Source organism: Drosophila persimilis, unplaced genomic scaffold, assembly GCF_003286085.1.
Source record: "Drosophila persimilis strain 14011-0111.01,24,50 unplaced genomic scaffold, DperRS2 tig00000124-arrow-pilon, whole genome shotgun sequence".
Taxonomy (NCBI): domain Eukaryota; kingdom Metazoa; phylum Arthropoda; class Insecta; order Diptera; family Drosophilidae; genus Drosophila; species Drosophila persimilis.
The window spans coordinates 5,124,288-5,402,036 of NW_020825294.1; the positions used below are offsets into that span (position 1 = coordinate 5,124,288).

The 277,749-nt window shown below is 44.5% G+C and overlaps 29 protein-coding genes, 1 long non-coding RNA gene and 1 pseudogene across 40 annotated transcripts; 15 read left to right on the plus strand and 16 right to left on the minus strand.

Moving 5' to 3' along the window:
- Positions 1-4,799: 4,799 nt before the first annotated feature.
- LOC6593922 (uncharacterized protein CG13380) lies at positions 4,800-5,606 on the plus strand. Its single transcript, XM_002018647.2, has 3 exons — positions 4,800-4,847; positions 4,911-5,206; positions 5,270-5,606. The coding sequence occupies exons 1-3, from the start codon at positions 4,844-4,846 to the stop codon at positions 5,393-5,395; spliced, it is 426 nt and encodes a 141-aa protein (XP_002018683.2). The 5' UTR covers positions 4,800-4,843; the 3' UTR covers positions 5,396-5,606.
- Positions 5,607-11,203: 5,597 nt separating this feature from the next.
- Positions 11,204-18,502, plus strand: LOC6593920. Its single transcript, XM_002018645.2, has 2 exons — positions 11,204-11,289; positions 17,546-18,502. The coding sequence occupies exon 2, from the start codon at positions 17,556-17,558 to the stop codon at positions 18,213-18,215; it is 660 nt and encodes a 219-aa protein (XP_002018681.1). The 5' UTR covers positions 11,204-11,289; positions 17,546-17,555; the 3' UTR covers positions 18,216-18,502.
- Positions 18,503-19,631: 1,129 nt separating this feature from the next.
- On the plus strand, positions 19,632-20,357 carry LOC6593919. The gene is made up of 2 exons (XM_002018644.2): positions 19,632-19,695; positions 19,755-20,357. The coding sequence occupies exons 1-2, from the start codon at positions 19,690-19,692 to the stop codon at positions 20,160-20,162; spliced, it is 414 nt and encodes a 137-aa protein (XP_002018680.1). The 5' UTR covers positions 19,632-19,689; the 3' UTR covers positions 20,163-20,357.
- A 106-nt stretch (positions 20,358-20,463) lies between these two features.
- On the minus strand, positions 20,464-49,532 carry LOC6593916 (dedicator of cytokinesis protein 11). 7 transcript variants are annotated; one of them, XM_026988007.1, is made up of 14 exons: positions 48,743-49,532; positions 44,611-44,652; positions 31,440-31,556; positions 30,817-31,376; positions 30,448-30,751; positions 28,951-30,384; positions 28,538-28,876; positions 26,811-28,289; positions 25,133-26,746; positions 24,915-25,061; positions 22,163-22,373; positions 21,801-22,089; positions 21,498-21,730; positions 20,464-21,067 (listed from the first exon to the last, which is right to left on the minus strand). In XM_026988007.1, the coding sequence occupies exons 1-14, from the start codon at positions 48,836-48,838 to the stop codon at positions 20,964-20,966; spliced, it is 6,969 nt and encodes a 2,322-aa protein (XP_026843808.1). In that variant the 5' UTR covers positions 48,839-49,532; the 3' UTR covers positions 20,464-20,963. The 7 variants fall into 7 exon arrangements, 6 of the variants coding, with proteins under 6 accessions (XP_026843808.1, XP_026843810.1, XP_026843809.1 ...); XR_003408688.1 differs by having other exon boundaries at positions 21,000-21,067; positions 21,291-21,730; XM_026988009.1 differs by lacking the exon at positions 44,611-44,652 and having other exon boundaries at positions 26,811-28,286.
- Positions 22,564-24,662, plus strand: LOC6593917. 2 transcript variants are annotated; one of them, XM_026988013.1, is made up of 3 exons: positions 22,564-24,232; positions 24,300-24,441; positions 24,499-24,662. In XM_026988013.1, exons 1-3 carry the CDS (start codon positions 22,644-22,646, stop codon positions 24,577-24,579), a joined length of 1,812 nt encoding a protein of 603 aa, XP_026843814.1. In that variant the 5' UTR covers positions 22,564-22,643; the 3' UTR covers positions 24,580-24,662. The 2 variants fall into 2 exon arrangements, with proteins under 2 accessions (XP_026843814.1, XP_002018678.1); XM_002018642.2 differs by having other exon boundaries at positions 24,514-24,662.
- A 5,894-nt stretch (positions 49,533-55,426) lies between the features above and the next one.
- Positions 55,427-60,609, minus strand: LOC6593764 (phosphatidylinositol 3-kinase regulatory subunit gamma). Its single transcript, XM_002018640.2, has 3 exons — positions 60,181-60,609; positions 58,811-59,723; positions 55,427-56,192 (listed from the first exon to the last, which is right to left on the minus strand). Coding segments are annotated over exons 1-3 (1,554 nt in total). The 5' UTR covers positions 60,182-60,609; the 3' UTR covers positions 55,427-55,552.
- Positions 60,610-60,854: 245 nt separating this feature from the next.
- Positions 60,855-63,034, minus strand: LOC6593763 (stress-induced-phosphoprotein 1). 2 transcript variants are annotated; one of them, XM_002018639.2, is made up of 4 exons: positions 62,944-63,034; positions 62,601-62,883; positions 61,408-62,512; positions 60,855-61,341 (listed from the first exon to the last, which is right to left on the minus strand). In XM_002018639.2, exons 1-4 carry the CDS (start codon positions 62,950-62,952, stop codon positions 61,269-61,271), a joined length of 1,470 nt encoding a protein of 489 aa, XP_002018675.2. In that variant the 5' UTR covers positions 62,953-63,034; the 3' UTR covers positions 60,855-61,268. The 2 variants fall into 2 exon arrangements, with proteins under 2 accessions (XP_002018675.2, XP_026843818.1); XM_026988017.1 differs by having other exon boundaries at positions 62,601-62,886; positions 62,944-63,033.
- A 443-nt stretch (positions 63,035-63,477) lies between these two features.
- LOC6593762 (splicing factor U2af 38 kDa subunit) lies at positions 63,478-64,565 on the plus strand. The gene is made up of 3 exons (XM_026988018.1): positions 63,478-63,679; positions 63,746-64,431; positions 64,480-64,565. The coding sequence occupies exons 1-3, from the start codon at positions 63,636-63,638 to the stop codon at positions 64,563-64,565; spliced, it is 816 nt and encodes a 271-aa protein (XP_026843819.1). The 5' UTR covers positions 63,478-63,635.
- A 273-nt stretch (positions 64,566-64,838) lies between these two features.
- On the minus strand, positions 64,839-65,402 carry LOC6593761 (protein PET117 homolog, mitochondrial). Its single transcript, XM_002018637.2, has 2 exons — positions 65,247-65,402; positions 64,839-65,185 (listed from the first exon to the last, which is right to left on the minus strand). Exons 1-2 carry the CDS (start codon positions 65,336-65,338, stop codon positions 64,918-64,920), a joined length of 360 nt encoding a protein of 119 aa, XP_002018673.1. The 5' UTR covers positions 65,339-65,402; the 3' UTR covers positions 64,839-64,917.
- Positions 65,403-65,503: 101 nt separating this feature from the next.
- LOC113565422 lies at positions 65,504-67,235 on the minus strand (annotated as a pseudogene).
- Positions 67,236-67,410: 175 nt separating this feature from the next.
- On the plus strand, positions 67,411-74,694 carry LOC6593757 (androgen-induced gene 1 protein). Of its 3 annotated transcripts, XM_026987553.1 has the most exons (4): positions 67,411-67,524; positions 67,971-68,193; positions 73,853-74,073; positions 74,137-74,694. In XM_026987553.1, the coding sequence occupies exons 2-4, from the start codon at positions 67,996-67,998 to the stop codon at positions 74,459-74,461; spliced, it is 744 nt and encodes a 247-aa protein (XP_026843354.1). In that variant the 5' UTR covers positions 67,411-67,524; positions 67,971-67,995; the 3' UTR covers positions 74,462-74,694. The 3 variants fall into 3 exon arrangements, with proteins under 3 accessions (XP_026843354.1, XP_026843355.1, XP_002018669.1); XM_026987554.1 differs by lacking the exons at positions 67,411-67,524; positions 67,971-68,193 and adding an exon at positions 72,342-72,554; XM_002018633.2 differs by lacking the exons at positions 67,411-67,524; positions 67,971-68,193 and adding an exon at positions 73,363-73,603.
- Positions 70,073-72,193, plus strand: LOC113565468 (protein amnionless). The gene has a single exon (XM_026987552.1). It carries the CDS (start codon positions 70,095-70,097, stop codon positions 71,781-71,783), a length of 1,689 nt encoding a protein of 562 aa, XP_026843353.1. The 5' UTR covers positions 70,073-70,094; the 3' UTR covers positions 71,784-72,193.
- A 490-nt stretch (positions 74,695-75,184) lies between the features above and the next one.
- LOC6593756 (androgen-induced gene 1 protein) lies at positions 75,185-76,179 on the plus strand. Its single transcript, XM_026987766.1, has 2 exons — positions 75,185-75,675; positions 75,755-76,179. The coding sequence occupies exons 1-2, from the start codon at positions 75,185-75,187 to the stop codon at positions 76,089-76,091; spliced, it is 828 nt and encodes a 275-aa protein (XP_026843567.1). The 3' UTR covers positions 76,092-76,179.
- LOC6593755 (protein smoothened) lies at positions 76,094-80,379 on the minus strand. Its single transcript, XM_002018631.2, has 6 exons — positions 80,173-80,379; positions 79,692-80,097; positions 79,128-79,609; positions 78,428-79,048; positions 78,184-78,354; positions 76,094-78,124 (listed from the first exon to the last, which is right to left on the minus strand). The coding sequence occupies exons 1-6, from the start codon at positions 80,178-80,180 to the stop codon at positions 76,627-76,629; spliced, it is 3,186 nt and encodes a 1,061-aa protein (XP_002018667.1). The 5' UTR covers positions 80,181-80,379; the 3' UTR covers positions 76,094-76,626.
- A 587-nt stretch (positions 80,380-80,966) lies between these two features.
- LOC6593754 lies at positions 80,967-83,470 on the plus strand. Its single transcript, XM_002018630.2, has 4 exons — positions 80,967-81,379; positions 81,472-81,633; positions 81,698-82,903; positions 82,971-83,470. Exons 1-4 carry the CDS (start codon positions 81,226-81,228, stop codon positions 83,273-83,275), a joined length of 1,827 nt encoding a protein of 608 aa, XP_002018666.2. The 5' UTR covers positions 80,967-81,225; the 3' UTR covers positions 83,276-83,470.
- LOC6593753 lies at positions 83,369-84,242 on the minus strand. Its single transcript, XM_002018629.2, has one exon. The coding sequence runs from the start codon at positions 84,184-84,186 to the stop codon at positions 83,506-83,508; it is 681 nt and encodes a 226-aa protein (XP_002018665.1). The 5' UTR covers positions 84,187-84,242; the 3' UTR covers positions 83,369-83,505.
- A 148-nt stretch (positions 84,243-84,390) lies between these two features.
- LOC113565423 (protein mushroom body miniature) lies at positions 84,391-86,268 on the plus strand. Its single transcript, XM_026987360.1, has 3 exons — positions 84,391-84,579; positions 84,718-85,602; positions 85,667-86,268. The coding sequence occupies exons 1-3, from the start codon at positions 84,391-84,393 to the stop codon at positions 86,222-86,224; spliced, it is 1,632 nt and encodes a 543-aa protein (XP_026843161.1). The 3' UTR covers positions 86,225-86,268.
- Positions 86,269-86,947: 679 nt separating this feature from the next.
- LOC6593607 (tRNA-dihydrouridine(16/17) synthase [NAD(P)(+)]-like) lies at positions 86,948-116,027 on the plus strand. The gene is made up of 5 exons (XM_002018626.2): positions 86,948-86,996; positions 114,124-114,563; positions 114,621-115,065; positions 115,132-115,297; positions 115,353-116,027. The coding sequence occupies exons 2-5, from the start codon at positions 114,143-114,145 to the stop codon at positions 115,842-115,844; spliced, it is 1,524 nt and encodes a 507-aa protein (XP_002018662.1). The 5' UTR covers positions 86,948-86,996; positions 114,124-114,142; the 3' UTR covers positions 115,845-116,027.
- Positions 86,993-89,448, minus strand: LOC6604689. The gene is made up of 3 exons (XM_026987563.1): positions 89,236-89,448; positions 87,944-89,083; positions 86,993-87,877 (listed from the first exon to the last, which is right to left on the minus strand). Exons 1-3 carry the CDS (start codon positions 89,431-89,433, stop codon positions 87,215-87,217), a joined length of 2,001 nt encoding a protein of 666 aa, XP_026843364.1. The 5' UTR covers positions 89,434-89,448; the 3' UTR covers positions 86,993-87,214.
- LOC6593608 lies at positions 92,766-97,003 on the plus strand. Its single transcript, XM_002018627.2, has one exon. The coding sequence runs from the start codon at positions 93,255-93,257 to the stop codon at positions 96,255-96,257; it is 3,003 nt and encodes a 1,000-aa protein (XP_002018663.1). The 5' UTR covers positions 92,766-93,254; the 3' UTR covers positions 96,258-97,003.
- A 415-nt stretch (positions 116,028-116,442) lies between the features above and the next one.
- Positions 116,443-119,846, minus strand: LOC6593606 (testis-expressed protein 2). The gene is made up of 7 exons (XM_002018625.2): positions 118,736-119,846; positions 118,172-118,670; positions 117,877-118,101; positions 117,738-117,809; positions 117,478-117,666; positions 117,033-117,421; positions 116,443-116,963 (listed from the first exon to the last, which is right to left on the minus strand). Exons 1-7 carry the CDS (start codon positions 119,746-119,748, stop codon positions 116,555-116,557), a joined length of 2,796 nt encoding a protein of 931 aa, XP_002018661.1. The 5' UTR covers positions 119,749-119,846; the 3' UTR covers positions 116,443-116,554.
- Positions 119,847-119,885: 39 nt separating this feature from the next.
- Positions 119,886-122,455, minus strand: LOC6593605 (nuclear RNA export factor 1). The gene is made up of 2 exons (XM_026987698.1): positions 120,435-122,455; positions 119,886-120,359 (listed from the first exon to the last, which is right to left on the minus strand). The coding sequence occupies exon 1, from the start codon at positions 122,348-122,350 to the stop codon at positions 120,611-120,613; it is 1,740 nt and encodes a 579-aa protein (XP_026843499.1). The 5' UTR covers positions 122,351-122,455; the 3' UTR covers positions 119,886-120,359; positions 120,435-120,610.
- A 900-nt stretch (positions 122,456-123,355) lies between these two features.
- On the plus strand, positions 123,356-124,588 carry LOC6593604 (ribonuclease P protein subunit p30). The gene is made up of 5 exons (XM_002018623.2): positions 123,356-123,551; positions 123,613-123,800; positions 123,858-123,926; positions 123,985-124,259; positions 124,315-124,588. Exons 1-5 carry the CDS (start codon positions 123,461-123,463, stop codon positions 124,580-124,582), a joined length of 891 nt encoding a protein of 296 aa, XP_002018659.1. The 5' UTR covers positions 123,356-123,460; the 3' UTR covers positions 124,583-124,588.
- Positions 124,589-125,942: 1,354 nt separating this feature from the next.
- On the plus strand, positions 125,943-175,221 carry LOC6593600. Its single transcript, XM_026987935.1, has 22 exons — positions 125,943-125,959; positions 136,648-137,179; positions 138,197-139,871; positions 139,956-140,213; positions 140,283-146,526; positions 146,593-146,776; positions 148,766-148,853; positions 149,073-149,226; positions 150,485-150,782; positions 150,958-151,047; positions 152,093-152,134; positions 152,866-153,072; positions 153,863-154,008; positions 154,738-154,913; positions 156,269-156,727; positions 166,524-168,996; positions 169,059-169,305; positions 169,386-169,593; positions 169,666-169,906; positions 170,016-170,485; positions 170,561-170,733; positions 170,863-175,221. The coding sequence occupies exons 2-22, from the start codon at positions 137,136-137,138 to the stop codon at positions 173,744-173,746; spliced, it is 16,761 nt and encodes a 5,586-aa protein (XP_026843736.1). The 5' UTR covers positions 125,943-125,959; positions 136,648-137,135; the 3' UTR covers positions 173,747-175,221.
- On the minus strand, positions 146,914-148,430 carry LOC6593601. The gene is made up of 2 exons (XM_002018620.2): positions 147,775-148,430; positions 146,914-147,722 (listed from the first exon to the last, which is right to left on the minus strand). Exons 1-2 carry the CDS (start codon positions 148,376-148,378, stop codon positions 146,974-146,976), a joined length of 1,353 nt encoding a protein of 450 aa, XP_002018656.1. The 5' UTR covers positions 148,379-148,430; the 3' UTR covers positions 146,914-146,973.
- Positions 175,222-177,122: 1,901 nt separating the features above from the next.
- On the minus strand, positions 177,123-179,923 carry LOC6593314 (TBC1 domain family member 17). The gene is made up of 3 exons (XM_002018617.2): positions 179,773-179,923; positions 178,788-179,676; positions 177,123-178,721 (listed from the first exon to the last, which is right to left on the minus strand). Exons 1-3 carry the CDS (start codon positions 179,884-179,886, stop codon positions 177,595-177,597), a joined length of 2,130 nt encoding a protein of 709 aa, XP_002018653.1. The 5' UTR covers positions 179,887-179,923; the 3' UTR covers positions 177,123-177,594.
- Positions 179,924-181,305: 1,382 nt separating this feature from the next.
- Positions 181,306-183,411, plus strand: LOC113565475 (homeobox protein Mohawk). Its single transcript, XM_026987599.1, has 4 exons — positions 181,306-181,367; positions 182,250-182,313; positions 182,366-183,085; positions 183,145-183,411. The coding sequence occupies exons 2-4, from the start codon at positions 182,270-182,272 to the stop codon at positions 183,347-183,349; spliced, it is 969 nt and encodes a 322-aa protein (XP_026843400.1). The 5' UTR covers positions 181,306-181,367; positions 182,250-182,269; the 3' UTR covers positions 183,350-183,411.
- A 120-nt stretch (positions 183,412-183,531) lies between these two features.
- Positions 183,532-184,587, minus strand: LOC113565424 (39S ribosomal protein L10, mitochondrial). Its single transcript, XM_026987361.1, has 2 exons — positions 184,390-184,587; positions 183,532-184,271 (listed from the first exon to the last, which is right to left on the minus strand). Exons 1-2 carry the CDS (start codon positions 184,409-184,411, stop codon positions 183,532-183,534), a joined length of 762 nt encoding a protein of 253 aa, XP_026843162.1. The 5' UTR covers positions 184,412-184,587.
- An 874-nt stretch (positions 184,588-185,461) lies between these two features.
- LOC6593313 (E3 SUMO-protein ligase NSE2) lies at positions 185,462-186,484 on the minus strand. The gene is made up of 2 exons (XM_002018616.2): positions 186,371-186,484; positions 185,462-186,311 (listed from the first exon to the last, which is right to left on the minus strand). Exons 1-2 carry the CDS (start codon positions 186,447-186,449, stop codon positions 185,692-185,694), a joined length of 699 nt encoding a protein of 232 aa, XP_002018652.1. The 5' UTR covers positions 186,450-186,484; the 3' UTR covers positions 185,462-185,691.
- Positions 186,485-190,020: 3,536 nt separating this feature from the next.
- LOC6593312 (protein split ends) lies at positions 190,021-233,871 on the minus strand. Its single transcript, XM_026987362.1, has 14 exons — positions 233,807-233,871; positions 208,394-209,910; positions 207,316-208,320; positions 206,632-207,249; positions 206,453-206,568; positions 205,215-206,380; positions 196,364-205,169; positions 192,571-196,237; positions 192,392-192,498; positions 192,173-192,253; positions 191,829-192,027; positions 191,487-191,756; positions 191,089-191,420; positions 190,021-191,008 (listed from the first exon to the last, which is right to left on the minus strand). Exons 1-14 carry the CDS (start codon positions 233,818-233,820, stop codon positions 190,721-190,723), a joined length of 18,186 nt encoding a protein of 6,061 aa, XP_026843163.1. The 5' UTR covers positions 233,821-233,871; the 3' UTR covers positions 190,021-190,720.
- Positions 233,872-269,165: 35,294 nt separating this feature from the next.
- On the minus strand, positions 269,166-274,993 carry LOC113565398. The gene is made up of 3 exons (XR_003408579.1): positions 274,755-274,993; positions 273,842-273,856; positions 269,166-269,552 (listed from the first exon to the last, which is right to left on the minus strand). It is a non-coding gene; the product is annotated as an uncharacterized LOC113565398 (long non-coding RNA).
- Between the last annotated feature and the right edge of the window lie 2,756 nt (positions 274,994-277,749).

Consider the following 277,749-nt stretch of genomic DNA (forward strand, 5'->3'; position numbering starts at 1 on the left):
AAAGGACATCCATTTTTTCACGATTTTCGCAAAAAATCATGATGGTTACATCATTAAATTTTCAAAAAATCGGCCTCATTTCCGAAGTGGAGATTTTGGTGGCAGTTGACAGGCAGGATTCCCACTGTCCTGGGACAGTGGATCCTGCACCGATCTGACCCTATTTGTGTGAGATATAGCATTCCGAAGATTTGTATGTGCATATGTATCTGTGAGATACTGGTTTTTCTGCACTCTATATCTCAGCGATACGGCAGTCGATCGGGGCGTGGCATGTCTTTTGATCATGTCTTTATGATTAGGAGAGTCCTGCCTGCCGACTGCCATCCGAAAAAAGGACATCCATTTTTTCACGATTTTCGCAAAAAATCATGATGGTTACATCATTAAATTTTCAAAAAATCGGCCTCATTTCCGAAGTGGAGATTTTGATGGCAATCGACAGGCAGGATCCCCACTGTCCTGGGAGAGTGGGTCCTGCACCGATCTGACCTTATTTGTGTGAGATATAGCATTCCGAAGATTGGGATGTGCATATGTATCTTTGAGATACTGGTTTTTCTGCACTCTATATCTCAGCGATACGGCAGTCGATCGTGGCGTGGCATGTCTTTTGATCATGTCTTTATGATTAGGAGAGTCCTGCCTGCCGACTGCCATCCGAAAAAAGGACATCCATTTTTTCACGATTTTCGCAAAAAATCATGATGGTTACATCATTAAATTTTCAAAAAATCGGCCTCATTTCCGAAGTGGAGATTTTGGTGGCAGTTGACAGGCAGGATTCCCACTGTCCTGGGACAGTGGATCCTGCACCGATCTGACCCTATTTGTGTGAGATATAGCATTCCGAAGATTTGTATGTGCATATGTATCTGTGAGATACTGGTTTTTCTGCACTCTATATCTCAGCGATACGGCAGTCGATCGGGGAGTGGCATGTCCTTTCGTGATCGGGAGAGTCCTGCCTGTCGACTGCCATCCGATAAAAGGACATCCATTTTTTCACGATTTTCGCAAAAAATCATGATGGTTACATCATTAAATTTTCAAAAAATCGGCCTCATTTCCGAAGTGGAGATTTTGGTGGCAGTTGACAGGCAGGATTCCCACTGTCCTGGGACAGTGGATCCTGCACCGATCTGACCCTATTTGTGTGAGATATAGCATTCCGAAGATTTGTATGTGCATATGTATCTGTGAGATACTGGTTTTTCTGCACTCTATATCTCAGCGATACGGCAGTCGATCGGGGAGTGGCATGTCCTTTCGTGATCGGGAGAGTCCTGCCTGTCGACTGCCATCCGATAAAAGGACATCCATTTTTTCACGATTTTCGCAAAAAATCATGATGGTTACATCATTAAATTTTCAAAAAATCGGCCTCATTTCCGAAGTGGAGATTTTGGTGGCAGTTGACAGGCAGGATTCCCACTGTCCTGGGACAGTGGATCCTGCACCGATCTGACCCTATTTGTGTGAGATATAGCATTCCGAAGATTTGGACGTGCATATGTATCTTTGAGATACTGGTTTTTCTGCACTCTATATCTCAGCGATACGGCAGTCGATCGGGGCGTGGCATGTCTTTTGATCATGTCTTTATGATTAGGAGAGTCCTGCCTGTCAGCTGCCATCCGAAAAAGGGACATCCATTTTTTCACGATTTTCGCAAGAAATCATGAAGGTTACATCATTAAATTTTCAAAAAATCGGCCTCATTTCCGAAGTGGAGATTTTGGTGGCAGTTGACAGGCAGGATTCCCACTGTCCTGGGACAGTGGATCCTGCACCGATCTGACCCTATTTGTGTGAGATATAGCATTCCGAAGATTGGGATGTGCATATCTTTGAGATACTGGTTTTTCTGCACTCTATATCTCAGCGATACGGCAGCCGATCGGGGCGTGGCATGTCTCTTTCTGATCAGAAGAGTCCTGCCTGTCGACTGCCATCCGAAAAAAGGACATCCATTTTTTCACGATTTTCGCAAAAAATCATGATGGTTACATCATTAAATTTTCAAAAAATCGGCCTCATTTCCGAAGTGGAGATTTTGATGGCAATCGACAGGCAGGATCCCCACTGTCCTGGGACAGTGGATCCTGCACCGATCTGACCCTATTTGTGTGAGATATAGCATTCCGAAGATTTGCCTATCATTAAAATACCATTACTTTATTTAGCTCTTCCTTTTATCTTGGCAGGTCGCAACCTCGGGTGGCTAGGAATGCTTCTTGCGTGTCGTGATCACCGATTAGCCCACCACTGTTTACCAGGGGTATCACCCTTTTGGCCTTCCGGTTCATATGACGATGACGGCTGTCCACTAAAGAAGCCTGACGCCGGACACTACGCCGTACGCCTCATGGGACATGATTGCTGACGCGCGAGGCTGTGTCCTTTGGCTCCAGCAGGACAGAAGCGCACCCCTTGCAAGACTCTAGCCAAACAAGCCATCGGCATCCTTCGACCTGTCCATCGAAAACAAGACTTTGACTATGCATCCAACGGATGGGCTATTCGGGCTACTAGAACCTAGAAAGATATCCTTATTGTTAGGTTTAAGGATATACGCGTCTATATATTTAGATAGTAGATACAAATGTTTTCCAATTGTTTATTTGTTTATACTAAGCTAAGTTATGATGAATAAAACCATTGAAAAATCATCCTTGCTGTATCCTGTTTCGGGGAAAATATGACGGGGAATATAGGGAGCAAAAGAGCAGAGAAAATTTAATATTTTTTATTGGGGAACATGTCCTTGATCTTTGAGAAGGACTTCATTAAATCAGGGACTTTTTTAGAGCACAGGAAGCCGTCGCACGTCCTGATCGGGCAACAATTCTGGGAGAAAACCAGATATATGTATCTGACGAAAATATACTTGGTCCTTGGTCCCTGATAAGGACTCCATCGAATCAGGGACATTTTTTCGATCTCAGGTAGCCGTCTCACGCCCAGATTAGGCAACCAATAACGGAAAAAACAAAAAAAGTTGTTGTTGTCAATTGTTGTACAACAAATTTCTGTTGTTGTACAACAATAACTCTCAACATGCGATCGCTCAAGTGGCCACGAACGAGAATTTCAAAACTGGAATACCAGGCGAACAGAAATCAGCAGCAAGCAACTTTAGCGATTGAAAAAAATTCTGTGGCATACTTTTGGGGGTTGAAAAACGTTAATAAAAATTAAATCAAAATTTTTTTTAAAATAAGCGACCTTCTGTTGATTTCTGTTTGCCTGGTATCCCAGTTATCATATTCTCGATTTTGGACATTTGAGCGGCCGCAAGTTTAAATTTGTTGTTGTACAACAATTGTACAATTGACAACAACATTTATTTTTTTTTCCAATATTTGTGGCCCGATCGGGACGTGCAACGGCTTCCTGTGTTCAGAATAGCTTCCTTGTCAAGGACGAAAGATCAAGGATACTTTCTACAGACAAATATACTTTCTTTTCTTTTTTGTGCGGCCCGATCGGGATGGACCGTGTAATGGCTTCCTGTGCTCTAAAAAATGTCCATGATTTAATGGAGTCCTTCTCAAGGATCAAGGACATGTTCCCCAATAAAAAATATTAAATATTTTCTGCTCTTTCGTTCCCTATATTCCCCGTCATATTTTCCCCGAAACAGGATACAGCAAGGATGATTTTTCAATGGTTTTATTCATCATAACTTAGCTTAGTATAAACAAATAAACAATTGGAAAACATTTGTATCTACTATCTAAATATATAGACGCGTATATCCTTAAACCTAACAATAAGGATATCTTTCTAGGTTCTAGTAGCCCGAATAGCCCATCCGTTGGATGCATAGTCAAAGTCTTGTTTTCGATGGACAGGTCGAAGGATGCCGATGGCTTGTTTGGCTAGAGTCTTGCAAGGGGTGCGCTTCTGTCCTGCTGGAGCCAAAGGACACAGCCTCGCGCGTCAGCAATCATGTCCCATGAGGCGTACGGCGTAGTGTCCGGCGTCAGGCTTCTTTAGTGGACAGCCGTCATCGTCATATGAACCGGAAGGCCAAAAGGGTGATACCCCTGGTAAACAGTGGTGGGCTAATCGGTGATCACGACACGCAAGAAGCATTCCTAGCCACCCGAGGTTGCGACCTGCCAAGATAAAAGGAAGAGCTAAATAAAGTAATGGTATTTTAATGATAGGCAAATCTTCGGAATGCTATATCTCACACAAATAGAGCCAGATCGGTGCAGGACCCACTCTCCCAGGACAGTGGGGATCCTGCCTGTCGACTGCCATCAGAATCTCCACTTCGGAAATGGGGCCGATTTTTTGAAAATTTAATGATGTAACCATCATGATTTTTTGCGAAAATCGTGAAAAAATGGATGTCCCTTTTTCGGATGGCAGTCGACAGGCAGGACTCTCCTAATCATAAAGACATGATCAAAAGACATGCCACGCCCCGATCGACTGCCGTATCGCTGAGATATAGAGTGCAGAAAAACCAGTATCTTAAAGATATGCACATCCAAATCTTCGGAAGGCTATATCTCACACAAATAGAGCCAGATCGGTACAGGACCCACTCTCCCAGGACAGTGGGGATCCTGCCTGTCAACTGTCTCTTTCGGGAGCTGGGATCATCGGTATTCAATTAACGTTCAGCAGCCCCGTTACTTGGAAATTAAAGTAGGCTTTGCAAAAGGCGTCATTTGTATTTGAGCTTAGAAAATTCTCGAGGTGATTTGCATTGGATAAGTAAGCTGTGTAAAGTAGGTTGTAATTCGGAACATTCAATCAAGCATTAGTTGAGGTCGGATTTATTCTTATTGCTGAACATAAAGTCGTGTTATAAATCAGAAGAAAAATGGGTAAGCCTTTCATTGAACACAAGAGTGCGGTGGGGCTAATTTTTCTTACCATTCCGGTATAAGAGGGAACAGATCAAAACGCAATTTTCACCCGTCTTAACTCGTTTTACGTAAATCTGAACGGAGCTTTGCTCCGTGACGTGTCATACCGATGTCCGGCACGAAAGATTCTTGGCCAGAAGAATAACATGCAGGTCAGAAAATACCCATTTTTGAGCGCCGACAACGCCGATGTGGAATCGAAGAGTGACATTGTTAAGAAATGCATATGTGAGCGTCCGATGAAGCGCCTCGAGTGTAGTCGCTGCCGCCACCACTTCCGTGGACGTGTTGCCACAATATGCGAGAAGCATCCAATGGTGAGTTCTTTCCTAGGTCTTTCTTTACTTTTGGTTATGGTCTAACATCACATGTGCCCACAGGAGACTTTCCTGATGGACTTTCGCCAGTGTCCCTACTGTTCGGCGAGTCGCGACAAGATCAAGGAATCTGATTTGACCTGGGATCCTAGATCTGAGATCCGTAAGACACCCGATGATTCTCTGTAAATCGAGTTACTCGCCAGCATCAGAATCAGAATCAAGAACTGTACAATACCAGAAGGGTCGGAGTCTCGACTGAAGTTGCGCGTGTGTGGTGCGGGAAACACTCTTTATTTGTTGCTGGTAAAAAGACAATCTGTAACATTACAAATCAATATGATTATCGCCTGAATATCATACCTATTAAAACTGCAGTTCAATGATATTTTACTGTGTAGCCCATGCTCGTTCCCTGTTTTTTACTGTGCGCCTATGTATTATAATGCACATTATTCCTTCCACTTGAACTAAGCCCATCATATTATGAATTAATACGTCCACAATTTCAGTCAAGTACCCTCCTTAATTGGTGAAACGAATTAGATAACGTCGCGGGGGGACAACGATTCTATCAGGTATTACAAATTAAACTTGTTGCCATGGCAGCCGCAGCCATACACCAACAGTGCCGTACCGAGATATGCATTTTAATCTGCGATATGGAGAAGCACTCCGGCGATAACTTAAATTAGACAGAGTCGCACAAAAGTATGCCGCGGATCGACACTTAGTCGGAGTTTACCCATGATACGTAGCGGTTTGAAGTCATATCGGGCCTGCAGGCGGCGGGTGGGCGACGCGCTCAGTGCCCGTGACTACTACGGAGCCATCCAGATGCTGATTGCCATTGCCTATGTCCTGGGCATTACACCGTTCGTGGTGACTCACAGCGCAAAGGGGGACGCACCACAAATGCCAGCCACCGTGAAACCTATACATGCAGAATATGATAATGCGTGTACGACAGTACATTTAAATACGCTGGACCCTCAAGGGAAACAGCAACAAAAACGTGTGTGTTGTGGTAACTCAAGCAAAGTGTTGCTGAGCCAGCCTGGCATGACGACGAACCGAAAACTCTGGCATCTAATCCAAATAATAATAATCCAAAAGGAGTGCTTGGCTTTTTCGTTCTCAAAATATCAAATAAAGAGTGAGTGAGAACAAACCCGAAATTTCTGTATCCAACACTAAAAAATTAACATGTCCGCTCTGGGGAAGTGTTGTGAAGTAATGAGAAAGCTGAGATGTTCAGTTCTAACTGACCGAGCAATTCAAATCCATTCAGTCTCCTGTTCATTCAGGGCCTAGTAAATACTCCTTTGAGTAGGCAAATAGCCATGAGGATGATGATGACTAAACAGGGGAAGTGGCCTATAAGAAATCCTGATATTAGCACGCTCGATTTTGTGTAAACAAATAACTAAAGGCGAAGGGTGAAATGATAAGTTCAATATGGGAGGACCAAAGAAACATTCTTTTAGATGAATACCATCGATTTTGACTAAGAGTCCTCTCCTAAGAGCCTGGTGTTCCATGTGTGCTTCTGACTCTGATAATAATCTTAGGCAGTGATGGAAAACCCTTGCAAAAGTATTACCAAATCGACGAGTAGCGACTGCTGCCATCATCCTCATCTGCTGCCAGAAAAATGAACAATGCAAACGAGATTGCACAATGGATCCCCCGGCTTAATGAGCTCTCAGCTGCGTTTTGTGTTGTCGTTGTCTCCAACGTCGTGCCTGAATGCAACAAATCATGTGTCTGGCTCAGAATTTTTGTCGCACATTTTCGCCAACAACAACAACAACGCCATAGTACTAAGCCACCAACAAAAGCCAGTCATAACACTAACAAAACAAAATGCAATTGCGCTGGAAGAAGGTCTTGACGGGTCGGTCTCTTAGATGGAGATTTTGCTCTGGCTTGGTCTGGTCTGGTTCGTTCCGAGCTTCGGTAGTTCCTCCATGACAATGGCGCCGCGTCGGCATTGAGCAAAAGCAGCTTTGGATTCAAGTCAACGTATTTGTCTTATTTTTTCACACGTGCAATGGTATGGTATGGAAATTTTTTTATCCGCTTGAAGGGTTGCTGCAAAGAAAAAACAAAAAAAAGTGATTTGCAAGTAAAAATAAAAAAACGGTTTGAAGCAGTTGAAAATGGAATGGTTTTTAGTTGAATTGCAAACTGAAGTGAATTTAAACTTGAACCTGAAATGGTTTACTAATATCAAAATCATATAGCATAGATATACATCTATATTTTGTGACACAAGAAAAGATTCTATACAATTCCAACTCTAATGAGAAAAGCATGGATTAAAGTTCATTTTATTTGCAATCGACTTTGCAGCTCGGTCTGTGTACTCTTTATAATCATCAGCTTTAATCAGGCAAGGGAATACAGGAAAATCTTTACAAGAAAGTTCGGGATCGAAATTTTTGCTACTGATGAAAAGATGAATTTAAAGCGCATCTTAAAATAATATCAATTTGTTGACCCGCAGCAGAGTGCAATCATTCATTTATTCAAATAAATATTTGCTCACCTTAATAAACTTTTGTGCAAAAATTAGCATAACAAACAGAGTAATGAAAAAGTTCAAAAATGTTTTGTTTCCCTTGACCAAAGTGAACCGAACCGAACTAAGCCGAACAATTATTTGAACAATATTAGTTTCCAACATCCATTTTGATGCGAATTCATTTCATGGCCAAAAACGATGAAGGTTTTCCTCAATTGACAAGAAAACAAAATACGTTAAGAGCCGCAACTAAATTAAATAAATAATTGTTTTAGGTGGAAAATATTTTGGATAAAGCTCGGACACGATCTCTGATGAAACCCCTGACATTTCGACCACCAAACAGTGTGGAAAAATAGTTTCTTTTTATTTTGATTGCTGATGGGTTACAGAACCCAAGGCGTCGACGCCACGTGATGCGGTGGCAAAGAGTCAAAGTCAGTCACTGGGTTATGGTTACCTTACCTCAGCCATGGAGACACACAGACGTTGGTCGCCATCGACATCCACAACCACACATCCACACATCCATGCATCCAGCAAGAGAAGAAGAAGAAGTTAATTAGCATTGGCTCCGTCTCAAACGCTTTGTTACCGCACTTCTTTTCGAATGGCAACCGATTCTCTTGTCCCATGCCAACGTCTGTCCCTGGAGGGTAATGATGTCTAGGAATAATAGGATGGGATTGAAATGGAATTAAAGTGAATCAAGAAAGAGACAGTTTTACCTAGTGAAAAATGATTATATGTATTTTAGGTCTAAGAGAAGCTTCTTTTCAAAATCAATGGTAATGTAGACCATATCAATCTCGGAGCCTCTGCCACTTACCATTTCATCCGCTATCGACCCGATAAAGAGTTTTTATGTCAATCTAATGATGACTTTCCTTTGGCCGTCGCCACGCAATGCGAATGTTACATAACTCGACACAAAATTGCGGCTCAAACAATGAGCCCAATTGTAATTAAAAAGTTGTCTGCTCAATGGGAATGAGGTTTGCTTTGCCGACGGAGAGGCAGAGACAGAGCCAGAGCCAGAGGCAGAGGCTGGGGAGAGATGATTGATGTCAAATGGTAGATTAAGCGACCCAATTATGAGTATGTGGCGGGACGGTGTGGGATGTCGCCAATTTTGTGAAATACATACTATATACGGAGAAGGAAAGTGAAATTGCAGGCAATGGAAACTTACAATCCAAATGTGTGGCCCACACCAGGCTCTAGGTATCATAAAATACGACTCGAAACACACAACATCTATGCTGCATGGTGTATGCTGTATCCATGACGTGACGCCTAAGGTCTCTCGTACTTAACTTCATGGTAAACAGAGTTTTATTTTTATTGTTGCGCTGCGCTGACGGCGAGACCCATTTTTAATTGTTGCTCGCCTCTGGGTACCCATTTGGAGTGCAGATCTAATTGCAGCCACAGCCATGGATATGCTTTTTGAATTGTCTGTCTGTTTGTCTATATCTATTTTGATATTTTATGTTTTCTGTGTACTTTTCTGTATGTGTGTGTGGCAGCGGCCTTTTGCAAGTCAGCATTCTTCAAGTTCAAGTTCGGGCTCCCCTCCATCATTATGGCGATCAAAGTTTGGCGCTGTTCACACTTAATGATTTCACCCATCCATAGTTTTCGACTGATTTTCAGCTGCTATCGGATGCTCGGATGCATAAATCACTTAAGCAAATGCGTTCAAAGTCATAGTCATAGCACAAACAAGAAAGGCAGTTTCGATATGCTGGAACGAATCTTTAAATACCCTTAGGAATAATTACCAATTATTGTTTTAATATTTATGGTTTGAAATTGATTCAATTGATATGTACAGATTTCTTTAATGATTTTTCCATAATATTTAAATATATTTAGAAAACAACTCCTTCCCAATGCATAACCGTAATACCCTTGTCCAGAGGGTATGCTTCAAAAAAATATGCACGGGTGTCCCCAGCAAAATGTGAAGCTATTTTGAATCGATTTGAAGTTGTTGGCTGCCACTTGTGCTCACTTCTCGCCTGCTGGAAAATGCAATTAAATTTAATTTACTAAACGACCTCACATCGCCATCGGATGCTGCCACGTTTTATGTTCACATTTGAAATGCAATTTGAAGATGCGCTCGCGAAGTGCGAGTGCGTGAGAGGACATCTCCAATCAATATCAAAAAAATCAGAAGCTGATTCGCCTTGTAGGGGTGAACTTGAGACCACTTGAGCATTGAAAGTGCATAACTAAACAGATTCCGATGCCATTGTGGAATCGACATTAAGACAACAGCCAGGCCAACATTATGTCTCGTAAGCTAAACTCCTTTTTTTAATTTTTTAAAGACTAATTAGGTCTTAAAATAACGATAATCTTTCCCATTCCTTAAGGACTTTCCCCACATATTATACTTCACTGCAACAATTCGCTATTTGTTTGCCAATCTCTGAATTCATATGTCTTCGAGAGTATCTCACACTGCGTTCCCCATGTCCAACCCCAACGCTTGTCTCCTATGTTTTTTTTTCTCATTCCATTTATCACTCTTTATCGGTTATTATTTTTGCCTTATATTTTATTTATTTCTCTTTCTTTCACCCATTTTGCGTGCTTCTTCAACACCGTAGCCTTTTGGCTAATGATGAGCAAATTATGCCGGAAGCAATTTAAGCTTTATTGATACTTTATTGACACCGTTTTGCCTTTTTGCAAATAATATCCAATTGTTACATAAAGGACAAATTAAAACAAAATCAACTTTTAATGCATAATCATTTGTTTAAACAAAGCGTATAACGGCCTCAGGTGATCGATGTCTTTTCCTTTTTTGGCAAAGCCACCAAAACGAAAGATTCAGGCAGCGAACTTGTGTGGCGAACATGTTGGACACGGTTCGAGATGCACTTCTAGCCAAAAGCCCAAGCACACTGACACAGTTACATGGCCTGCATGCAGCAAGTGGCTACAACTGCCAGCTTACTTGTTGGCTTAATGCTCTTAACTCAATTAGCAATTGAATGCAGCCTCAGCCTCCCCCCTCTACATATTGCAGAGCTCTGAGTGTACCGTTTCTTTTCAATACAAGGTGGTATATCTTACAGAAAGTAAGGCGCGGCAATCTACTTCAAAACCGCCCATTTCGAATCATTAGATTGTGGTCGAATAAAAGCAACTTTTTTATATGGAAAATTCGATTAGGTGTTGAAACATTTCGGTGCCACTGTACACCTTACCTTCTTTTTGGTATACCTTTCGAGCAAGCCCCCGCAAGTCTGACTTCGAACATCGAGTCGGGCTTTTATTTTTGTTATTTTTGTTCCCTTACTGCGCTGCGCTTCGCTTTGTTTCGCTTTGCTTTTGGGTTTGTTTTGCTTTGCTTTTGGCTTTGGCTTTGGGCGCTTGGGGCTGACAGGCTATAAACCGTGGCACGATCGTCATTGCGTTCATTGGTAAAAGTGAAGCGTGCGCGTGCGGTTGTTGCCTCAACTACTTACAACTCTCCCCAGTGCTGTGCAAGCTTTGTGCTTTGTTTGTGTCGTTTATTCCAATCCAATCGAGAAAGGTGATTATCTCAGTTTTTGGTATCCTTTAAGGACAAGTGACTGCTGCTATACGACCAGTGAATGAAGTTTTTTGTTGGGATTTGTTGGTTTGTGTAATGGAAGGGGCCACCAAAAATTAGATTTATCGTAGTTCGTAAAGGTACTTAAAACTAGGACAGACGATATTCCAGTCTCAGAATAAGCCTTACATTGTTTTGTGTATCAAACCAATCAAAAAGAAGAAGTTCTATTTAGACCTACCTCACTTACCTCACATTCCAGTAGAATATTTTATATTCTACCAGGAATATTCACTTTTTCCACACATTTTCGACCTACCTCAAAGAAATCTGTCACAATAGATTCTGTCACTCTGAAGAACATCGCAAATAGTGTGAAAAACTTTGTCAGTTAACACGACAATGATGGAGTGCTTTTTTACACATTTTGTTTGTCCCCATTTCGGGCAGCTTTATAGACCGACACTCCCAGTCGCCCCACGCCCCACCCCCATGCACCAGCCATTGAGGCAGAAGATTACGCAATATGTTTGCAGTGCAAATGAGTGGAAAATCTAATTTTCCAGCAGCATGCAAATTTTTCGGTTTGTAATTGCCAAAATGTCACGCTGCAGATTGTGGCAGCTGGGGCAGCTGGGGCAGCCGCAGCAGTGGCAGTGGCAGCGCCAGTAAGCTACTGCCGTTTGCTACTGTAGCAATTTTGGGGTCGTAAAACATTTAAGCAACATGCTAATAATATTTTACGGCTTTGCCATAAACGAACTTGATAAGAGAGGAGTGGAGAGGTCGAGGCCCCCCTTGGAGATCCACCGTTTGACATTTTTAAAGCTGCCCCTGCATACGACCTCGAACGAATGGCTATCTCAAGAAGAGAGTTAGTATTAAAGGTTGCAAAAACCTCTCCATCTGTGGAGGAGTAGGATCTCCATCGCCTGCATACAAGACATTCCACAGTAGAAATCTCAAGTCACGATTCCGTCTCCGATTGACAACAAAATAATTTATCTCCTCGGAATGCGGGAAAGTCCAAAAAAAAAATCTCTCTGGGCTCCTCCTGTCACTCTCTCGGATGGATTCTGTTTAAAGGAAAGTTTTTGTTTTGTTTTGTTTTTTTTTGGCACAAAGGGGCGTTTCTTGCCACTCCGCGGAGCTCTGCTTTGACTTTAATTTGGGTTCAATATGCGAGTATTTCTGTGCTGATTGTAGGTTTTTTTTGTTGGTAACAAATTGTGTGACAAATTCCAGTCCTGCAGCAGTCATCATCATTATGCTGCTATGATATTCGTATCTGGGGAGATAGTAATAAAAGGTCTTCAAATTGGTCTTTTGACGTGTAATTGGCATACAAATTGTGGGAAGTTTTTGAATGCCCTAGAGGGTGTTTCATAAACAGACACTTTAAAGATCGTTTTGGGTAGTTTTAAGCGAGTTGAAAGCGTAGACTGTAGTGTAGAAGATTTTCTTGGTTGCTTGCATTTTTTGTGTATTTTTTGAAGAGCTTTACGATGGAAAGTTTCTCACTCTTCTGTAGGGAGAAGGGGCTTACAATTTGTCTTAGAAGTACTCGTACTTACATCATCTGCTAGACTGCCGTTTCTATGAGGGACGGTTTTATAAAAGCTACGAAATCTCTTTTCTATTCAGATTCTTGGAATACTTTTATCAGCTCTCTATGGTATAGCTCGTAGCTATTCGTACCTGACCACTCCAACAATTTGCAAAATCCATTAGCACCTGCTTCAGCAGCGATGAAAGATGAAAGTGAATATCCCCAAGAGATCTACTGAGAAGCTTCCAACCGAGCCGAACCTCTGCCTGTCTCTCACCTCTTTCTCCGACTCATCTCGCCGTACAGCTCTCCGACACCATGTCAATATTTATCGATATGGCCTGCACATATAAATACAATTTTATGTCATGACCAAAAACTGAACGAAAAAACGGCAGAGACCAACCATTTTCACTATCATTTCATTTCGCTTCAAGTTGATGTTCATTGTTATGGTTTTTTGCTGGCTGCCTTTTAACTTTTGCTCATCTGAGAAAACCAGTAACCTGTGCAACCTGTAGCATGGTGGATGGGTGTATGGTGTATGGTGTATGGTGTCCAGTAAAAGTAACGCACAGCAGCACCAGTGGCCGACCGCAAGCGGGGGCTCCTTCTCCTTCTCCTTCTGTCTGGCTGGCTGGTGTAAAAACATGGCCACCGCCGAGCCGAACAGTTGACAGACTTTCTTCTACCGCCTGTCCAGTTTTTCTACATATTACTTTTTGAGCGCGACTTTTGTTTACTGTTGTTCAGCTGCTGCTGCGGCTGATGCTGATGCTGCTGCAGCTTCTTGAAAGAAAACGATGGACCAGACCTGGCCAATTCCAGATCCAACCAAGACCTGGCCAAGACCAGACCCGACCAAGACCAGGCAATTAAAATGTCGCCTCCGTTTCGCTGTTGCACATCCGCATGCAACTTTCTTAACGGTAGCCAGAGAGTCGTGTCGGAGCCAGAGGCAGAGCATCCTGCCTAGGGGCAGGCACAACCCTTCTTCTTCAGCTTAAAAGGGGTCAAAGTGGTGCTAGACTTGTTGACCAAAATGTTGCAAGCCCGCACAGCAAGCACAAACAAACATTCTAATTAGCACTACAACAAACGTCGTGAACAACATCAAAAGCAACTTCTCCAGATATGTATGTACTCTGCTCGTATGTACATAAGGTGGGGATGCCTTGTTGGTCTGTTGGTTGCTGCAACAAGTCATCATTGTGGCTATTGTTGTTGTTGTGGCAGGTGCTGCGGCTTGGCAAATCCGTCTTCTTTATAATTACTGTCATCGCACTGTGCAGTTGTGCTTAAAAACACACACAAAAACAAAAAAAAACAGAAACTCGTCTTGGCTTGGTCTTTGCCGTTCTACAAACAAGACGCTGAAGCTGCCACTGCAACTGCCACTGCCACTGCAACTGCAGCACAGTTCCACAGAGATTTCTCTGGAGAAATGTGCTTGAATGCGATTTTATCGATTGATTTCTAATTAACAGGAAATGCCATAAACAAATCTAGGCAGTTAAAAGTGAATCAAAGAAGTCTGGAGTTAAAAATGCTCTCTGATTTAAGAGGTAAAACATCTTAGAAGCTTTGGAAACATTAAGGAACGGAACCCTTAATGGAATAGGTGTTCTATCTTTTGTCTGGCAATGGTTTTGTGTAGTATTTCAGAAGGCACACCCAGTAAAAAAAAGCCCTAACCCCCAAATAGTTATACTTATCTTTACAAAATTTTGTTCATTATATCTGCTACATTAATAAAAAAATCTATACTTAAAATACAATTTTTTTTAATAAATTTTCCTATCAATTGAATATTTTCATATATTTCCTTGACATTTAATACAATATATTTATTAAATTAAAATATGGGCCAGGCCATTTTTCTCTCAGTGCAGTTGAACTGCACTTTTTTAGTGTTTTTACATGACTCGAAATATTTATATTCTCCCATTTCAAAATGAATGCTTATTATTTGAGAAAATAAATATCTGCAAACGTTAATTAAATATTTAAAAAGGAATTTCGATTGGAGCAATTTACTGGTTTTCAGCCAGGCTTTGCCTAATCCTATCGCATAAAAATATCTTTCGATATCGAGTCTTCTCAAACACCTGCTCGTTCCCCTCGCAGCAGCTAATGACAATTTTTCACGAAATTTACTTCATCTGAAATAATGCTTCAGGCGCGTGATACATAAATAAAAAATTTGTTTGCCTTAGAAGAAGATAGCCGTAAAAAACCAGTTGGCCTAAGGCTGTGCTGTAAAATGTAATGTACGTATAAGCCGGAGATTAATTGCCCATGTATGGGGTGTATGGAATGGAGTGGAATGGTGGGGAGGCAGATGCAGATGCCATGGCAGCCATGCCACAAGTGGCTTGGAATTAATTATTTAACACAGACTGGCACTGGCTGTGTCGTCTCGGAGTCGGAATGTTGCGCAGATGTGTTCACGATAGTGCTGGGAAAAACATTATTTCAACCATTTCAGCTTCACTTTACAAAGATTTCAGTTTTCAGTTGCTTCTCTTTTTGGTAGCTGGCTGCAGTTATTTTGTAATATTTATTTGGCTATTGAGCACGATTTGAAGGTTGCTTTTTGCACGCCGCCGCACAAGTGAATTATATAAAAGAAATCAACATTTGAAGAGGCCTAAGCCGTCATTAGTCATATTGTACCTGCATCTCCCACAAGTCAGGCCAGGCAAAAAACACCTAAATGCCTTTCTCCAGCAATTTATAACAACAAGTGCCTCCCATTGAAACGTTCAATAAAGCAAATATTGCGTAATAAAAGACAACAACAAAAACACACACACACAAAAAAAAAGTAAAACTCAAACAAAATAAGACAAAAATGAGAGCTACTTGTGAGCTGAAGAGGCTCCAAAAGAAGACAAAAAGTGGGGACAATTGGTTCGGAAATATTTCCCTGGAGCTGCCAATGCCCTTACCCACGACAATTAGTCGGAAGACAAGAGAGACAGAGAAACAACAACCGAAACGTGTGCTTATCCACATATATATTTTCTTGTATAGGAAATGAGTTTATGAAGCAACGGAAATTCAAATTACAAAATTTACAAGCCGTGAAAAGGCAAAAACAAAACACCATGCAATTGCGCGTGGCCAAAATCCAAGGCATTTTTTTGGACTGTTATCAGCCGGAAGAGTTTCGTATATCATATATATCGTTCGAGTACATATATTGGCCAGAGACCAGAGACCTTTCGGGCCATCATGTGTAATGCATGACCATGGATCCCATCCCATCTTTCAACTTTCTCCATTCCATTGGTATGCACAAGACAAACCTCACCTCAACGCGGACTTCAGAGTTGGGCTAGAAACGAATGAGTACTGAAGAAGCATACTGTGCATGTACTCGTACAAGGTGCTATGTGCAGATGGATGGTTGGAGTTCGTTCCAGAGTTGGTCGGTCTGTATGGGTTTTTCTTACTGTTTGGTTGGTCAAGGTTTTGGGTAAGGTCAGTCACACCGGTCCCATAAAATGAAGGTCAGGGAAGGTTTAAAAATGTTTAAATACGATTTTAAATCGAGAAAGACATTTTTGCGAATATATACGATAAACTTGCAAGCTTAAAGTCTAGAGTAGATAGTTATCCATCGTTATATTGGTTTACTCTCCATAGAGGTGTTCTCCAAAATACCTATATCAATTTGATTTCTATCGAAAAGCGTTTAATTCCTGAACATCGATTAGAAATGGTTCCTCATTGTCTTTAGTCTTTCACTTTTTGGTATCTTAAAAGCTCCTACTAGCCATGTGAAAAGTCTTTCCATCTCAAAATTCTTTGTCCGATTAACCAACTTTTACATTAGCGCTGGATCGTGGCCCATCATCTGCAGTGCACTCAACTGAATCGCTCGGTTAGTTGGAGATAATTAAATCTCTTTTGTCTGGCTGTAGCACGCGTTTCAATCATTCCCCCAGACTCGATGATCAGCCAATTCCAAACCAATCCGGGTCTAATTGCAAAGGCTGTCTATAGACTTTATGTAAGACTTGCTCGTTTACTTCATGTAATTTTGATGAGTTAGTGAGTGATAGAGAGAACCAGTTGCCGTGGCCCCCGCCAATGGACCATAAAAAATTTGCATACAATTTTCATGTTTTCTATGCGGAAAAATTAAACAATAAAACAGATTTGCATAGGCAGTAGATGGGTAAAGTGAAGACTCGCTATGGGAGAAGCGGGACTGCTGGGCAGTTGCTGGGTGAAAAATTTAATGGGATGGGGCTTTGTTGATGGGGGAACAATTCTCACGTTACCGTTTTTTGTGCGGGTATTACGAAATAGAAACAAGGTTGAAGGCCTGTCCCGTCCCGCACATTTTCGCCCAATTCCTAATTGTGGAATGGAAAACTACTCAATTAGATCAAATGGAATCAAATTGCACGAAATGACAATTGTGTGCGACAAATTCCATACACAAAACACAGTCAAAATTGATCAAAATCGATGCAAAACATTTCCAATCACTGATTTCGCATAAAAACGTCGCACACCCCCCAACCTCCTGCTGGGAGTCATACTCATCCAAGCGGAAATGCTCTGGGTTGGGCTCCTACCCGACCCGACCCGACCATCTGATCTGTTCTGTTCTGTTCTGATTTGATTTGAAAAAAGGTTTTGATTCTGGGCCGAAGCTAATCAATCGCCTACACTACACTTGTCTCTTTGCAGTTGTCCCGAGATGTCTGTGCTGCGGACGCTGCTGCTGCTGGCACTGAGCGCCACCATGGCGCTGGCCCAGCGTCGCTTGGCCCTGCCCGATCCCCGGAGCTGTGCGAACCGGGTGCGGCATGCCTCCTACAGGGATGCCCGCGGAGTTTCGCACTCGTACTTCTTCAGCTGGGAGCATGCACCGACGCGCAGCCTCGAGGTGGACTGGCTGGATGCCAGAAATATTTGCCGTCGCCACTGCATGGACGCCGTGTCGCTGGAGACGCCGCAGGAGAATGACTTTGTGAAGCAGCGCATTTCCCGCGGCAATGTGCGGTACATCTGGACGTCGGGCAGGAAGTGCAACTTTGCTGGCTGCGACAGGCCCGATCTGCAGCCACCGAACGAGAACGGCTGGTTCTGGTCCGGATCGGGCGCCAAGATCGGACCCACCTCGCAGCGCAACACTGGCGACTGGTCGCCGACGGGCGGCTACAACCAGCCCCAGCCCGACAACCGGGAGGCTGCCCAGGGCAACGACGAGAGCTGTCTCTCCATCTTGAATAACTTCTACAACGATGGCATCAAGTGGCACGACGTGGCCTGCCACCACATCAAGCCCTTCGTGTGCGAGGACTCCGACGAGCTGCTGAACTTTGTCCGCTCCCGGAACCCCAACGCCCGCTTGTAATTCTACTCGTAATTCTAATGCTAAGCTTAAACAAAAAACAAAAAAAAACATACAAAAAAGAAAAGATGAAATTAAATATTTATGTAGCCTTAGACGGAACATTGATTGGTTGATTGATTGATTCGTGGACTCATTGACTGTTCAATCCAATACTGATGCTTTCCACGCGCTCTTGGCCAATTCTGTTAACATTTTTTTGTGGTTTTGTTCGCAGCAAAAATTCTAAAAGCAAAATTTGCATAACATTTCAGTGTCAATCCGCGCATGAAAAACAAAATTGTTAAATAATTTTAAAAAATTGTTAATAAATACAAATTGAACCCATAAAAAAAACCCCACCAAATAGTTACATACATCTGTTATTTTTTGAGTTCATTTGGGTAAAGAAGGTTCGCCATTAAATGTTTACTATCGAAAACCTTTCTAAACCGATCTGATGAACCATTATCATAAATTTTTGTAATTTTGGTATTTTCTGGAATTTTTAGCAAAAATCCGAAATTTCTTTTACATAGTTGTAGCATTGTTTTAGGCTTTTTCGGGTTAAGCAGCTTAAAATTTCGAAAGCCAGTGGTCCAGCCTAACGTAAATCCTTTTTATTGTTGGCTATTTGCAATATTTGTACTAAAACATTGTTAGCCTCCAGCCACATCTAGAACCACTTTCTGACAAAGTTTAGAGCATGATATCGACCATAAAATTCCATAATTTCAATCGTTTCAGGACCGAGTTTAAGTGGATGGGTTAACAAATATATATGTGGCCGTATTATTACATATTACCGCAAGGTCCTACTTATCGTGGTTCAGCAAAATGTTGCCTATAGGCCTCATTAGGCCTGAATGGTATATTGGAATATTACCTGGTATTACCAAAAATAGCCAACGCTTTGGATATAAAAGGCACCTTCGAATCACTGCGGAAACGAACCTACAAAGAAAAGGAATCCAATTCAATTTAAATAAGTTTTTAAATAGTTTTAATTTAGTACATATATCTATAATTTTAATAAGTCAATCCAATATAAAATAAAGAAAACACCATTTTAAAAAATCTATCAAATGTACACACATATATGCATACATATACATATATACGGCTGTTTAATCCAATTACCTAAGAAAAGAATCTGCCTGACATGCCAACAAAATTTCGCCCGGTACACTTGAGGCTTACATCTGATGGAACCCATAAAGCATTCAACACGAGCATCCGAACATTTTCAAACAGATTTCACCAGCGATTAAAGGGGTAAGAAGTCGAGAACAGCTTTTACTTTGCCTACCGCAGAAAAGTTAAAATAATAACAAAATATATGTGATGTGGCATCGTTTTTCATGTCAAACATCTATGCAATTACATTCTAGTTCTCCACTCTAAGGAAACAAAACGAAACTATATCGATCGGAACAAAAAAGTAACGCAACCATCTGTGCTCTCTATTAGTGATAGAACGGATCGTCCTAACAATAAGATGGCTGTACGATTCTCCCCTTATTCTCACACATTATTGATATTTTCATTTTGGTTTCTTTTCAGGGGCGTTACAACATGGAAACTAGCAGCGAGGGGGAGGCATCTTCACCCAACTTCAGCAATAGCAGTGACTGGAGCGAGGCTGACGATTCCATTTCGATCTACAGAGAGGAGATCGATGAGGTCACGGAGGTCGCTCTCGATTTGACGACCGACTCGCGGATGCCTATCCCGTTTGCTAACCAGCCGCAGACAGCGCCCAACTTGACTTCTGCTTCGGCTGCCTCACTTAGTGCTCAGGGGCCCACCCAGTCCCAGTCCCAGTCCCATTTCGGAGCTAATTCCCCCTACATCCAGTATCTGGTGGAAAAATTTTCGAACTACTCCGTGGTAACTATGTATCACGTAGAGTTTGAGATAAACCAAATTCTCTTCAAAGCTGATATGGGAACGTACCAAAACGCCGAATAAAAAACCTCATTTTTCCAAACCAAGTCCAAAAAAGGCACCTTGGGAGACACTAGGTATAAACATCCCCATATATACTTCGAAGACTCGTAAACAAAGAACCTCGAATCAATTTTGTTCAATTGAAAGAATAATTCCGAAATAAGATTGTGATTTCGAACCAAAAATTAGAGCTACATTCTGTACATCACGACCATTGATTGCATTGTTTGATTGTTGCTATGTTGTTAATAATAAACACATTGATTGTAAACATTTAATGCATATATTTTTATTTAGTTCATTATAGTTCTATATTTCACTAGAAAATGCATGTAAATATATATCCATATATATCATTTAATAGTTATTTCCTTTATCTGAATACTTTGGTAAGTTCTGTTGCTTGTTGGAACTTATTTATCTAGTTATGTAGGTAGTTATACATTTACGTTTAGGAATAATTAAATTATTAAACAATTTGTTAGCCATTTAGAGATTTCAAGAAGACACAGAGTTAGCAGATTTCATCTAATAAAGTAGCTGATTCAGGTTACACTATATGTAGGTATATAGGGTATATACTATTAAAATCAAATTCAATTAAAATAATAATATACAGTTCTAAGGCTAACTTGTACAATTAATTCGATTCGTGGTTTAATCAGTGATTTTGGTATGTCATACAAAATATACAAATACATATATTATAGAAAAATCCAAATAAATATACAATTAAAATCAAAATCAAAGCGATTTAAGATCAAAGTCACTTAAAACTGAGATGCAAAAATAAACAATCTTCACAAGAGGATATTCAATCGGTTATGGATTATGTCTAGAGTTCTGTGTGTGTATGTGGGGATGGTGTTGGTGGTGGTGGTGGTGGTAGTGGTGGGTGGTGGTATCTTGCTCGACAAAATACAATCCTAAAAAGGTAAAATTAGATACAAATTAATACAGTAGTAGGAAGACCTTCGATGAGGGGGAACAGAATGGCAATGGCAATTGGTATTAGTAATTTTCAATAAAGCTTACACTTAAATTCGGTTCGGTTCGTGTTATATAATGATAGCCAATAGTTAGATAGATGGACTGTCCCTTTCCCTTTGTAGGGTGTTAGTTGCACTTAAACCCAAATTCTCGCTTTACCTGCCACAAGGAAATTTCAATTTCAACAAGAACATCAAACAAAGGAACACCAAACAAGTTTTAGGGCTACGATTACGCTGGGGTTACACTCTAGGGTAACGAACCGCTTCTCGCTCTACGCTCTCTACGAATATTATCTCTGTTTTTTTAGTAGCTGTGCGTGTACTTTTGTGTTTTGTTTTTTGGTTTGAGTAACTTATGCAGTACTTGAGTTATGTGAGGCGCCACTGATCGCGTTGAACAAAGCCATGCTATTGCGCTGATTTATGCTTTCAGCATCTTCGCTAAGCGGCTGGAAGGACTCGTCGTCGAGCAACTCACTAAGCGCCTGACACAGTTTCTCGTAGTTCTCCTTCAGCACATGATGGTACTCCTTCTGATCGGCACTGATCATGCGCTCGTTCACGCACAAAGCCTTGTGGCAGACGCCAATGAAGTCACTGGAAAACGAAATGAAGCACCATTTATAGTACATGCTACACATGCACGCGGATAATTTGCCAAGCATACCGAAAAACATCTTTCAGATCACCAACGCGATCGAGCGAAAAGTTATTGATGACCTTGGCATCCAGAAAGGCATGTGCATAGGCCAGGGGGCCGGCATTTACCGTCACCGCGACGCTGCCTTGCAGGCGCAATTGCAACTTCTTCACATCGGCTGGCGGCATGATAATCTCCTCCAGCTCTGAAACCTTGGATTGCATCTCATCGATGGCCACTTCAATGGGACTCAGTTCGATGATCTCGCGGGACTTGACAGGAATACGCTTCAGCACATAGGGAAACGAGTATGTAGCTAAGGAAAACAAAATAGAACAAAAGGTCAATTCGGAATTGCATTATTTTGGGTATTTTGGGTGCTCTCTCACTCTCTATGACTGTCTTGCGCTTCCACTGCTCCTCAACGCTGCCACGTGCTGCTCCCGACTTGGTGAACGGTGTCTCGTACATAAAGGTGTTCACATCATGATTCTGCTCGAATTCATTGAGGCGCTGATCGAGCTCTGTTTTGGTAAAGAAGGGGATCACATGGGTGACCTGTATGTAGGCCAACTTGGCATCCAATTCATCGACTTTGACCTGTAAAGCAACGGAGGAAATCAATCGTCAAAAGTTCTATCCAAGTTATCCTTGAGAACTATGATATGGTAGTTCATTCGTTTGAATTCATTCTATTCCACAAATCCACAGCAGCATCTGTACTGAACTCTTTTAAATTGTGAGTTTCTTTAGATCTTAATTTTGTTAAATAATACACATCGTCGAAAACTATTGTCGAAAAACCCAACCAATTTAGGGTTTTTCGTACACTTTTTTTGACAACCAAATTCTGCAAGAAGAACCCACACAATGGACGATGGCTTATGGCATCGGACACAGGCCCTGAATCTCTATACCTTCGGGCGTGAATTGAAGAACGACGATGCAAGCCTTACCCAAAGCCAAGGGGAGTCTTCATTAAACCCCGAGGCCAAGGAGTTTGTGCCTTCGCATAAGAGCTTGAAAGTAAAGGAATTTGTACCCTCACATAAGAGCCCAGAGGTGAAGGAGTTTGTTCCCTCGTATAAGCAGAAGTCCGAGGAGAAGAAGACAGAGTCCACATCGAAACCAACATCGTCGCGTCGTGAGGCGATAGGTGATACCGATGGCAAAATATCGCAGCGCGATATGCAGTATATAAATATCCAAAGGCAGATCTTTGAGCTCCTCACCGAGCTGGGTGATGAACAGATACCCCTGGACACCGTAGTTGTGGCTCTCTTGCCCAATGGCCGGGGTCTCAATCTAAAGTTTACCACCAAGGAGTACGTCGGTGGCAAGAATCAGCTGGACGAGGAATTGTGCAGCAACACTTGCCTCACTCTGCATGTCAACGAGCCCGAGGAGTTTGCCAGCAAGCCGGAGAATGTGTTGGTTAATCAATTCCTCATTCGCATGAACGATCATCTGAGCGAAAAGCTGGAGCACACCGATGCCGTAGCGGCGCCCAAGTGTCCGATAAACAGGAATCGCAGCTACACGGAGCTGGAGATCGAGCAACAGATCGAGGGGATCAAGGTGTTTGACAACTTCTTCAACTACACCGAATCGATGCTCAACCAGGAGAGGGTCACCCAAAAGGCCTTCAAGGAGCTGTTCCACAGTCTTGGAATGATTGCCCACAGAAGCTGTTCAGCCACACCGGTTGGGAGTCCCCGCAAATCGATTCTGCCTCCTTCGAAAGCCGCCAAAATCGATGAGGATGAGCAGGAGGCAGAGGAGGCCTACGCCTCCAGCAACGAGTCCGAGTCTGAGGGTCTTCGCGTCAAACAACTGGAAAGGGATCTACGAGGCAATCAACTGGAAAGGGATCTTCGCAAGTATATGAGGGACAAGCTCTACCGCATTGAGGATGACAATGGTCTGCAGCTGGTGAACCAACTCAGCGACGCAGATCTGCAAGAAATGATGCCGAATGACTTCGAAATGGCTGGGCCACCATCCACGCCAGCCATCTGCCAGACGGGCCAGGGCAACACACCATCCTACAAGTCCCCCGGACGCAAAAAGTGTTTCATGCATTCAACACTGATGTCTCCAATACCGGCAGCTCGCTGCCAGAAGGAAAGGGTGCCCTCAACGACACAGAAATTGCGGCACTGGGGCTGCTCCATAGGCAGCCCCTCATTTGCAGTGACCAAGAAGCTGCAGGCAGAGCTCCAGCCACAGTTCATTGCCACTGGAGTGCGCACCAAAACCCATCAGCGAATGGCCAAATCGGGAGTATCTGGATCTCAGCAGCTGCGATCTCAGCACGCCAGCAGCGTGGCAGCAGCGTCTACGGCCAGTCGTGTGGTCAAGACCAGTACCAGTGGCAGTATCATAGTCAGTGACAGGGCTGCTGCCGCTGCTGCGGGTGCTGGGGCTGCGGTTACACAGAAGCAGCGATCGAATCTCGCGTAAGTCTCAAGGTATTAATTTGGGTATTCGCATTCGCCCTTTAACACGGTTTCCCCCTTCAAACAGCGGCCAAGCGCCTGGTAACGACCATGCCACCAATGCTGGAGGAGTGTCTGCCCCCAAGCAAAATAAATCTCAAGGGGTCCCAAAAAAGATGCTGCCACGTAGCACACAGACTTCGTTGATGCGTCAGTTGGAGGTCAAGCGGGTGAGTGTTTAGATACATCTGTATCTTTAAGATATAACTCGACCGACTGACTGTCAGTTATTTTATCCACAGCGGCTGAGTCTTATGCACGGCGACAGCGACCACGATTTGCTCTTCAATGAGTATCTCTTCAAGTAATTATTTGACATCAAATGCAATGTACGTGTTATGTTTACGTTACTAAAAGTGTTATCCGCCGATGTACTTGGCACTTCACCCAATTCTGATCTGGAATCATAGCCCCAATTGAGGCAACTCCAATCTACAAATATTTAGTCGATTATCCATCAATCCCTAGCATCTTTCCATTCAGTATTGTTCTATTAAGAGCTGCAAATTGACAGATCAGAGGTGCCTCTGGACTTCCTTAGCCTTGGCGGAGCAAGGTTCGCCTCAGAAGCAAGAGAGGCCAGAAATTGCCACAAGTTGATCCTTCCTCACTATCCTAATCTCTCGATTGTGCTGGCACTCACCGGTGACGAGTCCATGATTAGCTTAACAACATCCGCTCCAAATTTCTCCTTGTATTGCTTGGCCAGACGCTCGGAGATCTCACTCAACGACGTGAGTTTGGGCTCCTTGTACACATACTCAATGGCATGATCCTCCTCGAAGTACATCTGAAAGGAAGAGCATCCATTAGAGAGGGGTTCCCTATTACTTATGTTGTTTTGGCAACCATTCCACTCACCATGCCGTAAAAGACAACCCTATAGAAGCGTCCCAGCATGCGTTTGCCCGAGCGATTGACCTCCACAATCTTGCTGTAGGCCTGAGCCAAGTGCTCGTAACAATTAGACAGTTCGATGAAGTCGCGGGCCCTCTCGTGGATGGGCAGAATGAGTTTGTACAGATCGCCGAGGCACTCGAAACGCTCGGCACGATCTAGCAGATCGGCGCACTGCTTTAGCTGTTCGAGCAGCATATATTCGGTGTACTGCGAGTCCTGGGCGCCAGCATCTAGCTTGAGGCCCTGCTCATCCAGCGGTATGTTGCGTGATATCTTGCCAAAGGCCGCCGAGGACCAACTGAGACTGGAGCAGGCGGTGCCACGCAGGCGGAGATACTCGCACATGAGGGCAGCGATATGCAGATGACAGCAGGCGGCCTCCGAGAGATTGCCGTTCTGCTCGTGATTCCGGGCCATGGTGACCAGCCAGGTGTGCCGCAGCTCGGGTGTTGAGGCATACGAATTGGCCAGCGAATACTGCAGCTCGAGCAGCCTCTCGGGGTCCATGTGATGGGCCTGCATCTGGGCGGTGGCCATGAGGACAGTACGCACGCGACGCGTTAGGTCCTTCACCTCCATGGGGAAGCCGGTGCCCTTCATGGCCTTGTCGCTGTTGGCGTAGCTATTGATGATCGAAAGACTCTCCTGGAATCGGGCATTGTTCAGCCCAATCACATTGCCGATCATCTGCGACACCGAAATTATGACTTGCAGGTGAACGCGCGTCAAAGCCTTGCGACCGCTAAACTCGAAATTGCTGCGCATCAGCAGATACAGAACGGCGCAGGATTCGTGTCGGATCTCCACCAGGCGACTGTCGCAGGCCTTCAGCAGTTCGTACACCATCTGGCCGCACAGCATGGCATTGCCCTTGAACAGGGCCACCGAATAGTTGTTGATGAACGCGCGCAGGGCGGCAAACACATGCTTGGAGAGCCTCTCCGACTGCCCCAACTGCAGGAAGCGCAAATATACCCTCGCCAGCTTGCGCAGCACCAGGCTGCCGGTTAGCAGCTGACGGAACTGCAGGACATACATGCCGAGGCAGTCGAGGATGATCATGCCCACCTCTGTGGCCAGATTTGATTCGTAGAGAGCCAGCTGTGTCCTGGCCATGTCCTCCAGCAGATGTTCTCTTGGCTGATTCAGAGTGCCACTGCTCGGCTGCTGTTGCTCCTGCTGATGGCCGTTCTCCAGACCTGTGGGTGGGGCAGTCCTCGCGGGCAGCGTGTGCGCCTTCGTAGCACGCATCTGACGCGAGTCCGCCGTCAGCAGCACACTCTTCTTGCCCACATAGCGGAACTGCTGCAGCGAGAGATCGAGTATGGCCAGAAACTGCAGGGTCTCTGTTTCGTTGCAGTTCTGCCACCAGGCCACCATCTGATCCTGCGACAAGTGCTTCACAATAAAGAGGAATCCCAACAGCAGATCCTTGCTCTCCCCAACACTGAACTTGTCGCAGCGTGACAAGATCTGGGCGTGCGTGAAGCTCACGGAACGATTGTGACCATTCCGCAGGGCCACATCTGCCTCCCCGTTGGTGTATGCCCCAATGGTGGTGGTGTCCTGCGAGTGCTATACAAAAGGAAAAGACACAGATTTATTGACGGATAAGACCAATCCTATGGCTTCTACTTACCCCCGAATCCGTGTTCGAATTAAGGGATAGATTGGATATCCCATTGCTTATGGGCTGTCCCGCAATGGCTGCCAGAAAATTGTTCTCCCTCATGTGGACCGAAGTCCGGCACGGACTGAGCTGATCATTGTGCAATGTCATTCGATTCTTCGAGCGCGGCGTGGACGTCAACGAGCCAAATGTCGAGGAATCCTTGCTGAAAACGTAGCTGCTCGAGCAGCTCAGGCGTTTCGTGTAGGAGGCTGAATCCACATAGACGTGACCGTTGGGTGTGGTAGCTCCCGCCGCCTCGGACAAGTCATCTATGCGATGCAGATTGTCCATGACTATGCCCAGCCATGGCACGTAGAGCAGAGCGATGCGCGAGAGCTGTCCGCGCTGCTGGTAGCGCCCGTCCAGCTCGTGCTTGGCCAGCAGGTCCTTGAAGATGGCCAGGGCATGCCGTCGCACATGGCCCACCTCGTTGAGGCTGCTCTTCAGCTCCTGCAGCAGCAGACCCGAGAGAAAATGCTGACGACAGAACTCCTCGGAGAGCGTGAAGTGTTGCATCATCTCGGGCGGACGATTCTTTGGATTCAGCACAAAGGGCAGATTGAGCGGCACATAGTGTTCGTGCTGGCAAATCTCCTGCAGGAAGTTGAACTTGTATTCATGCAGCACCCGCGGATTGCCGGGGGTAAACTCCTGCATGTAGCAGCGTATCAAACGATAGACGAATCCCCGATCCATGTAGCTGAGACACTGCCGCACAAAGCGAGCCAACGAACGGTTGAGCAGCTGTGTCTCCTCCCCCAAATCATCGTAGCGCGTCGTGATGTAGATGATCAACACCTTGATCAGCTGCTCCACCCGGTCCGCATACTCCTTGGGAAAGCGTTCGTTGCGCAGCATTCGAATCCTTCCGGTCGCCAGCAGGTGCTGGGCCATGCTCTTCACAATCAAATCGAAAAAGATGGCCGAATAGCGCATGAATTTGTTGACGATCAGGAAGTCCGTATTCTTGGGATTCAGCAGATAGGGCAAATGCCTGCACAGCTCCCCATGCACTGTCCTCAGGCGGGCCGTCTGCTGGCTGTAGTATGGGGCGTGGAAAACGTACTTCACATACGAGGCCAGCAGATCGGGACGCTTCGCGTCGAAGCTTATCAGATGGATGATGTTGGTCAGCAGACGTATCACATTCAGGCCAATCTCCTCGGACTGCGTATGCACCAGCAGCGTAAACAGTTCGTTCAGGAGCGTCGGCAGGTAGCTGATCAGCGAACACATGTCGATGGCGTGCGCCGCCTTGAGAATCTTGCAGGTCTCCGTTTCCGCTGGCAGGGCCCCCGTCTTGCCACCCTCCAGCAGACGCTCGCAGTGCGCAAAGAAGTTGTGCAGATGCTGATCCGCCGTCAGCACTGTGGAGTCCAGTCGCAGGGTCACCGTGTACAAGGGACGCTGATTGTCGATCCATTGGATGTCGGGGCCGCAGTTCTGCTAAGAAATTTGAAGGGTTTATAGGAGAGCCAGAGAGGTTTGGATTGCGGGAAGGTGCAAGCATGCGGATGCAGCAACAGTGGAAAGAGAGAGAACACAGAGAAAGAGAGAGCGGAGGTTAGTTTTGAAGCCAGGATGAATGGATATGGGGGTATGAGGTTGTAGTTTTGTAAGAGACAAAAAGACAAAAAACAAAAACATGAGTGTGATGAGAGCCTAAGCAGCTTAAGCGGATCGCATTCACTTACCCCCTTGCCCCAGCCCAGTGGCTGTATGGAGAGATATCCCACTGGCAATGTGGCGGCCACTGGCAGCGACTGCTCCTCCAGACAGATGCGATTCTTTTGCAGCAACGGCAGCCAGGCATACCCAATGGGCGTCTCAAAGGCCGCCTGGGCATCGGATCGCTTCTTGCTCAGATTACAGGACACATGGTAGAAGGAGAAGAGCAAATGGTGCTCGGGAAAGAGACCCAGAGGAAGACGCAATTTGATCTCTTCGTACCATGTGGGGGTGACGTTATGATGGAGTACGGGACAGGCTATTTGTGAGACTAGCAGATCATGTCCAGGTCGACCATAGATGCACTGGAAAAGGAAAAGGAAAAGGGGATAATAATTGGTAAATGTAGTCCAGCGCATAATTTTCTCTATTGCCTTACCTTCAAGGGCTTACTGTACTCCCCATCGCCATCTCTGAGCTCCACCACGACCGTGATGTTCCTGGCCCGCGAGAACAGCTTCTGGCTATCGAACTGCAGACTCAACGGATACACATACAGATGATTGCAGAAGCTCGTGTACGGATGGGCCTCCCTTTCGCTTTGGTTTTGGAATTCAGCCAGCTCGAGAGTCGGCGGCTGCTTGGAAGCCGGACTGAAGGTCGAGAGGGGAGCCAGGGATTTGCTGAGACCGCAGGGCACTGTCTGCTCTAGGATCTGCAGCTGCATCTTGAGGTGCCCCGGGATGATGGTCAGCTTGCTGAGCTTCTCCGGCTTGCGATAGTCCACCAGGAGCTTGAGCAACTCCTCGTCCTTGAGCTTGGGCAGCTCCTGGCGATAGATGGGACTAAAGTCGAAGTCCTTGTGCGGCTCCACGTCCAGTTCGTGGCTGTAGAGCTTGAACAGAGGCTTGGCCGCCCAGGCAAACGGCTGGCGGTAGTGTCCGATGTGCTGGGCGCAGCTCTTGGCCGCCTTACACACCTTTTGGCCGAGCTTCGGATCCTTGCCCGCCTTCAGGTAGGGCTCTGCGGCCTGGGCAATGCCACATTGCAGCACCTTCTCCACTCGCACCACCAGATAGATGTCCGCATGGGGGGCACGCACCGAGAGCAGGCACTGCCGCAGCTGCTGGAACTGCTGTCGGGGACAGCGCAGCAGCTCCGCGGACACACTATCGAAGAGGGAGTGTGGGGCCTGCGAGGCACTCCTGTCATCCCCCTCTGTGGCACGACGGGGCACGCCACAGCCCGCCACTGAGGCTGGAACAGGTGTATTCGGCAGCAGTTGGGCATTCCACGAGTCATTCACATTGAAGTAGAAGCTTTCGCTCAACTTGCGCCCCGCCTTGGCATCGTACAGCGCCAGGCTGGTGATATACGGCTCCACCTGCTGCTCTGCATCCTGCCCGGGCCCAGCATCTGCCGCCATACACTGCAGTCGGAAGCGCAGACTGTGGCACGTGAGGAGCATTCGTGTGCCGAAATGCTCGCGATACTGCTCCACACTATCACTGGATGTGGCCTTCGAGGCGGTCTGATAGCAGGCAAACAGGCGTCGGCGCTGCTCCTTCCTGGCCAGGGCAATCGAGTGATCTGTCTCCCTGCCGTACTTCATCAACTGCGGATGCAGCGATTGATCGAGACCCTTTAGGGTCCCAAATGTGGGCTGCTGTTCCGCTGGCTGCAGCAGCTGCGGACCTGGCTGGCGCTCGAGCGAGGCATTGCGCTTCTCCTCCTGGGCACGATTCTGAGCCAGCACTGAGGAGAGTTTCCCCAACCAATCCTTAAAGTCCTGCTCGTTCTCGGCGGCCAGAGTGAACGACTTATGGCCCGTTGTCATGCGTAGTTCAAAGCAAAAGCGTCCACGCTTCGGATTCTACAAATGGATTAACATCAACAATTAAGAGGAAAGGAAATAGAGGAATATGCCGGCTCCTACTTGAACAACTTCTGTGCAGAAATCCATGACAATGGTGGCCTTGGCGTCGCCCTGCTTCTCATCCTTGTGCAGCTCCAGCATATAGGTGCCATCGATCTCCTGCCGCAGATAGCAATAGCGACGCTTAAACGATTTGTTTCCTATATTGGCAAACATTCGATCGGCAGCCGAATCGGGTCCTTTCAGCAGATATCCCTGCTTGGTGATCGTATCCGCCTGAGAGCGTGTCATTTGCTCATCAATGCGATCCTGATCGGCATCGATTTCGTACACTTCTTCGAGAAGCTCCTCCGCCGGAGAGATGCTAAACGAAACGAAGGAAACATTAAGGTGCTATATTAAGAATCCCCGAAGCGTGCTACCACTTACCTGGGCAAATCATGACAGTTTCCACCGTAGGCATTATATTTATAATGGATCAAGTGGTTCTTGGCTCTGTAGGTGTAAAGCGCCTGCCGTGTGAACCTCGTGCACTCGGCACGTGATCCCTGCTGAGTGCCCAGCTCGTCTCCATGTGACGGCTCATCCGCCAACTCGAACTCATCCGCCTCCTCGGGCTGGGCGAGATGCGAACGCAGTGTGATGGAGGACAGGGCCGACTCATAGGATGACTCCTGTGACACTTTCTGACTTGTGGAGCCATTGGACGAGCACTGTGAACTCTTGCGTGACAGCTGGGCGCCGTGCCCATTGGCGCTGCTCAGACTGCTGCAGCTGCTGTGTCCATTTCCATTTCCATTCCCATTCCCATTCCCATTGTGGAGACTGCCATTCGATTGAGTGCTGCCCTGGCGGCTCACCTGACTGTGACCGTTCCCATTCCCCATTAAAGCGCCATGCAATGGACACACAATCGCCTCGTTGGGTGGCTCAAAGCGATCAGCCACCGATTTGGCTGTCGTGCGCTGCTTCCGTGGCATAATGATCTCCTGCAGGAGAGGATGAATCTTCTTTAGTATCCTCTTTTGAATATCTGTTCTATAGGTACTTACCGAGACATCATCTGCTGGATAGATGAGCAACTCCCTTTGCGGATCATTTTGGATTACTGTTTTATTTTTTGCCACAAACGCCTCAAAATCTATGGGCTCCACCACAAGAGGTTTGCTCTGTAAAACAAAAAACAGGAACAAATACAACAAATTAGATGATATTCTCCACAATTTGTTCTTTTTTGCTAATTTATGCGTGCCGTGCCCCATCGACGCGTTCGTCTATAAATACCCGGGGGCAAATGGGAGCAAAAGTAATGCCCAAAATGTTTCTCTTTCTGAGAGATTTATCGGTACAACGCACGCCATAAATTTATCCCCACTTTGTGATGTGTATCCACTCTAAGATTTTCTCCACAAAATATTTTAGACCTTGACCGCATTACAGAACGGATGCACCCTCCCGCGCCGCCTCCTCCGAATGTCTCTCTATATGTCTGGTCTCTGGTTGTAATGATATCTTCCATGTCTGATATTTTGTACGAGTATAAACAAATTCATTTCGTTGAAACATTTCGCTGGCTGTTTTCTGTATCTTTTGTGGGCTTTTTGCGTGTTAGATTTTCCCATCGAAATGCACATAATAGCAAAAATAATTTGGCAAATGAGGAAGGTGTTTTTTGAGTGACCCAATTCGTTCCATTAGGAGAATTATTAGGTCCCACTATTTAGTGGTTTTATATCACGTTATTGTTAGCTTATTTTCTATTTCCCAGAAGAACTTCCCACAAACCATATTACATTTACTGATTATACTCTATAATGTCTTTAAGGTTAAATTTCGCCCTAGAAATCCTATTACATCCACAAATTGTATTCCATAATGCAATATTTTTGTATTTTCAACATAAATTTTTTTAAAACTTTTCACACATTAAATCAGCTGTCTTTAGTGATGGAATGTGGAACATCTGCATGGTGTTATATGAAGCGAATATCTCCTTTCGCTTATGGTAACATTTGTTCACCGAAGACAACGTCATTCGCTGTCATTCAACGATTGTGCTGCTAATGGAAACGGTCCCCATTTCTCTTTCTCTTTCTCTCTCGCCCTGCCTCTCTCTCTCTCTCCCTCTGAAAGGGTTAAAGTGTCACTTCCGTTTGACATTCTCACCTCCTTTAGCCCCTCTTTCTGCCTTTCTGTCTTTTGGCGTATTGTCATTTTATTGTTTTCTTTGAAATTCAAGGTGTGTGTGTGGTGGGGTCTCTGGGGGGTTGGGGCTCAGGAAGCGACAGGTCACAATGTAGGCCATGGGAATGGGTTCCGACGGAACATTTGATGGGCGGTTAACTGCGCAGATACCAAACATATGAGGCCATCGAGGACATGGAGGACATGGAGGACATGGAGGACATTAAGGACAGGATTGTCATAGGTTGGGAGAGGATTGTCATAGGTTGGGAAGAAGGGATATAGGGTAAGGTCGGTATTTTTAGAGAAAGTTAATCAAATAATATTGCTGTTTTTTATGTCGCTTTTCCATACCGAAATTAAAGTTGAATGATGTCGTTTCATCTACTCGAAAATATCTAAAAATGTTGTAGAAAACGCTCCTGGATAAGGGCAGATTTAACTGACTTTTCGGGAGGTTGGAAATTTTTTGGGATTTAGTATTGCAGAAGGAACATTTCGTTGGAATATCCCCCTGTATCTGTATCTCAACCTTAACCCAGGTCTCAAAAAAACCAAACCCAACCACGCCCACGCCCACAAGCCGCAAGACCATCTCCCACTCCCACTGCCACTCTCCACTGCCACTGCCACTCTCCACTCTGGGATGTCATTGCACTTCTGCCACTTAGCCCGACGGAGGTACGGACGTACGGGCCATGGGACATGTGCGCCACTCTGTGTGGGGGAAAGGCAATCTTCATTGTAAGCCCAGGTCTGAGGTCTCTCGACTCTCGCCTCTCTTGGCTCTTGGCACGCACTGCATGCAAATTGGCAGACGGTCGCCGCTTGCGTAATTAAAAACCGGCGGCAGAAAAAGGCCCCCGCCACAGGCCCAGGCCGGGCCGACAACAAGTGCATGGGCATTAAGCAAATAAAGGTGTAGGCTTGCAGCAAATCAATTTTTGGACAAGTCGAAAAGCCACAAGCGACAAGCCATCGGCGATGTGCGACGGGCGACGTGCGAGAAAGTTGAGCAAACATTTGGCAACCTAAGCAGCACATATAAATTGCTGAAGGAGGATTTTCCAAGACTTAAAAAGCAATAAACTGCATCTCCCTGATGGTAGTCCAAGACCATTAGTCGACACGCAAATCTCCAGTAAAAACGGCTTCATCAACCACCAAATCAGAGTCGACCAACACGGCGTGAAGACCGTAAAGAGGGGCATCTCATCAGAGTCATCATCAGAGGGAGCTATCATCATCAAGCCTGATCAAACTATCATCAAGGTGAAAGCATCGACAAGCAAGAGTCGACGATTAACATACTCTTCAGGATCCATTGGAAAACGACCATGGAACATATAGATGGAAGTCTAACAAAGAAAATGAATAGCAATTAAATAATTAAATTTTTAGAGACATTATTCTTGATAATAAAAATTTGTATTACAAAACCTTGTTTTACAATTCCTTCAGCCGCTATACGCTATAGTCCTTCGATCCAAGGGATTCCGATTAATGCGGGGGTATTTAAAGAAGAGATTCCTTTCCTTTTCGGCCCTGCAAACTTCTGGTTAAAGTTATAGTACCCTCTCGTAATCAAGTGTACATCTAATAGATATTAACATCGGACATCAACCATCAGCCAGATTCAATTTTGTAGTCAGCGGTTTTTGAGGTTTGAGGCGCCACCATGGCAGGCAGGCAGGCAGGCAGGCAAAAACGTGACGTTTTATATGCATATTTCACTTGGAACATTTGTTGCCTGCCTCAAGTGGCATGTGGCAGTGGCAGCCACTGGACCGCCACTCTCCACCATTGCCACTACCATTCCTCCCGCTTCCCCCAAGAGCTTGACTTTCATTGATTGAAGCAGAGGAATTGCCCTGGCGAATGTCTTGAATGTCACTTGAGTCGCCTTGCCCCTCTCTGTCTTTGGAATCTCATGCGCCCCTGCCACCCGCTTATCAGCTGAAATTGCAACAATGCGGCAGAGATGTCTGCATTAACATCTCTTGGGGGCATGCCGCAAATGGTGTGGGTGTGGATGTGGGGGGGTTACTCGGCTCATTTGAGTTTCGCTTTGAAGTGGAAACCATTCAAGTGGTCTATGAATTTAGCCCCCATCCACCCCTCCATACTCTCCCTTCCTCCCATTCAACCCTTTCTTTCTTCCTGATTGGCATTTTCATGGAATGAAAATGTGGAAAAATTGTGACTAAATTTAGCTTTAACTTATTGCATACGTATATGATTTGTAATTGCTTTTGTTGCCCCGTTGCTGTTGGCTTTTCTGTCTGCTGAACTTTTGACCCACACGAAAATAGATCTCCCTTTTTCATATTGAAAGCTTCTTATTCGAATTTATAAGTGGAATATGTGGAATGTAAAATCATTTTTAAGGGCAATTTGTAGGTTTTTTAGATTTAAAATGCTTTTAAAAATTGTTGGAATGTCCTAAAGGAAGATTCGATGTAAGAAAGATTTAGAGACCAATGAAATGGGGAATTTAAAGCATATAAAACACGAGGCGACACGTCTAATTGTTATATACACTCCCTACTATCGGTTGAAAAATAATACAATATAGAATATCTAATATTCTCGTGACACTGACACAGCCAACAAGTACATCGAGCCTTTACATGCGCTTCATTCTTTCATCTCGCATTCAAGTACGAGCCATTTTTTGAATATTCCGCTCATTCGAAAGTCCTGATTGGTGATAGAAACAAAGAATGTCACCTTTTTCATGATATCACCTTTTAGATGGTATGTTCTGCAAGAAGTTCAACTACCAGACATTGAAATGCCACCAGAACCCTTGAAGTCAAGCCTCAAGCCACACAAATCCAGATTCAAATATTCTCCTAAATTGCTATGCACATGCAATTCATGTTTCGAAATGCCGGCTCAAATAGTTCCCTAATAAAGATCTGTCTTTAATCATGATCATTGATTGAAAATACAAAATAGTATTGTAAGAGAGGACCTTTTAACAATGGTTCAATGAGCTTTTAGAGGAAAGAGGATGGCCGGAAGAGGATTTTGAGAGTTTTAAAAAACGTGTTTAAATTTACCTACGAATGGGGTTAATATCTCTTTCTTAAGATGTAATTAATGCGCTCTGACCACAGCTGATGATCTTCAAAAATGACCTCCCTACTAACCAAACAAACCTCCTTTAACTGACATGCAATATTCAACCTCCAGATACCCAATAGACTCAAATATTTAAAGGGGGTGCATGAGGTCTTATAAGAAAAGTATCCCATAGAAATGATAAATAATGCAGTAAAAAGTTATCTAAATTCTTGAAGCTATTTTTCAATAGTCGTTGTGACTGCCATTCAGCATAAACAACATCCTTAAAACGTTGCCCTTTTTAACAAATACCAATGATTCAAATGAGTTCGCTGCATTAAATCTCCACCTCCATATCGTATTGCCCTTGCCTTTTCCATTACTCATCCATTGTTATATATATATTTCTTTGTAATCGAAGGGTGATTTTTTTATAAAAAAAAAATATTTCCATATTTTCTTATTGCATTTCCGCTACTCAAGGTTCCCCCCATATCATATTCGCTCCTAAAGTTTGCTTGAAATCATCCAGATATTACAGCTGGCCCCGTTTCCATAAGTGGATAACATTCCCATAAAACACATGTATTTGTTTCTTTAGATAAACAGAAATTACACAACATTATGGCTTAGTTTATTTTTGCAGTTTATGCGATATGCCGGACAGCTGGCATCCGTTGTGGCATGAGGAATGTGGCACTCGTAAATTCCACAAAATTATGCCCAAGCAGACCTCGATGCAGAGAACTCACAAATGCATTCCCGATCGAAAGAATCATCTTTGCGGGATGATTCTATCCCATTTATAGAAGCATTCGGAACGCTGCGAATCATATTTACAAATGCGGCTGGATCGGCACGGAATGCACTGATAAAAGTGCCTTTGCATCATCGTTTCAACATTATTTATATATATTTAGCATTGCTTTATCGGCTGAAGAGGTTTGGCCGGTCACAGGGAACTGGTTTCTGCCCAGTAAGACATATGTTTTGGTCATCATTGGCGGGCTGCTACTGGCGTCGAGGGGGGTTCAATGAACCCACATTTATTATAAAAATAAAATGATATGTAAGTGGAGATGGCGATGGAAACACCTCTATGGAAGGTTGGTTTTCCCACCCATAAAGGCGATGACAAGTCAGCAGTTTTCCCCGGATATTCCATAAAACATTCCACTCTTCAAAAAGTGTTCAAAAACACTGACAGAAATCATTAAATTTCTCGCATTTCGCGCATTTTTTTATGTATAATAAATTTTATGTGTAATTTATTTAAAAACTTTCTTCTTTATTCTATTCAAAAAATTTCACCCAGTTTGAACGTTTCGATTTGTTAAGATTTTAATTTGCATAAAACCATGCAACACGCCATGCCACATACAACACGGTTATACCTAGCTTTTGTTGAACTAATGACACGACAAATGAGGAAACTTATCATTAGCCTGCTCCGCCGTTCAATTCAAGAGTAAAGCCATTCATTAGATGGCTTTTTGTTAGCTTCCACAAAGAAGGGGGGGGAGAAATGAATGTCGCGAATGCATAAATAGCATTCAAATCACACGTATGGAGGGGGGCACAATAATGCGACAACTATAGCATCACTTAAACTGTATTTATAATGCAATAATCGCTCGCTGATCAGAGCATTGCATAAGCAGCTCTCATACGTTATACGATATACAATATACGATGATTCCATTCGGTTTCTGGGCGGAGTAAAAGTTCCGCAAACACTTTCTTTTCTTGCATAATCTTTGGCTTTGATTGGTGGAGATTTTCAAAGAAAGAGAGTCCAAAGATTATAGGTGGAGTAGAACACATGTAGCCACTACAGTGTCCAGAGAAATACCTCAATATTCGCTGACTATTCAATACCAAAGTTTAACTCTTAAACCCTTTGTTTTAGCTACCATCAATCATCGTCAACATAGTATGGCGGCCCCTCTCCCTCCCAGGGAGCTTCTGCTGGGACTGGAGCTCCTTCTCGTGCAAGTATTACAGGCACTTCCTGTAGAGGACATACTTCCGAGGATACACCACCTTCACCCAATACATGTGGCACTCTGCCAGAGACTCTCTTTGGAAAGAAGCATACCACGAAGGAAATGGCGTTTGCCAGCATCTCTTTCAGATCTGCCGAAGAAGAATGTCAATCATATCCGGAGGCATTGCAGAGAAACGCAGGCTGTAGAGGAAGTCGATCGGCATGAAATCGAAGGAGGACGCCAGGACTAGGAGGAAGACCCCGGCCTAGCAGGAGTTTCCAAAAGTTTGCTGCTTCAAGCTGTGGTTCTGATTCTCTTTCTTCTATTAGACATTCTAATCCTATTCAGATCCCAGGCCCCAATCCTCTCTGATTCATTTTGGTTGAACATTACATGACTCACATGAGTCACATGCCTCCGACTATATGTTCTTTACTGATTAAAACCTATGCTTAAAATAATCATAGCCCCTCCCCAAACTTCCATAGAAAATTTATAGAAATATCCAACGCCTCTTTGGGCCCCCAATTAGCATAGAAAAGCACTTGTATGCATAATGGAGCTGGTGTTTGTGGAAACCGTTTAAAATGTGTATCTTTAAGCGATTCAAGGTCAAAAAGGTATTGTAACTGGTTTCCCAACGAAGCCCTCTCGAGGGGAGGCTATTAGCCAATTTAACCAGAAGCTAAATACAAAGAAATACAAGAATAACCAGAAGCAACCTTGGGGACAAGTTGCACACAGAAAAATACGAGTAATTTGCCCTTAAAGACGGGAAATCAAAAGCAGTGGCAAAAGCAAGTGCAGAAAAACCAGCGGAAAACTTAAGGCAAGAAAAAGTTCCCACGCAGGAAAACGAAAGAAAAAACCCACAATACAACAAAAAGGCGGAAAAAGACGACGGAGACGAAAACTAATAATATGGGAGTAGAGTGCGAGTGCGAGTAGAGTAGACATATGTTTGTACATAGGCCGCCTCTCCTCTGCCTCAGTTCTTGGCAATGTCTGTCTTCAGAGAGCAAATACCCGTAATTAAACATCGAAGCGCGCTCTGAAAAGAAAGTAAAAGAAAAGCCAGAAGGCATAGAAAAGAAAAGCGTACGAGTACACACACATTTTTGTGCAGAAAAATGTGAAAAAAATCAATCAAGAAAAGAAGATACCCTGGAAGGTCGTTGAAGGTACATATATAGTTCGTAGGTTTCCAACAATATGATCAAGTCATCAGATGGATTCCACTTCTACGAAGGTTACTCACTGCTAAGCCACACTGGGAGAGGCAAATTGTTCAGTTTTTACTCAGTTTTAAGTCCATTTGTGTTAACTTTTCGAGTCTTTGGTCGACCGTTTACGAAAATTATACGATAGTTTCATTTCACTATCGTTTTTTGAGGCCCTGGGATCTTCCACATATATATCCGTGGAAAGTTACAGGAAAAAAGACACACAACGGAGGGATACCCACAGAAAAAGACAGAAATTCAGTAATCTCTGCCTCCTTCGCTGCCTTACAAACACCTTAAGAAACCCAGCATACCCTGTGGCTCTTCTGTAAAAGACAGGGCACCATTCCAATCAGCAGACAACACAACAATTGAGGCAAGGCGGTGGCTGTCTGCTGCTGGCTGTTGCAAGAATATTGTGTGTCGTTTCTTTAATTACAGACATCTGAAGATAGCACCGCAGCAGATATCTGCTTCATTTGTTGATGCCACTGGACGATGCCTGCCACTGGAAAGTTGACATTTCCAGTGCAGTTTTTTTTCCAATGGAAAATTGGGTGCCACCACGGGGAGGAGGGCAGGAAATGGGAGGTTGATTCTTCTGCCATGTGTGGCTGGTGCAACTTTCTAAAAAGAGTACTTAGCACTTTCAATTACATTCAAAGACCACAAACGACAGACAACAAAACAGAAGCAAGAATCTGGCAAACTAATTACATTTATAGCCGCCACTGTAGCCGGGTCTCAGGTCTCGGCTCAGTCTTTCCCGATGCGATGATGGTTGGCGAGTGTGAAATATGTGTTAATTGCACACCGAATGGCCATCATAAAATTCAAGTATCTTCTCATTAATTGCTCAATTGTGGAGATCTACACACACACACTCAAAAGCGGGGTTAATAAACTCTTCGGTTTTGGCCAAACACTGGAGTGCCACACCCGTAATTCCATAATCTTTGGCTTGACATTTCTCAAGTGGCTAGAGAGGGCAAAGTGGCAGCTATTCATTCAGCAAGTGGCCAGAAAACAAGTTTCAAAGAACAAGCAACATTTGTAGGATTTGTGGCATACTACACTGATCAAAAAAGAGCTGGGGAATGGTTGGGCAGGGCGACATTTGATAGGAAATATCATTCATGCTCATACACACATTTTGTACAGGAAATTTCCATAGTTCATCTACATCTGTAATGCTTTCGATCTTCAATCAGATTCGAATTGGAGTCCTTCGGGCCCAAGCAATTTTCCTCCCGATTGCTAGTGCTCTTTACCAGAAAATCAAATGGAGAGTGAGCGCGAAAAAAAACCGAAATTTTCGGATCAGACAGAGTAAACTTTACGCCGAACGAAGCGAATACCGAATCCCACCGATTCGATTCGGTGCTGGGCTCCGATTCCCAATGTCTCATTGTTTTACAACTATCATAAAAGGAACTTTGAACTTTGAAGCACCATTTCAACTCTACTGCAGACACAACAACACATTTCCAGATACAAATACGAGTAGAGCAAGAGAGAGAGAACATCAGCTTTGTGCCATTCCCTAGTTTGAGGGCAGTAGGGGAGTCCCAATTTCAACTTTCATTCAAAGAAAACAAAAGGCTTGCACAACACAAAGAACAGAACTAGGAACAAACAACACAACTAGGAATAAAGGTTACTGACATCGTCATATCTATGCATAGGGTACGAGTATATGCAAAATGGGAATGAACTTCAGTGGAACTATGTGTGCCACTAACTCTAGAACTCTACAGCAATCCAATCCGTTGGGGGGTTTTATATTTGCAGAATAGAACTCCAAGCACACAGCAGCAGAATAGAACTCCAAGCACACAGAGACCTGACATTGTGAGTTGTCCAAGCGGAAGGCGAGTTTTAGTTAGTTAGTTGACTCGTTTTGTTAATAACTTTTCTGCTTTTTCTCTACTGTTTTTATTGTTAAGTGTGTCAGCAATAGAAAAATCTCTAGCAAGTGCTAACAACTGACTCACGCCTCGCCCCCTCTGTCTGGTTAACACTTTTTCTGGCCAAAAGTGAACGACATTTGCACAAGAAATATTCCCCAGAGGTAGACAGTACTCGTATAAGTAGAATCGGTTCTATTCGATTCAATGCAAATGTCTCTATCCATGCAAATGTGCCTATACTCCTCCTCTAAAGGAGGAGGAGGCGTACATAGGGAGGTGCAAATCACTTTGCTGTAAACAACTTAAATGAATACAAAGTTGAATGGCAAATGTCTGACTCTTGTAGCGGTGTGGGCGGATGGGTAAAGAGCCCCTCCACTGTGTTCCTCAACAATTGGTTTGCTATGTGGATACCCTACAGCACGAGGTACTATGATTTGGAGCAGAAGTTTGTTCAGAAGAGGATTGATAGTCGTTTACGCTTGTCTGGCATGGCAAAAATTACATATTCCGCTCACCCGAAAGTGCTGATTGCTGCTATTGACAAAGAATATCACCCTTGTCATGGGCTCAACATGACTTCCTGTATTTGTAACTGTTTTCGGAGATTGTATTGTTTTGTAATTAAATAGTAAATAGATTCTATAGTTCTTTTAGGGTAACTAAATATTCGTTTTCCTTTGACAGCTCGTTTTTTGATTATTTTCATTATGCAATAGAGCAAAGTGCAACAGCAACAAAAGCAAACTCCAGCAGCCTCCACTTGTCCCCCCGCCCCTCACTTCCCCCTTGAACTCCGCTCAAACAACTGTCAGCAATAATTGTCGCAAATAAACAAAACAAATATCAAGTGGAATATTCACAGAGGATGGCGGAGGCGGTGGTACAAAACACTGAAGAAGCTTTTTTTTTTAAGCCTTGGGGGGCCAGTCGGCGCCCACTGTGCTCCCGCTGTGGGTGTGTCTTTGTGGGCGTATCGTGTGTGGGCGGGCGTGACAGAAGTTGGAGTTTCATTTTTCGATGATTTCATAGGCATTTTATGAACATGTAATATTTTGTCTCAGGGTTGGGCCGTGGTTGTGCAAGACTTAATGTTACTCTATCTTAAAAGTGCGATTAGCTTAAAGTTTATAAAGAAATTGTTACCAGTCCATTCGCACCCCTAAAACAATATCCAATACATCGATCCCAATCCCCTGAAAGACCTAAATACCTCTTTTACCTTTGAAAGGATGATTATGATTCTCTTACCATTTCCAATCGTAGTAATAATAGTTCCTAAATGATCTCCCCTACAAAACATTTTCGTGAAACTTTCCCATATCGAAAGAGAAACCACCTAAAACATACGAACTACACAAAAGGCCCTTCAAAAACATTTGTGAACTTCCTCTCTGCTTCTACTTTTGATAAGCTTACGACGGCGCTTACAAGACACGATGACAAACCATTGAAAATCTCTTCACCTTTCTTACACCTTTCACTTTGTCTAGTGAGAGTTTCTCTCCAGCAGCACTTGATTTTTGGCACCTTTCTTAAGATATTCTCCTACCATTACCAAGCGTATCTCGAAAGCCAATTGGCATTCATTTCATTCACAGTTTTCCCTCCCCTTAGTTCTCATTTTGTCTGTTGCCATAATTTATCGGTGCATAAAAATATCTACATTGAGAGGAGCAAAATTCTCTGTAAGAAAAATGATTATTTTGTTGTTGGTTAAATGTTTTCAACAGCTCAAAGAAGGTGAAATTCTTGGTAAATCATAAAGAATGAACAATAAATAGACACAAACAATCAACCCGATGAGAATGAGAACAAAGATTTATTCTGGTATTTATTCAATATTCATTTATTTATTTTGGCAGAGTTTGGCGGTTTGTGTGGGCTTTTTGTTTGTTTGTGGGACAAACGAGAGCGAATTTTAAACAATTTAATTTAATAGCAACAATTTTTTGAGCAATTGAAGGTCCGCCACGGCAATTCGCAACTCAATTGGATCGTAGCCGGCCGGGCGGTGATTTTTTGATAGCCGTAGGGGCATGTGGTGTGTCCATGAGTCAAACTATGAAAAAGAAAAAGCGTTCCACAGAAGTTCCACCTGCTGAGGCGAAAAGAAAAAGCCCCTTACGAGAAGTGTTTTCCAATTATGGAAGATCTTTCAATAGAATATCTCTAATAAAAGCTAGAAAATCCCTTGTTGAAATATTAAACCTCTTTCCCTATTTATGGATATAATATTTATCCAATCCTAATGAAATTCTATAGATAGGTAGATAGTAGCATTATCTTAAGCTGTATGAAAAATCCAAATTAAATCTTTAAAATTGTGGAAACCACAACCAATCTATTTACGATACAAAACGATAGTGGCAGAACGAATCCCCATACCCATCCATCAAATATACCCTTCCACCCCACCTCCTTACGGTACCTCCGCTAACTAGAAATCCCGACGACTCATTCTCACTCCAAGACCTGTTTTCAGATGATGCTTCAATGATTATTTTTGATGTAGGGGTTCGGTTCGCGTAGATCGTGTTCCAGGTACTGGTAGTGGTTCTGGTTGTAGCACGTTTTCAATGTCAATATTTACATGGACTGTCGCACGGTGGGGGGCTATATGAGGCGTTAGAAACCAATAAACACACTAAATAATCGTCAAACGGCGTCATCATCGTCATAATCATCATCATGATGATGTTCATTGCTTTTAATTGCTTTAAAAGAAGGCTTCTTCCTTGTTTGGCCAGTCGTGAATATAGTATGCATACAAAAAGAAAGTTTATCTCTTGTGAAAAATCAAATTAAAATGCTCATGACATATTAAAATTAATCTTGTGGCGGCCAGAGCCCAGCCCAGAGAGAGGCAGAGAGATGTACAGATTATGTGCCCCCCGAAACGAGGCGAAGGCGAGTCCAAGGTCAGATCAAGGAATCGATAAAACTTTTACCGGCTCCAAGGAGGACACATTGAGGTCACCCAATGTTCTGTTGTTGTTGTTGTTGTTGTTGTTGCTGCTGTGATTGCTATTGTCGTTCGGTGCAAGGCACGCACTCAACTGGAATTGCTCTGGATATACATACATACTATACTTTCTACAGTGAGAGCTCCGTAGAGCGGACACATCTGGAAAAGGAATTAGGTTTCTATGTAATTCCCTTTTAAGAGGAAAATCCCTACCATGGTTCTGAGCAGACGAGCCATCTAAGTCGGATACCTTCCCCAGACCATCTTTCCTTAGCAGACCCTATAGAACACGGCTTAGTGGGAGCTTTCATCCGTTCTAAGCGGTATCCATACTGGATGTCCGCCTCAGGAGCTCTCCTGAATGAAAGATCTTTCATCTTAATTTCGAGTTTTCTTCATTTATGGAAGCTTGACCCAAAAGCAGTCTCGGAGCAGATATCTTCCCCAAATAGGAATCACAAATATACAAACCCTAAATCATCTACCATAAACGGAAGAGCAGTAACAATATGTACGATAGCAATCGAAATTCTTTGATTCAAAAGTACAAAAGTACTGAAATTCTTCTTTCACCATTAAGGAGGGACCCTATAGGCGAGATTTCATTGACAAAATCCATTTATCTTTACCAGATTTATACCAAAAGATTTCAAATAGTGCCTTAACTATGGGGCCGTGAAACGAGACCCCTATTCACGTAATATTCACTAGTTTTAACTTCTGTCGTTAAGCGTAAGGGGGATTATATGTACAAAAGTACTCAAACAGTAGGTGTCCGCCCCAGGAGAAGTGGGAGGTCTCACCCTCCCATGACTGTAAATGCTTTAACTAAACAATTATATACTATGTATATTTGCTAATATTATTATATATATTTTTACCGCAATAGAGAGACTACGCTGATAGCTCCCAGTGCTGTTCTTCTAAAATGATACAGAGAAAAGTTATGGAATTAAGAGTTAGGGTTAGTATTCAATGATCTGTGTACGCATGTCTATGATCAGGTGAGAGATATGCACAGATATAGATACGATTCCAAGGGGGCAGGGGGGCACAGCAAACAGAACCGAAAGTAGCCAAACATCACGACAACAAAAAAGGCAGACGGGCAGGCACAAAAAAATAAAATAAAAGCTGGGAAACGATATTTCCGGCGAGGGATGAGGTGGGGTGTACGGCAGGGGGGGTGCGGAGAAACTGTGACCGACAGACGAGATGCGAGATATAGAATAGAAGCAGCGGCACGGAATACGTAGAATATAAACAATAAAGAGGAGATGCGCAAAAAGAGCAAGGTAACAACAATAGCAACAACGAAAGCGACAGCGACAGCCACAAAAACAGAAATCGAAATAAAAAGCAAATTAAAAATAATTCAAATAAAGACTCGACCACCCAATGACCTGGAAGGAGAATGTTTCAATGAAAAAAAAGGATATACATATACATATATGTGCATGGAGTTATGTACATATTTACCATTTACAAAATATTTATAGATTTTCAGAAAGTATTTTCTTGGTGTACGACTATATTTAGAGATTTAACATGTGAGCAAAAGTGGTTGATTGTGAGCAAAGGTTTATTAATGGACGGTGATCTGAATCAGTCAATAAATCGCAACGTATATCGTATAAATTAAAAATATTAAATTATAAAAAAAACTATAATAATAAATAACAATTATTGGACAATGTACATACATATGTAGACAAAATATGGAAAACAAATTTCTCATTCTAAATATTCCCCAAATTCCCTTGTGGTGAAACCCTCAATATATTTAATCCGCATACACCCCAATAATATTCTAACAAATTACACGGTACCAAACAGCAGGAAAGCAAAAGCACTTGAGCCATGACCATTTTACCTACTCCACTTCCTATTCGAAACACACTCCACTCCACTCATTCACCCGTCGCCACTTCACACGTGAGAGACAGAGGGAGGGAGACGGAGGGATAGCATTCAATGAAACACTCATTAAACAGAGGAAACCCCCACCAGGCAGTCGCCAAACATTGTGACACATTAAATATAATTAAACCATAAACAAAAATTAAACAAATTAGGTCTGCATTACGTGTACTAACTAGCAATTAACTAGTAGTATTACAATCGAATGGATTAATCAAACCAATAAAAAGCACAAACTTTTTCCCCACTGGGAGATTGGATTGGGAGACTTTCGTTTGGAGAGATCTTCGCAATAGTTTGTTTGTTTCAAGATTTGGGCTTGTTTTGGTTGCCATACAAGGAACCTTTATACACATTTATTGATGTTTTCTTGACGCTCAACATTATTGAGAGATGAGGTCATGCCCCAAAAAGGTAGAGGCTGCCTTGAGAAATGATTCTCTGAATGGGGATACAAAGAGCACAGTCATGTCCCATAAATCATTCGGGAATATTCAAGGGATCTGTTCGACTAATTTAGAACTACACATGTGAGAGGATTAGGAGGAAACAAGACTAAGAGATCTTTCAAAGAACTTTCCAATAACTCGCGTTAAAATTATCAGATTTTCTGTGAGTCAAATGCTATTTAAGGGGCCTTGAAAATGCAGTTTGTGAGTTAAGATATCTTATTTCTTATATAAACGCTCCACACAAACATTTCCTCGCGTAATCACGTCGCAATTTGCTGATGCAAAACATTTCCAGACCTCCTCAGACCTTTGGGGGAGGGCTGCCTTTTCGCCCCTCGTAAATTTTGTGCTTAATGCAAACCACACAAATGATATTTCCCTGCGATATCGCATAACACAAACTGCGGCGGCACATGTTTCGAGCCATAATCTACACAAGCAAAAAGAACACACATTTAACAGGGAGAAAATAATTTAATGTAAAATATTTTCTTTAAAGTGTGTCAAGACTTTTTATCTTTACTAATTTCTTTTGGGAAACCAAACGTAAATGTTTGTTAACTTCATTGTGTCATGACCCCATGAACTACATTAAAGTGAACAACATTTTTGTCGTTTATAACGAAATATTTAATTAATGCTGGAGCTGGCGATGTTAGGAGGAAAAGGAGAGAGAGAGAAATGTCCCCTAAAATAGACATAGAGCAATTTTCTATCATTTTGGGATGGGATGTGCAAGACCCCATGACAATGTTGGAATGAAGACACAGTCCACACTCCACTGCGGCCCACAATAGCCCACTCAACCATCAACCAATCATTAGAGGCGGTACTGCACTAATACTCTACAGAGAACAAAGGCTATAGTTTATTCGAAAAAGAGGATGCACCATAAACTATGGGAGAATACCATCTATAGTCGAAGAAACAACCAAAGATGGAGCTTCGCCTGCACCTGTTGCTGTTACGATCAACAAGGGTATCCAATACTTGGTTTGGCCTCCAAATCGAACCTTCTATCTCTATATCTATCAACAGCTGCTTATTATGGCTTGATTGCCTGTCGTACAGAGTTGATTGTTGATTGTTCGACTCTCACTTTACGCACTAATTGAATTATGGGAGAGGTGGTGGAGGATAGAGAGAACCCCCCACTCGTAATTGACATTGGAAGCGTGGATAATGGTGTGGCTCTAATATGATTTTCGTTGGTCTATAATGCAATTAGTGGGGAAATAATGTGTGGGGGAAGGAGTAGAGACCGCTACACGTGGGCGAGGCAGCCAAAAAAAAGCCAAATCGAGGCACGCCTTGTTCACAGACAAACACCGATAAGAGGAATTCAAACAGGCTAAAAATAGTCAAAAAGCAAACAGACACATCGTTTTTATATTAGCCTTAAACAAACTTTACAACTCCCTTGATTAGCCTTAAACAAACATACAGTTTTCGTTTAACAACATAAATTCCCCTCAGTGATCCTCCACTTTAGGGAATTACCATTGCCGTGTGTTCTTAGGCACACCTCATTATCATTAACCACGGAATATAAACAAAAGTGGATGTGGATGCTGTGGAATGTATTACAACTCATGGCCTTGACGTGTCAAGCTCTCTCTCTCTATAATCAAATCAAATTTACTCAACAGAAAGAGAGAGAGAGCAGGAAGAGTGGACAGAATTACAGGAAAAGTCCCACACGAGAGGAAGAACTAAACAACATTAGAGATGGACATGGGCTGTCCCTTATATACACATGGTCCATATCTCTATCCGAGCTAAATCTCTTTTTCAGTTATTACCATATTTATATACAAATTCTTGCTAGTCTGTGATTTCGTGACGATTGCGATTCATCCCCTGCCCGCCCCGCTCCCATCACTAATACAAAAAACAGTCCCACTTGAGAACAAGTCTTCCGTCGCCCGCCCCCTCACACAACGAACCTAACGATGACTTGGCGGCTTATGCAATGGAACGTGAATGAATTATTTTTCCTTATAAAAACATATGATCTGACGATGAAATGTGCTAAGTGAAAAGAAAATAATATTAAAATTCAAACATTTTGGATGTTTGCCAACGAAAGAGTCTCTGATTGTGTGTGTGTGTTGCAATAGGACAGGAGAGGGGGGAAATATTTGTGGGAAATTCCGTTGAATAAAGAAAATATAGAAAAAATGTCATTTGCATGGATATAGTATCAATGGTACACAAAATTCTATATAATTTCGGTTTTAAAATTCCCCTGTTCACACACACAACTGCAACAAAAAATGCATAGTGAGAGAGAGAGAGAGTGACACACCCACATGGAGAAAAAAACTGCAGTTTTGTACCGAAATAAAACTGTAAAACGAAAACAGAGAGCAGAGATGGAGTAAGTGAGGATATAGCATGAATAGAATCAAGGTACATATATCAGAAGGTAATGCAGCACGTAACTGCCAAAGCTTCGATTTATCTTGGGGGTGGAATGAGATGCAGGTGCAGGGAGTTTTAATACAAGATGAGTCATAGCATGTGGCTCATTGCGTTTCAGTTGCGTTTGCGTACCACAAAAATAGGCAACTCGAAAAGCAGTAAATGCCTCACCTTGTATTACAGACACAAAATGCCGGCAAAAACAACGATTACTTACCAAAACGGCACTCTCACGCACCAGCTGAGAGACATTCTCTCTCATCTGGCCCGCCGAAGTTAGCTTATTCAAGCCGCGCGTAAATTTACGCTCCATTCTCTCGATTTCCTCTTCACCCTCCTCCTACTCCAGCGGCAAAGGGTTCGGGAAGCGTTGAAGCATGGAACAAACAAGTTGTTGTTGTTGGTGGTGCTGCTGCTTTTGCTGATGTTTTTGTTGTTGTGCCAAAACCGGCGGAACTACGAAAATAGACACCACTACACATACACACACGTACACATACACAAACGGACAGGATGCGCCGTAGTGAGCAGGGGAGCGCTGCCTCTGATCTAATGACTAATTCGTTGTCCTTTTTGCTTTTTTCCGCACACTTTTCTCCAGCAGCCAGAACTTTTCCACTGGCTTTTCTTAATTTTCCTGCACAATCGGTAAACACGCAAAGGACTTTGATATACACAAAACTGGACCGCACCAATACACATAAACACTACATTCCAGGCCCTTATTTAGGGTGGGAGAAGGGGCCGCTGGGACCGGACCGGAGTGTATTTTTCAGCCTCTCTCTGCAAATAGCATCCCAAAAGAATATAAACAATATATTTTAATGAGTTCAGTACAGCTGTTTACACAATTTTTATAGACGTTCACGACTTGTTGTTTTCAGCGGAGTGTGGTCGAGAAAATATCCATAATTTGTGTGTTTTCGCGTGAACCATGTTTTATGTTTCAGTGGCGCGGCGCGAGTTTTTGCTGTTTCAATTTTTCAAAGCGCGAAACACTCGCACGACCGACGGAGTCCAAAATAATGTGTGGGGCCAGGCGCCCATTTGTGGGGTTTTGTGTCATACGAGCGATGAGCGTCAGTGATGCCCTGTTAGCATATTTCAAGCTAATTTTAAATGTGATTTTCCTCTACATATAATGAATCTGAATTTTATCGCTGAATGCAGTGAAATTTTTTATATATAAATAGGTATATATATTTATATATTTGATATATTTAAATTTCAAAATTTTTTTTTTTTTTGTTAACTACACGGAAACTACGTGACCCTCAGAAATATACCATGTCATTTAAAAAATATACCGTAAATATACTGACGAATTCAAGTTCCATCATACATATTCCTCGTTTTTGATATTCCGTGGAACATTACTAGCTATATAGAACTTTCAACCATGCCCACATAATTTTATCCGATTAATCAATAAATTTTCTACTTGACTGGCACATTAAATACTTGGCCCTTGATTGTTTTTGCCTTAATTTTTGTTGCTCAACAACAATATAGCGACTCGTATGATGGAAACCCGAGCTTAGCCCACTTAAGCCCCCTATATTTAAATAGTTCAACTACTCAAGGTAAATGGCGGAAAATATTAACAATTGTACATTCTTATAGATCCATCCTATCCTTCCCTTTAACTTGCCAAACCCCACGAATCTTTCATCTGAACTGCGCTAAAATGATTACCCCCTTGGCTTATAATAGGTTAATAGTTCTCCGGCAAGCATTGAAACCATATTGCTTAATTTTGATGTTCCGTCAAATATAATAAGCTACATAGAACATTTAGCCATGCCCACATAATTTTATCCCATTGATGAATAAATTTTCTACAAGATTGGATAAATTTTAATCCTTGCTTTTATTGTATTTATTGTAAAAAAAGGGTTAAACGAAAAAAGTTCAACAAAAAAAAGAGTCGCAATGTTGCTGGTATTTGAAGACGTGATGCGTGTATAGCCCTTTGTACACCCTATTTCGCTAATTTTATATGAAGATCAAACGTAATTTATTAACACCTTTTCTCAAATTGATATTCTTTAGACATATTCAAGTACCTTTTTAGTATCTTGTATATATTTATCTCGATCCTGAGCCTTGGAAGACAAACGTATTCACAATTCTATAACATCCATTTGCCCCAGGGTATGTGTGCATGGAATTAGCAACATTTGTGCATGGAATGGGACTCATTGTTGCAATAGCGAAACTGCGGCGAATCGGGTATTGCCTATATTTCAAGCTATATAGATTTGCCCACTTGGCTTTATCCCATAGATAAATGCATTTTCTACAAGATTGCTTCTTTTAATTACCTTTATGTATTTTATTTTGACCAAAAAACGGTTTTCAAGTAAATGTTGCCGCAACTTTTGTGTATGGAATGCGCAACATTTGTGTATGGAATGAGACTCATTGTTGCTAAAGCGAACTGCGGCGAATTGCGGCGAATTCAAATTTTCTCATATTCTTTGTTCCGTTGAATAATACTATCTATATGGAATATTTAGCCATGCCCACTCAATTTTGCACGATTGATGAATCAATTCTATATTTGATTGGCCTATTCAAAAAACTTGCATTTATTGGGTTTTTATATAAAATTGAAAATGAAATTAATAGATGACAAAAATACCATTTAGCACTAAAAAACACCACATGGGAGCGCGGCGAAAACCAGTTTCTACAGTATATACGGTCTCACTTGAAAAATATACCGAGTGGTGCGCGCCAAATCGAACTTTTTTGAATGTGAGCGACAAGGACTTAAATGTTGTCAACCGGGCCTTTATCTATGCCCACATAATTTTATACGATTAATGAATCAATTTTCTACACAATTGGTTAGTTTTTAGTCCTTGCTTTTATTGTAAACAAGGATTAATCAAAATAGTTCAACAAGAAAACAGTTGCAATGTTGGTGGTAAATTAGCAACATTTGTGTATAGAATGAGACTCATTGTTGCCAAAGCGAATTGCGGCGAACTGCGGCGAATTCAAATTCGATTCAAAAAAACGACCAATTCCTCATATTCTTTGTTCCGTTGAATAATACTATCTATATAGAACATTTAGCCATGCCCACTCAATTTTGTACGATTGATGAATCAATTTTCTATTTAACTGGTGTATTCTTAATAGTTGCTTTTATTGCATTTTGCGTAAAAAGAGGTTTAAACGAAAAAGAGCGAAAACGCTCTAGCATGTTGCTGAGGTTTGACCGCATGTTGCAAGCCTTGGCGTGGGACACATGTTGCTGAGACCCGCAATGAACCTGAACTGACTCAAATGAACCTCAAGTGAGCTGAACAGCTCTCTTATCACTGAAGAGCTCTTTTATAGCTAGTTATATAGCCATATATAGTCATATCAGAAAAATAGGGAGGGGAACCACTTTAAACTAATTTTATTAGATAGGACACTTATTTGAACCCCTGAAGCCATAACGACACAACACTGCTGATTTTATACACAACATGGGCTGTTAAGCGGAAGATGTCAGCCGATTCGGAATGTGGCGCCTAATTTGAATTCAAATGGAACGAATTGGCGGTATTTTGTGCTCTTATATTGAGGCAGGCTTTAATTGCTTCTGTTTCCTATCTTATCGAATATAGCGTATACAACGTGACATTTCACACTCCACTCCAATTATATTTTTTTGTTTCATTTCATTTCATACTTAAAGTCGACAAAATCAGTGATGATAATGGTACAGAAAGGATCCAACAAGACATCTCTTATCTAAAGATATCACTCAGAGTGTTCTCTCGAGCATTCGAGTTCTTGGGGTATCCAATTCCCAAGTTCTGTTTACACCCGAAAATAACTTTTCCCATTCTCTTATCCAAATCTTGATGATGCATCACATTGTATAAGAGAGCCTACAATTGAGGGAATATTTTATTTCCAGAAGCTTTCCGTCAGATGCAACGCAATACATACGTAAAATATGTATGTATGTCCAAAGAGAAGAATCGGATTAAAGATCGTCCCATTCAGGCTATCAGTACCATACCCAAGCAGCTCCTTTCGTTCTTGTATCCCCCCTAGCAGGTCACTCCATGGCTAATTGGGTTGGCATCACACCACTCCTGCTATGCATGCTCCAGCTCGTGGTCATTCCATACAGTTCCACTGGACAGCGCGTGATTTTTTGGACATTTCGGCAAGCTCAGCAGAATGCATCGATGGATGACGGACGACTGACGACGACGATGACTGCCGAGATGGGAGGAGGGTTGGTTCATTGAAAGACGACACCCAATGCCGAGAATACAGCAAAAAGCAGTACTCGTACCGCACCAGATACCTTCCAGAGTGTTGTTAAATGCTGAACGAAGACCAAAAACGAGTGGAGTGGAGCTCCTATTCCGTATTCGAACTATGTTATTTGAAAGCGTATTTTCAGAATTTCTTGATGTTTATATAGTAGAATGATTCGACGATTCACTGAGACGATTTTGTCTTGTTTTTCATTCATTTTATTATTGTTTCGTTCCTTTTTGCTTTTGTGTTATTTACGAACATTCGGGTTTAGACACAAATACAAATACATACATAGTTTTTTTTTCCTTTTTTTGTTGATTCTTTTAAAAAACTACTACAAAAATTGTTGTTTGTTGTTGTTGTTGTTGTGGTTGTTGCTTTTGCTGTTAGCGCTTAAAGATCTACAACATATAGCCTTATGATCTATAACATATAGCATTCTAAATGGCATACATATTTAATGGGCATGTATGCGGGTTATACTCGTACAGATACACATATACATATACATATATATCAATATACTATATATATATTCATATAAAAAAATACAACAAATTTGCAATTCGTTTCACATTTAGTTTTTATCATTCCTTTTTATTTTCTTCGTTTCGTTTTGTTTCGTTCTCTGTATTCTGTTCTCTGTTCTCTTTTTTAAACTTTTGTTTGTATTCCTCTTCTGCTCTGAATGAAAATCGCAAAGACAGAATTGGAGAGTCACAAACAACCGAAAAATTCACAAATATTTCCATCTAACATTGAGGGGGGCGGGGGAAGGGTATGGTATGGTATGGTATGGTATGGCAAAAAAAACGTCATCATCATTTATCAGCATGATTGATTGCGCATCAATCATGATTAGAACACATTTAATCTGGTTCTGCTACGTATTGGTATTTGTTTCTTTTTTTGTGTGTTTGTTGAAACGTAATTTTTGTATGTTTTGTTAAAAAACTAATTTTAAAACTTATAAATACTACAACGTACGAGATCCGATCCGCCGAAATCTCATAGAATTTAAGCAAAATTTAATGAAACACAAATTACAAATTAAATAAATTAAACGTAAATTAAGAGTTACATATAGGCATAAGGTATATAGAGAATAACTTTTTTAATATATACTATATATACTATAAAGAGAAATATTTGAAAGACGCTCGTGTGTTTTGTGTGGGTGTGTGTGTGTGATCGATTCGATTACGATTTCGATTAGCCAAGGGGAGAATGTATGATCGATTCGATTCGATTCGATTTCGAAAGCGAAGCGAAAGGAGAAATAGAATGCAATGCATAACAGGAAGCACGAAAGAGGTGATCCAATTCGAGTTCGAACGAACATTAAGGGTGGCACAAGAGAACATAAGTTTTGGGGGCCAGGCCGAAGTCTGTATACCCTTTCCCAGCCATCACAAACGGGGGAACAACAACGGGGCGCTATATAACTTGCCATTATATAGAAATTGCACTCAAATTGTGTGTGTGTGTGTGTCTGTCTGTGTGTATGTGTATCTTTTGGACATAACAGAAATTGCACTCAAATATAAATCTATCTTTTAAAAACTTTGTACTTAAAAGTACTCAAGCAGCGGTTTTTTTTTGCCGATTGCACTGTTTTTTGTTTTGTTTTTTTTGTTGTTGTTCCTCTGGGTGCCTTTTTTTTACATTTGTATTCTTTTGTTTTGTTTCTGAATCTTTTTCTGTGTGGGGTTTGTGTGGGTGTGTTCTTATTTAAAAAAAAAAATAATATATATTTATATATATATGTATTCATAATGTTTAAAGGAAATTACTATTTTAGCAACAATCGAGTGATCACATCGTTTAAACATACGTAAACTTTACTTAAAACTACATCAAAATCAATCATAATATAACAACAAATATTAGAGGGCCCATGGCCCAGCGGGCACAGGCTGTGAGGAGGTGGCGGGGGAGGGAGTGCTGGTCAAGGTCTATAAGGTTATCAAAACCGTAACCTGATTTCAAAAATGTCTCTCTCTCTGTGTTCTTTGTTTCCGCAGCAAGTACTATATTTACATTAACACGCGACAAAATGGTTTGAAGAAATTTCCGAAGAATTTCTTCGGATATCTCCTAGAGGGGGTCACTTCCCCAACATGCATACATACCTACAATATAAATATATATAACCCTCCCACTCGATGATGACGGCAACGCGCAGCGTGATAACAATGTAATTAAGGAGCAGGAAAGGGTGTGGTTTGTAGCAGGGACATGTAGTGGGGGCAGGTGAGGGGTTACAACAGATACAACAGATGCTTGACGTATCAATTATCACGCGAAATGCAGTATTACAAAAAATGGATATACACATACGTATATGTATGTATATATAAAGTTTAAACAACATCAATATGATCACCAAAACATTGTTATTATTCTGGAGCATGGGTTTTCCTTTCTTTCTTTTTTGGGGGATGGTCCCCGAAGCAGTTGTACTGCAACGCCATCCCATCCATCACACGACAACAAAATATTTATATACGAAATATATATATACATATATATATATATATATATATCGTATATATACATATATACACATATATATATATATATATATATCGAATATACACATAGAGATAGAGAGATATATAGCTTTATAGCGGAGCGCGAGAGGTTAGAGAGAGATATAGAGATAGATATAGATACGATAGCTAGCCTGTGAGGTTAAGGGCTTTGTGTGTTTGTGTGTGTTTGTGTGTGTGTGTGTGGGGTGGCGTGCCTACTGCGATGTGCTAAAATTTGATGGCGAAATTGAGGCCGGTGGCGTCTCCGTTTCCCCACCATCCACCTGATCCTGATCAGAACGTGCCCTGGGCGTCGGTATGGGCGCACTGCTGGTGCTGGTGCTGCTGCTGCCCAGCGATGTCTGTGCCGAAGCCGCCGCCGCCTCTGCCTCTTGCTCTCGTTCCATCTCCAGCTCTTCGAGTATCTGGGCCCTGTTCTGCTCCCAGTAGTACACAGGCAGTCGCAGCGTCGTGGTCAGCGTGTCGTTGTGCTCCTCCAGCGAATTTGTGGCATAGTGCTCCACGAGCTTCTTAAGCGTGGGATAGATGTTGTAGGGTGCCGCAAAACCAAAGCCACTCTCCGTCTCATAGATGATGCAATGCTGAACATTGCCCTTGCACACAATCGACAGCGCATAGTGGCCGGCATTGCGGGCACGGATGAGGAAGGTTCCAGAGGGTGAGCCGCGGAGCAGCTCCTCGGCATCACGACGCGTTGCATCCTTCAGGAACCAGTAGGACTCGTTCCTGTGTGGCAAATTCAAGACACTCTCGTACTGTTGCCGCCAGTTCGCGAAACCCATCTCGAGTATGGCATTCAGATCGTCATCCGTGAGATTGAATCCTTTCAGGCGCCTAAGAAAGCAAGAGGGAGATAGGAGAAGGGAGGAGTTAGAGAGATTGTTTGAATATAGTTTTAGAGACAGTGATCTAATATTATAGATTCGAAGATTACAAAGGAAAATCGCCAATAAAATGTCTATAAAGCACTTGTCAATTATTAAGATTATTATCCTCAAGAAAACCTATGCAATTTCTATAATTTTTGTATATGTTTTATGGATATATTTTCTTCTAAATGATATAATCTACGATTTTGTATATCAATTCTCCATAAACAGAGCTCTCTTCCATAAAAATAATACTTCTTTTTGATGTAGGTCGAAGATGTACTTAATATCAGGATTAACAGAATTTTTCTTCCATAAACACGATCTTCCAAACGATTTCTGGAGGCTCACTCGGTCGTAAGTTTTTTGATATCTCTGTATATAATTTACTTCATTTTTGTTTATACTTCAAGAATATTTGATCGAAATATCACTTCTTCGAAGGTTGTGCTAATTCAACAAACACTAATTGAGGAATAATTCTGTCTTTAGCCTACTGTCGCTCTTTATAGGAAGATGGCGGCAGAAATTTCAACTGGATTCGAAACTGCGGCGATAAATGTTGGGATGAATAACGCTGCCGCCGTTAAGTCTACGCTCGTCTAGACCTCTGGGTTTCGGCTGGGGCTTTGTTCTTTGCTAACGCAACGGTGGTTCGCGGCTCCTATCGGCACTAAGTGATTCACGCAAGAGATAAGCGATAGGTGGACTAGGTTCCATCATATCAAAAATATCTTCTGGAGCGACTAAATCAAGAATCGGAAACGAACCCCAAAAAACGATAGAGATTAATATTGGATGACTATTGAATCTACTATCTAATGATGCAGCCCAGTCGAATTCCCAGTCCCAGACCCAGCCAAGTGGTCTGCCTCCCCCCTCAACCGAAGTTTTTTTTCTTATCGCCATTGACGGTCCCTAATCTTTGTTTCTTATCGTTTTCTTTTGCAAAAAAAAGCACATTATACATTTGGTTCAATATATTTATGTATATGAATGTGTCTTCCCTATGTAAGTAGTACATAAGAGACAGCACTTGGCAAACTTTTAAAGCCTGATAAGGAAAGCTATCTTTAGCAAAATGTCACTCGGCTCTATTACCTTATCTAACAGTCAGAGACTGCCTCTTTTTTTGGGCTAGTCATTCGTTCATTTGTCCGGGCCACAGTCTAAGTAATGCCCATAGATATGATGACGTACTACACTGTAAAGTTAACGACTGTTGCTATGTATTATTAAACTCAAGAATTAGTTGAATCCAAGAGAAGCGGACAAGTGTTTCTAATCGTAAACTAATAAAGATAGCAAATTGGTTTCGAATAAATAGGCAAGGAAGGTTTTCGTACAAATATCTATGGAAATGGAGATATTTCGATTAAAATTTAGTTGGAAAAAGGGTTGTTTCAAGATTAACTACGGATATGTATTAGAATCTTAAGATGTACTATGTAGATCCATTGGAATATCATAAAGGGATGTGTGCATGGAAAGAAACTGTAAGATCGAGTGAAAGGAGTGGAAAAAGAGGAATATTTTCATTAAAGACAGACTCTGTTTATGGGGTAAATTATAAAAACCTCAATAAAATGCTCTGGAAATTTTCCATAAATTCTTTCTTATATATAAAACCTCGACCTTGACTACAATCCTGTAAATAACTGCAAGTTATTGCGATAAAAGGGCTCTCCTTTAAAAAAAAAAAAAAAAAAAAAAAACAATTGCCATTTATGATAAATACGACCTTGATGTGACAAAGAGGAAAAAAAAGAAAGAAGAGTCTATACTTGTACATATGTATATGTATTATATATTATCATTTTATATGGTCAAGCGATAAAGGGTTCCCGCAAAGAAATTGGAATCCAAGAGACTTTCTAATCAAATGAATGATAAGAGAGGGGACTAGACTCCTCTCCAAGGTAAATTGGGATTTTCCGCCCCAAAGCGAGGGGTCGCTATGCGATAGGAGACACCGATATACTCGCTTAGCGGACCCGACTAAAGATATATACAATATATACATATAAAGAGGGGTTTCCAGCTAAAGGCTTTCCAGGCACGTAGACCCCATGCATGGCTATAGCGCTGCGCTGTTGCTGTTGCTGCTGGCGTGGCCAAAAACCAAAGCCAAACCAAACAATGTTATGCCATTATCATCGGTATCGGTCAGACTTTTGGGACTGGCTGACTGGCTAGCTGCCGGCCGCTGGCTGTTCGAAATGAGCGAACGTCTGTCTGACGACTGCTGCCGCGTGTAAAATGAGCCAGAACCGAGCGTCCGACCGATGAATTTTGTGCATTTACATTCCCTCAGTGGCTGGCGAAAACTGCAAACTGCAGTGCATGTTACCGCCGAGTGCACAGGCCAGCCCGGGCCAGGCCAGGCCAGAGACAGCAACACACAGACAGACAGAGACTCAGAGGCACAGACAATCGAATAGAAGAGGTCTTCTATGACTGTGTATGTCAGTCTGTCGCCTGGTTGCTGGCTCCACTGCGCCACGCTAATCAGCAAACCACTTGGAAAGAGCTTACACATTAAATGACGTCAGCGTGTTCGGGTTGAAGCATTTTAGCACTTACTCAATATATTTGTCCTTGCGCAACTGCAGCATCTGCAGCTCGGGCTTGGTGGCATTGATCTGACGCTCGAGCAGCAGCTCCTCCTTCTTCTTGCACTCCATGTAGTGGTTCAGCTGTTGCATCTTCTCCTGCATGATTTCGAGTAGAGCGAGGAGATGGGCCTGGTTCTCCTGGAGGCTCTGTCGGGTATTGGCATTGTTGCTGCAGGCCGAAGCGGAGGTCCCAGCCGTACCAGCGGCCGTCCCGAGTGCTGATGCTCCTCCGCTTTCAGGGGCACTGCTCTCTGCGGCGGCGGGTGTCTTCATCACCGATTCGTTGAGTTTGATTTGATCGCGAAATATCTTCTCGGCATTCCCAAACACGCCCTGATGGATCTTCTTTTCCTGCAGCTCCTCCCGAATGGCATTGAAGGAGTTCTTCTTCTGATCGAGGTTCTGTTCCAGCTGCTGCAGCATCTGCGATGTGCGTATAAACTCGTTGCTCAGCAGTCCAAGATCCCCATGTGGATGGGCGTCATCCTCCTCGTAGGTTCGCACAATCGGATGGCTCAGCATTATGTCCAGCGTCTTGTTGTACATATTCAGGGAGTTGGCCTTGTAAAAGTTGACCATATCCACCACCGAATTGAACAGTTTCTTCTCAATGAACCCGTACATGCCATTGATGTGGCAGATCTTTATCAGCTTCTCGTTTCCGTCCTTCATCAGTGTCAGTGTGTATTCCCCCTTCTTGGAGAGCGCATCGCGCACCAGGAAGCTGCCATCGGGCATTCCGTGCAGTATATTCTTTGCCTCCTCGCGTGTGATTTGCCCCCAATACCAGGGCGCCATGCGAAGTTCGTCCTCGTAGGGATCGACCAGCGATCCGGGAGCCTGTGGCCGCATCGTCGAGTAATGCAGCGGCGAGGGTTGCACTGCAGCGAAAAAGATAAAAGCATATAATTGTAAGGTTGTAAGGAAAAATGTACAAAAGATTGAAAAGTTAACATTCAATTCGATAGAATGAACTCTGAGCAGAAGTTAAGAGATCTTCAACACAAAATACAATCTACAGAAATCTACAGATCTCAAAACACGAACTCTTCAAATCATATTACGGGGTTTCAACCCAAAAGACTACACTTCACAATCCACAAAAGATATCTCCAACCAAACTCTCTCTCTCTCTCTCTCTCTCTAAGCAAATGAGATCTCAGCCCCAAAAACCTCTCACAGATAGTACGATATGCAATAGTACGCTACACATGTAAGCGACTATAGTGGCGTCCCGGCTCTCGCTTGTTGCCAAGCGCTCTCGCTCTGGCCATGCCGTCCGTGCCATCTTGAGCAACCCTGAAGCGAGGGGGGGGCGACGATGATTTAGGTACTCACTTGTGTTGGCTGTTTTATTTGTCTCTGGGTGGGGGAGGGGGAAAGCAGCAGGAGGAGGTTAACTGGCGGCGGCTTAGTTTCGATTATTGAATTTAGATTCGCGTATTTTCTTGTGGTGTGTTAATTTCACGCTTATAGCTCGCCACACTACCACTACCGGAGCAGCACACACATCTTTCTATTCTCGATTTCGCGATTCGGACTGAGGGGAGACACACACGCGCACACATACACCACCGCACACTAATACTACGGCAATACGACACAGGTTAAAATAATGGTTGGCTTTAATGTACAGGATTCGTATGGTTTTGAGTTTGGTTTTTCGACTATTGTGTCCAATTTCGCTACTTCAGTGCTTTGGGTATGGCCGGGTTTGTGGGGTTAACTTAAAACATTTTTATACGGCACTTTTGGACGACAAAAAAAAATCACAATCGCACGCGGACTTATCGATCAGTGTGGCCAGTGTTATCGATTCCCACAGAAATATACCGAAATACACCGTCTCACTATCAAAATATACCGTAAATATACCGATGCATAGATAGATATACCGATATAAAGGTATATAAATGGGCACACCATTTTTGTCGGAAGAAATCGTGCGGTGCTGTTTAACGTGTGGAAAATAGTAAAAAGAGCAGAGGACTGTACAACACTTGGGCGGAATATTCAAATGGAATCTCGTTCTTTGACTCATTTATTTTACATTCAAAAACTTATTTTAGAGCTAAGCTACAGCATATATTGTAGTAAGAAAATAAGGATTTTGCGGATGGAGCCCTACTCCAGCCATCTGCGTAAATCAATTAGGCAGACACTCCAGTTTTGTAATTAATTTCTTTAGTTAGTTGTAGTTATAGTCGATCTGCGTTTTAGGCGTTGCGATTTCTAAGGTAATGTTTAGCGTTAATTTTTTGTGTTTGCCCTCCTCTTTATAAATTGGTAAACGATAGTTTAGTTATGAGGCTTGCGCCATAATGGTGCAATAAGGTTCGTATAATGCGTATTATTGGTTTTGTTTTCTTTCTTCTCCTGAATGTTTATCAATATGTTTTGTTTGTTTGTATGTGTATATGGAGTGCCTAATGTATCTGAATGATGCCCGATTCCAGCAGCTTCATTATCTTATCGGCGATTGCAGGATTCTGCAAGTGTCTGTAAAACAAATATCAATTAGGAAAAGCTACTCGTTAACAATTATGTGATAAATCGAAAACTTACTCTTTCACAGCATTTGGATCGTTCTGCATCTGTTCGAGGATCATGCGCATGGCCGGGTCTTTGAGGATCTGCTGAATTTCGGGATCCGACATGGCATTCTTGAGCACCTCTTGGGGATTGCGTTGAAAGTTCATCGAGCTCTGACGGTAGCCCTCGATGGCCTCGGCATTGTTAGGGTCGAGTTCCAGCGCCTTCTGGTAGGCAGCCGAAGCCTTAGAGGTCTGCTGCATGCCTTGTAGAATTTTTCCCTTGCGTATGTACCCCTTAATAAACTTCTCGTCCAGCTTGATGCAAGTCTCGCAATCCTTGAGACCCAGATCAAAGGCGGCCAGCTTCGTGTAGCAGGCAGCACGATTACTATACAGCTTAGGATCGTCGGGATTGCGCTTGATGGCCTCCGAGTAGTGCTTGACGGCATTGCTGTAGTCACCCTTCTTGAAGAAGTGATTGCCCTGCTCCTTCTCCTCCTCGGCCTTCTCAGGATTGATGTAGGCCTGACGCTCCTGCTCCTTGATTTTGGCCTCCATCTCGCTGAGCGACGTCTTGATCTCCGGCGTCCGATGTTCGGACATGGCCTTCTCAAAATAGATCTTGGCCTGCTTGTAGTTCTCAAGCTTGCGATAGGTGTTGCCGATGCGGGCAAACGATTTGGCAATCAATTTGAAATCGGATCGGTTTTCACGGCCCACCTCGATGCCTTTCTCGCACTGCTTAATGCACTCCTCGTACTCCTTGCGCTCAAAGTACACCGCAGCAATGTTGTTGTAGAACGTGATGTCTGTGGGATCATGTTCGATGGCAGCATTGTAGTGCTTGAGAGCATCATCAAATTCCTTCTTCTTGTACGCCGCATTGCCCAGCTCCTTCTCCAGCTTGGCAAAGTACTTCTTTTTTTCATCCTCGCTCATATCCTCCACCCTAGGCTCGGCTGGCTTTGCCGGCTCGGCAGTTCTACGTGGTGGCGAGGGGGCCCGGCGTGCTCGCGGCATCTGTGGATCAATGTCCATTGGAATGTCGCCCTGCGACTGCATATAGCTAAGCACTGAGGCGGTGATCTCTTGACGGCCCTGCAGCAGAACTGCATTTGTGGGATCGTACTTGAGGCCTATGCGAGTGGAAGGAGGACGGGGGCGGTCGAGGGGAAGTCAAAGTGAGGTTATGTTGAGGCCAGACGAGATGATTCAACCACTTACCCTCGTTGAACGCCTCGAAGGCCTTCATGAAGTCATGCAGGCCAGCTGCGGCGGCACCCTTGCGCGAGTATCCCTTCGGCCAGGTGGGATTCAGGGCGATGGTTTGTTCGGCGTCCTTCAAAGCCTCAGCAAATTTCCCAGCCTTGGCATAGGCGGCCGACCGGTTACTGAACAGAACATGGTTTTGGCTGTCCAGGGCAATGGCTTCTGTGTAGGCTGCAACAGCCTCGTCAAATTTTTCGGCATTCAGGGCAGTGTTGCCCTTTTCCTTGAGTTCATTCACCTGCTAATGGCCCAAGGGCTGTAAAAAGGATGTTCTCCTTTGTCCTGTTACTCCACCTACCTGTTCCATTCTTTTCACCGCTGATGTAATGTTATTAATGCGCTTCTTTTTTTTTTAACTTGTTGGAACACGCTGTTTCGTTTCGGCCGAAATTTCACGAAAATTCACAAAAAATGCCGACTTTTCTAGAAGCTATCCACCCTTCCTTTTTCCGAATATACCTTGAAAGCAAAATCAGTGTGACCGTCTGACCCTTGCCCTCAGAAATACCTCAGCAGTTTCAGTATCACTACGTTTTTTTTACTAAACTTTTTACTAAAACGTTTTTGTAGACGAGATCCAATAAAAGCAAGTATTTAAAATAAGACAGTCAAGTAAAAACTTGATTCATTAACGGCCTAAAACTATGTGGGCAGAACTAAGGGTTTTAGTTAGCCAGAATATTTCGACGGAATATCAGATACGAGAAATATGTATGATGGAACTTGAATTCGTCAGTATATTTACGGTATATTTCGAAAATGAGACGGTATATCTCGGTATATTTCTGACAGTAAGACCGTATATCTAGTTCAATTCGGTCACACTGCAGACGCTGTTTTTTTACGTGCGGCAGGCGAAAATTTGGAAAAACTGGCGAAAAAAAGTACACAAAAGGAGGAAAGAACTTAAATTGTCTCGCGTCAATCAACCATAGCTCGAATTGAAGCACACCAGTTTTCCAGAAGCAGTTTCGTTTCAGCTCCACTGTAATGGCGGAGTATTTGGCATCCATTTTTGGCACGGAAAAGGACAAGTAAGTCAGCATGGTTCCGCTTCTGCTGTACCTGGTGTTTTGACTAATTGACGCTTGCAATTGCAGAGTAAATTGCTCGTTCTACTTTAAAATTGGCGCCTGCCGTCATGGAGACCGATGCTCCCGCATACACAACAAGCCGACATTTTCGCAAACAGTTCTCCTACAGAATCTGTACGTTAATCCGCAGAACTCGGCCAAATCGGCGGACGGGTCACATTTGGTGGCCAATGTATCAGACGAGGAAATGCAGGAGCATTATGACAACTTCTTCGAAGACGTTTTCGTTGAATGCGAGGACAAGTACGGAGAGATCGAGGAGATGAATGTGTGTGACAATCTGGGCGACCATTTGGTAGGCAATGTCTACATCAAATTCCGGAACGAGGCCGATGCAGAAAAGGCGGCAAACGATTTGAATAATCGCTGGTTCGGTGGCCGTCCTGTCTACTCGGAATTGTCGCCGGTGACCGATTTCCGTGAAGCCTGCTGCAGACAGTACGAAATGGGAGAGTGCACACGTTCCGGATTCTGCAACTTTATGCATTTGAAGCCCATCTCGAGGGAACTGCGAAGGTATCTATATTCTCGGCGCCGGCGTGCCCGCTCCCGTTCCCGCTCGCCACGTTCTCGTCGCTCCCGCAGTCGGGGGTCACGTTCACCCCGCCGACGTCGTGATGGCAACGATGGAGTTGGCGGAGGCCACTACGAGCAGCGCGATAGAGCTGCCAATGAAGGACGAGGCATGGATCGTGGTGGAAACGATCGGGGTGGCAATGATCGAGGGGGCAACGACAGAGGCGGCAATGATCGAGGTCGCAAAGGCGGTGGCGGCGGTGGAGGTGGTGGAGGCGGCGGCGGCGGTGGTGGTGGTGGTCGTTATTAGTCTTCTAGACTTTCTTCAGCATCATGTTGCAAACGGCAATGCAATGGACAACGGGAAAACGGACATGAGTCGCCAATTCGTGTATTTTATTTCGACGTTCAGTTTCCTTCTGATTGTTTTTTATTTAGAAGAAAGGGGTCTTCACCACCTATGTACAAACCCCCTGCTAAATACTTTATCGAGCGCCCATTAGGATTGTAATTACTATACACACATTCGTAATAATAAAAATTGAGTAAATACTATATACAAAAACCAAACAAATGCACCATCTGGTGTGTATTCCGTTTCTCTTACTGCACTGTATGTACTTAATCGTATGCAAAATTTTGGACTATATAGAATTTTTAACTCAATCTGTGGGCTGGCTGGGTGGCGCTTCCTGAGCGGCGGGATGAGCTTTAAGATTTGATGCAGGACTCTTGGGCTGTTTCTCCACCTGCGCCGGCTGCGATTCTGCCGGAGACGACTGTGCCTGCGGCTCTGGTGACGCCGAAGAAGCCTCCAGTGCCTTCAGTTGCTTTGTCATATCAATTTGTTGCTGCAGCGTATATCTGTTTTCATGTTTACGCCTCTGCTGCTGCTCCACATCGCGTATAACACCCTCGTGAAGTTTGAGACTGGAACGGAATGCAATCATTGGTTATCTTATAAGTTCATTCATGAATTTGGTCCACTTACCGGTCTTCGGATTGTTTATAATGCACATAACCTATTATGGCGCTGGAAACGGTCACCGCCACGCCCAGGGTAACCCTTGAGGTCAGCGACATTTTTACAATTATTTTTCTTGTAAAGCCCACAATTCTAATTTTGTTTGTTTGTTAAAAGTTTGAACAGATTGAATTGAACAGTTTATAGAGTAATTACGACATGACTGAAAGTAAAATACCAGCCAGTGTGACCGTACACGTTAACACGTACACCGTTCTAGTCTAAGAGGACCTATGAAGTACCAGAGTAACCGTAACAAACTATTTCCCGGTCCTGTGGACCTCACCTCCCATGTGTACGATATTCTTAAATTTATCCACGTTACAGATGCGGAAAAATTTACCGACACACGGGCGTGGTAGGAATGGGAACTAATGATGGGCGGACTATCCGAATCTTCAAGATTTTCTTCACAAATAGAATCATATTGTTTGCCTATATAGAGATGTAGATCGAGTAAATGTGAGCTTAGGGCTAATGTCCCTGTCCAGGACAGTCCCTTCTTAGGAGTTCTTCTGTGGAACCTTCACAATGACGCTCTTGACCTCCGTGTAGTTGGAGAGTGCATACTCCCCGTTCTCGTCCGAAGGAAGCCTGGCCAGCCAGGGCATTGTAGTGCCGGCACGCAGGCAACCGACAATTTAGTTGGCATAGTCCAGATCCTTGGTGAAGAGAGCGGCGGCAAGGACGTACTTCGAGTTCGATGACCCCGCTCGATGAATCAGCTGCTGGACGGGCCCGAATATCTTCTCGCGGGCAATGGGCATGTTGTCTCGGACATCGGCGAACACCGTTGGCTGGACAAAGTAGCCGGGAAGGCCTTCGAGACGGCTACCGCCGGCCACCACGCCGGCCCTGCTGGATCATGCCAAGGATCTTATCCATCTGCTCCTGGTTGATCTGGGGATCCTGCTCGGTGTTCAGATCTAAGGGTTGCCCACGGTCCTCTTCTTGGCACGCCCTGCACTGCGCTCCACGAACTCGTCGTAGATCTTATCCTCCACAAAGGTGCGAGAGCCGGCACAGCAGCACTGGCCCATGTTGAAGAAGAGGCCGAATTGGGCCGTCTCTACGAATAGAGTCAGAAAGGATAATGTTGGGGGACTTTCCGCCCAACTCCAGGGTCACGCGCTTCAGGTTCGTGTGGCCGGATGCCAGTTGGATGAGCTTGGCTAGGGCAGCGCCGGCCACATTGACTGCTCAGCTGGCTTTAGGAAGATGGTGTTGCCGGTAGCCAGTGTGGGTCCCAGCTTCCAGGCCTTCATCAGAATGGGGAAGTTCCAGCGAGTGATCAGTCGGCAAAATAGCGCAGATTCTTGATGGCCGTTGGGAGATCTATATCCAGCGTTGGTCTTCTCTGTGGTCGGATTGTTGTTCCGGGGTGGTCTGGGGGCTGAGGCAGCGCGAAATACTGCGACAAAGGGCGCCACGGGAAAATATCCCCCACAAATCCAATTGAGATGGCAGTGCTTCGATAAGTCGCGACAGCTGCTCGCTGGTGGTGGCAGTTTCTCAATATCGATTGTGCTATTGATTAAAAAGGAATACCGATGGTTTCATATCGATGGTTTTATATCGATGAGTATCGATATTTACCGCAAACCATCCATCGAATTAGCCCGCGCACTTTGAACTATTCAAACTAGAAATGGCACTGCCTTGGCTATTTTTCTTATCTCTGGCTTTGACGCAATGACTAAAATATTATCTAAATATTGTATGTTATCGTGTTGGCTGATTTCTAACGCTGATATAGCTGCATGATGCTCCTCAGTTTGTTTGTCTGCTGTGGAAATAAGCTGATGAGCTGCCATAGTATGTGTCTCTACTGGTTGCGATTCATTCAGATTATTGGCCATTAACAAATGTGGCTGTCCCCATACAGTAACGCATAAGGAAGGGAAAGGAAGGGCCCAAACCCCTGGAATAGGCACGCAGCTCCCCAATTCTGGACATGCGCACGACCAACAAAAGAAAAGGGAATAATGAAACCAAAACCAAAACCGAAACCAAAACCGAAACAGAAGCAACAGCACAAGTACAACCACACAGTACAAAAGCCAATGCGGCGTATGAGTAACATTTAGCCAGGTCCACAGTGCGACTCCAGTTTTCCACACGTTCAGTTTTCAGTAGTGCCGCTGACACGAAGAGGAGAACACCACTAGGCACCAGGGGGATAAAGAAAGTCCCAGATACAAGAACAAACAAAACAACAAAGGAAAAAACAAGAGAAATATTTTACGTGCGTGCGATTTTGGCGTGCGCTGGTTTTTTGTGATTTGTTTAAAGAAGAAATCAAAATTGTTCTTAACGGGCATAAAAAACCATTAAGTTATTAACATATGTACACCATAAACACTTCGAAAGCCACAGGGAACTTCAATTTGTGCAATTCTTGTGTGTTGTTTGTGTTTCAAGACCCATAGTTTCTTGTCTTTTGTGGCTTTAAATATTTATGTCAGTGACGCAAATATTGATTTAAATTTGTGCGCGCTTTGGGCTGGCCTAACGTCTGAAGAGGTCTGACGAGAGGGAGGTGTTACAGAGAGGTGTTTCGGCACGAACTTGTAACTTACCTTTAACCTCAAAGCCCCCCACTTTCGTAGCCTCTTTTTACGTTCTTTTTATTTATTCACAAGGAGCTGCAAACTGAAGTTTCCCCCCTTTTGTTTCGGCTCTCGTTTATAGTTGTTCAAATCTACGTATAGACAGGATGACCAAAGTGGAGCTATACAAGTCGCGTTTATTTGTGACAATCATTCATCTGTGTGCCCTGGGTCAGTTCGCCTATGGCCTCTATTATAGCCATTTCGAGATACAGCGCAGCTACAAGCTCAAGACTACAGCGAGTCGTCGCCTGGTACCGGATTCACTGCCCCAGAAGGTTAAATTTCTGTCCTACTGGTCCCTGGTGAGTCGATTTATGGATCATTTATATACCCCCTGCCGTGCCCCTGCCCCTGCCCATACTGGACCTGGATATATGTATCATGACCAGTAAAAATGCGACGGAAATGCGGCCAGCTTTTGGTTATTTCAAGTGTGCTGTGCAGAAAAAATGATTATTATTATTCCTGTATCTGCTGGTGCTCTCTCGGTATTCCCCATTTATGTCTGCCATATGTTTATTTGTTTGTCTGCTCATTGAGGTTGTTCAAGTTGTATTCTCCCACTCCCACTCCCACTCGCCCTCTTCTTTTCTTTATTTATTAATTCTACATACTTTTTGCCCATATCTGTGGCGCTATGGAGCGATACGAAAATCGGTGCATTCCTCATTTCCATTGCACTTTTCGTTGTGTTGTTGTCGTTGCAGAATCTTCTGAGAACTCATTCCATTTCTTCTCTTCCCACAATATTTATTTGCTCAGATGTTCGCCGACCGGACCAACCAAAAATGTATGGTACTGACGAATGCCAGATTATCTTATTGGCGCGAATGTTCGTTTGGGGGATGGGTGGGCAATGGTATGGTTATGGTACGAGTGCGGTATTGTCTGGGTTGGTTGGCAGGCGTCAAAACTCATTTACATATCGTTAAAATTGCTTAGAAAATCGATCGGCTATTGAATATTTCTCACATCCACTTAGCAACCAATGAAATGTTTGAGGGGCTGCTGTCATCAGGGAAAGGCAATTATTTAGCATTTATTCGAAAATGATATGGAGCCACACGTTTTGGCTATGAATTTTCCTTGCGGTTTTATCCAGGAAAGTTTTTAAGTTTTAGTTTATTATTGAACAACCTTGCCTGCCCTTGATTAATCCCCCTCCCCGCCCACCTTCTTTCCGCCCTCTTTCAACGCTTTGATCTTGTGAGCATAAAGTGCTCCATATCTATAGATCTGCACTCGTTTTTCATTTATTCTTTAGCAAATTGCTTTTATGTAGTCCCACGAGCAATATTTCGATACCATTTACCATCCGGTTCTAAACTTTTTAGCTGCTACTATTTTTTGTTCTTCTTTTTTTTGGGAATTTCAATGGCTTCCGTCAAGCGCCTCCGTGTATGCCGGGACGGACGGAGGGATAATTGTGTATATCAGCGCAATCAAAATAAAAAAATAAACTTCAACTATTTTCTGGCCAATAATTGCATTGTTGGAGCAAAGCAAAATATATCAAGAGGAAGATACAAAAAAAAAAAACAAAACATATGTTTACAGATATAGAATATAGAAACTTATATATACATACATGTATGGAACATACAATGTACAGATACATATGTATGTTTGTTGATTGGTGAGTCGTTTTGTTGATTTCCAACGATTTATTAGTCTGATATTTATAAAGCGAATTTATGGAATCCGGGAGTGTGATCTGAGGCTCTGAAAAGTCGACTAATTTGTTCTGTTTTCGAATAAATATCTAATACCATACATGCTTTCTACAACCTTAAAATATGGAATACTTAAGATTCAAGATCTTGCAATCGACTTCTGGGAGTTTGAAGATATATTTTAGGAATTTATTACTTCTTCTTTACTCCTAATCTATGATATGTTTCAAAGAATCTAAACCTTTCTCTAGGAAATCTTTGGTAAAAAGTGGCTTTAAGTCAGTTCCCAACCCTTTCTCACAATGAAATCTACATGGATTCACGGATTATTCTTCGCAATAATCTATAATCTTTCTTTGACATTTACCATTTACAAAACCCCTTAAAATATGGAGTATACCCTACTTTTGAATACTCTATGACAATCGATTTTGTTTAGCTGTGCCTGTCCCATTGGTCTAGTTTATTTGCTCTCGCTGAAAGGTTTCGATCTTGATTGTTATCTATATTTATGTAGCATTCAGTCTGGAATGGGGGAATGTTCTCGTGATATCCAAACAAACGCAACGCCCCCAAATACAGAGGGAACAAATTTCAGAACAATCACAAACAAAATTCAGTTGAAGATTCATTCGTATGGCATCATGTGGTGGTCGGTGCCGTTGCCCATTGTGGGCCTGATCTTGATCACTGGCCAAGTTGCGACAGCCACAAAGTGGTATAGCGGTGGTGCAGACTTCAATAGTCCTTCCGCCTGGGTGGATGACTATATGCCCTGTCCGGAAGACTTGGTGGTGTTTCCCAAGTATTTTCCTGCTGTTCTTCCACTGCCTGAGGAAATCTCCATTGACGGCATAGTGTTCCCCAGGGATGGGGCCATACTGATTGCTGAGGAGTCTACCATAACCTTTGGCGCTCCAAGGAATACCAAGTGTGACAGCGATGAAAAAACAGCCCATCTGAAGCCGCCAAAATCAAGTAAATGGTTTGATCCACACACCTGGAAATGGGCGGACATATCGAAGAGTGTATCATCCCCCGTGCCGGAGTTGGAGCGGGTGCCCTGCGACGATGAGCAGGTCATTGTCAAGGGTCATGCGCCACTCGCCTTCGATCTGGAGAATGTGCAGCACCTCCGGTTGGGGCAATTGATTCTAGCCGGCTCCTCCATCTCCAAGTTCTATTTGGAGCAGCTCTTAGCCCGAGATCTGGGAAGGTTCCTCTTCCACAACGCTCTGGATGTCCAAGTGGAGTATTACCGCGGAGAGTTGTGTGGCTGCCACAAGGACTTTGATCGGCTCATTGAGCCTGTCTGCCACAATGTCCAGGAGCAGTGCGAAGCACCTCATTGCCTCTCGCCAGTTCGTCCCTTTGGTTCCTGTTGCCTGATCTGCGGTGCTGTCCTTACGATGCCGCGGCAGCACTGCTCCGAGGAGGATCGAAAGACCCTGCAAAACCAACTCAATTCAATGATCACCAAGCAGGATCTGGCGGCTGAGATTCAACTCCATGTGGATTATGTGAGCTCTGAGCAGTATGGCAGTTTCCTTCAGGCCATTGTCACAGATCGGGGTGGCTATAGCGAGAGGAGTGTTGAGTTCATGCAATACCTGTCCGAGCATCGCAATCAGAGCACGTTTCTGGCCAAGCAGAGTGGCTTAGAGCTAAAGTCATCCGGTCGTCCACACAACCCGAATGTCAGCTTTGCCTCCGTCCTCCTGATACTCTTTTGCATGGCCCTGGTGGGCGTTGTGAGTGTCATTATTTTGGCCCACTTTATGCCGGAGAATCCTTACCTGAATCGCATTCCCCAATGGATACACGATCCCCGTCGCTGGCGGTGGCGTCACTTGGGAGTGAGGCTGCGCCGTAATCCCCTCTTCAATCGTTTTGAGAATGTGGTAGCTGGTGGCGGCTCCATCGAAGACCCTCGCGGTGGTGTTGTTGGTGTGGATCGCGTTACTGTGATGGGCTACGATCCCGGCAACGATGAGGTGAGGGAAAGGTCCTTTGACAATCCCATGTTCGAGCAGGGGGCTGCACAGGTAGCTTCCAGAGCGGAGGCTTCCAAAGAATCACCTCAGGATCAGCCAGATTTGATGGTTGCTCCTAAAATGGAGACCGGTGACCTGGACAACTGTGGTGTGGAGGAGCAGGAGCTAACCGAAATCAATTTGGAATCTTCAGAGGGCGAAACGGATGAGGAGGCGCAAATATAGCATTAAAGCATATATTGTTTGGTTATTTATATTATCAGAGACCAATCGGTAAATTACAACAAAAAAAAACACCTCTTCTGGCTAATGAAACTTGATAATATAGTTAACGGGCCTTTCGTGACGTAGGCACACGTAGCTTTCCGCTGACCTTGCCCCCTGACCTTCAGAGGCACCTAATGGAATCGATAGTTGCCGTTAGTTGCGTTGAACGTCGAAGAGCTATTGTATTGTCACAAATATATGCATCTATTTCTAGGATACACGGCACATCCCCTTCATCATATTGGGGGCGGAGGGACAGCAGTTGAAAGAACACTCAAGAGGGTAGGAGGGTGGTTTAGAGGTTGAGTCTTTCCAAAGCGGATTAAGTACTCCTCTCAAGTTCTCAAATTAACTTCTGTCAATTCATACTTTGTACCACGGCGGCGGTTGCGACAGATAAGCGAACCGGCCCAACCTTATCAGTATCAGAACAGAACTCATACATACTTATATGAAATACAAGTGCAACTGCTGTTAGTAGCTGGTCTGCGGCGGCTAATCAGTACGTATCTGGCATTCGGAAGTTTAACATTAAACATGGCCAAGCCCAAGACGAAGTCGAACAGCAAAGGAGCCACATCACCGGGCTTCAATAAGGCGGTGCAATTATTGCTGCATTTCACGGCCGTCCTGCAGTTCTGCTATGGTGTATACACTTTTCACACCACACAGATGCCCAATACGGTTCCCTTTGCTGGAAAATTCAAGTTTTTAACGTTTATTTGTGCGGTAAGCAAAACACGACAACTCTGGAAAGAAAAATATCAAACAAAAAATATCGTTTACTGTCGATACTGGTGTTTTATGTTGCTGGCAACATTCACTTTGTATGGGCCAGACTCATGTGCCGAGAAATCGAGCAGCATTGTTCCACAACAAGGCGCGGATTGAGCAACATTTGCATACCCTGTGGAAATGGATGTTATAGATTGAGAAAATGTTTGTCATCCCATGCTCCAAAGAAGGCAAAAACAACTTAGTCTCTGTTTTAAATATTACAACGATATTTTGCAATTCATTGTATTCTTACAGAGACCAAGAATAGGTATCAGGATCGAGATATATATATGCAAGATATCAATATATGTCTTAAACATATCAGTTTGAGAAAAGGTCTTAATTAATTAATAATATGAAATCTTCATATTAAATTAACGAAATAGGGTATACAAATGCCTATACACGCATCATGTCTTCAAATACCAGCAACATTGCGACTGTTTTTTTTTTGTTGAACTATTTTGTTCAAGCCTTTTTTTAGCCAAAATACAACAGAAGCAAGGACTAAAAACTAGCCAATCTTGAAGAAAATGTATTCATCAACGGCCTAAAACTATGTGGGCAGAACTAAGGGTTTTAGTTAGCCAGCATTATCCCGCGGAATATCAAAAACGAGGAATATGTATAACAGAACTTGAATTCGTCGGTATATTTTAAAAATGAGACGGTATGTTTCGGTATATTTCTGTGGGTCGGACGGTATATTTTAACGATAAAACCGCGACCAGTACATCCATTCATATTTTGTTTCGTTTGACGACCGGCCGTGAAAAAATCAATTAACTGCCTCAGAAATGGGTACAGCGGCGAGAACAAACTCCGTTTACGGTGGTGTTTATGGGGCTCTGCGGACTCTGATGCACCTAACGGCCGCCGTACAGTTCACCTATGGCATATACTATGACTATTCGTATGTGGAGTTCCCAACAACCGAGCCCGAGATGAGGATTCATCATCCGTTTGGTGGGAAGTTTAAATATCTAACATTTTTGGATGCGGTAAGACAACACAGAGCATCATCCCATGAATACTAATTACGGTGGTTTAAAGTTCAGTTGCTAACTCGGTTTGAATCTAATCTGAAAACGATTGGATAACGCGCTTGCACGCAGCTGTGATTGGGGGAAGTAATTCCTTCCACTCCACTCCACTGAACAGGCAAACAACCCTTCAACACACAGACAACACGCCACATACGTACGAGTATCTGTCTGACCACCCGTTTACCTTCCTTTCCCCACTTGCAGTTAATACAGGCTCTCTACTATATCGTTTCACTCGTCAATGATTTTGTGGGCACAAATGAGCTGGCACCCAAGCGGCCCCCTGCCATACGGCAATTCAAGGACTGGCTGATGGCCACCCTCGCCTTCCCCGTGGCTCTCAATGTGGGTGTCACCTTCTGGACGCTGTATGCCATCGACCGTGAACTCGTCTTCCCCAAGGTCTTGGACCCCGTCTTTCCCAGGTGAGTGAGAGTGCGCTTTTCTTCTATGCACTCTTAATAATTGAATTTAATTTGCGTTTGCAGCTGGCTGAACCATGTCCTCCACACCAATATTGTTGTCTTCATTGTGCTGGAGCTGTTTACCTCGTATCGCGCCTATCCCAAACGCAGCAAGGGTCTCACTGGCCTGACCATCTTCATGGGCGCCTATTTGGTGTGGATTCACATTGTCAAGCATTACTCCGGCGTCTGGGTGTATCCGGTGTTGGAGGTGTTGCAGCTGCCGCAGCGCATTGTCTTCTTTGTTGCCGTGATTGGGTTTACATTAGCTCTCTACCTGGTCGGCGAGTTCTTGAACAACACCGTGTGGGCCAAGGAAGTGAAGCTGGCCAAACGCAAGTCCAACTAGGCTGTGCATCTACTTAGCTAAGAGTGCGGTTACGGTGTTGTGTAGTAGTCACGTTTAATTAGTAACTATATACAAAGAAATAATTCGCTTATATATTTTACATACCTATTAAAATGTGAACCTGTCTTTAACATAAAGAAGTCTAGAGAAGAAAAAACCAAACCACACAAAACTTGCTAATGATATTTCTATTCTTAATAAGAATTACATTACATTATTGTATTTGAGATTAATAGTCGTAGTTTCACTGTTCTCCTGAAGGCCTGACCTGAGACCTGAGAGCAATGCAAGACGTCTCGGTTTTCGGTTTTAAATAGCTGAATCGTTAAGTGAAATTTGCCTTTTTCAAATTGAAACCTCATATCAAGGCACATCAAAACACTTTGAATACCTGCGTTAAATCCTGTAATTTCAAATGTAATATTATAGTACGAGTATCATAATAAAATCGCAAAACTCTGGTTTAGTCAAAAATAAAGATTTTGAAAACGAGCGCTTCAAATATACTGTTATCTGTCAAAACAAAAGATCTGTGACGAGATAAATATTTGTTTGTTTGTGGAATAGCTGTAGTGTAAGGTGAGCCGCCACCGCCCCCCCAAACAGCTGACCACATCAGGGTATATTGCATAGAAGGTAGGTGCGAGGGGCCTAATAAACACCCTCATAGCCGGCACAATCATTGGAAATCCAATCAAACAATATCAAACCAAACCAAAAAAAATGACCAAAAGCAAAAAGAAAACACGTGAATCAAACAGCGCCAAGGAAGCCGCCCAGGCCACCAATGACCGTCTGGACACTTGTAATGATGCCTATACAAGCGGCGCCTTCAAGTACCTGCGACTCCTTGTGCACGTGCTATCAGCGGCACAGTTCTCGTATGGAATTTATTTTCACTATTTCCGTGTGCACTGGCCCAAGGATCTGGAGGAGGAGGAGCTCAAGGCACGCTGGGGCGGCAAATTCAAGTATCTAACATTCCTGGACGTCATATTGCAGGCCATATACCATAGCTTGGCCTTGCTGAACGATCTTTTCGGCGACAACACGGTCCACGTGGCGTCAAAGTCCAAGCTGCGATCTGTGCGCGACTATATTTTTTCGGCACTGGCCTTTCCCGTCGCCCATAATGTTTGCATCTCATTCTGGGTCATTTATATATGGGATCGTGAGCTCATCTTTCCCTCGGCACTGGACGCCATATTTCCGAGGCAAGTGACTATAATTATTTTAATCACGTTTACGTGGCATTTATGTATAATGAGTTGTTAACCTTTTGTCCTTTTGCAGCTGGCTGAACCATGTGGTGCATACGAATGTGGCTCTGCTGGCGGTAATGGATATGTTTACGTGCTTCCGGAAATACCCCAGCCGCCTGGCCGGCGTCACGGGCAACATTTCCTTTATCCTACTGTACATTATTTGGCTGCACATAGTTCGTTACTTCAGCGGCGAGTGGGTCTATCCCATTTTGGAGGTGTTACCTCTGGCGTTCCGCTACCTGTTTCTGGGCCTTTTGGTGGGCTTCAATCTCGTTTGTTACTTGCTGGGCGAGTTCTGCAACAGCATTGTCTGGGCACAAGAGCTGAAGCTGCTGCAACAGCAGCAGAAGATCAAACAGGGATAGGATTAAGGATTTAAAATCGTTTTATTAGTCACACAAAAAACATATGAGATATTTTGTAAACGTTGTAAAGGCACTTTCTGTAATACCATTTGTGTTCTTGCGTTATTCGTTGTGCTTGTTGGTCGCCCCTGAAAGAGGCTGCAGCTGCTGTTTCTGCACTTGTTATAGCGTTGTAGCTATATTTAATCTATAGTCTAGTGTTTAAGGAAACATCATTTACATACAGACACTGAGGAGGATGTACTTAAGCGCTAAATGGGATGGGATTTGTAAGAACATTCGAAAGTCTAAATCTATGAGTATTTTCGTAAATCGTAATTTCGCTTAATTCTGCTCAATAAAACAATTAAGGAAGACGCATCATCGGACTTGTCCGAGGCTGAGGCTTTTGTGCCATGAATGCCCTTCACAATATATGTAAATATAAATTCTATCGAAACCATGCTGTAAGGATGACGTGAAGGGCACACAAATATACGAGTAGTTTTCGAAACTTAAGTAAATGCATTGGATTGAGTATTATCCGCCAGTCTTACTATTTGGAAGGAAGCAGCAGCATTTTCAGCTTGTCCGATTCGCTCATAAATGTGGGCTCACCTCCCCTGTGATGTCGGTGGCCATTGTGTCCCAGCAGGGATTGCATCTCGGTGTCTCCCTCTTCGTTGGCGGCGTCGTTGCGCTGACGACTGGCCGCATTCAGCAGTCGCATCGCCTGCTGCAGCTCCTCATTGCCGTACGATGGTATGTTCAGGTTGGCAATCTCGAAGGGAGTGGCTTGAATTCCCACATCACAGCTGGTCTTGCTGTTGCGCGAATGGGGCTTCCCCATCGACATCCCCGAATAGGAACTATGCATCAGACTGCCGACATCCAGGGCAACGTCCAGCTCCACAGAGGAGCAGCTGAGCGAGTCGTTGGCGCGATCCCTCACATAGTCGCGCTTGAAATCCATCTGCAGCAAATCAGTCAAGCCATTGCCGATGTTTTTGGGATGATGATGATGATGCGTCTTGGGTAGGTCCTTTCGTGACTTCCGAGACTGACGACTCCGCGTGGAGTTGCGGGAATGACGATTGCCATTCGATTCGTTTGATTTTTGCATGTTCTTGAGGAAATTCTCCAGAGCCACCTGCTTGCTGTTCGGCAGCTCCTCAATCTTTGGCCCAGTCCTAACATCATCATCATCGTCGTCCTCGCTAACCTCCTGCTTGACCACCACGTTCAGATCTTGGATTTTCATTGAGGCTCGTGAGTTCTCCTCCTCGGATGATGTGGTCATGTCCTGATTCTGCAGGAATGGAAATATAAATTCGCCATTCTTTTGCAGAAACTCATTAAGAATCGAGGGATCCAGTCCGGCATTGGCCGTGCGACGTTTCATAGAGCTGTAGTTGTGCTGCTTCTTGGTGCTGTGGGCAAAGACGCCCACTTTGTGACTAGCATTTGGATACGTTGTCTTCTTCAGGGCAATCACCTGAGACTCAACGGAAGTGCTGCTCTCCCTTCTGCCGCCTGCAGTGCTATACTTGCTGCTTCTGCCCGTGGCCGCGGCAATGTAGTCTCTCCGTCGCTGAGTTCTCTTGTTGCTCGAGGAGGTACCATGTTTGCCCCGGCTCCGCGATGCCACTTTGGTCTTCATTTCGGCAATCTTCACAGAGACCTGAGAGTCCACCGAATTGCGTCGAGATTCGACCGAGACGTGCCGCACACTCACACTTATCTCCGAGTCCAGGGAGTTCTTGCGCGGTCCCTGACTGGAGGAGTTTGCTGTACCTGTGGCAGCTCCCGTGAGGGCCATGCGACGCTTAACGCACTGTGGCAGATAGTGCACCCAAGTGGAGCTAATCTCATTCGTCTCCGAGGAATTCAGATCGTTTACGTCAAAGTTGAGGCCCACAGGGTCGGTGTGGGTGTTGTAGAGCGTTATGGAGAGCCTGCCCTTGTCTTCAAAGTCCTTGCGCTTGGCCCAGGTCTGGGCAATGACCTTGTGCTTGGGCATTTTGACCTCCTCGACCACCTCCTTGCCGCACTTTCTGTACAGAAATTACGAAATCATTAAATTAACATTTAAAAAAGGAAAATGTAAACTAACTTTCTTATATAACGTTTCCAGGTCTCAATGGAAGATGGTGTCCAGCACCAGGTGGACATGACAATCCCTGAACTGAAGAGGCACAGCAAATGCAGCTGAAGGACACCCACGCTGGGACGATTCTCTATGCGACAAGAGCTCTTCTCCTCGAAAACGGAAGATATTTTGCAACTAAAAGAAAGGTAAACAATTGAAACAGATTAATATAATGATTAAAAGATATATAACTGCTCAAAATGCTCACATTATAAACTCCCTGAAGCTTTCAGCCCACTCCTCGGCATGTCGGAACTCCGTCACATGACAGGCAATGGCCACGAGAATGAAGACCAAGGTGAGCAGCGCACAGACGCCCATGCGCATGATGATCAAATGGATTTTATTGCTAGCCGATGTGGATTTAATGTCATTGGCAAAGTGCTTCAGGCCAAAGAGCATCACCATGCCGCGCGTTATGAAGTAGCCGCCTATGAGAATGACACCGCAGAGCGGTCCCAGCAGCAGGCCAGCCCGCATCGGATGATTAATGTAGCCCACAAAGCAGATCCCAACAATACTATTGCCATCCACCTCGCTAAAGGCCATTGTGGTGATGGTCAGCACCAGAGGCAGCGACCAAGCAACCAAATGAAAGTACGAGCCCTTCTTGTCGATGCGATCTTGGACATGGCCCATGGCGCGCCAGTGCCAGGCATATGTGAGGAACACAAACCAGACCATGCCGGCCGTAAGGAAGTAGTATACCAGGACAAAGATCACAATGCAGGAGAGATTCTCACCGGCGGTGGGCTCTGAATGGCGAAGAGTGCCATCCTTGCGACAGACAATGTCCTCACGGGATCCTGAAGTGAATTGCAAGAGCCAGCTGAAGAGAGAGAGAGAGAACCAGAGCATAAATGAGACTCCTGTGGGACGGAAGGATCTGTAACCCAAAGTGGACTCACCCAATGCAGGCAATCAGGAAGCATAGATTTATGTAGAACACAATCACAGCCGGATACTTGTTGGCATTCTGCCAGTCGATGAAAAAGGTGGCCACCACAAATAGATTGGAGACCAGGCACAGCGTGCCCGCCCATCCAATCAGCTTGTGGATCTGTCGATGCTCATCGTCCGTGTACAAGGGATCTTTGCAGCGCACACCGCATCCCTCGATGCCCGGATAATAGCTGGCCGCTGACTCGGCCGGTACCAGCGGACTCAGGCACTGGCCGGTTACATTGAATTTCATGCCGCGCGCACCGTTTGTGCATTTCGTTGGAAATAGCGTTTCGTTGCAGCGCAGGAATTTCGGGAAAAATGTTGTGTTGTATAAAATGCGACAGGGTTCCAGCGTAATCCGACACATTTCATACGAAGGCAGGTAGACCATGTCCTGGCCGTTGATTTTCTCGCATTTCGGCTTGAAAACAGCGCACAGAAATGGCTATAAATGGGAGTGGGAGTGGTAGAGGAAGTGTAAGCTAATAGATTCAACTATTTCTTTACTCTTCTGTAGATTGACGTACCTGAATAACCGCCCAACATTTTGGTACATGCCGCAGAGCGTAGTAATCGTTAAGCTTCTCGTTGAGCTCTTTTTCGGTATGAAAATCAGTTAAATCGAGGCTACTCAATTCATAGGGCAATTTGGAGCCAAAGCAGGTATTTGAGTGATTTGTGGTGGCATAGCAGCGACCCCGTCGCACACACTGAATGTGGCGACTGTCCAGTCCATCGAACCAGGGCTTATCATCTTTGCCTTTCTTCCCGTACAGACGGTAATTGGGAGTGCCATTGATGGGCTCCAGTTCCACATCCACTTGCTTGACACTCGCCGGCGTTGTGCTGCTATACTTAGACAGGCTGGCGGTCGTCGATCGTACGCAGTTTGACGCCACCCACAGGCAGATTATCGCTAGTTCCCAGAAATGCCTGGTGTGTTGGGGGGAGGGAGGGGAAACAATAAAATGGTTTGATATAAGCCATTTGGTTGCGTTATTTACTTACATTTGCATAATGCCTTCCGTGTGCCGTGTGTTCGAGAATAATATTCGCTAATAATACATCCAATTGCAGCCTTTTGTGAATATTAATGGGACCCAAGTGCGGCAGCCGCTCCTCGTTTGGGAGCTACTTGGAGGATCGCTTGGAGGAGCACTTCAAAGCATGGTGCCCATGTATTCGTTGAGTTCTGGCTTTATTTTTATTCAAAAAACAAATGGAACCAAGGAGAAAAACAAAAATAAACGCGACTCCGCGGCCGAAACTTGGGATTGATACCAATATATCGATAGATATTTTTTCTTGGTAATATATATTGAAGGTTTTTTTTTAATATTATTGTTAATATGGATATTATGGATAAAACTGGAAACTATTTTTCTGTTGTTTCACGCTCACGAGTTTCTGGGCGGCAAGGCCGTTCTTTCAAATACGCCCGCCCTTAAAGGTTGCTGGTGCTTACAAATGTGCTGCTCGGCTACATGTGGCTGGAAAATGTATGTTGCTGAGAAAAACAACAGGTAAAATGGCCCAGGAAATCCACCCTGTAAAGACTTACAAGGCTTGTAAACAAACCCTCCCTGTACAGTACAATTGAAAGAACACGGTGAGGTGAGGTGGGCGCCGATAAAATTAGAGGTGAGCTGGAGCGTTCTGTTTCATTGCCCAGCACTGATGCGCTATCGAATTTTGTTTTGTATACGCCAGTTCGAAGAACCAGTTCAGTGGCTCAAACTGTAGTGCATTTGATGATTTGTTTAATGATTTGAATACGACCATAAACTCAGGCAAAATGTTACTCAACTCAAGTGCAAATATTAGTATTTAGAAGATCAGTCAAGATTGTACTGCCAGTTAAGCGAACCGTGGCACTGAATCAAGAACGCAAACGTAAACTGTAGTTCGGGTCCATTGAACTAGTTCAGCGTTGAACTGCAGCACACAAACATCAATGTATTTTTTACATCCCTACACTGCTTCATTTTTATTTCACGGTGCAACAAAATACAGAGGAGAAAGAAAGGGGGCTTCCGAATTGAATTATCCAAAATAAAAGCCATGGACGCAGCTACAGTAGGGTCCCAACACACTGCGAACGATATGAAGCCACAAGCACCAAGCCAGCCGCCGGCCCCGGCGGTCGCAAAGGCAACAAACGAAAATGGTGTACAAACAGGAGGAGCAAAAAAATCAGAAACTAAAACTGGCTCTGGTGCGTACCCACAGCTCGCTCGGTGTCCGAAGATGCTTAATCGCTAATGGATGTGTCCACAATAGCTAATTTCATGTTTACTTTCAATGCAGAATCAACACATTCCAATATGGTGGCTGAAAAAGTGGAAAAGGTGGAGAAATCAAAGGCCGAGGTGTCCACTGAGAAAGTATTGATTACCATATGCAGTGCCGATCGGAAGACCAAGAAGACGTTCATGTCCATGCCCACGAGGAAGGATGTGATAGATAAGGGTAAGTAATAAACAGTTCTTAAATTTATATTAAATTAATTAAATAATTAACGTGCATTTATTAGCCCACAAGTATGGCCTAGCCGGCAACACCATTGTCCTGGAGAGCAATGGCTGCGAGATCTGCGAGGATGAGGTCCTCTTGTTTGCAGCCAAGGAGAAGATTCTGCTAATGCTGCTGGCCGAAACGGACGAATATGTAATTCTGCCTCCGCCCTCGCCACTGAGCCGATCGGAGCGTGCTGGCAGCTCGGTGGATCCCAGTTTCTATGCCCACAACAGTATTGTATCGAATGCCAATGACTCGACCGTCTCCAATGACGAGACTCTGTCCCTGGCCAGCGTTACGCCCAGCAATTCAAAGACGTCGGGGCTGTTTAAAGAATTTTCGATACCTTGGAACAAGGTACCCAATGATATAATGAAATTGCTGCGAGGAAAGCACAGCCTGGGCAAGCGCCTGAATACGTTTGGCAATATCCTTGTGGATGCATTGCGGGAGTGCTCTGTTCATATACCCATACGGGTGTTCCGACAAGTGGCCCAGCAGGCGGCCGAAAAGTACCCAGATTCGTTGCTGGAAAAGGATCGCGAAGGTCAACTGATAGCCACCACGCCCCAGTCTCTCATCTCGAAAATGATAAACCGCAACAATGCCCTGAACAGGCCGCAGAAGCGAACCAGCGGCTCGAGCAACTCGGGAAACTTTGAGATACACATCAGCAGCAAGAAGCGCAAGTCCAGTGTGGGCGCTACCTCAGCGGCCAATGGCGATGCCAAGGCCAAGGACCTGGCAGCCAATCGGGATCTGGAGGAGAAGAAAGAGCTGCTCATCTCAAGCTACCGCGGCAGCACCACTGTCGAGCCAGCCACCATTACCGAGTATATGAAGGAATGCTTCCCGCTGCAGCGCGCGTTCTTTAACAACAACGAAAAGATTCCCGACATTACGTCCATTAAAAATAATTGGCCGTATATCTTTAACAAAGAACTGCTGTACCAGCACTTTGAGCTGCTCATGTCAATCGATCCCCGTGTGCTGGAGAAACGTTTGACTGGCGAAAAGGAGCGCATATTCAGGTTCTTTAAGACATCAAAGAACAAGAAGATCAGTGCCCTGGAGGAGAGCAATGCCAATTTGTTGCGCGGCCTGGCCTACCATTTCAATGAGGATCCCGATTACATATTCAAGCAGCTGGACAAAGGTCCCTATCCCAAAGATGTGCTGCAGCAAATGAATCCCACAAATGCCCCATGGGTGGCTCTAGTCAGTGAGTAGCCATTCAGCCATTAACCGATCATTAAATCAAACGACTAAATCGACTAACTCTATTTTAGATTCGCCTATCACAACAGACAATGGTGTGGAATTGCAGAGTGAGGCCATGGTCTATATTGAGGGCCAAATAATGGCCCAATTTAGCGCCAATGATGGCGATCTGCCCGACATAATTGCCCAATTGATCTGCTACTATTATACCTTCAACATGATGTACCCCAAGGAAGCCAATCAAACACTCGAATTTATGGTCATCTACTTTCTGCAGCATGTCCCCGAGCAGGCGCGCAACTCCAAAAAGGCAGTCACAGCCAACAGCAAATTCAACCAGCTAATTGCCAAGCTGGCCAATGCAAATGGCTGAAAATCCATAAGCCTCAAATCAATCAAGCATCAATCTCCTCCACTTCCTCGCTCTATGGAAACCGCCTCTTTGGAGTATGGAGTACATGGAGTCTCATTCTGTTTAGTTTATTTATTATTTTTGCAGACCTATTCCACTTGTATTTGTACCACTATGTCTAAGATTTACATAAATCGTGTAGTAATGTTGTGTATACATTTCTGATTTTGTTCCCTTACCCACCCCAACGACTAATATTCAATGCTCTTCTTCTGGAACGGGTTGTTCTTCCTGGCATCCGTCCACTCTTTCTTTGGCTTTGTCACCATTCCTTTCTTTTGCTTTGATCCCTTCACATTATGTCCCGCTCCTCTCGCCTGCTGTGGTGGTGCCTTCACACCATATCTGCTTAGATCTTGAATGGCCCAATTTAAGTTGGGTTTCCGATTGGCCATGGAAACGCCGAGCGTCACTTTTCTTCGATAGAAATCGCGTTCCTTAAACGTAAAGTTTTCGGCGTTGGTTGGCAGCTCCCCCTTGGACACATCGCACTCTGCAAATGTCGACCTCCCGGGCTCTCCCTTATTCTTCCCCTGCTTTCCTTTGGATGGAGTGGGCTCATCTTCAAAGGATTCCCACGTGGTTATCTCATTACGCTTCGCTTCGATTATGTTTCGCCGGTGGTTCTGCTCCCGTTGCTTTCGGAACTCCTTCGCTTTCTCACTGTCCGCATCGAGGCGCCCAGCGTTGCCCGCCTCCGCAGCATCTTCTATAAGATCATTCTTCACGTGTTGCCATGGCTGGGCTGCCTCTTCGGGATCAGGAATGGGTGCCGGTGCCCTGTTGCGTGAAAATGGAGCGGGCTTGAACTTCTGTTTGCCCCAGGATTTGGTGCGATTCTGTAGCATCTCTTTATGGCCAGGTTTCCCCATTATTGGGCGTTGGGTTGGTTGCGTTGGGTTCGTATTTTGAACGTGTTTATTCCACAAAACAATGGTAGGGATGGACGAAGCTGTACTCGGAATTTCGATAGCAAAGTGTATCGATAGTTGGCTAGCATCGACCATCTCCAAGCAGCACAACACGTGCGCCGGCGGTGGTAAACGAATATTTCTTGAATTCGGCACTTTTATAGGATGCAAAACGGCCAAGTTCAGGACAAATACCATTTCTACTCCGGAGGCCCACAGAACCAAGAGATGCGCAGCCGTGGTGGCCGTGGTGGCCGTGGCGGCCGTGGCGGCCGTGGCGGTGCCAATAATCCAAATTTCAACAGGCAGAACGGCGGCCCCTCTGATGGACAATCAAACGGACACCACAACAATGTGAATCAAGAACGTAGACGGGGTGGTGGCGGCGGTGGTGGTGGCGGTGGTGGTGGCGGTGGTGGTGGCGGTGGTGGTGGCGGTGGTGGTGGTGGTGGCAACCAGTCGGAGTCGTTTTCCAAATTCCGAGATCATCAGCACCAAGGCCAAGACAATGGATTACGTAGAGGCGGCGGCGGTGGAGGTGGCGACGGCTGGCGTGGTAGTCGTAGATCTCGCAGGTCTCGTGGTCCAAGAGATGACAATCGCAGAGATCCGCAACAAAGAGGTGGTCGTAACGATAATTGGGGTGCCCCAATGGAGCCCACTCCCAACACTGTGTTTAACTACGAGCCTATGGGAATAGCACAACAACCCGAAGCACAGCCACCAGTGTTAGGCGGCTTAGAAGTACCACAACTACCTGACGCTTCCATGAATTATATTCCGTTAGTTTTAGAAGCACCTGTAGAACAGAAGCAGCCTGCCATTGAAGTAAAACCCACGGAGCCACCTGTCAACTTCAAAATCAAGAAGGAAAAGAAAGACACGCACTCGCCAGTTGTAAAACCCGCACCGCAGCCGCAGCCGCAGCCGCAGCCTGCCAAAAAGCCAAAAGAGAGTAGCGACGAGAGCTCTTCGAGCAGTTCTGATGAAAGCGTTGAAGCTGGTGAAGTGGTCAAAGCTCCAGCTGTGAAAACGAAGACGGAGGCCACAGCTGCAAAGGCTCCAGTGTCGTCTTCGTCATCCTCATCTTCCGAGGATTCTGACTCTGACAGTGAGGATAGTAAGCCGGCAGCTAAAAGCAAAACTGCAGCTAAAGGGAAGGAATCGAGTGGCAAGACTTCCAAGAAACTAAAGAAAACTCTATCCGAAGAGGATGTCGTCTGCCTTGGCTCTCAGAAGCGACACTACACCATACCCGATGAGGATGAGGAGAGCAGCGAGGTGGACGAAGAAAAGGACGAGGATGAGCAACCCAAGGCCAACAAAAGTAAAAGCAAGCAAAAAGCCGACAATGGCTGTGCAATTTGCGACAAGAAGGCAAGTACTTTTGGTATACTTAAGGGGAAAATTCTAATTTTGTTTGCATGTTCATTTGAAACAGGGCCACACCTCCTTCGAGTGCCAGATGATCTGCCGTAATTGCTCGGCTCAGTATCATAGCCTCAAGAACTGTCCAAAGCCACCGAATCTGAACATTGCTCTGCAGGCATATTTGGAGTACACCATGCAGCAGGTGGCCGTATTTAATGTGGAGCAACGTTTTGCCTTTCCCGCTGGTGCGGTGCCAGCAATGTCATCCGCCCCGGCTTCCTCTACGCCTGCCAAGTCGAAGAAGGAGAAAAAGGCTCCCAAGAAGCCCAAGAAAACGCCACAAAAGAGAATGAAACTGGAGACTGCCGCCGACGACGACGATGATGATGATGACGAAGACGACGACGATGAGGAGGAGGCAAGCAGCGATAGCGAAGATTCCGAACCATCTAGCGATGAGCCAGCACCCGTGGCTAAGCAAAAGCGAAAGCGGAATTCAAAGCAGACAAATCCTGCCGCAAATCTACCACCGCAAGCGTTTCCATTTCCCCTGTTGGCTGCCGGCTCACCTTACAACTCCATGATGTATCCATATGCGGCGCCCTTTAGCTTTCCTAAACAACAATAAGAGTTACAATAGTACATAACATATGTTGGAAGTAGTTTTTAAAATATGTTGTATAAATGAATTTGGGGGAACCACCGTGCTTTAAACATGTAAAAAAAACAAGCAATGATGCATTTATATATCAAAAAATCAGTGCATTCCTGTTCTAAAAGTCTCCATAACATTCCTGTGGGATTAAGTTCAATAATATCTTTTACAGCTGGGAACTGGGTCATTTATCTTTTTATCACATTTCCCAAGGTTCCATCTGGTTCTGATTTCGCCTCCTTTTGCTCTAAGGTTAAGGCTCTCCTTTTCTCTGTCTTTGAATCGGTAGAAACAATGAGCCCCATTCCATACACAGTTGCGGGAACATTCAAATGCCAGTCAGCTGATTTTCGTTTGTGGGCCACAGAGTGACCGTTTCTGGTATTTTTAATTGTTTTCGGTATTTTATGAGGTCAAAATTGAACCAATAAAAGCAACTGTTTAAATTAAGCCAGTAAAGTAGAAAATTGATTCATAAATCGCATAAAATTATGATGGCATGGCTAAATGTTCTATATAGCTAGTAATATTCTACGGAAGATCAAAATCGAGGAATATAGAACTTGAATTTGTCAGTATATTTACGGTATATTTTTAGCATGAGACGGTATATATCTGAGGGTCGGGCGGTATATTTTATCGACACCTGTGCCAGCTGTTGCATGCCATGTTTTCTAAAATTTAGTTTTTATTTTGTTTAGTGCACAACTTATATTAGATTAGACAGTTAGATCGGTGAGATAAGGTGAGTGTTTCATATAATATATCACATAAAATTTAAACAAGACATACCGAATTGACCAATACATAAGAATATGGTGTACTGTACCCTTCGTCTCTGCCGTTTCACGCGGTAAGCGGTTCGTGTAGTAAGTCTTTCAATATCAACAAAACAGACAATTTATGAAGATTAGTTTTACCAAAAACATAGAACTATGGCGGTGGCACTATGGAGGTGCACTTCTACGTCGTGCAAAGGGCGAATTGCTCACGCTCCCGCTCTGTGCCGCAGCCGCAAGGATGGTTGAGGCCACGGGGATCTAGGCCTGGCTTGAGCATGGTCTGCTGCAGATCCCAGATGACCTCACTGGCCATGACGCTAACGGCCAGCTTGATTATCGACAGGTAGTTGAGTGGATTGGCGGCATGGCTGAGAATGCCGCGGGCTATTTGTTCGTACAGATAGTCGCGATCCAGCTCGAGCAACTCCTCCCTTACATCCATCGTTCGGTTCTCAAAGTGACACTGAATGGCCGCAAAGACCGTCTTGTCCAGGCCGACCAGCAGCTCGCGCTTAAACTTCACCAGATAGTGTTCGATGAAGACAATCTCGTTGCGATTCATGTGCGGCAAACGGACCTTGTCCTGGATCATCTGCTCGCCAATCTGGCTGACCACCAGCGAGGCCAGGGATCCAGCCGGCGTGGGCCGACGCTCCGAACAAGGACGTACATCCACGAACGGATGAATCTCGTAGCTGCCCACGCCAATGGTGCTGGCCACACCGCAGAAGGAAACGTGCGATGCACGGGGATTCCTTTGCGGAGTGCCGGACTTTGCCGCCGCTGACCCAAAGTCTATGGCATTGTGATGATCCCTGGCAAAGTTAATGATTTGCAAAGCTTTCTGTAAGGAAGGAGATTTCATATCATGGTCTGTCAAGCTCTGCCTGGAGAATCCTTAAAAACTTACATAGTTCACATATTTCTTGGCATCGCAGAGGAATTCGCGAATGCGTGAAACTAATACTTTTAGCGCGCACTCATCGTCGCTGAGATCTTCAATGAAGCCCTTCAGTATATGGTTGAGTATGTACTGGGCCGCCTTGTAGATGGGATCGTCTGGGGCAAAGGTCAGCGGCGAATGACCCTCCATGGCAATGGCCGCATTGAGGGCATAGCAGAGTTCGCTGTCCAACAGACCATCAAAGGTTGTCTGGTACTCCTCACAGAACGATGGCTTCTCGCGCTTGGGCTTCTTGCGCTTGCGGCGCTTTGGCTGACGCTTCAGCATCGTCTGGCGGGTGCGCTCCCTGATCTGATCCTGGATATGCTTCCATTTCAACTCGTATTTGGCCTTGTGCCGCTCAATGAACATCCCACGTTCTAACTCAACTTCCATGAGCAGAAAGTGGAGGCGTTGCTGATTGGCAATACGCTCGTCCAGACGCTTCTGCCAAGACTGTATCTGTCCCTCGTTGTTCTTCATCATTCGCTGCTTCTGCAGCAGACGCATGTTCTTGTTAAAGCGATCCTTCTTGAATTGGAACAGTTTCTTCTGCCTGATGAGGTACTTCCTCTGCAGATCGTGGCATAGGCTGATGTGAGCCTGCACCCTCATATTTGTCAGCAACTTGCGATGCTCCAATAGCATTGTCTGCATAGAGGTCAGGTTCTCCAATCGTTTCATCTTCTCCATCGTAAGGTTGGACAGATGCACCATGCGCTCGTGCTTCTCCATGTCCAGGCGCATCTTCCTGGCCACAACCTCCTCGTAGCACTGATGACGGCCCGCCAGATTGAGGTGATCGCGCTTGGTGATCGCCTCGGCATTTGCTATCAGCAGGCGATCATGTTGCTCTGCCTCGCGACGCTTGTAGGCTTGCAGAACATAGTACAGCTGGGACTTGTGCAGCTCCTGGCGATGATGGTTGAAGTCCTTCAGATTGCAAATCACATCATTCGTTTGGGTGATCTCGCCGTTCTCTCTCAAACGCTTCAGATTACGTTCGTTGGAGTAGAAGGTCCTCAGATTCGCATCATGCAATGGATTGTATTCAGGAATAGCCGCCCCAGTCACCGATGCATCAAACTCCTGTTTGGCGCTTTTGAACTGTCAAATAAACGGGAAAATTAAATAAATATGAAGGGAAGGGTAAAAAAGTAGTTTAATCTAGGACTGTTTCCCTTGTGCAATAGAGGACTATCCCTCAAGCAGGAATCCCTGGCAATGCTGTTGATTCGTTGCACAAATCTTCCACTCACCGATTGCCCAATTTTGTTTTTGGAAAATATCACTTGATTACCGGGACACTTAAGCATCGGTAGCTTAGAGTTGAGAGGAATTAGCTCCCATCCCGGCAGACTGTTAATCGGAAGACCAGTCTTATTGCTGATCATCTTGAGAAGTGCCGCATTGCCCGACACATTGTTGCGGCGCGGCATAGACAGTATATCGATCATGATGCCGCGCGTTTTGGTTCCGTTCCCGCGTTTTTCCTCAATACTATTTTTCTGCTAGTAACATTTATTTTATATGTGTTTTGTGTGTACGAAGGATACTTATTTTCGAATGGAGTTTTAAAATTACTGTACTGAAATTTTGAAACTTTGAAATTTAAAAGAATTGCCTACTATCGTTTTGGGGGATTTAAAGTTTGTAACGTATTGATATACAAAATCCATGATCAAGTGTGTGTCGCACACACCTGAACATACCACAAACGACTGGAATTTAGTCTTGCCGAAGAATGGGAGCGGTTGAACCAAGCAATGGCGTTCAAGGGTATCCCCAGATTCCCCACATCCAAAAGCTAGCCTTCTTTTCTTGATGTTTGCTACTGTTGTTGTTCCTGTTGTTGTTGTTGTTGTTCCTGTGCCTCGTGGTGTTCTTTGCTTGTTTGCCTTTTATTTTACTGTTCAATGGAAGTGGTTAGGGTCGGGGTCGGGTCTCCTGCTTATCAAAGCTTTTCTTGTTACAGCTACCTTTGTCGATACAGAGAGAGGCAGAGCGGCAGAGAGAGCTTGACGAGAGCGACAGTGCAGTGTGGGGAGTTCGTCTTTGTCCTGTTTGTTTATCGTTGCCAAGAGGCAATAACTGTGAACCGGAAACTATAGAAAATTCAATTTATTCACAAACAAAATTCCATTCAATTTTGTTCATAAATTGTGTGCTACTGAACCGGATTCAATGTTAAATATGGCTGAGGATATGGCAAATATTATATATTTCGTTTCCCATTAATTCCCTCGACTTATCATATGCAAAATCAACAAACTAAATCATTCCATTAATACACGCACCCCCACACATTATTGTATAATTTCTCTATTTGTTTTGGTAATTTGTATTTCGATTTTACGATGGCCGTAAAAATCCGAGACCCATTATTAGTTGCGCTCCAAAGAGCACAAAGACGCCAATACTTACACCATCTGTCTGTCTGCGGCTTATATAAATCCGTGATTCGGTTTCCGTCTCTGTCTCTCTGTTGGGGGTGACCTCGTTTCCTGCATTCTGGGCATCCCATCAGATTGTTTGGCATCCCAGGCATAAATATTTACCCAATCGGTCAGGCAAACAGGCGTCAGTATGTCTGCATTGCCATAAACAAAGTAAAATTAAATATAAGGTATGTCGATGCGGAAGAAAAGTCCTTTTTCAGGCAACCGGAACCTGTTCAATACCGCAGTTTCATGAGAGGACCTTCACATTCGCGTATGATAGGGGTCCCTCTAGTATGTTACATCCGTCTTTCAGTTTATAAAACAGCTGATATTCTTTCTATAACTTTTTGGAAAATTTTCGAACAATAAATTATCAAAACTGTAGACCCACTCGTGGCGAATAATATCTTTGGGTCATTCGTAGCGAATCTGTAGCGTTCTGTTCACTTATGCGAAATTTGTACTGCGAAAATCTTTCGTGTATAACCTTCCCTCCTCTTGAATATACCTTGAATAGTTCTTTAAACTTTTGTCTTCTTTTTGTTTCGCTTGCACTAACATACATATATTGCCTTTCTCTTTCGCTCATGTAAATAAAATCACACCAAGTGCTGAAAACATAGTACTTGCTTGCTCCAAGCACGTGCTCCAAATACGCTCTCGAGTGTGCTTTCCATTTCATCTAACACCCTGGCTCCTGGCCACTGACATTTCCCCCCACATGGCAAGCTCTCACGCGAACCGTCGATGCCATAAATAAAAAATGATGCTGCGGTGGCATCCCAAAAACAAAAAAAAACCCAGAAAAATCTAAAAGACATACCGAAAGGTGCGTGCCAATCTCTAGTGGGCCTGTCGGTGTCCCATTTACCGTTATATAATAGTGGCTTCCTGTAACGATAAGAGCTGCTAGAGATGAGAGCGTGAGCATGGGGCTTAACGAGCTAATGATTACAAGTATTCCGATTTGAGCAGGGTCTTTCGTCCCCAAGGTCAGGAAGTGCACCTGCCACCCACGCAGGATGATTGTCGATGAGATTATCGGGGTTATTGATATTTGAAACCTAAATGTATACAAATCGCCATTAATTGGCACTTCACAGTGCGTCTATCCTAGGAAGATTTAATGCCGTATAATCTTCTTTGAAAATTAAGCCCTTAGAAGAAGCCATCTCATAGCTTTGGGGCCTAAATGGTGATGAAAAGTTAGGTAGATGTCTGCTATTCTGTAACGATTTAAATAACATCAGAAAACATAACTTTAAAGAGATCACGCTCATATCTCTACGCACCATCCCCTCAAAACAGCCACAAAGCATCACCATTCCGAGCCACCCCCACACCAACACGCCCCACCCACCCAGTGAGCGCTGGGACAACTATTCCCCATCTCTTTCCTTGTAACTTTTTTAGCCGAAAACCGAATACGACTACCGGCAAAACTTCGGACAGCTGTAGCTGGGATAGCGTTTGCTGTTGCTCTCTTTGGCTTACGCTCCTCTGTTGGCTACTAACACCCAGGGTCTATTAATAAAAGGTGAGACAAGTATAGGTAGTCTCATGAAAGGTGCTACGAATTAATTACGAAATTTTAGAAAATCCCGGTCTAAAACGTTTCAAAATTCAAATTGCAGTGCTTTGAAAAAATTCTTGAATTGTTTCAGAACATTGAACGATTGTTGGAAACAATAACAGAGAACAGCTTTGGATAATTTCAAAAACGTTCATACATGAAAATCATGCGAATAAATCCTCTTCGAAAAAGAGATATCTCTGGTAATGCTCTACCTTTAAGTAATTTTCCCTGGGCTGCTACCCCCCCGTTTTAACAGAGAAGCCGCTTTCAATTGTGAAAGCTGGCGGCGAGAGAAGAGAGAGCGAGACTTTCGCTCAAGCTTTGGCGTTGCTGGCGCTCAATTGTCTCGCGTCCATTGCCGAAGTCGGTTCTTTGTAGCGGCTCCACTGCATCTCTGTAGACGTTCCGTTGAACGGTATAAACGGAAAGAACGCTGTTGTTGTGTGACGCGCGGCACCCGTTTTTGCGTGTGTGCGTGCGACAGTGTCCGTGGGTGTGTGTGTTTCTATATGTGCGCGCGCGATTGTGTGTGTGTGAGTGGGAGCCAAACAAATAGCAAAACGCAAAAGCGAAAAGGGCCGAAAGAAATCATAGAGCAGGAGTCCCGTACAAACGGGGGTGGCGACAAACCACTGCTCCCTGTGTAACCACCACCCCCCCCTCCCACAACTCACAACCCGCTAAATACGCTCACGTATGCACCGTTAAGGGCGCCATCCATTCACAATTTCCAATAACAAAAAAAATACAAAAACAACAGAGAGTCGGCAAAAAAAACAACAATAACCGTTTGGCGAAAACAACAACAAGTGAAGCATAATTTGAAGAAACATCAGAACAAAAGGGAAAACAAAACGGAGTCTGAGAAAGAGAGAGAAACAGCCGTCACTGAGTGGAAGAAAGATAGCAACAGCGGACGACAACAACGGACTCTGAGAGAAAGAGAAATAAAACAACGGACTCTGCTAGAAAGAGAGATAGGAACAACGAAGAGCAAACCAAAAAAAAAGGAGAATATTAAAAACAACAAAAGCAGATTTTGAACAACGGATTCTGCGGAAAAAAAGGATTCCATAAATTAACGGACACTGAAAAAAAACGACAAAATCTACAAAAAAAAGAACATTTTTTGGATCTGCACCAATCGTTGTGGGCGTGGCCAAGTGCATCCAACTGTAATGTTCCATTGCCGACGATCCCTATTCATCATCCATTCATCATTTTCATACTCATCATCATCAACGTGGGTGCCATCAACAAAATGTCCAAAGCGACGGGAAACATTGGACCGGCGCTAGGAGGTTCAATCGGTGGAGCAAACGGTGTTAGGACGGAGGATCACATAATAACCATCAGTACTGCCAGCCTCGCGGAAGCCAGCAACGGAGAAGCACTGAAGCAATCGTCTGCCAGAGATCCGCCCATACACTCAGTTGGGCCACAATCTGTGGAGGTGCCCCACCACCAGTCGCCCAAAGCAAACAGTGCCCAAACCCATACGAGCAATAGAGGGTACTCCCTGTGCCGATTGTCCCAGCTGGTGAGCTACCAGAATAACATTGCGGACGTGCAGCATCGACGTGGTAGACGCCTCCATGGACTGCAGTTGCCATTGCATCCGTTGCAACTGTTTGGATGGTTGGTCCTGCTGCTCTTCGGTTTGGCCAGCTATTGGGTGTTGATCCCAGCATTTCATGCACCGCTACAGGGTCCGCTATATGGGCTCATCACTGGGCTGTATCTCGTGCACATTGCCTCACATTTGACGGCCCTGCTGACGGATCCGGCGGACAAGGAGCTGCGGCGAGTGCATCGCAACGATCGCATTGTCCCGGAGTTTGATCGCACCAAGCACGGACACGTGATTGAGAACGGACGGTGTCATTTGTGCAACATACGCACCTCCTCGAGCCGCACCAAGCACTGTTCGGTGTGCAACAAGTGTGTGGGAAAGTTCGACCATCACTGCAAGTGGTTGAATCATTGCATCGGATCGAGGAACTATGTGGCCTTCCTGATGTGCGTCGTCAGTGCGGTGGTGGCCACACTGGTGATTGTGGCCGCGGTGATTGCCCAAATCGCCTTCTACTACATCCAACCGGAGTGGCTGAGCTTCTACTGGTGTCGTTCCACCAGCGATCCGGATGCCGGACACCAAATGGAGCCCGGGGACTACATAAATCTCACTCTAAGCCTTGGTAATGGGACCATGATGCTGCTGGAGCAGCCACCCGACGACGAAGAACCCCAACAGATGGATGAGCAAATGGAGAACATAACCATTTCCACCATTTCCACCTTGCCCACACTCTTGGAGAATTTCACGGCTTTGATTGAGGCATCTGCCACATCCCAGCCAGGCATCAATATGACCACGAATCAGACCATCACACCCGTAGTGGGGGGAATAGGCGTGAATGAAACTATATTCCTGCTGCTCCTGGGAGTCCTGGGACTCTTGGCAGCCGTGAGTGCAGGATTACTTCTCCACCTGTGCTTTTTCCACATCTACATCTCGTTTTTGGGGCTCACGACCTACGAGTACATAAGGAATCATCGTCAGGCGCAGGAAGCCAAAGCCAAACAGCTGCTGGAGCAGGGTACAGCCGTGGGAGTGGGCAAAAATGGAACAGTTCACTTCTCAGCAACCCTCCCAGAGCCCCACAATCCGTCCAAAACGATGCCAGGTGGTCAGCAGCTCTACTGTTTCTCCAAGGCGCCACATCCCAACCAGCAGCAGCAACAGGAGGCGGCTCTCTGCGCGGGACAAACGGAGCAATCGATGCGGATGCATTGCTGTGCCAGCTCCAGGGAGTTCCATCAGTCACGGCAGGCCATCTACCTGTGCTCCCTGCTGGAGGAGCGGACCAGCGCCACCAGTCACCATCCTCCTCTGCAGGACTCTCTGAGCAGCTTCCATTGTTGCTCCAGTTTTGCGGCCAGCTCCCTGCAGCGTCGCGTGAGTGTGGCCAAGGGCTCACTGATCTCTGGAGAGCTACGACCCCAGCGTCCAGCCACGTATCTGCAGTACACGGAACAGTGCACACTCTGCACCTTTCGCCTGCGACGCGAAGGAGCAGCAGCAGGCGCACCCAGCAGTGCGGGGGGAAGCAGCAGCACGAGGACTCTGTCCAGTCAAGCGGGTTTTTCCTCCGCATCGGCTAATGGGGCGGCAGGGAACATCTCCAAGCATCAGCGCTGGCGCAGGAAATGGAACTGCTGTGCCAGTGTCCCGGACAGTCCCGATGTACCCAATGATCTCCTGGCGGCTCTGACCTTCAGAGAGCGCGAGAATGCGGAAGCGGCGGCCAAGCTGAATGCCCAAGAGCTGCCAATACAATTTATACGAACTCTGAATGGGGGCATGGATCATCCGGAGGTGGAACTGCCTGTGAAGACAACGACAACGACGCCGCCGCGCAGCTCTCGATTGCGGCACATGCTGCGCCTCCTGGGACGCTATAGAAGGCCCCGATGTCGCCATCATGGAGGAGGAGCCCACGGCGTGGCGGCCAAGGAGCATCATCAGCATCATGGCGGGGGCACCATCAAACAGAATCAGATACGTCCGTTGCAACTGCAGGCGGCAGGACGTGGCTACGTCGCCTCCACGACGCCAACAACAACGCCACCCGGCAGTTCGCCGAGTCGGAGCTCCGCAGAGAGCAGCAGCGAATCGGTGAGCACCAGCAGTCCCTCAAGTGGCTCCAAGAAGGAGCTGATGCTGTTGCCGACATCCGTGATCCGAGATGATAGTGTGACAACCTATACACTCACCCTGCCACCGGCATTGCCGCCACCCACGCGACGCAAGATGCCGCAGGCCAGTCAGGAGTTGGCAGAACTTGCCGAGTCCCTGGGATTTGTCAGCAGTAATCATCATCATCCGCCGCCGCAACAGCAGCAGCAGCAACACTTGACACCCAACAGTCGACAGATGCCCCATAGCCTGGGGAACGTCTATCGAAGGCAACGGAGGAAGCATTTCATGCGCACTCGATCGCCCACACTGTCGCCCATCCATGAATCCGGCCTCTCCAATCCGACATCGCCGATACCGCTGCGGCACCACCCACACAGCAGTCTAGCACTCAGCTCTAATTCCAATCCGGCCAAATGTTCGTCCCCACTCGCCAACCGTTCGTCGATGTCCTCATCCTCGGTGCTCGTCCAGAACCTATGCAGCCTGGCAGGCGAGACCCTCAGGAAGACATCGTCCAATAGTTCGCTCCAAAGCATCAGCTCCAACTCTAGCAGCACTTAAATGAGATGCAAGGGGCACCCAAATGACAAAGGAGTGTGCTGTGGTGTTAAACAGTTCCTCGAATGGTTTCTGTTAAGTCCTTTAGATGATAGTCATAGTCATAGTCATAGCCATAGTCGACGTCCCCTTGGCTTTCGGTGGATCCAGGAAATCAATTAATCTGCAAATAAGTATCCAAAGTCATAACCAATTGAAATCAATTAAGGCCTCCCCCACCGGCGGAGTGGCAGGAAATTGCCAGTGGATGCGATGTGGTTTCATGGCCCGAAACTTAATTACCTTTTTTGCATAGGATGTTGCGGCTCTTGGCATATTCTTTGTTTGAGTTTATTGAATGCATATCTAAATTATTAGAAGTCCTGGCCCGGCCCCTCGAGCGCTAATCGAAAATAATTTTAGTTTGTGGGTCCTTTCTCGGTCTCGGCCTCAAGGAAGCTATGGAAACGTGGTTTACTCTTGAATGGAATTTCACCTTGGAATTTTACGTTGGGCTGTATTTTGGCTTGAATTTCTTTGTTTTATTCTCCACTAAGGATGGTTATTCCTTATTGAAGTTAGGACGTTCCTAACCTCCTTTGGACAATCCTGTGTCCGTGTTGCCTAAAATCAAAGGTTGTTTTCCCTTGGATTTCCGTTTGAGCAGTGCTGCCACATCGTTTGTCACTAACAGCATTATCCCCACTCTCTAGCACCTACTTACTACATGTCTATCCCTAACAATGTTCGCTTATCCTTTGTCTTCATTGAATGACTTTGCAGTTGAATTTATAAAATATGCAACAGCATGTGCTGCAAATGCAGCCAAGGGGTCGTGTCGTCTGTTGTGAGCAGGCAGGTCACAAGAGGGGAGCAGCCAGCAGCTCCCCACTGATATTGATTTTCATTTTCCACAAAATTTATAAGCAAAGGCGTTGGGGTGATTACGTATTGTACGGATGTACGTATACGAGTACGCGAGTATCTGTATCTGTATATCCACTCGTATATCCTGGCATCATCCGTACAACGGAGAGGCAAAACCATTCCACCATTCGGGGCATGCCTCGCCCCAAGGGAAGCAGACTGCTGATGCTGATGCTGCTGCATGTTGCCAAATTGTTACGCAAATGTTTTCATTCGATTTAAATTCAAATGCAGTGACAAAACTCGACAATAGACCCGAGAGATACAACAGATACGAGCACGAGTTCGAGTGCGAGGTAGAAGGTTGCCCCATGCCCTGTCCATCATGGCTCTAAACCTAATTTTGATGACTGACTCACAGACAGGGAGAGGGGGCGAGAGCGCCCCATTAAATATGCTGAAAAAACTGAATAATTAATGAAATACAAGTCGAAAAAAACAGATAGAAGTACAGCAAGGAAATGCGTCAAATGTGAGATTGAATCGCGGGGATTGAGCACTCCTGTTTCTATTCCTTCAGCTGTCATTCAGGGCAAAAGTTTAACGAATGGTTGGATAGATATCAGGGTTTGCTTTGACTAGTGCTTGCCATAACGAGGACGCACATCAGGAGGACTCCGTCTGGTCCTCCTATTTCCAGACAGTCCTCCGTGTCGGCTCTCATGTTATTGAAACTGACAGTCGAGGCAGAAAGCCAAATGGAAAGTCCATTTTTAACTGGCTAACACACACTGTGGGAGGTAAGTGTGTGTGTGTGTGGGATGTGATGTGGCACGAGTAATGGTGCGGCATGGTGTGATGTGATGTGAGACGGATGGATGGATGGATGGCTGGTTTGTTAGCGCGAGAATTGAGTACAGGAAATGGCTGCAGAGGAGGTGTTCGACGTTCAAGGTGTGGCCGGTGTGGCAGTTAGCTTCACTCAGAGTGTGATTAGTTTCTTTTCCCTTTCTCCTTCTTTCTGTCTGTTTAACAGTCATTCCAAATCAATTTTCTTATCCTTCATCATTCAGATTTTGAATTGTAAATAGTTTTTTTTTAATTGAGTGACTTTTAACTCTTTAAGTTTGTACTTTTGGAGGGCTATACACCACAAAAAGTACCATGGAATCATTATTAACTTCATAAATTTGAAGAACATTGAGAAATTGTTGTTAAGATCATTAACTTGCTCTACCATTCACTTCTTTTGGCACATGTGCCTCACATTTCATTTGCATTCAATTTACTTGATTACAATCCAATTCACATTAGCTCAATTCATTCATCTTTCAATTCCTAAACAATCTTTTGGTTAAATTCAATTTCTATGCTCTTAAAGTAAAACCAACTCAGAGCATATCTGCTGTAAACTTTTGTTCGAAAGAAAACTTCTATTGTGATTCTCCAAAAGTTTACCAAAAACTTTTTAACTTTAAAGAAAAAGGAAAGAGGATAAAGGAAATGCGCTTTTATTTTTGGTTTAGTTTGGGTTTTGCTCCTTACTCACATGGAAGTAATCCACAATCTTTGAATTTAAATAGACTATTCGAAAATTTTTTCGTTGTAAAATTGCATTCAAAGTGTTTTATTTATTGTAAAAAATTATAGTTACACAAAATGTTTAAGTTAAAATGTTTTATTCATTATGATTTTCTACAGACTCTAGACTATTAAAGTCGTTTCTTCACTACTCGTATTAAATCTTTCAATATTTCCGCATATATTTGTAAAAAAAACGTTTAGTCTTTAAGAACAGTTATACGTTCAAATTGTAGTACTAATATAGTCGTTCATCATTTAAAATGTATTTTGTTTTTGCACTCTCTTGCACTCTTTTACAGCCGTCTGCCTGCCGCCGGTACGAGTAGACGAAGAATAATTTGCGTAGCAATGTTCAGATACATTTTAAGTGTAAAAAGTCGAAAGGTTTTTGTCGAGGCTCGAGTCCCCTTTACCGAAGAGACATTTCTGCCAATCCTAAGTACAGTCATCACAAAGCGCTTTCCTCGAAAGTTTTCTGTCGAACCCTGTTTCCCTTAGAACTTTCCCCAAAACATTTGTCTGCTTTAAATAATTCAGTTCTTTATTTTTCCTTTATGAATTGTCGTCCCCACTCTTTTTTGAATTTCGGCCACACTGTTACTTCTGGCTAAATAATTAAACCGGTCAGACTGTCACATGCGAAATGAGGCCAACAAATAATTGGACACTTAATTAATTCATTATTAATGCGATGGTCTGAAAGCCCCAGAAAGAAAATCAAGTGGAATCCAAGTACAAATGTGGTTGACATATACAAAAGCTATTTTTGGATTGCAAATGAGATGGGGAGAAACCGAAACAAATTTATAGGGAAAGGCTAGAGGAAAAGAGCTTGAAAGACAGTGTCATTGAGCCTTCGTTTGACATGCACTTTTGCAGTGGTATTCAGACATGCAGAGAGACAGTCAGACAGACAGAGAGACGCCTGCTAAATGACTGAAAATAACATAATGCAACAACTATAAATGGATTTTCAATGCAGACTTCACTGCACTGACAGCTGGGGCAACATACATTTTCCTTCTTTGGGTTTTCCTCTGCATTTCCCCCCACTTTTCCCCGCCTTTTCTTCTGCTCATTTCCGTAGAACGACAAAAAACATGCTGCATACTTTTGAGGGAGCTGTTTCCTCTCTCTGATGTATGCTACATTTTCCATGTGTGTGCGTAAGAAGAGTGCTTGGTGGTGCTTGGTGTTTGTGTGTATGGAGTGTAGGGAAAATGTTTAATTTGATGGCACTTGGCATTAACATTTGGAGCTGCACCTGCCACCAGTAGACACACGCACATTCTTCCAGGGTTCATTATGTGTATCCGACAGTGAAAATAGTATCCTTATATGCGTGTGTATGCTGTAGATGGTTGAGGCTATGATGACTATTCTTTAATTTTGAGGTACATACATATGTTCATCCATTATACTCCTTCATTCATGCATTTATTTCCTATGTTGCTTATGCTGTATAGGCATTAAAACACATCTTTTAATAGGATATTTTACATTCTTGACAATACTTTTAATTTTCCTTTAAACTTTCCTTTTAAATGTGCACTTCCATGTAGAGTAAATGAATTTCACTTTGAAACAAACAAAACTACAAATGTATCTCCTGCCTGCTCTCACCTCTGCATTACTTTCCTCTGAGGAAAAAGTAACGAAAAGGCTTTTTTCTCGGATTTTCTTTTGGCTGTGCCTTTCTGTAGAGCGCTGCTCTTTCTGCCTTTAGCCATACGTCCGGCCCAACCGACAGCTGTCTGCCCTGTGGTCATCCAGCCACACTTCAGGAGACCCATAGCCATGGGAGAGCTGTCCATGCGAATGCTCTCTGAACTCTGAAGTCCTTGGAACTGAAAGAGTTACCTCCTGTATGGTTTTTCTTTTTCCTTCACGTTCAGTTGTCTGTAGAGTAATTTCAGCAAATTTTAAAGTAAAATATTTTCATGTACATATATTGGATATATTCCTGGTATCTGTATGTGTTATATGGCTATAAAAATATTCCACTTTAATTGCATGTTCGTGTCATGTACATGCAACGCCCCACCCCTCGAACAGAACCAGAACAGGGGTCCTGGGATCCAGGCAACGCCCTCGAGTTTTCATTTCGATTCTTTTCCGCCCGCCTGGATATTGTTTATGGAGACACAAGCTCCTGGGGATCTCCATTTGGGTGGGAGTATTCTGTTCCTTTTTGGGGCGTTTGTTGGCAACACAAAAATGCATTTGCCGATGTTGTCATGACCACTTGTTGTTGGGTCTCATGTTGGTTTTTTCCACTGGTAGTAGTTGTTATTTCTGTGCATCAATTAAAAAACATTTTCTCTCTTTGCTGCAATATGCCTTTGACATGCAACGGCGAAAATTCCACACAAAAAAGTGTATCATTTTCCAGGAGTTCGAAAAGTTTCCCTGTTTATAAGAAAGTTTTTCTACTCTTTCAATTATTTTTTAAACCATATATTTTCGACTGGATTTCTATACAAGTTTTAGCTTTAGGTTCGAATAGCATGCGTATACTTTATTTCTAGAAAGAAAGTTCTATTTCTAAGTACAAATTTCTGTAAAGTAGAACAGATTGAAAGGGTTCCAACATACATTTTGTAGGCTATGGCATCAAGCATCCCATAAAACCTTCAATTGCTGAAAATATAAACGTTTTCGGAGAATTTCGGAGAAGTAAAAACACTTAAGAGGCTTTAAATAAGAGGTTAAGTGGCTTTCGCACCATCATTATTCAGATTACTGGGAAAATTCTATAAATATAAAAAATGTATACAAATATTCCAGGAGCTGGAAAATGTTTTAAGCAGCTTGGAAAACAAACAAACAAACAAACAAACATGTTTTCTGGGAAACTTTCAGAAGGAATTAAGCGATAAGAAGGCATTTGAAGCGCTAAATTTATATTTATTTGTAAGAAATTCATGGCAATTTTCTCCTAGTGTATTCAAAAAGTTTGGCTAATTTCTCAGGTTTCCTTTTTGAGTGGGTGTGGTGTGTCGTCTGATATCTCCGCCTTCTATGCAAACGAATTATGATTGATTTGGCTGAAATTGGGTGCGATGTCTAGTCGGTTCAGACAGGTTTTGCTTGTACACGTACATGCCCACTGGCAGCGCCCACTGCCACTCCCACTCCGCCCACTGATTTCTTCGGTTGTTGTCATTAGCAATGGGTGGTATTTGGGCGCTATACATGTTTCGATGGGGTTCTGCCCCATTGTTGGCTTGACTTTCTTTTCCTCGGAGTTTCGGTATTCCTTTCCTCTAACTCTGGATTCCCTTCCTCAAACTCTTGATTCCCTTTCCCCAACTATTTGCATTGTCTCTGGGCTGCCATGCAATGACATTTTTTTAGTTCTTTCTTCCATTTTTCCTTTTTGGTTTTGGTTCAACGAACTCTCATCCTGGTTTTCCCCTACGTGTTTGGTTGGGTGCCCATTGTATTGCGGTTCCAACCAGGTGGGATCCACCGGCCTCCCCCTCCCCCTCCGCCGCCGCGGGCCAGCTTTTAATATGCTTTTCAATTTAGTTAATGACTTTCCCAGATGGCAGTAGGCCCTTGAACCGATGTATGGGCTCGGTTCTTTGCATGTAACTCTATCTAAAACAAAGAATGTCGCTATAATATAAAGAAAATGATGGACAAATTAAGTGAATGAGACTGGAAAATTGCTGGCATAAGAGAACGAATGTGGAAATGCAAGAAAATACAACAATAATTATATTAATTTAGGCAGCAAATTGATTGTAAAATTTCTGTGCACACAGAAATATATATATATTTTGATAAAATGTGCAGCCAACAAAAAAAAGTCCACAAATAAATGAAAACCAAAGCAAAAATATTTATAAATATCAAAGAAGTATAGAAAACAATTAGAAATATTTCCGCAAAAATGAAAACACAATAAAAAAGAAAAAAGAATAACAAAAAATAAAAAATGCTATAAAAGAAAAGCGTTGCATAAATTTAACTGCAAATAATAATGGGAAAATGCTTTTCCATTTCATTGTTTTTTATTTTTACTAGCTTTAAAAAATAAAAGGTATTTTTTTCCTTTTTTTTTGAACTCTTTTGCTTGATATATTTTCTAGTATTTTATGGCCCCCTGTTTAAAGAGTTAAGTGAATTGTATGTGGCTCTCTGAAGCGCAAAGGAAAATAGAGCGCAAAAATACGAAATAAAAAACCAAACTGAAACAAAACTACATATAAAACTATCATTGGCCGGCACCTGTCGTCCAGGGGGGGGGGCTCATCATTGGGGGATTTTCGTGACTCGCCCACCAATGGTATTTTAAATATTTAACAAGGCTGCAGCACCGCATGATGGGGATAGCTTTGTAGAGTGGATACCAGGGGAGTCCTGATGTGAGTCTGCTGGCGGTAGATGATGATCATGATGGAGTCTCTGCTTGGAGGTTGAGAACTATGCATGGGCCTCTGAAAGTACGTGGTACTCTGATGAGGTCCTAGGTCCTGTCCGATTCATGCAGCCCACCAGCTCGTGTTGACATTTTCATTGCTGCCCTGCGAGGAGTACACATTTGCCTAATTTGCTCCACGTTGCGGTCATTATGGTTGGAATCACTTGGAATCACGCTCCCCACGCCTGACGGGGGGTCCGACACTCATTCGCAGACTTTGGTCACGCTGCGCGTTGGCCAATTTTGTGGTTTTTGTCAATGAAATGGATTTAATTTAAGTTTAAGTAAACAATAAGTTCAAAGTACTTTGAAAAATAATAGAAAAATATTATCGTATAGCTCCCCTCCTCTGACTATGGAAATTCGTATTTATTGTAGATTTTTCCAGTTGTATGTTTGGCGTTTTTCGGTGTTTTTATGATTTATGCAAATACTTGTGCGTAAATTAACAAAGTACATTTTTGTTGGCATTTTTTATGTATTTTTCCGTTTGCTTTTTGTCGTTATATCCTGCCGTCTCCGTGTGTGTTTGCCTCGCCAAAACAAATCACACAAATGACAGACACACACGTACACTGAGCCAGCACACCTGTAATGGCACTTTGTGTGTGCGTGTGTGTGTGTGTGTGTGTGCGGCTCAAAAAGCTTAGCGCTTTACCAATAAAACGTTGGGGATTTATGGGTACGTGTCATTTGGCTTGTTTGTCCTCTTCGTCCACCCTCTCTCTCTCCCTTTGCAACATATAAGGTAGATGTATGTATGTATATATGCAACACGGTGGCAACATAACAAATAAAACCAAATCCAGCAGACGACGACCGACCCCGCTGACACTCAGGGCAAATAAAGGAGCAACTAATTGAGCAACGCCTGGTAAGTAGGCAACACTTTTCGACGGGGCCGGGCAGGCTGAAACTTTTAATGGAAGGATTCAAAGCACAAAAGCAGAGCTTGATAGGAGTAGTTCCATTATGTAGTATATTATTTTACAAGGTTTCGAGTAACCAAACGGAGACTGCACTTTGAAGAGGATTTACTAAAGACTATATCCAAATAGAATATATAGAAGAAATGTTTACTGCTGCAATTCGAAGAAATTTGCGACTAAAATAAAGTAAGAAATACTTTAATTGTTAAGTGATTTATGAGTGAAAGATAAGATTGTTCTTTTAATATAGTTTGGAATAGAAATCTTGGCATTATAACACCAGATATCATCTTTTATATACACTGCCGATCAAAATGCATTTTCTATTGGAAATGTGTGTTTGATTTCGTCTACGTTTGAAGCGTCTACAAGATTAGTATAAAAGCTATCCCCATACGGTCTCTAAAATATTCAGATCACACGGGTATCAAGGGCCTCCAATCCACTTCTTTATCACTCTACTGGTATGTATTGGCTGATGATTACCAATATAATCCCGAAACAATGTTGGGATATGTTGTACATATTTTATAAATGTATCCCTGTAGAAAGATACAAAAAAAACGCTAATCAAGGGTCTTATAGAAAGAATAGAAGAAAGAAATATACATGCTATTTCTTTATTTATTGAATAAAATGAAACAACTTTGAACTAATAGCTCCCTTGATGCGTATAAATGACCAATCTTAATACTCGTACTATTTACTGCATCTACCATCTCTCTTAGGTGGATAATAAACTAGTCCCTCGAGCCTTCATTCAAGTCGGTTTTTTTTTTTCCTGAAAGTTTTCATACTAGAATCTGTTGCACTGCCTTCAAGTTTTCGACTTAATGAAACTTTTTTCTTTGGTTTCTCCAAGTTTCTACGTTTAAGTACCCCTCCCCCCTAGCAACATCTTCGTCAAAACTTGTGTGATATTACTTCTAGCCAAAGTGCAAAGTCCCTCTGCTTTTCTCCCACACAAAAATACTATAACCCATTAGAAACTAGGGAAAAAGTTGGATTTGTAAGTTATTTAGAAAACCCAATCCAATCTTTAACCTTTCGAGTGCCAGAGGGGTCTCCTGAGTAGCTGTCTCCAATTCAATCAGTAATATTCACGTTCAATTTGGCCATTTGGCCTCCGAGATGCCGCCCTCATCATGACTCGCTGTCGTTCTCATCGTCTGGGCATACAAATATAATTAAGTGCAAAGGCAACACACCAGACAGCCAGCCCGAAAACACGGAAGAAGCATGAGAGAACATCCTTCGTAGCACACCCACACACACACACACACACAAGGCCAAATGGCACAGCCCCTTCATTATCGTCACTGCAGTTGGAAAGCTGTCTATACGCAGTCCATACCCATACCCAACCCCATTCCCATCCCCATTCCCATCCCCATCCCCATCCTAGAGCTCGTCTCAAGTTTTCTTCTGTGCTTTTCCCTCGCTCTCTCTTTTTTCTGTCGCTTGATCTGGAATCAGGGCTGACGGCCAACAAGCATCATTAGTCCTAATGAGCTGTGTGTAATAAAATTTCATCACAAAATGTGTGCAAACAACATTAAAGCAGAGGTAAACAGCGTGCAGGAGTTAAGGATGCTAAAATTACCTTCAATCTGTGGCCCCTGCTCAAGAAATTAATTAATAAACCAATTTGTGTTGCGCCCGGCGGTGAAGCTGATGAATATTAGAGGAGATTGCCTTCTCGAGGGTTTCCAATGAAATGCATCCTGCTGGGCCTTTGTGCATCTGCATTCTCAGAAACGTAGTAGATTGTACTCGCAAAATGGCAAGGAAAGGTTTTACAAGATAAAAGTGCTCTTCCAGAATCTTCTAGAACCGATTATAATCCCTTGAAGCAACGAGGAACGACTCATTCTTCTCATATAAGATTTCAAGATTGAAAGACAGCAGATATTCAGTTTGGAAAACAGATTTCTATATGTATTTCTCCACTCATGTCATTCCCAAATGGATGAGAGCTGCATTCATAACTTGGCCCCATTTCAATTGTGTCTCTATGGAGGGGAAGAGCCCCAGCGAAAGATGCCAAATTGTCGCCAAAGGGAGAGACCTCTGTCTCTACTGTCCTCTCCTTCGTTGGTCTTCCTCCCTGACTTGTCTTCTCCTCTGTTCTGGCGCTCTCATCTGTTCTTGCCACTTCTTTGCATTCAATTTTTGGGGCAAGCTTCCACACTTCTGTGTGCCGTTCCATTGTCCTTGAAAGGGGCACAATGCGGGCCTGTTACGCGCCTTGGCCTTTTATTATGGTTTTATTACGTCAGCAAAGGGAATGTGTGTACACACAGGACGCCAGCAGAGGGGAGTAGCACTAGGGGTAAGGGGAAGGGGCTTGCATAAGAAATGTCAGACGACCACCACTACTAGCTGGTCACAAAAATTGTCAAGAAACGGGTGTGGGGGGGGGGGGGGGCGTACGATGGGGCTGCCTTTGATTAAGTGGCAACATCTAGTGACGCTTTAAAAGCCCTACCCATTAACCCATTTCAGGGGCTGGTTCCTCGGACCCGAGTCCCCAGTCCGAGTGGACAGAATGAGAAAACGAAGAATTTTCGGATGACTAAGTGGAAAAAGTGGGAAAATTAAGTTTTTATTTGTGAATGCCCAAGGACGAATGTGTGTGGTAGGAATACGTATGAGTGGTTTTTGTTGTTGTCTCTTTCTATGAAATGGAGGGGTACGTGTACGTGTATCAATGTATAATTAAGTCTCTAACACCATATACCATATGTATCTGTTCGTTTAGGTATTTAGGACACTTGACCAACTGAAAAACTATTTTTATAAGCCCATAAATAAATGCGACCTTTAATTTGGTTATATTTAGGCACACATATTGTCAGAAATAGACGGCAATTATATGGAAAACAAGACTATTTACTAGCTATACTTGAGGCAGAAGAGGCTCAACAAAAACACTCCAAATGGTTCTTTAGAAAACTTCTTAACTTGGGAGATAGAGGCCGTATAAAAGTGGATACAGCAATCAGAGTCGGTATGGTACCTATGTGGTGGAAAGTGTTCAGGATGTATCCTCCCGATCTGGCCACCATCGAAGAGACTTGAAACTTTTTCGGAAAACTGCAAGCGGACAAAGGCGTTGCGGTTTACGATGGGTATTGAATACCTACAAACAAAAGCCGTACCTGAATTTTACTGTTAAATGCTAAAGGGTTTATACCATCTGCAAAACAAACAAAAAACAATTAGCTAAAACTAAATTGAAACAGATAGCAGCACTCGTTTTGCCTCGCCTTTTGTTTCAATACCAAATCCAATTGCACGACTATTCTATGGCCAGATCAATTCCCTGAGGGCTTTCATCAGTCCCAACACCAATACCAATACCCATTTAGAGTCTAGGCCAAATACGAAAGAAATCCCCTTGAATGGTGGGGTTAATCGCAATTCGCACGTCAAATGGCGATGCATGCAATGCACGCAATAAAAGCGGTCAGCTCTGGGTCCACTTTTTCTTTAATTTCTGCTATTCTTCTACCGGTCTTTTCAGCCATTTTTGTGTCGTTTTAGTTTTTGTTGCTCTTTTCCAGTGGTTGCACGCAAAGAGTTGTATTTTATTTTTCAATTTGACTGCCATCACGCCATGGGGAGTGGTTTTTGGCCAAGCCTGCGCTTTAATAGACCACAAGCTAGCAGTGTTCCCAGGCCACGGGGATCTCCCTCCAATGTACACATATATGTACCTCCCCAATGCTACCATCCTTGACCACTTGAAATTTCATTGCGCCGGCTGGAAAACTAGTAAACAACAAGTTCATATCCAACTTTTAAATACCCACCTATTCAGAAATTATTTCTAGAAAAGTTTTTTATGAGAATTCAAAAAGCGGAATGTTGTCAATCAACACTCTCCTTTTAAGACATTCATAATTATCCGTTTGGAATAATTGTTGGTAGATAGGAAGATTATTATTATTTGTACAAGTCTGTCGAGTACGAGAGTCAAATCTTTAAAACTGTGGACTCCCGAATGATACAGAGATAGATGTAAATATAATATAATATAATTCTTAGCTCTTTTCTGGTTACAATAATGTTACATATCTTTAAGAATGCGGATTACATAATTGTTTCTTCATTTCGGAGGGAATAGATGGATTTTCTATGTTCCGACATCAGGGTGTTTATGGGACTAGACTTTTCATCGCTTTCTTTAAAAAGGCCCTTAGCCCATACACCCTTGCACCGAAGGACTAAGGGGTATCAAAACTTCAACACTGCAATTCCCTTGTCAGCCTTCTCCCCTCTCGTTCTCCCCTTATAATGCTGTAAACTTTCAGTTGTATGCGTAATACAAGGCGCAGTCATTCCGATGGAGGGGTTCGGGTCCTTGTCCGGGTGCGTGCGAGTGTGAGTGCAAAGGAATGAGGTCATATTTTGGAGTCTGGCATCGCTGTTTACAGCAATTTTGTCTCCTTTCTTTTGTCTCTTTTCGGTTGTCGTTCCGCTCGTTCGACAGCGAAACAAATGTAAAGCAAGCCTTGGCAATAAGACAGCAACAACAAGCAGAGGAAAAGGAAGAGCGCAAAACAGCAGCCGGCAGCAGCTTCTAAGTAAATTGCGGCACTTGAGTGGAAAGAGCAAAGGGAGCCAGAGGTGAAGTGGAGTGGAGTGCCGAGGAAGGGGAATGAGGACACCAAGAGGTATATTAAATGCGTATAAGGTGGGGCAGGGCCGTTCTATGAGACCCTAGCAAGTGTCCTGGTCCAACAACAACAAAATAAACCCTAATCAGTGAAACTCGAGAAGAGAAAACGCTGTGTATTTGCATTCTCGGTGCCGAACCTCGGTGTCCTTTTGCTGTTGCATTCTCCCCGATGGATAGGCTTCAAAAAACCTAAAATGCATCGACCCTACCCATCTTACCATTTATATTGTCTTTGGTAGATCTTCACGCACTCAAGCATGGAACTGCCACAATTTTTGTACGCCAACTTGAGGCCGTTATTCACTGCCTAACCTTCTTTTTGATATACCTTGCGAAAGCCGAACGTAACTAAGGGGTGAAGTGCGAGAGGGAACAATGGGAAACAAAACCACAGGAAAAAAACGCAAGAAAAATAACTTTAGTGGATCGAAGTTTAAATACCCTTTAAGTTCATCAACCAGCAAAAGTTTTTCTTCTCGACTTCAGGTCTAAAACCTACAAGTAATTCTTGTTTTTCTTATAGCAAATGTAGACGAAATGTTCCGATAATACCTTTATTTACTGCCTGCCAGGGTATCGAAAAACAGAAATTCAAAAGAATAAAAATGTCAACCCCACCAAGGTAGCCGCTCTCCTCCTGTTTCCCTCTCTCAGCTCGTTTCTCCTCCCTTTTCGGCTCCATGAAAAGGATTTAACGCCTCGTTTAATGGCAAGCAAGTTAATTCACATTTTTTGCGCATTACCAATTTTTCATTGAGCTTCCTTCGGTTGAGTCCCCACTTTGGAGCTGGCTTTCAGACATTCCGCATGCGGGGACGGCAGGTCGGAAAGGTGGGGCATGCCAACTGCCAACGTCTGCACTTTTCCCAGGAACCAGGGCTAAGGCTAATTCTTTTGCTGTTGTTGGTGGAAGCTCAGGGATCACGAGGCTGATTTGTGCGGGCTCAGTGAATGCTTCAATTGGATTAGAAACTTCACTGGAATTAGTTGTCTTTACTGGTTCCGAGTTCACCGAACAGCTCGTTGTCTTTTCCCATTCGAGACCAAACTACAGGGTAACCTTTCTCAGCGAGATGGTCCTTTGCTAGTCCACCTCCATTGGGGATACAAAAGAAATGCAATACGCTGCTTAGCTACCTCATGTCCGGGTAACTTGAGTACAATCCGGGTATACGAGGCACGTCCTTCCTGCTACCCATTGATCCTTTATGAAGAAATGATGTACCATTGTATTAATTTTTATTTATTCTAAATGACTTGTTCTTACTTTTTCATACTGATGCTTTCAAGTCCATAGATGTTATGTTTTGCCCTTAATTTCATCATTCCGTATTATTATTTTAGTGGATTGGTTTCCCTTCCTGCTTTCTTCTTTGAGCTAATATTCCCTCTAGTTCGTGGCGCTTTCCTTGCATGTCTTTTCGCGCAAGCTCAACTTTTGAATTCATAATGTCGACTGACCAATGCGATGGAAGGTTAACATTAAATAAATATAACACTAGCCTACCCCCCTTTCGTATAGGCCATAGAGGAGCCATTCTGGAAATTGGAAATTCCCCTTGCGGTTGATGGGAGCCAGATGATGGGCCAGAGAGGAGCAGTGCAGGAGGAGCTGATGGCGATGGCCATGAGCCAAAGCAATTGCCATTCCCGCCACATGCAATGTGCGGTTGGGTGGGTGTGGCTTCATCCCATGCTTCACTGCTGCAAGCCCAACCCACCCCCCGCCCACCCCCTTCGGTATTGCATTTCTGCTAAATGCAGAGAAAGCCAAGATTGCTTTGGCTTTGGCGCTTGGTCCGCCTTAATTGGTGCGGAAATTATTAATTATCTTTGGCCGGTGGCAGCCAGCTCCTTCTCCTTCGCCATCTCGATGGCCTTGCCCAGAAATCGAAAGCATTGAAAGGCGATTGGCAGTGTCCGGGATACTGATTCAATTTTCTGCTGCCGTCAGCTCCAGAAAATGCGAGCAACAACGTACCACCCGAATGGAATTGTCTGCGGTCTCCTAATTACCCGTTCAGACCCGGCCAAGTGCATTGCAAAATGTTGCATAGCTCTTTTGGTCGTTCTGCGGTTGACCATTTGAGTGTGTCTGAGAGATTGCGGCATTAAATGAATTCACTTTGTTAGGGCGAAAGTTTCTGTCAGTCAGAGGGATACATATGCCGCGAAATTGCAGATGTTTATACTGCAAAATCAGGGTAGACTCGACTATAGTTAATCTAATTATCCGAAAAATAAAACAAAACCTCTCTAGATCGTAATTTCAATTTTACATTCTGCAAAATAGAAAACGTAGAATAATTTATAACTGACTACAGAGCAAAGGGTATGCAGGATTCCAGTCTGGACTTGGTATCTATAGGGCATACGACTCCAAATGGTGCTCCAGGGTCTCCAAATAATGACTTCTAAGAGCCACCACACACTTACATGGAACCACTGCCAAGACAAGTCAGTTTTGCTGGTTGTTAATTAGAGCATGAGTCTGGTAGGTTGTCAAAAGTCTTCAACGGATGAGAACTGTGTGGTGTGGGCCTGCTAAGAACCTAAAGTTGACGTTGATGCACTTGTAATGTCAAACCACAAACCAATGCGAGTGGAATAGTATTTTTCAGCAATTAGGACTTGATTTATGCAGTTTTGAAGTACTTTAAATCGTGCCAAAATGGTTATTGAGGAGTATTTGGAGAAGTTCAAGCAAAGGCTTTAAAAATGCATTAAATTAAATGAAAGTAAACCCAATATGTTCCATTTATAAACGTATAAGTTACACGTTATTCATAACGATCTTCGAATAATAAATGGTTAAAGTTCAATATTTTGTGGAATTGTTGTTCCTTTTGCACAAAATGTAGGCCCTACTACTACTATGCTCCACAAATGTTATGCAAAATAATAAAAGCGGTGCGGAAACTTTTTTTACAACTTGTAAATCACTTTTTCGTACAATTTGCGAACATTACCAGACTTGTTCCCTAGTTGCAGACTGTAACAGTCTTGTATATTCTGCGAAAAGTTCTTAATTGCAAAATGCCCAAAGCCTGCTGCTGGCCCCCCCCCCAAAAGGGCCCCGACCAGCCGCCGACATCTCATTTTTGGGTAATTTGGCCATAATTATGACAAAGCCAACTGCTGCCAGCCAATGCGCCACGCCTACTTTGCTCGTTACTATTTTTGTTGTTGTAGTATTTTCAGTTCTTATGCAATTTTCCAAAGTTTTTGGCTGTACATTTAAACTTTAATTACTCGCAGACAATCGGGTGGGGAGGGGGCTTCAAAATGGCGTGCATTGTCAGCAGGAAAAAACTTTGTAACCCCTGACCCATGCCCCCTGCCCCCCAGGGGTGTGCAACAGGAACGTAGCAGAAAGGAAGAAGAGTAAGAAACAGAAGCCCAAAAATAGCAGACAGAAAAAGTATAAGGAAGAAGGGAAAGGGAAAAGCGGCGTACGGATATCTGCCTTTCGCCATTGATAAAATTGCATGCCATTTCCGGTCAGTAAACTTTCGATGGAAAAACTTTTCTTCGTCTTAGTGACTGCTGTGTGTGTGTGTATGTGTGTGTGTGGGTTAAGCGGAGCAAAAGTAAATTTTCAATTGAGCAAAGTTATGCAAGTTATTGTGCAAGCAGCAGGCTGAGGGCAGGCAGCATTGGGATGGGCATTTGGCAGCATCTACCTGTGTAAGATATGCATCTACAGTGCGTTTCATAAGTATTCGACAGGGTGTATTTACACCAAAACAAACTTAATTCCGGAACTAAACTCATACTCAAACTATAACTTATCTCTTCTTTAGTAGAAAAGAACGATTCTCGATAATGATAACCAAACCCGATAAAAAGCTTGATAAAAGCTTGCATAATAGAGCTCGATAAAATAATCGATAGCTCGCCTTGAAGTTCGATATTGCTGCAGTCGACAATTGACTAATTGCGATAACTTTCGTTCTTCTTTGAAAACAGATATTTCATTGATAAATCTTATGTGAGGTATTAGCCTTTTCCAACGATGGTCAACATTTCATCACAAGAGATCGATTGTACCCACCCAAAGCCACCTTATAGCCCCTTGCCAGACTGTACTTTTAAGCCATTTAACTTTGTTGCTCTAACAGTGCGATCCCCAAGTTGAAAATTTCGTTAAGCTGCTAAGAAGATTTTGAAGTGCATGCACAACTCGAATAACTCAATTAGTAAGGCCTTTTGTTATACTATGTTACGAGGAGTACTTAGTTTCTGTTGTTGTTGCCACTGCCACAGCCACTGCCACACTTTTTGCTGCTGCTGTGCATTGACTCGAAGCGCAATTTTCACGCTTCTGTGACTGGGCCAAGCCCCAAAAACGAAAGCGAAAACGTAAACGAAAAACGGTTGAAGAAAAGTGAAAATGAAAATGAAAAGAAAATATGCAAGTAAGCTAGCAAATAGAGGAGGCGGAGGCGATGCACCCAGTTAATTGGAACAAAAGCCAACAAGTAACTGCAATTGGAAGTGCACTTTCAATGAAAGTGAAACGTTAGACTCCAACTTTGAAAATACCCAATACCCAATGCCCCCAATACTGCACTATCAAAGGCAATCCCATACTGATACACTGAGAAATCAGTTTTGAAAATAATATATGCTCTCGATTGATACAAAATAGTATAGTTCCAATAAGTGCAGGCTTTGAACTTCCTGATATTTCAATTTATAGAGTTTTTATTGAGACGTTGCCGAAGATTGTTAGCCTCCGAATCCAGGGTAAAAGTACAGCCCAACCAATCGAGAGATCCTCTATAGATTCTTTGCAATAATCATATTGGCATTTTAGGACAGTATCCGATGACATTTGTTGGTCTGCTTTGAATATTTTCCCCCAGTGCAGCTTTCTCCACCTACCACGTGTGTTCCTCCTTTGTTTTTTTGTCAACAGCTCAATGTAAATTTGTTTAGCTTTTGCACTTTGTCCACCTGTGCGTGGCTCAACCCCAGCCCTACGCTCGGCCGCACCCAGTTCTGGCTAATGTGTCCCTAATTAGTTGCCACAAAACACCTTTGTGGTGATGGAACCAACTCCCCCCAGCCCTTAAGCCCAAGGGGTTTAAAAAATGAGCCACCATTTTTCACCAGCATTGCGGGCATTTGTCAACTTATTTGCCAGATGAGTAAGTCGGGGGGCAAAACACTTGAGAGTCAATGCCTAAGGAAAGGGTCAATCATAATAATTAATATTCTTTCATTACTCATTCGTTTTCAATTGAATAATGAGTGGCTATGTATTCGGTGCATATGTACTGAAATATCGAGATAAATTGCCACGATTCGATACTTTTTACGATGAAATCTCTGCGATCGTAGCTGTAGTGCCTAATAATAACAACAAGAGATTTCCTTCTATATTTCTTACAGTTTACAACTGCATTAAACGATGGTCAACGATGAGGGAGGCGAGACAGAGAGTAGCAAACTGTTAGGGTATGACTTCTATCGCCGTACTCTGGGATCCCCGCGGTATGTGGTGGCGCCCATGGTGGACCAAAGCGAGCTGGCCTGGCGCATGCTCTGCCGTCGCTATGGAGCCGAACTCTGCTACTCGCCCATGTACCATGCCAATTTGTTCGCCCACGATCCCAAGTATCGCAAGGATGCACTGCAAACGTGTCCAGAGGATAGGCCGCTGATCATTCAGTTTTGCGGGAATGATGCTCAACAGATACTGGATGCTGCGCTGTTGGCGCAGGATCATTGCGATGCGGTGGACATAAATCTGGGGTGTCCACAGGCAATCGCCAAGAGGGGACACTATGGCTCATTTCTGCAGGACGAATGGGAGTTACTGACGGATATTGGTGAGTGGAATTGACTTAAAGGTTTTATATTATAATGAATTCATTTCTCTCTCTTAGTCAGGACGCTGCACGAAAAGCTATCCGTTCCGGTAACCTGCAAAATCCGCATCTTCGAGGATCGAGAGAAAACCTTACGATATGCCAAAATGCTGGAGGCTGCCGGCTGTCAGCTCCTCACCGTTCATGGCCGGACCAGAGAGCAGAAGGGGCCCCTGACAGGTGTGGCCGATTGGAGTTACATACAGGAGGTGCGACAGCACCTGAAAATACCCATGTTCGCCAATGGCAATATACTGGGACTGGAGGATGTCCACCGGTGTCTGGACGAGACGGGCGTGGATGGTGTGATGACTGCCGAGGGTAATCTACATAATCCGGCCATCTTTCAAGGCCTAGCACCGCCCGTCTGGCAAGTGGCCAAAGAGTACTTAGAATTTGTGGATCTGTATCCCTGTCCCAGCTCTTATATCAGAGGACACCTCTTCAAGCTCTTCCATCACATGTGAGATTACACAGATAAATGTCTATTTTGTGGCCCTTTAAAGAGAACTTTCCCGACTGTTTATAGCATGAATATACGACAGAATTCAGAGCTTAGGGACACGCTGGCTACTTCGAACCAGTTAGTGCAGTTCCAAGCGGTTGTGGACAAGGTCCAGGCCAAATATGAGCCCTATCATAAGAAGGAAGTGGAGTATTTACCGGAGGAAATGGATGCCGCCATTAGTACAGATGTAAGTTAAAGAAGTTAAAGAAAAAGTTAAATTTCATACGTTTTTATCTTGATAGAAGCTCGAGCTTTCGCCCTGGCTCTGCCAGCCGTACATACGCGCCTCCCCCGAATCCCATCGTCAGAAAATTGCCGAAAAAGAGCTGGCAGCCATTGATCCGAATCGCGCAAAGCGTCAATACTTTGACAAAGATGGCAATGAAATCTCCCGGAAACGCATGAAGAAGCTGCGAAGACGCCAGCGGCGACCCAATAAAACCGAGGACCAGGTCCACCAACGTCATGAACGGCGACTTCAATACTGCACAATATGCGCCAATCCGCAGGGATCAAAGTGTGAATTCAATCTATGCCGCGTGTGCTGCAAGGACAAGTGCTATGGCGAGGACTGCGACTGTCGCGGCCATGGTATACTAATCAAATCGAGACGAGCCAAGGCCAAAAAGTACCAGGAACATTCCCAAATAGAGGAGAACAACGATTCCGGCGTCCGAACTGAGAATCTGGTTAGTGATCCTGTGCCGCCTGTCGTGGCAGGGAATGTTCCCTGATGTTCGTTCGGTTTAAGTGAATTTGTGCAGGAAATGACTATTCTAATTGTTCCTATGTCGACTTATATAAGAATGTAGATATTTTTGCGTGTTAAATATCGAACTTTAATTGTTACTTACAATGCAAAAGCATTTTCATGGACGGTTCCGTCAAGGCCAATAAATTAAAAGTTTCAAATCACAGAGTGATTCCTATATTATTTTCTACATTTATTAACTAATTTGAATAACTGAAATATAAGTTCATTATTCATTTTTATTTTGATGTTAAAAGCTGTTAAAATCCAAAAAGAGGTTAATTTTTTCAGTTTTTTCAGCTGTTTATACAAGAAAGATGATTCATGAAGAAAGTTCTTCCACAAAGCCTTTCTTAGATATTTAACTATCTAAAAAAAAAACCCCAGAAAACCTAAGAATTTATTGTGAGAAGAAAAATATACATCGCTTTTGGGTATATTCCAAACCATTTTTAAAAGACATCAATGTACAAAATTCTAAAATGAATTTTATCGAAATCGGCGTTTCAATCGTTGGCGAATCGTTTGGCCTTGGCCAAACTCTACCTTAGCCCTAATTAAGAAATTTTTCACTCTAAATGTACATCATGGAAAAAGTTCTCATGTATTATGCTGGTTAAATTTACGTGGGAGATTCTGAATGTGCACACACTTTGTGTCAAATGATAATATGCGTTTAGACATTTAGTTGGGCTACTCGTCCTCGTAGCTGGGTTTGGCCAGGAGGGGTATGGTTACATCCACCATATTCGGGTAGACCAAAAACTTGTTGACAGTCTCGCACAGCTTGCTCTCAATGACATTGGTCACAAAGGTCCAGTCGACGGACTTGTCGCCCACTTGAGGCTTCGTGGATATCCACAATCGTGGTGGCCCCCGGAAGCACAACCACACCCGATCGGACGGCGGGGGCGGTATGTTGATTGTCCCACGAGCCACCATGCCATTGAGATCAACGCGTAGTGTGATGTTTGCATTCATTCTCTCTATGCGTCGCTGCACGTACGGCAGCTCATTGACATATCGGGATAGTTTTGATCCGGCTTTCCGTTGGACTATCTTGAAGATGCTTTGTGTTTTCCTCGGCGTGTTCTGGGAGTTGCTGAAACAATCGCAGAGAGGATATCAGCGGGAATTCAGCAGGAATCCAGCATGGAAGAGGGGAACTTACTCAGTCCTGGACGCATTCTCAGTTGTGGCGCCCGTCGGTGGGCTGTCAACTTCGTCGGAGGAGCCACTACTCTCGCCATCGCTGTCGTAGATGGCGGTCGTGCTGTCCATCGGTGTGTCATCGTCCCCCATATACTGGGGTAGATCTCGCTGTGCCGATGCGCTGGGAACGCTTTCGGCTTCCAATGGCGTGGCCTTGGCCTTGGCTCGGATTCGGCGCAAATTGAGCTTGGTGGTCACCGTAATGTGAGCCAGTCCCTCGTAGGTGAGGTCCGCATCCACCCACACACCGCGCTCGTCCAGCATAGGCTGGGAGACTCGATGGCACAGCACGGGCGATCCGCCCATATAGATGTTCGTTATGATCACCTCCTCCATGTAGCTGGGCAACTGTGGGACCAATCACAGCAATGAAAAGCTCTCTCCATTGACTTTTTTCCACTTACCTTAACGGAGTTGAGCTTCTTCTGCAGAAATTCCTTGATCCTTTCTTGGAGTATCGCATCATGCAGCATGCTGAAGAGACAGCGCCCCATCAGGACATTGGCCCAGACAACGCTGCCGGAGGGGCCCAGAAACAGGGAATGGTTAACCCCCTTCCATAATTCATGTTCTTGGCGCTTGGCGCGCCGATTCTATGTAGGAATGTTGCTTATTATTTGGTCTATTTGGTCAAAAAGGCAGAAAATTGAACCAACAAACATACTTTCCTTTTCTCTGAGCCGTTCTCGAGGCGGGATACTTTGGTAACTGGGATCTGGGACTGTCGACAAGCTTTCTACATGGATCGAAGAGAAAAATAGAAAACTACAAGTGAAAAATCGGAGGGAGAAAAGGAGCCACACCTGGTAGACGGACATGAAACGGACATAATCTGCAGGATTCCTAGACACATCGGAACTCATGATCATTCCCTCGAATGTCTCCTCCTTTGGCGCCTCGGTAAGTAAATCATCCAAGGTTATCTCTTCGAGCTCTAAGTCGGGCGTCTGCTGACCTTCAGTCACAGTGGTGGCAAACGATACCTCGCCCAAGCTCCGATTATCCATCTGATTATCCTTCGGAACCGCCTATGGTAAGTGCAAAGTACTCGTATATTAACGACCGGGGTCGAGATAAAACACGAAAGCACCTGCTCACCTTGAGTCCACCCATGGCGTCGTCCATGCGGGCAGCTGCCTGCCTGGCGGCGGCCATCTGCAGGTCAGTGTCCTCCACAAAACGTGCCATCGGCACCTGAAGCTCCTGCTCATGGACACGCCCCTTGCTGGCGGCGATGAAGCGGCGATACCAGTCCTCCTTCTCCCGGTCACATCGCGTGAAGAGCAGCAGGCGAACCTCATCGCCACAGGGCACCGAGATGTCGTTCAGCTCCACGTCCGCATAGACATTGTTCCGAGATTGTTCAGAATTCGAGTTCGAGTTCGATTGAATGCGTCTCATGTCTGCGGCAAGATTCTGTTTTTCCTGATCCTCAGCGGCTGGCGTGGAGCCCTCGGCAAAGCTTAGTGATGTTCGGGCCTCCTTGGACTCCAGCCTGAGCGTTGAGATCGACAGAGATTCAGTTGACAGACTAGACGTGGGTGACTTACAGGCGTTCTGGATGGTCAGCTGGATGGGATACTTGCGATTGAAGTAGCTGCAAAAGAAGACAATTAAATATGAGTGTTGAAGAGAGGTCCTTCTCAAGGATCAACTGTTCACCGCTTCTTGGCCAGGCCTTCGGGCAGTAGCTCAACGCGACAGTCCCTCAGATCATAGGAGCGATGATCGGTGAAAAGGACCTTCTTGGAATCGATGGGCTGCTCGTTCCACATGCAACGCTTCGGTATCCTCGCTTGGGTGCCGGACATATTCAGGATGCAGCCATCCAGTCGCACATAGATTGATCGTGTCAGGTGGAAGGAGAAGGTGTGCGGATCGTAGCTGTCTATCTCGTTCATCCAGCCCGAGTATGTCACAATCGTCCTTTGATCCGCCGACGATGGGATCTCACAGATGGGCATGTCCTCGTAGTTCGGTATCCCGAAGACACCCCTTTCCGGATGGGCGGAGAACATGAAATGATCAAAGACCCAGCGCAGGTGTTTGCCGCAGGAGTCCATTAGAGCCTTGAACAGCATTGTGGCGAAGACACCGCGTAGGAAGTCCTGCATCGGCAGGATCATCAGCACCACCATGGAGGCCCCCAGCGCTATGGGCGTGGCAATGGATGACACCGTTCCGCGATGACTACGCCATCCATTTAAGCTGATAGAGCTTCCTCTGGACAAGAAGCTGAACCGCGACTTGGATTGTGGCCTATCGGGAGGCCTTTCATCAAAGGACACTGTGGCATCAGGAAACGCCAAAATCGCGCGTGAATCGACCCCATCTCCCTTCCTCCCGCCATTCCTATCATCCGTAGGCGCCTGCTCCAAATCTGGCCGCACGACCGGCAAACCTGCTCGGTTGATCGACATGGGTATCATGTCCTCGAGCACCTCAACTCTAGACTCAATCTCCATATCCTTGCGGGCCTTGCCCCGGTGCTTTGCCTTGCCACTGGCAATGGCAATCTCCGTGGACGAGGCGGAGGCATTCTGCCTAGCCTCTGCTGCCTGCTGGCTGGTCGATGGCTCGCTGTCCGCATCGAGCACGTTGCGTCTTCGCAGAAAGCCGCTACGAAACGAACAGGACGGCGCACTGGGACTGGGGCTGATGTTCTTCCTGTTCATGGCTGCCGCCTGATGATGGGCCTTCTCGTTGGACTTGTGGATGTGGGCCACTGCCGCTCCTCCGAATCCGACTCAACTGCTGATGCCGGCGGCATCAAATTTCAATTAAAAAATTTGAAATGTTTGTATTTTATTTTTTAAATGGTTTGCTTTGATGGCATCTAGGTGAAAGCAGTGCAAAAGTTATCTCCCGGCAGGGACTCAGACCCGGATTACAGCATGAGCGTGCAGGTGAAAAGACCACTGGATGAACATGGACAGGGTGGGCGCATAGACATCAGGATGGTGCGATCTGCGGCCAGGGGATTTGGGTATGCTCTCCGTGCTGTTCATCAGAGTGCCATCCACCTCACGCAATGTCAGTGATTCCAGGACCTTGCGCCCCTCGTTTATGCCGTTGTCCGTCTGGTTGATCGGAGTGGTAGTGAGGCTCAGCTTCTGATTGGATTGGCTGATTGTGGATTGAAGAAAGTTGAGATTGCTAAAGTCCGCCGAGGTGATCACGATGGAAGACGGCGGCGATGTGTCCTGCAGGAAGTGACTAGACCTCGAATATCCAGTAGCAGCATCGTCGGTGTGCCACTCTCGTTGATTGAAGATGAATGTTGGGTCTGCAGAAAAACATATGGAATTAGATGGGAAATAGCTTTGGCATGAAAAATTCAAGAGAATTAATTTCTACTCACGAACTGCAGATTCCGTCGCTTGATGCGGGTGAAGTTCTTCGAGTTGTGTTTGTAGGTTTTTTAGGGAAGTAATATAAGGACTCCGGACTCCTTTTCTTCTTTTCTATAATTATGTGGTTGTGTGTGTCAGTGTATTTGAAAAGTGTTTAAGTAATTAATTAGGATTCTGAACTATGTTATAGATCAAACTCTTTTTCTATTTTGATGACGAGCTTATCGGAATCATCGGAATCATCGGTCAAGTTATCATCGATCTCTTTTTCCCAGTCAAATAGAGCATTTTTATCTGGTATCAGGACATCTTGTTGTAGGTGCTCGGATATGAAGTCCTGACCATTTGAATATAAACTTGCACCAGGCCCATTTAAACGATGCATATCCTTTAGTTCTGGATTCGTGCTCCGAATGATTGGAGACACTGCATTTATTTCCTTGAGTAGTGTATTTCCGCCCAAGCTTTTGCAACTTATTGATATTCGGGGTGGCGTTGCGATATTTATGTTAATTTTCTCCAGCCCAGAGTGCCCATGGGACTCGTTCAAAGCCTTGTACCGATTAATACACTTATTCTCAATGGCTGGAATTATGCAGAGCACATCGTTTTTTATCAACCAGATGGTTGGTGATTCTTGCCGCTCCAATACAAAGTTGCGCTGGAAATTACGCAGATTTTGGCCAGTGGAGCTGTATTCCGTAAAGCGGCCAGTAATGGTTAAAATGCGCACGTGAGAAGTGGACATCTGTATATCTACGTTGAGTCCTGGGAGATAGGTTTCCATCTTGGGCAAGCGACCCAGAGCATGGACCACAGCCTTACGACCAACCTGCAGCTTTGCCGAGCGGGCAAAAGCAGATTGTGGGCTCGTGTAATTGCGATTGTAGAGCCTGTAGGCAGAGACCTGCTTCATCGCCTCCGTCACACTCAAGGAGAACGTGGCCAACTCGTGGTAGCATTGCTCCAGCTGGGAGCGTTGGTCGGGATGATCGAAGAACTGGTAGAAATCCTTGATAAAGGTCTTGACAAAGTTTTCGGGTACTGCACTCCCGAACAGCTTCAATTTTGGCCGACCCATAGAAACGTTCTCCTTGTTCTGCGATTGGCGACATCTCTGCACGTTCTGGAGTTGGGGAAGAATGGCTAGAATGTCATTTTTTAGATTAGCCACCCCATTGCCCTGTAGGATTAGATTCTTCAAATTCAGATTGGTCAGATACTGTAGTTCGCGTAGATCGCCAATGTTGTTCGAGCTTATATCCAGGCAATCCAAGCCGGCTAACAATCCATTAGGAATCACACTAAATGCCTTCAGCGAGCACAAGTAGTTGTCTCTGAGAACGATCTTAGACACCTGGGGCGTTTCTTTGGATATTAAGCGCAGAACGCCCTCCAAAAACTTGTCCACGTACAAGGGGCAAAAGTAAGGGGTCAGTTCCGGCTTGGCGTGAAAACGCGAGAGGTTGAGAGTGCGAGTGGCGTCGTCGTAGGAGGAATGCAAAGCATCTTTGGCAGCCGCCTCGAATTCTGAAGTAATTACAGCATTCAGAGTGTGCTCGGGTATGCCCTCAATCACGCGTATCTGAATGCTCTGGCAGCTAAAAATCACGCTCAATTTTGTCTGCAGCCGCTTCAATCGATTGGCAGTCAAAAGGTTGTCCAACGAAAAGGATCCGAGTGAGCCATTGCGCTTGTAATTGAACAGTTCGAGCGTCTCGGGCGTTACCAGGTATTTGAGGGACAGGAAAATGTCCGCGTCAGCGACGTTCCCACATCCTGACATTTCCACCGTGGTCCATCTCACGATGGCTTTGTTAGTCGTCCGGTATTGACTGCTAATGCGATCTAGCTTTTCAAGGAGTAATGAAGCAGTCACGTGTGAAGAGACGGCCATCAGAGCTTCTGTGTACGCGTTCAACATTTTCTTGTTTTGAAAGTGTTTCTTTATGTGGCTCAGGCCGGTATACAGTTGTGCTTTCGTTTGCACCCCTAGGCGATCGGCTGATTCATTTATTTTTTCACTGGTTGGGATCTTCATTGTTTGTTTTATTAAATCAAAAAACGTTAATTGCACAGTCAAATTAGCGTCGACAAAAAAAAAGCTATATGTGTGTGAACACTAAAATGGAGTCAATGACGTCAATGGCAAATGTCAGAAGTCTTCTAATGCATGGTCACACTTAACAATATGGAGAACGAACCGAAAGTAGTTTTAGTTTCAAATTTAAAAACCAGATAGGGCGGAAGCAGGCATTGTGAGCGAGGGAAATATATGCTGTAGTTTGGATTTTAATTGGTCTGCTGGCAGAGCAATCTGATTTCGCCCACAGAAAGTCAAAACATTGATTTCAAGATTATTAGACGAAGGCATAGTGCAAACCATGTGCTTATTTTGTTTATCTCTATATAACTCCCAACAACTAATTTTGGAACAATTCTTCACCAGTTCAAATAAATGGCTTGTTATAAACATCAAGTTTATGGCAAGTATATTATGTTCTTTTCGGAAAATAACAGTTTTAATAGTTAATATTTCTAGACTTGCCTAGCCTGAAACTAGTATCAGTTGGTAATTTGGGTCAATCTAATTGTGATTTACATAACACACATAATGACACGTGGTCATTTTTTAAATTAAAAAAGTGAAAGAACACTTCACAGTTAGTTGTATTTTTAGCGGTTTAACTCAAGTGGTTCACCTGTTTAAAAAGAGGGGGGTTAAGTGGGTTAAGTTCGTTCATTCATCATGAACGCAACGTGAGAGTCTACCTTATTTTTCCTTCCATTATGTAGCAAAAGTGTAGATACCGTGTTGTTGCCATGTAATAAATTGATCAAATGTAAACAGAGAACATTTTTTTGCGCCGAATTTTATTTAATTTGTATTAATGCAATGCAACAGAAACCTCAAAAACTAGTTTTGTTCGTAGTGCCAACATTCAATAGCTATTAAATATTATATTTAACATCGGAGTGCACCAATTTTACATGAGCACCAGTTGCACGTGCTTGCGGCATATAACATTAAGAAATGGAACAAACAAAGCCATTTTTCGACTTTTGCGTACCATTCAGCAAAGATGACAAACAAATGCGGGCCATACTCAACGAGTTGGTGGAGTGTGAGTAGATTAGAGTGTGATTGAGTGCGGGAATGCATTAATTGTTATCCCCAACCTCTAGTGGGCTATAAGACGATTGCCATCGACCAGAGCTTCGACCACAGCAAAAAGGATGCCGGTAAACGTGGCTCCGAGATGTTTCCCGCACCACACAGCATCGAGCATTTGCGGAAGGAGTTTGCCGACAAGCTGAGAATTTTGCAGAGGATAACAATTCTCTATGTGGATGTAAATCTCTCGCATGCGATGGTAAGCTATTAATTGTATGCTATTTTTTCCCGTACTAATGTATTATGTCCCGTTTAGAGTGTTTCGTATAATCTGAGAAAGTTCAATCTTATTGCTGGACAGCCCAAAACCGATGCCGCACTGACGGTAAGCGCTCTGGGATATAAACTCTTGGAACTCTCATTTATTCTGCGTTCTCCAACAGCATTGCTGCACCACATTCACAGGGGACATAATAACCTTCGATCCTGTTGCTGGTTCGAGGCTTTCGGTCAACAGAAAGGCCTACCAGGTGGCCGTTCGTCGTGGCATGTTCTTTGAGATCAAATACGCCCCAGCTATTGCGGACTCCAACAATCGCAAGGACATGATAAAGATGGCCCAGAACTACTCCATCAAGGGCAAGTCAAAGAATATAATTCTCAGCAGTGGAGCAGAGCATGAGTTCCAGCTGCGTGGACCCTACGATGTCGCGAATCTGTAAGTTTCGCCAGATTTGCTTTGGCTTCTAATTTATATCAATTTATCATTTTAGAGCCTTTATATTTGGTTTGTCGGAGGATCAGGGAAAGAATGCTGTGGATCGTTTCTGTCGGCAAATCTTTTTGCGTGCCGAATCGCGACGTTTGGGCAAAACAATAATGTTTGTTAAGGGAAGTGGTCCCATAGTGTTTTCCGACGATGACCAAAGCGGAGCGGAAGATGACGAAATGGATGGGTTAGGCACCGAAATGTCGAAAGACGTTCAAAATGAAGAGCAAAATGAAATAAAACCACCCATTAAAAGACTGAAAGTGGCATAAAACTAACGTAAATGTTTTTTAGTTTTCAAATCTAAATGTAAACATTTGCTGTTGAGAAAATGGTCACATTGGAAGCGCCACCACTCACACTGCAAGTAGTGATGGGAGATTTCACTACTCACGTCATTCATCGGGCTAGATCTAGAATTGCCCGCCAGATTCAAAACGCAAAGTTGACAATGGGCGACTTGGTGAGCAAGGACAGGACCATCAATTTGTGTATTTTGCAACATTTTAAATAAAAATGTCAACAAAAAAATCGTTATATTTTTACGATTTGCAAGGTCAAAACTGACGCGGCCACGGCTCAGCTCAAGTTATTTAAATAAAGGGGACTGTGGGCTTTTTCGAAACGGTAATCGGCTCTTTTTGCTCTCTTCAAATCGGTTAATGCTCTCTTTGAATCGGGTATGAATCGGTAGAAATACTGAGTCAAAAGTTGCGGCTACTTTGTATGGGCATAGAGCAACAGTCTGATACCCTTGGGAAGAGGATATTATAGAATGGAGGAAATGTTTGTCATGTTCGGCTTCAATGTATGCAGAACCTAGTCAGTCTATGTTTTAAAGGTATTCCAACGATATTTTGAAGGTAGTGGTCTTCTTACAGAGACCAAGAATTGGTATCGGGATTGAAATATTTATACAGGAATTTTATAAAATGCATGACTACGTCTAAAACATATCAATTTGAGAAAATGTATTTGGCAATTACGTTTAAAAACAGTTTTTAAAACAGTATCTTCATATCAATTTAACGAAATGGAGTATGCAATTGCCCATTCTCTGGTTGACCATTGAAGCGACCACACTTTGACTGTTTTTGGGTTGAACTTTTTTGTTTAGACCTTGTTTTAGTCCAAATACAATAAAAGCAAGGACTAAAAACTAGCCAATCATGTAGAAAATGAATTTATCAATGGTTTAAAATTATATAGGCAGAGATAAAAGTCTTAGTTAGCCAGCATTATTCAACAGAATATCAAAATTGAGGAATAGGAACGATTGCTCACTTGCTTCTTTTTCTTTGACCTTTTTTGCTAAAACCTTTTTTTAGGCGAAATGCCATAAAGCAAGTAATTAAAATAAAACAGTCAAGTAGAAAATATGTTCATTAATTGGATAGAATTATGTGGGCAGCGCTAAGGGCTCAAAATAGCTCGTAATATTCGACGGAATATCAAAAACGAGGAATATGATAGAACTTGAATTCGTCAGTATATTTAAGGTATATTTTTCAAATGAGACGGTATATTTTGGTATATTTCTGAGGGTCGTACGATATATTTTATCGATATGGGTCACACTGAACAAAACAAAATGGAGGTTCGTGTGGTGCGTTGTCCGACATAGTGCTGCTAGAATTTTGCATTAAACGGTAATTAAAAGTGTAAATCAATTGATGAAATTAACCAGAAAACGCTGATAAAGTTGCCGGCAACCGGATAAGCAAGAAACCCCAACAAAATTGAGCGTATTTTAAGCGAAAAATGCATTTGAAAATCGCACCCGAAAAAGAGACACTTGAAAAGAAAAAAATGTGCAAAGAAGAAGAGAGAGGAGAGCGAAGAGCGAGCACAAGACGACACACAAGCGACGAGAAAAACGGCAAAAGAAATATGTATTTCGCGAGACGGCGACGGCAGAGAAAATCAAAAGCCAATGTCCAATTTTCAATTGTTTTCCCTAGTGCCAAGTGCATTTTGTAAATATGTATGTTTGTGTGTGTTAATTAATTGGCCAAAAATAATTACAACAATTTCTAAAACAAGACATAAATAATAAAATCTCAATGTGTGAAAGAGAAGTGAAGTCTTGGAAGTTTTTTTTTCTTCTGCTGTCTAATTAAAAATGGACCTCTCTGTGCAGCTGTGTGTGTGTGTGTGTGTTTGTGGATGTGTGAGCTTCATCATGATGTTTGATGTCTTTTGCGGGGGTGTGGTGTGGTGGTGGAGACAAGCAAGCAGCCAACAAAGTTGATTTCTTTCTTCAAGTCTGCTCTTGGTCTCTCTCGAACCGCACAAATTAGTTGCAGTTGATTTTTGTCTTCTTCTTTGCCGTTTCTTCTTTGTCGAAGAGATTTTGCGTTTGCTCGCCATTTATAATTGCTGCCTTCCTTTTCCCACTCGCACACTCTTCTTCTTTGACTCCCAAAAATGTTGTTGCCTTTTTTCGCGTATCGCGCGTCGCATAAATTTTTGTGTATGTATTGGTCTCCCTTTTTGGCTGTGTGAGTGCTGCTGCAGTATTGCCAACATCGGGAGATGCAGGCACAGAGCACAGCACCATTTGCACCTGTGCAAAAGACAATCTCCCTGTCGTCGTCACCCCTGCAGCCTGCAACTCTACGAAATGATACATTTTCTGCCGTCCCTCTTCTGTGCTTGCTACATAACATATTTTGTTATGGTTGCAGCATCTCCTTGAGTTTGGTTACTGGCTAGCCGAATTGAAGAGTAATTAAAGTCGAACCCTTTTGATACGCTATGTTAATTTGAGCGCAAGAGCAGCAGAGCAGGCAGATACATTGCCCCTGCAACGGTATCCTATCCCCATCTCTTCTTCTTACTCTTTAGGCTTCAACCATTTGATTGCTGGCTGCTCTGCCTCTGTCAACTCATCTGTCTGCCTCCCTCTTGCTCATTTTTACCCATACTCTCCAACACTCACACAAACACACGCTCGGACACACGTTTTTCTAGCCGGGCCACTCGCTGGCTGGCCTGGCCTGCCGTGCCGTGCCGTGCTATGCTATGGTGCTGTGCCTGCCTGCTCTCTCACACTATAACGCGCAATTGATGAGAGAGCGTAAAATTCATGCGCTTGTCGCTGCTCTCGACGCGACGCGTCTGTTGTGCGTCTCTTCGTCTGGTGAGACGGTGGCGGGCATCCATCGGCTGAAACAATTTTTTGTCATTTGCTTTTCATGACTTCTTTGCGGTCTTTTCCTTTGCTACAACTAAAATGAAGAAAAAGATATATACCAGAGGAGAATAAGAAGAGGAAGAAGCAGCAGAGATTTTCAGTAATATCTATCGATTTCTTTGTTTGGCTGCTGCCGACGATGACGGCGGCGCTGCTCCAACTCTACGTGCGCGTATATCATGTTTAATTGTAATTATCGTGTGTGCGTGTGCATATGTGTGAGTGTGATTGACTGTATGTGAGAGAGGAGAGCAAGAAGCAGCAGCAACAGTCCGCGAATGGCAATCGTTGCGCTTTTGTAGTTTGTGCTTCTTCTACATTCCTCTTTTGTTGGTGCTGTTGTGGTTGTTGTTGTTGTTGTTGGTACAATTGTGCTACAATTATTGTATCTACACTTGAATTAGCAATTGTTGTATTCGTCGTCATTCCTTGTTTCCGTCGTCATCTGTCATTCTCGAACGAGAATCGACTCGCGCGCGCTCTTGTCCGAAAAAAATTGATTGCGTGACCACCAACCAAATGAACTGTAAAACTGCTTGTATGTGAGAGGGAGAGCGTCGAAACGGATTAGCAGCACAGCACCATTACCATTGCCAGCAGAGAACCATAAAAAAGGTGAGTAAATATTTGTTTAACCCTAGAAATTAAGTTGTATTCTGATATAAGGTAGAGCCGTGCAAAGGTTACCACGAAACTTTGAGAAATTTACAACAATGGGAAGGCAGAAAATGCTTTTTAGAAAAATAATTATGTATCTTCAAGCCCAAGCAGCAGATACAGGCAGACAGTCGCAGACACACACACAAAGAAACGTACTCTCACAAACAAGAGAAACCCACACACACAAGCAGACGAAATAATTTCAGAACCAGAGGGAGAAGCAGTAATAAAAAAGCGTCACACGCCATACCCTTTCCACTCAACCGCACTTCCCCCCGCCCCTATGACCACTCGTTCACTCATTTTATTGAGAGAGTGGGCAGCCCCCATTATTTGCGGCGAAAAAAAAATGAAGAAAAGAAAAAAGCAGCGCCGCCTTACGTGACGTGCAAATGAGAACAACAACAACAACAACAGCAAACAAGAAGAAGAAAACTGAAGCAAACAATTCATCGAAAGAGACGACAAACTCACACACAAACACGAAGACAGGGGAAAGAGCGAGAATGAACGGAACAAATGGATGGATGGAAAAGCAGGGGCACCAGGCAAAGCCAAAACCATATCATCCATCCCAAAAAACCGAATCAAAACCGACCAAACAACACAAGGCGCAAAACATATGAACGACGACGACGACCCCACACACAAGCACACACACAGATACAGACAGATGTACAGATACAGACAGCCGCATGCATACCACACAAACAAAAGGCAAAGCCCAAGCAGCGCCACGGATATGCGAATGCGAATAAAATAGCAACAACAACGTAGAGTAAGAGCAAGAGCAGCCGCATCAGCAGAGGAGGAGCAGAAGCAGCAGAGCAGGGCAACCAGCAACAACAACAACAACAACAACTATGCGGCGAATTTGCACGAATCATGCGAAATCTCCAATACACACATACACAGGCCACACTCCTCACTCATCCGTATAGTATATGCCCCCATCCCATGCATAATACGTGTTTTTTTTTTGTACTTGTCGCCGTAATGTTGTTGGTTTGTCGCCGCCGTCTTTTCCATTTCTCGCCGCCCAACTGCCAACCGCCATCCGCCGCCATCATCATCTCGGTCTGCGCTTTGCCTTTGAGATTTTTCTTGATTCTCAGCTCTGTCGCTCTCGCCATCTTTTTCGCCGCCTTTGACCACCCAACATCAACAGTAACAACAGCACAATCCTGGAATGAAAGCCTCTTAAAACCAAAGCTAATTTTTTCTGTCCATCTTTTTTAAAAATTTCATTTCGTATATCTGCCACTTTATTCGCATTTTTGTTTGTCGCTTTTTCACTCTCATTCTATACGAAAAGCTGTCGGCATGTTGTCACTGTGTCTCTTCTGTCTCTCGGTTGGAATCCCCCTAACATGGCGCTGACGCTGGCTGCTCTGCCGCCAAAGGCCGGCACACGACCCCTTCCCTCTCCATACTCCTCTCCGTCTGCACCAGTCCAGCCCCTCCCTCGTCCCCCCCTTCGTCTGCGGCAGCAGGCAGCACGTGATATACTCGCTTTGCTTTTGTAATTTTGCTTTTGGCCTTCTCTTTAGCGCACGCTATGCTTTGCTTTCGTATTTTTTGTTGTTTTTTTTTTCCTCTTCATACATTCATTTCACTTGTTGGGCTGTTTTTTTTTTCTCTCTCCCTCTCTCTTTCTTGTGTGTTCTGCTTTGTGTGAGCTGTTCGCCGCTCTCTCGGCTTTAGCCGGCACACAGTGCGCTCGTGTTAGTATTCATTCAAGAGAGCGGACTCGACTCTCATTCTTGCTCTCTCTCTCTCACTCTGGCAGTTGTTCTGCTCAAAACGGCTGTTTCTTGAACTTCCATCTCTCTGCTTCTACTGCTTGCCGCCGCCTCTCTGCACATACTCTCAATCCCACAATGACAATGGGCACCTCTATCCGGTTTAGGTCCAGGTGCAAATTTTTATACAACAGTTTTAACTCGATAATCGGGTCAGGACTTGTATCTTGTATAAGGAAGGACGACTGTTTGTGTGCATGTGTGCGTTTTTTAGGTAATTTTTACATATACACCTTTCGTTATTCTAGCGGGAAACATGGCGTCAGTTTTGTCACATTTCGCCTATGCCTATTCCTATCCATCCACGCTTCTGCTTTGCTCTCTTTGGCCACACTGTGACAATTTTGCAACGTCATCATATGCATCCACTGCATGTGTCCACGCACTAGAGATGGGCAGGCGTTTTCTATTGATTTTGTGCTGTGTGTTGCAATATGGCTGGCTAGTGCTATAAAGAATTAACGCTTCATTTTTGAACATTTGGCAAACCATCGACAAAGGTTTTCGTTTTCTATCACCTTGTTTTCGAAGGTGTTAATGATAGCTGGCCAAATATGGAAAGTGTTTTGGATAGTTACTCTAAAACAATCTACTCACTACCACAATTATGAACTCTTGGGATTCCATCTTCTGTTTGATATGATTTTTCGGAAGCAACAATATCGCTCATTGCTCATCTCTAATGCCAATTGGACATGCCATAAATGTGCCGTTACACATTCAAAAAGCTGCGACGCGACGTGTTTGTAATTTTTTGCCCAGCGAACTTTTGTGTGTCGCTGCTGACTTTCTGTCGCTATTCGCGGGCGTGTTTGTGTGTGTGTGTTAGGGGAGTTGGTGCTGGCTCTGCGCTCTTTGGCTTTTCCGAAAACTGTGTGTGGCAGCAGCGTCGCGACGCTGCTGTTACTTTACCTATTTTATTACCATTTTTATGTACGTTTCGGTGAGTGTGTGTGTGTGTGCGCGTTGCGCTGCTGCGCCCATCTGTCTCTGCTTTGGCACTGCCTCTACTTCTACTTTTACCTCTGCTGGAGCACCCCTGCACCCGAGAGTCTCTTTGGTTTGCTCTTTGGCTCTTGACGGACTTGCTGCTGCTGCTGGTGCTGTTGGTGTTGCTTTTCTTACAAAAACCAACTGTACTTTTTAGTTACTGTTAGCGGGTCGAGCCAGGGGCCACTTGACTTGATTGTTATTAAAGCATGTACATACCACTGTGCATATGTATTTATGTGTGTATGTACGTCTCTACATATGTACATTCATAATTTGTCATGCATCGTATGTGCACATTTCTACACTCATACAGTGCACCCATGATGTCTTCGTACAGCTGTTTTGATATTCACTTGATGGACATCGAATATTGGAATATTACTTTGTTGTTAAAGTAAAATATTTAACATTTCCCAATTATATACATATATTCGATTGAAATTATTATTTGTAAATAGTTTGGCATCTAACCTTTGCACATATACTAAGCTACTAGCGCGAATAGTCGAAAGCACAATAAAAAATAGTTATTTGCTGGTTGTAAACACACTAAACTCTAACCTCATAATATTAGGGTAAAGACGTTGGAAAACCCAAGCGAAAACCACATCCACTTAAAAAATATAGTATATTCTTCCTGGAAGAAAGTCTACAATTTAAGTATTTTTTCATAGTTAATCTTTTCGTTGTAACTTATTTAAAAGTCATACAAAAAAAAAGAGATTGTATAATTGGCACATTTTGATTTAATTTTTGGTTACAGACTTACTCGTATCTTTTTCAAGTGGCCAAGAAAGCTGAATGAAGGAATGCTTTTACGAATACATCAAATGAAACTTATGATTAAACATTTTGCAATAACAATAGCAGCAGCAGTAACAGCCGCAACAGAGAAATAAGATTGAGAGAGACGAGACGAGACAACACAACAGTTCATTCACCTTCTCTTCTCCGTCTTTAGTTAGCTCAAAGTTTTTTTTTTTTTTTTTGACAGTTGTGTTTTGTGCTTTGGTTCGTGTTTGTATTTTTTGACTTGAGCTTTTTTGGGCTTCTCTTTTGATTCACCTTTGAAATGTAACGAATATTTGACCCACAATAAATGAGAGTGTGGGAGAGGAGTGTAAAATACCAAAGACAATCCTCCTCTCATACATTGTTTACATAATTTTTTCGCACGGTATCCACGCAGTCTAGATCAATTTTAATTGAAATACATTTTAGTTTTTGTACAAAATTCGTCTGCGGAATCGATTTGTCCTCAAGCAAATTATTGAATCTGTCATCCAAGGAATAGGGGAGGAGTAAGGGGCTGCTGCTTAAATTCAGCCTTCCAGTTACATGTCTTGTATCGTTATGTGATCGAGAAGATCCCCAATATACTATCTACCTAGCTACATTTTGATTTGATTTTTGTCTGGCGCTCCGTCCGCCCCCCTCCGAGGTCGTTATCTGGAGAGCTGACGACACCCGTCTGGACGGACGGATGCCTTCTTGAGTGCACAGGAACATTCGTCTGGATGGACTTGGTGGATTGTAATTGGATTACCAGCTGTTATGCCGGTGTCGATGGTGGGGTTTGCGAATTGGGAAAACATTTTTACATCACCTTTGGGTTTGTGAGAAAATTCGCTCGCTCGCTGGAGCTCCAGATTTCATGGCTCATTAAACGATGTGGCATAAAGAAAAGAAGAAATGTCCGAATGTAGACCCCACCCCGCAGTAGTGTTGTTGTTCGGAGGGTCACACCGAAATGTTGCGTCGCGGCGACATCGTTGTCGTTGCGGCTGCGGCTGCGGCGGCTGTGACTCTCGTTGTCGCCGCTGCCAAAGTTGGACACACAGAAATTTGCCTGTCTATTATCACCTTTAATCGATTTTTCGCTTATTTAAAACAAATGTACAGTTGTGCGCAGACACAGACACAAAGGCCGGTACACCGACACCACCAACGCAGACACATAGAGCACAATGGGAGCAGACACTGGCTATGGCTATGGGCTATGGCTATGGCTATGGCTACACTCGCAATAAGTAAAGTATAATTTCACAATTTTTCAGATGTCTGCTTTGGCTTACACAAACAACACACACACACACTATATACATAGTAGAGGCAAACATACAGTAGCGGTCAAGGGAATAGTGAGGGATAGACTTTATCATAATGCATGTTCTTTCAATGCGGATCTCCGAAAGGGTCAGCGGACAGCTACAACATTTATTTGTGTTATCTAATCTTACTTTGTGAATTATATAAGCAAGATTATCAGCTCTACCTTTAAACAAAATAATGCTTATTTGAAATTCTTTAAAAGCGGCACATTTGCTTGGGGCAAATAGTTTTGCTTTAACTACTTTGTTGATCGCTGCTGTAGTCACAAAAAAAACATACACTCTCGTACATATGTATGTATATAAGACTGTATGCATATTACTATTGCTTTTAGTTTATTGTTTTTGCAATTACTTTGCCTGATTTGCTTGTGTAAAAGCGGCGCGGCAATGGCGACGCCACAAAAGAAGAAGCAGCAGCAGAAGAAAGAAAGAGACTGAAGAAGAAGAAAAGTAAAAAAAAAAAATAAGTAAACTCAATGACATGTACCCACACAAACAGAAAAACACCGATAGCCATAAACACGCTTTGATAAATATCCAACCTAAGACAAAGGCGTATGCAAAAAGGGGGATGTTACACTTTCAGCGCTTAGATTCCCCCCCCCCCCCCCCCCCCCCCCCCCCCCCCCCGCAGAGGTAGGAAGGCGGAGTGCTTAGGGGTCCGAAGATTGGGCTACCCTAGCAGATTGATGTTTTGTAGGTTCACAAATATTTTCTTTACATATGCAAACATAACCAAAATCCTAATACCCCCTAAACGCCTAAGCCTCTGTAACGACAGTCTATCTCACTCTTTCGCACAGAAATATGTGTTTCGTATGTACCTTTCGACTACTACTAATAATAATGGGGGGGGGGGGGGGGGGGGGGGGGGGAGGGAAAGCTGGAAACTAAATAAATAAATAGCTGAATTTGCAAAAGCGAAATGTAATTGATTACACTCAAAGCAGCAGCCGCACCAGCAAAAGAGAGGAGAGGAAAGACAGGGAGGCATAGCGAGAGAGAGAGAGAGAGCGAGCGACAACTGGCTAAATGATTGTCCAATGAGCGCGAGCAACTCATGGGTTTCCTGAGAGAGGGGGGGGCATGGGGATGGAATGGTGGGCTGGTGGGGGAAACGGTGCTAAGCTCTCCGCTTAGCCCCATGGCAGGCGACCGACCGTCCATGCACTCTTCGCATAAGTTTCGCTGATGATATGTTTCTCTCTGTGTCTGAATCTCTGTGTGGCTGAATGAATGGAGATGTGTGCAAATGTGAATGTGTGTATGTGCGGTTCACTGGTTGACTGACTGCGGCGATGCCTCTGTCGCTGCCTCTGCCTTTGCCTTTACCCCTGTCAAAAGACACTCGCACCGAAAAGTATGCGTACACCCTCTAAACAAAGAAAAGTTTTGGGCGTCCATAAATAATACGATATGATTACCAAGGACCCAGTTTCACTATTGCGGTACTTTAATGCTAAAAATATTAATTATGATTCTGTTTACATATTTTGTTTACAAGAAAAACAGTCTATTGCACATCACTGTATTATATTTTAGATTCAATATAAAAACAACATAACTCTCCTACAAACACGTTGCCGTTTTTGCAGGGTGTACGAATACAAGTTGTACACACTGTATGTGCGCACGTATTTATAACAGTACACAAGAGCAGTAGCAGAAGCAGCCAGCAGCAGCAGCAAATTTCGGTTGTGTATGTAACTGCATATCTCTATGTACGAGAGATATGGTTCCTCTCGCTATAGTTGTTGTTGTTGTTGTCTCTATGTCTCTCTGTGTCTATCTCTACTTTCCATTTGCACACACACACACACACACACACTCGCGCCGACACAGACAGAAACACACCATAAAACAGACACCACACCTTTGCCACCCCACACCGCCACACTCCACTAGCTCCTCGAATCTCCTTCTCTTTGCTGGTGGCATTTGCATATCTTTTGGCTCTCGCAGCTTCCCCCGCTCTGCACTCCACACTCCCTACTTCTGCAGCTCCACGCCACCCCAACACCCCACCACCCCACCACCCATGAACCAGTCAGTCAACCCACCCGCATTTTTCTTATTTTTTTTGTTTTCTGCCTCCTTCTTCTTCTCCTTCTCGCTCTCGTTTTGTTGCCGTTTTTCTGCTACTTTAGATTTTCGGCTAAAAACGGGCAACGCGCGTCGGAGACAATGCGAGAAAAATCGATAGAGTTGCCATTGTTTTTCTCACTGTCGCCGCATAAGATTTTCTACCCCCACCGAAACCGAAACCAAAGCCGAAACCGAAACCAACCCAACACCCAACAACATTCCGAATCGAAAGCCCAAGCCCAACCCCAACCAAACTCCCAGGCAATATTCATGTCCATTCCTAAAAGGAAACTACCAACCTCTGTTCGACCATCTACCCTTCTTTTTATTTGCCGGCTCCGCCATTCAGAGTCGTTCAGAAAAACCAGTGAATCATTTAATTATTTTACACTTGATCTTTGTTTTATTTTTTGAAACATTTTGGGTGGGTGGTTCATACTTCACTCATGCGAGTATAAAGTATGAACTAGTTCTAGTTCATCATTATTTTATTTGCCTTCCTAGCAAATATTTGCTCCCCCCCACGAACAAATTTTCATTTTAATTTTGTTTCAATTTATTCCTTATGGATTCTATAATGAATTTATAGCCATGCAAACGAATAACATCCCCTTACTAATATTTTGGTTCTTATATTTTTATAATCTTTATAATTTTAAATCTGTTAAAGAGTTTGTTAAATATTATTTGCAACTATTGCATTTCATTACCTTCATTCATTCATGGCTATTCCCACAATATAATTTGGTTGTACTATTTATGTTTTATTTATTTTTTTAAATTTATTAAGTGAACTATAGACCCAAAATCATTTCCCCATCTGCTCAAAAATTTGAGGGGTCAAACTGTACGTTCTATGTGACAATATTCGAAATTCATAAGCGTATAGCTTTTCCCCTTAAAACTTGATGCAACAGCAACAATCGCAACAACAATTCTAGCCTATGTTAAGTACAAAATAGTTATAAATATTAGCAACAATCTTCGACTTCAGTATGCACAAATATTTATCATTGAAACACGTATTTGTGTTGTGTTTCCATCTGTTTTCCGTCTTCTTCAGTCCATAATCATCATCATAGCCGATGATCTATATTAAAGAAGCAATATTTATCGTTAGATTTAAGTAAAGATTTAAATTTAATACCAAGGGATATTTAATATTTAAGCGCCAATCAGAAGGTTTTTTTTTGAGGCACATTGCCTCGGTTGTCAGACACAAGAGCTTAACTTTTGTGAAATATTATATTTACCATTAGTTCCTACCATATCAGTAGATATTTCTGACTAAAATTCGTATTTTCTTCTTATATTTTCAGATTAAACAAACAAATACCTAAGAACTATGCAAATTTCGCTTAAAATACGCTCGCCAAACAAAAAATATGCCTTCTCATCTGATAGATTGCCGTTTAACGTAGACCCATTTATAAACCACAAGAATTTTGTACTAATATTAATCGAATGATTATTTTGTTGATTTCCAGCTGTGAGCAAATGTGTTTCACTGCGAATATGTCAAAGGTCGGCCATGAAGTGCGCGAAACAAGAAAATCAAATGACTTTAATAATACTATATGAAAGCAACATCAAGACGTTAAATTGCACATCAGTTGTAATTAAGTTTAGTAGTTAGAAACAAAAGAAATCTATAAACGAATATAATATACATATAAATAGTGAAAGAAAGTGCGACAGAGGAGGCCCCAACAACAATAACAAAACAAACAAAAAATTATATATATATATTCAGGGGTCCCCGGCAACCCCCCCGAAAACGGAACTTGAACTCGAGCTCGAAACCGAATTCCAGTTCCAGTTGCAGTTCCCCGATTTCCACCTTTTGACAACGGCCACGCGCAGAGAGCAGCATCAAAATTAAGCCAATAGACGACCAAACCTAGAAAAAACGCAGCGTCGCGTCTCCATCGACGCGTAACGGACATTTCTGTGTGCGCTGCGTTTAAAAAATCTGATGGATGGAAATGCACAAAATATGTTTCACGGAAATCATCAAGGGTGAGTTTTTATTATCCTTTTTTATCCTTTTTTTTTTGCTTGTTTTTGGGTAGAATGTCACCCCAAGAGGTTTTTGAAATGGGTTGAATAGTTGAGAAGATGGGGAGGAAGGAGTCTTTAAATTTAAAGATTCATTCCATATTTTGCAGCCAATAAAAACATAGAATTCGTATCACATTTTGATCAGATAATGGTTAAGGATTTTAACAAAGATTATGCAATTACCAACAGAAAGAATCGCGCGTTGTAGACTTTGTTTTTAAGTAAATGGAATGTGTTCTGCTCCTATTTATGAAGTTTTCATTTTCTATTTATCTGTAAAAATAAGCCAGCTTCGCTTTTTAAGATGTTTGGGATTGTTTCAGCCTTTGGCGGACAGCGCAGACAGCGATCTCTCTCACTCTTGCCATGAGTAAGGGAAAAAACGTAGACAGAAAAAGAGGAACCAAGACCACTATGACATATATTCTAATGTTAATTCTTGCACTTCTGTTATCCTTCTCCCGCCTAGTGACTAGAATTGATTAGAATTTTCAAATATTTTATCTGTTTCTGTCTATTTCTCTCTTCTCACACCAATGCCAGCCGTTATATTTCCGCGGTGGTGCACAATAGGCGAGGAAGAGTGTGGGGAAGAGATAGAGAAAAAGGGGGAGATAGCGTTTGGAAGGGTCATACTAACTAATAATGATCCGATCTATACCAGATCGGTCATACTCTTTGATTGTGGAATAAAACTTGATTCAGTGTGATATCACAGTAGTCTGCACATAAAATTGTGTAAGGTTGCTCTTATCGTCTCTGAGAACAAGGCGACAAACAACACGGTCTGACGGACAGACAGAATTCCGTATAGAATTATATATTATAAATGGCAGAATGGTATTCTGCAAAGAAATTGATAAGCAAACAGAAGGACTTGGTTATGAACTTAGTTAAGGCTAGAACACCCTCTATATCCTATGGTTAACTTATCTCTAATTCACTGTCCTTTTTTCGGTCTTTCCTTCTTTATAGAGATCCCTATTACCGTTACGATGCGGCCGCCGCCGCAGCAGCCGCCGCAGCGGCAAATCCTCGGGCAATGGGCCCACCGGGAGGTTATCCGCCGCGCCACAGAGCTCCACATCCGCTTCAGCAGCAGCCACAATATCCATCGTACCAGCCAACGGCGGAGAATCTGTACGGGCTGGGGGCCGCCGACCAGCATGCGGCGAGCATGGGCGTTGGAGTCGGAATGGGTGATCTAAGTGGATGGGGAGCAGCCCCCTCGGTACCGGGACAGGCAGCAGCGTATCCGGGAGCCGGCCTGGGGGCATATGGACATCCGCAGGCAGCTCCACCGGCGCAGCAGCAGCGTCAGAGCAATGCCAGCGCCTACCGCCAACATATGCCCGCGTACGGACAGCAGGAGCAGCAGAAACTGGCTCCGTACGGAGCCCAACAGAGCATGATGACGGGCTACGGGAGTCTGGCGCCCCAGCAGCAACAGCAACAACAGCAACCGCCCACGCCACAGCAGCAACAGCAGCAGCAGCAACAACAGCAGCAGCAGCAGAGCCAGCAGCAGGCTCGACTGCCGCAGCACTATCCGCAGGTCCCTGGTCAGCATCCGCTCTATCCCGGCGTGGGAGTGGGCGTGAGTGGCGCACCAACTAGTGCCCTTCAAGCGGGACAACCGGCCGCACCGCAGGCCTACGCCCACAGTCCATACGGCAGTCCGATGCAGCATCAGCCGGGACGGGGTGCTCCACAGCATGTGGGCTACGGACATGCGGGACTCGATCAGGCCTCGGCCTATGGCCAGCATGTGCCGAGCGCAGCGCCACCGGGCCACCATTTGACCGCGCAGCAGCAGCAGGCAGCGCAACAATTGGGGGCCCACCAGCAGCAGCAGCTCCAATCGCAGCAGCAGCAGGCGCAACAACAGCAGCAGCCGAATCATGTGGGTCTGATGCAGCAGCAGCAACAGATCCCAGGAGCCGGTCTGCCGCCGCCACACATGGGAATGCCGCCCAGCTATGGGAGTCACCACCAGCAGCAGCAGCAACAGGTGAACCCCCAGCAGCAACAACAGCAGCAGCAGGCTGCGCCTCCGTACATGTCTTCGAGCAAGCATCAGCAGGCGGCGGCACAGCTCAACTCCTCGCCTCAGTATAGGGCGCCGTTCCCGCAACTCTCGCCACAGATGTCGCCGCGTCCGCCCACCATGTCACCGCATCCACAGATGTCGCCGCGACCCGTGGGCGTGTCGCCAGCGAAGCCACCGCCACAGAGCAGTCAGGGACAACAGCAGCAGCAACAGGTGAACGCCCAGCAGCAGCAGGTGAACACACAGCCCAGCCAGCACAGCATACAGGGAATGGTCGGTCTGCCATCGCCCAGGCCGCAGCCACCGGTCGGTGGGAGCACGGGAGCCAGTTCCAAGGTGCCGCCCAGCGTGGGCGTAGGAGTGGGCGTGCCGCCCAGTGTCGGAGTGGTCCCTGCACCAGTGAACACTCTCCAGGCACTCGAACAAATGGTGATGCCCACCCAGGCGCATGGCCTGCCACCGATGGACTATCCTTCGGCGTACAGGAGTGCCGTTGTGGGTCCCAGGATGCCGGCTTCGCCGTCACCACAGCAGCAGCAGCATCACCAGCAATGGGGTGGCCCCCAGCATATGGCGGCCATGCAGCAGCAGCAGCAACAGGCGCAGGCACAAGCGGCGGCCCAGCAGCAGGCGGCGGCACAGCAGCAGGCGGCGCAACAGGCACAGGCGGCGGCACAGCAGCAGCAGGTACAACAGCAGCAGCAGCAGCAACAGCAGGCACCACCACCCGCTGCGCAGCAGCAACAGCAGCAGGCGGCAGCGGCGGCGGCAATGTTGCAGGCAGCCCAGCAGCAGCATCACCAGCAACAATTGAGCATGTATGGTCAGGCAATGGGCCAGCAGCAACCACAGCCAACGCAGCAGCAACAAGTGGTTGTGCCACCTGTGGCGGCCCAGCCGCAACCGCCAGTGGCAACAACACAACAACAGCAGCAACAACAAGTGCAGCAGCAGCACCAACAGCAGCAGCAGCAACAACAACAGCAGCAGCAACAACAACAGCAACAACAGCAGCAACAGCAATCGCTCAATGACCAACTGCAGCATTCCATCAACGATATAGTGGGAGGAGGCGGTGGCAGCTCTGGAGGAAGCAGCAGCAGCAACCAACAGCAGCAACAGCCCCAAATCTCGGCCATGTCCTCGCCTTTGCACCAGCAAAGCCTACCCAGTATGCATCATTTGATGCAACAGCCGAATATGGAGGCAGCTGCAGCAGGACCTCCGCAACCAACATTGACATCGCCGCATCACCAGTTGCAACATCAATCGCCCATACACCAACAGTCGCCACATCACCAACAGCAGCAGCAGCAGCATCTGCCGACTTACGGTCAATCGCAGGTGCAGGTGCAGGCGCAGGCGCAGCAGCAACAGCAACAGTTTGATCCGTTTGCCAATATATTGGGTGATGCCAGTAGTCAGGCGGCGGCGTCGACCTCGGTAGTACAGCCACAGGCGCAGGCACAGGCTCAGGCTCAGGCACAGCAGCAGATAATGTCGCCGGCACATGTGAGCTCCCCAATACCACAACAGATGCAACAGCACCAGCAACAAACACCACAACAGCAACAGCAGACGCCCCAGCAAGTACAAGTCCAACACCAGCAGGCACCCACGACACCATCTCATCATTTGAGCAGCATACTGAATGAGACTGCAAACTCGAATGATTCCTCAACGTTGGCTGTGGCCGCGAACGACAGCAACAACAGCAGCAGCAACAGCAGCACCAACAGCATCGTGAACAATCAGCCAACGTCCGTGCACGACAGCAATTCGCAGAGCAGCATTAACAGCAACAACCAGCAGCAGCTCCTAATGGACAGAGATACGAACTCACATGGCGCGACTTCAGAGCACTCTACACAGCATGCCGTGGGTGGTGTGGATGTGGGGGGCCTGTTCGATCAGAATTCCATGTCCTCGTCGAGTGCGGCTGTGGCTGTGGTGGCCTCGAATGCTGCCTCTGCAGCGGCTGCCCTGCTGGACAGCAATTCGCAGTCATCAAACACGGAATTCGAGAAGAATCAAAGCGAAAGCGAGGGGGGACTGAGTGGCAGCACAGGCACAGGTGCCGCCTCCGTAACTGAAACGGAACTGCCACAAGATGAGACGAGCATGTCCAAGACGCAGGATATAGCTTCCATGGGAGCAGCATCCACAGAGCTACTGCCAGTGGTGGGGCAAGATGATCTCCTCGACAAGACCACAGAGGAGCTCGAACAGACAACATTGAGCCAGCCCTTGGGAGGAGATCTCTCGACCTCCCTCTCAGAGGACCCGAAATCCGGAGAGGAAATGTCCGAAGAGAAATCTCAGCCGGCAACAGCTATGTCCACGGATAGCGCTACCCCAGCACTGACGGGACCGGTACCCCCGCCTGCCATTCCTCCGATGGGTATGCCATTGCATCCTTTGGCTCCGGGCTATGATGCAGCGGCGGCGCAGGTTATGCCCCCAATGCTGCCACCATATGCAGCAGGAGCGGGCATGTATCCTCCCTATCCGATGCTGCATCAACAGGAGATCGCGGCACTGCAACAGCAGATCCAGGAACTGTATTGCATGCCCCCCGGCCACGAGCCGAACCATCAGGAAAAGCTGATGCGCCTGCAGGAGCGCTTGAATCTCCTCCAGCAGCACGAGATGGCAGAACAGTGTGCGGGTGGGCCACAGTGTGTGCTCTTCCAGAGCATGCCACCCTACATGGGAGGATCAAATCCTTTGCTCAATCAGCAGATGGTCGAGTCTCCCCAAGTGTCATCGACCACGGGCAGGGGTCGCAAGGGTGCGAATAAACCAAGGAAACCGCGGGCCAAAAAGGGCGAGAAAGCGGGACAGGCGGGCAGCCAGCAGGATCTGATGGATATCAGCGGGAATGTTGTGGTGGCGGCAGCCAACGCTGCCATTCCCACCACACAGCTGCCAGTGTCCGAGGACTGTGTGACCCAGGGAGCGGGCGACACGAGCGTCGTGGGGATGGTCGAGTACAGCGAGGGCATGGGCGATCTGTCGCAGGACGTGCACTCGGCCAACGAGCTGGACACCTCCACCGATGGCAGCGGCAAAAAGAAGAAGCCGCGCAAGCCTCGCACCCCCAAGGACCCGAACAAGCCGCCACGCGATAGGACGGCCAAGGTCAAGAAAACCCGTGATCCCATGGACCCCAATTCCACAGACTCCCCAGGCCCCGGACGCAAACGTGGAAGTGTCGGGAAGCGCCGCAAGCAGTACGGCGAGGAGGGCATCGAACCGCCAGGAGACGGCAGCGAAGTGGAGGATAACAAACCGCTGGTCCCCAAGTCTGGATCTGGCGACGCCGATGGCGAAGCGGAACCCACGTCTGGAGGCGGAGTTGGGACAGGAGTCGATGGCGAATCGCCCGACTATGATGACATTCCCGTGTCGAAGATCCCACGCAGCGCAAACGAAGACGAAAAGGATCCTGAGGCGGGAGACGAGACTGTGGATTCGGTGCCAGATTCCGCAGGAGATGCTGCCTCCACGCCCAGTCGCAGGGATCGCAAGCGATCCACCGCGAGGAGTCGTCGCAATGCGAACTCCGAGGATGGAGGCAGTGCACGACGCAATCGTGGCTCCCTCTCGGCCAAGGCCCTCAAGAAGCGTAGGAATCGCGGAAGGATTGTTCCCGAATCCGATGGCGAAGACGATACCATGGATCGCACGCCCCCGCCATCGCCACCGCCCGACTCGGAGCTGGACTCGAACAAACGCCGCTCTTCGAGGAACACACAACGAAAGAAGTACGTCGATGATGTGATGCTACGATTCTCCGATGACGAGAACTCTCTGCTGGTGGCATCGCCCGTCAAAAAGGACAAGAAATCATCGGTCGCGGCAAATGCCGCCAACTCGAATGCCGGTAGCGATGTGGAGAAGGCAGAGCCGCAATCTGGCGCCGAGGGTGAGGCCGGCAACTCTGCGGGCGAGGGCGAGAAGCCTTCCCTGGCGATGGACGAGAGCAGCCAACTGGAGGCCAGTTCCAGCACCTCGGCAGCAGCCGCCGCTGCAGCGGAGAAGGAGCGTCAGAGCTCGAGCGAATCGGCATCCGCTGCCATGTCCTCGAAGCCCAATTACGTGTACATCAACACGGGAGATGAGGATAGCATGGTGGTGCAATTGGTGCTGGCCATGCGCATGGGCAAACGTGAGCTAATCCCAGAGGTGCCCAAAGAGAAGACGCCAGAGCCAAAAGTGGAGGACAAAGCGGCAGACAGTGAAGATTCTAAAGAAAAGGATAAAGAAACGGAAGATAAACCCAAAACAGAGGTAGAAACCGAAGCAGAATCAAAGGATGCGGAAAGCAAACTTGAGGAAAAGAAACCAAAACCCGAAACGGAGTCCTCTGAAATGGAAGTCGACGACACCAAAGAGGAACCTCTAGAAAAAGAAGAAACGGAGAAATCCGAAGAAGAATCCTCGGAGAAATCCGATGAAGAGAAAATGGAAGTTGATGAAACGACTGAAACGACAGCTGTCAAATCACCAGAGGAAACAAAATCCGAGGCAGAAGATGAAGAAGCCGCCAAGACTGATGAAGAAGAGGCCGCCACTGTGGCTCCCGAGGAAGAGGAGAAGGAATCGGAGACGGAGAATGAGGATGAGGCCAAGGAATCGGAGACCTCGGACAAAATGGAAGTGGAAGAAAATGCAGGAGACTCGGCAAAGTCCCCAAAGCCAGCAGCAGCCGCAACAGAAGAGGAAACTGTGGACACCAAGACAAGCGTCAAGAGTCCTTCCTCCCCAAAGCCAGAGGGAACAGAAGAAACAAAGGCTGCCACGGAGAAGGAAAGCGCAGAAAAAGAATCCGCCGCCGCCCCCAAAGAGGGTGAGGATACCGAAAAGAAAGAATCGACCAATGAAGATGGGGATACCAAGGACAAGGAGAACAAACCCGAACCCGTTTACATCGATGTTGAGGAATATTTTGTGAAATATCGCAATTTCAGTTACCTCCACTGCGAGTGGCGCACCGAGGAGGAGCTCCTCAAGGGCGATCGCCGTGTGGCCGCCAAGATACGTCGCTTCCAGCAGAAGCAGTCACAGCAGGTGAACATCTTCGAGAACATCGAAGAGGAGCCCTTCAATCAGGACTTCACCGAAGTCGATCGCGTACTCGACATGTCCGTGCATACGGACGAGAACAGTGGCGAAACCACAAAGCATTATCTCGTCAAGTGGAAGTCTCTGCCCTACGAGGACTGCACCTGGGAGCTCGAGGAAGACGTAGACAATGACAAAATCGAGCAGTATCTGCGTTTCAATAAGACCCCATTGCGTTGCGAGTGGAAGAGCCGCAAGCGTCCGCCTCCAGAGCAGTGGAAGAAGCTGGAGAAGACGCCCATCTACAAGGGGGGCAACAGTCTGCGTCCCTACCAGCTGGAGGGTCTCAATTGGTTAAAGTTCTCCTGGTTCAACACCCACAACTGCATACTGGCCGATGAAATGGGTCTCGGCAAGACCATACAGAGCTTGACCTTTGTCCATTCGGTTTATGAGTTTGGAATAAGAGGACCTTTTCTGGTCATAGCCCCCCTTTCGACGATACCCAATTGGCAGCGAGAGTTTGAGGGTTGGACGGACATGAACATTGTGGTGTATCACGGTTCGGTGACCAGCAAACAGATGATACAGGACTACGAGTTCTACTACAAAACAGACAGCGGAAAGGTGCTGAAGGAACCCATTAAGTTTAATGTACTTATAACCACCTTTGAGATGATTGTCACAGACTATATGGACCTCAAGCAGTTCAATTGGCGTCTGTGTGTGATTGATGAGGCGCATCGATTGAAGAATCGCAATTGTAAACTCCTCGAGGGATTGCGACAGCTGAATCTCGAGCATAGGGTCCTACTGTCCGGCACGCCACTCCAGAACAACATTAGCGAATTGTTTTCTCTGTTGAATTTCCTAGAACCCGCGCAGTTCTCCTCTCAGGAGGAGTTCATGACAGAATTCGGGAACCTCCGAAATGAGGAGGAGGTGAACAAACTGCAGGCACTGCTGAAACCCATGATGTTGCGGCGTCTCAAAGATGACGTGGAGAAATCACTGGCGCCCAAAGAAGAGACCATCATCGAGGTGGAGCTCACGAATATCCAGAAGAAGTACTATCGCGGCATACTCGAACAGAACTTTAGTTTCCTGAAAAAGGGCACCACATCGGCCAATATACCCAATCTGATGAACACCATGATGGAGCTGCGCAAGTGCTGCATCCATCCGTATCTGCTCAATGGAGCCGAGGAGCAGATTCAGTACGATTTCAAGTCGCAACATGGCGAAGATCCCGAATCCTATTACAAGAATTTGATTCTCTCGGCGGGAAAAATGGTGTTGATTGACAAACTCCTGCCCAAACTGAAGGCCAATGGCCATCGTGTGCTGATCTTCAGTCAGATGGTCCGCTGCTTGGACATTCTAGAGGATTATCTTGTCTACCGGAAGTATCCCTTTGAGCGGATCGATGGACGCATTCGCGGTAATCTCCGACAGGAGGCCATCGATCGCTACTCGAAGCCCGGCTCCGATCGCTTTGTCTTTCTGCTCTGCACGAAGGCGGGCGGATTGGGTATCAATCTGACGGCGGCCGATACGGTGATCATCTACGATTCGGACTGGAATCCCCAGAATGATCTGCAGGCCCAGGCCCGATGCCATCGTATCGGGCAGCGCAAAATGGTGAAGATCTATCGACTGCTCTGCAGGAACACCTACGAGCGGGAGATGTTCGACAAGGCCTCGATGAAGCTCGGACTCGACAAGGCCGTCCTCCAGTCGATGAACACCCAGGGCTCCAAGGATGGCAACAACAAGCAGTTGTCCAAGAAGGAGATCGAAGATCTCCTCAAAAAAGGTGCCTATGGGGCCGTCATGGACGACGACAATGCAGGGGATAAGTTCTGTGAGGAGGATATCGATTCGATCCTAAAGCGACGCACTCAGGTCATTACCATGGAATCGGAGAAGGGTTCCACCTTCTCGAAGGCCTCATTTGCCGCCTCCGGCAATCGATCGGACATCACCATCGATGATCCCGACTTTTGGACCAAATGGGCCAAGAAAGTGGACATAGACCCCGATGCCTGCGAACGCGATGAAACCGAAGATCTGGTACTCTCTGAGCCGCGACGGCGCACTCAGATCAAACGCTATGGTCATGAGGATGTAATGGAACTCAATTCCGAGGATTCGTCGAATGAAAACAGCGATGAAGAGGGAGGAATAGGTAAGAAAATCATCGCACTAGCCACCAAATAGTATTCATGAGACCTATAATGTTTTCCCTATTCAGGTCTACGTTCGCGACGCCGCAAGGAGAAGCGCGATCGCGGCAGGGACAAAAGAGAGAAGGGCCATGAGGAGTACCTACCACGTGAGCGTGATGCCTTGGCCGCCTTGGGTTTGGAGGAGATTCAGTATGGAAATTGGGCCAAATCCGAATGCTTCAAGGTGGAAAAGGGTCTGCTTTCCTTTGGGTAAGTTGGTTTTTTTTTTACCATAAAAAGAAAGATCTGCAATGAGAGGATTCTAGGATAGAAATCAGTCTAATATCACAGGATATCCTGCAACCTTTAAGAATGAAAACGGCTTCTTCTTAGGCATTAACTCAATCAAATGATATTAATTTGTGTTTTAAACAGAAATATATCTCCAGATCAGAGATCAAAGAGCTTTAAAATTCAGAGATGCGCATACGGCGACGAATAAGATTGTTAAGCTTCATGTTCAGGATGTAGATCTTGCGATGGAGCATTTTCTCCTCCTTCTCGAGAACGAGAGCCTCCTCCTTGCGTTCGATATACTCGCTGACACTGGGCGCCTCGTACTCCTGCAGTTGGGCGCGCAGCTCGTCGAGGGTCACCGAGTCTTTCTCGTTGTGCAGCTGGACGATGGCCACTTCCTTTTCCAGCTTGGAAATGGCTCGAGATACCTCCTCGGTGCGATTGAGAACCGTACGCATCTCGGACTCTAGGTTCATCATGGCCTGCTTCTCCTCGGTCATCGCCAGGGAGGTCTTCCCGGTAACGCCCTTGAGACCCGCCATGTGGATGTTCTTCTCCTCCAGCTGATTGATCAGCTCCGTGCGCTTGATGATCAGTTTCTCAAAGTCGACGGCCGTGAGGATTCCACTTAGATCCGATTTTGTGATGAGATCAGCACGATGCTGCTGGCAGGTCTCCTGCAGCGAGACAATCGTTAGCTTCATGGTCCCAAGCAGAGCCCGGGCGTTCTTGAACCAATTGCTGGTGAATTTGCGCAGCTTTCGCTCGATTTGTCGCTCTGTGGCCGACTCCAGGAAGGCCAGATCGTTCTCGTCGCGCAGAAAGTGCAACATGAAGTTGTTCTCCGTCTCCATGGTCTCCTCGCTGCGAGCCCGCAGCTCTTCGATCTTGGCACGCAGCTGCTTAACCTCCAGCATGGCTAAAGGGGACACATTGAAGGGCATTTAATGGAAAGGAACATCAATTCTTACCATTCCTTTCGATGTCCACCACACGCTTCTCCAATTCGGCTGCCCTTTTCTCGGCCATCTCTGCCTTGGCCTTGTAATTCAGTTTGTATTCCACGCCACGCCGTCTATCGGCGCCTGCGGGTAACATGGACGCCAGATGTGATGTGGAGACGGGTATAGAACGCTTGGAGCTCGACTTCCGGCTGCTCATCATCTGACTGCCATGCAACGATGTTCGCTGCTTGTTCTGCAAGCGTTTCATTATCGAAGTGCGACGCTGTCGCAGGCCAATCAATAGCTTTGGATCATTCTTCTCCAGAAACTCGACCATAATGTAATTCTCCAGCTTCATGGTTGCCACATCGTTGTGAATTTGCTCGATGGTCTGCAGCATTTCCATGGCATCGAAGGTGGCCAATCGTGCGACACGCTCCTCGGGCGTATAGCTGCGGTATTCCTCCAAATAGAATTTATACGTAATGGCCGTAATGTCCAGGTCCTGCGGCGCCACATAGTCCTGCTGGTTAGTCCCAGACTTGTGGCTGAGACGCGACTTGATATCGGACTTGCGGCTCAACATCATCGACGGCGTCGTCGTCTTCAAACTAAGCCCCGACGTACTCATCTTGGTGTTGCTATTGGTTTGGTTTACTTAATATTAGTGAAGAAAGATGGATAAAAGATTTAATTTTTCTTTAATATGACTATGATATGGTTTTGTAGCATTTCAGAAAACTATACATGAATATGTAGGATAACTAGATTGTTAAGGGGAAAGATAAGTGACAAATAATAGACGGGTAAAGTGTTCGATCGTTACACATTGTTGCATTCTCACCTGTCCAATGCACAGGAAAATCGTGTATCGATTCTGAAAATCTAAGAAATTTACAGTCTGTTTATCATTCCAAGGAATCCTATCACTTAAAAATCCTGTCGTTACAGACAAAACTTTATTAATATATATTCTTTCAAAATTCAAAGACTAATTTTGTGTGCGATCTTTTTGCAGTTGGGGCCGCTGGTCAGAACTTTTGGAATTGGGACAATTCAAGCGCGGCTGGCGCGATATTGATGTTGAGGATTGTGCCCGCATAATCGTAAGTATTACAGACCACAGGACCAAATCATTTATATCATTTACGGACGACAAAACTTAATGATGACCAAGCTATGCTAATATTGAGAGAACTTTAGGTTTTCGCTGAGTAAAAACACAACTTCTCAACCCGCTGAAAGAAACCAAACCGAACATCAAACATCAGAATACATTTCTCAGCATTTCATAAGTAACCTATGTTTTCCCATTCCCCTTACAGCTCCTCTACTGCCTGCAGGTGTACAAGGGGGACGAGAAGATCAAGACATTCATCTGGGATCTCATTACGCCCACGGAGGATGGAGAGGTGCAGAAAATCAGCAGGGATCATAGTGGCCTACACAATTTGGTGCCACGAGGTAGGAACGCCAAAGGTATGGTAAAAGATACATTCACGCACACTCCCAACTGCTGCACGGACGTAGAGAGTTATTCAAACGAAAGCCTACAAAAAAAAACACAACAGAAAGCATCAAATAATTGTACAAAATCTTCCTACACACTCTGTCTTCTATATATTCCATGGGGCTCTTTGGACTACCTACCTAACTATTTTGTATAAACTTCTGAAACACTTCTTCAATCTTCTTTGAAAGATCTAATATAAGTCCACAAGGGATCCTCCATTTTTGTGTAGTGTGTGCGCTTTGATGTTTTGGGTCTGTGCACTACAGCCCTCCTTCTACTTCCTGGCTCTCCTGTGGTGCCCTCCTTTTGTACTCGTATAACTCACGCTTCAAATCAAAATCTCTCGACTTAGACCAGGACTCACTTTGAGTATTTGTACTCCTAACGACCTTTACTCGACGACTGACTGACCAAAAAAAGTGTGTGTATGTTTTGTTGCCATGCAATTGTATGCCTTTTACTATATTTGAATCTTGTATTATTTTGTACATTTGTAAATATATTCAATAACTAATATTTATAACGTAAGATACATGTAATCATTAATCATTCATGCCATTAATTCATATTTTAAATGTACTTTGTATTAATTATTGATTTATCTTTGCAAAGGTTAAGAGAAAATGTTATGGGAAATACAGCCTCATTTTGAGAGCTATTCGAAACCATTTTGGTCGTATAGGATTCCAAAACTTTTATAGGAAACCGCGTCATGCGCCAGTGCCGCTCGGTGCCGTAACTGGCCTCGGCTTGGTGACAGTCGTTTCATATTCAAAGGTGTTCATCATTAGGATGATAGGAAATATAATAGAACCACAAATGAATCTCGGGAATGATCAATCACGGTTACACGGTGAATTGTTATTGTTAAATTGGTATTGTTAAATTTACTCTCTAGAAAATTGTTAGTTCTGTTCTGATTAATACAACAAAATCATCGATCATTAACAGCCCTTTGCAAAGACAAACCTAACTTCGTTTAAGCGAAGATCACTTTATTGTTTTTTGTAACCAACATTAAGCATAGAAAACCAAATCCATTGTATATATACCTATCTCAAGCAGATACATATATTCATTGAGATGTGCAGCGAAGATCGCATTGCATTCATTAATTGCACAACAATCGAGTTGCCCTCAGGCGAATGCCAAACGACTGAGGACAGCTCCAAGGATTCCAAGAAACATACCCTAACATTATCCAAACAAATTGTTGCCTTACAGGACGCAATGGTGGAAAGTCAAATAAGGAGTCGACTGGCAGCTCAACCCCGGCACCGGGCACTGCCTCGGGGAGCAACAGTGGCAACACGACCCCCGCCCACAAGTCGAGTGCTCTGGATGGAAGTGGAGACAAGGATGGACTCGGCGGTGGAGGAGTCAGTGCCAGCGCCGTGGCCGCAGCGGTTGCCACTCCCATGAGCATCCATGATCCGAATCACTGGAGCAAGAAGGAGAAGTACGATGCGGATGCCTACCTCGAGGGGGCCTATAAGAAGCATTTGGGCAGACACGCCAATAAGTGAGTCACGTGTGGAATCGAATTTGTGCATTTAACACCACCCCTCGCTCGGAACAACAAAAACAAACCTTTACTAACACTCTATACCCGTATTCTCCTCTCTGTTTTCTCTTTTACCTTTCTTTCTCGTCAATTTGCGTTTTGTCTTTTGTTTATTCAATGTTGTCCTTCACAGGGTTCTGCTGCGCGTACGAATGCTCTACTATATACAGCACGAGGTGATTGGTGAATTCGTTCAGCAGATCAAGGATAACACTCCGATCAGGTAGGACTTCCGCTTTAATCGAAACTCGCTCTCCTCTCAGCTTTCATCATACATCTTGTTTGTTGTTGATTGATTGATTGACTGACTGATTGCTGGAGCGTGTTACATAATTAATTACATTTTTATTGAATCTTATTATTTGTATTTGTATAGCGAATTTGTTTTTCTATTTATATACTAAAAATGCCAATTTGTCAACTGTTTTATTATCAAATTTCTCGTAAATTAATTCGCTTGAACTTTTCAATCAGCTGATGAGCTAGTTATATGAAATTGTGGAACCAGTTATGGTTCCCTCAACTGCAATCAAGTTCCAGCCAATTACAGCCCTGACTATTGATCTATCTTAAACTCTCACTCTAGTCGTCTCTTTAACTGTAATTGCTCTCTCTATCACTCTCTCTCTCTGTCAATGTATGTTTGGTCGCTCGCTCTCGCTTGTCCATTAATGCTAACAAATTAAATGTAAACATACATTCTCACACAACTCTCTCTCATGTCTAACACACACATTTATTTTAAGTACAGTACTGATCGGTTATGTGACAAATATACTAATTATATGAAAATATTCAACACTTTATACATGCTTTATTCAAATCGGTTATCTGCAAACGCTTTTGTTCTATCGATTGAACCACTTTTTATCGATAATTGTACTTGTCACAAAGCACTAAAATACTAAAACTAATTGGAAATAAAACCATTCTAAAAGCAGAATTTTAATTCGATCTTTTATCGATATTGCTTTCCGATAACTACTTATAAACGATATCCACCTATGCAATAATCTGTTTCTCCATTTAACAATGTACATAACCGATTTATACACTGTTCAATATATTCACAATTTTCACACACATTTTGCCAACTAATCTTCGGCATATTCGTCGTTAACTACTTCCTATCGCTGTGTTTTTGTGTGTGTGTGTTTTTTATTGCTCGTCAACTCGAATTTGTTTAACCAACCGAAAAATATTTAATTGATCTCATTATGAATATCCGTACATAACCGTACGATACGATACTACCGTCAAAACTGCAGCAGTACGAAAGCCAAGCAGCAGCTGGCACTCCATATGGAAAGGTAATATCCCCCGAAACCGCCATAAACCGATCGCCTATCGTTCGCTCTCTCGCACGCACGCACGCATCGCAACACGCTCGCTCCTCCATCCAAGCAGGCGAATAGGGATATCCACGCTACTACTCCCTCTCTGTCTCTCTTTCTCATATACTCCTCGTACAGTCGTGCAGTCCTCCTCATTTACAAAAAATCAAAAAAAAAAAATTAAAAAATTTTACAAAATGAGATTTTTTACATTTTATAAAAATAATTAAATTTATATATTTTTGTACTTGCAACAAAATTCCAAATTCCACAAAAATGGCAACGAAAAAAATGTTGAAAAATGAAGGAGAATGAATTCTTGGAAAACCGTTTTGAGTTTTGCTTTCGTATTGAATTTTATTCGCATTTTGTAGTGGTAAAAATCTGTAGTGCAAATTGGCTATTAACAAAATTATTATTTTTTATTACATTCTATTTATTTTTTTTTATTTTTATCATTTGTATTTATCTTTTTGATTTTATTTTTCGTTTTATTTATCATACAAACAAAAAAAAAAAAACAAAAAAAAAAAATTATTTAACCAAAAATAATTGAACAATTTTACTAAAAAACCGCATTTCTTTTTGCGCATTTCTCAAATCTTACGCTCTCCTTCCCTCCACTGTCGTATCGTATCAAACACACATTTGAATCGAAACGTTTATCGAACGCAATCGAATGTCTATCGAACGAATGAATCATGTAGCGAGCTCCCCATTCGCCCGCCGCCAACGCCAGATCAAGTGCCATCCTCATGGTGGAATCCCATTTGTTGTGATAAGAGTCTATTGGTCGGAACCTACAAGCATGGCTGTGAAATGTATCGTCAAATGCGCGCCGATCCCAATCTGTGCTTTGTCACCCATGTGGGCGCCGGTGCCGGTGACGATTTGGCCGTCACGAATTTGCCGATGTAAGTGCTCAAAAAAAAACCAAACAAAAAAAACAAAAGTAGTTAGCATAGCACCATCCATAAATACCATTAAGTAATCCCCCGCATAAGCCACATACTGTACTAAAACTAGAGATAATCCCCCCATATAACATGCTCAGACTCTGGCCAGATGTCAAGGAGAGAAGGATAAAGGATCCAAAGAAAATGCTTAAGTCATTCGAAACCATTCCCACAAATACTACTCACACACAAAGGCATAATTCATTTAAAATACATATCTTAATTCCTTAAATTGCTGAACGCTTCAGTTTTGGGGGTTGGTTTCATGAAGATCAGTGATTCTAAACATTTAAATTTAAGAGTAAATCAAGTAAACAAGAGAGATGGGTGGGGTCTGATATTGAATATTTTTGAGATAGGATTTGAGATTAGGATTCATAAAAGTTGCCAAAAATGGTTCAACTATTGAAGAACTGTATTGTAATTGTTGTCCAGAAAGGATTTTGAATTAAAGTTAGCACAGCATGGTCACACTAAACATGAGCTTTCCATTCCTCTGGTCTCACTCACGGGCACACACTCATTGAAGCATTGTCTCATTGAAGCCATCCATTGCCGTTCACTGAATGTGTGGTGTGCGCGTGTGTGTCTCTTGAAATTTCTCTCAGTTTTTAAGCAAATCTTTATGTGGCATGTGCTCCTTTACCGTTACACTGACCCAAAATCCAAGTCTTTTATATGAAGCATATACTATGTTCAATCTTTTAGATATTTTATTAATCTAGTCTATGGTTGGTTTCTTGAACAGAATCGAAGACGATGCAAATTCTAAGCACGATGACGGCGACGAGGTGGACGATGATGGGACAACAACGACCAAAGATTCGGACTCCACAAAGTTGACCGGTGGCGACAACAAGGACTCGCTCGATCCGGAGCGTCCCAGTTCGTCGGGTAAGACCATCAGCAGCACAAGCAGCAGCGGCGATGGAAACGGCACCGAAGCGGCCACCAAAGCTAAAGCTAAAGCGAATGCTAATGCTAATGCCAGCAGCGACCTGGAATCGTCGTCGTCTGCCCCGACTGAGGGCAATGGCAGCGCCGTCGAGGCGACCGCCGATCAGCAGCCAGCTGAAGCACTCCCAGAATCGGCAGATCAAGATCAAGAAACGAAAAGCACAAAAGACAAAGCTAAGAGCGAGGTGCCATCTGGTGAGGCAGTCGGAGCTTCCAGCTCCACCTCGGGCGGCACCAAATCCTCATCCTCCTCAACGCCTGAGGCTGACTCCAGCTCGGTTGAGGCAGGAGGAGATGCTGCCGCAAGTGGGGCCGAAGCGATGACTGTCGACTCTGGAGAGGTAACCAGCGCATTGGACACTGAAATGGAAACTAAGACAATGAAAAACCAAAAGAAAAACAATGGCGAGGAGGCTTCTACGACAGCTGCTGCTGGAGGCGCCGCCGAGGATGCCGCTGCCATTGCTCTGGCCGATGCTGCCGGCTCACCCGAATCATGCACTAACGCTACCACAAATATCACCACCACCACCACTACTACTACTACTACTTCCATAACCAATCCATCATCCAACACCACCACCACAACCACAACCAACTCGGCGTCTGCAGCGGCGACGGCCAACAATTCAAACACCGAAAATGCTAACTCCAACTCAAATTTAGGCCTGGACGAGGAGGAGAGTGTCGCCGGTAGTTATCCACCGACAGTGGCCGCTGTCGAGGATGCCACAACCATGTGGCCATCGATGCAGGATCTGAACACGCGCCTCCGACGCGTCATTACCGCTTACCAGCGCAACTACAAGAAGGAAGAGCTCAAGCAGCAGCAGAAAGCCAAGGTTAGTCCCTCCAAAATGTTACTCCTTCGATCACAACCAAAACCCTATCATCTCTATCACCAATCCACTTCTATTATTCCCTCATTTCGTTCATTTATATTCACATAATTCACGTTAATTTTGTCACCTCTGTCCTCTAATCTTTCAACGAATCTTCGGCTCGAACCAAGCCAGCAATAAACTATTTATGTTTGGGTCAGGGCTTACAAATGACATTTCTGTATACTATTTGGCTTTAAATGTATATTTTACAATAAATACAGTGCGTTTTGGAAACAAATGGAATATATTTGTGGATCAAATAAGAAGTAATTCTTTAGAGGATCTTCATATTTATGTATATGTGCACATCATTGTTTTGTGAATTTCGCACTTATTTTCCGATTCTCTTTTAACATGTCTCGATTACATGTTCCATAAAATGTTTTAATTCAATTGATTTTTCAATTAAACTATTATTTATCGCTGTTGGTCTGAAAGAAGTCAATAAGTTCGTATTCGTATTCGAATCAGGGGTAAATTGTATCAAAGCATTTCTATCGAAGTTATATCGATAAAAAGACTATCGGAAGAAATCGAATTTACCAAAATATTTCGTTGGTCTTGAGATATTTGAACGGTGACTTCAATAATATTCTTATACATGGTTCCAAAACGCAGTCCGTTCAAAATGTTGCAGTAAAGATGAAAAAATTTGTTAAATCGTAAGAATAATTTGGCTTACGATTATTCTTTCCCAAAAATTTCCTCTCCTAACACACAATAAGAACACCTTTTAGTCACTTTTTCTTTTGTTTTCTGTTTGTTTTTCACCCTACCCTTATTTGTTGAATCATTATTTTTGTCGTAGTGTCCAGTGTTGAAACGTACGTAGTTTTGTTGCTTAGCTGTTGGCCCGTAGCTTAGTTTTTGCGAACCGTACACCGTAGTTTAAAAGTAGAACAGAACGGAACAGAACAGAACAGACGAAAGACAGCCCAGACTGAAGACGGAAGACTGAAACCCAACTGAAATCGAGAACCAAGAACCGAATCCGTAATCTCAAAACTAAAGAAAGATTGAAACAGCCAACAGCTGATTAACAAAACTATGTACCAGCTGGAAGATGCATTTATCCTGAAGGATGCATCAGTCCATTATCCATCCCTTATCCGACATCAATTCATTGGCTAAACCAAAAAAAAACAGAAAAAAACAAAAAAAAACCCATAACATATCATCCAGAATTCTCTAATTTTTCATCTCTCCTTCATCTTTGACTCTCATGATTCTTGTTCTTGTTGTTAAATGAGTTCTTACCACAAAAACCCCAACCTCTCTCTCTCTCTCTCTGTGTCTGTCCCTCTGCCCCACAGCTACAGGCATTGGTCTCGTCAACGCCACCGCTATCGGTTCCCACAACGCCCACCCTTCAGTCCATGCAAATGCAAATGCAGGGCGGTAGTGGCAACACCGGCTCCTCCGTCGGTGGCTCCAATTCGAGTGGCATCGGCAGTGGGTCGAACAGCCAGCTGCAACAGCAGCTCGATCCGAATGGACGCAGCCTGCAGGCACTGATGCAATCGCAGGGCCCCAGCACATCGGCAGCAGCGGCCGCTGCAGCAGCCGCAGCCGCTGGCGGCTCAGCGGGCGGATCGGGGCCGACGGGCAGCGGCCATGGAATGGGACAGCAGGGCAGCGGATCGACGGTGCCGGCGATGCCCACCGCCGCCGATATCAGCCTAATGTTGAGCATCCTCAACACCACCGATGTCAGCCAGTTGGCCAATTTGGATATCAATAAGCTGGCCATGTACCTCGTCAGCATGAACAATGTACGCTAGTGATGAGTACCACACATTATACTATATTTATTATACACAATATAACCCCAAAATGCATTCAATCCACCCCTTTGCCCAACCAATCAACCCCCTACTCACCCACTCAATGACCAAGAACACTCCACTGCCTCTCTGATACTCTTACGAGGGGTGTAATAGACAATGAACAGTCCTTTAACTGTTAACCTACCCCTCCCAGCCCCCGCCCCCGCCCCGATGGAAGACTGTAGCCCACACACTGACACAAAACCAAACATCACGTCACGTCACACAACAAATGTCGTTGTTCCTATCTAACATAACCCATAACACCACTTGTACTAATTGAATACTAACCTGCATGAATCATCGAAGTATCGATAGATCTAACGCTTTGATTGGTTACTAACATGATTACATTCCCATATATATTTTATACTGTATTTCGAACATATCTAGCTTAAGAACATTTCAAGGAAATTTACTATTTAGATCGAATCAACTTGGAACAAATCAAGCTATAATTCTATGGGGAAATGTCTCCATATCCATATGTGGAGACTTATCAATGAATTTTAACATATAAATAGATATTAATGCAGACTTGATAAACCTTAAAAGACTTATCTTAGGGGGCAGTCTCTAGGTGAAGTTCTATGTCTAAAGCTGTAGAAGTGAAATGACAATCATTTATCGATATATTGATCGATTTATCAGCGATTATCACAAATTGATAATTGAGCTTCAGAAGTGTTCAGATATGAACACAATAATATTAAGATCCAAACAAACTTCGAAAATAAATCGATCCCATATTTTGGGTTATTCGATTATAGAAAGACTAATGAATTAAATTAATCGATTAGTCCAAGTGCGTTTTTGCTGCGTTCTAATATTCCGATAATGATATATTGAAAGACAGTAACATACTAAGATTAGTATATTCAAAGTTCCTTATTAACAAAAGAAGTGTAGTAATTTTGTACTTTCTTGTTAGTATTGTGACTATTATCCCAAAGAGAGCATCAAAGTTACTAATCATTTCAAATTAGCGTTGCAAATTAGTCGATAATTCGATTAATCAAATTTAAATGATTTTCTGTTCTGTTTCTGCTCCCCACTCGATACACAAATCCACCCACCCACACTTCAGATAATCGAAAAATCTTTTTAGTGAAAAACAAAGGCTGGGAAACAGTGTGAATCTGACTAAATAAAAAGTAAATTTGACACCCACACAACCGCACCACCCGTTAACGCCACCTCCTCTGAGGTGTAATGTGCTGAAGGGAGGTGTGAGGTGTGGGTGGTGCTGGCGCTGCCGGCGGTCTGTCACCACCGTCTATGAATGCCTCTCTGTTTCTGTGTGTTCGTGTCTCTTGCCGAATGTACAAACAAAATTGAACTGAACGATGACAAAAGCCGAAGCCTCGAATGACTTCGGGTAGAAAGGCCACCAAAAGCAGAGGTAGAGTAAAAGCAGCAGCAGAGGGCAGAGGGAGAGTGCAAATACACTTATGCTTAATTTATGCAAAATAAAAGAAATACATACACTCGAAATGTGAACCCGAAATGCTGCACACGACCGATGCTCAGATTATGCTCGGGAGTCAGTCGCTGCTCTCCTTTGCACCCCACCCCCATCTCTCTCCTGCCCAACCAGCAGATGCTTCGCGAATGAGCAGCCAAAGCGGAGAAAATGTCAAACCACTTTGCACACAGCGAAACACCCAACCCCACCCCCGCGACATCGTCAACCCAGCCCAGCCCATCCAACCCTCCGCTAGTGCCTAGTTGTGTTGTGTTGTACAAACCGTTGCTTTCGTTTCCTTTTGGGGCTAGCAACTGCCACCAAACAGTGGAGCCCACCATATATTGGCCGAAAGGCTTGGGTCAAATTATGAGCGCGAAGTCAATTGTACAACCTGACGCGACGGCTTACCACTGTAGTCGAGAGCAGCCGACACGATGGGCAACCACGACGACTGCGACGACGGCGCCGAAGCTGCCGCCATTATCAAAAGGCAAAGCCAGCGAGCCATCAATCAAGCCTACAACAAAACCAAGAACAACAGCACTAAGAGTAGGAAAAGAAGAAGAGCAGTCGCAGCCAGCAGCAAGAAGAGAAAAAGCCAGCTCTTGGTATACCCTTGAGGGAGTATAGGGTATAGTTGACCAGATGTTGGCAAAGCAGGGAAAAAATATCTCAGTTGGTCAAGTTAGCGGAGAAAATATCAGCTGAAAAACAAAGATAATCCAGGCAATCATTAAAAATGTTATTTCCCCCTATTAGTCAGCGAAGTTTACAAAAACATCGAATGACCACATCAGAGAAAGGATGTATAGGGTATCTAAAGCTTCGGCACCCGAAACCAGCATTCCTTTCGTGCTGCTCTTATTCTTGCTTTGCTATGCTGTTGTTGTTCCTGTTGTTGTATTGACGAGTGAAGTTCTTCTTTGGTGACGATGATTGTTGCGGCGGCGTTGGTGGACGACGACGTCTGGTCGTTGAGTATTCGATATCGGGTCGGGTGGTTTCTGCTGCCTGCCGCCTAGCTACGCTACACGTTTGGCTTGGCTGTACTTACCGCCGCCACCGCCACCGCCTGCCCCTGTATGTGTATTAGTTTTCCATGCGAGTGTCTCTCTCTCTCACTCTCTCGGTGTGTGAGTGTAATTTTACATTTTCTGGATTTATCCAATGTTTAATTTTTTTTTTTTTCGTGTGCGCCCACCCAAAAGCAGCGGATGAGGCTGTGCTACTCTCTTTTGCTCTCACGAACTGAATTATTGAGCGGAATATGTGACTTGGCTCTGGCTGTCTGCGTGTGTGTGTGTGTGTGGTGACGGTGACCTGTTCCTGTTTCTGTCTCCGTTTCGGTTTCTGTTTCTGTTCAGTTCCTGTTCTGCATGCCCCAGCCGCAGGCGTTTCGATAAAGCAGCCTAATTGTGCTCATTTGAGCTCCCATCTTCATCTCCCTTCCACTCGTCGTTGCTTGGCTTTCGTTTCGTTATGCTTATTTTTATTTTTATTCGCAAGAGGCCTTTCTTCCTTCTCACACTGCAGCCGCAGCTTAAAAGCATTTTTTTCTGATTCCTTTTTGCATTTGCAACGTGTATTTAGAACACAGGCATAGATCTCTTTCTCTCTCGCTCTCTTGCGCTGTATGCTTAAGTGTGTGTGCATGGCTTTGCGCTATTCTTTTTTGTGCCAATCTTTGGCTGGAAACCCAGCCGAGCCCACCTTCGATTTGCTTGGATGCTTTTGTTGCTGACCGCTGACGCTGCAGCGCTGTTGCTGCGCTGTCTCTGTCGCTGTTGCTGCCATTCGATTTATTATTTTATTAGCATTTGGCGTTGCTGCTGCTGTGCACAGTGGTACAGGTTGGATATGTACATACATAAAATGTGGAATGTGAAAAACTACTAGTTGACTTTGGTCAAAAGTCGTGATTGGGACTTCTGTAATAAAATGTTATTCCACCAATGCCATTTTTCGATATTTCCTATACATGAGTATATTGTTATCCCAAATCCTGTCTTTCCAAGAAAAATGTCTCCTTGTTATTCAATTTTTGGAAATATACAATTTTCTTGATCCCGCACGTATGTTGCACATTTTGTTCCACTGTGCGCGTGCGCATCACGTGTTGCTGTCGTCGCATCATCTCGTTTGAATGCAGCTGCTGCGTCAGCGCATTTTTCACTTCTTTCACACCTGTCAGTCGTAAAACATTGGGAAAAGTCGCCGTTGCCTCAGCATCAGTACCCACTGTGCCGCATGGTCAGTCGCCAGTCTGTCAGTCAGTCCATCAATACGTGTGTCTACCTGCTGATGCTGCCTCTTTTCTGTTTCTCTCTCTTTCCGATTTAGTTTGTGTGTTACGCTTTAGTCAAATTTACGATAGAGAACCGTGCATCAGACCTCTCCCTCGCGCTGCCATCGCTGATCATGCATGCATGTGTATGTGTCAGTGTGAGTAAGTGCATTTGCTGAAGATGTGTCGCCATTGCATCGATTGTGTGGTGATGGTGGTGGATATACAAATATACTTATGCATACAAATGTGTGTGTATCTGTATATCTTTATCTTACGGATTGATTAATAATCTCGTTTCGTTTCGTTTTTTTTTTTTGCTCTGACTACGTGCTTATCGCACTTTAGTCATGTTTCCATCTTTCGCTTGAGTTTCTCACACTCTTTCTCTGAAAGAGACAGAGATTCGTGTGCATGTAGATTGGCCAAAGGTCGAATTAATTAAACAATTGCAAAATGCCAATAATCGAAGGGGCAGTCAAACACACATACACTCTTGTCATATATGGACAAGTTAAGCGGAATAATTCCGAGAACAGTCACCATTCTTCTGGCACACACACACCCATTGTACCTGCGGCTCTTAATCCATTTTCATGGATTCGCCTTTTTGCCTGATTCTCTCTGTTTGGTTATTATTTCATTTTATCCCTTTTTCCGCTGAGTGTTGTCCTGCGTCTCCCTTCCCCCTCCCCACTCCCGTCATTACCGAACATCAGACGCAGCCGTCGCTCCGTTCCCGTGCTCCTTCCCCATTCCCATCCCATCCCCCATTCTATCCACCTTCTTCTCTTATGCTCGCTCTTTCGCTCTTTATTCCTCAACAGTGTTTTTGTGGTACATTTGTTTCATTGCTTTGCCTTTTTTTTTTTGCCGTGTGATATGTTTTATTCCCCCCGCGCATAGCTCCCGCTCCCCTTCCAGCGTACACGTGTATGTGTGCAGGCTCTGCCTTCTTTTGCTTACATTACACAGTTGACACAATGCGGTGCTTGCTGCTGCTTTGCCTCCTCATTCTTCAACTCGTCCATCCAGTGCACACTCACTCACTCACACTTATGCTCGCTGTGGCTCTCTCTTGGTTTCTTCTCTCCCTCTGGCTTGGCTCTCTCGCTACTTTCGGCTCTCATTGAGGCTTGCTATTGCTCTCTCTATCTCGTCCGCTCTGGCTGTTGCAAGTGACGCTTGCCGCTCATTCACCTCAGACTCAGACGACAGGCTTGTGCCTGCCTGCTGCCGCCTGCGCTGCCCATCTCATTCATATTCACATTCACCCAAAACGGCGTTTGGCTTAATCTCACGATTGTTTGGTTTTTCTGCTCTCCTCACTCAATACTTTCGAGTCTGGCTAGCTGCTAGCGGTGCGGCGGCGGCTCTCTGTATCTGTATCTGGCTCTTGGCTTGGTTTTGGCTGATTCGCATTCGATTTTAGCTGCCGCTGCCGCTGTCGCTGCTTCCGTGCGCGTACGCGCCTTGATGTGACTGTATGGTTGTTTATGTGTGCCTGTGTGTGTCTGTGTGTGAGAAGTGTTTCTTGTATTTGAGTCCGCAATGCGCTCGCTCATTATTTGTTTGAGCGCCGCGGTGTAAAGTTGTAAAAAGTCCAAGTGCTCGTCCGTGGAGGAACGGCGGTAAACGAGAACGAAACGGAACGCGAACGCAAAACTCTTCTTGTCTCTGTCCTTTGCATATGTGTGTTCGTACCCATAAGTGTGTGTGTTTGTGTGTGCCTGTTTGTGGGAGAGAGAGATATAATAATCATAATAATCAAACGGAATGGAATAATGTAATTGACAACGTGCTCTCTCCATAGTCCATAGTTGTCTCCTCGAAACGAATTGAATGATAATTAGTGCTTAATTAAAATCAATAATCATGACGAGACCATAAAATCGAGCAAACCACATTCGATATCAATTCTCCTTGTGATACTTGTGATATAGGCGGTGTCCGTACAAAATGGAGGTTATTAAACCCATGGACTTTAGCAGCTTCTCTGCGTTTTGCGAGCATCTCAACAAATCTTCTGTGGCAGCAGCAGCATCAGCATCGGCAGCAGCAGCGGCAACAGTCACAGCCACAGCAACAACAACTACTACGGTTCCCTGCCTGAACAATGGAAATGGCATTTATTTGGAGGTAAAGCGGAATGACAATTTATTGCATGGGGCATCTCCACTCTGTCTCGCTTAATTAGAAAGAGAATGCAAAGGGGAATGGAAACTGGTAACTGAACGAAAAAAAAATGTAACGGAGCAAACAATAAACGTACTATGCCTATGGCGCTTTCAAGGAGTGGGAGTGGGAGGGGGGTGGTCGGAGTCCAGTATGAAGGAGCAGAAAGGAGCATGTGTGTAGCAGCAGCTTACATGCATGCCAAAGAAGAAGACAACTAAACCTACACTCTCACACTAACATATACATACACCTCCAACTCTAGCACTAGCAATGCGCTCATTTAAATTCGTTTTACCCCCGTTGGCCTCCCACTCCATACCTCCATACCTCTGCCACCGCCTCGCCAGCGATTCTCCTACGGCCAGTTCCAAGTCAAAGTCGAAGTCGAAGTCAAGCCGCCATCGTTTTCGTTTCCCCACTAATAATCATAATCAATCGCTCGCACTTGTAGTATCGTGTAAATGCAGAAGACGACGTCGACGTCGACGACGAGCGACAACGACAGCGATATAACGGTTGGCGGGGGGAGCAGAGCAAAGTGTTTGTGTGCGCGCAAGCGAGACGCAGATAGATAGGCGAAGAGGGTCTCCGAGAGTCTCTTTATCTGGTTCTGCGCTTTGTCGTTTGTTTTTGTTTGTCCCCCTTTTCGGATTTCGTTTCTCCTGTTCATTCGTTGGCGGCTGGCACTGGCTCTGCCTCTGCCTCCGCCAAGGAGTGTGGAATGGATACGTGGGGAGGGAGAATGGATAGGTGGGTGGTAGTGGGCAGGTGCAGGGGCAGGGGGAATTTGTTGTAGTAAAAAAGCCGTTAGCTGTATAAACAGAAACAGGCGAACAGGGTTGCCAGCCCGTGCGCCACACTTGGCATCCTTTTGGAGCAGCAGCAGCAGCAGTAGCAGAACCAGAAGGAGACCCTAAACACAAACACAAACATACGTATGCGCACATAAACTATCAAACAAACACTTGAATATGCAAAGACGAAACCACAGTAGAACTTGGCTAAGAAGAAAAATGAACAAACTATAAAACAATACTATGCGCAATGTTTATAAAGAATTGAATTCAATCTCTATTAGAAAATATCGAATTGGGCCACTGTAGGTGCTACGGGAACAAACTAGTATGGAAATGTTTATAAAATTCAGGAACCTTTGGCCCCTTCACTTTAACACAATATCCTCTCGTGGGAGGTTCCACTGTAACGTCTAGCTGTGTGTTTGGCTTGCATTTAGTTGTGGCTTTGATTTCACATTAGTTGAGATGGGCACACACCGCAGCAGCAGCAGCAACAACAACAACCTGGCAACACTTGCCCGGTACGCTGCTCTTTCTCACACTCGCCTCGCCTCGCGCTCTGCTCTGCCTTACGACATTTGTATACGTAGTTTCTCGTTCCGGTATCTGTCTGTTAAGGAGCGGAGAGTAGGGCAGGGGGGGGGGAGGCATTCTTCTCCTTTGGACTTGGGAGACAGAGCGGACAGAGGAGAGCCCCTTTTGCAATTTTGTGTATTGCGATGCTACTGACTTTTCCTGGGCACCCATTATTATCATAACTAACTAGGAGAAGACAACACGTACACGTACATCTATACGTACATGAATATGTATTGTATAGAGGAGACCCAGCTCTTGAAAGTGTGTGTGTGTGTGTGTGCTGGAGAGTCGTCGTCGCTCCGTTACGGGTTGTGTGCGGCGTCGGCCCCGTGCAATTGGTCTCGCAGGATTCATTTGTTTGTCTCCGGGTGTGTGTGCGCGCCATGGCTGCCTCTTGCCTCGTGCCTCGTGCTCAGCTCATGGCTGTGTCGCCTTTTGCCCTGTGCCCTGTGCCCGTGCCCTCTGTCCTCGCGCTGCCCCGTTAGAGCAAAGCCAAAGCCAGAGCCAGAGCCAGAGCGGAGCGTTATTAGGGGTGTAAAATGGATTTTTTACTTTTATTATTATGATTTTATTGTATTTCCAGTTTCAGTTTGTTCGTATTTAGCCATCGTCGCACGTTCTCATTCTCTCTCTTCCATTGTCTCTGTGTTTTCTGTTCCGCTGCTCTCTGTTGTGTGCATTCTCCTCTCTCATTTTCATTTTCCGCCTTTTGCTTTTGGGCTTGCCATTCGCATTTTGTTTTTGCTTTTTCGCAAAAATTGTAATTCAAAAGCCAGGCGGCAGTCACCGAAGGGGAGGGATGGGAATGGGATACACCGAAGGGGTATAGATGATGGTGATGAGTGTCTGCCCTGGAAGGAACACCCCCCTACACACCACCAACAGCAGGAGTAGCAACAGCACCACCATCGGCAGCAGCAGCCAGCGGCAGAAGCAGCAAAGCACCCACCCCTCTGGGGGTCGTCTCGCATTACGTGAGGGGCGGCGGCGGCGGCGGCGGAGGAGAGAAAGGCTTCTGTTCGGTTCGGTTCCTGGTGGACGACGACGCTTTTTAATTCCTTTTTCTTCTTTTGCCTTCGAAATTGTGTAAATATTCGTAATGAATTTGCACTTGCAAAATGTACATATCACATCCGGATGGATACGTCGTTGGTCGTTGGTGGGTGGCTGGTGGGATGGGGTGCTGTTTCCAAGGGAGACGTGAGTGTGGGTACAATAATTTATCCAATGCATGCATACACGTTGCTCGACAACTGTGGGATAATTTCATGGAATTGTGGGGGATTGTTTTTTGTATAGATAATACGAGAAGAGTACGACTACTCGCTCGTATCTGAGGCAATCTATTTTGATAAATGGACTTATTTTATTCCCATAATTGAGGGAGGGGAATAATTGAAATGGAAATATGTAGTTATAATTTTGTGGAATTTATTATTTATTGTTATTGAAAGATATGCAGCCCATGATTTAATAATATTTACGATTACTTAAAGTAATAAATAAAGTCTTTTATTTTCTACACTTTTTATTGAATTTATTAATAATTGATGTATTTGAAAATATAAAGCCATTAAATTTACAGTAGTTTTTGAGTTAAGTTTTTGAAAACATTTAATCATGATTTCTGTGCTAACAGAGTACTAACTGTGCGGAGTCGAAATTCCCCTAAAAACACTATAGGTTTAAAGAGATTAACACACACTTACATATGCACATGCACACAGCTTGCAAGGGACTCTTCGAGTTCGAATGAACGTGCAGTTGAAAGAGCGAGCGAGTGCGAAGGGGAAAAAGACGAGAGGGGCCTAGAGACGGAGATCGGAGGAATGCATGGAACTGGAACTGGGGAGGTAACACAAAAGAGTGAGACGGAGAGAGAAAGATACCGCGAAGGGAGAGGAGTAATAGATCCCGTTAGGGAGCATAATGGGAGCAGTGGGAATAGCATAGCTAGTTGTCCCACTCTAGCCAATGGAAGAGGGTCCTTGCACTTGAAAATGGAAGATTTTAGTCCCCCTCCATATTTCCTCTACTGATTCGAAATAGTTGTTTGAATATTTTCCACTGTACTCCAGCAGATTAAAAAGATCCGAGATATTGTTTATTAAATTAGAAGTATCGCCCCAAAAAAAGTTCTTGTGGCAAGAGCACATTTGAAATGGGAATTGGGGGGAATAAATATCATCATATCAGAAGGAAAGGTGTCTATAGATAAGAAATATCTTATCTTTGGTTTGAGACTGGAATTTGCTTGTGTGACGAGGGGCCTAGGCATCCCGTCTAATCTGTTGAGTCATGGAACGGTTAACAAAGTAAAATTACATCACTATCTTCCGTACGATCCCTAACCCACTCCCATACACTCCCATACTAAACCGGAAATCCCTCTTCTGGTGATTCTAAACTAATAAATTTTCCTTATTTTTCTTTTAGAAAATGGAACGCCAGGGCAAAATGGAGATGGCGGCCAAGGAGCGCGAGGCCCAGCGACTGCAGCTCATTCCCAAGAAATGGAATCGCCGCGAGGAGTACGAGTTCCTGCGCGTTCTCACCGGCTACGGTGTGGATTTGCATTTGAGCACACCCATGGGAGGCAGTGGAAGCAGCCTCAGTCCCGATTGGACAAAATTCAAACAAATGGCCCATCTGGAGCGCAAGAGCGACGAAACGCTGACGGACTACTACAAGGTCTTTGTGGCCATGTGCAAGCGCCAGGCGGGGCTCAAGCTGAGCGAATCGGAGCGCGGACTAGAGGGCATCATTGAGGAGATCGAGAAGGAGCATGCCAAGCTCATATTGGACCGACTGGAGCTGCTCGGGAAGCTGCGCGAAGTGTCGCGACATCCGCATCTGGAGGAGCGGCTCAAGATGTGCGCCATGAATGCGGACACCCCCGACTGGTGGGAGCCGGGCCGCCACGACAAGGAACTGATTGCAGCAGTGCTCAAGCACGGACTGTATCGCTCGGAGACGTTCATCTTCAATGATCCCAACTTTAGCTTCTGCGAGTCGGAGAAGCGTTTCATCCGGGAGTTGGAGGCACAGATTCAGCGCACCATTAAGCTGGAGGCCTTCAATGCGGAGAAGCTGGCCGCGGCAGAGAAGGCAGCAGCGGCGGTGGCAGCAGCAGCAACGGCTGCAGCGGCAGCAGCAGCAGCAGCGACTGCTGTTAAGAACGAGGTGATCGACTTGGACGATGAACTGATGACCGATGAGAGTGTAATCAAAAAGGAGGCAACTCCCGCCACTACGCCCGTCAAAGATGAGGTCAAGGCGGAGGAGGAGAGCCCCGAGAAGAAGAAGGAAACACCTGAATCCCCAACGGAAGCCTCTGCAAAGAAGAGCGAAGACTCAGAGGCAGCGTCTGTTGCAGAGGAAACTGAGGAAGATACGTCCAAAATCAAGGATGAAGATACAGATACAGTCAAGGCAGAGTCCTCTCCAGAGAAGGAAGTCCTCTCCGCAGACGCAGAGGAAAAGTCCAGCGAAGCGGGGAAGGATGCATCTGCTGCAGAAGTCACAGACGAGTCGAAATCCAGCGAAGACCTAGCGAAAATGGAAGTGGATGAGCCGATAGCCGAAAATGGAGAGGAGAAAGAAGAGACGACATCACCAGAAGTTGAGGCAGAGGATGCATCCATAGAGTCCACATCTGCGGAGGAGAAGGAGAAGAAATCTAAAGCCAGCGAAGAGGCCAAGGAAAAACCCGAATCCATGGAAGAGGAGATGGAAACGAAAACATCTAAAATGGAGACTGAAGATGTGGCTGCCACAGAGGAGAAGGCGAAATCTCCTGCCGTGGAATCATCCCCAGAGAAGGAGCTCTCCTCCGAAAAGGAAGAAGAAACCTCTGCTGAAGAGCCAACAGAAGACAAAACCGATAACAAAGACAAGGAAAATGAAAATGAGGAGAAGAAGGAGAAGGAGACGCCTGCCGAAGAGGCGGAAGCTTCAGCGGAGAAAACCCCAACACCGGATGTGGCAGAGGCAGAAAATACTAACCAAGTCACGCCCAAAAAGGCGACAGAGAAGCCAGCAAGCGAGGAGGAAATCTTGGATCTGGTAGCCGCCGGCCCACCCACCGATCCCGACGACGATGAGGTGATGAAGGAGAAGGAGAAGGCCGTCGAGGAGGAGTGCAAGAAGCAGGCCGCCGAACTGAAGGCCCGCTTCCCCGATCTCGAGGTCATCCAGCCCGCCACCGTTAAGCAGCAGAAGCTCGAGAAACCGAAGCTGGAGATGTGCATGATTCGTTGGTTCAAGGATTTCGCATTGGAGCGCCGCATCGCCCACATTGTCACGTGTGTGGAGGCCAACAAGTGGCCGGTGGACAGCAAGTACAGTGCCTTCGCCAGCTGCAAGGGTGCCACCGATCTGAACATCGCCCTGCACGAGTCGATACCCCATCTGATGAACAGCGTAGAGCGGCGACGCTCGACCACACCCGATGTCATCACCATCACGACGGATCAGGGCGTCACGAAGCATCTGCAGGCATCGCAAATGCAGCTGTCAAATGTGGCTGCCAGCAGCAGCATCAGCAGCTCCACCGCGGGGGGACAACCCTCTTCGGGGATTGGATCATCCCTGAAGCAGTCGACGGCGCATACGCACACGCCCACGCTGCCCGGTCTCGATGCCAATAGCATCAATGCGGCAGTGGCTGCCGCTGTGGCCGCCGCAGCGTCTGGTGGGAATCCCACGTCGCTGTCATCCCTGCTGCCAGGCATGTCCCTGAGCGCAGCCACCGGCTCCTCAGGAGGCTCCAGCAGTGTCGGCGTCGGTGGCGGCTTAAATGTCCCCAGTGGCATGTCCTCCAGCGCTGGCAAGAAGCGCAAGCGTCACATCGCCATCGACGTGGAGACGGAACGGGCAAAGCTGCACGCCCTGCTCAACAGCTCAACAAGTAAGTCATTATATTCGATTCCATTCTTATGCCGCATACTTACGCCGTTTCCACTTCTACAGTGGCACCAAAAGATTGGGAGAGTGAAATAGCCAACATGGAGGCTTTGACAGGCACTGGCACTGGCTCTGGACGTGGACGAGGCGGAGGATCCTCCTCGGCTGCCCTGAGTGGCATGCAACCGCCGCCGGCGCATCAGCATACCTCGCTCTCGCGACAGCAATCGTCCGGGCAATTCAGCAAGCCCGCTGTGCCGGCAATGAAGACGCCACCACCATCCATGGGGGCACCCATGGATCTGTCCTCAAGGTGAGGATCGCACAGATTCTGTTTCCAACAGAAGAAATAACTAATCCAATCTCTCCCCCCCGTCACCCGCGCCCCTGCAGCAGTCTACCCAAAATGAACATGACGGAAATGCTCAAGTCCGCCTCCAGTGCGGGGGCCATTGATCTAAGTGAAGTGCAGGACTTTTCCATGCCCTCGCGAAAGTCCAGTGTCCATGCGGCCCTAAGCTCCGCCTTCCCCTCCTCGATGGGTGGCAGCAAGAGCAAGCTGGATGATACGCTCAACAAGTTGATGAAAAAGAATAATTGCGTAAGCGAACAGTTGATTAAATCAAAAGCAAAAGAAAACACCCACAAACCCTGTTTCTGTTCTTCCTTCCAGACCATTGAGGAGCCAGTGATCGGCAAAGAGAAGAAGCGCAAGAAGCTGGATGAGATCGTTTTGGGTCTCTCGGCTGCCAAGGAGCAAAAGACCTTCCCGGATCCATCGTTGCCATCCTCGAAGAAGCCCCAGATTCCGCCGAGCGTCTCGGTGACGCCTGCCAATATGCAATCTTCGTCCAGCCAGCAGCAGCAATCGAACCAGAAACCCTTCACCATCACTGTGACCACAGTGCCCGGAAGTGAGTTTGAGTCTCTGCGCATTGCTTTTTTACAATTGGGCCCCCAGCGCCACTCCATAGAATCCCTCGACTAATCTCCTAAATCTCTCTCTCTCTCTCTTCTCTACAGAGTCCAAGGGCGGATCATCCGGAGGCGGCGGCGGCGCAAGCTCCTCGGGCAGCAGCGGCGGCGGAGGTTTGAGCGCCCTGCAGAACATGGCCATGGGAGGACTGTCGTCGAAGGACAGCCTGAATGCCTTGCTCGCACAGACAATGGCCACCGATCCGCAGACGTTCCTCAAGCAACAGCAGAAGATGATGCAATTCCTGCCCCCTGCCCAGCGCAAGGCCTACGAGAACATGCTCGCCGAAATGGAGCAGGCGATGAAGCTCAGCTCCAAGTACTCCAACTCCCCCCACGACACCAAGGTCAACAAATGGCTCTCGGACATGACCAGTCCACTGAGCGATCAGCTAAGCATTGACTATGTCGGCGGTGGTGGTGGCGGCGGCGGTGGCAACAGCAGTGCTGGTGGCTCCTCCAACAGTCGCCGTTCCAATCGAGGCGGCGGCGGCAGCTCCCAGCAATCTGCAAGTGCGGCACAGCTCCAAAAGCAGCAGCAACAGCAGCAGCAGCAACAACAGCAGCAACAGCAGCAGCAGCAACAACAACAGCAGCAGCAACAGCAGCAGCAACAGCAGCAGCAACAACAGCAGCAGCAGCAACAGCAGTCGATGGCAGGGCCACAGAACCTCACGGGAGAGGAGCCAGTGCCAGTGATAAACAAGCAAACGGGCAAGCGTCTGGGCGGCAACAAGGCGCCGCAACTGAAACGACTAATGCAATGGTAAGGGCTCTTGGCAGAATGTCAATATCAGATCAGACTCCCTAGCATTGCCTCTCGCTTATGGGAACTTTGAATTGTCCTCTCTCTATTTGGATTCCCACATTAATCCCTGCATCTTCTCCTCTATAGGCTCACGGACAATCCCAACTATGAGGTGGATCCCAAATGGCTCGAACAAATGCAGAATCCCATGTCTGCGCCCTCGCCAAAACCCAGCTCCATGGACAGCTATGGTTCGCCGGCTGTGAAGTCGCATGGCGGTCGACCCTCTTCCAATTCCAGCAACGCCTCTTCGTCGTCCCATAACCAACAGCAGCAACAGCAGCAGCAGCAACAACAGCAACAGCAGCAGCAGAGTGCCGCTCAATCGTCGGCTGGAAATCAATCGAGCCAATCGAAGAAGTCGTCGCGTCAACAGTCGGCTGCGGCGGCTGCCTTGGATCAGGCGGCGTTGCAGTTCAGCTCGCTGGCAGGGCTCAATCCCAGTCTGTTGGCCAATCTGCCGGGACTGGGAGGCTTCGATCCGAAAAATCCCCTGGCGGCCTTTGACCCCAAGAATCCGCTGCTGTCGATGCCCTTCGGGGGCATGCCTGGAATGGCGAATCTGCCCGGATTGGGCAATCTGAACAACATGAATCTGTTTGCCAGCCTCGCGGGCATGGGAGGATTGGGAAATCTGGCGGGCATGGACGCCAATTCGCTGGCTGCGCTCATGGCTGCTGCTGGGCCAACCCTGGGGGGCCTCACAGGCACCTCGGGCGGGGGTTCCGGCAAGAGTCAGTCGCAGGTCGGCGGTGGCGGAGGCGGCAACTCCTCCTCGTCCAGCAAGAAGAAGCAACAGCAGCAGAGCGAGGCGGCGCAACTGGCGGCCGCGGCAGCAGCCGCTGCAGCAGTAAATGCTGGCGGTGGTTCATCCGGCGGCGGAGGAGGAGGACAAGGGGGCAAGAATTCGGCAGCATCGCAAGCATCCCAATTGGCCGCCGGCTTTCCGTTCCTCTTCCCCAACCCGTCGCTGCTGTACCCGCCCATGGGGCTGGGTGGCCTCAATCCGTACTCCCTGGGATCGAGTGGCCTCGGCTCGGCCTACGACCAGCTGGCCCAGCAGTACAACCTCCTCAACGGAGTGGCGGCCACCTCGTCGGCGGCCAACACCTCCTCGACGCAGTCCAAGTCGCACCAGTCGCAGTCCAAGTCGAGCAACTCGCGCAACTCCTCGGCTGCGGCGAATGCCGCCGCCTCCAACTCGGCGGCCAATCTGATGAATGCGATGGCCAGCATGAGCGGTGGCCAGAATGTGGCCAGCACCGTGACGACACCGTCCAGCTCCAGTTCGGGACGCGGCAGGCAATCGAGCAGCCGCAATGCCCAGGCGACGCCCACCGCGGCGGACATGGCCCAGTTGAGCAGCCTCCTGATGCCTGGAGCGGATCCCCATCTGCTGGAGTCGCTCAGCCGGATGAGCAGCATGGATCTGGCCCAGGCCACGCGCCTGATGAGCTCCCTGGGGATGCCACCGCTACCGACGCCCTCGAGCAGCGGCAGTTCGAGTGCCAGCAGCAAGCGGGCGGCCGCTGCCGCCGCGGCCAACGAAGCCAACGCTGCCAATGCCGCAGCGCAGGCGGAGAAGATGGCAGCCAAGGAGCAGCAGAAGTGGTTCGAGAGCCTTGCACGCGGAGCCCTGCCCACGGATCTGGCCGCACTGCAGGCCTTCTCACAGGGCAAGATGCCCTCCACGTCCTCATCCTCGGGAGGGGGCAACTCGTCGTCCAGCAAGAGCTCCAAGTCCGCCTCGAATGCAGCAGCAGCTGCAGCAGCGGCGGCGGCTGCGGCAGCCGCACAGCTGCCACAGATTCCGGGAATGTCAAGCGACTTTTCGCAGGCATTCCTCGCTGAGATGGCCGCCCAGGCGATGGCGGCGGCCGGTGGGTCCCTGCCATTGAGTGGTCCCGGATCGTTGGCCTCACTCGCGGGTTTGACTGGAGGATCCCAGGGCAACAGCTCGTCCGGCGGCAACAGCAACTCCTCTGCATCGAAGCGGCAGCGGGAGCAGGATGCCTTCAAGCAACAGATGGACTACTACACCAAGACCCTGGGTCTGGGATCGGGGATATCGCTGATACCTACGTCCTCGTCGGGCGGCAGCTCCAGCAGTTCGGCCAATGCGGCGGCTGCTGCCTATGCCGCTGCCCTCGACGCGGAGCAGCAACACCATCAACAACAGCAGCAGCAACAACAACAGCAGCAACAGAAGTCGAAGCGATCCCGCAGCGAGATGCATCACACGAAGGAGGAGCTGGCCAATGCCGCCGCCGCCTTGGCTGCCGGACTGCCGCTGAATCTGGGGGCCAGCATGAGCAGCATTGAGAAGAGCCTGAGGGCGGGCAGCAGCTCCAGCAGCAGCTCCACGCCAGCTCCCATGTCCGTGGAGCAGGACAAGGTGACCCTGACGCCCCTAAACTCTGGCGGAGGAGGATCCTCCTCATCGAACGCGGCAGCTGCTGGCCTGGCGGCCAATCTGCCGTCGCAGACTACCATCACCATAGCGCCGCCCATCAGCAGTGGAGCCAGCACAAGCAGCGAGCGCTCCGAACGCTCAGAGTCCCGCATATCCCTGACCATCACGAATGCGGCGGATGCCGCCAAGCTACCGCCACCCTACGAGGAGGCCGACGAGCTGATCATCCAGCCGATACTCAAGAAGCCAGCGGCACCCGGAAGCAGTCACGGCGGCAGTATCGAGGATCTCGATGCTGTTGGCAACACATCGGCGGCCAACCTCAGTGGTTCATCCTCATCATCGGCCGCCGCGGCTGCTGCAGCGGCCGCCGAGGAGAATCGCCGGTCTTCCAATCGCCTGAAGCGACCACGCTCTGGCAACGACCAGGCGGCCGCCATGGAACAGCCGCCCGAGAAGCGGCGCGAACTACGGTCCACCCGGCATACGCGCCAGTCGGCGGATGCCGCTACGCTGAACCTGTCGGCGGGCAGCGAATCGGAGGACCGGAACGAATGAGTATTGCGGAGATCTGAGCGAACGCGCTAGCAGGACGAAAGGGCCCCCGAAAGGGGGGCCACAACTAGACGACAAAACCCCAAGGAGAGGAAGAAGAAAATAATAATCACGAAGAATATAAAGATAAATGATAAGAAGATGGAAAAGCAGAAGCAGACCAGAACCGGAGCAAAAGCCGAAGCCGAAGCTGAAGCTGAAGAGATAGCCGCCGCCTCGTCCGCTGATCAAAAAGCTCGATTGCGTCGCTCGCGCCGAAAATTGAATTCTAGGCTATCTGTTACCACTAGACCCCTTAAGCTTAAAGTTGTGTAAAGTATAAGGAAGCATATATATATTATATATAGATCTAGAACGTAGGAGGAATGAGCAACTGCTGTTGCAGTCGGAGGAAGACTGCTGGAGGATCACTGCTGCTGCAACCACTGGCTCTGCCCGGCAGTCGCGGACACTGCTGCAACCCCGCCCGCACTGATGGCCAGAGCCAGAGCCTCAAATAAATGGAATGGTGGCTGATTTGCCATGCGATTCGCGGATGTGCAAAGGGTTCCGCCGATGAAGTGCTCCAACTGCTGCAAAAATTGGAGCACCAAGCGGTGCTGGGATCATTACGTACGCGCCACGCAACAGAACAGCCACAGCCACATTCCCATTCACATCTGATTGATTCCCCCGGCAGCATATGCGTAAATATCCATAAAGTTACGAGTATATTAAAAAGCGCTTATAATTTAATTGTAACGAGAAGCAGAGTGCTGCCGCATGCTGCATAAAGATTATCCGTTATCCGTAAATTATTGCAACAAACACACGTAGCCGATAAGCAGAGAAAGCAAAGCGAAAGCTGAAGCTGAAGTAATGTTTAGATCTTAGACCAGCGATGCAGATCATATCGATCCACACACAACAAACACATAATATGTATGTATATCCATAGATCTATACAGACTCCACACTTGGGTTTCTCGCATTGCTGCGCTGTCCTCACACACATGAAAGTTTATACTATATAATGATGATGATAATGATGATACCTGTAAATAATTTATGAACCAATCCCCCTATGAAATGGCTCTCGCATTGCTTAACGTTTTTAAGATTGTAAGACAGACACCGTGTATTCTCAAACTGAATCATTTTCCATAATTCTTAACCCCCCCGCCCCATAACTATGTTGTATTGTACCGCCCGCCCTCTCTGTACCGTCGTATCTTTTGTCTCTTGTCCTGCGTGTAATTTGTATAATTATTATTTTAATTCGTGTAATTAGTGAAAGGAATCCATGCCTAGATTTTAATTTTATATTTGTAATTTGTATGTTTTTTATCGCAATTTTGTGTGTCGTGTGTCTCCAAAAAGATCCGACGCGATCCCGATCATCCGATCAGGCGCGTAACTAAAAACAAAAAGATATGAAAGAAGAAAGAAACTAGCATGAACAATGTTTATTGAAAGAAAAATAGAACTTTTTAATTAAACCAATTTTAATGTAATTGACGGAAATGAGAATGTGGTCGAATCGCCACGATACGCATTGAGCATGAAAGATACACAAAGAATTATGAAATTATTTTGTCCGCACTCCACTGAACAATCCATTCGGACAACAAGAGCAGTACAGAACAGAAGCGGATGCGGATTCGGATGCGGATCAGAGCAGAGTAGATCAGATCAGATCAAGCAACCAGCATAATATATGGCATACTTAATTGTAAGTACGAGTATAAATCTTAATTAAAAGTATAAATAATATAACAGAACAGCAGAACAACAAAATCAACAGCAACTACAGCAACAAGTAACAACCAAGCATCAACTATTGATATTGATATTGATGATAAATCAAATAAACATATAAAAAATAAATTTCAAAAATTACAACAAACTTCGTATTCTCATTGTTTTAAATTATGTAACGTCTGGTAAAGTACAACTTAGATATATTTAGATATCAATTTGGACGCTGATATGCAATGACTGTACCATCAAGTGGTATGCTAGTATATGTGATTTAAGAAAAGGATGGGAATTACTAGTTGATATTATATGGTAGAGGAGCATAAGACCCCAAACGGTTCATGCAAGGAATAATTCGATCTACAAAACAAAAAGGACAAAGGTATATAGTTAGTGAAGTTTATGCGGCTCAACAGCAAGCCTTCTTCGATTAACCAAGGATCGAGGCCAGTTGAGGCCGCACAGAGCAAAAAGTAAAAAGTGTTTGTGGACTGATTCTATACGGTCCTGTTGCACTTTTTACTGAGGGCAGTATATATAGAGAGTCATTGTTATATAGGGGTCTTATACTGGACACAGAGCTAACTATCATCCGTATACATGAGTACTCGAGGGGTTTTTTGATTACCGAGGGGAACTCTAATAAATGTATAGTTGATCCCCGCCTTTTAAATCAATGCTGAGCTGGGGATATAACATTATATAACTTTTCAGGAATAGCCGATAGCTTAGGTATACCTCTATAGTTCTTTGCATCAGACTTGCTACGGTGTAGAATAATAAACTATTCTTTCCAGATCGAGGGGAAGCAAGAAGAATCAATGGACAGGGTGAAGAGTTTGTAGCTGAGTACACATCCGGAAACTCCGTCAGGACCCGGTTAAGATCATAAAGCAGCGAGCTTTCATTTTTTAAGGTGCTGAAAATTCTGTTCGCCTTGGTAAGTACCAAAGTAGCTTTCCTGAGAATAGGTTGTTTGGAAAAATTGGGTATAAAGATCGGTGATTGCCTGGTCATTATTGGCCGACGCATTAAGGAATGATAACGACGATTTTAGTGCGGAAGTTCTACGCTAATGTTTACGAAGCTGTAGCTAAGATCGGAGAAATTTTACCGTGCTATTACACAGCGATAGAGAGAACATGAAACCAACTTTTTGAAATTTTGTATAAAGTCTTGATTGGGACCTGCATAAAGCGAGTGGTATTCGCAGCAACAAACATTACAATAAAAACCTTACATAACATAAGCAACACCCAACAAAGCCATTGATCCTAATTAATCCCATTTCAAGTCGCCCAGGTCCAACACAATGCCATAGCATTTTCCGAAGGGCCACCCCAAACATTTACAATGTTTGTTGGCTGTTTGGTAAATATGTCGATCGTCAGTCCTGATATTCCCGATCCTGAGAAAGCAGACCCTTTGCTTGCCCAAAATATAGCGCCCAGATCTCTAGGCTATGGGCATTCGTAAGATACTGGGTTCTCACGATTATGGAAATGTTGGTACTGCGCCGATCCCATTTTCCCCAAGGTACGCGCCGCAATTTTTTTTTTGGCTGTGTACATCATTAAAGTATTAAAAGCTTCGCACAGCGAGGATAGACGACTTTCCTTCTCAAAGTTGCGGCAATTTTGAATGTATTATATTACGCTTTTCGATGTATTATCTGTATGTATTTTCACAGTAATTGAGTAAACTAAAAAAAGGGCAACAGAAGTAGCTGCTGCGTGTTGAATTTTGATAAAACGAAAACGATCTACCCAAGCATTCGATGGGTGCGAGCCAAGTCCTATCTACTCGTAATTGAAAACTTTGTTTTGGTATACTTATTGGGGGGATTAATTGCTCTGGCCAATGAATGGGGTATGGGGTATGGGGTAATGGGAGGAGGGGAGGTGATTGGAAAGAACTTACAATAAATACAAAACGTACAAATATGTATAATATACAATATATAAATCTGTGTATCAGCAGTTAAAGCACTTCGCTTCGCTTCGATGCGGTAGTAAACTTTGAGTCTTAAAGTCTAAGATAATTTGCGCATGATTTGCTAGGGGCTGGCTTTTGGCTTGGCTTGGTTTCCGGTTTCCTTCCAGTTTCGACCCAGGTTAGTGGTATGTCAGGAAGAGCGAGCGCTCGCAGGCCTCCTCCAGCAGGGCCTGTTGCCGTTGCTTCTCCTCGGGCGTCGGCTCGGGTACCAGTTCGTCGAAGCCATCATCCGAGTAGGCAGGCTCCTCGTCTATTGCTTCCTCCGCCTCCTCACCTGCAACAGGCGGCAGTAGAGGCTCTCCAATGATGAGGCGAATATCGTTAGGCAGCGTTTCGGATGCCTTCAGTTGCAGATAGATGGCTTCGGCTATTTCCAGAGTTCGTTGCACGTCGATGTGGCCCGAAAGTTCGTTAACGTGTTTTAGTATTTCAGTGAATTCGTATTGACTCTCGATGATCACAGTTGTCTCCTGATCCAGGATGGCCACGGAGAAGAGCAAGTGAAAGTTGGGACAGGGCAGACGTGTCCAGAGGCACTCCCACAAATTGAGCACATCCTCGTTGCTCAGCTCCCGCTTGTACCATACAAGCAGCCACCTAAAGCAGAAGTACATATTGTCGGAGTCATGGCTGCGCATGTAGTTGAACAATGGGGCATTGGCAAACTCGATGAGGCGCCGCAGCTGGGCAAACTGGTTCTTCATGCCCGCCTGGTCCATGTCGAAGTTGGTGAATACCATGTCCATGAAACCCACGAAGCACCAGAAGGCATCCACCTCGTCGCCCTGAATTTCGAGAATAGGCGCCAGCAGGTCCGACATCCCCTGGACGTAGCCAAGATCGAAGTTGTACATTACGTATGTCATGAGAATTCCCTGCAGCAGAGCCAGGTTGGGGTTGTCCTCTCCGGCAAAGAATTGAAGCGAGCGATCGGTGCGTTTCACATCCTTCTCGATTTGGCACTTCCGTTCACGGTAGCCGCAAAAGTTTGCCTCCTGTGCTGTAGTCATTGCCAGCCATTGCGCCTTCATGTTGTAGTACTCCAGCGACTTCAGCTTGCGCCTCTCTATTCGCTCCGCTTCGGTGTCGGACCAATGATAATAATTCAGCAAATATTTCCAGGCTTTGGACCGCAGGGCGTGGGATATACCCCCGCGAAATACGATCTCTTTGATTCGGTCGCTATCCGAGATGCGCCCGTCTGGTGTCTGAAACTCCAGCCACTGGGCTTCAGTAAGAGGCAAACCTGGAAAAAAACATAATCGAATTGGAGTCAAGTTAAGCAATTTTCTCAAGAAATCTTAAAACGAACCTCGCTCCACTCTCTGGCGATCCGGCAAGTTGTTGACAATTTTCTCGTCCTGAGCATTGAGGTTCTCCAGTTCGCTGTCCGCTGGTGACTTGTCCGCACTACCTCCGCGGCTCTGGCTGTTCGATGAACAGGCGCTGTTGGTGCTGCCACTCAATCCAATTATCTGATAGTTGTCCGGCGAGGTCTGACGATCGCCACTCAGCAAAGTGCCCGGCCTCGACTTCGGCGAGCGCTGGAACGGCGGCTGAACATAGTCTGGAATGTTGCCGAGGAAGCCAGCCAGCTTATTGGGTAGCCAGCTCTCCCGCGGCAAATGACTTGACTTGATATCGCCGATGTCCAGTTCCGCAAAGGTCTTTTTCAGCTTCTGATTCTCGGTGGTCAGGATGGCATATTCCTCGCCACCACGAGTCGTCTCGGAACTCTCGATGAAGTGAAGATCCCGCATGGAGCGCACAAACAGATCAGCGTTGCCGTGCTGAAAGAAGAACTCGCTGTGGACTCCGCCACCAGATTTGCGGATGAACCGTATGGTCTGACCGCGATGCCGAACCTCGACCGCATCTAGTTCATCGAGCAGGACCCTCATGATTCTCGCGCGGGATGCAGTTCCGTTGCCCGGCTCGCTGGGCTTTGTGTTGAAGGCGCGGCACTCGGAGGTAGTGCGGTTCCGCCCCGATATTCTGTCCACCAGTGCCCAATCACCCTGGTCCTGGCTGTCGTCAGCTATCATGATGCTATCGTTTGGCTGCCATTCCAGATACAGACGGCGGCGCGGCAGCTCCGATGACGTATACTCCACCAAGGACAAGGAGCCACTTGTGTTTAAGTCAGAAATATGCTCGGCACTGGCCTTTTTCAGCAGCACCCCATCATGAGTAAACAGAATCTAAAATTAAAGACAATGCAGGCAGGCGAAAAAACGTAGTAAAAACAAGAACAAAATCATGAGTCAGTTAAACAATAGAGAATAGAGAATACTTACGTTACCCGTTCCCTGGGGCTGTGGGGGCGGCTCCTCCCCTGCCGACATCTGCGATTCGCTCAGGACACCCAACTGAATCTGCTGACAGCGGTCATAGCGCACAGATTCGTTCATAGCTGCCGTGCAATTGGCTTTTCTTGTTAACTTTTTTTAATATCTCCTCTATTACGTTCTAAACAACAATGTAATGTTTCTTATGCGTTTTATGTTTACATTTGCTCAATTTTTTACAGGTTACATAGCAACTACACGGTAACTACACATTTGCTACATAATGGGAAGATAAAGAAGGTATGGACAACAGACAAAATGGCTCAGAAAATGCAACGCTTGCCAGGTAAAATCCCCCCTTTTGCCTAATACGATTTTATGTTCAAGGTATATTGTTCGACAAAACACGACGAGGTGAGGTTCATGCGAGTACAGGGCTCACATTCTCATGTTAAGCGAACTTAACCCACTTAACCCACTTCTTCTTAAAAAGGTAAGCCACTTCACTTAAACCGCTGAAAATACGACTGACCCGAACACACTCTGAATTCGTAGCGGGGAAAAATATATTAATATCGTGATATTGCTTTGCCAAAAAACGCCAATAGCTATAACTATTATATTACCAAAAAATGGATAAAATATTCCTTCTCACCCAAATTTCGACTTCAGAAAATACCAAAAAAAGATACCGTAAACGTATTAATAACGATATTTTTTCTTTCTATTTGGCGGGGAATGTAATTTGAATTTGAACAAAAACATTAGTTCATTTCTTTTCAAGGGCATGGACTTACTGAAAGTTAAAGTGAAACGAACGCTTTGTGAACTTGTGAACTTCAGGAACACTTTTAAATCTGGATACGTGTTAATGAGCAAGTCATTCAATGGTTCTGGTAGTGTCTCCCCACATACCATCTGACTCATGTTTGATCTTGAGCTCATGACAATGGGATATTCTTTGTCCATTGCACCAATCAGCACTTTCGGATGAGCTTGATACTAAACTCCCGATTCAAAAATGGTGGTTAGTGGTAGGAAGTTAAAAAATACGACGTTCAAGTCGTTTGTGAGCAGTTCAACCACAAACATCGTAACACGAGATTTTTATAGAAATACAAAAAGTTATGTGTCAGAAACTTGAGGAAATTAATGATGATAAGTTGATTCCAAACACCACTTGCGACACACTTTATATTTACTCACGTCATGGCCACCGACTCATCCCATCCGAATACTGCAGCAGTGAAAATTATATCGAAAGCGAAAGTAAATTCGATTCGCAAATCGTGCACTGAGAATACTCTGTAGTTTTTGGACTGAACCGACCAAAGAATTCCGAAAGAACTACGATCATTTCAAAATAAGCGCATAGGTATTGTCGTATCGTGTCGTGTTTTGTAAATAGATTAAAAGAGTCTCATTCGTGTGATAAGTGTTGGGTTCTCAGTTGGCCGAAAAGCATCTTCGGCCAGTTTTGAAAACTTTTGAGAGAGTTCAGTTTGCGCCAGTACGTCCAACGAGCGATACATTTGACCATCCGTCGGATTCATATTCTCAAATAGAACACAATTAGAATTCAAATTCAAATTGCAAATTTACAGGTGGGTGCAGATATTATTCGCGAAACAAATTAAATGCGTGGCCTTTCCAATTGCACCTCGATTTGGATCCAACTTAAATTTCAGTTTGTTTTCCAATTCTGTTGGAAAACAAGCAATTAGCTGTTATATTAGGATTATATAATAAATGTTAGCACAATTATCTGAGAGTGTCAACAAAACTGATGCATCCCCTGCATGTCTGCATGTGAACACAAAATAGAGAATAGAGCAGATTGTGGCATATATGTTTAAGGGCCCCAAACATGAAAAATTAGCTGAGAATCGTAAACATTATGGACCTATCCATTGTCACACTCAAGCGTAGAGCGGAGAGCGTAAAGGTATAAATATAGTACCTATATGTATGTACAGTTTGGACTGCTGAAAAACATGATTCGTTGATTTTATCAATGAATTGCTTAACCGAGATGAGATGGGATGTTCGGGAGACAGAACTGTGACCTGTGAACTAATTACTCAGAACACAAATATTCAGAGGCTATGAGTTTGGTAGACAGACCGTTAACATATTTTAATGTCTCTTCTTCATAGGAGAATCTCTCTCTTTCTCTCGGTGATATCCATTTAGCCATTTCTCCCACCCTCGGGTGACCCATCTACCATCCTCTCTCGTTCTCGTGTTCTCGTGACAAAGCCAAAATATTTGTTTCTTTTCGTTAATTTGAGAGGAAAATATAAAGCAAGGAAAACAGCAACAGAGCCAAAAAACATGAAAATTCGTCGGCCAGAAATAGCGCCACCCACCGAATGTTTTGAAATTGAATTGACTTACAGAGTATTTTTAAATGATTGGATTGACTATTTTATCGTGAGCAATGGACTGCAAGATCATTCGTTCATTCGTGTTCTCTCCACTTGCAGTTGCAGAGTGCGGGCCATCTATGGAGAAGTCTTCGCGACCCAAGCGCAATCGTCGCCACAGCAGGTAGGTCATTTGATCGGAAAGTATCCAAATTGATTCGAAACGGGTTTTGCAGACGAGCCTGGCCACCAGAGGATGAACTGCAGCAGCCGATGCGAGCCGCCAAGCGTTTGTTCACTCCAGACATAAAGCGCATGCTGAAGGATTGGCTTATTCGGCGGAGGGAGAATCCCTATCCCAGCAGGGAGGAAAAGAAGCAGCTGGCAGGAGAGACTGGCCTGACATACACCCAGATCTGCAATTGGTTTGCCAACTGGCGGCGGAAGCTGAAGAACTCGGAGCGGGAGAAGGCCAAAAAGTCCTGGGGTCATCTCATTAAGAACTATAACCACAATGCGAGGGGGAATGTCGAGCAATTTAGCATCTCATCGGAGGACAGCATATGGGAGGAGGAGATGCGACCATGCGTGGGGGAAGATGATGATGATGGGGACTACGATGACGATGAGCTGTCCAGCCACAGTACTGGCAGCGATGGCAACGCAAACAATGCTTCCACAGCTGTGTTCAAGCCAAACTTTTACGTAGAATCTGGAAACATGTCAATGCCGGAGCACAGCAGTCATCGCATTCCCATGTTACCCACTGTGCCGGTGGGCAAGGCCAAGTACAAGCACCAAATGATGGAGAAATATCTGCGGGATAGCACTGCAGAGGACGAAGCGACGGGGATCACGCAGCCAGCCACCGCCACCCAGCTCAACAAGTGGCTGGAGAGCGCAGCGAAATTCACACCAGACCGAAACAACTATCACATCGAATGGAATACGAGCAGGTAAGGACTCCCTACATCGGTGATTGATTCATGCTGATTGACCCTGCACTTTCAACTAGACAAAAATGTGGCAGTGGACAGGGACAGGGACAGGAGCGACCTGCCCAGAGCCAAGTGATCTTTACCAGCGATGCCACGGCAGCGGCACGCGGTGATCGCTGGATGCTGCACCACAAGGACGAACTGGATGCGGCCGAGGCTCTTGCGAATCTCGCCTTCAACTGCAGACAGCGCTGGCATGACATGACAACGATCAGCTCCTAACGATCGGCACCTAAGAGGCATCCCAAAACGCATCTGACGCCATCATTCCAGCAGAAGATTCAGGCCCGTTGGAAAAGTGCAATCTAGTCATAGTTAACATTTTTAGCTGCTAGTTTAGTATGAAAGACAAAATAATCACTTTTTCGCTTTTCTTGTTATTTAACAATTAGAATTTTACAATATTATGACTCGTCCGCCGTCTCTGTGGTATTGGTGTTGGTATCGCCATTGCCCTTGGCGTGCACGTCCAGGACCTGCACCAGATTAGCCTGGTGCGTCTGCAGATGTTGGACCAGCTGGCCAGCTGCCAGGTTGAGGGTTTGGACGAGCTGTGCCTGGGCCCCCTGCAGATTTGGCATTTGGGCATAGGCCATCAGCTCGTTTCTGCTGAGCAGTGTCTTCTCAACAATGCCTCCCAGCAGCACCATCTGTGGCACTCTGCGTGTGATCTTCAGCAGTGCGCCAATCTGCTGCTGATTTGGGGAGAACACAATGCAGTGATTGGAGTGGAAGAGCGGCATGATGGCCTCGTACGGCGTGCCGGTCACGGCTTGGTCTATGATCTTGCGGCCATACGACTTCAAATGCAGGTTCTGTTTATGCAGCTGGACTCGCACCCGAAAGATCTCGTCGGCGGTGATGGAGTTCAGGTGGAAGATAGCCACTAGCTGTGAGTGATTCAGCCAGTTTCGCACTTCCCGGGCAATGATCTCGTTGTAGGGATTCTCCAGCTGTTCCTTGGTGCGTTCGGCGCGGGTCTGGAAGCACGAGCGTGCCTTTGGCAGCTCCGGGTATTTTGGCTGTGTGACGGCCACAACACGAGCACGCTCATAATGTGGCTCCTTTGGTCGCTGTATGTTGATTTTTCCACGAAAACGTAGGAACTGCAGCACCGGAGTACGTGTAGTGGTCAGGGGCAGGCCTGTAATTGTCAATTGATAGAGAGGTACAATAATTTAGCGGATTGTATAACCACGAGCCAGCCGACATTGAGTGCCCCAACAATTCTGCCTGGTTATTTAATTATACATAGCGCTTACTTCTCTGCATCAAATTGGCCATATTTCAAGATTGCTCCGCGTCTTAAATAATGTTATATTTTTGATTTTATTTAAGTTCAGTTTAGTAATAGAAATTCAATTGGTGGAACTGCAGAGAAAGAAGAAGAAATTTGTTTGAGTGTAAAAAACTAACTACCGAACTGGAATGGCGAAACGCTTGCCGTTGCGGGGGCCACAGAGCTCCAATTTCTTAAGTATTCATACCAGTTTATTTTATTTTATTATTTACCACTATTACTTACAATTTAAAGTTTTTGCTAACATCTGTTGGGTGAGTGCAGCCCTAGTTATCGGTCTTTCATAAACGTTCACTATGAACGAACTAGTTCAACTTAACCCACTTGAATCCTCATAAAAACTCTCTATTTAAGCACTAACCAGTTCATAGATCATTTCCGTGTCCTGCGGCGCGTCTTCTTGGCGCGCCCGCCCTCTTTTTGAACTGGGCGCGCTCCGGCGGCCTTAAAACTCAAACATAATTATTTATGATTTTTTATTTTTAAAACTCAAATACAATTATTAAGTCCAGTATCCGATTGTGGCCCGATCGGAAAAATGCTCCGATTTGATAGAGTCCTTATCAAGGATCAAGGACGTTTTCACCATTAAAAAAAAATTTCCTTTGGTTTTTCCCGCTATTTGTGAACCGATCTGGGCGTCCCACGCCTTTTTGCAATCGGGATAATTTCTCCGATACAGGATACAGCAAGGACGATTCTTAAATATTTTAATTCATCAAAACTCAGCTTAGTATACATAAATAAACAAGTGGTAAACATTTATATGTACTATCTAAATGTGTAGACGCGTATATCCTTAAACCTAACAACAGCGAGATCTATATAGAGTCTAATGCCCGCGTAGCCGCATTTCTTGGTTTCCATAGTCAAAGTCCTTGTTGTCGATGACTGGCTAGGTTGTTTGAGTCCTTACCAAATGATTAAGGATATATCAGAAAATAAATGACAACTTAACGTCGCTCAAAAGCCCGAACACGAGAAAATTCAGATCTGGGATACCAGGCGAACAGGAATTAGCAGAAGGTCGCTGGTTTCTTAAAGAAACTTTTTTATTTTATTAGGAATAGGATATTTTCCCCCATCGTAAACACAAATGTACTTCTCGCCATATTAGGGGTTTCCTCGCCATCTCGTGATTGCGCTATAAGGGCAAGGACAATAAGGATATTGCCTGTTAATGTATAATATAGTTTTATGTTTCCCCACCATTCGTGGGCTATCTATATTCTTGTATTATTAAAAAAACACCGCACTTTAGCTACTAATCAGAATCAGAATCGTCAGAATCAGAAGTTACCTCGAACTTCTGCTCAGACAGATGACGACGCAGCTTCTCCTGAGCCTCGATGTCCTGCACCAAATGCGAGGGCTGAATGAAGTGCTCATTGGCACAGCCCGATACAGGACAGCGGATACTGAGGTTATCCTTTATCATGGCGTTAACCGATCCACTGTCGTAGATGTGGCCACACATCCTGTTACGTACGGGGTCCTTCATCAGCGCCATCGACCATGGGTCGTGTAGGGAGAACACATCGCCTCCGGTTTGCACAACTTCGGACATACTGCAATCACCATCGGAAGTAGGAGCATTCCCGTCGGCCCGACCAGCAGAGGATTCCATTTCCCTCTTAAAGTATTTGTATTTGGCTTTGTTCTTCACATTGGAGGACTTTTTAGCGGCAGCTTGTTTCAGTTGATCGACTTTCCTCAAGAGCTCCTCCGTGCTGGCACTCTCACCCTTGGCCTGATCCATGGCCTTGCAGGTGTTTTTATGCTCCTGTTCTATTTTTACAACTTTTTCTCCCATCTGCAGGCGCTTTCTTACGCTTTCTTCGAGAAACCTTTTTATTTCGCCATTCTCATCGCAATCGCCCAGCGCTGTGTGAATTCAGATCTGTTTACAACTCGATTAAATGAGCAACTTGGAAAAAAATTACCGTCGGCCATTTGCTTAAAGAACTTGGTGTTTTCAATGAGCATGAAGAGGTGATCGTCCATCTGCTTCGTAAAATCCATTATGTTAGGCAGAAAATGCGAGCAATTTGATTCAAAAACTAGGTGGAAAGACAAAATTTTACGATTTGTTTACATTTGTGAGACCGGCTCAGCCCACTAAAGCCCCCTCTATTTAAATAGTTCAACTACTTGAGGTAAATGGCGGAAAATATTACTGATTGTAAATTTGTCTTGAGGATTTATGCCATCTCTCCTCTGAACTTAAAAAAACCACGATATTTTTCAGCTGAAGTGCGCTAAAATTATTAAATTTTCATTATTTTCAGTGGAAAATTGAAATACCCCCTTGGCTTATAATAGGTTAATCGTTCTCCGTCAAGGATTGGAAACCATATTCCTCGATTTTGATATTCCGCTGAATATTACTGGCTAGATAGAACATTTAGCCATGCCCACATAAATATGTACGATTGATTAATCAATTTTCTATCTAACTGGTGTATTTTTAATACTTGCTTTTATTGTATTTTGACTAAAACAAGGTTTAAACAAAATAGTTCAACAAAAAAAGAGTCGCAATGTTGCTGGTATTTGAAGACAAAATGCGTGTATAGGCATTTTTATACCCTATTTCGTTAATTTTATATGAAGATGAAACGTGATTTATAAAGACCTTTTCTCAAATTGATATTCTTTAGACATATTCAAGTACATTATTAGTATCTTGTGTATATTTATAGCGATCCTGATACCTACTGAGCCTTGGAAGACAAACGTATTCAAAATTCTATAACATCCATTTCCCCCAGGGTATGTGTGCATGGAATTAGCAACATGTTTGTGTATGGAATGGGACTCATTTGTTGTGAACCGGTTATTGCAAAATCGAATATTTCAAGCTATATAGATGCCCACTTAGCTTTATCCCATAGATAAATGCATTTTCTACAAGATTGTTTCTTTTAATTACATTTATGTATTTTATTTTGACCAAAAAACGGTTTTCAAGTAAATGTTGCCGCAACTTTTGTGTATGGAATGCGCAACATTTGTGTATGGAATGAGACTCATTGTTGCTAAAGCGAACTGCGGCGAACTGCGGCGAATTCAAATTCGATTCAAAAAAACGACCAATTCCTCATATTCTTTGTTCCGTTGAATAATACTATCTATATGGAACATTTAGCCATGGCCACTCATTTTTGTACGATTGATGAATCATTTCTATACATGATTGGCCTATTCTAAATACTTGCTTTTATTGGATTTCTATATACCGTTGAAAATGAAATTCAATAGATTGATGAAATTGGCTAAATATACCGTTATATACCGATATACAGTAATTATACCAGAAAAATATAGATATACTAGAAAATACTCCAAACAGTACTTTAAAAGTATAAAATTATGCAAGGTGTGTGAGGTAGATATGGTCGCTCACGTTCAGTGTTCAGTAAGATGAAAAACACTGAAACTGTTAAATTTTAAACAGACAGAACCAAGAAATTTCTGAAATTCCAAAATCAAAGCTTTGTGGAGGAGAGGAGAGAGGATCCACAAACACCAACATCGTTATAATGCATAGGTATAGAATTTATTTAATTACAGTTATAACATTAACATCTATATATATTATGTATATATGTATGTATAAGTTGCATTTCGCTAATGGGTTCGATCGGTTCGGTTTTGTTTCGGTTTTCGCGGGCTGAGAGAGATAACGGTTTATCTGAACAACCAACAACGCTATTGGGAACAATCAAATCAGACAGTTGTCTGGATCTGGGATTTGGGATTTGGGATCTGGGAGGAGAGGTCGAAAATGTCTGGATCATGTCCATAGTTTGAAAGGAAAAGGATAATAATAACAATAAGAAGAAACCAAGTGTAAGAAATAAGTGTAATTTAATCGTTTTTCTTCAAATTAACTTAGGAAATAACTAAAAAGTGTCTTAAAGCATACAACTTATACATAAACATATGTTTAACAGCGCTTCATCTGTTTTTGTTTCTGTTTGAAAATGTTTTCTTTCCTTTTACTTTACTTTTTTCTGTTTATCTGTTTCTGTTTCTGTATGAACTGATCTCTTCCTCTGATCGATCGTTTCGTGTTTTTTCTTTCGTATCATTAATTGTGTTATATAATGTACAGTTTCTTTAGTTTAGTTTTAAAACATACAACTAAATACGGGCTAAACACTAATTAAACTGTATTTACATTTCATATATCTGTTAGATTCTAAATAATTTAAATATTTTACAGTTGTGTATTGTTTTGTTTTCTTTTCTTGTTTTTGTTTCATCTTTTTTTATTTTGTTTTGTTTTTCGTTTTATCGTTATTTTTCTTGTTTTGTTTCATCTTTTTGTTGTCGTCACATAATTTACAAGTGGGCGTGAAAACGTACGTTTAAGTTTAAGGAGTGTACAGAGAGGGTAGGTAGGTAGTACTATATAGTTTATTCTATAGCATATGGTGTCGTGGGTATGTATGTTTAGGGTAGAGGAGGGTGTTTAGGTCTGTGTATGTGTCAGCAGATGGCTTTTGAGGGTATAAAGAGGGCTTCCCCCGCATCCCCCAAACAATCATCTTACAAAGTTTCGCGCGAACAAACCGAATTAGTATTGAACAAAATTGAAATATGGGGAACGGAAACTGGAAACGGGAAACGGAACGGAACGGAACGCCTCGATTTAGATAGTCCAGTGTTTTAGTGTTGTGGCAGTGGTGGTGTTGTAATGGGGTATCGACAATTTCAAAAACCAACAAGATCTAACAGAAAAAAAAATGTTCAAGGGGTCGCACAAAAAGACCCACAACGTCGAGTCTGGAAGAACAGAAACCCCGTCGTTGCGGGGGTTTTGATGGAAAGCAATATAAGTTGCTCTGGTGCAGAGCGGAGCAGGAAATCCAACACAAAACTATTCTCTCTCTAAACTTTAAAATATTTGGCTTAACACATATTCGTTTATAATTAAATACGCTCTATACGTGGCTATATGTATACTCGTAATGTATGTATATGTATATGTGTATGGTAATATAATGTAATGTATACGTGTGTATGTGTGTGTGTGTGTATGTAATCGTAGGAAAAGCCTCTGGGCGCATCTTTAAACCTAATTGTGCTGCAAACAGCGTTGGCGACAGATCAGACCACACCAGACAGGTAGGGTAAGTTCATGGGGGCTCGAGTTGGTTGGGTCCTTGGGTCTATGCCAGGCCTTTCTTCTACAGAGGGAGGGAGGGCCTTCCATAGAGCCAATGAACCAATTGGAAAACTCAACAAATTCTAGGACTTTTCTGGCGGAAACTTTGTAAGATGTGCAAAAGTATTTGGGTGTGGGGAGGCGGCGGTTTGACCCTTGAAGTAGTCACCAATCGAAAACTCAAACTTGTTAGGGGCAGAGAGGGGTTTTTGGGGGTCATAGAATCATCGGATATTCATATTATGTATGGTATGGTATGGTATTGGTATTGGTATGGTATGGTATGGGTAGTAGTATGCATAGTACAGTAAACAGTTATTATGTTTTAAGCTTTTTTCGTTTAACATTTGCTTGTGTATGTGTGTTTTTTTTTGCGTGTTGCCTTTACGTTTACTTGTTGTTGTGTTTGTGTGTGTTTTTTCTTACATTTTCTTTCATTTTAAATTAAGCAAAAAATAAAACTTTCTTTTCTTGAGATCAAACTTAACGATACTTTGCAAGCTTTTCTTTTCTTTTCTTTTTCATTTTGTTTTGTTTTGTTTTCTTTTAAAGGATTAAATTAGGGGAAGGTTAAATAATTAAATTTAGACAAATATATATTCATCGTATTTTGCTTTTGCTTTTAAAGTGTACAAGTGGTTGCTGAACGCTGGATCTTTTCGCTTTGTTTGAGTTCTGTTTTTGGACATGACATTCTGTATTCTCTTCGTCAGATATTCAAATCAAATACATATTCTGGGAGCAACAATGTTCCATTCCATCTAATTTTCGTCTCGTCTCGTCTCGTCTCGTCTCGTCTCGTTTCGTCGCGTGCATTTATTTATTCAATAAAGTTTGCATGTGATTTCTGCTTGTTTAAGTTCTTTTTGCTTTGCTTTGCTTTTTTTAAACTTTTGCTTGTTTAATCGCTATTTAAAATTACTTAAAATACTAGAAGAGCGTAACTTGTTTTGTTGGTTGGTTGTAGTTCTTGTAGTTGCCTGCTGCTGTTCTTGGTTCTTGTGGGTGGTTTTTCTTTGTCAGAGTCTGGGTAAAGTGTCGCATCCTAGAGATTTACAAAGTCATAGTCCGGTGGTGCAGCCACTGTCCTGGCACTGTCCTAGCTGTTCTGGTGTGTGCCTTAGACAGTGGCTATGACAATCAGGAGGTGTGCCAACTCGGCTACACGATTCTTGAGATCCGGTGCGGCACGCTCCAGGTTCTCGTTGGCGAAATCGCAGGCCGGGAAGATGTGCACCACGTAGGCGGCCTGTTCACTTCCCGGTATGGGGATGTTGACAATGCCCGCGGCCATTTTCTGTTGCAGATAAGTGATGAATCCGGTCTGTAGGTTCCTCGAGTGCTGCAGCACATCGGCATGGTCTCGGCCGCATGGCAAGGCCAGCAACATGCAGTGCTCCTTGTCAACCTGTACATGGGAATGACATTCGGTTATCATCTGTAACAGATTTCCGGTCCACCCAGAGATGAGAGTGGGATAGGACTTACCTGCATCTTTTTGGCCACTCCCTCCAGCTGCGTCTGCTCCAAGCGCATACGCTGGGCAATCCTCAGCAGCGGCGTGCTACTCTCCGCCAGACTCGGCAGTGAGGCACGCGCCACGTTCGGATTGCCGTGCACGAAGTGCATTTGAACGGCAGCCTGGTCCGTTTTCAGGGCCAGCAATCCCTGCCACATCACGGGATAGCGTTGCAGCAGTGTCACGAGCGAGTCACCCGGCGGCGGGGCCATTGCTGGCGGCGGTGCCTGCTGTTGGGCGGCGGCCAGCTCCATGCCGGCGTGCAGAACAGCTGCTGGCATTTGCTCCTGCTGCTGATTGACTGTGAAACGGGAACGGTCAGTCAGGGCTACTGGTGGATATGGATATCGTGATTGCAGACACTCACCGACTGCTGCGATCATGGACATGCGCTCCATCTCCCTCTCCCTATCCTCCAGCTGCATGCTGCCATCCCGGCCGAGGAATGGACTGACACTCGCCCCGACAGGCGGTGGCGGCACCACCACGCTGATCGAAGCCGCCGGTCGATGGGCTGGCGGCGGTTCCAGCTGTATCCCACCGGTCTCGTAGTAGCCCGCCCGCGTGGCCATGTCGCTGAAGTGGGCATGGGGAATGCGAGCATTATGCACATAGACCTGCGCCATTTGAGGGGAGTCTGAAGAGGAACCGAGGGGATCATATCATATCAATGAGTTGTTCCATAAGAGTGGCTTCAATCGGTACTTACCCGCTGCTGTGCGATCCTGCGGGCTCTGCAGGCTGTGCGGCACTGCAATGGTGCGCGGTGGTCCACTGCCAGGTCGCCGTAGCTCCAACGGCGGACTGTTGCTGATCATCTTGTCGTCGTAGTCGCCGCTGCGCATCAAATGGTGTTGATAGAGCATAAAGTCCCTGGACGCAGCCACACCCCGATACGTGGAATCGTTCTGTAAGCAAGGATCGAACAAAGGTTGGATGAGGATTAGTAAGGGATTTCCTCGAGGCAGGGTTTCTGGGTGCTCTTCTTGTTTGGCCAGAGGGGGATTGGGATTACGCTACTTGTAAGCTCCACAAGTAAAACTCGTGCATTACCGGTGTTATGGGCGAGGCCTGTTGGTGGGCCGGCGGCGGACTCTGGGTGCGTCGTCCACTGACATAGGCACCCAGATCGTGCTGCAGCGTCCACAAAAATGTTGGCAATTTCAAGAGTTTAAAGTTAAAAGTTAGTTTCAGGATTAGTTTTGGTTACGCTTATGCTTAGTAGATAGGATTAAGTGTTAGGTGGGACTACGGCTTGATCGATATGCTTACCAGACTCGTGTCGAAGGGCGGCACTCCCGGCATTCCTGGTGGCAGAACCAGGGGCGAAACCCTCGGCTGTCCCTGCGGACTGATGTTGGGAATGGCCGTGCGCAAGACTGCAATGGATCGAGATCGAGGATTAGTTACGCTCCGTCTGTCGATTGGAGCTGGTAGGGCGTTCCACTTACCCGCTGCTGCTGCTGCAGAGTTAGCCTGCTGCTGCGCCGACTTGAGCACTGCAGCCACGGAGACGGGCGGCGGACTGCCCACGCTCCCTGGCAGGATCTGTCCTGTCTGCAGGCTGTGCACCACGGGATTCGGTTTGCCAGGCGCCAAGGGCGGCGAAGGCGTCAACTGATGCTGCTGCGGCTGCAGGTGCGCCGGGGCCTTCTGCTGCTGTAGCAGCAGGCCCGGATGATTGGGTAGCATGGGTATCCCGTGCGGCGGCAGCGGCAGCTGCACCTGCACTGGCACTCCCTGCGGTGGTCCGGCCTTCTGCTGGTTCGGTGGCTTGTACAGCTGCTGCTGTTGTGCGGATGTGGCAGGTGCCAGCACGGTGGGCGGCACGTAGCCAGAGTTGCCACGCTGCATATATCCTGTCGCCGAAGAGGTGGGCGGCAGCTGCTGCGGCTGCGGCACCACGGAAGCCTTGGAGCTTACGACATGCAGGATCTGCGGTGGTGCTGCAGATGTTGCCTGCTTGATGACCAGCGTCTGCTGCTGCTGTTGTTGCTGTGGCATGGGTGCTGCTGCTCCCATCTGCTGCTGGTGCTGTTGCTGTGGCTGCTGCTGCTGCTGTTGCCCCTGAATCCTGGGAGAATGTGGCGAATGTGCCGATGGTGGCGGCACGTTCACCAGCAGATGCTGCTGCTGCTGCAAGTGGCGTGCTATGATCTGTGGCTGGAGCAGCTGATTGCCTGCGGCATCTGTGATCAGCATGTGTCCTGCAACCGCTGGCTGCGCCTTTGTGGGCGTCAGTTGCTGCTGCTGCTGCTGTTGCTGCTGGAGGTTCTTTTCCCTGTTCAGGACATGCGCCTTCAGTGGCTGCGGTGGCCGCACGTTGCTCAGCTGGGCATGTTGCAACACCGTCGGCAGTGGATTCTGCTGTAGCACTATCGGTTGTTGTTGCTTTGGTGGCGCCACCAACTGCGGTTGTCCCTGCTGCTGCTGCTGCTGCTTTACCAACACGCTGACGGGTTTGTTCAACAGCGCCGCTGCAGCAGCTGCATCCAGCTGCACGGTCTTGTTGCCCATAGCCGCAGTGATGGACGCCGCCGTAGACGGAGCCAGCACTGTGGCATTGATCTGCTGCTGTGGCAGCGGCTGTTGCTGGTGTTGGTGGTGTGGCTGCTGCTGCTGCTGCATCTGCGGTGCCGCCTCATTGCTGCTGTTGGTGGGAGCTGCAGCCGTGGCTGCCGGGAGGTTGCCCTCCTTGCCCTGCGGCATGCCCGCGGTGATAACTCCCGTGACGGGATCCACCAGGGCCTTGCTGACGGCATCCGCTGCCCCTCCAGTGATCTTCTGCGTGGCCGGAGCTGCCGTCTGGTGCATGGGCAGCCCTCCACTGGGTATCGACGAGTTGATGGCCTGATACGATTCGATCTCCGCTGCGGCAATCGCCTTTTTCTTCGGATGCTGTGGTATCGTGGGCTTCGTGGGATGCACGGGCATCACTGGCACCACTGGCACTGCAGGCACTGCAGCAGGATGCGAAACAGGAACAGGAACAGCGGATGGCGTGGCGGCTGTGGGTTCAACTTCTTTGGTGTCCAGCTGCGGCATATGTGCGGCATGCTGCTCGGGGCCATGCAGGATGGGCGTCGCGGGCGGTGCGGGCGATGATGAGGATTGCGATGAGTCCTCCATCAGGCTCGACAGCGGCTCCGAGATGGTTTGCTTCCTGTCCTTGGTGCGACGGGGACGACCCACGGCATTGGTGGGCGGATTCACGAGATCCGTTTTCTTCGTCTGGGCATTCCGTCCGGAGCGGCGGGGAGGAGTCTGTGCGCCGATTCCGGCACTGATTCCTGCGGCCATTTGTGTGTTGGTATTCCGCACCACATCCTCGATGATGTCGTCCACTGTGCTGCGATCCTCCTTCTCCTGCAGGCGGCGAGACTTGCGCGTGTTGCTCGATTCGCTCGAGTTGTCGCTAATCGTCGCATCGTTGTGGGCGTGCGCCTGGGGCTGTGGCTGTGACAGGGATTGTGGTTGTGGCTGTGCCTGTGCCTCTGCTGGTGGCTCCACGTCGGTGCTGCTCCTGATCGACGGCTGCGACTTGTTGATTGTCAGAATGAGACGCGGCCGCTGATCCTCCACTGGCTGCACCACAGTCGCAATCTTGACCTTGGGCTCAGCCTCGCCGGAGTCATCGTTGAACTCATAAACGTCCTGGTTGGAGGCTTGCGCCTGAGTCAGCGCCTGATTCCTGGCCTTCTTCTCCGCGGCCGTCGGTACTGGAGTGCTGGGCGTTACCGCTGCCACAGCTGCTGCTATGGGCGTGGGTGTGGATGTGGGTGTCGCCATTTCCATGGCCTTCTGCTGCTGCTGCTGTTGCGCCAGCTGCTGTTGTTGGAGCTGCTGCTGTTGCAGGAGGAGGTTCCTGGGCGGACGACCCTTCCTGCCGCGAGTCACAGGCGCCGTCACCGGCTTCCTTAGACGAGTCTGCACTCCATTGTCGCCGGGAGCGATGCCCAATCCAGCATCAGCTCCTGGTGCAGCGCCTGGCGTGGTCAGTGGGAGTCCGCCCTGCTTCTTGGCGCCACGTGGCTGTCTGCCACGCTTGCTGGCGCCTCCACGACCCGGCGGTCTGCCCACAGTCGGAGTGCTGGGCTTCGGGGCCATCTGAAGGGTCTCCGTCTCGTCCTCCGTGTCGTGATCGTTCACCGTTAGAATAGGGGCAGGGGCAGGCGCAGGAGCAGGAGCAGATGTAGCAGCAGGAGGCGGTGTCGACACTGGTGTCACCGTGGGTATGGTAGGGGTGGGTGGCACCTCCACTGGGGCAGCCACCGCGACTGCCACTGTCGGGGGCATCTCCTTGATGACTGCCGGAGGTGGCGGCGGCTCCCGTGGATCCAGCTTCTTGATCACACTATCGATATTCACCTCCTTGGCGGACCAGTAGTCGCTGTCCACCTCCTTGGAGTCCTGCTCGATCAGTTCATCCTGCTTGGGCTGCGACGAGATCTTGATGAGATTCTCCTCCGTCAGCAGGGATGTGCCACCGGCTGTGGCACTGGCTGCCTTTGGAGAGATTATCGCCGGACTGCCGCTGCCGCTGGTCGTGGGTGTGGGTGTCCGTATCACCGAAACACTCTCCGACGTCTTGTTGGCCAATGATGCCGATCCCGATGCCTCCACCGGGGTCTCCTTGATGAGATTGGGACTGGGATTCACATTTTGTTGCGTTGGATAGTGGATCTTCGCGTTGGCGGCTGTCGTCGGTGCTTGTGCTGCTGGCGGTGGCACAATATGCTGCTGGACAATCAGTGGCTGCTTGGCAGTTGGACTCTGGATCACATTCAGTTGCGGCGTTGGATGCGTTTGCATTTGCGTGGCGCCTGGAGACGATTGCTGCTGTTGCTGCTGCTGCTGCTGCGGTTGTGGCACTCTCACCAGCAATGATGGACTGTGCACCATTGGATTTGCAGGCTTGCACGGCGGACTGTGTGCCAACTGTTGCTGTTGCTGCTGGTTGGCCATACCACGTGGCGGATGCTGTGAAAACATCGGTGGCGGCGGACCCAGCTGCTGCTGCTGCTGGGGAGGATGTTGTTGTACCTGTTGCTGCAGTTTCTGGATGTGCAACTGTTGCGCCTGCAGTGCCTGCTGTTGGTTCAACTGCTGTTGCTGCTGTTGTTGCTGCTGTACCTGGACTTGATGTTGTTGCTGCTGTGCCTGGACTTGATGTTGTTGCTGCTGTGCCTGGACTTGATGTTGTTGCTGCTGTGCATGCTGTTGCTGATGGTTCAACTGCTGCTGCTGCTGTTGGTTCATCTGATGCTGCTGCTGATGTTGGAAGTGCTGATGCTGCGCGGAAGTCAACTGCTGCTGTGGCGCCTGATGCGGATGCTGTTGCTGCAACTGATGTTGCTGCGCGGGCGTCAACTGCAGTTGGTGTTGCTGCTGTCCATGGAGCTGCGACTGCTGCTGATGCTGTTGCGACTGCTGTTGTCCATGCGGATGTCCATGTTGCTGCTGCTGTTGCAAATGCTGCTGCTGTTGTTGTTGCTGCTGCTGTTGCTGATGCTGCTGTCGTTGCAACATTTGCTGGTGCATAAACTGGTGCACTTGTTGCTGATGTTGATGCTGCTGATGTGCTGCCGTCATCTTGGACATCATTTGCGGCGACAACTGTTGTTGTTGTTGTTGTTGTTGCTGCTGCTGTTGCTGCTGCTGCTGCTGTTGCGCCTGATGATGTGGCGGCTGTGGCTGTGCATTCACGTGGAGGCTCTTGTGCCCAAGAGGCGGCAGGCTGCCCAAAGGCGGTGAGCTTGCCACCTGCGATTGGGTGGCCTGCTGCGGCTGCACTGTCACCACCTTGCTGATGATCGTCGGGTGGTGTGGCACCTGCATCGGCGGCATCTTCTGCATCGGCATGGGAATCAGTTGTGACGACTGTGACGACTGCGGCGAGTGTAGATCCATCAGAGACTTGGGCGATGGCTGCTGCTGCTGGTGTGGCTGCTGTTGCTGGTGTGGCTGCTGTTGTCCTCGCGGCTGGTAGCTGTTTGGCTTGCTCGTGGTGGGAGATGTGGTATTGGTGGCCACTACTCGCGGCGTGGGACTGGCCATTGGACTCATGTTGCCGCCTTGCGGGGATGTCATCACTGCATGCTGTTGCTGTTGTTGCTGCTGTTGCTGCGGCACGGGACGACCCGCAGGACTCAGTTGGCCCACCACTCGATTGATGGGGGGCCCGCCTCGTCCCGGCGACAGCAGCGGACTGTGTGGCGACTGTGCCCGAATGCCCATCATGTAACTGGGACCTGGCGCCGTCGGCTGCTGCTGCTGCTGCGGATGATGTGGGGAGAGCACCATGTGGGGCACCATGAAGTGCGCCGTCTGTTCTGGAATGGAGATGGTCGGGGGCTGCATGATGAGCGACTGCGTGCGCAGTGCCAGCTGTTGCGTTGGCGTCTGCTTGGGCGTCGAGGCCTGCGGCATGCAGGGGATGCTCTGGCTGGGCGTGGGACTCCCGAAGGATATCGAGGGAGACCCGGAGCTGCTGCTGTTCGAGCAATTGGCCATCACATTCGACAGATCCAGATTGATGACGGGCGTGGGCGTGGGTGTGGGTGTGGGCATGGGCATGGGAGTCTTGTGTGGTGCAGGCGCAGGTGCAGGCGCTGCCTTTGCAGGAGCAGGAGGCATCGCCGAGGGTGCGGGTAGCACCGTCTGCACCGGCTGCACCAATGGTTGCTGCAGTTTGCTGATCGTCGGCGGCTCAATCTTCACGGGGGAAGATGATGTCAACGAGCTGCCGCTGATCATCACGGATGTTGGGGGCTTCTGCTTCTGCTGCTGCTCCAAAGATGGCAGCTTCGTGATCACCGAAGGTGGACTCTTCTTGGAAGGTGGATCCGCCACTGGGGATGCCTTGGATGCTGCCGCTTCCCTGCTGCTCGACATAGACTTCTCTGGCGATGAGGAGGTCTCTGAACTCTGGACGGTCTCATCAATCTTGAGACTCGGTCCGCTGCTGTCTGCCTCGTCGGCATTCTCATTCTCCTCGGTGTCCGTGTCGATCTGGAGATCCCTCTCCGACTGGGGAGTGTCCGCCTTGATGTCCATCATGTCCTCGTGCCTCAGACTCTGCACAGCCTTGTTGATCTCGTCGGGATCTAGGACTCCTCCTGCTCCCACGACCACTGGCGGCTCTGCTTCTGTCTCTGGCTCTGGCTCGGCTTCAGGCTCGTCTTCCAGAATGGCTGGTGGTTCCACGGCTCCCTCGATTGCCTTGGCCGCCAGGGCGGCCTCTTCATCGGGCTCGGCCACAACGAGAGCCGACGCCGACGGCTCCATTTCGCTCTCGTCCATGCCATCCAGCGAGTAGTCGGCCGTCGAGGAGGTGCCGAAGCTCTCGCCCAGCAGCGCTGACACGGCGCTCTCCGTCTCCTCCTGGGAGATGGTCACCCGGGATTTGCTGTCCTCAATTTTGTCCAGTGGCTTAGTGGCCCCCGGTGGCGAGGCCACCGGAATCTTGGGCTCACCTGCCAAAGGATCCAGCAGGGAGGCGCTGTTGAACTCCGCGGAGATGGACTGCACGGCCGACTCGCTGATCCTATCGTCTAGCTGGCCATCGAAGCCGGGAATGAAGATGTCCTTCTTCTTGCCGAGCGCCGCACTCGTGGGAGAGCTCTCCGCGGAAGCAGAGGCTGCTGCAGCGGCCGCAGCGGCGGCTGTTGTCGAGGACGTGGGTGTCGTGGCCAGCGCCGAGGAGTTAACACCCGCCGCACCAGCTCCAGCTCCTGCTCCGGCTCCGGCTCCACTGCTCACTGGCGTCTCCGCGGACTGCGTGGACAGCATGGAGCTCGTGGAGTTCGTGATGGTCGGGGTCTTGGGAATGGGGCTGATCAGGCGTGGCTTCTCTCGCGAGGGAGTGAGGCTGTCGCAGCCGCTGCCCCTGGCGCTGGCACTGGCATTGGCGCCGGTGCTGGTGGGAGTGCTCGGCGGCACCTTAGGCTTGGGGGGATGTGGTTGTGGCTGTGGTACATCCACATCGTCATCGTCTCCGATGAGGCAGGGCAGACTCGGCGAGGGCTTGCACAGCGGAGGCGATGCAGATGCAGAACGATGCTTGGTGGCGTCCATCTGCTCACCCGCATGCTTGGCGGCTGCCTGGACATTCACCGTCAGCTTGCCAGGCGTCGAGGGAGGACCCGGCCCCGGGCCTGGGCCCAGAGAAGGAGTGGGAATCGATTCCCTGCGAAGCATCTTCTCCTGCTTCTCCTCCTTGGAGCGCTTCTTCTTTTTCTTCTTGTCCTTGCTCTTGTGCTGCTCCTCGCCTGCCGGCGGCTGCTTCGGCTGGGTCGGGACTCCCATCGATGAGGGCTTCAGCTTCAGCTCCACCGAGTTGTTGTCCTCGTTGTCCGAGAAGCGGAACACATCGGTCATGTCCGATCTGTAGGTGTTGGCCGTCGAGGGGGTGGCCTCCTCGGGCATCGTCTTGCTGTCAAAGTCGTCCATCAGTTGGGCCTCCAAGGCCCGTCCCGCCTCATCCATGTCCACGCTGTTGTCGTCCTCGATCTTCGTGGCACTCGACGAGGAGGACTGCTGCTGGATCGCCGCCTGCTGCTGCTGTTGCTGCTGCTCGCGCTGGGACTTTTCGCGTCGCTTCTTCTCGCGCTTCTCCTTGCGATGCCGCTCTCTGTCCGCATGGGAGGAGGACGACGAGCTGCCGCCCGTCTGCCGAGGGGGCCTCTCCACTGGTGGCTGGTCCTCCTTTGGGCTGATGGGCAACTGGTTCTCCTGGATCTTGGCGGAGGTGTGTGCGGGTGTGGGTGTGGATGGTGGCTCCTGCTTGTAGGTCTGCAGAGCAGCGGACACAATCGGTTCTCTCGAGGAGATCTCTTTGGTTCCGCCTTCTGCCTGCTCGTCGGCGAACTGCGACTCGTCCTCGTCCGAGATGATGCCAAAGATGAACTCCATCTTGTCCTCGCCCCGCGTCTTGTCTCGCGAGAGAGCTGGCGCAGAGGTGGGTGTGGCAGGAACGGGTACGGGCCCAGGCACAGACACAGGCGCTGTGGATGCTGCTGCTGCTGCCGCTGCCACAAGGCTGCTGTTGCCAGAGGCGGCATTGTACAGCCTCGCGGAAGAGGAGGAGTTGTCCAAACTCTTGGATTTCTTCGACTTTTTCAAACGGTGCCTCTCTTCCTTCGATAGCTTCTCCAGCTTCTCCCCGAGATCGTTGCTGCCGGCAGACGGAACCGGCACAGCCGCTGCTGCTGCTGTTGCTGCTGGCGGTGCAGCTGGTGTGCTGCTGCTGCCGCTGCTCATGTGTGGTGGTGCTGCTGCTGTGGTGGCAGACCCAGCGATGGTGTTTGTCTCCGCCGTGAGGTTCCTCATCTTCTCGCGTTTCTTCTCCTTGCGCTCCTTGTGCTTCCGCCTCTCGCTCGCCGAAATCTCCAGCGATATGGGCAGGACACTCTCTTGGTCTCGCTCCCGTTCCCGCTCCCGCTCCTGGTCTCGCTCCCGTTCCATCTTCAGATCATCCAGGCTATCCACAAACTTGTTCCCCTTCAAATCGGACGAGTGCACATCGAAGATCGAGGGCGTGGCTATGGATACAACGAGAGATGGCGGTGGCTGCTGCTGCTGCTGGGCTGCCTCCACCTCTCGGGAGGAGGAGGACTTCAGGCGCTTCTTGCTCTTCTTGTGCTTCTTGCGCGTCTCCGGGGAATAGTCCTTGATAGTCTTGCCCGTCCCCGAGTCGGAGTAGGCATTGGAGTAGCACCCACCGGCGGCAGAGTTGTAGAAGTCCCCATACTCCTTCTTGATCTCCGTCTTCAGCTTGCGCTCCTCCATCGAGGAGTGCGAGTCGTGGCGCGACTTGTACTCGGTCTCTGTCTTCTTCTGCTCTCCCCCGCCGTCCGACAGCTGTTCCTGCTTGATCTCTGGCTCTAGCTCCAGCTCCATCTCCATCTCTGGCTGTGGCTGGGGCTCCAGCTTGATCTGCACCTCCATCTCTGGGGCTCCGGGCTGCGACTGCGACTCCGAATCGGAGGCAATGCGCGTCGTGTGCGAGTTGCGCTTTCCGTGCTGGTTGTGCTTGGTGAAGTTCCTGCGTATCTCGTCCTCGGAACTGTCGTCCCCGTCGCACAGACGGCGCAGATTCTGCTGCATCTGGAGGACGCGACTGGCCACCGCCTCGTGATCCTCGCATCCCTCGGATCTCGCGTCCGAGTCGGAGAATATGCGGCTATGGCTGTGGCTCTGCATCATCTCATCCTCGTCGTCGTCGTTGTCGTCGTCGCTGCTGGAGAGACCGATGTGTCGGCCGTGGAAGCTGCTGCTGCCGCTGTTCCGGTGATGGCGGTCCTCGAACTCCGTGTCCGAGTCGCCGTCGTAGCTGGTGGAGCGCTTCTTCTTGGCCCGCGACTGCTTCAGCTGCGAGAACTTGGCCTTGATCTTCTTCTCCTCGGCCTGCCGCTGCATGTTCTTGCAGCTCCTGGCCTTGACCTTGTCGTACATCGAGACGTTGGGACAGTCGTCGGGTATGTCGAAGATCGAGTGCTTCTTGGAGGCATCGTCCGTGTCGTCCGAGTCCGCGGAGCTGAGCATCATCAGCTTGCTGCGCTGCGACGATTTCGAGGAGTGGTGCCCCTCGTCGGAGCCCCGCGAGGACTTTCTGTCCACACTCCTCCTTCGATGGTGGTGGCCATGGTGATGATGATGCCCCTCCCGGTCGCGATCCCGATCCCGATGCCCCTTGCCACTGGAGGTGTTGGTCGGAGCGGAGCTCAGTTCTCCCGCCGAGCCACTGCCAGCGGCAGAGGTCCGTCTGTGGGGATTGTGATGGTGCTCTTGATCCTGCTCCTGATCCTGCAGCTCCTGCTGCTGCAGCTGGAGATGCGAGTGCGCATGCATGTGCTGATGCTGCTGCTGCTCCTCATCGGTGTTGGTGGACTCGGCCACCGAATGGCGCTTCTTCTCGCGATGATGCTCTCGATGGTGCTCACGCTCTCGTTTGCTCTTGTGGCGCGAGGAGGAGCTGCTGCTGTGGTGGTGGTGTCCTTCCCTGTCCTTCTCTCGATCCCTCTCCTTCTCCCGCTTTGGCTGCGGCTGCTGCTCCTCCTCGCTGGTGTTGACGAGCTGCTGCTGCTGCTGTTGCTGCTTGAGGGCTGCCTTTGGGGTCTCTAGCACATCCATCGATGGCGTGACGACATCCATCGAAGAGGGGGCACTGGCACTCGCTATGCTCTTGCAGTGATGCTTCTCCCTGCGATGATGCTTCGAGGAGGAGGAAGAGCTGCCGCCACTGCCGTGCGACTTGGAGTGCGAGGAACTGGAGTTTGTCTTGGCGTTGGGGTCGCAGTCCTTGGAGCTGGCGATGCTGTTGCTGCTCTTATGCTGCTGCTCCTTGGCTCCGTCGTGACGCTGATCGTTGAGCCGCTGGTTCTGGCTGGGTGTGGGGGGATTCTGATGGTTCTCCATGCGTATCCGCTTCACATAGTCATCGTGATGGTTGTGCAGACCACCGACACCTGCGCCGCCGCCTCCGCCGCTGTGGTTGCTATCCTGCGAGCTGAGGCGACGCTTGTGGATGCGGGGCCCCGGCGAGTTCCTGGAGGACTTCCTCGAGCGATTCTTGGCTGCGGCGGCATTGGCATTGCTGCCATCGTGCGCTGTGGGCGTGGGACACGAGGAGGGCGGCACTGTAGCGGCATCGGCGGCATTCTCTTTGTTGTGCTGCCGCTCGCATTCGGCAGCGCTGGGCGTGACATTGTGCGCGTAGAAGCTGCTGGCCTCGGAGCTGGCATCGGATTTGCTTTTGTGGTACGAGGACATCTCGCGCATCCTGGACATGCGGGACTCTTGATCCGAGTCCGAGATGGATCGTCGGGAGGACTGTTCTTTTTCCTTCTCCCGGTGATCCCGCTCACGATGCTCCTTCTCGCGATGCTCCTTCTCACGCTGCTCTCGCTCTCGTTTTTCCTGCTCTCGCTGCTCTTGCACTCGCTGCTGCTCCTTTTCGTCACGCTCCTTTTGCTCACGTTCTTCTTGAGCCTTGCGCTCCTTCTCCTCTTTGGCCTTGCGCTCCTCGCGCTCCTTCTCCTCCTGCTGCTGGGCCTTGCGCTCCTTCTCCTTTTCTTCCTGGTGAGATTTGCGCTCTTTTTCCTTTTCCTCTTGGTGGTGGGTCTGCGTCTTCCGTTCTGGATGAGCCTTTTCCTTCTCTTTGTCCTCCGGCTGGTGGTGGTGGGCCTTGCGCTCCTTTTCCTTCTCCTCTCGCTCCTGCTGCTTGCGCTTCTCCCTCTCATGGCGCTCCTTCTGGTGCGCCTTCTCCCGCTCCTGGCGCTGCTCCTTTTCGGATCGCTCCCCAGGATCGTCCGTGTCCGTGGAGTCTTCGATGCGTGGAGTCGCCGATTTGGAGGACTGGGATGTGGCGGAATTCTTGCGCTTGTCGGAGGAGCCCGTCGAAGATGAAACGGAACTCTTGTCGGACTTTTTCGCCTTCTTGTCGCCGCCATCCGAGCGGCTGTTGTGCCGGCTGCTGCTGCTGCTGTGGGACCTGTCCGTGCTGTTCGAACGATTCGTTGTCGTCGTCGTCGCCGTCGCGTGGGATTTGTCCGAGCTGTTGGATCTGTTTGTGGAATTAGACTTGTCCGTGGCTTGCTCCTTGCTGTTGGAACGGTTCACACTGCTGTGCTTGTCCACCGAGTGGGATTTGTCCACAGAGTGGGACTTGTCCGTGCTGTTGGCTCGGTTCGAGCTGTGCGACTTGTCCAGGCTGTTGGACCGGTTCGTGCCTGTCCCGCTGTGGGCACTACTGCTGCTCTTCTTGTGGGAGTGCGAGTGTGAGTGGGAGGAGGAGGAGTGGGAGGTGGTTGTCTTGCTCTTGTGCTCCTCTTCGCTGGAGTTTTGTTGCTGTTGCTGTTGGGACTTTTGTACATGTGTTGTGGTGGCTGTTGCTGAGGAACTGTTACCGTTGGACGATGATGTGGAATTGGAGGAGCTCGAGGGGGCATTGCTGCTGCTGCTGCTGCTGCTGCTGCTGCTGGAGGTAGTAGTAGTCCCCACATTCGTGCTGCCCGGCACAGAGGCAGACTTCTGCAGCTGTGCTCTGGCACTGGGCGACTGTGAAGGCGGCAGTGCCTCGGCGGGCACACTCAGACTCTTCGTCAGACTGTTGGGTGCCGTTGGTGGCGGTCCGGGCGTCTTGGCTGCCGGCTGCTGCTGCTGCTTCTGCGTCACCGTCTCTGGTGGTGGCGGTGGTGCTGGCTGCACGGCAGGCGGTGGCGCCGCAGTGTTTGGCAGAGGCGGGTGACTGGGAAACGGATACTGCAGTCCTTTGGTGGCTCCCGATGTGGCAGCTGGGGATGCCGATGCCGATGACGAGGCAGCGGCGACTACCGTAGCGGTAGCCGCGGGAACCACTCCTCCGCCCGCGGCACTGCTGCTGGTGCTGCTGCTACTGCTGTTGCTGCATCCCGCCATGGGCTTCACGGCGGACAGTTGCCCGCTCGGCGTAGCCGCTCCCACCGATGGCGAGGGCGAGGGACTGTTGTAGGGAGACATCGAGGCCTGGGGCGAGTTCATGGGCGAGAGGCTGCTCAGCCGCTGCAGAAGTCCGCTCGTCGTCGTCTTGCTGCTCGTCGAGCTGTTGGACAGAACGGGCGTGCAGTTGCCAATGATGGGCGTCGTCTTGGTGGCCGCCAGGTTGGGCAGCAGCGCTGGGGAGGTATTTCCACTGCACAGGCCATGCCGCGAGGCTGTCGATGTGGATCCCATCGCGGTGGAGCCGATGGCAAAGTCCGCACTGCTCGGATCGTACCACTGGTTCTTCTTCAGCCGCTGCAGATCGTCGTCGAAGATGGACTTCTTGGCGAGCACCGACTTGACGATATCCGAGGGCTGCAGCTCGTCGATGTCCAGGAACTTGTGGCGCGAATTGCTCGCCGAATGGCAGCTGGAGGCCGTGCCGCTGGAGCTGTTGCTGTTGCCGTTGCCAGAGTTTGCCGGATGCGTGCTCAAGCCGCTCAGATTCGTGTGCATCGAGAGCTGCCACGAGGGCATCGTTGTGCTGCCGCTGCTGCTGCTCGACTGCGGGACATGGCTGTGGCTGTGGCTGTGGCTGGAATTGGTGTTGCTGCTCGTCTGCTGCTGCTGCTGCTGAGTGTTGCTGCCGCCGGACCATCGCTCGTAGTTCTCCTCAAAGTTGCGGAGGCGTTCATCCAGCGAGGGGCTTCCTCCGGCATGTCCAGGCACATCCGAGTCGCTCGAGTTGGAGCTCAGCGAGCGAGGCCGCGCCGGGCTGGCCATCAGGCCCAAGGAGGCGCCAGAGGACGACTGCTGCTGCTGCTGCTGCTGCGGCTGCTGTTGCTGCTGCGAGTGGTGCGAATGATGCTGATGCTGGTGTTGATGCTGGTGCGAGGAGGATCGCCAGTAGCGTGAGGAGGGGCTCGGCAGGAAGGCCGATGATCCACTGCCGAGTCCTGCACTTAGACTAGAGTTGCTGTTGCTGTTGGCGGGGCCACCGGCTGTCGAGGAACAGCCCAGCAGGTAGCTGGATACACTGCTCGACGAGCAGCCGGTGCTGCCTCCGCCAGTGCCTCCACCACTGCGATGCTGCTGGATGAACGAGTAGCCAAACTTGGGCATCGGCAGCCACATCACCTCCCTGACCCTTTCCCTCGTTCGTTCTCTCGGCGGGGGCAGGCGTCGTGGCTCTGAGGGCAGCACTTCGGGCCGCTCATCGCACAGGGGCGTGCCCGGCCGCGATCCGTCCGCACTCTCCCCGCCGCTGGCCTCGTGCGAGTGATGGGAATGTAGCTGATGGCCGCGTCCTCGCGATACATGGTGGTGGTACGCCTCATCGTTGGGTGGCGTCACCCCGGTGACTCCTCCACCCAGCAGCAGACCACCGCCGGAGCTGCTGTTGTTCCCCATTGTGGGTGGCTGCTGCATGGGCGCGACACGCCGCCGCTTGGCGGCCAGCGAGGCATTCATCATGTGCTGCTGCTGCTGCTGCTGCTCCATGCCGCTGGCCCCCGTCAGTCCGTGGCGAAACGCCGAGGAGCTGGAGAGCGCCGCGAAGGCGCCAGCATCGATGGACGGTCGGCGGCAGCTGAGCATCAGAGAGGGCGAGGGCGATGGCTGATGTCCAGGGAACTTCATGCTGTTGCTGTTGCTGCTGGAGAGAGGAGACGCCTCGGACACTCGTCGGATCTCGCTCTTGCGATTGAGGGGATCGTGTATCACATCACAGTTGGATAGGGGGGTCAAAGGTGGCTGTTGCGGCTGCTGCTTGTCCCCCGAGGAGGGATAGGGATCCACCAGCTAATGAGGGGAAATAGTTGATTAAAAAGATTCGAAAAAAGGGTAAAGAGACTGTTGGGAAGGAGGACTCACCCCTGAGGCATTGGAATGATGATGGTGATGGTAATCCATTTTGATGCGCTTCCTGGGACTGACCACGCTTCCCCCCTCATCGCCACTGGACGGGCATTCATCGAGCAGGAGTTGTTCTACAAAAAAAACGAGGCGCTGATGCCAGGAATTGTGTAAATGGAAATCTATGGATATCTTACCGCAACGTCTACGACCGGCTCCTCCCACGCCTATGCTGCTGCTGCTGGTGCTGTTCATCAGCGTCGCCTCCATGGGGGTTTCTCCACTCCCGAGCGGCCCGGGTCCCAGACGTGCAATCACTGGCGAATCGCATCGACTGCCGACTTTGGTTGTGGCTGTGATGTCTGCATCGTGAGGCTCCTCCATGTTGCCGATGGCAGCCCCGCGAAATCTTCGCAGTGCCGCCACATCGTTGAAATCAAAGTCGATGGTGTGCCTCGCACTCCTCACCATTCGCATCCGCACCTGCGCCATGGCAGCCGGCGACATGGGGGGCAGCGACAAGCCGCTGCCTATGCTGTTGCTGCTCCCCACCACGGATGGCAGCGTGGCAGTCGAGGCAGCAGCTCCCGGCCCCGAAGCGCCTCCCGTTGCTGTTGCCGGAGCAATAGCAGAGGCGATGCTGGGCGCAGGCATTGCAGAGCTGGCCGAGGGGGTGCCTCCGCCGCTCGTGGGCGTGTTGCTGCCAGTATCGTTGCAGATATCGTTTGAGTTTGTCTGAAGGCGGCTAAACGAGGAGGCCCGTCCTCTGGACTGCTGGGTGGAGGATTCATAGCGATTGAAACGCGACGAGGAACCTAGAAGGAGGGTGACCATTAGGGGACTGGGGATCAGATCCGCCTTGCCTTTTGCTGCACACTTACCGGCATTCTGTTGCTGTTGCTGCTGCTGCAGTTTCTCCTGCTTGTCGTAGAACGCATCCTGGCACTCCCTGGAGGCAAAGTCCACCTGCAGCTTCCTGCCACGCATGATGGTGCCCCGCATGTCCTTGACCGCTGCCTGGGCGTTCTGCACCTGATCGTAGAGCACCAAAGCCAGCTGCCGCTGGCGATCAATGCTCACCTTCGTGACAGCGCCGAAGCGCGTGAACTGCGACTGGAGAAAGGACTCGGACACCTTCTCGCCCACCCCGTCGATCCACACGCAGTTGGTGGGCATGGACTTGCCGAAGCCGAGCTTGATCCGGTTGCTGCCCAGATGCTCGCCATCCATTTTGCGCATGGCCTTCACGACAGAGACAATGTCCGAATACTGACAGAAGGCGTAGGCGTTGAGGCCCTGCTTCTTGATGTCGATCTCGATGATCTCGCCGAAGCTCTCGAAATGCACACGCAGCTCGCTCGCCGTGATCTCCTTCTCCAGGTTGCCGATGAACAGAGTCCTCGTGGACTTCGGGTGGTACTCGTCCAGCTCCGCCTCGTAGGGGCGGAACTCGTTGTCCTCCACGTCGTAGCCCTGGTAGGGTTCCACCTCGATTTTACAGCCGAAAAAGTGCTTGTCGTGCGAGACCTCCAACGCCTTCTCCACGTCGTCGGGCTTCTTGAAGCAGACGAGGGCATAGCGCTCGGAGTTCTGGCCCACGACCTTCACCCACGTGACCTTGCCGTGCTTTTTGTACTCATGAAAGAGACCATCCTTGAGGGATGTGTCCGAGGAACGGGCGGGCAGGTTGCGTACGCGTATCGCCAGTGGGCGATTATCTTCGGAATGCACCACAGGATTCACAGCGAGACACGAGGAGGAGGAGTGGCCGCCGCCACTGCCACTGCTGCTGCTGCTAGAGCTGCTGCTGCTGCTGGAGCTGGAACCACAGCCGCCACTGGGTATGGCTACGGCGCCAGCATTGCCACTGGGATTTGAAGCAGTGCCTGGAAGAGATGAAGGATGGGAATGGATTTAATGGAGGATTCCCTCGGGGGATGGGGGTCAAGGGACACTCACTGTTGACAGCCACCGACTGGAGACTGCGGGAGATGCTACGACCATCTGCACATTGGATGCCCGATTGGACCGGACTGGACGCGTGCGAATGTGACGATGTTTGCGATGACGCAGACGAGGAGCTGTGGGAGCTGCTGTAGCTGCTCGGCGAACGCGAATGCGACCGACTTGACGAGGTGGTGCTGCGTCCATGCAGATTATGATGATGATTATGATGGTGGTGTCGCTGGTGTGGCCTCGACGCGGATGCTAGGGAGCAGGCGGATGCGGATGTGGATGCAGAGGCTGAGGCAGAGGCAGAGGCAGAGGAGGACGTGCCATTGTCGACGGCAGCTGCCAGGGCAGCGGCCACATTTAGAATGTCACCGCCACTGCCGCTGGTTGCTCCTCCGCTGCCCGCACTACCCTCTGCCACTGCTCCTGCTCCTGCCGCACCTCCAGGGGATGCAGATGCACATGCAGATACAGATGTTTCAGATGCAATCGTTGGCATCGTCGGAGTTGCCGTGGTTATTGTATTATTTAAACTATTATTACTAAAACTATTGTTTGTGATTGTACTTGTCGTCGTCATCGTCATCGTCGTTGCAGCTCCCACTCCTCCTACTCCTGGCGATTCCGAGCCACAGCGTCCTGTCGCTCCTCCTTTGAGCAGCTTATTGAGTTTACTGCCGCTGCCGCTGCTGCTGCTGTTGTTGTTGTGGTGGAGGTGGTGTTGGTGACTCTTGCGCATGGCATCGCGATCATCCGCAGCACTCCCCGCATAGGCGACACTGCGATGCACGGCGGTGGTCGCCGTTTGGGCGGGTGATGAGTACGAGACGGAGGTGGCGGCTGCGCTTGGGGCACATCCCACGGATGGCGCTCCACTGGCGCTGCTGTAATGTAAATGATGCGGAGGAGGATGTGGCTGCTGCTGCTGCTGATGCTGATGATTGATCGGTGAGCTGCTCATTATAAAGCCGCCGGCTGTACCTTGAGCTGTGGCTGTGGCTGTCGCCGCTGCTGTCGCTGCTGCTGCTGCTGTGGTAGTAGCTGCTGAGGCGCCGGCATTTCCACTGCCACTGCCACCAGGACTTTTTAATTGGGCCGATGCAGCAGCGGCGGCTTCGTACCATGACTGCGGTGCCACCACCCGAGGAGTGTTCTGCTGATGATGTTGTATATTGTTGTTGTTGCTACGATCACCTAACGCTTGTGGCGGCGCCGGCGCGGCTCCTGCCGTTGCTGTTGCTGCTGCCGTTGTTGTCGATTGCGTTGTACTAGCTGCTGTCGTAGAGGCTGCGGAACCATTCCTGTACAGGCGATCTCTATTCCTCGATCTATCAGTGGTTCCTGCTCCTGTTCCTGTTCCCGTACCCCCTCCTGCGGCTCCTGTGGGTGTAACGCTGCTGCTGCTGCTGGCAGAAGACAGACTACTGTTGGCGGCCGTTGGCTGGTAATTGTTGCTCAGGCGACTGCTGCGATCGTAATAGTTGTTCCTTTCGTAGCTATTTGTCGGTGGTTCTTCTGTAGACCTAGAAAACAGATCAGAAAACACGTCGTGAATATAGCATTATTTCAAGTAAAGTTTTCCATCAAATTGAAATCAAAACATTGTTAGCTATACCTCCGCATAATATATTAACTCACGATTTTCTCGGGGAAAATCTTTGTCCTCAACTTTTCGGGCCCTTTTGCGGGCAAATTTCTATTAGAGCCTATCATGGAGAATTATTGTTCTCTAAATTTAAGTGTTTCTCTTTTTTGCGCGAAACACTTGAGAGAAAAAATTTCACCCGAACCAAATAAATAAACGGGCGCCAAATGACGTACGTCGTCGGTCTCTTGTTTACGCGGCAAGCAGTACACGCACTCGACACACACACACACAGACACGTACGCCGCTACATGCACACAACACAAAAAAAAAAAAGCCGGGCAGCCGGGAGAGCCACGTTCTTTGGGTTTTGAAAAACGGCGGCTGCTGCTGACTGCTTTTTCTATTGCCGTAACCGGTTTTTGCAATATATATATTTTAATTTCTTTCTTTCTTTTATTTTTTGCTTGTTTCTTTGCCGTTTCGCTTTGCGTTTTGGTATTTCTTTCGTCGGATTCGTTTTTACGTTTTGCCGCCTCTGCGTTTGTTTCGCGGTGCTGCCAGACTGTCTGCCCGAAATGTCGTAACGTAAGGATAACGCAATTTTGAGCGGCGTAAAAGAATAACGTAAGAGTGGGTTTCGTGTAGAATCCGCGTTAATTACATGTCGAATAGAGTTTTATGCGAAATTTAATAGTTTTTGAGATCTGATTTTTAAGAGTTTTAGCTTGGGTAAAAGCAATTAAATTATGTGGCAATGTGATAATGTAATACATACAGTTTCATGGCAATTGCAAGTTAAATTGTCGAGTAAAAAGGTTGTAAATTCATGTAGATTTCGGGTATTTTAAGAAAAAACGAAAAGCACATTTGAAAATATATTAGAAATTAAATTATTCCCACTACTTACAATATCTACTGCCCTATTGCATATAATGACATATTTTTGGCTTTAATTTGTAGGAATAAACGTATTCCGTTCAGTTGAAACCATGTAGATGTCGTGTATTTCGCGTAGATCTTGCATTTTAGAGCCATTTTAAAGATAAATGTTGGCCAAAAAAGTATCCAAACATACCATTTGAGAATTCAACTTTCCAAAAACATTGAAAAAACTGTATTCAACATTTCACATTCAATACCGCGCGATACCAACTGTTGTAATGGGATCTCCACAAAACTATAAATTAACCTACAAACGAAATGTGGTTCTCTGCGAGAGAGACAGAGAGGGTTTAGTTCTCTAAACAAGAGAGAGCGAGATGGAAAGAGTGACAGATTAAGCCTTATTTCTACCTGGGAAAAAAGGAGCCGGCTGATGGAAACAAAGCCATTAAAGATGGTGAAGAAGTGAAGCGAAAACCAACCCCCAATAAAATAAATTAACGCGCAAAAGGCTCGAATAGAACTCTCTCTCTCATTGAAGGACAGGAGACGGAGACTCTGCTCTGTGGAATGACTTGAGGGTCGTCGTGTTAGGGTCCTGGCAATAACGAACCGAAAAACAGGCGCGACCTTTTGCTAAATGTTGTTTTGAATTCTCATTGTATTCCCTGAAGAAAGACCAAACGATCACACAGTCGATCTTCCTCGGAATACATACATATGTATGTAAAAATTCCCAAAGTGCAAACAGAGAAAAATGTGTGTTTGTTTTTGTAGGGTATATAGAAAGTACGGATGTTCAGCTATTTGGGAGATCGATTTACAATTGAGGCTTTCGAACGCGTTCAATGGCACAGGCGATCAAATCGATCCAGCGGGTCAACGTCGTCTCTGGCTCTGGCTCTGGTCTCCCCCGGCTCTCTGGGGTGTTGCGTGCTAATCTGTTGTGTCGATAAGCCCAGCCCCCCTCCCCCTCCCCCCAGCATCCATCCATCCATAGTCCCAGACCCATTCTGAGTCTCAGTCCCCGACCCAGTCATCAGTTCTCAGTCGCAGTCACAGTCACAGCCTCTCATTCGCATTCCATTGCCAGGGGATGTGTGTCATATGGAATAAGTTTGAATCTTATTAACAAATACTAAGGGTTTATTTCTCTTTTTGTCTGTCTAAACAAACGTGGTGGAAGCTGCAGCCAAAAAGGGTTGTAGGCTGTATACATCTTCGTAAATCCAGAAGGATCTACTACTATCTTGAATATCAATTATCTATCCAACAACATCTTTCAAGGAATTCTTGAAGCAAGATTTCTCTGAAATTCTTTGAGTTATAAGAGGATTCCGTTGACCACAGTTCAAGGTTTCCAGGTTTCTGGGTTTCTTGTTTCCAAGAATTTCAATTGCAGTTTTTACATAATATTGTCAATTTTTAGATATTTTAGATACGGTTTTCAGGTATTCTTGTTACAAATTTACAAAGAAATCAGTTTGAAGTAGGCGAAAAGGAATGTTCTGCTCGAAAATCCTCCAACCAAGAAGAGAGTCTCAGCAAAACCGATCCAAATCGATTCATTACAAGCGAAATAACAAAAAGTATCATATGTTGAAGAATAAGGAACACAAATATCCATTTGGAATATCCATTCCATCGTCAAATTATTAAGAAAAAAACATCTATCTTTCTTCTTCCTCTAGTTTAATGATATAACTGCAAATATTTACAACATTATCATTCGAATTTTTGCCAATTCTTATACCAAAAATAGTTTCAGATGGTTTTTACTAGGAACAGGAAAACAAATCATAGTTTATATTTGAATAAACTCCATATTTATGATAAAACGAGTGGAAACGTTGTGAGCCACGGCCCTAATTTTCCCTACCCCAATTCCAGTCAGTCTATATGTATGCAATAATATGATTTATGTGACCAATAGACAAATATATTTCACTCAGACGAGGTAGTAAAGATATAGATAAAAGCCAGCCATAGATATAATCTAAAACTAGTCCCAGAAGCTAGAGAGAGATTCAGAGGTAGAGACTGAGAGACTGTAATTTGTTCATTCTTTTTGAGAATTCTGGGAACTGGGAACTTATAAATTGAAGCCTCTTCTAAAAATTATACTCCTATCTAGCTATCTTCTATCTATATAACCCATCATCTATCCATCTTTCTTAATCTATCTATCTATAGATATCTCTCCACTGTATTTCTGGATATTCCCTGCATTTCTATCTCTTCTCTGTCTGTAACTTTTCCACTGCATTTCCATCTTTTCCCATGTGTCTCTCTGGGCAAAATAAAGACTTTTTTAAAGCCGCATTAAGCGCTTTAAGCAGAAGCACTTAAAATATGGCCATATAGAACGAAACAACGAACAAATGGAGGGACGTCCAAGCCCCCATATACGAAGCGAGTATGTGCTGTAGATACTAGATACATATACGAGTATGTGCAGATATGTAGATATTCCTACAGATATATATATATATATATATATAGAGGATGTGCGAGACTGCTGCTGCAGTTTCCAGCATCGTTTGCTCAGGTCAGAGCATGCAGCGAGCAGAGACAGAGGCAGCAGCAGCAGCAAGCAGCAGCAGCGCTGTGTGGCATGTGACTCAAAAGAGGCGGTTGCGGGTGGGCACTCGAATGAATGATATATATTATCTCTGCATCTGTGTATCTATGAAAATGCAGTCCCAGAGTCCAGAGAAAGAGAGAGAGAGAGTGAGCTAGTGCCTCGGCATGCGCACTGGAGGTGCCACAGAAAAATCAATTCAGCTAAAAGTCCACCCGGTTTTAGGGGTAACCGAACAGAACGGAGTTGCACGGGGCAGCCAGCCAGCAACATTTGTTGCGCCATTCCGACCACGTGAGGGTTGGGCGTGGAGGAGCAGTAATGCTGTACAGAGAGAGAGAGAGAGAGAGAGAGAGGCGGGGGGCTTTTGGGGCGTCTGTAAATTGCATTACTGCCATGTTTTTGTGGGGGTAGCGGAGCACAGCCACAGCCACAGCCTTATGTAATACATATGTAAGAAGCGGCAGCATCAGCATCAGAAGGAGCTCCCTCTCCCTCTCCCACCGTCTGCTGTCGCTTTTGTCCTCACAAAAAGTTTCTCACCGAACGTCCTTGTTTGAGGTTATTTCTGTGTATATTTCGAATGGGTGGATGGGTGGCAAAATGGGGCTGTAGATGGGATTTGATGGGGCAGGAAACACTCCAGTATATAGCAGAAAGCAGGAGGATATACACCCACAGGAATACCCCCCCACATATATACATATCTTTGTATAGGTACGAGTATACACACACACACACACACACACACAACAGTGTGGAGAAATTCCTGAAATCCTTTTTTAGCCTTTCATTCAATCATTGTTGGGCGGCGTCACAGGGCAACATCCTGCCTCGTCCTCCGCCCCGAGTCCAGGGCCAGGTCCAGGTCCAGGTCCAGGTCCAGGAAAGGACTGCTGCAGTCAAAGTAATTTCAGGGGAAGCGAATTCCCTGACTGGCGTCCTCCTTCAGGGCGTGAAATTTATCAACATCAGGAGCTGCAGGCAGGCACAGCAGCACACTCCCTGGGAGAACTATCCTGGCAGACCCATTGGAGCCGGAGCCTCGCACAAAGTTGAAGGACACGGGAATGACAGGACATGGGGACGTTAAAATGGCTATGCTCTGGCAAAGGAATTAGATAAAACTTTTGCACAAAAGGGCGAGAGAGAGAGGGCCAGCATCCCTCCCCATAGAGAGAGAGATTTGCCCCAAAGGTTTAAACTTTTTCTCTAAAACACAGCACAGCCCCTGGGCGGGAAGGTAAATTACTGAAAATTGCTGGAAATTGTTGGCAAAATGTCTGATACGCCCCAAAGGATAAGCAACAAAACTTATTAAAAGGCAGGACCCCCCGGAGTTATGCGGAAGATTAGGGACAACAAAAGAGAAAGAATGAGGAAACGAAGGCTGAAGCGATAAGGAAATTAGATTGGACATAAAAGCTTTTCTAGTTCTGGGTTCTCATGATTTAATATATGTCCTAAAATGCTAGCATTAGACTTCAATCTGGGAAGGATCTGTTCAACCACTCTTGGTTAACAGAAAGATCCATTATATAGGAACATTTCATATCAGATATTATTTCATCTTTCTTTCAGACATATTTTCGATTTTTTTTATTATGCGAAGTGCTCTCTTTTTTTGCGATTTTTTCTTCCAAAGAACTATTGAACAATGTACCAAAATTACTGCCCAGGTTTTTATTATTTCTCTTTAAGTTTTCCATAAATTCGTAAACCTTTTTCAACGACCTGTAGAGAAAAACTAAAATTCCAAAATTCTTTCTGATTTTTCATAGAAGAAGAATAAAAGCAGAAGTTTTAGTCGGATCCCTTAAGATATTTAACTAATATACACATATATTCTGGATCAGCAATAAATAGTAGAGTCGAAATTTGCTTCAATGCTTCGAATATTTCAAAATTTTGTCCCAATCTCTCATGACAAGTGCGAGCAAGATTGAGAGAGATCGCTGTCTACATTGCCTGTCTCACCGTCCCAGAGAGTTAGAGGGAAAGAAAGAGTATTCAGCCATGGGCTCTGATACCAACTCCGGCGATCTACATAGGTAGAGACGTTTTAGCTCGAAAAGAAAGGAATACTTTCCACGAAAACAGATGCTTACGAGTACCATATAAAATATTTGTTATAGATCCACTATAACTCGCTTCCCGAGAGTTTATCCCTATTGAATCTTTAGCTTCTCTTAAAAGTATCTCGAGACTCTCTGCCATTCTTTTTCTGCCTCTACAAACTGCCTCCATTCCCAATTGCATTCCCCATTTTCCATTCGACTTAATTCCAAAACGGATTCAAGAATTTATTTCAATCTGATTCGGATTCAGACTGTTCCATCTCTGGTCTCTCTCAAAGGAGCTGCACTTAAATGTGTTTGATTATTTTTGTGGGGGATATCCCGTTTATATTTTACATAATGCAATGCGCTGCGCACTTAAAGCCTTGGGTCGTAGGGTGTCATGGCAGGGCATTTGCCATTGCAGTTGTGGCTCTGCTCTGGCCAGAAGGAGCTGCAGCAGGCAGAGGCTTTAAAATTATATAAAACCCTCGGAGATACAGGGAAACAGAGCAGCAGAGATACAGAGATACAGGGATACAGGGAGGGAGAAAGATAGAGATGCCAGAGCCAGTGGGTGGCTGCTGGTGGCGCCCATGGCTCGTCGATGCGGATGCAGGATCCTCTCTCTATCGCTCTTTCGCGTCTCTCGCTCTTTGCTTATTATTAACTTGAACGGGGACGACGACGACGACGACCTCAATTAAGCAGACTTTCGTGTGGCAGTTGCAAGTAACTACCGTTGTATGGGTGTCGTCTGTGCGGCATGCGACAAAGTCAGAGGGCAAAGTTGAACAAAATTTTAAGCCAGCCAAACGGCAGAGAGAGAGAGATAGCGAGAGAGAGAGCGATAAATGACGCAGAGCTACTGCTGCTGCTGCTGCTGGCAGACCCAGACCATTCCAGCCATCGAGTCAGCCAACCTTCGAGCCCTGGCAAAGTGACGCAACCGGAAGCGCGCGCCCCCCCCTCCCAAAGTAGGTGGGTGGCAGAGCAGAGGCAGACAAGGGACTGAAGGGAAGGAGCACCAGAGAGGGCTCCCGGTGCCATCGTTGCTGTCTCTGCTGCCTGCTACTGCGTTGTTCTTATTTCATAGACATATACGTAGGAGACCCAGAGAGCGGTTCTTACACAGCCCGTGCCAAAGGGAGAGAGAGCCAGGACACCTCTGCCTGGCGCAGGCGCCTCTAAAAATTCCTGTACATACATTTACACACAAGGAAATGGAAATCCTAGGTGGATGGGAGGCGGGGGGTATTACATATTACATAGCCGAATACATAATGATATGGGGGGCACCGTTATCTTTCATGTCCTGTGGTGTCCACCCACAGCCGCAGGCTAATAATAAAAACAACAACAACAGCAGCGGCGGGAAGAGGACAGGAGCAATAATAAAAACAGCAAAACAAGCAGCATAAATTGCAGTAGCTGTAGCTGTAGCCCGTAGAAGAAGCAGTGCGGAACGGCAAACGGGAGCTGCAAGGGTACAAGCAGTAGAAGCAGTGGCAGCAGAGACGGCGCTCGACCGACAGCCAAAAGACAAAAATAGCAAAAGAAAAGTGGACTACAGGCAGGCAGGCAGGGCGCAAAACTAACAATCATCTATGCCTCGTGCCACTGCCACACCTCCGACTGCTCCTTCCACCACTCAAAGCCTAACCTTAGATGCGATTCCACTGCCTGGTCTCTGGCTTAAAACGAGGTCGTGGAAATGGAAAATGAAAGCAGTTCGACGAAGACGAGGCGACGCCATGTTGGTTTTTACATTGAACGCAGGACACAGGACACCGAACGCAGGACGCAGTAAGCAGCGACAGCGACAGAGGCAGAATCGCAGTCGCAGCGCAAATTCTACCTCTCTTTCGTGTGTCTCTCTCACTCTCTATGCCTCTCTACTGCACTAACTAATGCCGCCAATATAAATTCTCATCATTGTTGTTGGTTTTACTGCCTGCTCCCCCCCTCTCTGTGTGCAGCAGCTACTAATGAAGCTTTCTGCAACAAGAACAATGTCATCTGAATTTTTGTGTACAATATTCTAAGGGGTATGCACTGCTTTGGGAGTGGCTTTAAAGTACACATACACAATATACAGACCCGAAGAGAACATAACAATGGACAGAACAATATAAAAACTGTACTTGGAAAGGCAGTGGGAAAAATAGTAGATGACGCTGTACGAAAAGGCAGCTGTGGTATAAGAAGCTGTAGAAGTTGAGGAAAATGAATAATCAGTAGAAGAAGCGGCATAAGTAGTATAAGACGCATTAGATCTAGTAGAAGAAGCAATACGAAAAGCGGTTAGGGTAGGTAGTGACCGCAGAGGAATGGGAAGAAGCTGTAGAATGCAGTATAACGTAATAGAAAATGTGCAACCAATCGAAGAGCAGTGAGAGGGCGCATAAGAATGGTTGAGGGTATCGACAGCAATCGAAGAATCTGCTGAAGAATCAGTGGAAGCCCCTTCAGCAATACCAGAAGACTTAAACGGACGTAATGGAAGCTGCAAAACGCAGAGGACGAGCAGAAGCACTAGAAAAACAGTATAAGAGCATTAGCATTAGTTCGAGTGAATGTAACAGCAGTGGGCGTACGGGTAGTGGGTGTGTTCGAGCAGGGTGTCAAAGCAGACACGCACGAAAGCAGTGCAGGAGAGCGAAAGAGGACAACAGTTTTCATTGCCTACTTTTGAGCGCGTGTGCAAATTATCAACTAAAGCAGAACAAGGGAAAGCACAGCAAGGAGCCGAAAAAGGGCGAAGGAGGGAGAAGAACAATCACTAAGAAGGAGATGAAAGGAGATGAGCAGAATCAGTATGGAGAAGGATGAGCAGAAACAGGAGATTAAGCAGCAGAAACAGGAGATGGACTGGCAAGAACACATCCACGGAGAAGCACAGAAAGACGCAGGAAACCGGAGATGAGGAAGCACCAGAGAAGAGAAATAAAAAGGATTGATGGGTGGGTTTCTGTGGCTGTGGCTGCGGCTCTTGTTTTTGTATGCCACTGCCACTCCCTGAGCAACAAATGCAAAGTAATTAAATTACAAGAAATAGAATATGTATTCCCTCTGTACGAGTTCGAGGGCGAGTATGCATGAATTTATTCCTCATGGGGAAAGATATTCTCGCAAGTTGAGAACTTAATGGAAATGAATGGCATACGAAAGTCAAGAATAAAGTTGCAAATGCCAGCGACTGCAAGAGCATAATTTTCTTTTAGAATTGCAAATGGAATTAATGCAAGCTAAAAGGGAAAATGTTGAATGCAAATGAAATGCTAGAGGTACTGGGGGGCAGCAGGGGCTAGAGGTACTGTAGAAAATACTGAAAAATACAGTAAATTCAGTATTCCGATATAAATAGTTTTTTAGGTTTCAAAATTAAGATATCCAAGTCCTAGAATACGAAAAGACTCCCAAGAAAAAGGCGGAAAACTAAAAAACTGCAAGCTAAAATACTAAAACATACAAAATACTAAAACAAATACTGAAAAATGGCGTCCTCAAATTGTGTCCACCTTGAAATAAAAAACTTTTTATTTTGCATATCGAAAGCCCCAAAAACGGTTAAAATACAGAAAAATACTACATAGTCCGGAAAATACTTAAATAACTGAATCTAAATCTGACAAACCAGAAATATGCATACAATGAAATACTGCATTTACCTCATATACTAAAATACTGCATAGTAAAATACTGCAAGTTTAAATACTGCATAGTAAAATACTTCTTAATAAAATACTGCACATTAAAATATAAAATGTACTAAAAATTCGTGTTTAAAGTATGTAAAATACTGAAGGCTAATTATACAGAAAGCTGTACAGAAATATAAGCCAATTTCTGTATTAAATTTGAATTAGAATTACAAATATTTGTACATTTTGGTAGCATAGTTATATGCGTTCCATGAAGAAGTTTCGGGAGAGGAAAAATATGAAAATAAGTCCAGAATGGTGGGGTATTGAAGTAAACGTTTTTTAATGGTTAGCATGTTCCCAGATAATACGTAGAAATTCTTCAGATTGAGTAGCTGGAGTACTCTACGAAGTTTAATGAAGAATTGGAATTTTCATTATAGAAAAACACTCTTTAAATGGTGAATCATTCTCTGTATGATTATCCTTTTATTCCGGTCATTAAATTACCATTTTCAATAAAAATGTCTCTCTGAAATATTCCATAATCCAATCCACATTTCATCTGCGAGTATCTCCCCAGCGAGTACTTAATTCAGCAAAACTCTGAACCAATTAGCAAACGTTTTAAATGAGCTTAAATACAAACACGGATGATGCGACTTTCGGGCAGATAGACAGACATCCCCAACAAAATCCATGCAGCATATAAAGGCGCCACCGAAACCTGACCGCGTGGCACGCTTTAGGGCCACATCATCATCATCATACAAATGCCACATGCCACATGCCACATCCACAGAACATTTACATTTATCCTGGTCTCCTAATTTGTTTAGTCGTACATTTAAAATGAATTCAATTTCGGTGTCGAGCGACGAGCGACGAGAGAAATGAGATACAGATGGGATACGGGAAAATGGGATATGGGAAAATGGTAAATGGGGAAAACTCTCAGGCCTCGGTAAGTTTGTTTGTGCCAAAGCGAATCAAGTGAAAACGAAGCGAAATACAGAGCCCAAATGAGCTGAAAATGCAATTACACATAAGAGGATGATGGAGAGGCGGCAAATGCATATATGTAGATACGGATATATACAGTACATAGATACAGATACATGGTATGGTATGGAATGGAATGAAACCTCTAGACATGTACATAATCAGTTATTTTCGGTGGGGCGGTGGCACGGTGGTACGGAACGGGGGACACGAGGCACAAACCGCCGCAATGGGGCGTAAAACGTTGACAATTTAATTAGAATTGATTTTTCGATCAATATTTTCCAGGGAAATTCACAGTTGCAATTGACGTATGTGTGCATATCGATGGATGGTTATATAACACACACACACACACAGACAGAGGGAGATACAGATATAGAGATACAGTTTTGGGAGCAGGAGAAGGCAGGCACATTCATCAGTGTGTGAAATTTAATTGCATCCAGTTTCCCCCCACATACTCGCACACTCCTCCACATTTTCCCCTCCCTTCTGGCATATTCCCACACATTTCTCAACTCACAATTTAATGAGCAATATTTCTTCTATATATGTATATATTTCTCTCCATCTAGTATATATCTTGCCTCCCTCTCTGGAAAGCAATGAAGCATTTCCACATGAAGATTGATTATGGCTCAAGTTTTTCTTCTCCCTCGCTCTCGGCATTTTCCCTCTTTTTAATGCATTTTGCAATTTATTTCAATGCATCGAAAAGGATTCTGGGACACGCCCAAATGGGAGAAAACGAGACGCAGGAGATGTGAATGTGCAACCACAGAAAAGGACAGAAGCTGGGCAGGGCGCAGAGGGCTGGGGGCCAGTCTCCGTAGCCTGGCAATGGCAGGGCGATAAATAAGGACAAGAGAGAGGGAGAGCGAGATAGAGAGAGAGGCAGAATTGGTAGGGCGACAGGGGTACGATTCCTGAGGAAAACCAAAAATGGTTTTTGCCATCTCTTTCTCTTTTGCAATGGTTTGTGGCAAATGGATTCTAGGATGCGGAAACATTATTAATGATAAGCTTTGGGCTATTTTGGTGGATAGATATCCAGCGAGATATATGGCTAAGGATTAGTTGAGCAGATAAATATCTGAGAGATGTATGGATCGGCTTGCGTTTTGTGCAAATTTTGATATATAGTATGCATTCGAATGCACCTCGAACGAATGAAGCTACAAATATGCGAAATAGTAGAGCAGAAAGAACAGACGAACGAATTCAACGAAATAACGAAAATGTGCGTGTGAGCATGTCGCAGTTGGGAGAATCTCAAACACAAAAAGCACGATATATGATCAAGATATCTTTCACAGCCTACAAAGTTTCGGCATTTAGAAAAAGGTGTTTTACTTCTGGAGAACTAAAAGATATGTATTTTAAGATCTATGTACATATGTTATGTAGGGTGTCACTTTAAAGGAATCCTCTCCAAATAACCCCAAGTATACTAAGCTTCGTATCTCTTTCCCCAAATGAAAACCATTCTTCTCCTACAAAAAATATATATTTTAAGCTCTATTTATCCACACTTATCAGCCCTCGTGCATTCCATATTTATTCATAAATATATTACAATATATATAAATCAATTGCGTACAATATTTCTTATGTACTCTTATCTTTCGATATAGAAACGAGTTATTTTTAAGCGTGACTTCATTGCTTCTTCGAATTTGATATTAATTCTTGTTCCTTTTAAAACTCTTTGCACTTCTTGAGAATCTCAACTGAAGTCTGCACTCAAAAGATACTGCACTATTGCGATGCACTTATGAGAGGGATATTACTCTCCTTCAACTCGGAATCGAAATTTTTGGCCTAACAGAGAGCTGGATAAGGAGCCACAGAGATGGAGAAGGAGCCACAGAAATGGAGAAGGAGCCACAGAGATGGAGGAGGAGCCACACAGTTGGAGGAAGAGCTTCAGAGAAAGGACAATTACTCTGGCTGGCCGCAATATTGCGGTCATCTTGTGTGCCCCATCCTCCATTCCTATCTGTGGGTAGTAGGGGGCCTCTACCCTTCACAAAATTGTGGTCATCATCTGAAGCACAAACTCTCAGCCACATCCATAAAATGGAATTCAAAACTCATGTCCGTCGTTCCGAGTGTCGTATTTATGGTCGGCCATCAAAAAAGTTTGAGGAAAATGCACTTTTATGGCCACCAAATCCCAAAGCAAAAGCATTTCCCAAAAACAAAAAACTGCAAAACCCAACCCCAATCTAAAAACTAAAACCAACAACGAAGAGGAAAGAAAGAAAGTTTAATTTTTGAAGTGCCGATGATTAAGATACCCTTTAAGAGTGATTGTGGATGGGAAAGGTATATTGATTAGGGGGATTTCTTATAAATAAATTATATTTCCAGATGGATTATAAAGGATCAAAGCTTCAGAATTGTTAAGATACTTGAAGGCTTCCATGAAGGCTTATTTTATTTCTTGGACACACAGAATTATACATATTGGAAGCTACATCTGGAATCCATAATATTTATAAAATCAAATCAATACTTATTCATAGAATTATTATTGTATTGATTGCTTCTTTATTCTCCCTACCAGAAAAAAAATTGAGAGTGAGCGAGTAACAAAAACCGAAATTTTCGGATCTGAAGTAGTGAAAAGGGCGATACCTGTTTCCTCAAGACCATGTATATATATCTTTTGGAAAAATTTTCTAATTTAAATTTCTAATTACAAACAAATAAAAGGATGTCCTAAACAAAAAACTGTATCCATAAGGCATTAGGAATACGCAATCCTTTCATACTCTCAAATACCTCCCTCCCTCGCCGAAACAAACTTCTTTCGAAAGACCATAGTACCCTCTAAAAGTGTACACAAAAAGGGCGTGGCACTTTTACTTCACATATAGATATAGATTTTTCTTTTACATTTAATTAAATTGAATTTTATCCATGGGAAAAACGCATGCATATTCATATAGTATTTATTTTAATTGAAAAACGTAAAACCAAAGGCAAATAACAGGCAGAAAAAAAAGAGCAGGACAAAATCCCAATCAAAAACCAACGACCGATGGGGCGTATGCGGAATGTTACGCGTACGCCGCATGTGCCCTTTGTGCAAGCCCCTGTCTATAGCTGGGGGGTGGGAGAGGATGGGGGGTATATGTATATATAGAAAAACCTTTTCAATATAAATTGGCACAGCCACATGTCAATTCACATGTCCATTTTGAGGCATAATTTAAACTGACATTTTCCGCGAACTTTTCCAATTATATTCTCTCTTCTTCTCGCTCTGACTCTCTGTCGCTGTGACGTTTATTTCTTTTTTCAATTTTCGCTGCTGCAAAAATAACCATTTGGTCAAAAGGCAAAAGCAACAACTAATCATCGGCCGGCTATGCACTGAGAGAAAATTGCCAACAGAAAGAGGTTAATATTTGATGAGAGTAATATGGGAGCAAACAACTGCCCCAAAGAGTGAATCATCTTTTTGTATCTTTGTTGTCGCTTTGTGAATAACAGACGAGAGAGTGGGGAGCATGTGGCAGCCTTTTGTGGTTTCTGTGGAACGTGTATCTTTTTATCCGTATGTCTATAATTTTATCAGAACTTGAATCATTTAAATGCCAATATTTGTCCAAATTTATTACTCTATAAGAGGCAGCTGATGATTCAGTTATTCTTTACTCCGAAGTAATTTCAGAAAGGAATGGCAGATACTTCAAATTAAGAGATTCTTGCAGTACACTAGAGAAAGTATATTTCAGATACGATCTTCATCCTAGAAGATTCTAGGCAGAAAGTGGGAGCACAGAGAAAGTCTTTTCTTTATCCTAGAAACTTCCATTAAAGTTCCAGCTCTTGTAGATTCGTGTAGATTCGAACACCTTCTAGACAGACCAGGGATACCCAATGAATTCTAGAACATTACAAAACCTAAAACCTTCCAAATCCTTTGCTGCATAAATGCATACATTTTCATAGATTTCTACAAGATTATTAATTCTCCGACTAGAAATATAGGAAATTTGTGATATTTTGGAGGGAAAAAAAACAATGATAATGTGAAAAGATATCTACAATGATCTAGAGATTCTGCTCAATGCAGTGAGTCACGTAAGTAACATTAGTAGAACATGCAGAAAATACCCTTCTTGTTGGAGATATTTTTGTACAAACTTCCAGTCTCCAAGAAACTTTGGGAGCAGATCCACAGAAATCTAATTGAATCGTTAATGGATCTTAGATAAATCAAGTTCCTCTGAAGAAAAGCAGAAAAGCTTCCTCTGAAGAAGGGAACCCATTCGAGCGAGAGCCAAATACTGAATATTCATTCCGCTCATCCGAAAGTGCTGATTGGGGCTATGAACATAGAATGTGTCCATTGTCAAATGGCTCAAATTCAAGCATGATTCAGATGGTATGTGTATGTGAATATGGAAAAGCGCCACTACATGAAACTAAGACTCCGTATACCAATCTTTTCCTGAATCCCATTGGCACATTCAATCGCTTGGAGGAACAGAGATAGTTCACACTACAGCAAATGGTTTTTCTGGTCAGCTGGTGTATTTTTATTTGTTAACACTTTGTTAACACTGTCTATGAGTTCAAAGGTATATATTTTTTCAAAGTTCATTGACTTTCCAAAACATTTCAGGTGCTTCAATAATAATTTCGTCCAAATGCATGGATATCAATGGATACTAATGGACTTAATGAATATCATGGATCATGGATCATGAATATATCATGGATAACCATTAAACCCATTAGTAACCATTGCAATTCATACCATACCATTTCCAAAGTACGAGCAAATATTTAGTAGCCATAATTAACTAATATTCAGCTTTTAACTGCCGCTTTCAACGATTAAACGAGTATTTATTACTGCCAAAAATACGTACATACAAATACATATATTTATTTTTCGGTTTGGATAAAAAGTAATTTCAAAATTCATTGGGCGATTTCCGGTCAACGTAACAATTTTTCGCTCAGTGCTGTTTGTGACATTTTTGAGGTTAATGCAATTTTCCATTTTCCCATTTTCCAACCCATTTTCAATCGTTAAATATTTAATGCAACTGTTAGTGGGTTTTAGGTACTTTTACAGCTGCAGTTATTGCTATATATAAGTACTCTTACTGCCATATCGGGTGTAAGTTGATTTTCTTTCAGCCTCCCCCCTTCTCTGACACTCTGATTCTCTCCCTGCGGTAGAGTTTTTTCCTGGTTTCTCCCTTGCATTGCAGCTATAAAGGTTCCATAGATACGATGTGTATAGAATCTGAGGATAAGATTCAGTTGATGAAACAGTAGAGGATTTTTTTTAGGGAGTTTTTCTAGAAAATTGTGGAAGAACTTGGCAGATCTGTTACAAAAATAAATATATCTGTTGAGCCTTTCTTGTTTTATTAATTTTAATATTTATTTTAGTTAATTTTAATATTTATTATATTTAATTTTAATATTTATTAAATTTTATTTTAATATTTATTATATTAAATTTTAATAACATAAAGGAAATTAGCCCAATGGCACTATTATGTACATCGTATTGAATTTTATAGAAACTTTCAGTCATAAAACGACTTTTCATGGTCTTTAGTATTGAGTCGAAACCGTATCCTGAAACTAAAAACAAAATACAGTCCTTAGCGAGGCGCACCAAAGACTTTTCGATCCACAGGATCCCACAACAAAATACACAGTCTTTGCTAAACCGCAAAAGTCGGTCCCAAGAAACCAAAAGCAATATATTCCTGGGCAAGGGATAGCAAATAAATGCTCGAGTCGAGACGAAGAGAAAGAGATTGAATGAAATAGTCTTTGATAATTTCCTAGAACTAAAGAAACTGCAAACAAATTTTTCATAAATTGTAGTAAAAGTCTGTCCTTTTGAGTCCTGAGGGCAATGCTTTTAAAGCTTTGTCTTCCGCAAAACAATAATTTTCTTTGTGCAAATTTTTATTATTTGCGAAACACACAGATTTCTTGGCTAACGAATGGAGGGGCGTAGTGTCTTAGACCAGACGCCGAACAACGCCCCCTCAAGTCCGGCAGTGTCTGTGTCTTGCGTTGTCTTTCCAACAAAAGAAAAAGCGCTAGAAATAATAGCAACAAAAGTTTTGGCACTTTTTTTTTTTTGGCTTGCCGCCTGTCAATTATTCAAATATTTTGCACACACAACACACACACCAGCACACACACACCCATTCATTTATTCAGTCATTCATTCATTCATTCGTTTTGCGTTGGCCGCTGCCCCAGGGATTTCCTCATAGGATTTGCTGTTGGCGAACGAAAAATTTACATACGCATTTGTTTGTGTTTGGTTTTCAGTTTTTCCTTTTTTGTTTTTTTTTTTCCTTTGCTTTTTGTGAAATTCAATGCACTTTGTAAGTATTTTTTGGTGTGCGCATTGCAGTGGCAGGCACTGTTTGCAGTTACTGATTGCAGTCACTGTGTTGCAGCAGCGGCAGCGGCAGGCATTGCGTAAGGCTTTGGGAGTACGAGTAAATGGGTTAAAAGCCAAACTACAACCAAAAACAAAAAAAACACACACAAAAAATGCCACTGTCTTTGGTCGATTTTTCGTCAGTCTTTGGTCTGTTTTTTCTCTCATTGCTGGTGGGTTTTCCCTGGTCTTTGCTCTCCGTTTTCCCCAGATTTTCGCTCTTCATTTCGTATCTGTATCTCGTATCTGTGGCACCATCTTAACCAGGTTTGACAGCAGCTGTCACACAAGTGATGCAGGCCACTGACAAGACTTCAAAAATTGAAATTCAACAAAGGAAAAAAGAGTTAGGAGGCGGACAGATATGGTAAGGAGGGAAATTGGAGCGACTTAAGAGAGACAGACTTGAGATGTATGTAGATAGATTGAAGCCATTTAGTAGGAATATCCAACGGAAGAGAACAAAATAACCTCCAATGATCTATGTATAGATATCCTACCACTATGCCTTGTTCAGTGCTCTCTATGCCGCACTGTATCTTATTTGGAATACGTATCATTAATTATCGGGATTTTTGTAGACGTTTTCATGACATGTCTGCGCGCCCTCAAAGACTTTTATTCTCGGAAAACCCATTTTAAATATAGAAATAACCAAGAGCTTACACCTCATTCGGTTACCTCATATCTTAGCCTGTCGAAAACAGAACCTTTCGACTGTGACACATCTCTGGAGCGATTACAACATCCTAAAAAGCGAGACAGACTCGCAAATAGGGTAAGCGAAGGGGAAAAGATGTCATAATACAAAACCAAAACAAAAGCCGAGTGGGATGTAATTTCTTCTACGAGTATCGATTGAGTAATAATACCTGAGGCGTTTGATTAATGAATAACCATCCTCGTACCATCACTGTCTGTCAATGAAATGATATTGCGATTCATAAGATACATATATCGATAGACTTAAGAGATTGTAAGGATGAAGAAACGAGGGATCTTGGGAGGGTTTTTGGTGAATATTTTGGACTAATTTACTCGGAAGATTGTATGAAGTATCAAGAAAGTTATCCTACACATTGATAGATGCTTATAAGAAGAAAAATCTAACAACCTCTAACCAACATTCCTGCATTGATTGGATACAGCATTGAAGGGGGGCATTGGACGAACCATCGAATGTTGAATCGTGAAACGTGGTTCAAACGATTAACATCGAAAAAGTCATTGACTGTAAATTGAATTTCTGTTTATGGTCTTCAAATAGAGACAACGCCCACCTACCACACGACAGTTGCAGACCCTCAAGAGACTGTAGTCCAAAGTGCATTGAATACGAGTCCAAAAGTGATTTTCTGATAGGTTCGATTGCCGGTTGTGGGCGTGTGGGCGTGTGGTATAAGAGGTCAATCGAATTTCAAGTTTTTTGTGTGGGGCTTAGCGAAGGTCTTGAACGGACGACAACAAGAGGGGGTAATAAAATTAAATAGAAAGCTATAGAAAAATACAATAAATACATTATGTATCGTGGAGGGGTATCGTGGGGGTAACTAATGTGGCATGATAATATTTCATGGGAATTAAAAATGCATTGGGTGGAAAGAAAATAAAGGGAGTGCAAGAATTAACTTTAGAACATAGCTTGGTCTTGGTTCTTCTCTTTCCCTATGTTTTTCCTCCATCTATCATTAAAATTGAGAGAGAAAATTCACGTCCTAAATATAATCATTCTTCCAGCCATAACAGGCGTTAGAATTTGATCTTTCAGCCTCATTTTTTGGTTCCTCTTAAATCCTCTTCAGTTTTGTATCTTTATTCTTTAAATATTCTTAGAAGTATCTGCATTTTTGAGTATTTTATATATTTAATTCGTGAAAATATATTTCATTTCCGAACACATATTCCAAAACTGATACTTCAGTGTTTTTTATTGATAATAATCATTGTTTATAATGGTTACTATTTTTCAATGGAAACGAGTGGAACAATACGATAAAGATGTGATTTGAAGGTACGCAATTATATCACAAAAGATCTAAAGCCGAATACCCTCATATTTTTTTGTTTTCTTCAATATTTGTTACTTCATTTCCTTAAATTTCGTTAAGGTACCCCCTAATAAGGAGAGGATTAAAAGGTCTTAAAAATGGGACACTTCATCTAAAACCTTGAACTAATTCACACAGAAAAATATTGATATCCAGTTTCGAGAAACTCTAGGAGCAGGCAATATCTTAATTTCAAGACTTGACGGTTCCGCAAATAGAAGCTTTGTCAACGCTCCAGCACTTCTTCCGGAGGAGAAGTCCACACCCCCCAAAAACCTTTGTTTCCTTGTGCAAAAGGAAACCTTGCACTATAATTACACCCGATACTCAAATAATGAAAACATATGGCACTTCATCTTGCTCAGAAAAATCCCCCCCCCCACGATACCCCTCTTTCTACCATACCCTTTCCCCTTTCCATCTTCAATGTCCATTAAAAACTGCAGCTGTCAGAAGGGAAAAACTTTGCTGTTCTTCCAACTTTCTGGGTAAATTTTGCGCCGAAGACTAATGAGCAGGCGTGCAAAAGGGGGAGTGTGGGGGGGGGGGGTGGTGTTGGGGATCTAGAGGCGACTGCCAGCCAGTGGATGAGTCATGACAGCGAGGCGTCTAATTAATGCACAGATATTAATCATGTCGCGAAATTTGAGGCACTGGCTGTAACTCGAAACGAAATCAACAATGGAACAGAGGACGGAGCGATGCAGCAGCCATGCCGCACTTGATGTTCACGATGATGGTGCACTGATGATGGGGCTTGCCCCTGATGAACACGATGATGATGATGATGATGAGGAGGAGGGGGGGTGCCTACCCTCTGGCTTAATTATCAATTAGGCAATGGAACAGTGGGGTAAAATAGGGGCACAAAATGGTAGGATAAGTGCCACAGGCGCCAGCATCATCAAAAGGGAAACAAAAGATAACTTTTAAAAGAAATTGTAAGGCTGAATGACACCCTCCTATGATCTATATATAGGGATGTACTTATGTAGTAAGGCATGCCTAGTACAGCCCTCTTCGAGGCCTATAACTCGCACTATATCTTAGATAGTTCCATTATTCATTATTCCCATTTATCGCCTATGAAATGAGATGATTCTTGGTAAATCGGCAGATGGTTGTGTTATTTATAGCTCTACCAAAAAGAAGTCACGCAGCGAAGACATATCTGCTCCGTCAAAGACTTTTATTCTCGGAAAACCCATTTTAATAATATAAATAACCACGAGCATGCTCCTCCTTCGGTTACCTCATATCTTAACCTGTCGAAAGCATATCCTTCCTACTGTGACACATCTCTGGAGCGATTACAGCATCCCAAAATCCAGACATGGAATGCAAAAAGTGTGGGATGTAATTTCGTCTCTCGATTGAGTAATAATCCCCGCTTTCCCCTTCAATTTTCCGTCTCTCCGGGCAACACGTAACTGACGAACGAATGCTAATAAGCGGGGGCGTGGTCGCCGCTGCCTCTCACGCGAGTTTAAGGATGCTGCATGCTTCGTTAGAGGAAACAGAAACAGAAAAAAAAGCCCAAAGACAGATGGAAGGATAGAGGCTTTAGAGATAAGGAGCTTCGGGGCATAGAGTAGGGGCCCCAATCGAACATTGCCACGGCAAATTGGCCTCCAGAAGAGGATAAGGCTGAGGCAGAGCTCCGCTGATGAGGATGGGTGGGGGGCGGCACATGCCTGATGATGGTCCAAGGATGGGAACACGAACATGGGCACGGCTCCGAGCGCGTGTCTTCCTTGATTGGCCTTTCTCTCTGACAGGTCGCCTCGGGGAGTCCCGTCCCCGCCACAGGACAAGCCACGGAGATTGCCCAGGTGGCTATTCCGCCCCACCCCTGAACGCTGACCAATGAGGCGTATGATTAATGCATCCCCCCTTCCCCTACCCCTCCCTCTGACTGCCATTGAATGGAGAAAGAACTTTCCATGTCAAAGGCAAAGAAAGAGCTCGTGTCAGCAAAAGTTTCAACTAAATTTGGTAGTCAATGAAATGACATTGGGATTCATAGGATCTTCTAGGCAATAAGCAGGAGTTTCTCGGAATTCGATTATGTTATACTTTTCGTGTACAAATTAAAGGCAACCCCAAAGGAGTCCGGGATTTGGGATTTTCCCCGTGGCTATTTAGTCGGATAAACTTATCTAAAGAAGGATAAATGAGTAGTAGGTGACCCCTGAGGGCACGTTTATCGTTGAATCCGAATGATGTTGATGCGTACAAAGCTCTCATAAGCGAACGGCACCAGAGAGAGAGAGAGATTAGCTACGACGAAATCTCTGATCCGCAAATATAATTTTGATAGAAATCTTTTGATTTTGATTGCAACATTTTACCAGAGAACTCCATTTCCTCCATCCTTATTTATTCTATAGATTACATTTAAGATCTTACATGGATTTTCCTTCCTATCTCTTACTCTCCAAACCTTAGAATTCATTGAAAATTTCAGGTTTATCTGCTATATTTTTTTAAAGATTTGCTGTTAATCTTTTTTGCTGCTGGTTTTTGTGTTTAAACAATGTTTTGTGCATGTTGTTGCCTTTTAATTTGCTCACGTTTTTCGGTTTGCTTTTGATTAGGGAATCTTGTTAGGCAAAAATCGTCTTGTCGGCTGTAAAACAAGTCTGTATTTGTTTTTTTACCTAATTATATTATTAAACATTTGTTTTTTAGATGTAAGACATGTTTTTTCGAATGATCTCTCAATATTCAAGGCAGAAAAATAAGTGAAATCTGGAGAAATACTTAAGGAGAAGCAGTTGAAGATTGTTCCATGGAAAGATCATATATTGGTTATGTTGGAAGATAATTTTAAACAGGTGGAATGATCTTTTTAGCATAGAATAGAAGGTTTCTTCCTGCGAAGGCAAAAAGAAAGAGTTTACAGATGGAATGAAAATTACTTCTCAAAAGAATTGGAGAATGGGAATGATGGATAGTCTGCTACTCCTTCTGTAGGAAGTGCACAATCCTCTAGATTATATTTGATTTTAGTAGTTTAATGGAATTAGGAAATTTATACATTTAAGGCTTTCTAAATCAAAAGTACTATATCTAAAGGTTCTTGTATTTTCAATGTCTTGAATTTCATATTTTTAGAGCTGCAGTAGTTTTCCACTAAATACAAGACTTTTTCCTCGACTTTTTTATGAAAATTTTCCATACATTTGAAGCAACAAGACACGACACGACACGACAGACCAAACGACAAATAAAATGGTAGTAGGGGGTCTTTTTTTTCGTCTGTGGTCTGCATCTAAAAAGAGACTCAAAAGATGACCTTTTGGCTTGTCTTGGAAACAAACTCCCGTTAGGCATAAATTTTCATAATCAAAAGCACAAGACACACAAATCGTAAAGCCAAAAACCTAAAAGTCTATTGACCCAACTGAAAAACCGTGTTTGTCTTTTGGTGGCTTTTATTATTGTTGTTTTTTTTTTTGGGTACGCCGCGGGGCCAAGAGACGACTCGGAGACGGAGACACCTAAAAACCTTGAACAGCTCTATTAATCTAAGGTGGTTTTTTTTCGCGCTAACTTACTTAAACTCCGAGCGGTGGCATCATATGGTATATAAGAAAACTGATATTATTTGATTAATTTTATTGACTCTTGGGGTTTATTTTTTTGGGCTTGGTCAGGCAGCAGATCAGCGTTCGTCTTGTTTTGTGTTTGATTTCCTCATTAGAACCTGTTTCGGAAATCTATTAACTCTTTTTTTTTTTTGTTGTTGTTGGCCTCAAAGTGGGTCAGCATTAACATATATTGATCTCTGGTCCACACACGTTTGACATGCACTGTACGCAGGCATACACCGGGCTGGCTGTGTCTCTGCTGCCATCAGCTGATCATCAAGTCAAGTGCAATCAACGAAAGCAAAGCTCCAGGGAATTGAGCTCAATTGAAGGCAATTGTGGCGACAAAGCTCTCGAGTGGAAGGAGCATGTCCCAGCGACAGAGACGGAGACAGAGACGGGGAGAGAATGAGAGATATGTACGCTACGCTTTGCCGCAGTGCAACCAAGTGCCAAGTACCCTCTATCAAGGGTATTCACATATTAGGTTCAACGACTTTGCAACAGCGGAAAAACTGAGGAAAAAGTGGGTGGCTTTTCTATGCCAGATCTTGAACAAATATAAACGTTATTTAGTTTCCAGTTTTTAGTATTATTGCATTTGGTATTTTAGTGATTATTTATACCAATTCTTGGTATTTTATGATATTTTATTATTTTATTTTTCTAGTATTTGTATGGTATTTTATTATTTTATTTTTTTACTATTTCTATGGTATTTTATTATTTTTTTCTAGTTTTTTTTCGGATATTTTCTGGTCCTTCGACGGTATTTTTCGAGGTTTTTCTAGTCTGTATTAGTAAAAAAAAAACTTTAAACAGTTTTTGGTATTAGTTTTAGTACAGGTCTAGCATTATTTAATTGATTTTTTATAGCAATCTAGTGGTATTTTTATGGTAATTTATTTTTTCTTATATTTTTTGGTGTTTTGCATTGTTTTATAGTCTTTTCAGTATTTTTCTGGTATAAATTTAACAGATTAACGTAAAACCCCTTAACCCAAACAATAGTTTCGTTTCAATAGCATGATTCAAGACTTAATTCTACATTCTGACTCAATATTTGAATCACATGCGAAGAGAATTCCCCTCATTGAATGAATGAGTATTTGTTTTGTGAAGAAAAGCCCCCTCTATACAAAATTTAGACTCTCATTGAGACTGAATCAATATTAGAGTTTAATTTCCTCAGCGTGTGTTTCTATTAATATACACAAAGGCAAGATATCTTCCTACTGTTTCTATTATAACGTAACCAGAGATAGTATTGTTGTTGTCTGAACCTCTCTGGAGACACGTGTATGTTTGTTTAGGTTGATTATTTATTATATTTGTTGTCTGTCCAATTTGAGCAATACAATATACGCGCCATATATATATAAAACTAGGGAGAGGTCAACTTGATTAGCGTGTCGTCTCTCGGATTTGACTGACAAACTACTACCAGGCACAGACCTAATATACTGACTAACAGACAGATCAGACTGACTGACTGACTGACTGACACATACTCGTAAAATACTCGTGCTTCTGACAGTTAAAATAGTTGTGGTATACGACTGATGTTTGGGGGACTTACATCACTATCATCATCACTCAATGGCCGCCTCAATAATCCAGGACTTGAGGCAGGCAGCAGTGTCGCTTCAAGGATACGCACCTGGAAAATACAAAAAAGAAAGGAAAAATGTTATAAAACTTGCTAGCTATAGATCCTGAATGATTTAAGTTGTACATTTAGTAAAGGACACGGCCAATGCCTTTTAAAAAAAATTTAAAATTATAAAAATTTAATGAAAATCGATTATAAATAATTACAAATCAAGAGAAAAAACTCTTCAAACTGGATTTATTATTTTTATTCAAATACCTTACAATATTAAGAAATTATATTTAATTAAGGAATCTTTTATAATGTACACGAATTTATCATAAACAAAATATTTACGATTAAATCATTGAGGCTGTTTTGAGGCTTTGATAAATGATGTTCTTCGACATCTTAATCCTTATCAATTATCCATAAAACTTGACAGCATTTGACATTTGTCAAATATTGAGTTCCGATGGAACATTTAATAAAATAACTTCCCAAAAGTGGTTTCGAAGCCAAGAAGACCTTTTAAAAACCAACATTCGATGGTCAATCCTTACCAAAAGCTGAGTTCCCATAGAAAATTTAATTGAAGGTTTCCATCCCAAAAAACCGAATTTCGAAAATCGCAGATCCCTTTCCAGTGAGTTTTATTTTAAAATTTTGCTCACAATTCATTCCCCAATTATTTTCTACTCATACATCTCCTATCATTGGCAAATAAATCCTCTGCCAAAAATCCCTTAAGATTGAAACTTTCAAGTATATTTTGTTGGCAGATTTTCTTGGGGGTCTGGTCGCTCAGACATCCACAGACCTAAAGCCGGGCCAAATAAAAAAAAAAAAACTTTAATGATGATGACGAAAAGATTTTTGTTTATTTCTGTGCCAAAAATAACAACAGGAGAAACCGAGAAAAGTGACAGAATCGAGGGAGAGAAAAGTGGGAGCAGACACAGAGATGTCCAGAGAGGGAGAAAGAGAGAGAGAGAGAGTGGTAAAAGAGAAGACAGACAGCCGGCAGTCAGTCAGTCATTCCCTATGATGTATTACTGTATACGATTGTATGGTGGGGCGCGGGGGGGTTTCTGTTTCTGCTTTTCTGTTTTTCTGTTTTGTATTGTCTGTTATTATATAAATAACGACAGATATGGGAAGGAGTGGGGAGAGCAGACCTCTGCTAGAGATTGTGAGAGATGGAATCAGAAGGGCAGGTGGCGGGGGGGAGAGCGGTAGAGGAGCCGGCGATATGTTTGTCATGGCCAGACATCGACTCGACTCCGAGACGGTGACAATCGTCAACATTTTACTTCAGCACCCAGGCCAAACCCCGTCCTCTCTGTCTGGCTCTCTCTCTCTATCTCTTTCCATCCGTCTGTTGATCTCTCTCTCTCGCACTGTCTTTGGACGTCTCTTTCAGTCTTTGAATGCCCATCTCTTCCACACTTTGTAGGCAGCCTTCTTGTATACCCTTTTTAAGGGAATTCAAGGTGCAATCTCTTCTCGGAGATCTTTCATACCCTTTTTATGAATTTTTCATCAAAAACTTTACACAGATCCCTCTTTTTGCAGTCGGAATCAGATCACTATATCATATAATAGCTACCATAAGAACTAACCTTCGAAGGCACTTCATCGTCTAGGAAAACTTTTCTATTTCTGAAGATACTTTTATCAATGGAAAAGTAAGTTTTCTAAAAAGAAATTATTTACAAACCGAATCTATAGATCGTTCCAAAAGCTGGTTCTTGTATCAAAAGAATACAATATCTAACTTGGGACCTAGATATAGTATCTATAACCCTTAATGGTATCCAAATCGGCTGACTATATCCCATGGCTGGCCTACACCTTGGAAAAAATCGATCTCCAAGGGAGTCAAAAGCCTTTCTTTGAGGTTTACTTTCCCTCTAGTCCCCTCCCGTGACCACCCTGTCTCTCTTTAACCCTCTATCTTTGCACCTCTCTACTATTTCCCACTCTTTATCTGCCGCAACATTTTCTGTTGATTTTGTTGCTATTTCTTCTACTCTGTAATCTTTTTTTCATGCGCTTTAATTTGTTTTCGTTTCTCTTCTTTGTGTGTCTTTTTTTTCTGTCTTTTTTGCTTGGCGATTCCATTTCTTGTTATTTGCCAAAAGTTTATTGATCTTTCGCTGACATTGGAGCAAAAAAAAAAAAAAAAAACAAACACACACATCAAAAAGAGATAGAGAAATAATGGGGGCAAGAGGGAGAAGAAGTGAGCGAAAGAGAGAAAAGTTTTCCATGGGAAAATACAACCTTTAGGACTCAATCCCCCCGACATCTTTTGTATTATTTATGAACCACAAACCACACAAAAAAAAAACGAGGGGGAAAAAAATCAAAATCGTGTCAAATATTCCAAGGGCAATAATGCTAAAAATACTTGCTTAAAATAAAGAACAATTTTTACGCAATCTCTGCCCTGTGAAACATAACATATGGCATAAGAATGGGGGGGGGGGGGGCGTTGGGGGGGAAAACAAAGTCTAAAAACCTGAAAACCCGAAAGAAAAACAGCAGAAGCCCGCGCAATAATCGGCCGGCCTGCAATTAAAGTCAAATTGGAAAATTTACGACCGGGTAAACAAAAGCCAAAAGAAAAACCTGCTGCGGCAATCGGCGGTCAGCTGTTGTTGTCTGTTTTGAGAGATTCACGAAAGAAAGACCATTAACAAACAGCAGCCAGAGATCGGTGAAACGAAACGATCATTAATATCCAGCAGACGGATGGATTGTGAGAGGTGTTGTACGTTAACAGATCTTAGATCTTCAAAGAAACAGCAGCAGGGGGAATGTAAAGCTCATTCGAAGCATTTCCTCACAGACCCACTGTATCCTTCACGTTTCGATTGGTTTTTTATAATTAGTTTTAGCTTCAGTGGCAATGTAAGATCATTCAATTGGGTTCTTGGGGTCTTGGAGAGTGAGCGGGAAAAAAACACCGAAATTTGATGATCCAACATAGTAAAAATGGCTAAACATGATCTCATTTGTAGCGAATCCCACCGAATCAATTCGGTTGGCAGTTCTTGCAGGGCTCTACTATGTACTATAAGTACTACCTGTACAAATAGGTATATAATATTGATACTGTTGAAAGTTTTCTTCCTTTTCCTCTTTGTGTATATTTTCCCTACATTTCCCTACATCCACCTCCCATCTGAAGACACAAATAAAAGGACAAGAGCAACAGACGTCAGTTGACCCAAAAATCAACAAAACAAAACAAAAACAGAGTACACAAATTATCAACTGATTTTCCATGAAAAAGCAAACCAGAATCAACATGAAAGAAAAACGAATGAACAGGAATGGTAGCCAGAGGCAGCATCCTTTTTAGGTCGCGGGTCCCGGGGTCGGTCTACCAATAACAATATTAGTTTACAACACTGGAAAAACAAACAGACAGAAATGCAAATGAATCTCAAGCAGAGGAAAGAAGAAAATGAGCAGGAAGACTAGGAGAAGAATGGGCGGCAAAAGGGTGAGGAATATGTGGTAAAAGAGTGAGAAGATGATTGTAGCCACACGCCCTAGCCAAGCGACAAACAAACAAAACGTTGGAGAAATCATACAAAAATAAACTCACTTACATATCGAACGAAAAAAAAAAAACGAAACTAGAAAGAAAGATGAGCTCTGGGACACCGAAAGTTTAGATACTATCCATCTACTATAAGAAGTACCTATTCAAATAGTAAATTTAAGACTTTTGAAAGCTTGGTTGTTTGGAAAACACGTAAATAAAGAAAACAAATTCAACAAAATAACGAAAATGTGCGTGTGAGCATGTCGCAATTGCGTGAATCTTCATTAAGAAGAAGATATTAGCCATCAATATTTATAATGAAACCCGAAAGATGGAAGAAAGCAAAGTCCCCCTTATGGCTAACAAACCTTTCCCCAATGTCATAAATACTCAAACAAAAAAAAAAGCGTATGAAAAACAACAAAAATTGAAGTGCACGCAGATTTGTCTGCCAACTGAGACGCGGCGTCGGCGTCGTACGACCACTGCAGCATTATTTAGCAAGAAAAAGAGAGCGACAGCCACGGCGACGGCGACGGCCACCCGCCCCACAAGTGGAGGCAAAAGAGTGAAAGACCGAAAAGAAAAAGAAACTTCCATTTCGCGGGGGAACCGCAAAAAAGTCATTGACACGAAAAAAAAATAACAAAGAAGTTGAAGTTGAAAAAGCTTCAGAGAAAAAAACATACACAAAAACAAAGAAGAAGAGAAACAAAATGAATTCCAAAATAAGAAAAGCAGGAGAATGCAAATAGAAACAAAATTAGCCCCCAAGATGCACAAGAGACTTCAACTTTAAACGTTTCTAGGGAGAGGTCCGAGGCAAAGATTGCGAGTTTGTTGGAAGAGTAGATACATACAGTATGTCAAGAAACTCTTTACACACTGAAATTGAATTAAATTTTTTGGCCTTTGATTCAAATTTATCAAATTTTTTTAATTCATAACCATTCAGGGATTAATTACAAAGTAGTTAGTGTAAAAAGAATAACAAAACTATAAATAGTTAGCTTACAAAACAACAAAAACAATGATTACTCATTTTTGACACTGTCAAGAAACTCTTTACACAAAATATTTTCATTTTTTAAATTCAAAATTCTTCGTAATTATTTAATATATTTAACTTATTTTAATATCGAATTGTATATCGAAGAAAATCGACAGATGGGCGCGCTACACGTGTAAGAATATCTATATTTTAGTTGCTTTGTAAGACCAATAAACCCTCGAAGGTCCTACGTTTTGGACAACTAATCGAATTCTATGAAGAAAATCCGTCCAGGGCTAATCAAAGCGGGAAGTACAGCTGTACTTTTTACATAGTTGCCACCTAAAAATAACAAATTTTCATTTGAAATTCCTCCGGTTGTGCTTCTACTTTTCCTCCAGTCTTTACCAGAAACTTTTCCTTCACTCTAGCCACGACTTTTCCTCAACTTTTCCCCCCCAAAAACACATGCCCAGCCGCGTGTTTCCACCACTCTACTAACCATATAATTTCTAGTCACAGAAATGGTAAACTTTTCTTAACTATGCGCATACATTTTCCACAGTTTCGTTGAACTCTTTTTTTTTTTTGTGCGAGACACGCCCACCTGCAATGGTCTGGCCATTGCAATTTTCGCGACAACTTTACCGTTGACAAAATTACCGTTGATTTTGGCACACAGAAAGAGAGAGAGAGAGAGAGAGCTATAAAATAGCTCTGCTGCTCCACATCTCGGGTTCGAGAGGGAGTCGCGAATGTGATTTTTTTTTTCCTTTTATATATTTTATAAAAGCTTCCAAAATACGAGAGACCTGTATAGCAGTAGTTGATTTTCTTAAAATATATACCCTTGGTTGTAAAATTGGATAAAAAGTAGTGGACAAATAGTCGAAAATAGTGGAGAGTACTTCCTTTAATATTGTATTAGTAAAATACAAGCTAATCCTAGATTTTTTAAGCGCAGAACAAAGGGAATATTCATAATCAGCACTTTCGGATGAGCGGAATATTAAATATCTGGCTGGTACTCGAATGCGAGACGAAGCGGATGTAAATTCTCGATGTACTTCTTGGCGTTATCGTATGAAAGTACTTGTACCTCTACAAAAACGTTAAGACGGAGTCATTTAAGTCCTAAATTATTCGATTTACCAGATCAGCTTCAAAAATTAAACTTCTAAATTGTGCTACAATGTTTCTAGAATTTCTTTCAATCACATTTCTGCCTCCAAACCTCTTCAACTCCTAAATACAACTCCTGAATACAAACTTCTGCATATTTACATACGTATAGCCCCTGGTGGCCCTAAAGCTAGTCCAACTCTTTTTTTATCGGTTAATCTTTTGGTGTTTTTTGTGGTGTTTTCTTATGCAATTTGCACTCGTGCAAAACTGTAAGAGTGTACGAGTTTGTGCTCGTTTCGAGTGCGAGTGCGAGTGCGAGTAGCGATGCCTGTGCGCATCTGGTCGCGTGCAGTGGAAGCTACCACTACAACGACAACAGTCTCAACAATGTATGCGTTACTTGTTGTTGTTGCTTGTGGTATTGGTGAAATTGGGTTTAGTGTTCAATTCCAACACCCACGTTCTACATTGAGTTTGTTGGCCCCTCACCAACTCGAGAGCCGGCAAACGGCACGGCATGGCATGGCAAGACCCAAAACTGCACTCAATGGTTAATTATTTATTAAACATGTGATTTGTTTATGAAATGTACAATTTATAGAAGAGAAAAAAATGCAGTCCACCGAACAAAAGTAAATATTTAAATATTCCATAGGCTTTGTTTGACTGGTCCGGAATAATAAGGCAGGCAGCGAACACCAAAACTCGAACTCGAATTACCCAGGAACTGTATAATGATTGAGGTTTTCAAAAGCGTAGGCGTGGCAACCAAAAAAGAAGAATAATACTAGGGAAAACTTTGTAACAGGAGAAGAAAATGTTATCTAGAAGGGCTCTCCATCCTATCTTTGTTTTTAAAATACATAATTGATTGATAAACCAATTTACCATAAATAGGAAATATTCCCCCGTTCCATAAAAAAAAACCTTCCGTTCTTTGTTCAACCCACTTGAAAAAAAAGAAGAAATATCTGCCTCACTCTGGAAGCATTTTCCATCGGCCCACGTCTCAGGAAATTAACATAAAAATGTTGCACAGATTAGGTTCATAGATAAAATTATAAAAAGAGGAAAAAAGAGAGAAGAAACCCCCAAAGAAAACGACGGGCGAAGGGAGTAGAGAGGGAGAGAGAGGTGGTTACGGATAGATGGGCCCAGACATGCATTAATTATGGAAATTGCTGAGGAAATGTAAGGAATGAGCCATCGGGAGTACAGGTATAGGGAGAATAGGGAATGGAGTATGGGGGGGGTACAAAGAATGGGAGGATACGTGGGCTTTGGAGACACTTGAAAAAGACAATTTACTCTAGTTGAGAGTATTGCGAGTAGGAGGAGACGAACAGGTAAATTTCTTGGCCAATTTGCATATTATAATTGTGTTCCTCAGAGGTTCATTTACTACAGATAATAGTCTGCATCGATGGCTAAATTGGAGATGGCCGAGTGGAACTGCAGCAGCCGTGAAATGGGGAGGAGGGACATTGGAGTGCATACATCAGGAGAGAATATTTACAGAACAGAACAGAATATTATTACAATATTCTAGAGCATCTATCTCTACGAGTCATCATCTCTTCGAGAAAAAATCGATCAGAAAATTATCTCCAGAACAGAACAACAGAATCTTTGATACCACATTTTGGGGAAAACACTATATATTTTTTTTAATATTAATTTTTACACATTAAATTGAGACTTTTATAAAATCGTACAGTATATTGAAATCTTACAATCCTTAAAAAAAACATCTAAAAATGTGTCATACAGCAGCACCCCTCGGCCTGGGATTCGCGCGTTATAAGCTTTGGGAATCCTCAGGAATTCCGTTCTCTTTTTATAGAACCCAAGCTTTATGATGCCGCTCCCCGCGAAAACCTCGCTTGGAATGTAACAATTCTTTTTGTATGTTTTATTTGATTATCATTGAAATTTTGGTTGAGCGCACAATTAGTTCAATGCTCATCGTCATCATCAGCATCAAAGCACTATCATCATCATCATCATCTTCGCTGCATGGCCGTCATAACAATTTGGTTTTAGTGCCGCAAATTGTTGCTGTACAAATAAATATCTGCAACACGGCGAGTGCGTTGCACTTGCAGCCTCCATATCAATGGCATGACTGTCTATCGAGGGGTAACGAGGGGAGCCACACACGCGCACGCACACTCACACTCACACTCGCACTCGCACTCGCACTGTGCAACACACACACACACACATCCCACTATCCCAAAGAGTTGGGTGAAAGCCACAGATACTCGGGGTACTACATTTTGTATCTTTGTATCTCAAACCTGGCAATTACAACGTTTTTGTAGCACCAACTGCAATTTCTATTTAAACCAAAATTATATAGGGATTCCAATATAATAAGAGAGAGAGAAGAGAGTGTTGCCACCACACACACAGCGAATAGATGGGTTGCCAGAAATCCTATAAAAACAAAGCATCCACAGAAACTAAGATTGACCCATCAAATCGAATCCCTAAATGATATCCTGACAGCCGAATAACCTCATCAACCATTCATCAAGCTCCAGCCAGCAGAAACAACGTTCAACATTCATCAAGCCTCCAAGAAAAGGCAATGACAAAGAATTCTCGTACAAAGAGACAGCATTTGGCAAATGATTCCAGCCAAGAACAAGATTTATGTGAGAAAGGAAAGACTGGGGACTGGGGACTGGGGACCAGCTCTTCCCCCTTTTGTTGGGTGAGATCCAGAAACAGAACCAGAACACGAGACAACAAGAAACAAGCAGAAAAACGAGCGGAACCGTTGTGAGGCGCGGCAAGGGCCGCGGCTCTTCTCTGATATACCCGGTAGTCTTGGCGGAACTATTATTGGCTGAACACCAAATGAAACATGAAAGATAGAAATATTTGTAAGGTTATTTTGCAAATCAATAGTTTTTCAAAAACATTTTGATATGAGATATGTGCAAAGAGTGGGTTTCTTTAACGTTTAGCTATAATCCAAGTACTATTAATGTCTTTTAAAATCGAAAATAGTTACCAGATTCTTCCAAAGATAATAATACCCTCTTCCGCAGAGTATAAGCACACAAATAAAATTAATAACTCCATATATTTGGATCTATATTTGTATGTATGTACAATGCCCCTATTCGAATGGCTAAGAACCGGTTGGACCTCCTTCCCCTCCTCCCCCATTACATTTGCAATCAATGCAGCAGGTGGCCAGCCTCCCTCCACTCTTCAGCTCCAACAGAAGAGAACACGCGATCAGTCCCAGAAAAACGAACCCAAAACTGTCTGAAGAGTGGGACAATGGTTAATGACACTGCAGTCGTCGTAGCCCCACACTCCTTTTTGGGGGGGGGGGGCGGGTTGGAAGGGGGTAGCCCCTTCATTTGTTGAGTGGAATGAGTGGATGCAAATGTGGAATGGAATATCATGAATATCATTCCATGATTCCCGTGGTGGAATCTTCAGCCACAAAAGAAAAAATCAATCCTTCAAGGGAAGGTCTCGTCTCTTCTTCCTGTCTTTCTCTTTCTCATACAGACAATTAAATTTGATTAAGCCAAAAGAAAAAGAATTCTTTAAGTGTTTTTTTCCCTGTTACTTCAAGTGGTGGGTCCCCTTAAATAAGAGAGAGAGAGAGAGACAGAGAGATGGACAGGCAAAGAGAGCACAGACTTCTTATCTGTCATTAAAGGGTCGTGTTCCCGTTCCATCACATCGGGTCGAATCGGTTGTCCTCTTCGTTAAATCCCGATCGCAGGCAGCCTTCTCATAAGTGGAATCGAAGAAGGATAGAGAGAGAGAGAGCGAGAGAAAGAATGACTTATTGCGGAGCGAAGTAAGAAGGAGATCCCGACAGATCCACTTATGGGAAGCGGTTAAGTATGCGAGAGGGAGAGAACAAAGACATCCCACTAAGTGGAAGCGGCTAAGTATGAGAGAAGGAGCATGCATAAATTATACTGGCGACGACGCAGCTACGCTGCTGCTTTCAATGTCATAAGCCACAGGCCACACAAGGGAACAAGAAAAAGCAGCAACAGCAGCAGAAGCAGAGCAAAGCTTTCAATTAAGGAGCATCAGAAGTAGAGCAGAGAACACGGGCAGAAGCTTCCAAAGTTGAGAGTGGCAGAAAGAGAGAGAGAACAAATATCAGAGCAGCACAGAAGGCAGCATCAGCCACGATGTCACAGGTAGTTAAATCATCAATCGAAGCAGAGCAAAGGCATCATAGCAGAACAGATCAGAGAAAAACCAAATGTGTATCAAAAGCAAAGCAATGGCAGTGAAGCCGCTCTCAGTAGAACTGTCTAAGCAGAGCAGCAGCAGCGAAGCCGCTCTCAGTAGAAGTGTCAAAGCACAGCAGCCGCAGCAAAGCCGCTCTCAGCAGAACTCTTTAAGTAGAGTAGCCGCAGCGAAGCCGCTCTCAGTAGAACTGTCTAAGCAGAGCAGCAGCAGCGAAACCTTTCCGAGCAGATGTTTCAAACTAGACCAGAAGCAGCAGACCAAGTTCATAGAAAACTGATTTTAGATCAAAGTCGAAGCTTCAGTTTCTTTGAAGCAGCAGCAGCGCAGCAGAGAAAAGGTCGCAGCAGCAGCATCGCAGCAGTGAAATACGAAAAAATAGAAGGAGCGAGAGAGGGGTACCACCCAAAAGGAGATATGTAGGTAGACCCAAAAAAAAACCTTGAAAACAAATAAAAAACAGAACCAAAAAAATATAAGTAAAAAACAGATATAAAGATTAAGAGCACAGGCAGGTCTGTCTGCAGGGATAAGGAAATGGAAATGGAGAGAATGGAGGCCTCTCCACTGTCTCGCTCTTATGCTTTCTGCCTTCCTTCTCTCTCTCTCTTACTCTTGCACTAAGTGGCCCAAAAATCATAAACATTTTCAAGGTTACCAATTTCGAGGTCTGGTCTTGTCTGGCGGTGGCTGTGTAGGAAGCAACATCATCAGCTTCAGCCTTGGCGGCATCTTTCCCCGTGCATAGCCCTTAAAAACAATTCCTTAAGCCAGATTATGGCACAAACTTTAATGATCTATATGTCATAGATGATATATGTATATACTCCGGCATATAGACATAGACACACCCCATATATAGGAAGGGTGTGCGAGTGTATTCCATGGGAAACACAAACAACATTAAATGTCGCCACTTTTAAGCTTTAAAACTGGTTTCATAGTCAGACAAACAGAAAGACAAACCAGAAAAAACTATTTAAACCATATATCTTTTTTATACTCTTTGAGGTGCAGTTAGAAGAGGATGTTCGAAAGGAAACGAAGGTAACGCAAAGTCCTTAACTGTAAAATCATTGAAAAAAATTTAAAAACAAGGTAACGTAAAGACCTCAAAATTTGGAAATTATTGAATTTAATATTCTGTTTCTTATTTCTCAGCAGATTCTCCAAAGTTATCTTAAGAATATGGAAGTTTTTGTTTAAAATTTAATATCTTTCAATATCTATGTTATAGAATGCGTTCATAGATTCTTCTTACAAAGGGGAAAAAATGATCGATGATCCTTAGATCTGTGATATCCAGGCCAATGATCTCTAAAGCTATAAGCTCCCATTCAGGATCTTAAAGTAATGATCTCTTTAGTTATTATTTTCGTAATTGTAAAGTGAACTATTTTCTTATACATCTCCCAAAATCGTTGTCTCCCATGATAATCTTAAAACTTCCATCGAAATTCATTCAAGTTTTGTGAAAATTCGTTAAAATTCCTTAGAGATCCTGTAAAATACTGAAAATCTGTTGAAATTCGTTGAAGGTTCATACCCAAAAAGACTATCTACTCTTAAGAATTCTTTAAAATGTTATATCTGGGAATTTGGTTCTAAAAAAATGAAGTTAAAAAATCATAAGAAATTGTTGCTTCGTACTACTCTTTCACACAGAGTCTTAGCCCCCGTTGTAGTATTTCGTATTATATATATATGTATATATTTTTCTGTCTTTTTCCTTATTGTTAAGGAGAGTTGGGCTGGCAGCACCTACATACGTGAACGTGGAGCGGCGGTCGTGCCGTGCCGATGCCATGCCGCCAACCGGTTATGCGAGAGAGCGAGAGACCCAAAGGTAAGACGGCTTGAATAACATTTTCAACGTCGCGACGTCTGTTGCTGTTGTTTGTGGGTTTCTTTATACTTATATTTCTCTATCTCTCTCTCTCTCTCTATCTCTGTCTTTCTGTCTTTTCCTTTGCTTAACGCACAACAGGTACATTTTGTAGTAGAGTGTAGGTAGATGGTGTACACATACACATATATCTGTGAGGCAGTGTGTGTGTGTGTGTGGGGGGGTTCTCGTTCTCTTTCTGTTTATATGGAGATTTCCTCTGCTGTCATTCTTTCCGCTGGTTGTGCGCCTGCCTTGGTCTTTTGTTGGGGCTCCTCTTATGTACTGTACAGATATGTATACGTACCCATATAGTATGGCTATAGTATAAATGGAGTGGCCTTTGTATGGTTTGGCATAACCAAAAGAACTTAAACTCGAACTGGAACTGGACCCCAAAAAGAGTGAACCACAACCAAAAGCCTTTTCATCATTCGCTTTGTCATGTGTTTGTTTGTATTCCCCCAGACATTCGTCTGTCTCTATATACCCACGATGTATATTATATATGTGGTATGTACATATATTATATTTATGGCCATTATGATTTTGTATAAGGCTTGTTTGTTATGCTGATTGCACCTTTTATGAGGCGTACTCCAAGGCAAAAGCCAGTCAGCGTCCAAACTTCTAAGAAAGGAAAGGAAAAGCGGTACTTGGAAATTCTATCTGCAAAAAACTAATGTGTTTTTATGGACAGTAATTGCTTCGAGATGGTAGATCTTCCGAATAAAGAGGAACTAAATGCTGTCATGGTTTGGAAACACTAAAAACACAGAACTAACAACAAAATGGGCCTTTGTGCCTCGACGAAAACGTTAAAGACAGGATAAACAAAAATTTAAGTGATTTCCAAGCATTTCAGACCCTGAAAACCCATCTGTAGACCAAGGTATTCAATATCTGAGCGACATACTCCCAAAAGAAATTCAAACAAAAACATTTAAGCCAATTAACATTGAAAAAAACATTTAATAGCTGTCAAATATTGCAAAAATTGGCACTCATTAGTAGTCTTTTAGTAATTATATATTATTAAAAAAGATTCCACTAATAATGAACATATTTCAGCATTAAGAAACCAAGATAAAATGTTGATTAATTACATATTTATGGCCAAAAGACGATCCCCGTTCGATTATTTACATTTATAATTTTTGGAACCGAAAACATTGGGTGCTAGGTACGAACAGATACCAGATCGAGAACCCCCGAGATCGAGCATTGAAGTAGCCGAAAGTTGCTCCCAGAAAGATCCGCTCTAGGAATCCGTAAAAAAACAAACAGAAAATTATACTTAAAACCACAAATAGAATGGGAAAAAAAATAATAAAAAAATAAACAAAAACTAGACAACAAATTGGGAACCAAAAAAAATCCCCCAAAAAAAGTTCACAAGATTATTTGAGACAATCTCCGAAAAAAGAGAGACAGAAGTAGGGGTAAAGGGGAAGGGTTATGAGTATGAGGGGGTGTATGAATGACTGGGTTTTTGTTTTGCTTTCACTTGAGTTTTGTTCAGGGAGCTATGATTAATTAGGGCGATTGCTACAGCTACTTTTCAATAGATTAACTTGATTCGATCACAAATCAATAGAAATTCGAATCAAATGAAAGGCCATCAGAGAGACAGAGAAGGGAAGGAAGCAACTTAGATTATAGAAAATGTTTTAATAGAATATATATATATTCTATGTAGCTATACCCAAGCGACACTATCGACAGAGAGGCGCTGCCGCATGACGCGCAAAACGTGTAACCAGACCGATCCTTAGAAGACAAAAAGGGAATCCAAGAACTGTGGAATATAATGTATTATTTTGAAAAAGAAGGAACTCTAATGGATTCGAATAGTATCCTATGTATAGTACAGCCCTGTATGAACAGTCGGTGGTATTCGGTATTCGCTTAAATAGATTCTATGGAAAGTCATTGGTTACAATTGGAATTTATTCGATTTTACGAGTATTTCACCTGTTAAAATCTTCTCGATTTCAGGCTAAATTCAAGCTCTATGTCGGTCTATAACAACGCTAGATTTGGGTTTAAAGCAAGGCTAATTGAACGCTAGATTTTATGCTAAAAACATTAGCTGATTCAAACGCTTAAGACAGCCGCCTGGAAAAACGTTTATATTTTTCCGATAAATCAAATATCAATACGATTCAATTATTCAAATGCTCATTAACCCAAATTGTTGGAGGCGTCCAGGGGCCGTGCCGTGCGGTTCCATGCCGTGCCATGTGCGCATCTAAAATGGTTTTACATTTGCCGTGCCTTTCGTCTATAGAGAGGGAATGTTCTATAGAGAATGCAGAGGGGGGTATCCGGAGGTACAGAATGCAGGGGACATTCGTGGGTCCATGGGTATTATGAGGTCCTATGGAGGGGTCTATCAGTATATATGGTTTGCTTATCGTGGCATTCGTGGTATTTGTGAGGTTTTTCGCCGTATTGCCGCTAATTTCCATATGATACAATCAATTCTATTCCACTTTTCGCTTTGTTTTGTTTCGAGATACTTTTGCGATTTCTCGTTGACGTCAATGGGGTCGGTTTTACTGCTGTGGATGGATTTTTTTTCGGCTGTTTCATATATAATCGAGAGGGGTATAAACAGAGCATATGGAAGGGGGAATAAAGAGGAGTAAACAGGCCTTTGAGGGGAGAATAAAGATGGAGGTTGAAGGGGGTTTTAACAGGAATGTTGATGGAGGGAATAAAAGATAGATTCATTTTTAATTGTTTTAAAGATCGATGCTTTTGTGGATTGTTTAAAATAAAGAATATTGTTGAAACAACATTCAATGAATCGAAATTCTTCTTTATTTTGGGCTATTTTTATATTGAAATAAAATCTATGGATTTTACGAAGGGGATACCTGTAGATTAATGCTTTTGAGTTTGTATTTTTTTAGGAATCGAATCTACAGATGAAGAAGTATCTGCTAATTTCAATCTCCTGTATAAGGTATCGCCCAATGGGGACCTTCTTTGTCCATAGCAGCAATCAGCACTTTCGGATGAGCGAAATATTCAACGCTTGGCTCTTACTCGTATGCGAGACGAAGAAAAGATGCGGATATACCACTCTAAAAAGAATCTAAAGAATATTTTGGGTGTCCGCCTGCTTTATAGAGGGTTATAGAGGGCTTTCACAATCTATCACAATGGTCCGAGTATTATACTATATATATTTTGTGCGTAATCCAGTGAAATGTGCACATGTTGTCCCCGTTATACTCGTAGTTGGGGGAGGTTTGATAAGGAAAAAAGTGGTTCCATTTAGAGCACTTTATTCATTCGTATTTCGCTGATAAGATAATGATAAGCCCCCCCAAAAATCGATTCAACCGACCATTTCAACCCACTCATCAACATCCACGCAACCTTTTCAAGAACCCACCGAAAATTCCAAAACAAAAATGAAGGCAAATGAAAGAAAGACAGAGAAAGGGGGGAGAGTGGTAGAGGTACAGGTAGAACCAGACGTTTAGTCATAATTCCCTCACCCCAATCTTTTATATTTTTATCAGGTTATAGCTTTTGTTTTTGTTTTCGTTTCCTTTATCAGAATGGCACACATAATGTTCTTTCTGTTCTTTCTGTTCTTTCGGGGAGAGGGTTTATGGTACCTCTGGATCCCTGGTACTCTGCGTTCTCGTACCACCCAAGCCTCACCACGTTTCGTTCCGAGAGATAACTCGGAAACTCTGCAGCAATTAGACAATAACAATAGCAACAGAGTCAAGAGAGATAACACAAAAAAGGCCTACACTTTGATAATACTGAGTTACGCCCAGCACATGGAAATTCACTGGAAGAGTGGGGCACTATGGAGACACAATGGGGGTCTCGATGATTAATCACAGATGTCCAGGCCATATGGGAGTCGCAAAGACGATTCGAAATGAAACCAAAATGAACGTAAGAAAGGTCAAGTCCTAGTTCTATATTTGAGGAAATAGTTTTTGAAAGATATAGAAAAGATCTCAATTCTGCAAAGAATATATCCCCATAGATATTCTCTTGATTCGAAAATAGCTTAAGTTCTATAGAAATTCCTTCTAAAATAGTCATCTTTGGAAAACACCTCGAAAGAGTCTGGGATTCTGCTATAATTCTGATTATATTCCCCAAAAACCCGTTTAGGGATGTTCTTAAAGTAGTAATCTTTGACAAATATCTTGTATAAGCTTCTAAAAATATCCTAAAGGCACGATCCTCACTGTACACTCGAATATGGCCAACCCAATGTCTGAGTAAATGCACACTTTCTATATGCTATATACGACATACGATCTACCAGAGTATATTTGATTAATAAATGCGTTTTCCACTGCGGCGATTAGATAACAGTTTTTTTTTTCTTACTGATAAGGCGATAAGGTAAGCCCATGAACATAAATACACGTTAGTAACGGGGCAGCTAACGGAACAGCTAATGGCAAAAGGGGGGGCAAGGTTTCTGCTTGCCGCAGAAAAGCCTACATAAATATTTAAATGCTGCGCAATGGATTGGATATCCCTGCCCCCCCCCCCCCCCCCCTATCTCCCGCTACCCCTTAAAGGGGTATCGGTTGTGGCTTATCGCCGAGGAAAAGGGCCCTCTCCAGACAATGCAAGACTATACTTTACACTCCAGACTTGTCAACAATTCTGTATATATTACTTTTCACACACGAAAACCCATAATTCTTTGCCTAACAAATTCCTCGGTTTATGGGAGGAATACTCGTACTTTGCGTATTTTTTGAGGGATTGATAAGGTCTTCTGTTCTGCTGTGTTGCAGGAAAGTTTGTCAAGGTTGTTCGGTGACCTTCAATTGGGGGGCGGAACTTTGCTGATTAGGAAAATGAATAATAGGAAAATATGTAGTCTGTTGTGAGATTTCTGCGTACTACAGATTGATGAATCGTTACTCATAGCACGCACCTTCACTTTTCTATAATAAAATATGATTGTTTTCTTGAACAAGAGACTAAGGTTCTCAAAAATCATTGGAAATAAAAGAATGGAGATGATTACAGATATAGATCCGTGCCGTTTGAATTTGAGCGCATGGCACAGTGGATATTCCTTGTCGATCAGCACCAATCAGTACTTTCGGATGAGCGGAATATTCTGTACTTAGCTTGTACTCGAATCGAGACGTATTCATCCCAATTTTAGTTGTGGATTTCTTTCATGTCGTGCCTCTTGTGGCTATATATTCCACCAAATCCCCCTCTTGTTAATCGTCGGATTTTACTGAATTTTCATAGACTCAATTTAAGACTCAAACAATGCGCATTTATATTCCATCTTTTAGCCCCATAATACCCCCCATTTAACCCCTCAAAAACACACCCATAGAATACCCAATATCTCCATACAAAAGACCAAATGAACAAAATATACACAAGTTTTTCTTTCTATTTTTTTTTAAACATCAAAAATTTTAAATCCCTTTTTGGCAACGAAACATACAAATGCGAGCCAACGAAAATCTTTAGATATAGTCTGAAAGGAAAATTGAAAAACGCTTTTCAACTGCATTTTTCTGGCTATTTCTGTAGTACACCAAATGCATTCATATCGGATCGGATCGGATCGGATCGGGTTGGAAGGGAAGGTTGTAAGCCCCACAAACATCAATTTTTTTTGGCAGGCGAGCAAAATTATTGAAAATTTAATTTGAGCAAAAACTGGTTCACACAGATACGGATTTACAGATGCATCTGTTGTTTGGGAGTGGAGGAGGGGGGGAAACTATTTTCGCATATTTACCAATTGTAATAATTCATGTGTTTTACGAGCATTTTTATGGGCATGACGACACGTACCTGCAAAGATCAGAAAGAAATCGGGTTAGTTCAAGGAGGAAATTGAATTTGATCTTATAGATAGATAGAGTCTTTCGAATACCAAAGATATTATTTACACAAATTTAGTTTCGTTCGGTACAGAAAAATTTAAAGTCGGATTGGAAATAAGTGCATTATAAAAAAAAAAGTTGTAAGAAAAAAACTTTCAAAGTAAATAAATAAATATATATTAAAATATATGATAAAATATATATAAAAAATATACAATAAAATATATAATGAAATATATAATAAAATATATAATTAAATATATAATAAAATACATAATATATAAACATAAAACAGAAACAAATATTTTTGACAATTTGACATTTGAGCCATGTCTGATTTTGTTCTCTATAGATCGCTCTGTGTGTTCCTTAGGCATGCGTAAAATTGATTAAATTTCGAGTTGTTTTATCCCAAATGTGCTAAACATATTACTGAAAATAATCCACACCAGACCTATTACATTCTGATATTCCCCATTTTCTCAAAGGATTGGTTCCCCCGGATCTGTGGTCTTTGGTTATACTCTTTTTTCCAACCATAATTAGCTCTCTGGCACATCATTTTCTCCCTTAAAAACACAAGTATGTATTTACTAAACCCACAACAATAATTTGCAAAACAATAAACCTCCTTTCTATCTATAGTGTCCTTGGAATATGGCAGACCCACACAATGTACGGGTCTCATTCTTCCCTACTATTTGCTTTATTTATTACAATGATCTACAACCGAACAGAGTCTTTAATGTACAAAGAAGTTTTGTTGTTCTTCATTTTGTTTATGGAAATCCGCTGATGGGAATTTCCATTTGAAATATAGAAATAGAGAGAAAAGGGGAATCCAAACCGGCGTTATCTTTACGCAACATTTGACAATGATGTAAAAAAAAAAAATGCAAACATAGAAGAGAAGATAAACCCTCCCTGAACAGAGGAAAGCTTTTACACAACGTCATACCATACATTCTTTCCCTCATCCACAACCTGTTCTTTATACCCTATTTCAAGCTCTCATACAATCCCTATGCCAGCCTCCGTTCCCTTTCCAGTTTCAACGTCATGTCATACTCTTATTCAATCCCTATTCGAAGCCCCCATTCATACACCCAAGCCCTATCCTTCAGATCCCTCATCCTGGGCCTCTTTTCTTTACTTTTTCTTCTATTTTTGCGTCTGGCTTCTGCTTCTGAATGGCTGAGCATTGTCTCATCTGTCTCTAAATGTATTAAACAACTTTATGCGAGTGTGTACACACACATTTCCGTGGATAAATCCAAAGGGACAAGCCTTTGCAGGCGAAGGCAAACCACAAGAAAGCTGAAATAATAAAAAGGGAATAAGAAATTAACAAGAAAAAAAAAGGTAAAAAGCAAAGAAAAAATAATATAAAAAAAATAGGAACTAATAAAGAAAAAAAAAGGAAACCAAAGAAGAAAAAAAGAAGGAAAAAAGTGTGGATAAAAAAGGGGCAAGGTTGATCACACATTTTGCAGAAAAAGTATTAAATTACACACAAGGAGAGGAGATGCAGAAGGAGACGAGAAGACCCATGACAGGATGAACTAATGAACGAAAGCAAGGGATAGGTTTAAGGGGTATACGGCATAAGGCATAAAGGTACAAGGGCTACTCATACTCAAAAGATACGATTATTCACACACATCCATTAACAACGATGCGACATGTTCTGCTCTACTGGTGTGAAAGAGAGAAAATACAATTAAGCGACCTCATTTGCTGCAGGCAAAACCGAGCAGAACGCCACAGAACAGAACGGACAATGTGGAGACATTTAGAGGCAGTTGCAGCCACTTTGACTGACAGCTGCACTTAAAGAGCAAAAGGAAAGAGAAAAAAACAACTGGGGAAAACGAGGAAAACGCACTGCAGAAAAACAAGCTCATCGAATAAAGAACAACAAGAAAGAATGCCAAAGATGAGTCTAGCAACTAAGGGATGCCCATTATGGTGTCCATAGAAGGATGATAGAAGGTACGTATGGGAATGGAAACTGTCCAAAAAATTATACAACATCTATAAGAAGTTAGATCCTAATGCATGGCCCAGGAAGTGCGGCCAGTGTTGCTCCTAAAACATGTGTAAAAATGACGAAAATATCGGAAAAAATATTAATAAAAATGCTGTACAAATATACACTCAAAATAGCAACAATATTACACCAAAACTAAAAAAAAAAAAAAATACAAAAATACATAAATAATTAGAAAATAAATAAATTTAAAAATTTATTTTTATATATAAAAAAAAAGTTCATAAAAAATAAAGAAATAATATCATAAAAATACCAAAAAATAGCTACAAAAAATATCAGGAAAAAATACCAACAAAATATACCCCCAAAAATATGAATAAAAATCCTAAAAAAAAGAATATCGGTAAAATTTCGAAGCTCAAAAAAATAGATACAAAAAATAGTGAAAAAATACCAAAAATATATACACCAAAAAATACTGAAAAAGGGGGGAAAAAAGAAAAGAAGTTTGTCAAGTTTGCCCAAAAATTATTTCAAAAATTGCGGTTTCGTCTTGGTTTTTGATCCTTAAGCAATCCTCAGCGTAAAGGCCTTTCTTTCTGCCGCCATAGACATACACCTCTTCAAGAGGAATATACCCCTCCTCTCACCAAACCACGGGGTACACGAGGCTAAAGCTGCAGCGTCTGAAGCCTCAAGTCTGACGCGAAGAAGCGGGTGAAAACGTTGATAGTTCACGAACTGAGACTAGACCAAGCAGTTGAGCTCCGAGTGGAGACGGAGACCGAGGCTGAGCTCATTCTTCAGCTACAACTACAGCTACGGCCACAGAGATACAGATACAAAGATACGCGATACGTTGCCATCCAGCTGCAGCAGCAACAACAATAATAAAAGCGGGCAAAAACTAGTTGCAACTAGTGCAACATCACAAAACGAGTTTCCACAAAGACTCCAAAAATACATAAAAAGAAAACCCCTCCTCCCCCCTCCAGCAAAGACGAGACTCGATGCAAGAGCTGTAAGCTCTGGAGTGGGCGCTGTGTGTGGGTGAGGACCTCCTTCATAAGACTTGTGTATCTGGTGGATACTTGCAGTGTGAGAATTCTTTCAGCGAGCACACACACACAGCTGGTCGTGGTCGTATCTGATGGATGCACAGCCCGCATCATCCGCAATTGATGGATGTGTACGGTGTCCGAACGGAGGCAGCTTTATGGGTTTGCTGATTATCGCTAAGCCTCAAAGCAAAACAAAATCCAGTTAAATTAAACAGTCGCCGAAGATTTAATAGATTGAACGGGGGTAAACCGGTAAATACACCAATCTATAGAAATGTAAGCAGTGGAAACGTTTTTGTCGAACCACAAGCTCTGGCCACTTTCCAGGCACTCAAAAACGATTTCTATTATCTGAAAATAGTTCCCAGATCACCTCACTATTATACTGCTCATTAATTTCTCCACATTTCCATCGTAAGCCATTACAAACACTCCCTAATAAGGTATTCCATAGAATTGTGAACTATAATCACTCTCTAGACATTGAAATATTGTTTCAAATCACCCATCATTCCATTCAGTCCAAAACTATTCCCCAATAAACCATTACCGATTTTCGTCACATCTCCAAAAACAGATCCACTCTGCGATCTCTCGTCCCAGCCCAAATAAGTCTTTGATCTATTGATCAATTGTGTGGCCACGTTTCGTACATCTAGAATCGTATTTGAGTATTCGAGTCAATTAACAAGTTGAGAAATTAATGAGAAATTCAATCATCTTGACAAATATCTGTCAAATTATACAATTTTTTATTTGTTTTTGCACAGACTTTGTCGCTGGCGCTGTCGCTGAACATTAATCACGAAATTGCCAGCAATTTAAAAGCAATTTAATGAAATAAATTTGTATATACAAATATACAAATACCCATAGAGTTTACAGAGAGGTGCTCGACGGTATAGAGATCAAAAGTTTGCATAGAGGTGGAGGTTGTAGAGCCTCTCCAAATGTGGGTGTTAGTATCGCTATTCGTCTCGGTGTCTAGACAGCCATAAAATGCAGTCAGTACATTACGTGTTATAGGCAAAACTGTATTCCAATATGCAAATAAAACAAAAACAAACAAAATGTGCATATATATATATATATATATAGTTACTATACGGCCTAGAGGGAATCGGCCTGAAGCCAAAGCAAAGACGACAATTTCCGGGTGTCTAAATCGGTCCCCGGTGCTCAATCTCCTCTCTGTCCTACCGATCCCCCCCATCAACGTCGCCGTCTCCGTCACAGTCGCTTGAAGTTGAAGTGAAATGACGTGTAACGATTTAGCAGGCAGTTCTGTTCACTGGGGAAGTTTTCTTTCTGGGGTAGATCGGTTGAACATATGGTGCATTGGCAATACATTCTCAGTTATGGGGGAAGTGATAAATTTAAGTTAATTATTGCCAGTTTATACAATAAATATTCGTTTAAGCTTTCGAGTTATTAAAATAACCTTAAGAACATGAGAAATAAAATTCTATATAGGCAGATCTCTGTATGTCTATCTGGAGAGACAGAAGATCAAAGAATATAACATCTATCTAAAGCGATAGCTGCATGGATGTTTCGATGAATTTACAGGAAATTAAATTGGAATTTCTTAGAAAGAATGGAAAAATTTCCACTATTATTATTAGAAAATTTCACTACTAACATTTCACTAATGAAAAAGCTAAATTTCCCTCGACAAAAACATTCCCCCCGTTAATTTTGTAATTAGTAATTTTTGAATCTCATAGATCTCATAGTATTCTAATACTGACTTTTCGCTTAATATTTTTTTTTTTTTAGTTTTTCTTCCATTCTCTAGATAAAAGCCTTTAGTCAGGCCACCACCAACCCTCTAGACTCTGTGTTTCGCGGAAAATTAACCGTGAAAGCAGAAAATCAAATGTGAAATTTAATGCCTAAAGTATGGGAATGGGATTTGCATAACTTGACATAAATCAAACGGTAAATGCCGCAAAAAGGGTTGAAGTTTAATGAGTGCAAGAGAGATGGGTAGACAGGGCAGAGGAGGCCTTGCCTAAGCCATGTGAGAGAGGGCTAGGCAGGGCTAAAAAACAGTTTCATTTCATTCATTGAAACCGCGTTGGAGCGAGCGAGACAGCCATAGGAAAAGGAAAAGAGTTTTGCATGGGGTTCTCGTCTGTGTGAGTGCTGGAATATTTGAATTTGCATTTTGTTTTGTTTTGTTTTTTTTGTGTGTTGTTTTTGCCCTCGCATAATGCACAGCTGCTATCGCTGCTTCCCTGTTCCCCCCTCTGACACTGCAATCACCTTCCCTCTTCAGATGCTACCTCTGTCTCTGTCAGGGCCTCCGTCATCGCTGCGTCGCTGCGTCGCTGCGTCTCTGCCCGCTGCCTCTGCCTCTGCCCTATGCTGATTTCTGCTTTTCAGAGTCCAACCACGTTGTTCGAAATTCCCTCTTCTAAGGGTATATACACCACCAGCAGATGATAGCCATGGCCTTCTGTAGTGGCTCTAAAATCTAAGGACACATCCTTGGAATACCATCGTCGGTTTCTACTGCAACAGTCCATATTTTAGAGCATCCAAAGCTTCGACTAGGCTCTTCTTACCCGTGTATTCGCATGCCCTGCTCATAATGTGGTACCGCGGACTTCCTTCCGTTATACCCATCTCTGTATGCACATATTTTGAATGTCAAAGTTATTGTATCGCGCGCTGCATAATAATCAAGCAACAAAACAACGAAATGAAAAGGGTTCTCTGCCCAGCCGCTGTCGACTGTGTCTGCCACTGCATATCCTGTGCAGAACAAGTTTAGCCGTAGCTCCCTCTCTCCCTCTTCCCTCTGCAGAGCATATGCTAGACAAAGCCACACACACAGATAGAGAGAGAGAGAGAGAGAGAGAGAGAGAGAGTCAAAGCTAAGGCTCAAGGTCCAAAAACCGCTAAATAGAAAAACAGTAAAGCAGCGCGAGGGCTTTGTTTTGTTTTCTTCTTTTTTTTTTATCTTTGTCATTCTCCTCCTCGCATGATGACGTTTTACACGCTGCAGGAAGCCATATGCATACATACATATGTACATAAATACATATGTGAATGTTGTATCTCTCTTTCTTTTGCTGGACAATTTGCTGTTATTATTTTCATAAGTAGCTTTCGCATGGGTCTCTTTGTTCTATCTCCAGACAGTTAGACGGAGGGGAGAGAACAGAGGAGTGGAGTGGGGTGGAGAGTGGAGAGTGTAGAGCAGATGGGAGAGTGAGCATGAAAGCGAAAGGCCGCATGAATGAACCACACACACTGTATCTCTCATTTCTTGTGTGAGAGTTTCTGAACTTTGGACCTGGGAATTAAGGCATTGCCACCACACCCAGAAATAGAACAGGAGCACCATCTCTAGATTAGAGATGGGAAATGAATGATGGAGATCGAAAATCCTTCAAATTTGATACAAATATCAGTTTCTAAGTGAACAAATTTGATGGAAACTTTCATGTTAGATACAACAAATATCTTAATCCGAGCATCATAATTTCCATATATCTATATCCAATCCATTTGGAATGCCAATCATCTCAAAATGATTGTTCGTGTATCTAATACGATAGCATGACTCTTTACAGATACATTTTCATGGCAGGATAGGTCAGTAATGACACACTATTCTGAGATACTAATATATTATTTATTAGATAAGCTTTTCATGTTTTTCCCCAGTCATTAAGTGACTCAATCAATTGAGTTGTCGGAGATCTTTGCTTTAAAAATAAAATCATTTTTATTCCGCTCTTGGGTTAAAAATGAATAAATAAAGGATTGTAATTGATTGGCCATTAAAAAAAAACATATACAAAAAAAATCTATTGCGGAACGCCCCATTAAGACCAGACCATGAGTCTGGCTCTGGCTCTGGCTCTGGCTCTGTCTCTCCGTTTCTGACTCAAAAGTTGTGTCTGACGATTGTCTGGGACTGGGTGCCGCATGGATTGCCCAACAAGTGCAACATATTTTGGCATTTATCTTCTCGCGTGACGTGTCTGTGGCGCCCTGCTGCAGTGTTGAGAATTAGTGTGCCCAAAGGGCACCAAAAAACGAGTTCAGTGACCTTTTCGTTTACAACTGAACTGCAATGAATGACGAGCCTCTAATAGGGTGTCTCCCATGCGGGTCGTAGTGCCTTGAAGCAATTAGAAATAGACCGTAGAAATAGAAGTAGTTTATACTTTGCTTTTTCTTTCGATACATAAATATATTACTGATGATGTCAATGGCTGTGGAGTGGGGCACGTGATATGACTGTTTAATGGTTGGAAAAAGAAATTTTTTATTAATTTTTTTATTGTTATTATTATTTATTGTCCCTCGCTCCACTCCTCGAGAATTTCAGTATGGCACACTAGTCAGCAAATTTTATTTTTTGAGAGAACGCAACGTACTATTTTTTATTAGAGTCCAAAATTGTTCAGCGGGCTATGATTTTTTTTATGTATTTATAAAAAATTTTGTAAGGCTTTTTATATTGATAAACTTAAATTTTTTCATATAACTTTTTTTTTTTTTAAGAAATTTGCACCTTTTCCGAGTTTTTGCATTAAAAATTTTGTAAAAAATATCTATGATTATCTATCAGAAGAAGTAGCTCCCGATGTTGGAGTTTTATTTTGGTTGCTGACTAGTGTAATTAGCCCACTGATTTATATCGAAGCGGATGTTGGAGAGGGGCCCGCTGCTGGGTGGGTGGTTGGGTGTACCGCCTGTCATGTGGGTGTATAAAAAGTATATGCATGTACGACATATACGACTGTCTGAATGGAATGAAAAAAAAATCAAAGTAATTTACGGAATAATTACGGAAATTATTGTCAATTATTGCAATTGCAATTGTGCAGGGCGGAATAATGTTGCTTCCAACAGAATTATGGGTGAATATAACGAGATATTTGGGGGGGGGTGTATGATATTTCGAAAGAACTGTTTTCGGCCACATTATCTCTGTACACGAGTGTCTCTGTCTCTGTCCTCTATACGGCTTCCCCCTTTGTTATTTTTCCATCACTGTCACTCGGGGCGTATACGTGATGTTGTTGCTTTTGTCGTTAATTCAATTCTCGCTTTACACTTACGTGTGTGTGTGTGTGTGTATATTTTTATTGTCGAAAATACATTTTTTATTCATACATAATATATGCGATTGTATTGTATATAACAATTGATATATCATACAAAATTTACGTAACAATTTATTCAATAATTTTTTTTTTGCACTTGTCAGCTGTTTTTACGAAAGAGCTATGCTCTTCTTTGATGTAATATACATTTTTAATTATTATTTTTAATTGCTTTGCTAATTGGAAAATTGGAAAAAAATAAACAAACAAGCAAATGAAAAGCCCCGAATTAAATATGTAAATTGGAATTGCCAGTTTTTGGGGTAGGATTTGGGTGGGGTTTTCCAAAAAGGGTGGGAGGAGGTAAAACAGGACGAAAATATTGGGAATTGGTGCATTAAAAAAAACACTTGGATCTCGTTATTTGGCAAACAAAAAATATCCCAGAATAAGAACACTATCTTAAGTTCCTTAGAAATTGTGTTCCCTAAAAAATTCCAATTGTAGGCCAAATCCAAGACTAATTCCCACTTGAGCCGGAGCTTCAGGTAGTTGAGCCCCACCTCGAGTATTTCTTGATAAATAACGAATTTCCTTTGCTTTGATGTCCATTTGATTTTGTTTCTTACCATTTCGGGGGTCGGAAAAGCTTTTGTTTCCATCAAGAAAAGTCCTCAATAAAGAATGAGGATAAGAGATTGAGTAGGAGAAGATACGGAATAATAAGCTGATTGAGGAGAAGAGAAGGAGGCTTAGAGGCAGTATAAAGACCTCAAATTAAGCTTAAGATTGAGCGAGATACATGGAGAGGTGGGCTGTTCCCCTCTAAGAGCAAAGGGTGGGATAGAAAACTCAATAAATTGTTCTCTTCCAGGATAGAGAGGGATAAAACACACAGGATACGCCGTTCGTTTGATGGACACTCATCATTTGCTTCCTGCACGCACGCGGTTTCTCTTCTAGTCCAAGCAAATCAAAAGTCCAATTGATTAAACACAAAATAAAAAAAAAAAAAATATAAAAAAAAAACAATAATAGCAACAACAAAATTTGCTGACCAAGCACGGACTTTGAATTGTACATGTGTTTGCCTCTGTGTGTGTGTGTGTGCGGCTCTCCACTCAAAGATTGACTGTGTGTGTGTGTGTCTGCATGACTCATTTGCAATTAAACGACAAAGAGAAGCAGCAGCACGCAAGAGGGAGCGAGAAGCAGAGTACAAGAGGGAGCGAGAAAATGCCAGCATAAAAATAAAGCATTCGCCTCGTCCGCAGCCGCTGCCGCTGCTGCTGCTGCTGCTGCTGCTGCAGCGCTGAAAATACGAAGAAACCCAACAAAAGCAGGCAGACCACAAAGACACCAGAGGGCAGAGCGATCAACAGCAGGCAAGGTACATTTATAAGAGGTAAATAAATGCTAGTGCTAATGCCGGTTTTCGTGCACTCCATCCTGTTTTTTCCTTATCTCTCTCGAGCTCTCTTTTTGTGTCACGCGATGGCAAATGCAGCAGACGACTCTCTTTCGGATTGCGCCTTGCCTTTCGGTTCAATATGCCTTGAGAGCAAAAAGCTAAGCCAGCAGAGGGCAGCGTATATGTATAGTCGGGCAGAAATCGCAAATACACATGTGTTAGTGTGTGTGTGTGTGAATTTGCACATGCCAAAAGGCAAAATTCAAAATTGGCTGCGACGTCGACGGCGGCCACGACAGCGGCTGATGTTTACACAACGTGCGGTATATTTGCACCACCACGAAAGCAACAAAAGCGCTGCTGCCGCTGCCGCTGCTGCTTCTTTTTCTCTCTAATTGAAAACAAGCAAAAGGCAAGACAACTGTATGGCTCTGTGAGTGTGAGTGAAACAAGAAAAACAAGCACCGCACAAGAGAGAGATAGAGACTGAGGAAGGGAGGGATGGGGAGCGGCGAAACGTCTACAGCTGGCTGTTAGATGCGAAAAAAAAAACGTTGCCAAAGGCCGCAACGTTGCCAAACTTCAGCAGCGCAAAAAAAAAAACTTTTTGTGTAGCTTTGTAGCAGCGGGCTCTCTCTATCTCTTTCAGATACACAGCAGTGGTGGCTTTCTATCTCTTTCAGACACACTGCTGTGTAGTTTTTTCTGCATCCCCCTTTTCTTTAGTATCTCTCTCTCTCTCTCTGTTTCCCTGCGTTCCGTTCCTCTTGTATCTGCTTCATGAAGCCATACTACAGAATGATGATAAAATTGCTGCTGCAACAACAATGTCGCTATAGTAATTTGTAGGCAGTAGAGCAGGGGACAGAAAGAAAGAGAGAGAGAGAGAGAGAGAGAGAGAAAAGTATTATGTATGCAGCACCTGATCGTATCTCATGGTATCATTCTCCTTTATGGAGGAACAAAATACAAACCGGTTAACAACGTCATCATCACTTCGGCACAGCATAATCCCCGGGTTCCATGGTGTTCCAACTGGTTATCACTATAAAGAACAGGTAACAGAACCCAACAGAGAGCCCATCATCATCATCCTCTTCTTTCCTTATGTGCTCTTTCCTTATATACCATATTGTATAAATATGTAAGCATATAATATTTTTTTTTTCTTGAGCCCGTTTTTCAGCTCTTTTGGAATAATAATCGATTTCTTTGCTTTGTTGCCTCTTCTTTGTTAGCCATCTCTCCCTCCCTCTCCCTCTCTCTCTCCGTCTCTTTCACTCTTTCTCCCTATGCTTCTTCATCTCTTTCCACTTCTCAACTTTTCCATCTCTTTCTAACACGCTCGCACAAAAGAGTGTGTCTTGATGATAATCTTTTGTGTGCGCGTCCGTCTGCTGTCCGGTTCTTAACACCGCACCTTTTGTCAACGTGTGTGTGAAGTGCGGCAACGTTGCCTACGTCAAATTCTTAGGCGGCTTGAGAGCAAGTGAGACAAAGAAATAGAAAGAAGCTCACATGCGAGTGCAAGCGAGAAGACGATGAGGCGGCTCAGGTTTTGCTTTTGGGTTCATCTTTCAGCTTATATTTCCGAGATAAAATTATTATCGTTGGGTAGCATCTTTGAGATACTATTGCCTTTGTATATTCTATATTATCTTTATCGCCATCTACAACAGCTAGATATCAATATCTTCCATTATAATGTATCTTTTTTGTGTATTTTTTGATTAAACATTACCACTATTTTTGGTCTATAAATTAATTTCATTTAAACTACTAAATTTTGTCGTAAATCAGAGATGCATTTCGCTTCTTATTTGTATCAATTGAAGCGATATTTATCGTGAATTTTAAGGCTTTCCCTTGGTAATAGCCCTGAAATGGTCAAATAATGAACCTTTTCAATAGAAATTGGTCTAAAGACAAACTTTTTTCAACGAAATATATACCATATACTGAAACTATAGAGAATGACCCACAGAATCTTTCATAAATCCGTTGAACACTTTAAAGTTCCCATAGAAGATGTTCCAGAGGAAGTCCCCCTTTAAAAACCTCTTGAAATACCTTATAAAAGAGCTTCCATTGGTACTTCCGCGAATTCCTCCAAAAGAAACCTTCGCAATCCTCTTTAGAGGCCCTATACCATACCCCATAACAATGCAATCCAGCAATCAATATGGAAAACCTTTTTGCCTCATTCCTTTTACCCGTACCACATTCCCAAACACTTGACCAAATATCGGAAAACGAATATAGACATACATATGCAATATCATATGTATTTTTACAGTACGCTTAGGAACGCCAAAGGCCCCTCCCGCCCCTGAATGGTGGCAAAGGCGGGGGGCATAGCGGTTCATGCAAGTTGAGCAATTATTTTTCATATACCTACATATGTATATATACATATATATTCGTAGATATACTCGTACGAGTATTCGTATTCGTACAAGTATTCACGCTGTTCCAAAGCTATTGTTTTACATTTTTGCACATTATTTCATTGTTTTTGCGACGTTTCGTAATACCTCGTACTCGAACAAAAACAATCGTAATACAATACACAAGAAAATGCCATGCAATATGCGGAGGAATTGATAGAGATATCATATGGTGGCGCAGAGGTAAAGGGGAGGGCACAGACGATGAGATAACCCAACCTTTTGCATGAGAAAATTAGAAAATTCCCAAATAATTTCACACATGAGATGATAGAAGGCATACAGTGCTGGAGGATGACGGATGATGATGGTGGTGGTGCTAGGGCTACAAATGGGGGGGAAAAAGATGATGAAGATGTATTGTAGAAGAAGATGTAATTGAAGATTAAAGACAGATAGATAGGGGCTAAAGATGACACTGAATATGAGAGGCTGAAATGCCATCAAAATAATCTATATCGAAGGTCTAGCCTTAGCCTGCAACTAATTCTGAGTACTCTTCTGATATTCTATGTGCTGAAAGCATTTTCTTAGTTTGAGTAATCCGATAGTGAGAGACTCGAGACCCCTGGCGGACCCTAGCAAACAAAAACAGACCCCCTAGAGATATATGTAGATGGATACTATATATAGAGAGATGGATGGATGAATGGAGGGAGAGGGAGGGAGGGAGGAACAAAAACACGCCATAGGTAAAGAAAATGACTAAACATTTGAATAATTATCACAGTTCGAAAGTACAATAGAGGTAATTACTCGAAAAAATAGATGCCGACAATAATTGAGTTGTGTTTTTTAGAGGAATAGTTTTAGTACGTGTTATATATAGAGGGTTATTATTTACTACAATTTCGTGTAAAAAAGTTAGGAGAGTGGATATTTTTCTGTACCTTTTAGGGGGTTTTATAGGGAATTTTAAGAAAAATTTAAATGCTATTCCGGAATTTAAATCAAAATACTATATTTGCATCAAACGAAAATACAAGAAAAAAATACATGCATAATAGTACGATTAAATATTGAATATTCCACTCATCCGAAAGTGCTGATTGGTGCTATAGACAAAGAATTTCTGTTGGAAAACCCATATAAATGCGAACCCTAGAGAAAAAATTCACACACATTATTCAGGAATCAATTTAAGGATCCCTAAAAATATCCGATATTCAAAAAAGTGCAAAACGTTTCCACAAAACCTTATTTTCTAATTGAAATTTTCCACTTTTTCTTTAATTCTAATTTTCTTTTTTCTGTAGGTTATTTCTGCCTCAAAAATTTGTTAATAAAATGTTTTAAAATAGACACAAGATAATTGCAAAAACACAGAGATACAAAAACAAAAGATACATAGTGTAAGGCAAAAGCATAGGTACTCGTAGAACTTTTTGTACAAAATAATTTTGAAACAAAAGCAACGAAAAAAGATACAATATTTAGACAAAAGCAAGGGAAAGGAGAGTGATAGATGGATGATAAATTGAAGAAGAACAAACAATGTATCTGTGTATCTGCAGCAACTACAAAATACTTGCTCTCTTTTGTAATAGATCGAATTTGTTTTTGGCTCAGAATGAAAGATGGGACTTCCACAGGAAATCAGAGAAAAGATACAGGTACTCTTTCAACTACGAAAAGCGAGAGACGACTTTAGACCCGAGGAACTAAAGAGGTAAATATGGACGTATTGGAGCTCCCTTTTTCCTCCGCGGCGAGGGGTACGTAATTGTCGGACGTGGTACAACAATAATAAATGTAGCATGACATTGAAACGAGTCAAAAGCTCTAGAAAAACACACATAAAAATACCTAAATACCTATGTACATGTATGTATAGTCGGTTACATATGTACATATATAGAAAATCTGATATAGATCATTGTTGTTGCTGTTTTATGGGTGTTGTTGTGTCTACTATGGCCACATCTCGTGTTAAAAAGCGAAACACGAAATACACTTTTTAATAAAGTGATCTAAAAGATAGAGCGGGGGGCGGGGGGGACGGTACTGTCAATAGAGGACTGTCTACCGAATAGAGAGGTCGGTATAGACCTGAATGGAGAGGATTAGAGAGGGATGTCTGAACGTAGAGAAGGTCTCTGGGTCAGGGCTTTGGGACGTGGGGTCCGTTGTAGATATATAATAAAATTTCGAGCATTTCCAATGCTAATCGACAGATCAAAAATAGCCTTGAGATGGATAGTTGTGCATCCATATACAAATTAATGAAAATTAACTGAAAAACCTAGAAGTGTATCTTTTAAACTGAATTAAATGTCAATAAAAATGTCAGTGTCGAGGGGTCATAAAAAGCATTCAAATCTTCTCGTTTATGGGAAATTTGTACAACCAATAAATTTTGCAAATTTCGTCTATTCTTTTTACATTTTTTTTCCAAGAGATATTATATATATCTCTCCAGCTTAAATTATGGTCTCTTTCTGTCTCTATCTATCCCTTCCTTTCTCTATTTTTTTCTATAATTTGTTTCGTATAGTGCAAGAGTCAAATGTTTTAATTGCTTCATTAGGCACCGAACCGAACCGAAAATAATAAATGTTTTTTGTTGTTGTTGGTTATTTACTCAAAAACCGGCCTTATAGAGGGACAGAGAGAGAGAGAGAGAGTGGAGAGACCTACACCAACAACAGATGTGTGGCACTGGCCTCCCGAATATGTTTGGTGCATTAAACCCGCATCAATGTCAGACAATAACAGTGGGTCTCTGTCTCTACTATAGGCCTCTATAATACACGTTATTTCTGTGGTAATTACCGCAGCACAAATCATCCAAATTGAAGGCTCTTCCAAAACGCCAGACGTCCGGAACCCCAGAGACAGAGACCGAAACAGAAACAGAAACAGAGACCCATAGCCATGGTTTTCTTCTGACATTGACAATGAACTTGCAAGTGTTTCTCCCTCTCCCCCCAACGGTGCTATATATTATGATAGTCATAAGAAGTGAGGCATAAAACACCAACAATAGTTCACAAAATGGTGTGGTTTTTTTATAATTAAAAAAACATGTATTACGCACTTTTCGGGTTCGGTTTTTACCGGTTTTTCGTCGCTTTGTTTGTGGTCTTCGACGCGTATTTTTCCTATAAGAAATACAAGTTATTTCTCGAGCTAGTATTCGTTTTTTGTTCCATTTTTTTTTTTTACTTGAAATACTATATATTATATTTATATTTTGTAGCTAAGGAATACTTGTATGTTTCAGAGATAGTTTTGCTGTTCTTGGAGATACTTTTGCTGCTTTTTGGCAGACCATTTTGATGTCTTAAGAGATGCTTTTCGTCATGTTGACTCATAGATAGATTGCTTTCAAAAAAATATAAATCTATATTTTCTATATTATTTTTGCTTGGGATTTTTTCTCTTTCTTTATTTTCTTTTTTCCTTTATTTTCATCAAATTTGATATATTTTTCACTATTTTTTTTTGGTTTTATTTTAGTTGTTGTATTTTTTTGTGCTATTTCCATGTGTTTACTTTTGGTCTGTCTCGTTTTTGTAGATTGTTTGATTTGTAGTTGTTTTTTGAATATATTTGTCAGAGATATATAGAGGTTGGATTTTCAATTGTTTTAAACATTTCTAAGGGGAAAACTTGTAGACACCAGACAGGTGTTTTGGTTGCAAAGTTTATGGGGTTTTTTTAGGGCGTTGTTTTGATATTTGTCTGTGTTTTTGCCTTGTGTTTTGACCCTGGGTATCTGAGGATCGTTGGCGTGTAAAATGTGGGCTAAAAATCATTGAAAGTTCTGCCTGAGAATGTTGTTTGTTTATATTTTCGGAATAGAGAACTGTTGCCACATTTAAAACAAAAATATCAAAAAAGAAAGATAAGATAAGAGAAGCTACGATATTACTTAATAGGAGAGCAAGATACAGATGTATCTGAAAGGTATGAGGTGCTTTTTAAGAGACGGAAGACAGTCCAGGCGACGACAGGGAGTGCCACATGTTGTAGCTCTAAATGTATCTGCATCTTCCTGAAACACTTTAATGTTTCTGTACATCGAATATGCTTTCTACGAAAATATCGCCCCCCCCCCATCTCTGTGGTATCTTCCTGTGACTCTCTGTTCTCTGCAAGTATCTGTATCTCTGTTCTTCTCCTCTGCTTGGCGTATCTGTATCTTTTGCTGTTGGCCTTAGTTGTGATGCCTAATATTTGTACACGTAGCCACCGCAACGCACAAACATACACACATACATCCACAAGGGTGGGCCCACTCAGGTAAGACACATAGATACACATGCTCATAGAAGAAAAAAGCCCAAAGCAAAAGCAAAAGATACACAGATACACAGCGACCAAGTCAAGGTAAAAAACGTTACGTTACACATTCTTTTTCGGGCACGGCCACAGCCGAGCCGAGCCATTAGCTTTTTGTATCTCAACGATTACAGAAGCAGCAGCATCAGCATCAGCATCAGCAAAAGGAGGAGCAGGAGGTCGCCGTCGCCCTGTCAAACCGTCAGCTTAGAAATGCATCACAGGCACAGCCACAGGCACAGACACAGATACAGATACGTTTCCCCACTCGTGATAAGAGCTGGTGGTGCCTTCGTGTGGGCAGCAGATACTCGCACAAGTAGCTCCCATAAGTGGCCTACGCAGGCATCCAACAGATACAAATTTACATACCAAGTATCTACATACGTATCTAAGAGGTTTTCTTTCTGTATTCTGGTTTCAAAAATGGGCAATCGTGACTAAAGCATTTAGCGGCACCCACACACAGTCACGCATAAGGAACACATACGCAACCAACAGATACGACCTTTTTTTTCGTAGAGATAGTAGGAGGTTTTTCGTGGTGATTTTCTGTCTTTGAAAGCTGGAAAAGATCATTTGGATTGAAAATCCTCTTTTAAAATGTTTGAAATTAATTTCAGATATTTTTCTCTATTGTAGAATTTACAATTTTCTTTCCATTGTTTTTAAAGGGTTATATATAGTAATTCCTTACCAATTTCTTTAAAAGGCAACTATAATATGTATGTTTCTATGAATTTTTCTACGGATTTCTACGGAATAGTGCCATATTTCCATATCCTTTCTGGACACACAGTTTTCCAGATTCTTCATATAAGAATATCTATATTTAACAGCAAAATCTGTTTAAGGACCATAAAAAGATTCCAAAAAGTTTCGACAAAGAAATTACGGTTAGATTTAACGGGACTACCAATTTATCGATGAATTTTTAAATAGTTTTTCAGCTGATCTTCGGCTCGAAGACAATAATAAAATTCTATATGTCTTATATATCCTAAAAAGCTAAAAAGCTAAAAAAAAAAAGGTTCCCCTTTGGATTTCATGTTCGTTCGATTTTATTTTTGTATCTATATCTATAGATTTATCCTTCAGAGATCTCTTCAACGATTTATCTATTGATCTATAGACACTCTTTACTTTTTTTCACTCCACGCGTAATATTCAATAATTTAGATCCTTAAAAAGTAACCCAAAAGTACATCTATAGATGTCATGTCTAATGGATCTCATTTTGGAGCTCGGTTCTCCTTAATTTTTGTATCTATAAAGATCTCCAGATTCTTTTTCACAGCCAGATTTCTCTACCAATTTCTTACCTTTTTAATTTCTGATTATTATTATTATTGTTGTTGTTAATATTATTATTATTAATGCTGCTATCCACAACGAATGCTGGCTGCTGCTGCTGCTGCTGTTGATGATGTGGCTGCTGCACAGGATGTTGCAGGATCTGTTGCTGTTGTGGCGTTGTGGTTGTCGTAGTTTCGGCTAATTTTCCAAAACAAATGTTACGGCTACTGTCGCGTACCATGTTTCGACAACATTCGAACACTCACAGCAGTTGCTTCTTCCACGGATATTTAGGCGTTGCATCGCGTCGTATGCCACAAATGGAGGCCACGGCAGCGGTTGCGCATCTTTATCTATTTCAAATGGAGTGCGCACTCCACTTTGTTGCATTCAACATTATACACATTTCAATCGGTATTTAAAAGATCTTTATCTATATCTGCGTTATCTTTGATTTTTCGATTTGTTTCGATTTTTCTCGATATTAGATACCCTTTTTTTTATGAAGGATTTGCACTATTTTATGAGGGGGAAAAAAATACATTTATTAGATACACTTTATGTATATTTTTGAGATACTTTTTAGCACTATCACTCTCACACTATTTGGGGGGGAGGGGTTGGCTATGCACTTTCTTTTTTTTTTGGGGGATTTTGGGATCTCTATAGATCTCTTCTTTTTGGGATCTCTATAGATCTTTAGATTTCATCACTTGCGCCAATTTATGTTAATTTAAACAACTAAAAATGGAAAAATTGCAAAAGTATCTTTAATTTAATTCAATTCTCAACAATTTAAACATATTGAAATACACAATGGGGTACGGTCCGGGTACGAGATTCACAAGCCTCTCCAGATCTCCCAGCAGCGAACAATTCTCCAGCCCCAAGCGTCAAAGAAACACACAGATCTACAGAGATCGCTTTATAGAGCCCTCAAGTCGGATGTTCATGATTATTTCCCTTATAAAAACCCACTACAATGATGCGGGTGTCCGGTGGAAAATGGCAATTTACAGAACATTTCCATGGGCCATACTTTTATTTCTCATTTCAGCAAAATACGGAGATCTTTTCTAAAGGAATCTTATATTTTTAATCATAAACGATACATTAAAAGAGTTGTTTTATAAAAGGATGGAGGATGGATATCCTCAATGAAGATTATCTGTGCGATCAGAATGAAGACTTCATATGAGAACTATCCATTTAGGATCAAAAAAAAAGGTACAAATATGCGTTTCGTAAAGAAAACTTCGATTTAGAAAAGACACATATTTTGTGTAGGATTAAAAACCTCTTTTTCCATAGGAATCTATCGTTTCTAACCAGAAAATATACATTTTCTGAAGGGTTTTTGGTCATTTCCTCTCTTTTCAGAAGGTGGAAAATGAGGAAAATGAGAGACAGCAGCACGTTATTATAATCCATTCCAGATCCCAGACCGGGGTACTACCCCTACCTCAACCCCTCTCTCCACAAGAACATCCCATATACCATTCCATCCGAAGAACATGGCCGGGTCGGTCCGGTAGCCGGGAGTTTGGAAGGGGGTCCATTGCGAGGCCGAAAACCAACCCAACGAAGCGTAGCTACAGGGTGTGGGGCGGGGCAGGGGCAGGGGCAGGGGGATGTGTTCAGAGGGTTAAGGGTAGGAGAAGAGGAGAGGGGCGGCAGGGGGAGGGCGGGCATGTTAAAATTCCATGCATTAAAGAACCAAAAGAAGAGAAACAAGAATAGCAAATACAATTCATGCTGCTGCTGAAGTTCGGCAACGTCGCCTTAGCCTTAGCTCTCTCTCTATCTCTGTCTCTTTTCCTCTGGAATGATATTGCTCTATCTCTCTTTTTCTTACAGCCAGTGCTGCCTGCCTCTGCCTCTGCTGGTCGGCCTGCCTGTGCTGCTGCTCTGCCGGTGAAGTTCGGCAACGTCGCTTGTTTGCTTATAATTGACGTTTGCTTTGCACTGAAAGCCTCTTCGGTTGCCAGAGTGAGATAGAGCTGCTCACACTTGGCTGCTAGAGCGAGATGCCGCGACTGGTTTTCGACGTTCGTTCCATGTTGTTGCTGCTTCAGCGCGCACACACGGAGAGCACACAGAGTGTATGTGTGTGTGTATTGGTTGTGTTATGTAGTTTGATGTATATAAAGAATATGTATATATGGGCATACATATGTATGTACTGAGCAAAGAGTGTGGGGTGGGGGAGGCCGCATGGAAAAACGAGTATCTGCTCTCCGTTGGTTTTGTTTTTTTGCGGCCGTCCGGTCCGCTCGTCATTGTTGTAGCGCTGTCGTTGTCGCTGGCGCTGCCCCTGCCTCTGCCTCTGCCACTGCCTGCCCCTTCCCTTTTATTCTTGTATATTTATAAATGGTTATGTAGTCATTTTTCCTTCTCTGTCTGCGTATGTGTGTTCGTGCTGTTTCGTGTCGTTTGATGACGACGTATCCCCTGCCTGATACGGCGTAGAATTGTAGCTTTGTAGCCCGCATGTAGTTGTAGTTTTTGTCCATTTTGGGGGCGCAGGCAGGAAATCACATATAACCGTGCCTATGTGTGAGTGCGATGGCGGCGTAGCTCTGTACATATGTGAGTGCTAGCTGGCTGTACAAAAATGGTAACTGCGCAGCCGCTGTCCGGTGTACATATACCAAACGCGAAACGAGCTGCCTCTCGCTCGCACCTATGCTAATTTATACAAAGGGGGGAGCAACACAATGGGGCTGGCTGCGGCTGCTCCAATCGATCGTGAAAGTTTCTCTCTCGCGCGCCAGGGCCTGGCCTGGCTGTACTTAAAGTTGGGGCCCGCGCGACAGACTCGCTTTAGTCGCTTTACATGCCTGGTGGGGTGCGGTTGTTGTATCTCTTTGCTGCTTGCCTGCTCTCTCCATCTCTGTCTCTCTCTCTCTCTCTGTCTGTATCCCGACCACCCCACCCACCCTCTTTGTTGACGTGTGCAAAAAAGCAAACAGAAAGAAAAAAAACTGAAAGAAATAACAGAATTTTACACAGAAAAAATAGTTTCTCTTTGTGCGTTGTTCACGTTTTTTTCGTTTCGTTAAGTTTTTTCGTTTTTAGCAGGCGCCGCCTGACGCCATTTTGAGACAACAAGAGACATTCATTTAAGGCCTGCCTGCGCGCTCGGGTACCATTTATTGCAATATTTGGTTTAGTTTTTTGGAGATCTCATATTGGATGATCTATGCACGATGATTGCGGGGGGAAAAAACCCCATTAAAGAAAATGATTGCCTAGAATCCATGAATATTCCAGGCAGAAGAAAAAACCCGTTTTCATACGCATACATGGATCTACATTTCCATACACATGCACATGCATACATATGTATGTACATGAGCGGGAGTGTATGTATTTAGCGCGCTGCTACGTGACCACACATACATGCACAGCAGCAGCAACGACACCGTCGTCGACCGACCGCATTTGCAGTGGCTGTTGTCAGGGGCCGGGGGAGGGGGGAAGCATTGCAGTGGTTTTGTCTGAGGGGCAGAGAGAAGCATTTGCAGTATTTGTGCATTGAGCGAGGGGGTGGGGTGTGGTAAGAAGAGATGAGATGCCACCACATGCCGCGACAACTTTGTATTTTTTGTCGCGCTTGCTGGCTCAACCACGGTCGCTCTGGCTGCAGGTCCTGTATCCCCACCCAGCGACGCCCCACTCCCGGCTTTAGTCTTGCCTTCAACTTATTTCTTTGCGCGCATCTCTGGTCTCTCTTTCCGGCTGTCAAACCTTTGAGGAAACGAATCGATAGAAAACTGTAAGCGACACACTTGCTTCCAGAAAATGTATGCGAATAGAGTATATTCTGGCGGCTGGGCTGCTGGCGGCTGGGACTGGGACTGGCGGCGCTCTGGCTTTTGCGTTTGCAGGAGCGCACGCATACAAAACGGGTTAAGGAAAAAAAAAAAAAAACCATTCGACGCGACGACGCGACACGACAATTTCTCTCCAACCCAAAACGCTGGCCATCTCGTTTTGACCTGCGCAAACAGCGCATATGTCGCTCTCTTTCACGCTCCCTAGTTTATTTTGCGTTGTTGGTTGTGTAGTTTGGCACAAACACACACAAACACGGACATATGCATGTACACGACGACGAACGAGCGCTTGTAGCCGCTGCCAACGTCGCTGCTGCCGCTCTTTATTTTCAGCCCCGTTGCACGTCATCCGTCGGTGCCCCCCCCCTCGTGTATACACGAATGTCCATGCGTGTGTGTGTGCTTTGAATTTCTGATGAAATTCTTTGCTTTCGAGTTAATTGCTGCTCGCAGCCAGCAGAGGACAGCGACAGAGGACTTCGAAGCCGGCAGCGTAGCAGAGCAGAGCTCCCCAGCCCCAGCCCCCGCCCCAGACAGAAGTTGTGCCATTTTTCTTTGTGCTGCAGATCGGATCGGCTAGGAATCCTCTTTTTCTATATAGAAGTTGTTGAGTTGTTTCCTTTTTTTTTTAGTTAAATTTGCACTTATTTTTATTCCGTATTTTTTTTACGATTTTTTAATTTTTTTCTTTCGTATTTTAAAGGATATTGAAGGATTTTCCATTTTGTTGTTGTTTTTTTTAGGATATTTAATTTCTTTGGTTATTTTTGGGTATATTTCATCTTTTGTAAGACTTTTCATGGGTTTATTTCTCTGAGGGGACTTTTTCACTTGTTTAAAACACTTTTTGTACACTTTTTTGGAACTACATATATTTATCTATAGAGAGAGCTCTCTCTATAGAGATTCTGGCACCATACAAACACATTTTATTGGTTTTCGTTGGGTTTGGATTTCCTTTCTTACCAATTGCGTTGAGAGCTGCAATGAAATAGAAAAATGGAAAGAAATATTATATACAAGTGATAATGATAATCATTTTCTAATCAGTAGTAATATATTGTAGGAATACAGACTGAGTAGAGTCATTTCTTAGAAGAAAATGTGGAGTTCTGCTGGAAATAAAGTCTGTTTTTGCACATGTTCTTTTATTTATGTTCAAAGTATACATTTTTCCAGACAGAACTGTGTCGTGGATATGTCTTCTTTGAAAGAAATCAATTCAATAGAATTGTACTGCTAGAATTTCAATTTCTAGAAATAAAAATATATACCTATATTATCCCCTTGAAAAAACACTTATTCTGGATTTCCACAACAGTTTATTGGAAATGTTTGTCTATCAGAAACATACTCATGTTACTGTTATTTGTGGATACGAATATTTTCTGGCTATAAAAAATGGTATTCTCTTTTAGGGAAATTCTAATTACGCATTAATTTCTGTTACTGAAATCGTCCTTAGTCACACCCTTTTTCACTGCCTCAGTCTCCACTGCAAAAGCACCTGCATTGGTCTGCTGTATTACCGATTACCGATTTGCCTACTAATATTTATTACCGAATTCCCCTTTCCATAAGGATCTCCAAGAAGGGGCTCGGCTCCTTGCTTCTAGCTCTAAGCAAAGCACAAAAATTTCCCTTAATTGGTACATTTCCCCTTTATGAATTGATGCATTTCCCCCCTAAATAATACCATATATTTCCCTCGAAATGTAGGCGTATCTCCAAGTAAAAGTCTCCCTGGGAATCCCCCCAAAAATGTGTGCCCCTGAAAACGGGATACACCTCCCCATAAACTCATACTCTTCTTCCAGGCATACGTATGCCCCCCACCTGTCTGCTGCTGGAAGCTTCCACAAAATGCGGTAATACTTACACCATTGATGAGGTGTTCCTTAGCCGCTGAAGGATCCTGTTTTTGTCGGCTTATTGTGCACCCGTTTTGGACTGTATTCGAAATTTATGCATTTTCGTGGTGGTACTTTTTCGAAACACCTCCAAAGAAGCGACGCGACGACCGGTACGGTACAGTTCTTTGACGGTGGGGGCTCAGAAGCTATAGCCCAACGATCCCGAACCGAATCGCGAGTCCAAATATTACCGTTTATATATTTGTTTAGAGACACAACAAATTTTTGTATATTTTTTTTGCGGTTTTTCTGTGAATTTCATTCATCAGAAAGAGCATCACAAAAAATTATTTTTGTATTGGGAAAACAACAAAAAAATTTGCATAATTTTATTCTTTTGGTTGGTATTTTTTATATATTTGCTTTTCCGTTTTGTTTTTGTTTGTATTTGATTGTATTTGCTGTGGTATTTTTTGTTGTAGCTTTTTCGCCTTGGAATTGGTGTAATTAATGCATTTTTCACACACACACAAGCACTCGCGAACACACACAGATACACATACACATAGATAGGGGGCTGTTGGTAGCAGCAGGGGGCTTAGGGGGCACTTTTTATTTTGTACATAACACTAATAATTTTAATTTATTTTTCTCTTTGTCGTGTGTGTTTTGGCGGCGTTTTTCTTGATTTAATTTACTTTTTTGTGGTATTTTTGACGGAAAAAACGCGCGCGCCTCCGTCTTGACTTTCGCGTTTTGCGTTTGCGTTTGTGTTTCGGCGGCGGCCATTCATTCCTTTGAAATTCATTCGTAAATGCACTAACGGGAAGAGCAAAGGCACTAACGCTCAAACTGACCCTCAGAAATATACCAAAATATACCGTCTCGTTTTCGAAATATACCGTAAAAATACTGACGAATTATTCGAGTTCCATCATACATATCTGCCGAAGGTATGGGCCGTTTTTATACCCAATTTCCTTTAATGATGTGAAAATTCTGTTTTTCAGTGTGCTTTAAAAAGTAATTAATAATGACTTTTTCATGGATGGAAATGTTTTTGATCATTTAAATATCTTTCTGAATTCATTGAAGCCTGGGATGACAAACCTTTCCTCAATTCTATAATATCTATTTCCCCAGGGTATGATGAATGTTGCTTGTTTTCTCGGCACATGAGTCTGGCTCAAGCGAAGTGAATGTTGCCAACGGTAAAAACGTAAGTGGTTACGTGAACATGTTCCTACAGCAACATGTTTTGAAATACATTTTTGAACCCGATAACGATTTATTTTAGAACATTTGAAATTGGGTGAAATGAAAAATCCGCGTTTCCGTTTCCGAACCGATTAGTTACCAAAACCGATACGATATTTGAACCTGTGAGTAAGGGTACCCACCCCAAGAAAAGTATTTCCCGTTGGGTTTACCTGGTTGTTGGTTTCAATGGTAGGGCATGGTAAAGCATGGAATGGGACTCATGTTGCCTACCGGTTATTACCGATTCAAATAAATACCGAAATATACGGTCTCATTTTCAAAATAAACCAACGAATTCATCATATTCCTCGATTTCAATATTCCGTGGAATATTACTAGCTGTATAGAAAATTTAGCCTTGCCCACATAATTTTACCCCATTAATAAATCAATTTCCTACTTGACTGGTTTACTCTAAAAAATGGCGCTTAGCTAAAAAGTTCAAACAAATAAAATTTAATAACGAAAAGACTGTGAACAGTGTGACTGTTTGCGTTTCGGCGGCGGCCAATCATTCGTTCGAAATTCATTCGGAGTCGTTTTTTGAATGTTTACATATGCTCAATTTATTTATGGGAACATATAATTTATTACATGGGAACTAAACATTTGCTACATGATGGGTGGAAAAAGATGCAAAACGGCCCAGAGGATGCAACGAGGGCAATCTCTTTTTTTCTAATATACGTTGAAACCGATTTTGTCTTCAAGGTATATTGACCTAATACGTGAGCCTTGAACTGTAAACTTTGAATAGCACGGTTTTATTATATGTTCTTCCTTCTTGATCGTCGTATTCAAATCTTACAAACTAATATTCATATCTTACAGAACGAACCATTTTATTTTCCTGGGCTTTTTTGCCTGTTGTCCATCCCTTTTTTCATAGCACATTCAAAATTACGACTCATTTTTTCGTTGTAGGAGAGAGTAGCAATGTGACCGTCTGACTCTTTCGCGGTAAAATTATTCAATTCAAACTATCGACTTAATACGAGTGGTGCGCTCCAAAGAGAAATAGTTTGAAAGTGAATGTGTGAAAAGTATTGATGTACCGATAAACCGTATATATAAGTTTAAATCAATTTCGACGAGTTGGTCGCGCTCTGGGTTCTTCTCTAAGCAAAATTTCAAATTTCCCGCGAAATTCATATCAAACAAGGCTGCCAGAGAGCTGAAGCTAATCCTTTCTTACCGATGTGGCAGCTCCACTTTGGTGTTATGTTAACACCATTTTTACATAGTAACTACACAACTACATTTGTATGTAATTATCAGCGGAACGGAACTGGAACAGGCAAGAAGTTCACAAAGATGAACGTTAATAACAGTCAGCCGGCACAGAATGTACTGTTATGGGCGATGGCGCCTAATTTGAATTCAAATGGTATTGAGGTTCTTTTACTTCATATCCTTGTCAAAATAGCGTATAAATTACACAGGATATGTTTATTATCGTTAAGAGCTCAAAAGAACGAAAGAACAACAGCTATCTTTTGCTGAAGAAAAGCGCTTAAAACTTATGCTGAGGCGGGCATTAGAACAAGTTGGCAGCGCCATAGAGACAACGGACAAAATAAACATGTTTTTACATGATATAACGGTAAGCATATATGATATAGTATTAAATTAACCCTGGATATTAAAGCTTATTTGATGTTAGTCGGTTTGACGAGGCATGTATATGTATATCATATATGGATATATGTACATATATATCCAGTAAAAAACGGTCAGTTTGTCAACCACGAAATTAAATGC

What these genes read in the sequence shown, in the direction of transcription:
- LOC113565468 (XM_026987552.1), top strand. Translation starts at nt 70,095, where the DNA reads ATGGGGGAATGTTCTCGTGATATCCAAACAAACGCAACGCCCCCAAAT.
- LOC6593313 (XM_002018616.2), bottom strand. Translation starts at nt 186,449, where the DNA reads ATGGATTTTACGAAGCAGATGGACGATCACCTCTTCATGCTCATTGAA. An exon ending in CTTTAAGCAAATGGCCGACG is followed by an intron (nt 186,312 to 186,370) that starts GTAATTTTTTTC and finishes GAATTCACACAG; the next exon opens with CGCTGGGCGATTGCGATGAG.
- LOC6593757 (XM_002018633.2), top strand. Translation starts at nt 73,400, where the DNA reads ATGGGTACAGCGGCGAGAACAAACTCCGTTTACGGTGGTGTTTATGGG. An exon ending in ATCTAACATTTTTGGATGCG is followed by an intron (nt 73,604 to 73,852) that starts GTAAGACAACAC and finishes CCCCACTTGCAG; the next exon opens with TTAATACAGGCTCTCTACTA. An exon ending in TTGGACCCCGTCTTTCCCAG is followed by an intron (nt 74,074 to 74,136) that starts GTGAGTGAGAGT and finishes TTGCGTTTGCAG; the next exon opens with CTGGCTGAACCATGTCCTCC.
- LOC6593601 (XM_002018620.2), bottom strand. Translation starts at nt 148,378, where the DNA reads ATGAGTACGTCGGGGCTTAGTTTGAAGACGACGACGCCGTCGATGATG. An exon ending in GGTGGACATCGAAAGGAATG is followed by an intron (nt 147,723 to 147,774) that starts GTAAGAATTGAT and finishes TGTCCCCTTTAG; the next exon opens with CCATGCTGGAGGTTAAGCAG.
- LOC6593922 (XM_002018647.2), top strand. An exon ending in TATGCGAGAAGCATCCAATG is followed by an intron (nt 5,207 to 5,269) that starts GTGAGTTCTTTC and finishes ATGTGCCCACAG; the next exon opens with GAGACTTTCCTGATGGACTT.
- LOC6593608 (XM_002018627.2), top strand. Translation starts at nt 93,255, where the DNA reads ATGTCCAAAGCGACGGGAAACATTGGACCGGCGCTAGGAGGTTCAATC.
- LOC6593762 (XM_026988018.1), top strand. Translation starts at nt 63,636, where the DNA reads ATGGCGGAGTATTTGGCATCCATTTTTGGCACGGAAAAGGACAA. An exon ending in TTTGGCACGGAAAAGGACAA is followed by an intron (nt 63,680 to 63,745) that starts GTAAGTCAGCAT and finishes TTGCAATTGCAG; the next exon opens with AGTAAATTGCTCGTTCTACT. An exon ending in TGAAGGACGAGGCATGGATC is followed by an intron (nt 64,432 to 64,479) that starts GTGGTGGAAACG and finishes GCAACGACAGAG; the next exon opens with GCGGCAATGATCGAGGTCGC.
- LOC113565475 (XM_026987599.1), top strand. Translation starts at nt 182,270, where the DNA reads ATGGAGAAGTCTTCGCGACCCAAGCGCAATCGTCGCCACAGCAG. An exon ending in CGCAATCGTCGCCACAGCAG is followed by an intron (nt 182,314 to 182,365) that starts GTAGGTCATTTG and finishes CGGGTTTTGCAG; the next exon opens with ACGAGCCTGGCCACCAGAGG. An exon ending in ATCGAATGGAATACGAGCAG is followed by an intron (nt 183,086 to 183,144) that starts GTAAGGACTCCC and finishes ACTTTCAACTAG; the next exon opens with ACAAAAATGTGGCAGTGGAC.
- LOC6593314 (XM_002018617.2), bottom strand. Translation starts at nt 179,886, where the DNA reads ATGAACGAATCTGTGCGCTATGACCGCTGTCAGCAGATTCAGTTGGGT. An exon ending in AGCCCCAGGGAACGGGTAAC is followed by an intron (nt 179,677 to 179,772) that starts GTAAGTATTCTC and finishes CTTTAATTTTAG; the next exon opens with ATTCTGTTTACTCATGATGG. An exon ending in TCGCCAGAGAGTGGAGCGAG is followed by an intron (nt 178,722 to 178,787) that starts GTTCGTTTTAAG and finishes GTTTTTTTCCAG; the next exon opens with GTTTGCCTCTTACTGAAGCC.
- LOC6593604 (XM_002018623.2), top strand. Translation starts at nt 123,461, where the DNA reads ATGGAACAAACAAAGCCATTTTTCGACTTTTGCGTACCATTCAGCAAA. An exon ending in AAACCGATGCCGCACTGACG is followed by an intron (nt 123,927 to 123,984) that starts GTAAGCGCTCTG and finishes GTTCTCCAACAG; the next exon opens with CATTGCTGCACCACATTCAC. An exon ending in CCCTACGATGTCGCGAATCT is followed by an intron (nt 124,260 to 124,314) that starts GTAAGTTTCGCC and finishes TTATCATTTTAG; the next exon opens with AGCCTTTATATTTGGTTTGT.
- LOC6593920 (XM_002018645.2), top strand. Translation starts at nt 17,556, where the DNA reads ATGTCTGTGCTGCGGACGCTGCTGCTGCTGGCACTGAGCGCCACCATG.
- LOC6593600 (XM_026987935.1), top strand. Translation starts at nt 137,136, where the DNA reads ATGGATGGAAATGCACAAAATATGTTTCACGGAAATCATCAAGG. An exon ending in AACAACAGCAGCAACAACAA is followed by an intron (nt 140,214 to 140,282) that starts GTGCAGCAGCAG and finishes CAGCAACAACAG; the next exon opens with CAGCAACAGCAATCGCTCAA. An exon ending in GCCGTCACGAATTTGCCGAT is followed by an intron (nt 153,073 to 153,862) that starts GTAAGTGCTCAA and finishes TTTCTTGAACAG; the next exon opens with AATCGAAGACGATGCAAATT.
- LOC6593761 (XM_002018637.2), bottom strand. Translation starts at nt 65,338, where the DNA reads ATGTCGCTGACCTCAAGGGTTACCCTGGGCGTGGCGGTGACCGTTTCC. An exon ending in TATAAACAATCCGAAGACCG is followed by an intron (nt 65,186 to 65,246) that starts GTAAGTGGACCA and finishes ATTCCGTTCCAG; the next exon opens with TCTCAAACTTCACGAGGGTG.
- LOC6593763 (XM_026988017.1), bottom strand. An exon ending in CTTCGAGGCGTTCAACGAGG is followed by an intron (nt 62,513 to 62,600) that starts GTAAGTGGTTGA and finishes CCACTCGCATAG; the next exon opens with GCCTCAAGTACGATCCCACA. An exon ending in GATCCAAATGCTGTGAAAGA is followed by an intron (nt 61,342 to 61,407) that starts GTAAGTTTTCGA and finishes TTTGTTTTACAG; the next exon opens with ACACTTGCAGAATCCTGCAA.
- LOC6593754 (XM_002018630.2), top strand. Translation starts at nt 81,226, where the DNA reads ATGGACGCAGCTACAGTAGGGTCCCAACACACTGCGAACGATATGAAG. An exon ending in GAAGGATGTGATAGATAAGG is followed by an intron (nt 81,634 to 81,697) that starts GTAAGTAATAAA and finishes TGCATTTATTAG; the next exon opens with CCCACAAGTATGGCCTAGCC. An exon ending in CCCATGGGTGGCTCTAGTCA is followed by an intron (nt 82,904 to 82,970) that starts GTGAGTAGCCAT and finishes ACTCTATTTTAG; the next exon opens with ATTCGCCTATCACAACAGAC.
- LOC6593312 (XM_026987362.1), bottom strand. An exon ending in GCAACAGCAACAGAATGCCG is followed by an intron (nt 207,250 to 207,315) that starts GTAAGTGTGCAG and finishes CCCTCCTTCTAG; the next exon opens with GTTCCTCGTCGCGTTTCAAT. An exon ending in AGGCCTCGCCCATAACACCG is followed by an intron (nt 192,028 to 192,172) that starts GTAATGCACGAG and finishes CCTTGCTTACAG; the next exon opens with AACGATTCCACGTATCGGGG.
- LOC6593605 (XM_026987698.1), bottom strand. Translation starts at nt 122,350, where the DNA reads ATGTTGAACGCGTACACAGAAGCTCTGATGGCCGTCTCTTCACACGTG.
- LOC6593607 (XM_002018626.2), top strand. Translation starts at nt 114,143, where the DNA reads ATGGTCAACGATGAGGGAGGCGAGACAGAGAGTAGCAAACTGTTAGGG. An exon ending in TTCAAGCTCTTCCATCACAT is followed by an intron (nt 115,066 to 115,131) that starts GTGAGATTACAC and finishes GACTGTTTATAG; the next exon opens with CATGAATATACGACAGAATT. An exon ending in ATGCCGCCATTAGTACAGAT is followed by an intron (nt 115,298 to 115,352) that starts GTAAGTTAAAGA and finishes TTATCTTGATAG; the next exon opens with AAGCTCGAGCTTTCGCCCTG.
- LOC113565423 (XM_026987360.1), top strand. Translation starts at nt 84,391, where the DNA reads ATGCAAAACGGCCAAGTTCAGGACAAATACCATTTCTACTCCGGAGGC. An exon ending in CAAACGGACACCACAACAAT is followed by an intron (nt 84,580 to 84,717) that starts GTGAATCAAGAA and finishes CGAGATCATCAG; the next exon opens with CACCAAGGCCAAGACAATGG. An exon ending in GTGCAATTTGCGACAAGAAG is followed by an intron (nt 85,603 to 85,666) that starts GCAAGTACTTTT and finishes CATTTGAAACAG; the next exon opens with GGCCACACCTCCTTCGAGTG.
- LOC6593764 (XM_002018640.2), bottom strand. An exon ending in CGCAAGGACAAATATATTGA is followed by an intron (nt 56,193 to 58,810) that starts GTAAGTGCTAAA and finishes TTGCTTTCTTAG; the next exon opens with GCGCCTGAAAGGATTCAATC.
- LOC6593755 (XM_002018631.2), bottom strand. An exon ending in TTCCTGATTGCCTGCATTGG is followed by an intron (nt 79,049 to 79,127) that starts GTGAGTCCACTT and finishes CTCTCTCTTCAG; the next exon opens with CTGGCTCTTGCAATTCACTT. An exon ending in AGCTTCAGGGAGTTTATAAT is followed by an intron (nt 78,355 to 78,427) that starts GTGAGCATTTTG and finishes CCTTTCTTTTAG; the next exon opens with TTGCAAAATATCTTCCGTTT.
- LOC113565424 (XM_026987361.1), bottom strand. Translation starts at nt 184,411, where the DNA reads ATGGCCAATTTGATGCAGAGAA. An exon ending in GGCCAATTTGATGCAGAGAA is followed by an intron (nt 184,272 to 184,389) that starts GTAAGCGCTATG and finishes TGACAATTACAG; the next exon opens with GCCTGCCCCTGACCACTACA.
- LOC6593916 (XM_026988007.1), bottom strand. Translation starts at nt 48,838, where the DNA reads ATGGAGCGTAAATTTACGCGCGGCTTGAATAAGCTAACTTCGGCGGGC. An exon ending in AGTACAGTAAGCCCTTGAAG is followed by an intron (nt 28,877 to 28,950) that starts GTAAGGCAATAG and finishes TTCCTTTTCCAG; the next exon opens with TGCATCTATGGTCGACCTGG. An exon ending in CACTGGGCTGGGGCAAGGGG is followed by an intron (nt 28,290 to 28,537) that starts GTAAGTGAATGC and finishes CAAATTTCTTAG; the next exon opens with CAGAACTGCGGCCCCGACAT.
- LOC6593606 (XM_002018625.2), bottom strand. Translation starts at nt 119,748, where the DNA reads ATGAACAGGAAGAACATCAGCCCCAGTCCCAGTGCGCCGTCCTGTTCG. An exon ending in ACGCCATGGGTGGACTCAAG is followed by an intron (nt 118,102 to 118,171) that starts GTGAGCAGGTGC and finishes CACTTACCATAG; the next exon opens with GCGGTTCCGAAGGATAATCA. An exon ending in ACGGCTCAGAGAAAAGGAAA is followed by an intron (nt 117,667 to 117,737) that starts GTATGTTTGTTG and finishes ATTCCTACATAG; the next exon opens with AATCGGCGCGCCAAGCGCCA.
- LOC6593753 (XM_002018629.2), bottom strand. Translation starts at nt 84,186, where the DNA reads ATGGGGAAACCTGGCCATAAAGAGATGCTACAGAATCGCACCAAATCC.
- LOC6604689 (XM_026987563.1), bottom strand. Translation starts at nt 89,433, where the DNA reads ATGATCGATATACTGTCTATGCCGCGCCGCAACAATGTGTCGGGCAAT. An exon ending in AAAACAAAATTGGGCAATCG is followed by an intron (nt 89,084 to 89,235) that starts GTGAGTGGAAGA and finishes TTTATTTGACAG; the next exon opens with TTCAAAAGCGCCAAACAGGA. An exon ending in CCAAGAAATATGTGAACTAT is followed by an intron (nt 87,878 to 87,943) that starts GTAAGTTTTTAA and finishes CCTTCCTTACAG; the next exon opens with AAAGCTTTGCAAATCATTAA.
- LOC6593917 (XM_026988013.1), top strand. Translation starts at nt 22,644, where the DNA reads ATGGACGATGGCTTATGGCATCGGACACAGGCCCTGAATCTCTATACC. An exon ending in AAGCAGCGATCGAATCTCGC is followed by an intron (nt 24,233 to 24,299) that starts GTAAGTCTCAAG and finishes CCCTTCAAACAG; the next exon opens with CGGCCAAGCGCCTGGTAACG. An exon ending in GTCAGTTGGAGGTCAAGCGG is followed by an intron (nt 24,442 to 24,498) that starts GTGAGTGTTTAG and finishes ACTGACTGTCAG; the next exon opens with TTATTTTATCCACAGCGGCT.
- LOC6593756 (XM_026987766.1), top strand. Translation starts at nt 75,185, where the DNA reads ATGACCAAAAGCAAAAAGAAAACACGTGAATCAAACAGCGCCAAGGAA. An exon ending in CTGGACGCCATATTTCCGAG is followed by an intron (nt 75,676 to 75,754) that starts GCAAGTGACTAT and finishes GTCCTTTTGCAG; the next exon opens with CTGGCTGAACCATGTGGTGC.